This window comes from Simochromis diagramma, unplaced genomic scaffold (genome assembly GCF_900408965.1).
Source record: "Simochromis diagramma unplaced genomic scaffold, fSimDia1.1 OVJJ01000753.1, whole genome shotgun sequence".
Lineage (NCBI taxonomy): Eukaryota > Metazoa > Chordata > Actinopteri > Cichliformes > Cichlidae > Simochromis > Simochromis diagramma.
This window is the reverse complement of record NW_024387523.1, coordinates 10,592,034-10,846,095: the sequence shown is the minus strand read 5'-3', so window position 1 is coordinate 10,846,095 and position 254,062 is coordinate 10,592,034. Positions and strand designations below refer to the sequence as shown.

At 41.6% G+C, this 254,062-nt stretch overlaps 13 protein-coding genes, 1 long non-coding RNA gene and 1 pseudogene across 26 annotated transcripts; 5 read left to right on the top strand and 10 right to left on the bottom strand.

Annotated features, from left to right (window-relative positions):
• Positions 1–16,024: 16,024 nt before the first annotated feature.
• necab1 (N-terminal EF-hand calcium binding protein 1) lies at positions 16,025–59,234 on the bottom strand. Of its 2 annotated transcripts, XM_040021160.1 has the most exons (14): positions 58,910–59,234; positions 55,852–55,876; positions 52,510–52,618; positions 46,345–46,370; positions 46,045–46,142; positions 37,000–37,136; positions 26,799–26,920; positions 25,551–25,627; positions 24,148–24,195; positions 21,476–21,493; positions 20,520–20,632; positions 18,562–18,639; positions 16,581–16,672; positions 16,025–16,086 (listed from the first exon to the last, which is right to left on the bottom strand). In XM_040021160.1, the coding sequence occupies exons 1-14, from the start codon at positions 58,997–58,999 to the stop codon at positions 16,058–16,060; spliced, it is 1,062 nt and encodes a 353-aa protein (XP_039877094.1). In that variant the 5' UTR covers positions 59,000–59,234; the 3' UTR covers positions 16,025–16,057. The 2 variants fall into 2 exon arrangements, with proteins under 2 accessions (XP_039877094.1, XP_039877095.1); XM_040021161.1 differs by lacking the exon at positions 21,476–21,493 and having other exon boundaries at positions 58,910–59,231.
• Positions 59,235–61,808: 2,574 nt separating this feature from the next.
• tmem64 (transmembrane protein 64) lies at positions 61,809–76,029 on the top strand. Of its 2 annotated transcripts, XR_005694377.1 has the most exons (4): positions 61,809–63,333; positions 70,098–70,253; positions 71,509–71,695; positions 72,744–72,834. XR_005694377.1 is itself a non-coding variant. In XM_040020642.1 (3 exons), the coding sequence occupies exons 1-3, from the start codon at positions 62,623–62,625 to the stop codon at positions 72,933–72,935; spliced, it is 1,059 nt and encodes a 352-aa protein (XP_039876576.1). In that variant the 5' UTR covers positions 61,810–62,622; the 3' UTR covers positions 72,936–76,029. The 2 variants fall into 2 exon arrangements, 1 of the variants encoding a protein (XP_039876576.1); XM_040020642.1 differs by lacking the exon at positions 71,509–71,695 and having other exon boundaries at positions 61,810–63,333; positions 72,744–76,029.
• A 6,561-nt stretch (positions 76,030–82,590) lies between these two features.
• LOC120726742 (tyrosyl-DNA phosphodiesterase 2-like) lies at positions 82,591–87,208 on the bottom strand. 2 transcript variants are annotated; one of them, XM_040020638.1, is made up of 7 exons: positions 86,963–87,208; positions 84,891–84,973; positions 84,592–84,801; positions 84,397–84,488; positions 83,434–83,552; positions 83,173–83,343; positions 82,591–83,086 (listed from the first exon to the last, which is right to left on the bottom strand). In XM_040020638.1, the coding sequence occupies exons 2-7, from the start codon at positions 84,941–84,943 to the stop codon at positions 82,805–82,807; spliced, it is 927 nt and encodes a 308-aa protein (XP_039876572.1). In that variant the 5' UTR covers positions 84,944–84,973; positions 86,963–87,208; the 3' UTR covers positions 82,591–82,804. The 2 variants fall into 2 exon arrangements, with proteins under 2 accessions (XP_039876572.1, XP_039876571.1); XM_040020637.1 differs by having other exon boundaries at positions 84,891–87,208.
• Positions 87,209–95,884: 8,676 nt separating this feature from the next.
• LOC120726745 lies at positions 95,885–96,593 on the top strand. The gene is made up of 3 exons (XR_005694376.1): positions 95,885–96,138; positions 96,228–96,362; positions 96,485–96,593. It is a non-coding gene; the product is annotated as an uncharacterized LOC120726745 (long non-coding RNA).
• A 191-nt stretch (positions 96,594–96,784) lies between these two features.
• LOC120726743 (tyrosyl-DNA phosphodiesterase 2-like) lies at positions 96,785–98,807 on the bottom strand. The gene is made up of 6 exons (XM_040020640.1): positions 98,725–98,807; positions 98,462–98,635; positions 98,239–98,330; positions 97,433–97,551; positions 97,184–97,354; positions 96,785–97,097 (listed from the first exon to the last, which is right to left on the bottom strand). Exons 1-6 carry the CDS (start codon positions 98,775–98,777, stop codon positions 96,816–96,818), a joined length of 891 nt encoding a protein of 296 aa, XP_039876574.1. The 5' UTR covers positions 98,778–98,807; the 3' UTR covers positions 96,785–96,815.
• Positions 98,808–102,266: 3,459 nt separating this feature from the next.
• Positions 102,267–111,893, bottom strand: LOC120726741 (annotated as a pseudogene).
• Positions 111,894–112,325: 432 nt separating this feature from the next.
• On the bottom strand, positions 112,326–113,422 carry LOC120726744 (tyrosyl-DNA phosphodiesterase 2-like). Its single transcript, XM_040020641.1, has 3 exons — positions 113,133–113,422; positions 112,884–113,054; positions 112,326–112,797 (listed from the first exon to the last, which is right to left on the bottom strand). Exons 1-3 carry the CDS (start codon positions 113,223–113,225, stop codon positions 112,516–112,518), a joined length of 546 nt encoding a protein of 181 aa, XP_039876575.1. The 5' UTR covers positions 113,226–113,422; the 3' UTR covers positions 112,326–112,515.
• A 961-nt stretch (positions 113,423–114,383) lies between these two features.
• On the bottom strand, positions 114,384–117,213 carry tdp2b (tyrosyl-DNA phosphodiesterase 2b). The gene is made up of 7 exons (XM_040020719.1): positions 116,972–117,213; positions 116,613–116,737; positions 116,377–116,526; positions 116,139–116,230; positions 115,225–115,343; positions 114,964–115,134; positions 114,384–114,877 (listed from the first exon to the last, which is right to left on the bottom strand). Exons 1-7 carry the CDS (start codon positions 117,116–117,118, stop codon positions 114,596–114,598), a joined length of 1,086 nt encoding a protein of 361 aa, XP_039876653.1. The 5' UTR covers positions 117,119–117,213; the 3' UTR covers positions 114,384–114,595.
• Positions 117,214–117,466: 253 nt separating this feature from the next.
• On the top strand, positions 117,467–119,487 carry acot13 (acyl-CoA thioesterase 13). Its single transcript, XM_040020727.1, has 3 exons — positions 117,467–117,653; positions 117,759–117,943; positions 119,064–119,487. The coding sequence occupies exons 1-3, from the start codon at positions 117,570–117,572 to the stop codon at positions 119,221–119,223; spliced, it is 429 nt and encodes a 142-aa protein (XP_039876661.1). The 5' UTR covers positions 117,467–117,569; the 3' UTR covers positions 119,224–119,487.
• A 1-nt stretch (position 119,488) lies between these two features.
• cunh6orf62 (chromosome unknown C6orf62 homolog) lies at positions 119,489–123,460 on the bottom strand. Its single transcript, XM_040020725.1, has 5 exons — positions 121,866–123,460; positions 121,594–121,770; positions 121,386–121,511; positions 120,946–121,080; positions 119,489–120,834 (listed from the first exon to the last, which is right to left on the bottom strand). Exons 1-5 carry the CDS (start codon positions 121,992–121,994, stop codon positions 120,709–120,711), a joined length of 693 nt encoding a protein of 230 aa, XP_039876659.1. The 5' UTR covers positions 121,995–123,460; the 3' UTR covers positions 119,489–120,708.
• Positions 123,461–123,571: 111 nt separating this feature from the next.
• On the top strand, positions 123,572–127,334 carry gmnn (geminin DNA replication inhibitor). 5 transcript variants are annotated; one of them, XM_040020723.1, is made up of 8 exons: positions 123,635–123,701; positions 124,054–124,125; positions 124,415–124,463; positions 125,098–125,190; positions 125,311–125,464; positions 125,551–125,633; positions 125,950–126,060; positions 126,589–127,334. In XM_040020723.1, the coding sequence occupies exons 4-8, from the start codon at positions 125,125–125,127 to the stop codon at positions 126,772–126,774; spliced, it is 600 nt and encodes a 199-aa protein (XP_039876657.1). In that variant the 5' UTR covers positions 123,635–123,701; positions 124,054–124,125; positions 124,415–124,463; positions 125,098–125,124; the 3' UTR covers positions 126,775–127,334. The 5 variants fall into 5 exon arrangements, with proteins under 5 accessions (XP_039876655.1, XP_039876657.1, XP_039876656.1 ...); XM_040020722.1 differs by having other exon boundaries at positions 124,415–124,478; XM_040020724.1 differs by lacking the exon at positions 123,635–123,701 and adding an exon at positions 123,844–123,953 and having other exon boundaries at positions 124,415–124,478.
• A 1,100-nt stretch (positions 127,335–128,434) lies between these two features.
• Positions 128,435–196,140, bottom strand: ripor2 (RHO family interacting cell polarization regulator 2). Of its 6 annotated transcripts, none has more exons than XM_040020154.1 (23): positions 195,905–196,140; positions 151,837–151,957; positions 147,438–147,593; positions 146,557–146,635; positions 146,224–146,247; positions 145,955–146,008; positions 138,719–138,868; positions 138,217–138,280; positions 137,828–137,871; positions 137,405–137,530; positions 137,170–137,318; positions 136,442–136,571; positions 136,016–136,162; positions 134,864–135,622; positions 134,525–134,709; positions 134,116–134,278; positions 133,861–133,993; positions 133,469–133,630; positions 132,954–133,127; positions 132,080–132,282; positions 131,912–131,995; positions 131,721–131,811; positions 128,435–130,827 (listed from the first exon to the last, which is right to left on the bottom strand). In XM_040020154.1, the coding sequence occupies exons 1-23, from the start codon at positions 195,963–195,965 to the stop codon at positions 130,727–130,729; spliced, it is 3,360 nt and encodes a 1,119-aa protein (XP_039876088.1). In that variant the 5' UTR covers positions 195,966–196,140; the 3' UTR covers positions 128,435–130,726. The 6 variants fall into 6 exon arrangements, with proteins under 6 accessions (XP_039876088.1, XP_039876091.1, XP_039876087.1 ...); XM_040020157.1 differs by lacking the exon at positions 195,905–196,140 and adding an exon at positions 194,042–194,295; XM_040020153.1 differs by lacking the exon at positions 195,905–196,140 and adding an exon at positions 187,600–188,881.
• Positions 196,141–210,206: 14,066 nt separating this feature from the next.
• si:dkeyp-120h9.1 (uncharacterized protein LOC566469 homolog) lies at positions 210,207–227,612 on the bottom strand. Its single transcript, XM_040020942.1, has 12 exons — positions 227,454–227,612; positions 220,443–220,804; positions 219,906–220,081; positions 219,575–219,717; positions 218,585–218,710; positions 218,086–218,230; positions 214,951–215,074; positions 213,793–213,896; positions 213,551–213,647; positions 213,281–213,430; positions 212,628–212,811; positions 210,207–211,914 (listed from the first exon to the last, which is right to left on the bottom strand). Exons 2-12 carry the CDS (start codon positions 220,569–220,571, stop codon positions 211,820–211,822), a joined length of 1,473 nt encoding a protein of 490 aa, XP_039876876.1. The 5' UTR covers positions 220,572–220,804; positions 227,454–227,612; the 3' UTR covers positions 210,207–211,819.
• Positions 227,613–231,531: 3,919 nt separating this feature from the next.
• stmn2b (stathmin 2b) lies at positions 231,532–242,356 on the top strand. The gene is made up of 5 exons (XM_040021112.1): positions 231,532–231,694; positions 237,597–237,692; positions 237,807–237,979; positions 238,581–238,772; positions 240,501–242,356. The coding sequence occupies exons 1-5, from the start codon at positions 231,676–231,678 to the stop codon at positions 240,558–240,560; spliced, it is 540 nt and encodes a 179-aa protein (XP_039877046.1). The 5' UTR covers positions 231,532–231,675; the 3' UTR covers positions 240,561–242,356.
• A 2,846-nt stretch (positions 242,357–245,202) lies between these two features.
• hey1 (hes-related family bHLH transcription factor with YRPW motif 1) lies at positions 245,203–247,943 on the bottom strand. Its single transcript, XM_040021111.1, has 5 exons — positions 247,731–247,943; positions 247,537–247,612; positions 247,364–247,447; positions 247,167–247,248; positions 245,203–246,966 (listed from the first exon to the last, which is right to left on the bottom strand). The coding sequence occupies exons 1-5, from the start codon at positions 247,814–247,816 to the stop codon at positions 246,299–246,301; spliced, it is 996 nt and encodes a 331-aa protein (XP_039877045.1). The 5' UTR covers positions 247,817–247,943; the 3' UTR covers positions 245,203–246,298.
• Between the last annotated feature and the right edge of the window lie 6,119 nt (positions 247,944–254,062).

The following is a 254,062-nucleotide window of genomic DNA, read 5'->3' as shown; positions in this document are numbered from 1 at the left end:
ACGAGAAGAAATAAGTGGTAGTTAATTGTTTTAAGTCTAGCTGTATTTTCCAGGTGAGTCTTCAGCCAGTTAACTGTTCAGTTTTTTTTTTTTTTTTGCAGTAGCCGACCTACTATAGTGATGTGTAATACCAATTTTTTTCTTTTCTGATCTGATACCAAGTAAACGCAAACAAGCAAACTTTATTACAACAAACAATAAGGTTAAACACTACACAAGCTGTACAAGTACATTGTAAGAACACAGATCTGTTAATTAATGGCAAGTAACAGTGTAATAAAATATAATTTCACTTGATAATGGTGACAAACTGCTTGGACAATTTGGACCAAACAGCCAACGATCTTATTTGTGAGATAATTGCATTAAACTGCTCTTAAAGACATCAACAGTACAATTAATTGAAGGATTCACATTAGCAGAGGTGAGGCCTGACAGTCATTAGCTACAGCTACCTGTCTCAGAACACCTGGCAATCAACACATGACCCTTCTCATTTCATCTTTGTGACTGGTAAGATATATGCTTCTTTTTAAATTGAAAACTCAATGATGAATCTATTTATTTATTTATTTTTAAAACCAGGTTATCCAGATTTACAACCTTTTTTTTTTTTTCCTTTTTAATCAGAATAGTACAGTGGCCCTGAGAGGCCAAACAGACTGCAACTTCAGAAAACACCAGCAATAAGAAAAACACTGAAAAAGCACACAAAACAAAACGGAAATAGGAAAAAACACAAGGGAAGTGTTTCCAGGGAGACAATAACCCGACGGACCAGTTGCAGGAACCCAAAACATGGTAGGCGTGTTTTATCATGATTCATATAATACTGATGACGGATTTTTAGGCTAATAGTTAGTCTAACACACTTACCTCTCCTCTTTTCTTTCTTCACAAAACCAATAGATCCTCCACTTTTAAGCGTCTCCCAGCGCAATGCTTAGCATATTTTGGTTCCTGCAACTGGTCTGTCGGGTTATATTCTCCTCCGAAACACATCCCTTGTGCTTTTGGAAATCAGTTTTTTTCCTATTTCTGTTGTGTTTTGTGTGCTTTTGCAACGTTTTTCTTAATGCTGGTGTTTTCTTAAGTTGCAGTCCATTTGGCCTCTCAGGGCCACCGTAGAATAGCATCAAATCAGTGAAACATCTGGGATATTGATCTGCTCATTGAAGTAGCTGGTGCACTTTACAGGTGCAACAATGAGACAACCTCCAAATCAGAACCAAAATGAAAACTACAGAGGAAATTCCAAGAGACAATTACACAAGAAAAAGCTGGACAGGGCCATAGAAGGTCTTTGGAGCCCAACTGGCATTTCCCATAGAATACTAGGAATTGGCAAGTCCACCACTGATGAGAGCAGGTTCACCCTGAGAACATGTGACAGATGTGAAAGGGTCTGGAGAAGCTGTGGTGAACATTATGCTGCCTGTAATATCATTTAGTATGACCGGTTTGGCGGTGGTTCAGTGATGGTGCGGGAAGGCTGTGTGCACATGTGTCTTTGTCTTTCTGTGTGTCACTAGTGGGACTGTCACCCTTTGGCTTTTGGCACCCTATCTAGGGCCTCCTTACTTCTCATGCTGGGGTAGATGCACAGATGTCACCAAGATGTGTGGCCTCAGGTGTTCGGTACCCCCGGGGCCTGCAGATGGCGCTGTTGTCCTGGTTCCATCTCTGTCTGCCCCCAGGCCTCACCCTCTCTCTCTCTCATTCACTCACCAGCGGTGGATATCGGTGGTAGAGAAACTTTCTTAGGGTGGCAAAATCAAAGCTTCTTTTGGTTAAAACACATCAAATGCAGTCAGAACACATGTTTTATATAAATATAGTCCATAACTTTATTTTCTTTGGCCCAGATAATTAAAGATTTCTGTTACATAAAACATGGATTTTCATTTTATATACTGTACAGTCTACATAATAACTGTGTAGCCCAATAAGTATAAAATCAATAAAAGCAACACAACATGGAGTGGTTCATTTGGTTCAAACCCAAGTCTAACTTAAGTTTCACACTCTTTTGTTTTATTATTAGAAATAATCAAATTGTTACATGCTTAAATTTACACAAAATGCAAGAAATCTGTTCTGTCATGAAATGATAAAGTTATATACACAACTATTTACCTAAAAATGCAGCCACTGCATCTTTAGGTTTTTGTACAACCATTTAAGAATACTACTAAAACTAAAATGAGAGATCAATCAGGTGTCACATTAAGATGCCACACAAATTATTTGTGCCAGTGCAAAAAACACTTTGACAGAGAGAACACCAAAGAGATAAAACCAGGTCTGACAGCAGGAGGTGTATCTCTCCTCCTGTTTTTCACCTGGAGCCAGTGTTTACATTGCAGTCTGCCTTTGTGGGTTTTTGGCCAGCAACTGTGACATTCAGAAGTCGCCTCACAGAACAACACAACACACTCCAAACATGCTAAATGCCACCGTCACTCCCAAAACTTTACCCTCTTCCTAAATAACCAAATCCCAAGTGTTGCCAAATAATTTTTATCAGTCAACATGGTACACCTTTACAACAGTAGGAAAGGAGTGGCATTTTTTTCCCTTTTTTTTTTTGCACTGTCCATCACGGATATTTTTTTTTTTTATCACAACTGTGATTGGATTATCAATAAAATGAAAAAACTGGTATATAGTTTTAAGTCTGAACTTTCAACACAAGTTGAAACACACTCGCGGCTGCATCTAGTTGCTTTGATATCTTAAATCTGTCGTGTGATTTGGAGGTGTCGGCGTTTCTGTCGACCCCAGAGGGTCAATAACACCCACCTTCATTCCATTTTCAAAGTGTAACAATTAACCACCTGCATGAAAGCCTAAAAATGCCCATGGTGTTGATGCAAAATGTGTTCTGGCACAATCATGAGCATTGGTTGCTATGGACAACAAGAAATAAAGTCAGTCTGCGCTATGGGCTGAACCATTTTTTAGTGGTGGTGGTGTTGGTGGGGGTAACTTTAATATATTCAGTTTCAGAATTTATATTTAATGTTAATTGTAGCTAGGCTCAATGTGTTAATGCTAGTCATATGCAAAACTAAGATGGCACTAGGGGTAGCAAGAGTGGCCAGATTTCTAGAAATGAGAGCTGCTCCGTGCAAAGGGGGATGGATGCCGTCTCTCCTAAAAACAGTTTACAACATCTTAAAAGCATTTCCACTTACTTAACTGTCCTCGTGTCAGTTATGCCTATTGGGGAAACCCAAGCAATTACTCACATTAGCTCTGAAAAAACAACCTCATTCTTTACGTCAGGGGTGGCAAATCCCAGTCCTCGACAGCTACCTTCCTGCAGCTTTTAGATGCATCCTTGTTCCGACACGCCTCAATCAAATGAATGGCTTGTAATCAGTCCTTTTCCAAACTTGCTGGCATGCTGAAGTACCTCTTCAGCATGCCATCAAACCATTTGATTCAGCTGTGTTGGAGTAGGGATGCAACTAAAAGCTGCAGGACAGTAGCTCTCGAGGACTGGGATTGGGCACCCCTGCTTTAGGTGCTCCCAGCATGTTTGAGGTCTAGTAAAATCCCTCAGTGAAATGTGATGAACCCAAAATCCTATTCAGGGTGTTAAACAATGTGTCAGAATTCAGTACACATGTCAAAAGAACTCACAACTTTTGTTGCTCTGTATACTCAGACACTCAGGACCTAATGCATTTATGCATCGGGAACTAACATGCTTGAAAAGCAGTCTAGCTACCCTACAAAGTGTGCATAAACAATTGCTAGTCAAGTAGCTGTAAAGCTTGTATGCTATAATTACTCCAGTTGGTTTTACTCAGGCTGAGGACTCTTTTACCCCTCACTCTCTTGTTCCAACGCAGCTGTAGGTTGAAAGGGCAGAGCACGTCATACACCGTTTTGTCTTCCTCAGCATCTAACACAGGTCTTTCTTAACCTTTATGGTTATTGCTGTAGTTCTGAAATCTTTTCATGAGGACTAGCAGGACCCTAAACGGCACGACCTTTGACCTCAGGCACTGCCTGGGCTGTCAGCTGTGCGTGGAATGGTCCTGACTTCTCGCTGGGTCTCTGAAGATTTCTGATCAACACCCAGTTTCAGTCTGGAGATTCCACCCTTGGGATGATTCCTTTCAGCAAAACTTTGGCTACTGCACCTGTATCTCCTTACTAGAAGGAAAAGCTTCTAACCATTTAGAAAACATATCAACCATCATCAAACCATATTTTCATTTCCTTTCAGTGAACTTTACTTATGCGTCATGAAAACTTTATCTGAACATGGATGTAAAATACCTGTACATGGACTGTTAATCACACAAATCACAGTGAAGTCCTAGAAAAATCATCATGGAAAACATTGTTTAATGTTAAACCTGGACTCCCCCTTTTGACACATGGTCCCTCCCATGTGTCAACTCATCAGAAATAAGAGAATAAAAATGTTAGTGACATTATTTTTCAGACAACATCAGAAATTCTTCTCTGGAGTAGCTCCGCTTTGGCCTGTAAACCTGTGTTAGGAAATGAAATCAGTGTGGTTGTCATATTAAGTCTGTTTAAGTCCTGGCTCCACCACCACATCCACATTATTATTTCCTAGAAAACAAAACCTGTGGGTTAATATGAACTTCAGATTTGCACAATGATGAAGACGAGGTTTCTTGCCCTTACATCCTTACATTCAAGGACTGGAGGTGCACCACGCCTTTGTAATACATGTAAGTCATTAGAATACATTGTCATTGTTTTTTGAATTATTATAATGACATAACGGGAATGTCACAGTCTGGCGGAGGCAGACTGTATTTATTGTGAAGAGTGGACCCAAAATGCAGACTCCAAGGAACAGGGAACAAAACTTGAATGTTAACAAAAAGCGAGCCGTTTAATATGGCTGGTAAAAAAAGGTACAAACAAAGGGCAAGGCAAACTGAAGTAAAACTAACATTAACCTAAACTGGGAGGACTAAGCAAACAACAAGAAAAACCTAGACATGAAACTTGGAAACATGGCATGGACAACAGACGACCTGAAAAGGAATGAACAGAAACACACAGGTTGTATCCCAATTCAGGGTCTGCAGCCTTAAAGTACGCAGCCTCAATGATCCTCAAGGGCCGCGTACTCAAAGACCGCTAAGGCCGGAAGTGCGAGGCCTGTGAAATGGGACGGTCTAGCCTCCGTTGCGCTGCCCAGGTTGCCTAGCAACCATGATACTAACAGCTGGAAACGTTTCATACAGCTTTGTTTGACAGAAATGAAGGAGAAAATCTTTTGTTCATTTGTTTGTTTGTTTCTACATGAGCTTTGATCATTCTCTGTAAGATTAAGCTCAGCTATTGAACGGCGTGTATTTTAAAGTAAAGGCTTTAAAACCAAGTTAGTACAAACGTCATAATGTCACATAACTTTGCCGACATGTGGCCAACAGTAATGTTTTAATGTTCTTCATTATTAAACATTTGCACATAAATAAGTGACATAATATTCAGTACTTAAAGTGTACTCTTCGGGCGCCCCTCATCCGCTGTTTTTTTCAGCAAAATTATCCACACCCACCGCTGCGCTATGCATTCTGGGATATATTGGGCCATGAAGTCTACACCGCCACGTCCTTAAAATTCAGGGAAATGAAGGACGCATTTGAAGGACGCATTTGAAGGACGCATTTGAAGGGCTGCATTTCGAGCAGCCTTCGAATTGGGACAGCCTTTGTCGCGTCGAGTCGCTGTGATGTAATCGGCCTTAAAATGCGGCCTTTAAGGCTGCAGACCCTGAATTGGGATACAGCCAGACTAAATACACACAAGGGTGATTAGGGGAAGTGGAAACACATGGGAAACAGCTGACACTAATCTGACATAACGAGACACAGGAAGCAAAGCTGACTATGCTGAACTAGGACACAGACTTTCATAATAAAACAGGAAACATGAGACACAGACATAAACTTGATAATATAAACTTGACAACATAAGACATGCAGCTTTAACACATAAAGGGCAAAGGGAGACTAAAACACAGGGGTAGAAGACGCAAGGGGAATCGAAATAGACAAATGAGCTTAGATAATCTAATGAACTTAAAAATAAACCATAAACATCAAACATAAACTAAAACCTAAAATGCTGGGTTAAAAGACCCAGGATCGTGACAGGGAACTTTAGTGTTTGTTGATATATAAACACTCTATTTAAAAACAAACATCTGTTTCAGGTCATAACAGCATGTGCTGTTTTGCACAACATCTGCCTCGGTGCTGGTGACATTGTGGCCCCCTAGGATGATGTTCAAGATGAGGGGGAGACTGGTTCAGAGGCAGTCAGTGGTGCTCTTTGGTGGGACCGCCTATCTGCTGAGGTGTCTGCCCTGGACCAAAATGATTGTCAACAGGCAGGTATTCATTCATTAGTACATTTTTAAAGTTGTAGATTATTACTTGTTATATCCATATTAACAGGATTGTTTGCCCAACTTTGTTCTTGCATCTTCCTGAAAAAATTTTAGTGACATGGCAGCAGTCAGTTACATCAACCCTAGAGTTAGCTGATGTGGTGAACTGTGGAAACAAGTATCCCTAAACAACTTGTGGAGACCACCCTTTATGATGCTCAACTTAGAAGCTAGAAAGGCAAATTGTTTCACTTATGGCGTCTCCTTCATCTCTTTGGTCCTGGTCCAGCAGATTCAGCAGCTCTGCCCGAGACTTCCTGCTCAGCTAAATATCAGGCCTGGTTAAAAGTGTGCATACGGAGACACTCAGCTTAATCCTGGACTTTAATAATAACTCTTAATAACTAATACTCCTGTTGTGTTTTTTTTCACTGTTGTTATTTTCTCAATTTAGACAATTTAATAAATCAGTTGCAAATAAACAGTTATGTTGTACATAGTTTGAGAAAATGATTCAAATACAGTTAAAGTGTTTACAATGATTTTTATTTATAGAACTTTATACATTTTATGTTGGACATAGTTTGAGAAAATGATTCAAATACAGTTAAAGTGTTTACAATGATTTTTATTTATAGAACTTTATACATTTTATGTTGGACATAGTTTTAAAAAATAATTCAAATAAAATTCAACAAACAGCAAGTTCAACTATGTACAGTGATTAATATTTAAAGAATGTTATTTGTTCCCCCCTTCTCTTGGCCAAGCTGGCCGTCATCCTCCTGCTCACTTTGGTGGACCACTGAATAACTGGGCCCTGGAGTGTCCTCTTGGATGGCAGCAATTAGGACTGGAGGGCCTCTCTGGCAAACCCGGGTGATGTCGCTGCAGTGGGCTTCTCACTCACTCTTTAACTGAGAGCCATGCTAGGCTCAGGGAGACTCTGCTGACCATCTGTCCCGCGGTCATGCAGGGACTTCATCAAGCTTGGTTGTCTGTTCTTTGTGTGTTTGATTAAAGAATGTTAGCTACCGCTCACCGCTCGTCTGCAGGCTTTATTTAAATGGAAAATTTCCACAACAGGCAAAAAAAAGCTTTTTGCTAAAAAAAAAAAGATTTAGAGCAGAAGTTTTTTGCACTGCATTTTAAAATGAAGACATATTGCATTTATTTACAATTAAAGACACACAGAGCAGAAAGTGTGTTACTGTTTTACATCCACAGACACACAAGAAAAGAAGCAGGCAACATGAGGTCAAGTTATGGCAATTTTATTTGTGTATTTCAGTACATGTATTTAGATTAGAGTTTTTAAAAAACAAACAAACGTCCCAAGAAGAAGGATGGGGTGAAAGAAAGGTGGAGAGAGGAGGAAGGAGGAAGAAACTATTGATGTCCTCAAACTTGATGCTGCTGGGTCAGTTCTTTCTCAGCAGTCTGCTCCAGAATCCCCTCCTGTCCTCGGCTTGCTTTTCTTTTGCCTTCAGTTCTTTTAAGGTTTTGTTGAGCTGCTCCTCGGCATCTTTAAATTGTTCTTTCAGCTGCTGTTTGGCCAGTTTCACTTTCTGTTTGAGGAGCTCTTTAGCTTCCTTTTTGTGCTTTCATATTTCTTTAAGTGCGTCTTTGCAGTCTTTCTTGGTCACCAGCCGGTCATTTCTTTCTTGAATGCCTTCACCTCAATTTTCTCTTCTGCAAGTTCTTCTTGCACTTTCATCAGTTCCTTCTTCATGTTTTGAGTGTAACTCTTTGTATCTTCCATTTCTTTCTTTGCTTCCTGTATTTTAATTTTCTCTTCCTCCAACACTTTTTGAGCTTCCAACAATTCTTTCTTCATATTTTCAATCTCATTTTCTGCATCATGTTTACGTTTTTTCTCCTTTTGAAGTTTTTGCTTTACATGCAGTAATTCCTTCCTTAGTGTTTCAGCTTCAGCCATTACATTTGCAGCTTCTTGTGTTGCCAACTGCATTTTCCTTTGTTCCTCTTCAAAAGCTTCCTGCACCTCCTGTAATTCCCTGCATTACATTTCCTGCCTCCTTCTTTGCAGTTTGATATTTACTCTTGGCTTCTTGTGCTGTGGTTTTCTCTTCCTCCAATGCTTTTTGAGCTTCCAACAGTTCTTTCTTCATGTTTTCATTCTCGTTTTCTGCCTGTTGTTTTCCCATTTTCTCTCCTTTAAGTTTGAGACCCACATGCAGTAATTCCTGCAATACTACTTCAGTTTCAAACTTTGAATTTTTAGCTTCTCCTCTTGATTTTTCTGCCTCTTCTTTTAATTTGACATTTTCAGCCTGTATCATTTGAAATTCTTCTTGCAGGTTAATCAGCTCAGACTGCACTGTATTGTATGGTGAAGCACTCGCCGATCCTCTTCTCGTTCTCCCTTGATTCATTTTGGCCTTTTAAATCCAGGCAGAGGAAATCAAAAGTGGTAGTTAACAAAAACAGCAACAGTACAGGTTTACATGAATAAATTCAATACATTATAATTAACAATACATATTTCAGTACTACTGTGTGTACTTTGTATTTTTTTTTTTAAATTGTCCCTTTTTTTAGGCCAGCAAAGGGGTGATTTTCCCTGCCAGGCCCAGTAAGAACATTTATGTTTTATACCATGTTTTTTCATTTTATATATGACTTCTCACCCATCAGCAAACATACCCTGCCCAGCCCCAGTGTTACCAATTTAGCAACTTTGTCGCTACATTTAGCAAGTTTTCAGAACCTCTCAGCGACTTTTTTTCTAAAAAGCGACTAGCGACAAATCTGGTAACTTTTTCTGGTGTTATTGGAGACGTTTTGATGTGAAAGCAGGTGTTGGCGTGGGCACCTCGCCCATGCCAAAGCGCTCACAGGCGGCAGATAGTCCTCACGCAGCAGTCGCCTCCAGTTGCTGTCAGAGCAGGACATATTCACATACAAAACTGCAAATGAATCGCACATGAGCGAAGCCGTTGCTCCTCTCCCACTGTAACGCAGGGTGGGAGCAGCGGTAAATGTACATTTTTCTTTGTCTAATATAAATCAGTGCACTATAATACATCATTCTAATCATTGCAAACTTAGAAATCGGATGTCCTTGCAGAGACTTAACTCCATGTTGTACATCCGATTTCCACTGAAGAGGTTTGCTATGTTCATTTTGATTGTTAATGGTTAAAAATTTTCTTTTTACTGTTACTTTTTTTGGATCACAAGGTTTAAAACCACTTAAAGGAACACACACACACACACACACACACACACACACACACACACACACACACACACACTAAAAAAAGTAACTCCGCCAGTGATTCCGGATAAAGGAGGAGGGTTGGAATTAATGAAAACAATAATTACTAAGAGAAAATTAATTTGTAGTTCTAAATATATTCTAAATGCTTTTAGGGTGTTTTTTTTTTAAACTCACTTTATGTCTCTTCCACAATGTTTTTTCTCTCTCCTACAGCGTCTGTAACATTTACATAGGCAGGACCAATTATGCAAATTAGGCGATGACATCATTTAGCGACTTTTAGGACAGCCAATAGCGATTTTCCTTACTGAGGAGTTGGCAGCACTGCTCAGCCCTCTTCCAACACCTAAAAAAAAGTAGTTATTTGTGGCTGGTCGAGCATACAGGCAAAGCAGACTGGGTTTATTATCAACTCTGCAAAATGTTGTATAAAAGGGAGCGCAAGTGTCAGCAGTGCAATGTAGGCCTTTGGCTACAGCTTGAGAGCAAGTGCTTTTTGGAGCTCTACCAGAAGCCTGAACTTATTTAGAAGAAAAGAGATGCGAAAAACAAACCACAGGGCAGAAAAACAAACACTTGTTGTTGTTTAGTGTTTTACAGTTCATACTTCAAATTGGCTATTCTAAATCTTTTATTCATGGACATTTTGAGTGCCTCATGCAGTAAAAACTGTAAAATTTCTATTTTATTTTTTGTCTATTTATCTTATTAATCCCTGATTACACTACCAGATGTGGAAACAAATAGTAATTGTAAAAAAAGTACAAAAGCACACATTCATAGCTGATTTTATGCCATTTTCTACAGTTAAAACAACAAAATAACTCCAGACAGCCTGTTTAATATTATACGAGAGAAAGGGTTAAAGAGATTGTACTTCTTCTAGCATCACTGCACATTTACGCAGATTATGTTTAGAACTGTTATAAAATTCATTACAAACTAATTATTTTAACTCAAAGTGTATCTCAAAAATCAATAAATATGTTATAATTGCCACTAGGTGTGAATGTGCGAATGAATGTGAGTGTGAATGGTTGTCTGTCCCTATGTGTTAGCCCTGCGACAGACTGGCGACCTGTCCAGGGTGTACCCCGCCTCTCGCCCTATGACAGCTGGGATAGGCTCCAGCGCCCCCCCGCGACCCTGAAAAGGATAAGCGGAAGCGAATGGATGGATGTTATAAACTAATGGGAGGGAGATCCCCTTTGAGCCCTAATATACTTATTATGACATGCTTAACTGCCAGTGAGACAAAGCCAATTTTTACTGCAAATGAGAAATGAACATACCAATAAAGACTAACTATTCATTTCTAAGCAAAGTTACCCTCTGTCGTGTCCTTTGGAGCAGAATCCATGAATTTTGTAGTAATTCATGGATTTCTTCACACTGTCCTTCAGACAGCTGTTGGATGCTCCTGACAATGACACAGGAAAAAGAATTTGCATTTGATGAAGCATCAAATGCATCGGTCACTCTGGCAGCCAGCTGTGCCTGAGTGACCGAGTCCCAGGCCGAGAGGCCGAGGGTACCCCACCCCCGAAGTGGCCCGAGCGAGCCCCAGGCTTCAGGCCCCGATAACCAGCCACCAGGAGTGAGCCGGTGTGTACCTGGACGCCCATCCCCAAACACAAAGAACCACCAATGCACCGATGTCTGAGGGCGTCTGCCACTGGCAGGGGAAGTGGTGGGGGGAGATAGGCCTCCATACCTTGGAGGGCCTGAGATGTCCCTAGAGAGGTGGCGTCTGATACCCAACCTGACATACAGACACAGACAAACAGGCACACACAGATACAGACATCCATTCCCACCCTCATGCTCTCATACGCATTTACTCAACACTCACCCAACGTGGAGACAGACATAAATAAAGACACTGTACACACAAACACACTCCCCAAGCGTACTCTAAGCCCCAGGTCTAGGTACCCTTGTCCCTGGAGGGGGAAACTGCACCCAGACCCAGAAGTGTTACCCTTTTCCCTGGGGTGGAGAGAAGCAGACTGCCCTGGCTCGGCAGCAGCAGGGAGGCCCCACATTCCAGACCCCAATTGGACGGCCAACTCCTCCTCCTAGCCCCCCCCCTCCAACAGGCTGCAGAGAACGTGTGTGTGCGAAGACTCCAAACCTCCCTCCGCCCGCTCATATGTAGTGTTGGTGTTGTGTTGTGTGTTCTAAGGTGCATTTAAAACCCAGGAGGGCATGGAGCAACCTGCGAGAGAGCAGCAGGTAAGTGCATAGCCCCTCCTGATAGCCCTAAATGTCTACGTGTATTCAAAATTGAGAGGTGGGCAACAACGCCAGGGGCAGAATTGTACACCCTGATGGTCTTTTGGATTATGTGTAGCGTGCCCACCCCCAAGGTCCTATATGTATGTGTTATGAGAGTGTGAGTAATGTGAATGTCTAAGTTGTGGGATAAAATTGCACCCCCATACTTTGCAACCCACCAGGAAAAGGGGCCGGGGCCCAGTTCAGCAGCGCCGCCTGGCCCCACAGAGCCCGAGACAGCCCACCCGACCCCACCACAGAGAAAAGTCTGCATACCAGAGCCATCATTAATGCACAACACATGTAGGATGGCCAAGAGAGCTTGCTTGACAACTTCCATACCATATGATTTATCTGTGTGATCCACTATGTGATCACCAGGAAAATTGCATTTTAACCCAACTCACGTTCAGATGTGCTGTCTAAGAAACATAATTCTGAATGTTTTTCATTATATAATTATTCACCCCTGGCTGCAAATGGGACACCTAAGTTACCTGAGTAGAGAAAAAATGCACATGTAACCCAGATTATTTTCTGAAATATGAGATTTCTGATAATTTGGCAGTCATTGAATGCAGCACAGTGCCATGAGCATAGCAGCCGCCTGTCCAGCAGCTGTAGAATTTCATTTTCTTCCTGTCGATCCGATGAGGAGCATGCTGTTTTCGTGTGCCCTGCCAGCTGGAAACTTGGGTACATTTAACATGAGTCGCCATGGATACGTTTACGAGATATTTGTACTTGAAACTGATGGTTTAATGTGTTATTAGAGAGAGAAGTCATGTAGTGGTACACACTTGAAGCTGAGCCGAATCTGACAGGCATTGGCTATTACATCTGGCGAGTTATCTTGCAGCGCATGGTCAAATTGAATGTTCTCGTTTGGCTCTTGGCGAAGGCGGTCGCACTTTTCTCCTCTCTTCCTTCCCCTTATCTTCCCTGATTAGCCTCTTGTGTCCTTGTCTTGTCTCGTGTGTATTACTTTCCCTCGAACAGTCTCTCACTGTCGTTCTCTAAAACCTAAAAGAGAATTATGGATTTGATCAACTGGTCTCTGAATGCTATTGACACCCTTTTCTCAACGAAAGTCTGGGTTCGGGAGAGCCCGAGTGCCCTGGAGGGACTTTCCCTGCCGGATACACGATGGACGGGTGGCAGAACTGGAGGGTCATGTGCCTGGCGGGACTGTCGATCGAGGACGCTGAAGATATCTACCTATTCGGAACCATGATAACAGGGTTCTTGCTGATCGGAGCTGGCTTGGCCCTGGCTTATCGGAGAAATAAGAGAGCGGAACCGGCTGTTCAAACCCCCCCAAGGCTGCCCGCTGGAATTGAAGCGATGGGACGAGGCGCGACCTCTCACAACGAACGCAGCATGGTTAACACCTTGGAGACGCTTACAGCTGCCGTGAAGACTCAAAATAACACCATTGAGCATATGATGGGATACATCAAAGAGAGGCCAGCTCAAAATGAGACCCTTGAGCGAAAGTTGGATCACATCACAGAACGGCTCACTGCAGTTGTGAGGTCTCAGAATCAAAAGAATGACAACACCACGGACCAGAAGTTTGATACCATCATGGGGAGGCTCGCGGCTCTACAACGGGAAATTGAGAGACCAGTGTCGGAGTGTTAAAGATCAGCTTTGAAATTCTACTGAGCTGCTCGCATAAAAGAAAATTCAACGACATCAACATGCGAACACCACGGCGCCAGCTGCACAGCCCAAGGCTGGAGCCGAACAAAAACTCCCTGATAACGACTGTGTGATGACTATTCTTCCCATCCCATGCAAGGCCACCTGGGTTGGCTGGAAGACTGTTTACTTAGCCTGATAGGGCGAAGGACACTGTCTCAGCTGAACTATGGACACGCACACACACACATACACTTACACTGATAAGCACTCACACATCCCCCCTCCCCTTCCAACGCCTTCGATGCTTGTTGCCTCCTGGGAACATGAGGCGGGAACACGTTAGGGACATTGACACTGACTTAGTGGTACTGGAAGTCATGAATATGCTTTGGTTAATTTCCCTGCACACTTGTGTGTAGGCTGTTTTTTCTTTCCTGTGGTAGTCTGTTCCTGCTGGATGAACCACTTTAGGAACATCCTCATCTGATGACTCCACTGAACCATCCTTCCTGGTAGATGGCCGTTGCTGCTAGCTGGATGCTTCTGCTAGCTGGATGCTATTACTGGATACTACACTGTTCCAACAGCTTGGTAGGAACAAGATGCACTTTACCTTTCCTTGAGCTTTTTTGGACTCAGTGTTTTTTTTTGGAAACACTGAGTGGAAAGACACTAAAAGAAAAGGGTTGTTGTTTAAAATTGTTTTAATAAATTTATTTTTTAAGTGAGTGCGGTGTTCAATATGTGCTGAAGGTCATACTGTTCCTATAGTGGAGCAGCTACTACCAATCTCCTTTACGAAACCATGCTGATTGGACACATTTCAATCCTTGGAACCTTGTCCAGAGAAACTGTGTGATTAGTTGGCCTTAACATTGTGGTGAAATTAATGATGCATATTCTTAGGAAATTGCCCAAGGTCAACAGTTCTGATTTGTGAGCATTAAAGCGTTGGTGTAAGTACAGATCGCATTACACACAGATGACTTAATTCGCAGTCAGTAGCAAATTATGGAAGTGCAGAAAAAAACCTAAAAGGAGATTTTTGTGGAAGAGATTCCTGCAGCTGTTTAAAAGATCATAACACACTATCTCTGACCTCAGTCCCATAAATTTCTCCAGCACTAAGCCATGAACAAGTAAACAACATCAAACAAACAACATTTTGGCATTTTCAAAATATTTCAATGTAGTTTTAACGAAAATCATTAAGTTGAGTTTTGTCTACTCTTGCAGAAATTTTCTATTGATATTATTATTGTTATTTTGTTTTGTTTTATGTCATGTGATTAATGTTGCTTTTCCTGTTTGGGTGTGAAAGAAAAAGAATTAGTAGCAGTGGCTCCTAGCTTCAATACTGCTATCTGTCCACACAGTGGTGCAGTTTGCTTAACTAAGTATATATATGGATATAAAATGCAAAGCTTCAGTCAGAATGTGTTAGGCTTTAAATGTGTTTGCTTTGGTCTTATTCACATGACCCTGTTTTATTTTTTAAGTAAATTAATGTAGATATTAAATAAGGCTCCCAATTGACGCTTTTGCATGAAATATCACTTTTACGTAATCATAAAAATAATTTTATTTTTATAATCATAATCATAAAAATATAAACAAAGAAAAAGGCTGATTTGTCATATTTAAGATATTGTGACGAGAGACAAATATGAAACAAACACCAAGAGAGAGATGAAATCATTTCCACTCACAGAATGAGAAAAAGAAGCCCACAAATACACAATAATATCGTCTTTATTTATGCTTTTATTTCATTTTAACTCAATAAATGCTGAAACAACAGTATTATGGTTTAATGAGCTCTCCAGAGCTGCTACAGTTGATACAATTTCATCAATTAGTCGCTCTTAGTCACTCACACAGATGCATACACACACGTCACAAACTCGTCTCACACACACGTCACACACACACACACACACACACACACACACACACACACACACACACACACACACACACACACACACACACCTATATACTTGTATGGCTATCTGTAAGGACATTCTTTAACAGACTTCCCAGCCCCAAATCAACTGAACCCTAAAACCAACAATGGGGACAAAAACTTTACACGCTGGTCCTCACAAATTAACCTATACAAACACACACACCTGTCTCATGAACTACTCTGGACTATAGATGATGTCATGTCAAACACTGCGATGAGATAATCAGATTGATCACTGTCTACTGAGGTTGTTGCTTTTAGGATGGCCGAGGAACGTAAACAAACACGCGTGAGCTATTTGAGCTACCACCAAACTATGAAGGAACATGGAGGTCATAAAATAGATACTAATCACCATGACTTCACAAAATGTGTTCATCGTGTGTGTGTGTGTGTGTGTGCGCGTGTGTGTGTGTGCGTGTGTCAGGGGTAGGGCGGCATTGTTGCTCTTGCTGTGGACTTCCAGATGTGTTGGCCAGTTGCTGTTTGTTTGCACCCATCAGTAAAGAGAAGTGTGTGTCCACGTTCAGTTGTTGTTGAGGACCCACCAGGAGGCTGCAGTGGAAACACAAAACAAAAATAACTGACCCAATGCTGAAAGTGACACTTTTAAAGGTAGAAATAGAAAAGAGAAGAGAACCCCCCCCACAAAATAACCATAAAAAACACATGCTAAAATATTAACAATTACATTATTCCAGGAGAGCAAATTGTGCCACGTTTAACCAAGAAAAGTCACTGTTAACTGTGCAGACAAGTAGACTGAGTCGTTGTTGATTTCACAGTGTCAAGCTCTTAACCAATCTCATTTCTCTGATGCTTAATCACATTTGTCGGGTGAAATCTCAAAGCAGAGATCTCTCAGCATGACCTTTGAATAACTTCAAACACTGCAGAGCCCTGATTTGAATTTTAAAAAATCAATTGTTTGCCTGGAGAGGATTCTTTTTATGATTAACGGCAGCCCCAGTAAAAGCTGCCTGAATCAGTCTTAATCTTTTTCCTGTTGATGTCACACAGTTCACTGTTGATGCTATGGATGTTCTTACCAGGAACCAACATGGTGGTAATGGTCTCAGGAGTTTCCAGGAAGTCCACGTTCCCCCTCTGGAAGGTTTTACTGTAGTTGGTCTGTAGGTGACTGAAGAGCAGAAAAGAGAAAACTCAAAGATGGTTTCAGGTCAGAGCGGCCGCGATCGTATAGTGGTTAGTACTCTGCGTTGTGGCCGCAGCAACCCCGGTTCAAATCCGGGTCACGGCAGGTTTTCTACATAATTTCTTTCTAGTAAATAAATGAATAATTCTCATATTGATTTTGAGTTCAGCTGTTTGCGTAACACTAGTTTTCCAAATTATTTGCTATTAAAAGTCAATAAATTAAAATTCTTTAAACAAAAAAACAAAAACAGAAATATGTAAACATGTACACAAAAGCAACTAAAAAACTGCCATACCAACAATTCCTTAAAATGTGCTCAACCTGATTCACTTCCTGAAAGTTTATGATCTTTAGGGGCAGGACTTGCAGAGCTGAACACTTCTCATTGGCTAAGTGTTCATGGCAGTACATCCATAGACAACATGTGAACAATAGCATAAAAAAACATTAAAAAAAATATATGTATATATAACAAACATGGTAAAATAAAATTTAGACATAAACAGTCATAAAGGTTTATTTATAAAATCCATAAAAGTGGATTGTTTTTCCAGCAATGGAAATGTGTCCATAAGTTAGAAAATGAAAAAGCTGAACAATCTGCAATAAAAAAAACCCGAGAGACTAACAAGTGAGATCAGAAACTAGGAAAGTGTTTACTGAGGTAATCAATTGAGCAGTGGGGTCATTTTCTTACAGACATCTATTGAAGTTTTGTGGATACATAACCACAAACTACATGATTGGGTCAAGTGAATAAGGCATCAGTCACGCTCGCCTAGAGACCTGGCAACCACTGGTTGCTAGGGAGAAATGTGTATTCTTTCACCCGTTGGTTTATGATTGTTTTGGTCACTATCAAGTTGCTGCAATCACCGGTAGTTTGCACGAGACATACCAGCTTGTCTGGAAACAGTTTCCAGGTGTTAGTGAAACTGTGAAAAGTGCAACACAAACTGGAAATGGACTGTTGCCTAAAAAGTAAAAGTTGTTCTTTCGAAATATGACACAAAACTTTTAGTTTGAAGGACAACAATCTGTTTCTGGTTTGTGTTTTACTATCTGGTTGTATAATGTCCAATAATGTGAACAACAATGTGCACATGTAAGAAACCTCTATACAATCAGATCGCTATAGACGACGCCCCCTGGTGGTCATTAGAAATAAATCAAGTTGATGCAGGCATTTCTGCTCTGGCCTCACTTCCTAAGGCAGAATTCTATGCCCAACTTTCATGATATATGATTTTATCAAGTTAACCACTCGGTCGAGCTCATAAATATCAAGTCCCTAGAAGCTCCACTTCAGATCCAGTGTTTTAGGTGTTTTGATTCTACTTTACTTAAATCTCCTCCATGCTTATTGTTGCTACAGCCAGTGGCTTTCCTTCGCTTATCTGGTTTAATCTTTCTTATACAGTCTTTTGCATTTGTGACAACAGCTGGACTTCAGTGGAGCAGTTAAGGAAAAACAGCTGTCGCCTCAATATTTGCCTTCACGGTTCTTCAGACTGTGGCGGAAATGCAGCCTGAAGTCCTGAAATGCTGGCAGGTCTGCATTATTCACAACGGTTTTGTCTTTGATTTGTGATTTTAACCAAACAAAATGATCTTATACATTTGCTTTCCCACGCTGTGCTTTTATATTACATTTAGCTGTGTGATTTGACACTGGGAATGCTTGATTGTAAGCTGTTTGTTTGGGAAGGGATGGGTCAATGACTGCCTTTTTTTATATATAGAACTGGGAAAATTAAGTAGGATCATTCATTTTGATAAATATATATGATGTGACACAACAATATGTATAAAAATTCCATGTTAAAACATACATTCAAGTAACAACTACATTGTGACAGGCGAATACTTACTTCTTCCACACGTTGTTGTGCTCCCAGAATTCATAGAGAATGAAGCGTGATTCATTTGCCAGCCGCTGAACTGCGATGCTGCCAAATACAAAACACGAGAGCGCACAAGTCATGCAGTTACTAATTAGTGTGCTGCATCCTGTCGCCCAACACAGCCTCTCTGCCCGAATTGTGTCCTACACTCTGACAGCATGCGGGTATTGTGGGTCTGTCAAAAACACTGTGTGGTTTCGTCCTGACGTTGAGGCTTCATGCAGCAGGCTAGTGTTTTATTAATCACAGTTTAACTTAAAAATGAGCCTGAAACATGACTGAGTATTTAGAGAAGCAATCATGACAAAGCATATAAATGTCAAGCTGTCCTTTAGGCTGCTGGGATTAGTCTAAAACCAGAGTGACAGTATGTGAGAGCAATTTGTTTTGTCCTGCTGAATTTACTCACGGAGCGACTCGGGTGACAGAGCTTCAGATTTTTGGGAGGTTTTGGCAGGCAGAAATGCAAATGTTATTTTATCTGCTTTGTTGTGATCGCACACAACAGTAGAACTCACAAAATGTCCTGAGCTATGACAGAAGACTGATTCTTTACTCCTATTAGGAGGACAATGGCTCAAACCAGCCATATGTATTTAATTTGATATAGATTTAAGTCACTAGTCAAGCTTAAATTTCACTACTACACTGTAATACACATATGATATAGGCCACAAAGGATGCTGTGTAGTATTGGGGAGTGGTGAACTAGTAGCTTATTAATAGTTTAGCAATGTTCATATTTCTCTAGTGATTTAATAAATTACTTTTTTAATTAAAGGTTCAAATCATACAGTTCGACGTATAAAGAATATGTTTCGGCCTTCTTCATAACTCTAACTAATCTTCCTTTAAACAAACATCTGACCTTTCTGTTTTGCATGTGCAAGTAAGTATTAATTTTTACTGTTTAGAAGAAGTTGCCGCAAGTTATTCTTGCTTGTTGCAGTAAGCCTGCTCAGGCTTTTGTGGAGGACAGGTGTCATTCCTGGCTTTCCCATTAACAGTGGTGTAAAATGAAATAATATAAATAATAGTATCTCCCTCTGCAGTTCCATCAGAGGGACATAATACATTTAAAGCCAATAAGTCATTAAGTGACTGAGGCAGGTATGAGGCAGTACATTCCAGGGTCTTTTTATGCTAGAAAGATTTTTACGCTAGGTGGCTAATACGTATTTACAAATCAGTGTCTGTTTGAACATTTTCCTATGATTATTTTCATGTTGGGTTGAAATAATTTATCTCCCTCTGCTGGTACTGCAGCTTATTGCAACTTCTTCATGCATGTGCATTTCACACTTTGAAGCAAAGGGGGAAATGGACACGCTGTCTATTACATGCTTTGCCATGATAGTGGGTTGGAATGTGTGTGAATGGGTGAATGGGACATGTTGTAGAAAACGCCTTATTTGCTTGAGTAGAGAAGCGCTACATGAAAACCAGTTCAGAAGTGCATTAAGGAGCGGTTGAACACGTGTCCCTAATAAAGTGGGCATTTAATGTATATTGGAATTGAAGATCACCATCATTCTTCTAATTGGTCCACGAGTTGACATAATTATCAAAAGGTCAAAGGTGAGGCTCTTGTCTTTATATCAGAGTGTGACTTTGTTTCCTTCACTGCTAGAAGATGTTTAGTTTTGCTTATGCAGCATTTCAGTGGAATCTTATTAAAACACATGCGTTATGATTTCTGTTCCTTAAGCTGCATAATTCATTAGAAATGCAAGCAATATGTTAAAAATAGTTTCTAATGCCAGAAAAGCAGCTGAAATATTTTTAGTCTCAGGTTAGGGCAGCTTCACAAGACCTGTCTGTCTACCCGTCTTAATCAAGCCTTTACAAAAATGTGAAAAATAGAAAGGATAAAAATAAAAGCAGTAAATCCCTGACACAAATGAACAAAGAGAATATAAACTGACTGCAAACATCCAGTCTGGGCACAGGCGCACTCCATGTACTGTCTGAGAGCCAAACGAAACTCCTCCAGCTCTTCCTCCAGCACCGAGAGCTGCCTCTGAACTATTAGGATGTGCTGCAGAGACAAGATGCAAACACAACATTTAAAGGCGCACAGACGTCAGACAGACAGAGGCTGCTTCTCGTATGTTGAGAGGCCATTTGAGCTGAGGTGTTTGGAAATCTGGCAGGATTTTGAATTTGCTCAGTGCATTGTGACTCACGCAGAAGTGTAAAGTGAAAAATGATCATGTCTCATAAGGTCTTGGCATCAGCTTCTGAATAAATGTGCCAACACATTTGCTCAGAGACCAGAATATGACCCCGAATACACATTTAGAGGAAGCATGTACAGACATCTTGCTCAAAGGTGTGAACAGCAGGGGGGGAAAGCTGGTGTACCCATGACTGTAGACAACCTGCTAATCATTTCCTGTGGCTGATGAGGAATTGTTAACAGCAGCAGAGCAGATGATTAGAACAGGAAGTGAATGGTCTCCCTGTTGGCTATAAAGCAGGCAGTGTGTGTTAATGAGGGTGAGACTCTAGGAAATGAAGGTAAGTCAATATAATGTCTTTTGAAATGACTGAAACACGACTGCGGGTGTGTGTATATATGTGTATGGGTGTGTCTGATGAAATGCGCACACTTTCGCTCTCTCAGTGGCTAATTTGGGAGAAAGTCACCCTCGCACGCATGCACACACTCAGGGACGCATCCACTCAGGCATGTTAACGCACACAAACACACATCAGTCTTGTGTTGTGGGTCATTATTGGATTACTCAGCAGCCCATTTATTCCCAGTGACACACAGCAAATTAAACAAAATTACATATTGATTAATTCACACACAAAGAGATGTCTGCATCAAATTAGTAATGAGAATGACAGTAGCATGAAACATTCATATGCATACCTTCATTTGGAGCTGCCTCTGCAGTAGGATACAAACATAAATCATTCCATAAACATAACGCACACATATTGTGTTATAAAATAGCCTCACTGATGCTCCTCAGGCGTCTTCTCTCTGAAACAAACTATTTAAATCCCACTTTCTTCTTGTTTGGGCACATATAGTACTGTACAAAAATCTCAAACAACCTCTTATTTTTTATATTTATCTTCAAAGGAGCCAGACTTTTTGTAAATTTCTAAAAGTGGTCTTAACAAACAATGATCCAGACTTTCAGAAGGTCTTTAAAAGCGTTTGTTTGTGTGAGAGCCTTTTCAATAACTTTAATCAGTTCATTCCTTGTGCCTGACCATTATCAGAAGGGGCCATTCTAAAAGAACAGAAACAGGGAGAAAAGTTGATACACAAAAACATACTATAACACTATTAGCGATGGATTGAGCCTGGACCTCATCATTATTGAAGCAGTGTGGGATCATCCTGACAGAGAACAGAACTAAAAGCAGTCAGAGAGGGGTAGCTAAAGATGTTTGCACAGTGCTGTATAAAAACAGCTTGCAAGAACTATTAGAAGTGTAAGGAGCATCTAAGGTACAGAAACTATAGTTGAGCTATCCACTGAAATTATCAATATGACACAAAGATTTTAGTGGTTTCATGTCACTTACAGTTTTGAGTTCTCACTCGTTAACACTGCCCTTTGCAGATAGCTCAGGATAGCAAATAATTTAGCTGCAGGACTTGATTTGGCCCTTATCTGTCAGAAACCTTCATCTTAACTAACGTGAGATTGTTTTTTTTTTTTCCCCACAATTTCATATTTGACATACCTGAATGTGTCACATCACGGACCTCCAGAGATGTCTAAAAAACCCTACATGCAATGATGGGTTCTCATGTTAAACATGTTTCATGTGCTTCTCTCAGCCGTTAGACAAGATAAATGTATCTGTTTTATATTTACAATTCCCAAAATAATGATTGCAATTGCTTTTGCATTAAAACGTTGAAACTAATGCATGAAAAATATAAAATATTAGATGTTGGCTATGCTGCTGAGATTTTCATGATGGAAGAAACTAAAGAGAAATCCTGTTAGTGCTGGTGTTGATGTGATAGTCAGTGAGTCATCATTTCAGCCATGAAATGAGTGCCAGGCAGCTTAAACTGCAACAGCAGTTACTGTTTGCTTTGGCATGTGGACACACACACACACATACACACAAACACACACACACACATACACACAAACCGGCACATTCAGCGACACAAATACAAACCTGGAAAACATTTTGTTTGTCAGTAGAAGTTTTACACTTTGGGTAAAAAGAAATGCATGAATCAAAAAGTAATCACAGTACAGTGGGTATGTGATGCGATGAAGACAATCATCTATGATACATCAAAATATCTGTGAAGGAGGAAGTGTGTGTATATCACTTTTAATCAACCTAAATGACATTGTTGTGCCTGACTGCCATTTTCCTTCTGGGACTTTTTTCTACTTTAGTCCAAGATTTTTAAGTTTTACTCACCCTCGTTTATCTGCAAGCACGAGGAGTAATGACCCTAATGCAGTCACGTGAAGAAGAAAGTACACCCTCAACCAGCTCAAAGCTTTAACGAATCAAGACATAATACAAAATGGTTCTAAAATTATGTAATATAACGTCAGGTGAACAACAGCACGTGACATTATGACATATTGCAGCATGACATTATTTATTTAGCAAAAGCTAATCCAAGCCTCACTTCTTAACGAAGTGTGGCTTGGCCAGTCCAAAGACCATTGTTACAGGAGGTTTGTGGTTTGTTCAGGAGAAACTCTGCAAATCTAATCTGTACTGCCATGTTCTTTTTAGAGAGAAGAATCTTTCTCCAGGAAAATATCCGAATCCTTGTTCAGTCTTTTTCTAATCGTACTGTCATGAACTTTTACATATAACATGCTAACTGAGGCTTGCAGGTCTGAGCCGTAGCACTTGGGTTTTGGTAGCTTCTCTGAGGATTCAGTGGTTTGGACCTTGGGCTGAATTTGTTGGGACTTCCACTCCCAGGAAGAGCTGTCTTTGAATGATTTTCTCTTCTTTCTTACTGTAAAATAAATAGTTTGGAAATGTCTTTTTCCAGATTGATGGGAAGCAACGGTTGCTTCTCTACGATCATTGCTGATGTCTTTGCTCCTTGACATTGTGTCATCACACCTGCATACAGCAAAATGCCAAAACTTCTGTTTTTAGAGATTTTTAGACCTGGTTAAGAGAAAGAGGATGCACTTTTCCACATCTAGACTGCGCTTTTTGATGCAGGCAAAACATCAGAGTTTGGCTCCAGCATAAAAATAAGTGATGATGTATTGTTCATATTTTTTCCTACTGCTGGTCCTGTATTATTCACATGGCCAGTATTCTAAGCTATGGGTTTTTGCAGAAACAGTACAAGAACACAGAGGCACTGTCGACTCCCTAGCTCACACGTCCTCGCACCTTAATGTCTGCTCCCTACTCTAACTGAATATTGAGCCCTAAACAAACAGATGGAGGATAAAGACAGACAGAGCAACTTTAAACCCTGCTGTTGCTATGACAACACTGACTGGCCTCCATGTGAGAACAGTGAAGTGGTCACTGTGGAAAAACAGGTGAACAGTAGATAAGTAAGGAAAAACAAACCGATTTGCTCTCCAAGACCTCTTCTTCAACGGGCTCCAGACGGATCTCCTGTGGAACAAAAGGAAGTGATGAGTCCTTTACCAGTGACTCATTTTCATTTATCTCAGTGTATAACCCGTCATTCACAGTCTTTATTTACAAGTATTACACGGCCCATTGGTATGCTTTTACAGATTTATTGTCACATATATGAGCTGTGAACCATGAGCGAAAAACTGCAAACAGCTCTAAATGCTCAGTTCCAGGAAGCCTTCTCTGCTCCTTGTTTCTGTACGAGTTTATGAAGGCAAATATCTTTCTATGACCATCTAAGGCCATATAATTACATGTCTAGTGTGAGCACAGAAGCCAACCCAATCACAAGAAAGCTGTCTTGAGAAGGAGAAGATAAAATGGGTTGGTGCAGACAGAAGATGAGATATCAATATGAATAATTAATTATATTATATATAAACTCTGAATTATACTAAGCCACTCAAAGATACTCCAGCAGCTGAAAAAGAGAAAATCAAGTCTCCTTAAAACCTGCAGTGACTGATTTTTCCAGCTGTTGGCAACACAAACAAGTTGCAGAACAGAACAAAGAAAGAAATATCCAGATAAACCAGTTGTTGTTTTTTTGTTTTTTTTTTGTTTTAGTAGAGCTCTTTTTTTGGTAATGATCTCATGAGCGCTAAGATTTATCTTCTGAGCCCTGGTGGTTACCATGTATGAGTATAACTACATAATAAATAATTTAATAAATGCATTCAATTAAAACAACATTACTATATCGATACATTTTTAAAAATTAAAATATATAAATCAAAAATGAAAATAAAAAATTGAAATCTTCATAAAATAATTCAAAATGTATAAAAGGATGATTAAAAATACAAAGAGAGACATTAAATAATAAAATAAAGATAATCTATTAGATTCCTAAAAGCATTAATCATAATAATGCTTTGAAAAAAATGAGCATTTAGAGTCAACTGGGGTTTAAATTTCAGATATTTATATTATTCATATTCATGTTTGCAGTTGTTCACAGTCTTGCACTTGTAATGTAAATAGATCACAGCTTTTCTGGGTTTGCGTGTCAATTTATTTTATCTACTTTTTACACCACATTTCATGCAGAGAGCAGCCATGATGGTTTGTGTGCAGCTAGTGCTGCCTCTATACGTACATATGTGCATGTGTCTGCATGTGGGTGGGTGTTGTTGGACGAGTGAATATGTTGACACAGTTTTAAATCCACTTGCCATAATCTCAGGTTCGTTTCAGAAAATGATGCAAAGCTCAGATGGTTGAAACAGAGACAGGAGAAAGATGCGAAACAGGAAATGTCAGAAAGAGACCCACAAGAAGAAGGTAGGAAGGAGAGGAGACTGGAAAGGCTGAGCGAAAGGTCAAGTAACCTTTTGTTCTAGGCGGTCGATAAGTTTCTGCAGTCTGTTGACCTGGATTATCCACTGGCTGTCTTCATCATAAACACCTGGAGGGGAGAGAGAAGCAGAGAGAAGGATGGATTTCAGTCAGAAAGGTGGGGATGAAAGGCGCTGCATACATCGACTGTATTTTAAACACTTTCCATTGACTGCCTCAACAGTCGCTGTTGTAAGGGGTGGCGGTGTGCCAGGAGGCATTTTAAGGATCCCTTTCATGTCATGCGACAAGAAACCAGGCCAATCAATGAGAAAAGCTTTGACCACTGTAATCGAAGTTCCTAGATGCTCTGTCGTTTTTTTGCAGATCTCCTAGCAACCACATCTGGCGCTATAATCCAGGTCGACGGTTAAAAACGTATAACAATGAAAATAAAAACCAGTGGAAACATGTAACTGTCGTAGATAAAGGAATATTTATCAGGATTCTAAGCAGAAATATTATAAAAATCATACCTAGATTTCATATTTATTTAATTTGAATCAGGTTTTATGACAGTTAAGTAAAATCTAGATGCAAACTAAAAAAATGAAGAAATTGCAGGTGATGGCAAAACAACTCCAGGAACAGCTAAACAAGCTGAAAACTAAAGCAGGTTGATTGATTGTATAGTAACTACAGTCCTGTACAATGTCAGAACTTGTGGTAAACAGCACATACTGTGTAGTAGTATCTGGAGTTGGTTAGTAATAGATTATAGAACAAAAGAAGTAACTCAGATTATAGAAATAAGCAGCCATTAAGAAGCCATTTTTTCTCACTATAATTGACAGTGACTACGTAAACATAAAAAAAGCTTTGTAGATGTAATGAAAGTCAATAGCTGACCCCTAATTTGACCCTGCACCCCTGCTAAACTGATATTAGCAGGGGTGCTAATGTTAGTATGTTTTAGCTGCAGAGCCAACAACAGGACAGCCAATTACAGTGCGCTCTTCTTTGAAACTAAACATAGAAACACATGTGGTCACAGCCTTCCTCCACCTCAAGCTCCCTCTGTGTGCCTCACTGCACTGTTTCTCTCACACCTACATGACCTTCCTTCCCCTCCTGTGCTCTGCTCTCCCTCGGTGTGACTCTGGTCCAGCAGCTTTTTTTTTGCTTCTGGCAGAAACAACGCAGGATAACTCAAGGAATGAATCACAGTCAAACATAACGCAACACAACATGGTGATGGAGAGTTATTTAAACATAAAAAACATAATAAAAAAAAAACCCACCTGAACTGACGAGGCTAAAGAGAGGGTTGTTGGGGGAGAGGCTGTTGTTTCTCTGAAGCCTCCGATTAGAGCGACGACCCGACCACTGGATGGACAACACCTCTGGCTTCACAGGACCCTGTCTTGAATCAAAACAGGCCAGTAAATATCCTAAGCCTCACATATTTCAGCATACATTTTTACTTTCTTTATGTTTTTCTTAAAAAAATGTCAAATCGCTGAAGGACACACTACATCACAGCCCTCTGTAAAGTACACATGCTCTTTCAGCACATGTCGTATGTGGTGATCACAAAATTACAGTTAAATTATTTGTTTTTTTTCTTCTATTTCTTACAATCTGTGATGAGAATCAGGTGTCTGGAGCCACAGTTGTCTTGACTTGCTTTAAATTTCTATGTAATGCTGGTCTGACAGTGATACTAATGGCAGTGACAAGGTATGTGCACCTACAGGGTGTCTTCACCTAAGATTTATCTTACTGCTGTCAAGTTGTTGGTTCCCATACTTTGAAGGGACCTCAGGGTGTCTGTGAGCAGGCTGCGTGTGAACATGCATGATTGTGTGCATGTGTGTGTGTGCGCCCGCGCGCATGCATGTGCGTGTGTACATAGCATGTCATAATTCTATTTTGAACTCGTTCTACATTTTAAACACCCTACATGCTCACTTCTTTTTCAGTTCCAGGACTATTACCAGATACAGTCACATGGAAAAAAAAGGTCCTGTGTAACCAGAGCATGCAAAGATCAGAGTAACTACAAACCCAGCCAAACAAGAAATGATTGCTTACAGTACGTTATTGCTGCTAAATGTGCTTCTACAGTCATGGGTATATTTAGTTTTTCACACACTGCTTCTGTATTCTGGCTTACTTTTGTTAAACAAATGATGGCACACACCCTCTTAGATGAACCTTGGCTAGATGTAGAACAAGCACTCTGCAATAATCTAGAGATCTCAGACCTACCATTTATCAGCTCAAACATCCAACGACATGAATGCTTTAAAAGCATCAACATCAGCTCTTCTCTGACAGCATGGTGGGAGTTTCTAAAATTGACGGCGTCTTCATTAATCCCATGCAAACGTACACCTATCTGGAACAACCCTGACATATTACAAAACAATAATATGATAAACTTTTCAGATTGGAGTGATAAAGGAATCAAATATTTAGAACATATACTAGAAGGAACAGAATTTATTTCATTTGACGGACTAGTTACACAATATGGGATCAACAAGAAAAGATTTTTAGAATATCAACAAATTAAATCCATAGTAAAAAAGAAATTTAAACCGGGTCAAGTTGAACTACAAACACCACCAAGTGTGGTTCAATTTCTTACTCTTAAACCCCCCAAATTACTATCCAAAATATATAGAATGCTTTCTAAAACAGATGAATCAATATCACTTCCTATTGCAAAATGGGAAGCGGATTTATCAGTTAACTTAGACCTAAACTTCTGGTCTCAGATTTGCTTAAAAACCTTTCATCTAATTAGAAATCCCAGTCTTCAATTAATTCAATACAAAATATTACATAGAGTACACTATACAGGTCATCGGATGTTCAAGATGGGCTTTACGTCTACCAACAACTGCTCACACTGCCAAACCAATTCACCGGACAATTATATCCACGCTCTTTGGTTCTGTCCACCAGTTCAGAAGTTTTGGCGCGAGATATGTGAAGACTTATCGAAGTGTCTGAAATGTAACATTCCAACTTCCCCCTTAGTGTGTTTGTTGGGCAGCTTAGATAATGTCACTTCAGAAAAGAATATCGCCCATATGGTTTTCACTGCCCTATGCATAGCCAAGAAAACAGTCCTCATGAACTGGAAAAATAAAAATAATCTTAATTCTAACCAATATAGAAATTATCTATTAGATTACATTAGTCTTGATACAGCCTCTGCCACCACATCAGATCAATTGCTCTGGGCTCCTTTGATCAGCTCCATCACCTAGTGGGGGTGGGGGGTCATAGTTTGGTCCCGCCTTCACTGTTGTGATTGGTGTGGGGGTAGGGACAGGCTTAGGGCGTCGGGGGGGTTCCCCGGAGGCATCTTCCTTGGGGGGCTCAACCCGGGGTAGCGGTCATGTCCGGTTAGGGGCTCTGTTGGCTCTCCGGTGACTGTTTCCTTGCGGCTGCGTGCAGCGGGGCTAGGGGAGGGTCTGTGCTGACGGACGTGGGTTACTGACCTGGTAGCCTGGCTGGCCCTGGGTGGGTCCGGGATGGGCGTGAGGTTCTGGGGGCGCTCCGTCTCTGGGCTGGGACCCGGACCGGGCCTCGGGGGCTTGGGTCCTGGTTGGTGTGTTGCCGGGGTTGTGGGCGGGTGGGTGCATGGGGGCCCAGCCCTGGAGCAGGGTGCCGCCGGTGCGTCGAGCCACCTGGGGGGCTCTTCAACTGGTGGGGGAGATTGTCACATCTTGCAGGAGCTTTCCTCTCCTCAGGAGCTCCCTCTGCAGGAGGGGGAGATACAGGAGAGGTGGAGGAAGATCTCAGCCTGGGTGTTTATTGTCTTATGTAGTCTGGAAGATGAGTGGATGGTGGGGTGGGTGCAGTTTTCTCTGTGGTGGGGTTGGGTGGACTGTCCCGGGCTCTGTGGGGCCGGGCGGCGCTGCTGCACTGGGCCCCGGTCTGGATGGGCCTGGGCCCCCTTTCCCTGGCGGGTCGCGGAGTATGGGGGTGCCTACTGGGGTCAGCGGGGGAGCTGGCCCCAGGGAGGGGTCACTTGCCCCTCCCTTCCTTCCCTCCCCATCTCCAGCTGCCTCCCTCTTCCCGCTCCACCACAACCACCCACACATGCAGGGCCTTGGAGTAGGGGTATGTCACCAGGGTGCAGAGGAGGCTACCCCCCCCCCCCCCCCCTCTGTCCCCTTCTGGCTGCCTCTGCCTCAATTTTATCCCACAACTTAGACATTCACATTACTCACGCTCTCATTACACATGCATATAGGATCTTGGGGGTGGGCACGATACACGGAGTCCAAAGTACCATCAGGGTGTACACCCCACCCCTGGCATCGTTGCCCACCTCTCAATTTTAAATACACGTAGACATTGAGGGCTAGCAGGAGGGACCATGCGCTTACCTGCTGCTCTCTGGCAGGTAGCTCCATGCCCTCCTGGGTTTTAAATGCACCTTAGAACACACATGCATCAACATTACAATGAGCGGGTGGAGGGAGGTTTGGAGTCTTTTCTCACCCCCGTTCTCTGCGACCTGCTGGAGCAGGGGGGCTAGGAGGAGGAGTTGGCCGTCCGACTGCGGTCTGGAGTGTGGAGCCTTCCTGCTGCTGCGGAGTTGGGGCGGTCTGCCTCCCCCCACCGCAGGGAAAAGGGTAACACCACCTGGGTCTGGGTGCAGTTCCCCCCTCCAGGGGCGGGGGCACCTAGACCCGGTTTGTAGAGTACGCTTGGGGAGTGTGATCGTGTGTACAGCGTCTCTTTATGTCTGTCTCCACGTTGGTTGAGTGTGGAGTAAGTGCATATGAGAGCATGAGGGTGGGAATGGATGTTTGTATCTGTGTGTGCCTGTATGTCTGTGTCTATATGTCAGGTTGGGTGTCAGGCGCCACCTCTCTGGGGACATCTCAGGCCCTCCAAGGTTTGGAGGCCTATCTCCCCCTACCACCACTTCCCCTGCCAGTGGCGGACCCCCTCAGACATCGGTGCGTTGGTGGTTCTTTGTGTCCGGGGATGGGCGTCCAGGTACACACCGGCTCACTCCTTGGCGGCCGCTTATCGGGGCCTGGAGCCTGGGGCTCGCTCGGGCCACTTCGGAGGTGGGGTGCCCCCGGCCTCTCGGCCTGGGGCTTGGTCACTCAGGCGCAGCTGGCTGCCGGCGGAGCTCACGGGCGCGTCACTGCAACTCCCCCTGGCTTCTGCTCCGCGGCTGCTGAGTGAGCCCTCATCTGGGACTCTCCTCAGCTCTTTCCGGGACAGTGGCGCAGCTGCCCCTCTGTTGGTCTTCCTTGGTCTCTTGTGTTCTGGGGGCCTCTGGATGTCTGGAGTCTTGATCTCCTCCACACCTGCTTCACGCCCTGGAGGACGGGGCTGTGGCCCCCCCACACCCTCTAGCAGATTATTACATGAAGGAACCTTTTAAAAAAACAAAAAACAAGCGCGTCCATGCTCACAGGTGTACACACGGGTGATCACACCCACAAACTACACCCTTTTTGGCTCCTACCTCAAAGCACACTGTGTTCTGTTGATCTTATGTGCTGCACAATAATGTTTAACATTTAGTATGCACTGTCATATTCCCATATATCATTGTGATGTTGTTTATTCTATTACTCTTGTTCTCTTCTGCTTGCTTTCTTTTTTCTTTCTCAGCAGGTGATCCAGGTGATTGATATATGCATTTTTTTTTTCTCTGCCCGTTCTGTTGGTTTTTGTCTTTTGCCCTTCTCCCCCGTCCCTCTTCTCAGCTGTTTCTCTTTCCCTCTTTCTTTCTCCCCTTCTTTCCCCCAGTCAAGTCTGTCCCGTATTCAGTAAGTGAAAATAAAATAAACAATAAAAGGTGAATCAAATGGACCATTACGGCAAGGCTGGGATGGTCAGTTTGGTAAAGTAAATCCGTTGGGCATCTTTCTTTGCCTTTAGACAACAATTCTGATGGCAAAAGAGCCAAACGGGACAGGCCAAAAAAAAAAAAAAAGAAAAAAAAAAAGAAAAACAAATGATGGCATGCTGTAATCACGTGTTTTTCTTCATCTGCAGTTGTGTTTAACAGCAAGAAAACCAACAAAGCCTTTGAAACTGAAGTTTTATAAGGGAGAATGAACAAAAATTTCAGGAAGCTGATGTTGGAGACTGATGGCAGATGAACAGCAAAACACAGTAAAACATTATTACTGCTAAAATGGAAGCAATTTGAGGTATAAGACCAACTTATACTCTAGACGTAAACCCCCCTTAAACAAACCCTTCACTTATTACAGCAGCAGGAAGGAAAAAGTGAATTAAGGAAATAATAGAAAAATAAAAAAGGAAAAATAAACAGCGGGAGTGGTATACACAGACATACATGTATATTTTAGCGCCATCCTACACGGTGGCTGTAACAGCTTATTGCTGAAGGAGCTGCTCAGGGCCTCCAGTCTCATGCAGGGGTGAGAGGTGTTATCCATAATGGGTATGAGCTTGGCTAACATCCTCCTCTCACCTACCTCCTTTATAGAGTCTACGGGGCTGGCCTGGACACATCTGGCCCTCTTCACCAGCCTATTAAGCTATTTTCTTCCTTATTCTTCTTTAATTCAAAAGAAGACTGAATCTGTTCTTTCAAACATGTTTAAACGTTTACTTTGATTTTTAAAAAGTCACACAGAAAACATTTTACATGGGATACACTTGTTTTTCAAGACTGTGTGATCGAAACTTTGTTTTTCAACTGTAACTGTGCAGTATTCAGGAGTGCACTCATTTCAATCTTAATGTAATGACTTTCGAAACAACCAGGTTTTCTTCAGCTTGATCTGCTCTTGTTGGGAAGAGAGTGGTGGGGCATAGCACAGTTTTTAATTCACAAGCTGTTGTCTAATACATCTATACCACTGAGACTTGATGAGGACAAATTGGGAGGGGCAGATCCCTTTTGATCTGCCAGTGAGTCACAATCTCACCTACATCGCTGCTTTAATTGCTAAAACTTTCAGAGATATCTAACAGATCAAAGCACAACAGCTTCCCCATCCACATGTTCCTCCTACAGTTTTTATGCCAACTGAGGAGGAGGGAAAAGAGGTTTCGAAGCTGGAGAGCAAAGTGCGATCTCAATGCTCATCTTTTTCCAGAGAGGATGATGAAGAAGATAATGCTAACCCAATAGGAAACATAAAGCTCGTGAGCCATTGTTATGGCCCAAGCTCAGTTCTGAGTAATACCATCAAAGCCTATTCACATATACCTACAACTGAATACAAAAACCTATTTTAAACCACCAGAGAGAACGACATCTCCGAATGTTTGGAAGGACGGAGCAATTCAAACGCACAAGGCAATTTCTCCAGTGAGACGGCTGCAGGAAGAGGAGAAGCTGCCTGGGGAGCGAGCGACAGTCACACTTTGAAATGACGTGAGAGTGAAAGAACGATGCATTTAGAGGGAAGACAGTCTGTGAAGGTCTCCTTAATTTAAAGGTTGTTTATCCCAGCGCATCATTTTCTGCCCATGAGAATAAATGTCAACATAATTATTGTGTGAAACAAAATATTATGGAAAGCAAAACTGTATCAACCCAAAAATATAACTGGAAGTAAAATGATTTGATGGGGATTTGGATCTTTGGTTGCGATTTCGATAGCTGCAGATGTAACGTGGGAAAACATAAGAGACATAATGTGGCTAAAGTAGTAGACTGAAGCCGCCCCTCATTTCTCTACTGTTTCCTATTTTTATTTCTGAGATGAAAAATGGGAAAACTGGTTTAGTGAGCTCTTGAAACATGTGCAAACATACGTGGAAATGCAGCATATAAGGCAAAAGCAGAGACTGTGCAGTTCTAATGAGCTCGGAAGTCAATAATTGGAGCTTGGAAAGAAAAGTGACTGGACTTTGAAGTTTTTTTTTTTTTTTAAATGTTCAACCTCTCATCAGTTCAAAGTCACTATTGGGTATTGGACCACCTTCATTTTCCAACACAGCATAAACTCTTTGGGAGGTTTCTAGTAATTTGTAGTCCTTATGAATAGTTATCCAGGCTTATTGAAGGACATTCAAAGCTCCTCTTTGGATGCTTGCTGCCTTTAGATGATCCCACACTGCTTCAGTAATGTTGAGCTCCAGACTCTGTGGAGGACAATCCATGAGTGATAAAGTTCCATTGTTTTTCTATCAAGGTTTCCTTTGGCTGCATTGGTAGTCTGTTTGGGATCGTTGCCATACAGAAAAATAACCTGTTGCAAATCAGATCTTTTCCAGATGCTGTAGGATTTTTGTTTAAAATCTGGTTGCACTTCTGTGCACCACCACCACCAGCTGAAATGCAGCCCTGAACAATGACAGAGCCTCCATCATGCTTTACAGATGGCTGTAGACGTGCACTGCTGTGCCTCTTGCCTGACCTCCTCCGTACAAGCTGATGATAACTTGAACGAAAAATTCCAAATTTAGATTCATCACTCCATCAGACTGGTTGCTCCTGATTTTCTGTTTAGTTTCTGTGTAATTTGGCATACCTCAGCCTTTTCTCCTTGTTTTGTTCCTTAAGCATAAAATGAGTCACCTAGTCAGCCACCCTTCCACTGAGATCGTTTCTGATGAGGCTTCAGTGAACAGTGGATGGATCTACAGATGCATTTCTCAGGTCCTGTGTTGGGGTTTTTGCATCAGAGATTCTTAGTAGCTGCATCCATGGTATGAACTTTAAAACCCTACTTCGCCTCACTTTTGAGTTACTGTACTGGGTGTCCATGTTTTCTGCCCTGAGGGTCAAAAATGAGCATAAATAAAATTTTTGATTTTGGAATCACTTGTGTCATTCTTCCTGAATTTGATCACAAATGTCAAGGAAAATTCTGTATGATTTCCAGCAGAAGGCATAACAATAATTAACATTGTTCCTGTACTGCACTCCAAAGCCTCTCAGTGCTGGAGTGTCACATGTTTGTCAAAGATACCAGCTGCTCTCCACTGAGCTTCAATCTTTGCTGCATAAAGATTAAGGTGGCAAGAAAAAAACAAAAGGACTTAAGGACTGCGATTAATGTGTTTGGAATACCAAAATCCAGCATCCAATAAGTACTTAATTAGAAACACAGCAAGAGTTTGCAATGGAGTGTTTTCAGCAATATGTTTCCTCCGCAGAGACCGAAGAGCAATTAGAGAAACACAAAACAAGGACAGCCTGGAATAAAAAAAACAAAACAAAACAAATGTATTATTTAGTAACAGTTCAATTTCAGAATCTGTTGAATGCAGGTTTGGTTGCAAATGGCAGCAAATTGTTGCTCAATTGTTGATCTGAGATCGGTGACAGGTGCATCATTACCTGCGCTTTAAACACACCAGGATTATAATGAACACAGACATGACCTGCAGGGGACACTCATCTACATCCACACTCACACCATATATATAATATGTTGCACACTGGTGAGTCATCCTCACTAATGAGGCATGTCTGATTCCTGAACGCAGATCCAGACTGATCAAATACTTTGAGCACATGCGGGAAACAGAGTCCACTAAGAACATGAGCCTCGGGTTGAATCATCACTCCTTCACTTTTCACGCTCAGAGGCGAGTATTCATTAGCAGTCAGTGCATTTAGAAAAATTATAATAATAAGATCATGACCACATTAAGGTCATATTTTTAACATTCTAGTATTCATAAACATGGCTTGCAGTAGTAAAAACAAACTGCCATTTTTGCACATTCCACAACAGTTGTGACAACACAGCAGCAGAAATCCAACAACCCTGATTCTGAAAAACAATGCTGTATAGACTGTTAATAAAAGCAGTGATTCCCAAACCTCATAAACCCATATTTCATTCACAACAGAAAACGTATCAAATGTTTAAACTCAGAAAGTTTACCAGTTTAAGAAAAATACAAGCTCACTTTTAAATTAAAGGCAGGAATATGTCTCAAAAATGTTTTTTCAGGGCCATGTTTACCACTATGTAGCATCCCTCCTACTTTCTTCAGCAGCCTGTAAACATCTGGGAACTGAGGAGGGCAGCTGCTGGATATTTGGGAGAGGTTGTCCCATTCTTGCCTGATAGAAGAGTCTAGCTGCTTAACATATGTTTTGTTTTATGATGTTCCAAATGTTTCAGTTTGTGAGAGGTCTGGACTGCAGGCAGGCCAGTTCATCACTCTTGTACTTCGAAGCCATGCTATTGCAATAAATGCAGTATGCAGTTTAGAATCTTCCTGCTGAAATATGCAAGGCCCTCCCTGAAAAATCATCTGGATGTTATATACTGCATATGTTGCTTTAAAGCCAAATCCAGATGTGTAAGCTTCCAATTTCACAGGCACTGTAATGTACCTTCAGACTATCAGAGATGCAGGCTTTTGAGCTGAGCGTTGATGCTGGATAGGGCCTCTCTACTTTAGTCCAAGGGATGTAGTGTCCAACATTTTTCAAGAAGAATTTTAACTTTTCCTCAGAAACGGATCATTCTGTTCCCATGCAGTGATTTCAATGAATAACGTCTTTCTTTAATACAATACTACCCAAAGACCTGAAGATCGCAGGCATCAAATATTCATCCCTGGCCTTGTTCCCTGTGCACAGGGAACTTTTCCAGCCTTTTGTTGCTCTTGTCCCAATTATCTTAGATGTGTTATTAGCATGAAATTCAAAATGAGCAAATATTCTTCATGAATCAGTAAAATATCTGAACTTAAACATTTGATATATGTTCGGTATATTAACTCATATCAAATTAGATTTCACTCAGTGTTTTTTTATGCCATTCTACATTTAATCATTAGTCATTATTAATCTCTGGTTATATTTCACAGCTTGCTTTTTGTTCTGTATTCCTGCCCTTACCGCTGGCGGTTTCTTCCTGTTAAGAGGGAGTTTTTCTTTTCCACTGTTACCAAGTGCTCGCTCAAAGGGGTTTGTTTGATTTTTGGGGTTTCTCTGTACTATTGTAGGATCTTTACCTTAAAATATTAACCACCTTGAGGTGTTGTTGTGATTTGGCACTATATAAATAAAATAGAATTGAATTGAACTGAACCGAACTGAAATATTTATAAATATTTTTATATATATTTTATTGTATTTTACACTGCACTGACTGATCTGGCACCATTTGTTAACGCAACATTTGGCACCTTGTCTGTGCAAAAAGAAAGAGAAAGAGCTGAAAGATTCTAAAATGCAAAAGAGAACTACAATAGATGTTTTAGCTCATACCAGCGCTGTGCTTCAGTTCTCTCAGATATTCCTTCATGGAGAACGAGTTAATCAGATAAATTAGGACAAATAACTGCTGGATTGCAACAGAAAGCAGGTGTGTTTCACAAACACTTAAGAAGAACCTATGCTGGCATCAAGTCTAAAATGTGGGAGGCAAACTGGTGTGTGTGGTTTAAAAAAAAGTGAGAGCTGTAATTATTGGTGCTATTGTACAATATATTCTGCCCAAGTTTGAAAGACTAATTGTGTGTGTGTGCGTGTGTGAATGACCAGGGGAGATTTGTTCTTACTTCTCCTGGCGAGTCTGCTCAGCTGTGGTTTCCATGGCACACTCGAGTGAGCTTTGAAGTGAATGAAGCTGATTGGTTGTCTCCTTCAGCAAGAAGCGGGTCACAAACTGCTCCAAGTGGGTGGACTCCTGATAATCCTGTCAATCAAGGCGATTAGAGGAGGACAAGTTAGAGTAGGAGGCACGGCGAAGGAGGGCCGAACGAGGAGAGCTGTGACACGTTTCACATGCCAGCCGGGAGTCACTCGACGCCCAGACCTCCTCTGCTAATTAAAAGATGCCCACGAGATCATTCATTTAGAAAAGATTACACAACAGTGCTGCTGGAAAGAGAGGAGAAGAAAGAAGCAGATGTCAAACCTTTGGTCTTCTTATTAACTTATTTAATAAAAGAATCCCTGTTAGCTGTGTTTGATCCACCACACTAGACTGATGTCAGCAATGTGTCAGTCGACGTCGAGTTAAATGTAGGATGGAGAGCTTAACCCGAGTCGAGTTTAACGACAGAATGTTTCTACAAAGTGAAAAGTGAATTCTTCCACTTAACATTTAACAACGTTACAACTCATTCTTTGTTTATGTCATGATTTAAATCGAGAATTATGTCCATGAACAAAAGCTTTCAGCTAATATTTTATTAATGTTGTTGACAGGTGCCCCCAGTTTACAGATACACTTGAGTCCAGCACCTCTAGTTCACTTGTGGTATGGGCAAATGCCTTGATGTGGTAACTGTAAATGCAGGTGGATGATATACTGTAAGGTAAACCCAACTTGACTCAGTTTAGAAAGCTGCAAATGTGGGGTAGTTCAGATATTTGTTTCTATCTGAGATCAGTCATTTTTATTTGAATAAATCTTTTTTTGGCTCTTTGGATCCAGGATCCGTGTTCACAAAGAAGCAAAAATCTAAACAGGAGGTGACGGCACAGAAAATGACAGGAGGTGATTTAATAGGAACTGAACTGCTGGTATGTGTGTGTCAACACTGATATACAGTTAGATCCATCATTTGTTGGACAAAAACTCTTTTGTTGTTGTTTTGCCTCTGTACACTGACATTCTGATTGTGTGCTTTAATTCAAGAGGTTTTGCAAAAAAGAATGACCAGTTTTATAACCGGACTTCATTTTCAGAGGTTCAAAAATAACTGGAGAAACTAATATATTTGTGTTCTAAATATAAAGATTTTAATCCTTGGATGAAAATTGTTTGCAGTCAATGGCTGCTCTGCTGGCCCTTTAATGCAGCCACCTTTAGTTTAGATGTGTGGGTCTCTCTTTCAGTTTTGTCTTCAGTAACTGAAAGCTTCTCTGTTGGGTTGATATCAGGTGACTATCTTGGTCATTGAAGAATATCCCCTTGAAAAACTGTTGGATTGCTTTTGCACCACACTTTGGGTCATTATTGATGTTTGATTGATATTTATTTATTCATCCAGTCATCACATATTACACAGACTGTGTACTGTCCATATTTGGTTAAATCTGAGCAGAGAGATTAGCGCTGTACACTTTAGAGTTCATCGTGCTTCTGCAAGCAGTCACATCATCAATGAACACCAGGGACCCAGTTCCACTGGCAGCAATACATCCAAATACTATAATATCATGTAGATCAGACATCACGCTTGACAGATGATGTGATATGCTTCATATCATAAGCCGTTTCTCTCCTTCTGCATAATTTTCTCTTCCCATTATTTTGGTACAAGTTCATCTTGGTTTAATTGGTCCAAATAATTTTTACAGAACTGTGAAGACACTTTTATTCAGGTGAAGTCTAATCTAGCCATGCTGTTCTTTGGTGTAACCAGTGGTTTGTACCGTTTTGTTAACCTGCTGAAGTTTCCTCTATTATGAAGGTATCACTTGATTGACCCTGACAATGTTACATTTACCTCTTTGAGATTGTTTTTTACTTGGTTAGATGTTGTGCAGTTGTTTTTCTTCACAACGATTCTGTCTGTTTGTGAAGGTTCTCAGTCATCCAGGTCATTGTAGCCTAGAGCGCTTGGAAAGAAATGCATCTGGAAATTTCTTGCAGATGTTTCACCTCTCATCCAAGAAGTTTCTTCAGTTCTAAGAGCAATTGGTGGACAGTCCCAGATTTTAAGCCCAATGGGAGTGTCTAATCACACATGCAAAAGTCACAATCAGGGTGTGGGTCACAATCATCCAAGGTTTCAGGTAAACCCATTGTGAAACCCTAACCTGTCATGTGATTTACTGAGGTCAAATGGCGCAGGATGTGAGTGGGTGTTAAGGCGTCTGGGAGGGGATCTCAAAACTGGATTATAGATGGCAGACAGTTGGTGTTGTAAACCAGCCCTCTGTTCAAAGATGGTCATTCACAGTGGACACAGATGGCTTCTTTCACTCCTCTTTCAAACCACTTGTCTTCTCTGTCCAAAATGTGAACACTGGCATCCATAAATGATTGACCATTGTCTTTACGATGCAGATGAACAGCTGAGTCTTGTCCCGTCGAAGTGGCTCTGATTCTTTAAGGCCTTTTGGTGTTGCTGAGCTGATAATCAGAATGGACCAGACTTTTGATTTTTACTTCTCCTTGTTGCTATCTGATAAACTCTCTTACTTGAATCAACACGTCTTTGATCTTATAGTGAAAGCTCTAGTGAAAAGTTGTCAAAGGCAAACCAACTCCAGAGCTTTTCTCTGCTTATTTGCAATATAACACCAAGGACTCAGCTCTGATCTGTTTCCCAACTGTACATTTCCTTTTTGGCCTCTGAAAATGGGGGCTGTGTATAAAAGTGGCTGCAATTTTTAAACATATAAAACAAAATATATGTGAAACCCTGTAAGTTAAAGCTGGAAGTCTGTAAGTACACCTTTAAATACTTTGAACTCTACTTTTAAATGTGTTATGGGTAAGAGGTTAGCAAACATTTTCCAATTTACATATTCCGAAGCTCTATTTATCCACATGGTCACTATTTGCTGCCCCTTTGGTTTGTTTTGATCTCTACTGACTCCCCCAAAACATATCAGGCTGCTAACAGCCTGAACACATTCATTAGTCTTCACTCCGTAGGTTATTTATTTATCAGAGAGAGAGAGTGAGAGGGTCTAAATGATGATAAAACAATGTTCTCAGTCATATGATACCATGTGCATAGTCATGATACTATAAACATACACATGCAGTATTGAGAAGTATGACTTTAAAGAATTAAATGTGTTATTTTTGCAGCTTTATAGCTGTAAAGAAACAGCATCAATCACCACCTCTTAATGATGCATCCTTTCTTCGGATTGGTGTAACAGGTGTTTGCCTGCAGTTATTTATGGGAAATAACATGTTTACATTTCTGTTGTGTTGGCAACAATCAGCTTCTTGTTATTTTGTGAGTCAGAGTTGGATATTTTTTCATGGCAGGTTGGAAAATTAGACTCAATGAGGTTTTGGAGAGATGTCATTTGTTATGCGTGGAACAGCACAGCAGGGCTAAGTGCTGTTTTGAATCTAATCAAAGGAGAGTGAGGGATGGTCAGCACAGCAGTTTGCTGTTTGCATGGCAGACCTGCTCCTACAGTTCTGAGGACCATGAGCATTCGTACACTCCACTTACAATGAGGCATTTGAAGGCAAACGCTAATGCAACTTGGATTAGAGAGTGCGTAATGCATGCATCGAAGCAAAACAAAAGATAGTGTTTCTTTATTTGGGTAACTGCTGTGTTTTTCAGTAGTACGATGAAAATGGCTGAATTTTAAAAGCTGGATCTGTTTATATGTTGTGTACATGTGTGCGCAGACACACTCACTAATTACAGTTTGTTGAGTGGGTGCCTACTGGGAGAGAGATAAACTCTTAGCAGCTCCTCTAGCATTCAGATCATTAAGACTCTTCCCCCATCAGTCCTTTTAACAACATACATACACAAAACCATATGTAAGCAGACTAGATTGGGAGTACAGATAACACAAAATCTCTGCAGTGTTTGCAGTATTACTTTTTTTTAAAGTCTCATTATCTCTCATGCACAGATATTGTTTGATCCCCTGACAAACGCGCACACATGTACACACATGTACACACATGTACACACCTGCACACACCTGCACACATGCCTGCGCGCTCGCTCAGCCAGAGTGAGTCACGACAAAACCGGTAAAGGTCAGTCTCCTGTGATCTCCACCTTTGTGCAAGTGTGTGTTAGCGTGTGTGTGTCCGTCTCAACAATGTAGAACCATTTTAAACAGCTTCATGTTTCTTTTTTTTGCCTCTTCTTTGATCTTTTATTTTCAGTTGTACAAAAGGTCAAAGGAGAGCTTTGTTGAAGGCAAAACCGTGTGGTTTTCTATAATTTTCCACCTCATTCTCTGACCCAGAACTGCTGCTAAAATCATAGCATTTAAGTCCGCACTGAATAAATGCAATCCCAGCCCTGCAATCATACCTCAGCTTCAGCATCAGTTGTTTTTACCCTTAGTAATTATAAAAATCCTGATTAACAATTATAATTAAATAACATCAAAAGCAAGCTGATTGAGCACAACAACTATGCTAAGTAAAACTCAGTTTGCATGTTTTAATCTGTTTCTGGGGAGTGTGTAAATTTCCACTAATTTTAAACTTGCCAAACAGCAAACAACACGGCTACATTTTACCAGGCAGCAGCACTGTTTGTTTGTTTTTTGCATATTATTTTTTATTAATTAAAACTTTAGATTACAGGTTTGGCATCAGTATTTGTATAAAATAAAAGACGGACTGACTATGATCACATAGATTTGGCTTCAATGCTTCTTCCAGCACCCCCGCACGTGTACATAAAGACATGAGGCATGGACACAAATAAATTAGCTTGTGTGCACACACTTATTGTATTCCAGTGCAAAATTAAAATATATATTAAAAAAAAAAAACACCTTGCAGCCCCCTCACGTACATCCCCAGCCAGAGACTACCCACTGAAATACATACTCAGCCCAACAGAGACGATTGAGCTTTATTCTTGTGACTAAAGGAGCATCTGTTCTCCTTCTTGCTCAGCCAATACCCAGAGACAATCAGAGAAACACGGGGATTGTTTTTTTTTTTTTCTGTGACTCATTTCTAAGGTCAAAGAAATCTTACAAAAAGCGCAAGCAGAAAGACTTCATCGTGGTGAAAACCTGTGTGTCTTTCACAGTCCAGTGTTGGAATTTAATTTGGAAGTTATTGCACATTCTGTGCAGAATTTGTGCAGAATAATTTGTCTTCATTTAGGCTCAAATATCCAGTGTGAGTGTTTGCTAGGGGGAGCACTAGAGATTTTCTGAGAGATTTGCAAGGTGAATAGCATCAGTAGAAAATGATAAATCCTTAGCATACACACTGCCTGGTTCTCCCCCCCGCCACCGCCCCGCCGATGTCTCATTTCCGGCTCTCAGTTATCCTCTTGGAGAACAGAAAAATGATTTGAGGTGCGATTTGATTTTCACACCTCAGCTTAAACGTGTTGAGACCCTTGAATGATTGCAAAAGGGGTTGCAGAGCTATGTGTATTTTTCTCTGCAGAAATGGTGAAATTTCAAGCAGGTGTACTTCACAGCTATGCTCCTTCATGTCTAACCTTTTTTCCACAACGCCTTTTTGTCTTATGAGCTTCTACTACTTTTTTGCACCTCATATTTTCTTAATAAATCTGTTTTGATCCAATTTTTTCTATAAAATCTACCTTTACTGCTGTTTTTTCCCCAACACACTCTATAAACCAAAGCCTTATCTGAGATTGGCCATCATTTATCTTTGACACTACAACTTTTACATGTGTAAGTTGGATGTCATCATTTGTTACCTCTTTCTGTGCCAGTAAAAAAAAAATACAACTGACAAATTAATGGTTTGACTCCCACACAATGGCCACGATGAGATGTGTCTGCTTCACTGAAGATCTGAGGGGCGATTTGAGCTTCACAGCATGTGTTGTGTGCACCAGCTGAGATACTACAAAGAAGATGAGAGAGTGCGACAAAGAAATAGAAGCTCTCCCTCCAGATCTAATAAGCCACCTCTCTTCCTTCTGCTCACATCCTTTTCCCATTTCTCTTTGTCATTTCTCCTTTCACCCTGCCATTTTTCTTCGTGTCTGATCATTCCTGTCTTTTTGACTTTATGTCTCATGCCACTCTCATCTTCCTTCCTCTCGTCTCTGATAACGCAAAGGGCACTCTGCTTCAGACAGTAAGATCAAGAGGACGTAATACATAAAGATCAAAAGCCATATTTGTTTGGTAACGCAGCCACAATCCATTCAATTTGTCATCTGTGCTGGCTGCAAGTCCAAAAAGAATTATAACATGTTTTGTTCTGGGGGGTTCATTAGTGGCATGCATGAGCCGTGGCTTGTCCTTTTTGGCTCTGTAATGGAAATGCGACTAATGGGAGATCTGAGAACGCCAGCTGGGCGTCCTCCCAGGAGCATGCTGATTTTCAGCATGTAGCTTTGGACACATTCTGGGAAAATCAAACATGCCTTCCTATTGTCTGTACATCTTCTAAATTTAATCAAAAGTTTCCTGTGTTACTCCAATTGACACAACTTATCTCAAATGTCACATCCACTGAGTCTTAACTCACTCACTGTGAAAAACACACACACATATTATTGTCAAAGGAATATGGATCCTTTGACTACGATGACCTGGATGACTGAGAACCTTCACAGACACACACATATTATTGTGATGTCTGATATCTAGCAAACAAAAATGTATAAAGGAAATTATCATTAGATACATTTATTTTATTGTGAAATAAAATTAAAAATTAGTGGCCTTTGCCAGTACTGTGAATGCAGCTTACAGCCATTTGCCAAGATAAAGCTCTATTTTAACCTGCAGGTATAAATAGTTTTAATTTATTATATCTAATTTTTGTTGTTGCCACCATGTCTGCATGCCTAAGCGCACTGAGTTGGACTGACTGATTCTTATATAGTGCTTTCCTCCTCTCCCAGAGCACTCAGTGCCACACTCACCCATTCACACACTTTCTTCTATGATTTTCAGTGTTTCCAAGCTAACGTTCACACACATTGATATTCTAATGGATGCATCGGGTTAGTATCTTGCTCAAGGATACTTGGCATGCAGACTGTGATTGAACCACTAACCCTCCAATCTAACCTGCCAATCAGTAGACCACCTGCTCTAATTCCTGGGCTACAGCCACTTGTCAGGGTCCCAGTGTTTTGAGTTTCCTGTGTTTTTGTCATTTTGAATTATGTATTAAGTCCTCAGTGTCAGTCTTTAGTTATTCTATAGGGTAATGTTCCTTGTATACCTTATTTAGTAATTTTCCCTCTGTGTAGCGGACCCATGCGTCTCCCTCTGTGTGTCTAAGGCTACGTTCACACTGCAGGTGCATCAAATCCGACTTTTTTGATCCTATGCGACCCATATCCGATCATGGTATGACGGTGTGAACGGCACAAATCCAATATTTTCAAATCCGATCTGGGTCACTTTCTTATGTGGTACTGAATCTGATACACATCTGATGTTTTAGAAAGCGACTGCTGTTTGAATGGTCATGTCGCATTAAATCCGTCTTTTACGTCACTGACACAAGACAGACGCCAATTATCAGCGCCGGAGAAGACATCGCAAACGCTTTCTGGCCATCCAGTGAAACTGTTGGGAAGACAACGTTGGAGGAACATGAACATTTTATTTGTACTGTATAATCTGCAGATTCTGACAGAAATCTGCAACTATCCTTTGAAGCACCGCTCCTCTAAAACAGCAATAAGGATAATTATTAGGCCATATGTAAATAACAAAATAACTTTATAACTTAAAGCAAAATTTGGAAACGTAAAGTCCAAAACAAGTCTTCATATTAACGGCCATCAGTCAAACAATACTGTTTGGTCTGGGTCTAAACAGAGCGCGTTGTGTGTGACGTCTTCTTTTGCGCATGCGGGCCGCTTTGAGGGTTCACACTAGAGCGCGTTTGCTGTCACATTTTATTTGTAGTGTGAACAAGCAGACAAAAAAATAAAAAATAAAAATCGATCAAAATCGATCAAAAAATCGGAATTGAGCATTAAGACCTGCAGTGTGAACGTAGCCTAAGTGGATATAGTGATGTGAGTATTGTGCTTTGTTCCCACTCCTTGTGTCTCTGTGTTTCCTCATCCCGTCATGTGCTCCTCCATGTTCTTTCTCCCTCCAGGCTATTTCTGTGTACTTCCTGTTTTACTTTGAAGGTCTGTGTCTCATGTAAGTGTATTCTGCTTTGCTTCCTTATCTTGTCGGTTCTGATTTCTCCCAGCTGTGTTTCCCTCCTGTCTCCTGTTTCCTGATTGTCCCTGTGAATATACAAGCCCTGTGTTTTCTCCTGCTGGTTCGTCTGTGATGTCTCCCTGTGTTCATCTGCATGTTATCCTGTGAGTTTTAGATTCAGCTCCGTGCGTTTAGGTTTTCCCTGTTTAATTATTTCTTAGTTCCTGTCCTCACCGTCTCCATTTAAATAAACTCACTCCTCATACCAACCTCTGACTGCACTGGGGTCCTCACTTTACCTCCACACGGCCTGCCTCGTCAGCCGTGACGCCACCCATGTGATTGGCTGATTAGATATTGAGTTGGACGCGTGTAATACAATTGCTGATGACTATACAGACACACACACACACACACACACACATGCATATTTGGCAAGATTGTTACACCAAAGAAACAGTTTACAAACACAAATTTTCTTACTTTTTTATGCTACGTTTATAATAATAAAGGTGCATTTAAAATATCTGTTATGTCAGTAGCTTCATCAAGATGACCTCCCTGGTAGAAAGAGCCCAAAAAACAGTCTAATGCCTTAAGTTATTTTGTTTTAATAAGAACTGGAATTTGCATAAAATCTGAAATGCAGAAATCATTGTGAAAAAGAAAAACACACTTTCAAGAGAATTTCAAAAACACGAATGCCCAAAAGATATGTGAATATTAACACAGGAAACATCATTACTATTCACATCTAGTGTTCCTGTGTATGTTCCCCCTGATTACATTCATTTATAGCATCTTACCTTCTTTGTTTTGTCCATCGCCTTCAGGATGGACATGTTCAGGTCTTCTAAGGCAGCAAGAACGTTCTCGTATTCACCGAGGTGCTGGGAGAAGTACTCTTCGAAGCAGAAAAACCAAACCAAAAAACATTTTGTGAGTCAGACAACTGGGACAGGGCTGTAGGTGTTTTGTTGAAGAAGCTCTGGTGTGACACCTCACTCGCACTGCCTTAGGGGTTTGGTCTGGGAGCATGTGACCATGTCTAACATCTTACTTTCCTATCTTTAATTTTCTGTCTGTATTTAAAGGACTCAACTTACCACAGAGTTCATCCGTGTCCAAGTTGCTGTAAAAGAAGAAAATGACAGGTATTTAAATTAAAAACAGATGTCTCCAGGGACAGAGGTACATTTTTCCTGCAAAGATCTCTTTGACACAGTCTTCGCTTTGATGAATCAATGTGATGACAGATAGAACTGAGTAAAATATGCGATGAGTAACAGAATAATTTTGGTGTTTTGGCCTCCAGAGGTATGAGTGAGAGACAAATTGGCCAAATGGGGAGTTTCAGAAATGTTGGCCGTTTCTAATAAATGTTCATGCATGGATGCTTTTCTGGGTGGTCTGAGTATTTTTGTTCCTGAAAGAGAGAGCCCAAAAGAGAAAAGAAGTGGAACAAAGGAGAGGTGACGAAGTGAAGAGAATATTAGGCACTGTATCAGCACCAGAGATGGGCAGTAACGCGTAACGCGTTACTGTAATCTGATTACTTTTTTCAAGTAACGAGTAAAGTAAGGGATTACTATTGCAAAAACGGTAATTAGATTACCGTTACTTTCCCGTAGGAACGCTGCGTTACTGCGTTACCTAAACCGTGATTTTTTGCGAGAATGTCTCATGACAGTGACGTAAGCGAGTGCGCCGTTAGTGACAACAGCTGTGTGCAGATCAACAATGGATCACATATCGATTGTGGGAGAGAGTATGAGCGTGCAGCGTTTAACGCGTGGAAGTACTGACCTTATTTTGAGTTTGATTCCATAAAAAGTGACAAAAACATTAGCGTCCATCGTGCGTGGGAAGAAAACTTCTTTTTACAACGAAAAAAACCCCTAAACTTCCAAGCAAGCACCGAGTGCACAACGGCGTAATGGGAAATTCACAGAGAAACTCGCAGATTCTTCAACTGACCGCAGCACACCTGCGCCAGGGTAAACCTCCGCTTACCTCAGTCCTGCTTTACAGGTGAAAATAGAGCAACAGGGACCGCTAGTCTGTGACTTTATTTATTTTCTGCTGTGTTTTACTTGCATCTATTTGAAAGAGTGAGTGTAAACACAAAAAATATTTTATTTTATGTGCTGGAATGTGCAGAAAATAGGTTTAAATGTTAAACTAATTTATTCAAGTCAGAGAATGTTGCATATAATTACATTTTTGCTTGATGCATAAAGTTAAAAGATTAAAACTGATAAAACAAGTTAAAAAAAGAGACTTTTCCATTTGATTACATTTTGTATGATGGATTATGCAGAAAAAGTAGAATTGGGCTGAAAGATCTATCGCTTTATCACCTCTTCAGGTTGTAAATCGTGTTTTTAAAAAGTAACTAAGTAACTAAGTAATTAATTACTTTTGAAAATAAGTAATCAGTAAAGTAACAGGATTACTTTTTTGGGGAAGTAATCAGTAATTAGTTACTGATTACTTTTTTCAAGTAACTTGACCAACACTGATCAGCACTACAACTATCTTCAGACGACACAAAAAACACATCTTATTTCTTGTTCTAGTCATTGATACCAGGGGATTTCACTCGTTTAAACCGCATTTCATGCAAGCTGTGGCTGCTGTTTGCAAGACGAGAGTGCTGCAATCAATGATCCAAACAGGAGAAAACGGAGAGAGGAACCAGAAGTCAGACAACTAAGTAACGCACCATTAGCCTCTCTCCTGTTTTGCTTGAAGCCTGGTTGCTCTGACACTGAAGGTACATTACCATTGCTCTGAAGATTTGTTACCTTTATAAATAAATAAAACAGCCTTGAAATACTGTAAATACAGTTAATTCCATATCAATAATCTGTCACCCATACATGCAGCATGCTGTGTATGCCTGTTTAAATCCACTGTATTGAATAATGTCAGTGTTCGACATGGACCTGAGCAGGTTTAACAGCCTGTCAGGGAGACCTTACAATCTGGTTACTCATTCTTTAATCAATATAGGATTCAACCAGAGACTTCCAATTGACTTCCTTACAACTTTGTCATCTGCCTCCTCCTGTGTTCATTTCACAGGTGGAGGCACACATTAACACGGAGTCTGGTAAAGATAATAGGAAACTGGACTCCACTGCATGTCAACAGTATGCATTTTTTCTTTTCTTGTTGTTGATATTTTCTTGAATACATATCTGATACAATCTATATAATAAAACTAAATATCATTAATTGAGTTCTGCTGAGCCCTGCTTAGGAATAAAGGGACATTTTAGGTCTCTATTCTCATTACAAATATCACATCAAATCTACACATACACACTCACGTCATCTGCTTGTTTCTGAAGTAGTTCGATTGTGTGCTGTTTTACACATTCACTTGACTCAGTGAAAGGTTGTTGGTTCAATTCCAGCTATAGCCACAAATCATCTTTAAATCAAATCAAATCAAATCAAATCACTTTTATTGTCACATCACATGTGCAGGCACACTGGCACAGCACATGCGAGTGAAATTCTTGTGTGCGAGCCCCACAAGCAACAGAGATGTGCAAACACAACAACACAAACGAGCAAAATACAAGAATGGCCGACCTGAAACTAATAAATATATGTACAATATATAATAGTGTATGCATTTCTGGATGTGTATACTAAATATTTTCGTGTGTGTGTGTGTGTGTGTGTGTGTGTGTGTGTGTGTGTGTGTGTGTGTGTGTACACACATTTTTACAAATTAAATAGTAAAAAAACAAAAACAAAACAATAATAATAATAATAATAATAATAATAAAATATATAAAATATACAGAGTTGAATATGTGCAAAACATATTTAATACTGAGTCAGGAAGAGATCTGGTGTAAAAATGTGTTTGTGAAATAATTATTATCACTTTAAAATATTAAGGAAGTAGACAGACGTTTAGATGGTGATGACTGTAGGAGCAAGTGGTGACAAAGCCAGATAATTTCTTCTTGCTTTTCAAATGGCCAAATAATTTCTTTTCTTTTTGTTAAGTCACCCCTATCATTGGCTTATCTTGTTGAGGCCATGTAAAAGTATACGATGAGGACTTAGGCACTAATGACCTCTTAACTAATTACACCTTGCTGTTGCTGCAGATCAGAAGATGCATACACTTTGGGTATAAAGGGATGAACATGGTCAGCAACAATAATCAGGTAGGCTGTGGTGGTTAAATGATGCTCAGTTGGTGCTTAGGAGGCTGAAATGTACCAAGAAAATATCCCTAACAACATTAAGCCACTACCTTCTGCTTGAACTGCTGATACAAGGCAGGACTGATATATGCTTTCATGTTTTTTATCAACATGCCTAAAAAGTTGCTGTCATGTGATTGGTTGTGTGTATATAATAAATTTAGTTAGTAACTATAAATCTGGTTTTGTTTCTGAAGTTATCCTTTTAAAAATGTTTATAAAAATCAATTAAACTTCAGTTTTGATGTTTCTGTGCTCAGTCTGCAAAAAACTTTTCTGAAAAAACTGAAATTCAGTTGTTAGTAAGTTTAACTTTAGCTCTGTGAATGGATGCACAACCCTTCAAAAGGCTCTATAACTGGTTAGGTGAGGAGACCAGACTTACTGATCGCTGTGGCCTCCCCAGAGCTTGTTTTTTCTTTTGTCCACTTGCAGTTTATGTGAGTTTGGACACCAAAACATTGAAACTGTTTAACATATTGATTTAAATGTAAATTTTCCAAGGTGATCGTTGTGTGATGTAATGCCGAGTGCAAATCCTGCATTCTTATAATTGTTGTGATGATGTGATGAGCTGCAGCAGCTATTTATTTAGAGAGAGAATCAACCTGTATCAAACCACTTGAGTCAGAGTGTTTAATTTTCTGGTTGTTTAATTACACCAATGAAGTACGTAACATGATTGACACACCACTGTGTGGAGTGAACAGAGATATTTTAATAAGCTTCCTGATAAGTGTACTCATTAAGCAGTGTTAATAGAATTAGCACTGTTTGCTTCGGGTGATATAGACAACAACAACCATCCTGTGACTATTACTCTATCAACAGACACTAGGGCCCAGTGTGTAAACTACAAGCCCCACAACATACAGAACAAGTTCCTTTACATCCTTGTGTAGTTTTAAGCCAGCTCTTTGTTTATAACAGCTGGCTGAATGCTCAACAGCTGCTTGCTTTAAAGCTTACAAAAGTCTCTTTCTAGTGTTTTTAGACCACTGATGCAGAACCTGCATCTGATTAATGTGAGGCACACCAAAGAAAACTTAACTAATAGCTTACACAGAATGAAGTTTCTCCTTATGAAGCACTTTTTGAAGAACTATTTTCAACCTGATTCAGACTGCAGATCTTTATTAGTACACATAATCATCATTATTTTTCAATGTCTAACGTCAAACTGAGGGCCAGGTGAGGTGGTTTATTCAAAGTGGTAATTCATCATAAAAAATACTGGAGTGCTCTCGAGTCTTTGACATCTCTATTAGAAAATGTATTTCTATTGAAATAATAAATCACTATCATCACTTCTTCTGTTGTGAATAGCTTTAGTTTTAGTTTAGTTTCATAAAACCAAATGTCCAGCAGTGTTGATTCAATGCACAACAGAGTCAGTGGCTAAAGTGCTAAAAGTGGCGCTCTGTGTGAAACCGCTAACGCTAACCATAAATTCTCCATTTCTTTGGCAGGTAATGAAGGGTAAACCAAATAATAATGTGTGATTATATACTGGTTGTACACGTTGATAGATGATACAGTTACTCTATATTATACTGTGTATATTTATGACAGCACTTGTTAGCTTGTTTGTGCACATGCTAATTGAAGCGTGGCACAGAAGCTAGCATGGCTTTACACTTTTATTTCTCTTCTGTTATGACTATCTAAACATTAGATCAATAACAGATGCTTTTACTAACCTAACCATGTTCTACATCACTCTACAATAACACACATATATTTAGTTCTACTTGTTTCCTTTATATAAAACTTTGATTGGGGACTTTAGGGTTAAGGATGCCAGTGTTATATAGCTGGAAGACAGAGATTAGAAATACTTACATACTAATCTAAGCTTTGTCAAAATGGCACTAAAAGGTTTGTTCACCTGCTAAATGCCTCTCAGACAGAAACAGTGCTTCAGTGCTGCACTGCTATTATATAACTGAAACTAGCAGCTATTTCTAAATATCTTGTGGCTCAGCGGGTCATTTGCTCACAAATGCCTTCAGTGTAATCACAGAGGAGTGACTGTATAAGTATTATCTGTATCCTGATTAGGACTGATGCAGGAGCTGGTTCACATTATGATGTCTGCAGGGAGCATAAGTAATGTGGTTTCTCATGTGTGTGATTTAAAAGAATTGGTGTGAACTAAAAAGCAGAAAAATCAGTGCAAATCGGTCGACAGTAAAGTGTCAGTGTGTCTTTGGCTTCCTCTCACCGTTAGGTGTTTGGGACATTGTGAATATAAAGGGAACATTGCACATCAGTGCCTGATTTTTAAAAGTAGATGATCTGTATTTACTGTGCTTCCACCTCCAGCTGAGTCTTGCAGAACAAAGCTGCAGGTCAGGAGGAAAAGAGGAAGACCACAGAGAAGGTTCACAGGTGTAGTGAGGGAGGACATTGGGATCATCATTAATGATGATTTAGGCCTCATTGTGATGCGTTGATGGTTTCCCTGATTGAAAGGTGACTTATAATACACAAGTATTTGGAAACCATGTTAGACACTAGCCTGATATTTGAGAGTAATAACAATAATAATGGATTGCATTTATAAAGCACTTTTCGAGACCCTCAAAGCGCTTTACAATTCCACTATTCATTCACTCTCACATTCACACACTGGTACACACTGACATGGTGTACAAGAAAAGCACGCAGAAGCTCACTTTATTTCTCTACTTGTGGCAGTCTCTCAGGGTGAAACAAAAATCTGTACAGGTATTACAATAAAAAAAAAAAAAAACTATTTTTGAAAGCAGTAGACTAAATTCAAAATGACCTCTCAAAGCCTCAGTGGGAAAGCTCCAAACAAATTTTACCAGCCATTTCATTTATATTGTTGTATTATTTTAGTTAGTTCACAAAATAATTTGAGCAAGTAAATCTCTTCTTACTTTTAAAAAGATGAATGTTATTAAAAAGGAAAACACAACGATATCGTTCAGAATTTTGAAACCGATTACTCTCGCCCCTTACCTCTCCTCATCTGAATGGAATAAACTGGTAAGAAGGTAAAGCGAGTCTTACTCTGTGTTATGGGTATCGATCGTGTGAAAGAGCTCCTTCAGTTCCTCAGCTGTCAGGACTCCGTCAGAGAAGTAGGATTTGAATTCATCAAAGGACAGCTTTCCATCATCTGGGGGTAAAGAACAAATCTTCTCAGGATGGCTTCTTTCTCAACACTTTAAAACATCGTGGATTTGGTTTGTGTTTGCAAGACATCAGACTGTAAGAAAATGTGTCCAAAAAAATGTAAAAGTGAAACTGGTGGATCATTTTGTTATAAAATTGATAAGATGACATTAATAAAGAATATTTGTCTTGAGCTGGTTTGACCTGAGGTGTCTTTAGATGTTAAAAATTATACCAGTAAAACATGGCATCAAGTTTAAACATCAGATTCTCTTTCACATCAAACGAGGAGTAATATAACATAACAAAATAAACCAGCAAAGGTACATTGATCTTGTTTTTATTATCCCTCTCTCCATATATAAAGAAGGTCATCACCATTTGTTCCACTAGACTAACATTATATCAGTCAGTCATTTTTTATGATTTGAGGCTCTGCAATTATGAACAGAATAAAAGTAGTATGAAATATTCATGAGCTGAAAATAAACACAATTTCAAAACAGAGCGCTCCAAACTGAACGCCCTCCGGCGAAAACAAAGACCAACGACATCTCGTTTTTCACGCAGCTCTGGCTCCAGTGGTGTCTTCCTGTTTTTGTGACACAGTGTGGCCCATCTTCGAATTGTCACTGCTGACCTGATCTGGAGGAAATGTGTAGCATGTTTCTATAGCTGCTGTGAGGGAACACAATCACATGCCCAAAAATAGAGCCTACAGTGAGTCACTGTCAGTGCATTCAGAAATACGCTCGGAGCAGGTTTGGCATGTGCTGCTCCTTGTGCAACAATAAAAACAAACATGTGGGATGACTTCTATTGCTGCATGACAAGGCTTCAAATCATACACGGCGTGGGATGGATATTTAGTACATGATGGAGCATGTCATGCCATGTGAAAAATACTGATTTGCTATTTTTGGTCATTTCTGCTAAATTCAACTGGACTGCATTTATGTTGTTTACACTACAAGCCGCAGTCACACATTCATGCAGACTTTTAATGGGTAGATATAACAAATATAATAATGACATGAGGGGCAAATGGGTCAGCAACTTGTCCAAGAACACTTCTACATGCTGCCTGGAGGAGTTGGGGATCAAACCCTCAACCTCCTGCTACAAACTGAGGCCCCAAATTAAAAATATATGCAGGTCAAAGAAAGACAACTAAATATAGAGGTCTGTTAATTTGTCGGTATGTTATATGACTTATAGGAAAATTGATTCTACTATTTTCCTTTTTAACATTGTAAAACAAACAGCTGTTTCCAGAAATGGGTGCTGATGTTTACTTGTTTACAGCAAAGTACACCCGCCAGGTTATCGCTGATGGACGTTATAGGATGGACATAGCGGCAGTTTTTCGTAACGTCCCCTTCTGAACCCTCGACATGAACATTTTGCCCATTTCCAGCTTGTTTCTGTGAAATTGTCAAACAGGGTGAATCTCAGACATCGTGGCTACTGCACTCATGAGTCCACAGTCACACAGACCAGTCGGGAAATCCCTGGGAAACATCAGTTGCTAGAAAAAATGTGTATTGCCCGACCAACTGGCAAGTGGCTGCAGGTAGTCACTGGGTGAAAGTGGTTACAAAGAGGTATACAGTATTGGATCAAAAACAGTGGGATTTGTTTGGGCGCTTGCAGGTTGTCATGGTTACGGGCAGTCTGCAATGCAACTCGCCGAGCAGTCGTGAAACTTGAAAAAGAGTGACCCAAACCAGAAACAGAGACTACTCGCCTTCAACATAAAAGCTGCACCTTTTGAAACGTGTTGGTTGCATCAATTAAGAGCAGCTTTTAATTTGAAAAGCAAACGTAATAATTTGCACAGTATCAGGACTGCTTTCTAACTCCTGACAGATTTCAGCAGGGGTCATGACTTTTTGTGCTTTTTTGCACCTTCCTTTCTTCATATGATCAACACATTTTCTCTCTATCATTTCTTCTATTTACACATAACTTAATTCATGGACATTTATGGTGTGATTTCTTTGCATGTATGGATTGGATGGGTTGTTACCAACATCTGGTAAGAATTTCCTTATAAACTGATTAATTTTTTTCTTATATTTATTGTTTTGTGGAAATTAATGAATGGTTTGGTCACACTTTTCACAGTATTTTCACAACAAATAGTTTGCAAGTGTTTTCAGACAAGTCGGGATCTTCCATGAGTGACTGAGGTCTAAGGTTGGCGCTTGTCAGTCACAAGATAACCACAACTTAAAGCATCATCTAACCAAATTGCTAAATTTCCTACTCCCCTGACTAAATGTTAAATTGAAATGGTAAACTGTGATTTAGCATTATACTCTAATGAACAGCACAAAACCACAGAAGATGTAATGTAATGAGGCGGTGAATAGACTCTAAACTAACAAATGTGTTTAAAAAGCAATCAGAAAAGTGAGCTAAAAAATAAAGCCGCCCCCTGCAGGTCATTAGAGTAAATGCAGATTTGAGGCACTTTGACGTTTGTCCTCATTGTTCAGACCCAGAGGCTACTTCCATCTTTTATATACAATCTATGTTTATAATACACTTCAGTAAAAGTCAGAGCATCAAAGTCATTTCTTACAAAAACATTATTTAAATTAAAAAAAATTAACATTAGAATTAAATGAAAGAAATTTAGATCTTGTTTTATTTATTTCAAAGCATATTTATTATCTCAGCAAACAAAGACTTGCTTGAATTGTGTGGGGTCAAAACAGTTTTTAAATGAAAAGTAAACAGTGAAGCAGCTTAAAGAAGCTAAGATGGAGGATTTATGTGCATCCTATATTACACTTGCATGTGTAACAGAAAGAGATTTATTTATTATTTTAGTGCTTTTTGGATTCCCTGCCTTTGTTGTCTGCTCTTCTCTGATCAATAAGAACATAAAAGATGTATTTTTGTATGTTTATCCTGCATTAGAGAGTGGAGGTGAAACAACAACATAATTTGCCACCTGATAGGGCACCTCTGAGTCATTTTGTGTGGACCACTATCATAAAAGTGTTCACAAATGTCAGTGTTTTTCTTTGTAAATGCTCTGAAACTGAACCTCAGTGGGCATGGTCAGTTTCCTGTTTCCATGGAAACTGACAGAGCATCAGCAGAGAGTCATGATCGGAATTTCATTGAGAAAGTAATCTGTGAAAGAAAGGTTGAAGTGATGCTCAACACAGAAGAGAGTGGTGTTGGTGTGTGAATCTGAAACGAGCCAGATGGTGAAATACTCACCGTTTTTATCGGCCCTCCGTAAGATCTGTAATTAGGAAATGAAGAAAAAAAACAACAGGATATTAAAGCAGGTTCCACACCACCAGAGTTAAAGTAAGTAAGTGTGTGAGTGCAAGGATCATCGATCACTCTGCCGAAAGCAGTGCGTCATTAAATTATTGATAGTGCTGTCCCAGAGTCCAGAGGAGATGAAAGGCGGAGTGGCAATGACCACATCAGCTGTAAAAGGCTTGAGCCACCATCCTCAAAATAGCACATCCTACTTTTACTTACCGTGAAGAAGACTCTGCACAGGCGGCTTTGGAGGATAAATCTATATCTACATGATGTCTGTTTTAAATTCATTCATTTATTTGTGGGATTTCCAGACTAAGAGGATTCTAGCCCAAAGCTGCACACAGGTTAAAAAAAGAAAGAAAAAGAAAACTACTATAAAATATCCACCCACCATCTTCAAGCTCCTGGCAGTCGATTCTGTGCTCTGATTTACTTTTTTTTCCAGTTTTTTTTTTTTTTTTTTAAATCTGCTGTACAAATACTGCTTCTCTGTCTTCATCTCTTAGTTAAATTCAGTTCCTCTACAAAGCGACAAAGCAGAAAAAATTGTTTTGTTTCATTATTATTTCAAATATGTAATCAACCATTCACTTGGCAGGAACCATCACAACCATGTTAGAAAGTGGTCCAAAAAAGAGAAAGAAAATATCCAGTGAGTGGCTGTTCTCTGGATGAAAATTCCAGAATGAACAGATTGCTTTGAGCTGACAGGAAGGCAAGAGTAACAAGAGTAACCACTCGTTGGAACAAAGATATCCATAAGAGCATCTCTAAATGCCCTACATGTTGAATTCTGAAGTAGATGTGCTACAGGAGCAGAAGACCACACTAGCTGCTACTTTTGTCAGCTAAGAACAGGAAACTGAGGCTACATGTCACACTGACTCACCAAAACTGGACAACAGAAGACTAGAAAAAAAAAAACATTATCTGGTCTAATTAGTTTCAATTTCTGCTGCTACACTCAGAATTTGTCATAAACAACATGGAAACATGGATCCATCCTTGTATCAGTGATTCAGGCTGCTGGTGATGTAATGCGTTGGAAAATATATTATTGGCACAGTTTGGATCCATTAGTACTGACTGAGCATCATTTTAAGGCCACAGCTTACCTGAGTTGCTCATCTTTATAACCACAGTGTCCTCATGTTCTCACAGCTGCTTCCAGCAGGATCACATATCATCTCACTAAGTTTAAAATCATCTCAAAATGCTTTCTTGAGCATAACAATGAGCTCCCTGTACTCAAACTAGTACTAAGCTTCATGGTGTACCTAAATAAAGTGTCTGGTGAGTGTACATAAATTAGAAAAGACTACCAAAAAAGACATCACTTTGTATTATAAGAAACTAGAATAGGATATTTTTAAGTCATGGTATTTTAATTACATATAATTAAGTTTTTATCAATTAAGTATAAAAATAATATAGATATTAATAAATGCTCAAAAAAGGAACCTGTTCCTGATGTAATTGTGTCTGCTCTCTAAAGCTGTTGTGTCTGTTCTTTATCACCCCGTGAACGCATTGTCACAATCTTAATAGCACAGGCTTAAATAATATTTAGAGTAATCTTGATGACTACTCCTGCCGTTTCTGCTTTTACCCCTGTAATTAAACTCAAGTCCGGGTCTCATCTCATTTCATACCTCAGCTCACCCAAATGAATCTTTCATATGCTATTAATAAAATAAATCTCAAACCGCAACAACGGCAGCAGAATAAAAATGCAAACATCTGAGATAATGTCAGTGATTGGGTTGAAGATATGTGTATTAATGAGGCACACTGAGGTTGAAGCTCAGAAGAAACAAAATATACCCAAGAAGCAACAACTTGTGACCAGCTCTCCCCTAAAAACAAGAAATGGTTTGATTCCCTGTAATCCAGTTGGAGAAGACAGATAATGAGTTTGACATTGGCTGGATAGATAGAGGTCTCTGCCTTTAATAACTCTGGTTAAATGCTAAATGTACTACAAAGCACTTTTCTCCTCTTACCGAGCACTCAAAACACTTCACTTGGTTCATTTGCTTTCCTTCTGTGCCTTCCCGAAAATACTGATGGCAGCCAACAGGTTTATGATTAAGATACCACAAATGAATGAAAGCATGGAGGGAAATTTAATCAGTAGGTGGATAAGAGGCAGAAGGCAGTCTGATTAAGAGCAGGGGTAAAGCTGCTAAGACACAAACACTTGGAGAAGGGTCATTAGATCAGGATGAGAGTTTAAGATGTGTGAGGAATCAATCCTAGGCTTATTTTATTGTCCACACTTACACCCTCTGCACTTGCCTCCATCCCTAACAAAAACAGGACCCAAACAGAAGACCCGCTTAAGGAAAAATCACCAGCATGTCTACAACTACCACCTATGGCTTGGTTTGTTTGTTTTTCTTTGCACAGATTTGTAGTGAAAATTAGGAAATTAAGTGAATGATGTTCATAATTTAATTGAATATGTACCCCCACCCCCTGCACAATACTCAAACAAAACCTACACCCATGTTTGCATGATCATTTCCCCCACCAAAAAATACAGGTTTATCTTATCAAATTAGAAATATGTTAATGTTAATTAGATTTTTCATATTTAAGCTGGATTTGTGAACAAACATATCAACAAAACGGGGCAGATTTCTACTAATTAATTATTTTACTGTGTTTGATTTTAAGGCTGAGGAGAAGCAAAAGGAGTAAGCTTTGAAATCCTTCTACCAAATAGATAAATTACATGTGAGTTGTATGAAATAATTACTAGAAAGAAAGCCCTCTGTACACGTCATACATTTGAGGAATCCATATTAAATCAAGTGAGCCACAATCAACACTAATAGGTCTTCTTTATTTCTAATAAATTGAAATCTGTAAACTGTAATGCATTTTGTAAGGATCACATAATCCTGGTATATATATTTTTCTACAGTTATGTTTTAACAGTGTTGATTTTTAAGTGTAATTTTGGTCTTAATAAGGATAAAAAACACATGATACTTACATCAATGAAAATGGACATTCCCTTTTTGAGCTCTATTTGAGCGCTGGGCTCCTCGGACACCGGCTGAACCTCTTCTGAACAATCCATCATCCACAGTGTAGCTTCACTTGTGATCTGCAGAGGAATGTGTGTCCGCTTGAACCTCTTATTCTCTGACTCCGACAAGACACGCGAAGTAACGCACAGGTTCCGGGCTGGAGTGCCACAATTAAACGTTTACTTTTAAAAGCCGAAAATAAGAGTTAATGCGATCCTTACAGTGCACGTAACGAAGCCCAAATATAACTGCCCTGCGGTCAGCTTTGAGACTGCTTTTTCCTCCCCGTTAGGCAGCGATGTGCAGCTATATGCTTTTATTTTGACAGCTAAATCAACAGCCTGCCACTGTGTTGATCCCCGCCTCAGTTGATGCGAAGTATTCGTGTTTTTCACACTGTGATGCACAGGCTTTAAAATATATAAATAAATACATAGAAACTTCACCTGAGACACTCTGACAACATCGCTGCCTTCAGCCAAATGAGCAGCACTAATAGCTTACTCCAACAGAGGGCTGTTACATAAATGTGAACTTTTTGTAAAAGCTACAAAGGCCACATAAAAGGTCGACTTATGATGTCCTCTCTAGACAGATCCCCCTCCCCCCAGGTAGTTGAATGCTTGAAAACGGTGGTCTCACTTCAACACACAAAAATGGCCAGTCTCTCAAGGACTGACATTTCTGTGTTATATGCTCTCTTTTAATCTGACCATAATGAAAATGTATACAACTAAAAAACAAACAAATTAAAAAACAACAACAACAACTCATTAAGAATGATTTCTATTGTAGCTTTGCATTAGCAAAAGAAGAAGAAGAAGAAGAAGAAGAGGAATATTGAACTATAACAAGGATATGTATGTTATAATCTGCCACATGTATCGCTCATGCTAAACTTGTAGTGGGTTGAAATGGCTGTAAAACTGTGTAACACTTCCATCTAGTGGGGTGCTGTGATAGCACAAAAATACAGATCAACAAAACCAAAAATTACATTGAAGAAAAAAAAAAAGAAAAAACATATAATTTAATTAATAGTCCAGGGTTTATGTGAGACAATGCTCAGATAGGAGGGGTTAGTCTGTTTTTAAAGGACTACCACCTCAAGGCTTACAGCTCCACAGCCGAGAAAGCGGTGTTAGATGCACCAATGAACTTATTGTCTGCTTCACTCCCCTCGTTATGAATTTATGCTGAGCACACCAAGCAGGGTGATTCCCCTCAGGCTATAATATTATACTGCATGCTCTCAGAAATACAGGAGAATAAGTGAAAGTGCTCTTACTCTGCTACATATCACAGTAGTGTGCCGCCTGAAATTATGAACCAGATTTTTATAAACGTGAAATTATGTCCATAAAAATAATCTGCAGTGTATTTTTATGCTAACTATATTTATTGCAGTACTATTGTTCAGTTACAGATTTGTGGTACATGTACTGCATTTAGGTCTGCTTCTTCATCACCTCATTGCATGATGGATATTTATTTTTGATTCCTTCTTTGAAAGCTATTTTGAATGAACATGGTAAGAAAATTAAGCTTAATTCATCTTGTTGTGAATGAAGACTGATTGGAGACAATCTATACTTTTGCCAGCTGAATTTAAGAGCATGTTATTTTAGGTGATCAAGAGGAAACATATAATTTTTATAGTAGAATAAAACTGAATTGAGAACCTTTTTTGTAGGATTATATGCCAATGAGCAAACATATGTGTAGATCAGGGGTGTCAAACATAAAGCCCAGGGTCCAGAATTGGCCTGGCAAAGACTCCAATCTGGCCCACTGAAAGGTTGTAGAAAGTGTGAAGGAATGCATAGATTTAAACTTTAATCTGTATTTTGATAAGTTTTTTTTACAAGTTCATAAAAACCTCTCCTATTGCCATTCATACTATACCAAAGTAAAGTAATAGATAATTAAATGACATAAAAGTTCCTGTTTTTAGTGCCTACTTACTTATACTACTAATAATGATATCAGTACTGGAATGTTTATCTAGGCAATGAGGTACCAAAAACCTTTCTGTCATTTTCTACATTAATAATGTAGAAAAACTGAGAAATACTGTTGAAATTGCACTTCCCCCCTATATTAACGCTTCTCGGGGATTAAATGTGCAGTTACATGCATTTACACTGACAGAAAGGGACGTTACACTGGTCTGGCCCACTGAAGGCCACGATATTAAATGAGTTTGACATCCCTGGTATAGGTAATATCTGTTCTGCACATTGACACACACACACACACACACACACTAAAATAAGTCTCAGAAAGCATGTAACAACAACAACAACAACAACAACAACAACAATAAATTGCTCTCATGAATTTATATGAATCTCATGCGTGTGTGTGTATGTGTTTGTGTGTTTTAATTTGCTTCAGTTGTTTATCAGTTACATTTATTTAAATTTCATAAACCATCAAAATGACGTGTGTTCAAAATGAAATCCAGGCCATCTTTAAACGACTTTTAATTCCTATGTTTATTTTCCTCTTGTTGCGTAATTTGTAATTTTCTAATGAAATCACTGTTTGTTTGCTCCTGTTTATTTTTAGAAAGGAGAGCTTTCCACGTAGCTACGTCCCGGCCACACTGACGGTAAGGAGTAATAACACGGGGATATTTCACGGTGATATCTGTTACTTATATCTTGCCTTAAAAACACAGAGAGACTCCGAATGATTGAAGTAAAAGAAACGTTACAGGGATCGCGTTAAGCTTGGCAGACAGAAACAAAATCATTCAAGCAATCGCTCAAAAACAACTTATTTTAAAAAAAAATCTCGCGGTGACATCGAGAGCTTTCTGATTGGTTGAAACAGTTAAACGGTGGGTCACGTGGGCTGAGGTTACTTGGCATTCTGGGACACAAACAGTGGTCTGTATGAATAGCTTCAACATCGACAGCAACCACTCAGGAGAGAGGACGACGAGTGAAACAGCAACAGCAGCTAGCCTGGAGACAAAGAGCAAACTGGGCTTTCACATCCGGCTTGTGAGTCCTGTTTGTCGCTCTGGTGTCCGGGAGAGGCGGCTCTGAAAGGCCGGTGGCGGTGGTTTTAGTCTCGAGATTGCACTGTTGGACTTTATCCTCGCAGAGAGCTAGTTAGCTAACGGCGGAGAGTAAGTTAGCCACGCAGTGATTTGTGCTGGTGAGTTATCGCTAAAACTGGATGTGAATGCTGGGGGAGTCCTGAAAGTTGATGTGGATAGCACAGGCTCTCCCCTTGTCATGCAGACCCATCTTTGTCGTGTCCCTCCGGCCACTGACTCAACCTTGTCCTGAGCGAAGTGATAACAACTCTGAAGATGGCGAGTGCTTTAGACAGCGACTACAAAACTGACAACATCAAGTCACTGCGCTGGAACGCTACACAGCTGGTGTACCCGAGATAAACCGCTAACACGGGTTAAGTTGGGCAGTTAATGTAATGGCAAAAGGTTACCTGTATGCCTTACTATGCCAGTGCGGTAAGAGCACCAGAGCAATGGACTACTACTTATGCTGAAGCCATCGTCTGCGAAGTTTGTGATTACTTGTCTCTGTTGAGATGGACTTTGACTGTGTTTAGACGCTTTCTAGGAACCTGTAACATAACAGCTGCTTCCAGGTCAATCTGAGCTCCACTGCTGGTCCCCAGAGGCTGTTTGAGGACCGACATGTCAATGTCAGGGGCTACGACCGTGCAGCTTTTCACCAAGCTTGTAAAGCACGCAGTGGGCAAGACGCAGATCCAGCTGAACCGCTGGCTGCAGAAGACCTCCACGGACGAGTGTGACAAAATCGACATCCTAATATGCAACGCTTTTGATGAGAGGGGGACTGGCTTGGGGAAGTCGGATGGTGTTCCCGAGGCCAGCGTTGACGCAGGGGGGACGACCTTCACCGGTGGTGCAGAGTTCAGACACCCGTGTTGTATCACCACCTTCTGTTTTAAAAGCGCCCTGCTGGCGTGCATCCTCACTGCTGTGTGCTTCTCCTCGGTGGCTCTGGTACGCCAATACCTCAAGGACCTCCTGCTCTGGGTGGAGAGTTTGGACAGCTTTGTTGGAGCCATGCTCTTTATAGTTGGTTTGATTATCGTGTCCTTTCCATGTGGATGGGGATATATTGTTCTTAATGTGGCTGCTGGCTACCTCTACGGCTTTGTGCTGGGCATGGGACTAGTTATGGTGGGGGTTCTAATAGGGACCTTTGTGGCACACGTGGTGTGCAAACGACTGTTGACTGACTGGGTGCTGAACAAAGTTGGAAACAACGAACAGCTCAGTGCCGTCATACGCGTGGTGGAAGGAGGAAGTGGACTCAAAATTGTGGCCTTAGCAAGACTCACCCCCATACCTTTTGGACTCCAAAATGCAGTTTTCTCGGTGAGTATGTTTCTAGGTTTTCTTAGGCCATCGTGTAAACTCACAAATTGCAGTAGATGTGTCACAGCACTTGTTCGGCTCTGGGAAGAATTCATTACTGTGCCAGATGATGGCTGAACAAAAGTCCTGACAGTTAATTCTGTGGTCTTTTTGTGTGTGTTTTAGAGGGGATGCATTTTTCTTATTTCTAGGCCAGCTGAATCTCAGGGGAAATCAGAACTATCTAGATACAAGTCAGGAACTGCCAGTTTCATTTCAGTTTAGGACACTGAAAAGAGTAGTTGGCCTGTTACTTCAATATTCAAGGCAGACCGGAGTCTAAATGTGGAAATGAAAATAGGAAGCCGGTCCACAGAGAATGGAAACTCATTCTTCCTGCAGATAAACGGAGTGCTCCTAGGATGTGGCTCCCAGTGGTCAGTAGCCATATTTCAGGTTTTATATTTAGGAGCAATTTTTTGTTTTTGTTTGTTTGTTTGTTTGTTTGTTTTTCTCTCTTGAACATCTGGTGACATAAACACAATTTAGTTTAAGGTGCCACCTTTTTTGTTTGGTTTCCTGTGTATTTTTTATTTTTTTGAGATGACTCATGTCAGATCAGTGTTGTGATATTGCTTTCAACTGCTCTCCTACATTTAACAGAGGCCCGAGACCTTCATACATTGCATGAATAGTTTATACCCCTTCATTATCTTCCTCACTCAACTCATTGATACATCCAAAAAGGTAAAAGGCTTAAGTGATCATCCTCTGTTTTATAGAATATCAGGATGGGTCACTCGATATGAAAACAATAGGACTATTTAAAAAAATAAAAATAAAAATAAAACAAGGTATTACAAGTTGAAGCCATGCACAAAACATAGGTTCACTTACCCAGTATATCCACAGTTGTCTTTCTAGATACATTTAACCTCCTAGGACCTGGAGTCCACATATGTGGACATCACATTTTGGGTTGTTTAGACCAAAATACTCAATTTTGCTCTACAAGGGCCTGACGTCCACTTACGAGGACATTTTACTGCTACTGTTCTATCAAAATTTTAAATGAATATCCTCATATGTGGCTCTCATTTTTCTTAGAAACAAAAATCAGATTTAAAAAAAAAGGTAATTCTTTGAATTTTACATTCATCAGCCCCAATATGCCCAAATATCAAAGAGAAATCAAAAATGCGTGCCGTGGAAGAGTTCGGGTCTTAGGAGGTTAAGGATCACACTCCTTGTGTAGGCAGTAATGTAATTTATAATACTCGTAAAATTGCCACTGAGAGGATTTATTCCTGCTAGTTATAATAAAATTTAGCCAGGACATCCTTTCCACACACAAAAAATATATATATTTATATGTCAAAACAAAAACTACATTTAATCCACTGCATTTAACATGCTCAAAGAGCTCGATTAACGGTAAACATGGTAAAAGTATTGTCTGATGAGAAATCCCCCTTAAATACTGGAAAACGCAGAAGCACAAATATGCAAAATTGAATGCAAAGTGTTGGGCTTGAAAGACATTAATAGCTTACAGCAAGAAGGAGTTGATGCACAGGCCCAAGGAGGGGAAAAAGCTGATGATGTAAGTGTGTTTCACAAGCACAGAGGTTGTATGGTGCTAAACCAGTGGGGTTTTCCGGGGTGACTGATTTGGTTAGACATTTGTCAACTTTATAGAGTTGAGTGCTTTGCGTTGATTATGATTTCTCACAGTTTAATGTGAGAAATCATAATCACTGACATAAAAACACTGACATAAAAAATCTGCTTTATAACCCTCATGCAAATATTGAGGTGTTCGACCGCTATACTGGTTGATCTGAATAACTATCTAAATGTGTCCCCAGTGTGATGTTTATTACTGAACATAGAGAGAAGTCCTGTAAAGGGGTATGAAATCTTAATCTACCCTGTAGCGTGTGAGAGCAACATGTTGAAGTTATTTATTGCACTGCATTACGTGAACACTAGACTTTGGTTTAACATATCAATATTGCATTAACATATCTACAGTTACTGTTCAGAACGACCCTTACAACTTCAGTCGGTAATTTGATAATGGTGAGATGAGAGCATGGTAATAATGAGAAGCCTTGTGGGTACAAGAATCACAGGACGCAATAAGCATTTGTGCTGCTGTTGTACGCTGACTGATAGGCTGCTATTTGAGAAGCATCTCAAAGTCAGATGTATGGATATCAAGGTTAGGCAGGGAGCTGACGTAGATAAGGGTTTAGAGTCGGTGGTGATCTGTTTGGACAATGATTCCTTTGATAATGGCACCAAATGTGAGCCTGTTTTGTTTTTTTTAGTTGTTAGGATGTTCGTGTAAAATATGCTCACAATGTGTTTTAAAATGAAGGTTTTTCAGACTGTGTTGGTGATAATTCCCAGACATACAGTGTCATAAAGTATGAGAATCTGTAATTCTGAATATGGGCATTATTAGTCTTTATTTCTACACTAAGTCAGCAGTTTACCTGATCATGGACTTTGAGTATGACATAGCTTAAGCCTAGCAGATGGCTTTCTTTTGCCTGACTGACTTCAGTAGCTTCATTTTTTCCCCCTTGCTGTATACTTCATAGTTGGGACTTGTCTGTGCTTCATGGGAGGATAACTGGAGACGCTATGACAATAGTTGCAACATTGAACTTGCTGCTCCACGCTGCAGAAGTGAAAATGAGGTGTCAAAGTCAAAGGGACAGATTTTAACACTCTGTTGCTCAGCTGCTGACTCTGTGACTGGCGCTGTTAGTACCCTCAGTCAGCTCATGAGAGTCAAAGTACAAGGTGAGCTCACTGACAGTCATGTATGATAGTGATCTTCAGGTTGCTCTGGGTTATTACATACATGGTCAAAGCAAACAAAAAAAGGCTGCAATTCTAAAATGGCTAAACAACAAATGCTACAGATGTAGGTCATATTTTTTTGGATGCCAGTTTGCATTTGTCACTTTTCTGCTGGTTTGTTCCAGCTTATGACAGCTGTTTGTCTTTGGAAAATGTGTCTGTGCTTGACTCATTGTCAGGCTTTTTAAGGAGTTTTTTGTTTCTTTTGACATATTTTAGATTTACAAGCAGCTTGTTGAGTTCTTGGTGGATGTTGCTCCGAAAAGCTTGGAAAAACTCTCACCTGTTTTATTGAGATATCATTATGTCTATCATCTGCGTCTTTCTTCGATAATGAATAATATGGTGTCAAATGATAACTTGAAAGAAATCACAAAGACTGCATTGAAAGTAGTCCATTAATCATTATTTCCAGACTTTTATCAGCGGTTTCCTCCTGGATCTGCACCTGTCTCGTATGCAACTTGTTCTGACTGCTCACATAGCGCCATGCAGGTGTTTTATGAAAAATGCTGTTAAAGCACACTGTACGCTAGCTGCTCGGCACCAAGTGGCAAGCAGACACACTTAGCATAGCAAAGCATTTACCAACCACAGTGTACTGGAGTTAGTGGAGTCCTAATCTTTCTAAACGGGTATCTACATATACATATGCAGAATGTGGAGGCCCGGGCCAACTTTGGGATCTGAATTTGTACTCATCAGTCACAAGCATGGTTACCGGTACCTGACAAGGACAGGAGGCAAAAGAATGATTTTATTTTTGCAATAAACTTTCGCCTGCAATGGATTGGTGCTTTTGAAGTTACCTGCATTTGTTAATGCATTTGCCTAACATGCAAAATACTGCTGGAAATCTCTGCTTCAGGAGGGGCATCCGGCATAAGAATCAAAATAAGGTTGTAATCGAGCAGATGGAGCAGGAAGCCTCAGATATCTGCTGGCTGCATCTGAGGAGAAAATTGGCCTTTGTCCTCAGATGCTAATGCTTGATTTACAGGACTGCATTGCCTATGCTGTAGACTGACATGCACCTTCCAGACACAGACTTCAGCATCTCTGAGAAGTCTATTTGGTAGTAGTGTCTGATATATATTTATTTGGTTTATTAAGAAAAGCATGATGTTTTAATAAGAAGAGACCTGATTAACACAGTCAGGTGGCTGTTTCCTTCTAAGAAGGTGGTGGAGAAGTGATAGCATTTGCTGTTAAATGACCAGGATGGAGAACTGATATATTCATCACATCACCCAGTGATGCGTGTCGCAGTCGCTTCCATGTGAAATTCTTTGGTTTCTGTTGGAGAAATGACTGTCAGAGTGGAGCTTTTCAGTCTCACCACCTGTTTTCCCTGCAACATTTTCACTTTCAACCCCAACTCAGGCTCTTGCTGGATACTTAATCTCATCTGGAGGTTCATTGTAAAGCCGAGCTGCTGTTGTATCTGTACGATCTTATTCTCCACAATAAAAAGAGAAACGAGCCAATTCTAAGCATAGGCCCGTAACGGCTCACAGTAGAGTTATGTCTTGTCTGCCCTGCCCTTGGTAAGCACTTTCTGCGGTGAGGCTACATTTCACTGTGCCCCTCACTTCTTTCTGCTGAAGTTGGTGGTGCTACATTATCACGGGTAACCTAAAACGACACAGAGACTGCAGCAGTTAGCAAAACAATAGGACAGCTCAGGAAAAATGCTTGTGAATCCGTTGAGCTTCAGGTGCGTGCTTTCATCTCCGCACATCTATTTTATTGCACTTTTATACCTGCTCGCTATCCTGGCTCCAACACTCGTCATAATGAGCTGATGAAGCAATCTGGGAAGTCTTTGTGTGTGATTTATGGACCTTCGGTACAAGCAGGCATGTTTTAAGTGTTCTTCACACTCCATTAGTATGAATAAAAAAGAGAAACGGCATGACAGTTGCAATCCTAATTTTACTGCATAGTCAAAGCACCTAGTGTTTTGTTTACAAGCACAAAGTCAGGCCTGCATTGCTGCTGCTCTAAATAAATCAGGCCAGTCATAAGATGGGGCGATATTTTTTTCACTTGAATTTGCAGATTATCGTGATACAGGCTTGCAGAAGCAAGTAGGAGGTTCAGTGGGAATTCTCTGCACAGTCTTAAAAATACCACAGACTGGCCCTTCCCTGGTCGCATACAAGACAGCTGTGTGTGCCTGATGCCTGGGTGGGACTTCAGAGGCCCTGTGCTTCAGAGACTGCATTCATTTTCTTCTATAGCTTTCACAGATGTCTCAGAAATCAGCTGAAGGCGTTTTGATTGTGTTGGCACGTAGCGTGGACACATCAAGGCTAATCTTGCGAGGAGAAAAAGCCTGTCACATGACCGTGCAGAGGGAAAAGTGCTTGGCGAAAAAACAGCCCGGACTACAATGTTAGCTTGATTAACCACGATTCGATAATGTCAGCGTTTTGTGAAGTGTAACCTAAGTTCTTATCAGTGTCTAGTGTGATAACGGGAGAGGATTTTATCCCAGCAAAGAGACACTTTGGCCGCATCGAGCGCAAATGTTTTCAAGCCCTGATAACATTTTGGCACAGACAGTCTTGCAGCAACATACCAAAACCCCTGACACACTGCTATCAGCTGCAGCGTAGTCACTGAGCACACGGTGCCAAGGTCACATCCTCCCACAGCCAGCACGGGTGCACAGAGGCTTATGTCATCACTTAATCAAGAGATCAAGGGTGACAGCGAGCCAGCAGTTATTTATATTTACCGGTATATTTATATTAAGGTGGTTGTTTGGAGATACCGACATATCAAAGTTCAGGATACTTGAACCAAAATTTATTTAACAGCTTTTAGATTTAAAAAAAAAAAAAAAAAAAAATTAGAGGAAAAAGGGGTCTGTAGCAACATTTTTTCTTTCTTTCTTTTTTTTTTTTTTTTTTAAAGACAGCATCCTGCCTTTGAGTAGTTTTTCTAGTAACTGAGGTGAAGGGACTCAGTTGTGATGTAGCCTGTGAGCACAGCACTAAGCCACATCATTGACACCACTGGCAGTGCTCTGCAGAGACTCTGGTCCTGGCGTTCATGCGGATGTTATATTTACTCGTGTACCACTAACCGGAACAAACCCCGAAGGCAGCGACACTCCCCAACTGCAGCAGTCTCCTGTAGCAGAGCACCCAGCCTATGCACAGAAACCGCTCAGGAGTAGCTCAAAGACCATACTCACCCTCCAGCTTTATCAGATCCCAGTCTGATCGAGCATCTCTGGGACGCGCTAGAACAAGCCTGATTCGTGGAAGGCAGCCCGTGGGGACCAGACTGCTCTCCTGGTGCCAAACGCCATGGGAACACGAGCTGTTTTTGCATGATGGGTGCAGGTTCAGCACTCAAATTTGTTAGAAACTATTTAGTTAACCCAATTTACTGTGGTTAGTATCATATTTATTTATCCTGCGAGGAAGCCAATCCTCATAAGAATTTATTCGGTGTACATATATAAAAGCGTGTAAATAAACAATAAAAAAAAAAAAATCAGTACTTTTTTTTTCTTTTTTCTTTTTTTTTTTAATTGTAAAAGTCGTAAAACAAGTTATACAATTACTGGAGTTGTTCATATGTTCTTTTTTAGGAAAGGACAATGCCACCTTGTCATGTAGCTTCTTTTTTTAAATTCTTTAAAAGCTTTTGGTTTTGGAAACTACACAAAGTTCAGGGCACAACAAAATCAGACAAGTTTGAATTTCACAGACTGACAGAGTTCAACATTGTTGAAATGACTGGAAGACGAAAAACTGAAAGACAGTCTTGTAGTTATAGTTGTTTAAATATGATAAAATCTGATCTTTTTCTCGTGTGTTTTACTGTTATTTTATTAAAGTTTGAAACCTATTTTGTTTTTTGGGGTTTTTTAAATCACTGCTCCCCTTTCACAGATCACAGATGTGTCCTTGCCAAACTACCTGGTGGCCTCCTCTGTGGGCCTGTTGCCCACACAGCTTCTAAACTCCTACCTGGGCACCACACTTCGTACTATGGAGGATGTCATCGCTGAGCAAAGCGTCAGCGGCTACTTCGTTTTCAGCCTGCAGGTGAGCTGAAGGTGATAATATATTGAGTACGAAGGTAACAATTTTCAAATATCCGAGATTTGAAATTATGTTGCTTTCCCATTTTGCTCAACGTTGTGCTGACATTTAAAGAACAAAAGCCCAGCGGAGCTCGTTATCGGCACACCCCTATTTGTGACCATACTGAATATTTATTCTTAAATATTGGTGATTATTGATGGAATAATAATAGCTGTGGATATAAAATAAAAAAAAATTGTGTGTAAATGTATTGTGGAAAATGCTTTAAAATGGAGAACTGTAACTACTGTGACGAAAACAAGCTTACATACAGGAAGTGTAAGATGTTCTTTTCTTGAAATGACTTCAGCAGGTCTGTGGGATGGTAATGGTTTCTCTCATTGTTCTGGTTTGAGCTTGTTCCACTCTTCCACAGTTTAACTCTAGTTATTTTCATTAATTTACCTTCAGGGATTTTCTAGAGATTCTTGTTTGCGAAGGACTGAGCTGTTTCAGTATTTCACTGTTATCAGATTCTCAGAACTTATGAAACCGGTTTTGCATTTCAACAGTGGTTTAGTTTGTTTTGTTTTTTTAAAGAAGGAAACAGTGATGCATGAATGAATGTCTGATGCGGTTGTTTACCTTTTTGCTTTACAGTAAGGAAGGAATTCCTGCTATAGAAAACATTTTTTAGACAATGACCTTCCTTCCAATCTTCACTGACATCTTCCTCTATTCATGCACTATATGTCCTTCAGCAGGTTTCAGTTCAGCCTTTCTGTTAATGATCTGTCAATGAGCTTTCAGTCCAAATTCTCTCAGGCGATGAGACGCTTTATGCCACGAAAAAAACATCAATGTTCAACAGCGAACTGACGAGCAATGTGGTCAATGAGCAATGAACCAGTTTCCCACTCAAAAGTTTCTCTCTGGTGAATTTGTCCCAAATGGACAATTATGGATGGATTTTTTTTTTTTTTTTTTTTTTTTTTTTTTTTAAAACCTCCTGAGACCTGAAGATTTTTAATTTCATTTTAATTTAATCGAATGTTCAGTATCAGGTGCAAAAAAGTTCCCTTATGAAGGATGTTATCCACGTTGGATCACATTTCCTTTTAAAACATCTCATTTAAGATTTTTATTTAGGATAGAGTATTTTTAAAGTACAAAATACACTTTAACTACATCCTGTTCACTTATATTAGGCGCTTTAAATAGATTAAGGGGTAGCTTTGGTATTCCCTGACCTTTATCTCTTCTGTATCTCCACCAGATGCCCTGCTTGGATGTTATTCAGCCCTTTTAGGCAGGTCTTTGCTTTGGAGCACTCCTAGGTTTTTGTGAGTCAGAAAACACAACAAAACCACGTAATCTACCAAAACATCAAACCCACAACAAGAAGAATGTGCTCTCCACCGGCCAAGCCTGCGTGTACGCCAGTCTGACCATGCGAAATGCAGGTTGAACACTTTTCTTTAGAGTTACAATAGTAACAGAGAAAATAAATATGACCTACACACACAAGCAACAGGTGACAGACCTGGTCCTTGCTTCTAAGAAGAACTTTCTATTACTTTTCTGTGAAGTATTATTCCAGGCATTGCTCTTGTTTGTGCCAGAAAAGTCAGCTCAGCTCACCTCAAGTTCATTTCAGTTTTACAGCGTCACCAACACCTGTTTAGTTTTATGTAATTCTCACAGGTGCTCAGGGAGAGTTAATAAAGGTCAGGAGTCCAGTGTCTGGTGAGTAGAACAAGGTATTAGTGTTTCATGTTATCTCATTGACAGCTGGCCATATTCACATGGAAGCCAGTCATGATGGGAAACTATGGGAGGTGCCGATGTAGCCCAGCTTCCCTGACACCAGCATGAGGAATGGACAGTCGGATTTTCTGGATTTGCCCTGTGATAGATGGCTCTCGCTCAGTAGCAGTACAGATAGGCTCCTCTTCCCTGGAACTGGAGAAAATGAATGAATTCGAGTTAAAACCAACCTTTAAATAACTAATTACGTGTGATTTATATAATAAACATATTGGTGGTTGTCCTTCAGTATAATTAACGCAGTGTTTCAGAGGCTACTGAGTTTTTGCCTCTGAAGTCATATTATTTGTTTGGGCTTGTTCTGAAAAACTCAGACTCAAAAGTGACTAAATGCCAAACTCCAGCTGGCTTCGAGATTTAGTTTTCATAGGTATGTGAGTTGTCTAGAAGGTGAAATGTCTTTAAATACAGAAGAACGCAGCAATGTCTTTAGTTTTTGAACTAAATAAGTTCCATCGATATTTGTTCTGGTTTATAACTACTAACTTAATTGTTACTGTTTTCATTTCTAAATGTTAGAACGTAGCTAAAATTTGTCTTCATCCCTTTTTGCTTTTAGGAGACAAAACGATGTGCCTGTAAATGTAGTGCTTTACTTTATTATCGTCATCATTACACAAACAGAACGCTCATTACCACAATCGTTAGTTAACACAAAGCTTCTTGCTCTGCTCCGCTCTACAGATCATCATCAGCATCGGCCTGATGTTCTACGTCGTGCATCGGGCTCAGGTAGAGCTCAACGCAGCCATCGCCGCCTGCCAGATGGAGCTGAAGTCGTCGCACATGAACGGCTCCTCCACCAATCACAGCAGCTTCACCTACTGCAGCAAGAGGGTGACAGCTGGAAGCGGAAACTGCATCAACATCGTGTGATCTCGAATCGCCGCACGTGGCTATAGCAGCCATGACCTGGTCACTCAATTGTAACGCACGTATCCTTGAGGGAACCAGCACAGTTCAGCTGGTGTCCCAAACACGCCGGCGGCACGGTAACGTACTGCAGCGATCGTCCCGGCATCTCGCTCTGAGCACCCTAAAAGTGTACGCCTGTAGTCGGTGTGGAAGTGCGGGACCACGCGCCTGATAATGGTGCTGATGAACGTGGTACGTCATAATGGTAGTTTATTTGTTTTTTGTTAATGGTACTTTTTCGCATTTGTTACATGAGATGTCTGCGGAAATGTGACGATCTCATGGCAACCTGCGAAATAGTCACGATATTTAATCCTTTTTTTTTTTGTGCTCATGTAGAACTTCAACTTACAAAGTCCACACTGGGAGGCGGGAGATGGTGGCAGTGGCATGAGTTAATCATACACTTATTGAGACTGTAGTTTGAATGCTGGGCAGGAGCAGAGCTTTCGGACTCTGTTTTATTACCTTTACACTTAAGATGTTTGCTTTCTTTTACTGCAGTTTGGCACCAAAAGCACTAACAAAATAATAGTTTGGGTTAAAATGCAAAGTTTGTTTTCTACATGATCTAACGTGACTGTTTCACTTTTGCCATGAGAGTGGGCAAAAATATGGCGGGTAGCACAGTGAGCGAGTTTTTAAAGTACATGGCAGGAAATGAAATGCCTGCTTTTTTTTTTTTTCTGAATGTGCAGGTCCTTTCAAAGGAACCGATTTTACTTTTGATTTCAGTGTCAAAAGAACACCAGCCTATGCACCTTTAAGTATACCTGTTTCTATTTTATTTCAGGTGATTGATTTTGCTTATTTGCAGTATGAGTAATAAAGGGCATTATTAATATTTTTGAATTATTTGGCATTTTAATTATGGTTCCCTTTTTTTAAGTGTCTTATTTTTGGACTATGGAGAAGGCGGGAACACTCCCAGTGCGCGTAGGCTTTCAGTTTGAGCACCTCCTGCAGGTTTGAGAGGAGAGCCGGGAACTTTATAATCCAATATGTTTAACTCAGAGCCGCACACCCTGCGAGCGATTCCCGCATCATTGGTGATCCATTTTGATTTTTCGTTAATGTTCGTTTTACTTTTGTTTTTGTTTTTGCTGTGAGATTTTTCTTTTTTCTGGAGAATTATAGTTTTTTTTTTTTCTCTTTTCTTTAAAATGGTTGATTTGATAAATCAGTGCAATACATCTAAGAACGAAACTGCAAGAATGTCACATTTCAGTGCTGAAACCAAACTAATAAGAAATGCTGTCATGCATACGACATAACACAAACCCAAGTCTGTGTGTTATTTGGGGTTTATCTTACTTAGATTACAGAGATGTGAGCTCGATGAGATAAAGAAGCTTTTATTTTTTAATGTGCCGTGAATTGAGAAAGCTTATGAGACGTTATGACCCCGGCCTCGCCTGAGGTGAGGCTGAGTGCAACTTAAGACTTTTTACTTGTTGGTGGTGATAGACATCACCTGGTAACTTCTCATGCTGTAGGTTTGTTTGCACAGTCCACTACAGACAAACATTATTTTCATACAGATGAACTACAAATGGGTTTGGTTGGTCAAAAGGAAAACTGGATGTGTCATAGAAGCTGACAATCAAACACAACACGGACACCAAGGGATGAATGTGATACTACTTTTTATTTTTTACATTTATTGTGATGCTGCTCCTCAGACCAAGTCTGATAGAGGAATATTAAGGGCTCCTATTTAAAAGATTAAAAAAAATTACACATCTTAATGTTCCTGTAGTTGTTCACAAAAAGCCTGCTTTGTGATGCTGGTGCAACTTTTTGTTTTGTTTTTAATTTTAATTTTTGTACCTTTTTGTTCTTCTTAACGCCAGAAACTGTCTTCACCCAAACACATTCCATGCTGTCAGTCGACTGGCAAGCTGTAGAGTTACTTTCACACTAAATGTTGGTTTAAAGGGCCCCTTCCGGTTTGAATTTAGCAATAATTTTGACAGTTTAAAGCAAAAAAGCCCATACCAGTATGTACCAGTAAGCTCTTTAGCCAAGTGAGGAGAATCGCTTAGTCGGGTTATAACGTGAACAAAAAGCTGCATTTAAGTTATTTGATCTATATTCCAGAGTATCACCTTTCCCAGGTTTGTATTTCAGTGTTGAGCCTGCCTTTTACCTCCCGCTGCCTCTTTGACAGACATCTCTGAGTTGCCTATGATTTGAAAGAGACGTCACGAGACACGCTGGTATCTGTGATCAGAACAGCTTGTTTGGTATTGGGAGAGTCCCTGAAATGACTGACTGCTTGCACACAGATCACACGGACATCTTTATCGTCAGATTGAAACACTTTTACAGCTTCTTACTTGAATTGACAGTTTACGTATTGAGGGAGAGAGGGGAACATGTCTTACAAATGATAGCTTGTGAAAAAAAAATCACTTAACACTTAGTCATGTTTTAAAAGCACGGAAATGTGATTTGTTTTAAAGTCTTAGATGTCCCCTAACAGAGACTCTCCTGAAACATAGCGTGATTAATGAAGTTGTTCTACTCGGAAGTGGTTTTTTGTTTTTTTTTGTTTGTTTGTTTTTTTTGTGTGTGTGTTAAATTTTGTTTTTGTCATGTTTAATGCAAAAATCAAACATATAAATGAAGCTCGATTGGCCACCGTGGGGACACGTCATTACGTTTAAGCGTCTCACCTGGGAACTCAGATTGTGCAAAAATTTAGTTTTACACTTAAAGGCTTTGGTTCTTCCTACGTGGGCTCTACTTAACTTTAGATATAGTTATGCAACAACTGATTCCTAAGGGAAGTATGTTTCATAGACACCCATATAAGACCTGGGTTTGGGATGCAGGTGTTATACCGAGTGAGGGATCATTAACCTAAAGGGCCGTGAGGTCATGTGTGGTGCTATGAAATGTAATACTTCCCCATCTGTATCAAGTGCATTACACATATACTGTATTTTGTAATACAGAGAATTTTACAGTGTATAAATGTTATTTATCACTGTACAATGCTTGTTCAGTGTTATTTATGAAAGAGAAAATAAAACCAGACAGTTTGTTATAACCTTCTGCTTCTTTTTTCCCATGAAACCTCACAACTAAAACACCTGAATTTATTTATTTTAAGTTGAGGTTTCTTCTGTGTTTTCTTGCAAGATGACCTCTTTTAATCCTCCAAGGTGAAGTTCATAATTAATTAGAGCCACAAATATTTGGACAAAATTTTTTTTTTTTTTTCCCACAGTGGATTTCATGTCAGTCAGTGTTTTAAGTGCCAAGTTTCAGTTTTAATTCAAGGGATTTAAAAAAAGAATGAAATTAATTTTAGGACTTAAAGCAATTTTGATGCATAGTCCTCCATTTGTAGAGGCTCTAAAGTAACTAGGCACTTATTGATAAGCAGTACAGGTAAAAGATCTGTTCATGCAAAGTGTTTAAGTTGCGTTTTGCTGCTTTTCACTGGAATTCTCAAAATGAGGTCCAAAGTGATTTTGGTGCAAGTGTCATCATTAGTCTGAAAAACCAGAAGAGAGATTACGCCCTTAAGTGTCCAAATTAACTTTCTTCTTCAAAAATAATGAATGCACTGGCCAGCTCGGCAACAGCAAAACACCTGAAAGACCACAGAAAGTTAATTAAAGTGGGTGATCGCAGATTTATTTCCATGTTTTAAGAAAAACAACTTCACAGCTGCTACACAAGTCAAGAACAGACTTGCGGAAGTGGCCAGATCAGTGTGAAAGCCTGCAATTAAGAGATGCCTTGGTAATGGTTATACTCGAAAACAAGGATAGACTAAACTTTACCAGGAGACATGTAAAGGAGCTCACACAGGTCTCAGCTAAATTATTTGTACACATCAATCCAAATCATTCTGCGAAAGCAACCCAAGAGTCTCAAGACAAAGAAATGTGATATTTATCAATAGCCAAGTCAGTCACCTGATATCACTCCAACAGGGCATGTTATTCCATTACTGAACACAAAACTGAAGCCAAGGAGACCCACAAACAAGTAAAGGTCTTGCAGAGCATCTTGAGGAAACGCAGCATGTGGTGAGGTCCATGTGTTCTGCACTTCTACCGGTGACTGCCTGATGGGATTTTCACCCAAGTATTGAAGACAATCATCGCTTTTCATACATTGTTAGCTGGTTCGGTTACTTCTCAGCCTCTGAAAATGGGGGACTGTGTTTTAAAAGGGCATTTATTCCTAAATAGTTGATTCTGTAGTTATGTTAAACTCCCTGAACATCTGCACTTCAACTGGATGCTGTTTGTTTGATTTTAAACTCATTTTAGTGTTGTAGAGGCCAGAAATATTTTATTCTATCATTCAGGTGATAAAAAACTTACAAACTTACAAATGCAGTTTAATAAAAACACAACACAGAGTTTCATGATGGGAAATATATGATATAGTATTTTCGAAGTTCTCCCATAGAGACTGAAGCCTGGAATATTTCATCCACTGCTTTTGTCTTTTGTGTCGCTTATAGAAGAGTAACACTAAACCACTGAGACTTTAAATACACAAACTTGTTGTCCTTGTCTGTTTTTATGGGTTACAGGTCAGGATGCGTTATGTAACACTGAGTAAATAACTGTCCTTATTTGTTTTTCACTTTAAGGGAACTGGTTTGAGTGGAAAACTCTTGACTACATGGCAGATGTTTTAACAGAAATGTGTCAGAAAGCTTCTGCTGCTGATTCATTTTTAAACTTGTCCCCGTCTTTGTTGAGCTACCACACTTTTTTTTTTTCTTAGTAAAATGCCTTTTTCCATCCTAAATCCGAGCACGACTCTCCAAATATGACCCAGCTTCATCTCCTAACCCTTTGAGAGTCTTGGAAATGTTCTTACTCAGAAGATTTCCCCTTATCTTGCAATCCCCTAAAAAACCGTCAGTGCTCAAATATGCAGCAGCAGCAGCAGAAGCAGAACTGTACGGCCAGGCATAATACTGGCTTCTGGGGCAGTTTGTCACAGCAATTTTGAAGTGAAGTCGTGATGGATGTGGCGGTGGTGATATAGATTGGAGTACCACTTAGACGTGCCCTTGCCTTGCCTGTGACAATCTACTACCTCTCTCTGTGTGCACATGTGCACAGAGGTGGGTGTTTGTGCTTCAGTTAGATTGTGCTTGCAAACAGTGCTGTGCCCATGTAACCACATGCAACTTCATACAGTTGAAAAGCAGCCCAGAGCCTTCTGCTCACATTCCCAGCTCAACAAAAATATAAAAAGTGAATACAAGCTGAGCCAAACTCTATCAATCAAACAGCAACACGTCTGACAGGTCGTGCTTTTTATTGCTCCATCTGTTATCAGGAGCTGCAGCGCACGTCCGTCTGCTGCTCTTCACGCAGTTTTTTCCAGGCTTGGGTCAGATCCGTGTCAGACCCATCATCATGTAACCCCACCTCGAAGGACAAACCCCATCCCAGAGCCTCTCCGCCAGCGCACGAACACGTCTGCACAAAACTAACAACATTGAATTTGACGGGCCTCAAATTAAAGGCCTCGTTCACTACGAGGCCTGCGCTTCGGAGGGAAAGCTCCAAAAATACTGAGAGGCTGTTGGTGTTCGACAACAAGGAAGGAAATACAAGAGTGAGTGAGATGATCTTGGAATTCGTCCATGCAGGCTTTCAGAGGGAAACTTATGGTGCGGATGTTTATGGATTTGTGGAGGAGGGAAATGATAAGCCTCTGGAAGAAGGATCCTCCTCGAGGCAGAGGGATAGATCATGTGACCACTTTCTTGGCGCTGACAGCTGTTGCCTCCATCTGTACAGTAGATGACCTTACGCTGATCTTCTTCTCTGTACTCAAGTGTGACACCGCACTACTCTCATGCACCGTGCACATTGTAGTTGCAGAATAGAAAAGCTGACAGTGCTCTTCTTTTCTGCATTTAGCTTTGGGTAGACTGTTCACCTAATAGCTGCTTAAATCATATTAACTTAACCCAGTAGTGCTTCTGCTGGTCCAGAACAGGTCTAATAATCAATTTTGATACTTTATAGAAAAACCATTTCACAGGAGTAAAAAAAAAGATCATATCCTTTAATAATGTTAGAAACAAGCTCTTATATCTTCCTCAAATGCTTGATTTGAATTTAATGTTAGGAATATTATAATGGACCAAGCAGTGAACGAATGTCAGGCACAGGTTAAGGTCCCTAAAACAGGTTTTTTTAACCCCCAAAACCCCCAATCGTAGGCCCATAAAAGAGATCAAAGTAATAGAACTCTGTAACAAAGTAACAGAAAGCTGTCAACAAACAATACTACTGACTCAAAAAAACTGAACTACTTAAACAAGACCAAGGAGAAACTTAAATAGTGGTTGATCAGCCCACAAAGACACAAAAGGGGGTAGAACACACAACCCCCCCCCCCACCCCTTCACACTTGCTCCGCCCCTTTCCTCCCTTTTTAGCTCATCAACCAAGAGACTGGGAGCAGCTGCTACTGAGATAACTCAAAAGACAAAGAAAGATCAACTCATACACATAACAGTGTAAACTAAAATGAGTGCACTTATTTCAGAATACAGTAAAGAAAATTAATTCTAAACCAAAACCAATTCTTCATTCCACTGTAAGTTAAACCATATATTTAAAGAAAGAAAAATATAAGTAAAGTATAGTGTTATGTGTAAGTCTCTATTGTAGCACTGATGTGTAGTTGATAATCCCACTGTTTGTGACTGCAACTGCAGCCACCACAAAGATGTTTCAGAAAATGTTTGGACGTGATCGTTGCTGTTTGTGGACCAGTTGCTGTAGTGTTGGAATCCAAATGTTTGCTTTAAAATAGGATTTCAGCTGTTTAACAGGACTATGCACCAGTTGTTGTACATTCGTCATTTCATAATGCTCCAAATGTTTTCTGTGGGTGACAAGTCAGTTCAGCCCCCGCACTCTTTTATTATGGAGAGGCATGCTGTTATTATGTGTTAAATGTAGTTTTGTTGGATTGTAGCATGTGTTTTGCTGCAAAAGCTGGATGTGTTCTTCATACTTACAGCCATCATGTGGCATTTAAACGGTATGTTGGTACAAGGTCTGATGGTCCCACTCGTCTTTAGCATAATGTTTGATTTGTTTCTATTGACGTTTCTATTGTTGTTATGTTATTATGAATGTTGGGTCTAAGTTTATGAATAGAAACACATAAAGATTACTTGTATTGCAAGTCCCACAGACCAAAGTGCTGTGTGTAATAATAGGTTTCACAGAGAATGGCCTAAAAAGGAGTAAATATCCAGTGAGCAGCTGAAAGAAGGCTGAAAATGCCTTGTTGATGCCAGAGATCAGAGGTGACTGTAAAGTAAGTAACTCAAATAACCACTTGTTACAATCAAGGTATGCAGAAGAGCATCTTTAAACATACAACATATTGAACCTTGAAGCAGATGAGCTACTGCAGCAGAAGACCACACCAGATGGCAGTCATGTCAGCCAAAAGCAAAAAACGGAATCTATAATTCACATATGCTCACTAAAACTGGACGATTAACAACTGGAAATATTCACCTGATCGATGAGTCTTGAGCTGTACTGCAACATTCAGACAATAGGGTCACAATTTGGTGCAGAACAACATTCAAGTATGGATCCATCCTGGTAGACAATGCTGACAATATACTCACCGTAACCAAAAGGCCCCCACAGTCATCAGAGCCCAATCCAACAGAGCACCTTTGTGATGAGGGCGAGCAGTAGATTCATACCATCTGTGGCAACTGTATCATGCCATGTCAATATGGACTGTGTGCCATTAAGAATTAAAGCAGTTGTGAAAGGGAAAGGGCGTCCAATCCAGAACTAGCAAGGTGTTCCTAATGAAGTGTTGCTTGGGAATTAAAGTGGTCAGCAATATGAAACGTTTTCATCATTTTAGGTTTCAAACCAATTCCCAAATACTTGCACAAAAAATAGTTGGATAAGGAGATTTGGATTACATGAAACCCCAAAACCAATATAATCTGCATAATGCTTCAATAGAAGAGGATGTTTAGTCTTGAGGTATTTGTGTTTCAGGCTTCAGATGAACTCAGCAGAGCTGGATGTATTTGGTCCATGTGTCCTTGTTAATCAGGGACCAGGGGACAAATGAGGGTGGGAGGCCTTTTCTGATGATGGCTGCTCCCAGGGAAAAGTCACATCTGTGTCCTCTCCTGAGGTCAGCTTTTCCTCGCTGTGTGTGGCAGTGATCTAAAAACTGTGCTGACTGCTCACCAAACAAACATGAGAAATGCACTCAGAGGCTGTATTACAGGGAGAAGTGAGGGGGGTGCGTCCACACAGGCTGTGCGAGGAGACAGATTACATCTGGCTCGAGGGAGGAACTCATTAGATAGGATAACATCTTAAGACACCTTTTTCAAATCAGATATTTAACATTATTTTATACAGAAAAAAGGTAAAAACAAGCAGATGTTATTACAATTTTAATTATAAATGCTATAATTTTTTTGGTTTTTTTTACTAATTCTTATTTAATTTGTTCATCTTTGGTTTTTTGCCTACTGTTGCTATGTTATGGTGGGTTATTGATAAGAATTACCAATAGACAGCAACATGTCATGTTTAGCACAACCTTTGCCCTCATTTGCTGCAGACAAGGTTTAATTATTAAAAAAACATTGGTACAATTTTATCATGGCACTGAGCAAGATCAATCAACGACAACACAAACTCGCAAGGATGCAGAGGCAGGTTTAAACATTGCTAAAGCAAAGTGAGTGAAAAAACAAGTACACATACTGTGTTAAAATGTCTTACAGATGGATGTAAAAAAGTCAGCTTACGCGTTGAATTAAATATCACGATCTCATCCTCATACTGGGATTACACCATTAAAGGAGACTTCAGTAAATTTAGAAAATTTGCAAATTCCTGTGCGCAAGGCCACACTGACAAATACATGTATGAATGAATGCACACAAACACATTTCTTACACAGTCACAACTAAAAGTTTTGGCAGTGACACAAATGTTTAATTTGATATGATTTGCCACATCAGTTTTAATGTTTTTTCAGTGTGTTTTTAATGACACACATTTCATCCCTTGTACCCTCTCTTTGTCAAATCTTTGTCTCTGTGAGTCCCTGTTACACTAACTCCTGTGTTTTTTTCTGGTGGTCACTGATCTTTTGTGCTTTGATGGCTTTTCGTATAGTCGTTATGTCTTGTTACCCTGATGTTTCCACTTGCCTTCTGTCTGTGTATGTAACCTCAGTTTGGCTGTGTTTAAACCCTAGAGCCTTCCCTCCTGATTTCTTCTTTGTGTTTGTGGACATTGGTATTTTATATTCTGGATTTTCCTAGTCTTGCTAATCAAGAGCTTCAGTCGTAAGTGTATAAAAAAACTCACTGCTTGAACAGTTGCTATTCAACTGTGTACTGCTCTCTAGTGGCCTGATGCTTGTATTACACACAGAGTAACATCCCAGTAAGGTTTCTCATGCTGTGTGTGGTGTTTTTCAGTCCCAACTCCATCCACTGAGGAAGATCATGTAACAACGTTAAAAGCTGAAGAGCTGTCAGACTTCTGCTAATGGATCTTGTTATCGGTCAATGCAAATTTATATCAAAACAAAGCAGACATAATTTATTGGTGGTTTTCATATTTTAATTGGCCATTTTAACCACATAAAACACTTAAGCAGACACACATTAGAGGAATAAATTAAATTGAACTGATTAAGTTAAGATAAATCATTTACAGGCAATAAGAATATCTTCCTGCATAGAGTTACAGTGATTTAAAGAGCAGCTGATCTAAAATGCTTGACTGTCATGGTTTTGGTTGCTTTGTGTAGTTCTATTCAGCTGAGAAGGTGCAGTAGATTCCCCAGTGATCACTAGTGTAGCGGCCACAGTCCAGCTTCTCCAGCCCCACCAAGACCATGTGATCAGGGGCCAGACGTGGGACTCCACGTTTGATAGCCGGGCGGAGGTAGATTCTGTCAAAGCGGAAGCGAGCAGGTGTAGAAATATTCTGATTGGTGTTAGTAGTGGTGTCCCACGTGTAGCGGCAGTGCTCCTGTTTGCCCAGTCGCTCCCACACATCACAGACAGTTGCAGGTAGGCCCACCTTGGGTACCTAAGACGGGTCCAGAGAAAAAAGTTACTGTGATTACTTGTTACAAGTTTACTGGCTGTATGTGAGTGGAAGGAGCAGCGTCTGACCTCCGCGTCCCTCAGGTTTGTGTCTCCCCCAAACACAACAGTGACATCATCAGGTGCATGTTTAAACCTCCACTTCACCACATGCAGCTGATTCATACGCTCTTTAGAACATGCCTTAAAGCTCTCAAAGTGAGATGTCATCAGGCACAGCTTCTGGCCGTCGACGATCACCTGATTTTTGCAAAGGAAAATGTTCCTGAGCGTCACGTTCAGCTGAGCTCATGCATGTAAAGAAAATATCAGAGATGATTTTGCACACACCTGAGCAACAAGCAGGTTCCTCATCATCTGAGTGGTGGGATAAGGTACTATCTCACTCTCCACAAATGTGACTCGTGACTTTTTCAGCAACATCCCTGTAAAGTAACCTTCCTCAGCACCTGGTCAACACAAGTCAGGAGGAAGAGGGAGACTTTTAAAGGCAAAGACCTTCAAAGGAAATCCTTTGTCAGGTGATCATGGGCTAAATTGCACATAATAACTGAAAGCACACAATATCACAGTGAATACACTGCTGCTATGATAGTGGGCTTATAGTGGGATTTATTCCACTCATCTCCAGCTCCATGTGTTTGTTTTATATCTCTACTAGGACAGCTTTGAATGATTCATTACTCAAAACTGTCTGAAACAAGCTGTTATGGCTCCTCCCCCTTCAAGCAGCCTGACGTCTGACTTACTAGAGTTACTACTTCTAGACAAAAGACACGAAATTCAAGTGTTTATAGCCTGAGCGTTGACACCCAGGATTTACCTAGCTTCTCCAATTTCAAACTTATTATTTGAAAATGGAGAATCATAGTAACAATACATACAGTATGTTGGATGTGAGAGAAAACAAGAAACTACCTTACAATATAAAGCGCCTTGAGGCGACTGTTGTTGATATTCGGAGCCGTATAAATGAAATTGAATTGAATTACATACAGTATGTGCTGGATGTGAGAGAAAACCAGGAAAACCAAAACAGGCTCAAACAGCTGAACTTCTCCAAAGTGTATTCCATGGCCTGTGTAATAATCTGGTAGTGTTGGTACAACAGTCAGGTTTTATAAAAACAGTGAAGGAAGAACACAGATGTTAATAATATCATCTAAAGTCCCTAACAGCTCTCCTCATGTGTGACACTATGTGAAACCAAAGCAGTTCAACTGCATTCAGCCATTAATCACCATTTCATCATTCATACATGGACTTTTCCTACCTGTATCTGACATACTGTACCTTCAATCATCAGGTAGCTTGCAAACCGTTTCTTCAAGAACTGGACATAAGGGGGAATGAGCTCCTGCAGGAACACCACATCAGGTTTGTATCTGCATTTACAAACATTATCTTTTATAATATTAACGCTCACATATATGCAGCCTTTAGCAACATTTCCCCTAAATGATGCCTAAAAGTGTAGCATGTGCTTACAAGTTTAAATATTTAACCAGGCCTCTGGCACGCTCTGGACGTTTTTCCTCATTAATCCCGTCCACGTTCCAGGTGATTAGGGACAGTTTAAAATCCTCTTTTTCTGAGGGTTTCTGTGTAGCAGCAGGACTGTTGGCTGGACTGGCACCTGGAGTGTCGGCCGGAATGTAAGCAGGACTTCCATCAGGACTGTCATCAGCCAATTCCATCCTGCAAATTTTTCACACAGTCAGTCAGCTCAAACACAAAGAATCATAGGTGAACTTTACCATATGTAGGAGAACAGACAGCAGACTTACCAGTCATCTGGAGTAGTATCTTCACCACTGTGTGTTTCAGAGTCGCTCTCCATGTCAGCTTCAACAAACTAGTTCAAGGCTCTCTGAAAGAAAAGTGACAGGAAGGTTTTGCTTTCTATTCATTTACTATAACTGAAAAAGGGCTTGGCTGCAAATACACCCAGGCAGTTTCTCAGTATGTTTATTTGTGTACTTGTGTCCATGGTTGCAAACAAATATGGTTCATAGTATGTTGACAAGTTCTTGCTCCACCCATTCTATCAAGGTATTATAATTGTGGCGGGGGCGTGGTCTTTGGCAGAGGAGGGCTGACGCAGTGAGCTCACGGGGCGGCGTGGAGGCGGGAAGGAGCAGGTGTGCAGAACTGTGTTAATGAGAGAAACCTTTCTTATGTTTTGCAGTGAGAAGGAGCGGGACACGCACGCACACACACAACGGGAGTGACGGAGTGGCTGCGTTCGGGGCGGGTGCCAGAAACCGCAGTGGAAAAAGCACATTTGGAAATAAAGCACTATTGAACGCAGAAGTGTCTGTGTACGGGTCGTGCCTCCCGTTGTGCACCCCACTGAAGATTTTCCACTAGAGCATTGAACCCCATGGCAGGGCATTTAGGATGCGAGAAAACTCTGAAGACACTGTTTCAGGTCATCTCCCGAGTTGGTATTCCAAAAGAAATACTGACTGACCAGGGCACGTCATTCATGTCTCGCACACTGAGGGAGCTGCGCGAATTACTGGGCATTAAATCTATTCGGACCAGCGTCTACTACCCTAAGACTGATGGGCTGGTGGAGCGGCTGAATAAGACGATTTGAAAGTCCACGATTCATGAGTTTATTCACAAGGACGAACCAAATTCGGATCGCTGGCTAGACCCTCTGTTGTTTGTGCAGTGCCGGAGGTGCCCCAGGCTTCCCAGGGTTTTTTTTCCTTTGAGTTACTGTACAGCAGGCAGCCGCGGGGGGTACTCGACCTGATTAAAGAAAACTGGGAGGAAGGGTCGAGAATGAAATTCAATACGTGCTGGACTTGAAAGCAAAGTTGGACAGGTTGGGGAGGTTATCACGGGAGAATTTGCTCCAGGCCCAGCAACGTCAGCAAACCCTGTACAACAGAGGGGCTAGGGTCAGGCAATTTTCACCGGGAGACGAAGTGCTTGTATTACTCCCTTCCTCCAGCTCTAAACTGCTCGCCAAGTGGCAAGGGGCCCCTGTGGTCACACGGCGGGTGGGGGACATTGAGTATGCGGTCGCCCGGTCGGACAGGGGAGGAGCGCTTGCAGATTTACCACCTTAACCTCCTTAAAACAACACATCTCCCCTCTCTGGTTCTGAACTCCCCTTTCTTAAAAACCCAGAGAGATTATAGTTGCCCTACGTTGAAGAACACCAAACCCTCTTCCTATTTTATTGCTTATTTTCATCGACAATTCTGCTAATTTTATGTGTGTGTGTCCACCCTAGGGGAGCTGGTGTACCACCTTCTCCCGCTAGTTGGAAACAACTTTTACACACATTTCTACACTCCTCTCTTTTTTTTCTTTTCTTGTTTTTGTTCCCAATTTTCAAGATTTTTAACCCCATTTTTCACTGTTTTTACACACACATCAACTTTTCCCACACAACCATTCTCTTTCATCTCACAACATACTTGCACTCACATTTCTTACCATACAGTCAAATATTGAGTTTTATCTCTGGCCGCTGGGTGAAACGTCCGCCGCTACTGGATCTAGATCCCATATTTACATTCAGAGCGTCCCCTGCAATGGCCTTCTTCCCTTCTCGGCAGAAAAGTGCTAAAATACCGTCACTCCGCACACTGTATTGTGCAGACGTGATTATCAACAGTGGACTCGAACCACCGTTCCCTGTGATGGACCGGTGTTTTTGCAATTACTTTCTGGCAGACGATTGCTTTTCTTTGCACAACACCGGAACTGAATACAAGCCTGGGGGCTCGAACCCCAGGATTTTCCTCCCGGAGACTCAAACTCCGGAGCAGCAAGCACTTCACGGCTCGGCCAGACAAAAAACTCCTCATGACTGTATACAAAGTTAGCTACGACTCACCCATCTGCAGGAATCCCTTCAAAGTTGATGGTCTCGGTGGTGACTGAAACACACGGTTCTGTGACTCCTCCATTTCCTTCGCTTCAACAGCTGGTAGGACCATCCCATCCTCGTCGCCATTTTGTTATGGAAGTTTTCCATGTAAATAAAGCCTGCAGACGAGCGGTGAGCGGTAGCTAACATTCTTTAATCAAAACACACAAAGAACAGACAACCAAGCTTGATGAAGTCCCTGCATGACCGCGGGACAGACGGTCAGCAGAGTCTCCCTGAGCCTAGCATGGCTCTCAGTTAAATACCTTCTCCAGGAACAAAAGGCAGTACACAGCTGTTTCACACCTTAACACTAGAATTACTGAGCCTTTTTTTCCCTGGTGCGAGTCCCTACTACTAGATTTACTAGCCCTGCGCAAAGTTGCGTAAATTCCACTGGCACTGCGTTGTCTTTACAGTCCCTGGCACAGCAGCTGCAGCAGCTTCAACAGCCTGCGTCTGTGCTAATATTTCCTTGTGCTACATGAATCGGCAACGAAGTTCCCGAGCTAGAAGACTCAGAAACAATCTTCTTTTGCCTCCACCCTGTACATGCCTTGTACAAAATGTAGGCATTCACCGCCGCCAGGTCCAGCATATTGTAGAAAACCGCTACTGACCACCTGCGTGTTGCTGCTCTTACGGAATACATCCGCACAAGTTGAGGAAGTTCACGCCAGACTTTATTCACCGTGCCCCATAACGGCGTTTTGCGCTGCAGCAGTCTGTGCGACAGTGAAGTAAAGAAATTGTCTGTTGTGACGTTTCTCCCATCATCCAAAAACGGCTCCATCAGTTTCATGACCACGTTCTCTGCCAGCCTCTCTCCCTTCTGACGACTGGGGTCTTTTCCCAAGTAAGGAGACGCACTGCAGACATATTTGGTGTCCAAGTCCGCAGCCATCGAGAACTTGATCCCAAATTTGTCTGGCTTGGTTGCGATATACTGTGTGAATGGACAACGAACCTTGGTAGGGAACAGCTGTTCATCTATGGTCATGTGTTCTCCTGGAGTGAAACTCTTAGCACAGTTCTTGTTGAAGCGTGTCCAGATGTCGGAGATCGCCGCAAATTTATCTGTTTTCACCCGTTCTGCCCGCGTGTCCTTGTCATCTAATTGAAGGTGTTGCATAATTGAAATGAATCTATCTCGGGGCATTGTCTCTTTGATTACTGGTACCAGAAATCTTTCTGACCATCAATCTAGAATGGCACCAACAAGACACATGATTGCTCTTACAAACAGGATTGAAATGAATGCCATCAGTTCATGAACTGACAAATTCCAGTCCGTCTCTGTTCTGTGGGCTTGATGGACCGTACACTCCCTGATGGTCTGCAGCATTCCCACGTCTAACAGGCAAAGGACGCTTTGGAGCACACTTGTAATCTTATGCTGTCAGAAGATAAACAAATAGAGAATGGTAAATTTACATGGACCTCACTCTAAATGGGTTTATATAAATATCATATGTAATATGGCTGTGACAAACCTTAGCAGACTCTGTGGGTCCAGCTTGTGCAGTGAAGCACAAGCGATTTGCTACTGCACTGGGCATTCCAATGTTCTCTTCAACCCACACAGTGCCGTCTTTTGCCGTGTGGCTCTGGCTGGGCTTCCCAGTACCACAGGGCCTCTTCCGAGGAGGCACGTTGGGTTCTTGTTCCGTCTCCTTTTGAGATTCTTCTGAGGAGGTATCAGTGGCTTGCTGGACAAATGAAACCTCTCCTCCATCAGAATCTGCTTCGTCCATTTCCTGAAGCAAGGCCAAAGCCTGTTGCGCGGAGAGGTTCTTCCTGCGTGGCAGTGATATGGAGGCCATCCTGATGTGCGTTCTCAGAAATGCGAACAAGAAATGATTCTCCCGCCTGGGTCGGTCTGCTTTTATGCACAGCACTGTGCTGTACTAATGCAATGCCACTCCTACACATACACAGTCACAGTGGAACAATGGAAGATCTGTGCTGAGAGTCAAGGAAGGTGTGAATGTGTGCCTTTCATATTTACAGGTCAGTCAATGTGTGGGATATTTTGTATAGATACAGCAGACATTTGTGAAGATTGTAACACAGAGGTTTGGCCTGCCTTGGATCTGAGCAACTCTGAGTGAACAAATGCGAATGTGCCAGGCCTCAAGGGTGGTTTGCACAACAAAAGCTGGAGGAGAAACGAGCTGACGACCTGTGAAAATCTCAGCAGGGGTGAATAACACCTCGGGACTTGCACCAGAAAATAAAAAAGCTAGTAATTCTAGTAGGTGTTGGGTTGAGGGAAGTTACGCAAATTTGCGCAGGTTTAGTAAATCTAGTGTTAAAGCCTGGAGAGAGGCTGAAACCGCTGGTCTGGTGAGCCTGGTTAAGGAGAGAGATGAGTTGGGGCCGGAGGTGCCAAATTCCACCATTCCCGCCTCCCTCCATTGTAATGACCATCTGACACAGACCCAGAGAGCGGATGTTGCTGCATTGCAACAGCGCTTTGCTGATGTATTCTCCCCCCTGCCCGGCCTTATGTCTCTCATAGAGATGGACCGATCCGATATTACGTATCGGTATCGGTCCGATACTGACCTAAATTACTGGATTGGATATCGGAGAAAAATAAAAAATGTAATCCGATCCATTAAATATCACGAAAGCACCTCACAAAACTTGCAACACACCGTAACTCACCTCAGAACGTTAGCACGTCGGAGCAGTATGCATCACGTGATAGAGCGGCTGTGGCACCCTGTTGGTGGTCTGGATAGCATGTGGAGCTTCGCTAGCAACCCAGCATTTCATCTCCGACAAAGTTATCCCGAGAGAAGTAAAGCAAGTGTGTAAGTCCATCTCTGAATGTTTGTAAAGCATTCCTGCGTTAAGCTTAACAAGCGACTGCCTCTCCTGCTGCTACTTCAATCATGAAACTGCTTAACGATCAGCTGATCGGCTTTTCTGTCGCGAGTCCGTGTCTCTAGTTTGCTTTTGGCCCACTTTGCACCAGAAAGAGGAAACCAGCGGCTGAACAACAGCAGCACGTTTAAGCTTGATCAGCTGTTGTTAGAATGTATTTAATATTACTTTCTACACCAGGATCTTTTTCTACGTAGCTGACGCTGGTAACTGTGCAGGGGCGGATCTAGCAAAGTTTAGCCAGGGGGGGCGATAGGGCATTAACAGGGAAAAGGGGGCACAAAGACATACTTTTCTTTCTTATTCTCATTTAAAATGTCGAGCTTTTAATAAATAATTATCTGACACCCAAAGTTTTAATTTGATGTAAAATGAATAGAAGTCAATTACTGTATATAGTAACTATTAAGTCTAATATATATACCCTAGTAAGCTATAGTACTTTTTCCTTTGGGAAGATACCATCTGTGCAGTCTGCAATTTTGTTGAAGAAAGATGTTGAATCTATTTAATATTTCTTGAAAAATAATTGATTTCTGTGCATTTTTTTTCACACTGCATCAAATTAAGGTTGATTACGTCGAGTAAGCATCATGAGGTGGAGCGTGAGGGGTGGTTCCCTATTTTTTATTTATTTATTTTTGTTGTTGCTGGGAGTTGGAACCCTATTAGTTAGGTTGCTTAATATTTATGCTAAGTACTCTTTAAAATACCAGAATAGGGAGGATGGTGTAGGTTTAAGTTTATTAGATTGATCAGTATTGCTGAACTATGAAATATTTTTTTTTGCATACAGGTATAACAGAATAGCTTTAGTGTAGTTGTTGTTTTAAACTTGAGTATGAACTTATACAAAATGCAGCAAGATATTTAAAAAACAGTTTTGTTGATTAAAAAACACTATATCGGATTCATATCGGTATCGGCAGATATCCAAATTTATGATATCGGTATCGGTATCGGACATAAAAAAGTGGTATCGTGCCATCTCTAAGTCTCTCATAGAGCACCATATTAATAATAATATTAATAATAATACATTTTATTTGAAGGCGCCTTTCTAAAACCCAAGGCCACCTTACAAAGAGAAAAAGACATCAATAAAGCAGTAGATTAAAATAGATTCTAATCCATTAAAATATAAAAAAAAAACCCCGCAAAATATAACCACAAACAACAAATAATAATAATTTATAAAAAACAAACACACGATTTGACAGCAAGTAAAATCTGTATTAAAGTGAGTAAGCCAGTTTAAACAAGTAGTTTTTGAGTTTGAGTTTGTTGTGACTGAAATAAGGGAAAGGAATCTATATTTCTTAAGGCTGAAGGAACTCTGTGCCCCATAGTGATACGGCGAGCAGAAGGAACAACAAGATGAGTGGCAGAAGAAGATCTGAGAGAGCAGGAAACAGTGGTGATATGAAGGAAATCACAGAGATAAACATGAGAACTAAGATTTTGAAGTTTATCCTGGCTTCTGTGGGCAACCAGTGAAGCTGTTGAAGAATTGGGGTAATATGGTCTCTTAAGGGAGTACGAGTTATGACCCGAGCTGCAGAATTCTGAAGAAGTTGAAGTTTATGGAGGGACTTATTGGAAAGACCAAATAGGAGGGAGTTGCAATAATTGATACGGGAAGTAATACGACTATGGACAAGGATGGCAGCAGCATGGGGAGTAAGGAAGGGACGAAGTCGGTTAATGTTGCGTAAGTGAAAGCATGCAGACCGGGTTATGTAATTAATGTGAGACTGAAATGGGAGAGTACTGTCAAGTATGACACCCAAACTCTTTACCTGCAGGGAAGGAAGGGTGGGGGAATTTTCAATATTAATGGAGAAACTGTGAGATTTGGTAAGAGGCTGTGCCAACGAGTAAGACTTCTGTTTTATTACTGTTAAGTTTGAGAAAAGGAGGAGGAGAACCATGATCTGATCTCCATAAGACGGTTCGAAAGGGAGGTAGGTGGAAGAAAAGAATTAGGTTTGGAGGAAATGTAGAGCTGGGTGTCATCAGCATAACAATGAAAATTAATATTATATTTTCGGAATATTTGGCCAAGAGGGAGCATGTAGATAATGAATAAAAGAGGCCTTAATACTGAACCCTGGGGGACACCAGCAGAAACAGGATAGAGACGTGAAGAGTGTGATTTAAGTTGGATAAACTGAAAACTGAAAGATATGAGGTGAACCAGGCAAGGGGGGTGTGACTAATGCCAATGGATGCTAATCTGCTCAGGAGGATATTATGAGAAATTGTGTGAAATGCCGCACTAAGATCGAGAAGGATGAGAATGGTTAAAAGACCAGAATCAGATGCCATCAGAAGGTCATTAGTAATCCTTAACAAAGCAGTTTCTGTACTATGATTGGGGCGGAAACCAAACTGAAATTGTTTGTAGAGATTATGGTCATTGAGGTATGAGTGAAGCTGGGAGGCAACAACTTTCTTAAGGATTTTCAAAATAAAGGGGAGGTTTGATATAGGGCGGAGATTTTCAAAATTATTGGGATCTGCACCAGCCTTTTTGAGAATTGGAATGACGGAAGCAGTTTTTAGGGATGGAGGATAAGTGTTAAGGCAAGAGTGGATAATACTAGTTATGAGAGGAGCCAATTAGGGAAGACAAGCTTTAACTAACACAGAGGGAAGAGGGTCGAGCTGACAAGTGGATGATTTAGATTTTTGAATAAAATTTGATACAACAGCTATGGAATAAAACTTGAAAATGACTGGGAGGAAGACAGCGAGGAAAACAGAACGTCTACTTCACAGTTAGAAGCTCCTACAAAGTTAAGTTGTTGGTGAATATCAGTGATTTTATGAGTGAAAAAAGACAGAAGAGAGGTACAAAAGTCAGCAGAGTCCATATGAGAGGGGAATGAGTCTGGAGGTTTTGTAATTTTACTAAACAATGAAAAGAGAGACCTGGAGTTACCTTCACTAGAACTGATTAAACCTGAATAGTATGCAGATTTGGCTGAACCAATGCAGTCCTTATACAACAAGATATGATCGTTTTACATTTCTTTGTATATGGTAAGTCCAGTTTTCTTGAACAGACGTTCCAGTTGGCGTCCTTTAGCTTTGAGATGGCGCAGGTTAAGAGTGAACCATGGTGCTGAACGGGAAAATGAGACAGTTCGGGGTTTAAGTGGAGCAAATATGTTAAGAAGGTTATGGAGGTCGACATTATCGTGAGAAACAAGTTCATCTGGGGATGAGGAGCTGTGAATAAATGGAAAGTCATAAATGGCAGATGAAAGATCTGCAGGGTTAATATTACTAATTTTCCTAAATGTGATGTCACGGGGTGTACAGGTTTTGTAGGCTTTTGTATTTACAGTAAAAGAAATAAACTTATGATCAGATTGGGGAAACAAATAGGCTTTACAGTGAGTGGGGGTAACGCCAGAACAGCAGACCAAATCCAAGATATGACCTTTAGAATGAGTAGAAAATTTTATGTGTTGTAGAAGCCCCAAACTTTCCTGACAAGAAATAAAATCTCTGGAAAGAGGGATTTTATCATTGTCCATGTGGATATTGAAGTCACCAAAAATTATCAAATTTGGGGAAAGTACCGAGAAATGAGTAAGAAGAGCAGCAAAGTCATTAAAAAAAATCCTTATTTGGCTTAGGTGGCCGGTACACAGTACATATAATGGTGGGAGTAGATCCAAGGAGCTGTATATATTCAAATGAGTGAAAGGGTGGGGCAGAGACAGGGAGAACAACAGGATTACAACTTGGTTCAAGTTGTTGTCAATAACTTTAGAACAAATAAAAATGAGAATAAATCGGTGAGCAGCGGCAGCCAGACATGCCAGTGCCGGAAGATATTAAGACGCAGCCTGGCATGACGGTGCATTCCCGGAGCATAAGCGACAAATTGTTCAGCGGGAATTGAACGATATGCTGAGGCTGGGAGTAATAGAAGAGTTGCACAGTGCTTGGTGTAACCCCGTAGTTCTTGTGGTGAAAAAAGATGGGTCTATACGGTTCTGTGTGGACTACTGCAAGGTGAATGAGGTGTCATGGTTTGATGCGTACCCAATGCCTCGGGTCACTCCTGGACCGGTTAGGCACTGCTCGTTTTTTCATGTCGCTGGATTTGACCAAGGGCTACTGGCAGACTCCCTTGTCTGCGGGGTCTAAGGAAAAAATGGCCGCCTTATGGACCGGGTGCTGGGGCCGCAAGCTGCGTATGCCGCCGCCTATTTAGATGACGTGATCATCTACAGCGACGCCTGGGCGGAGCATGTGCAGCGGGTTGCAGCGCTCCTGAAGTCCCTGAGGCAGTCGGGGCTCACAGCCAACCCGAAGAAGTATGCAGTTGGACGGACCTGACTAGCCCCTCAACAAATCTCACCCGAAAAGGTGCCCCAGATCTGGTCCAGTGGATGGAGCAGTGCCAGGCATTGTTTGTGCAGGTAAAGACGGATCCCCACTGTTGTTCATACTTAACTTCTCCCTCCCGTTTATTCCGCGGACAGACGCCTCGAACAGAGGGCTGGGGGCCGTTTTGTTCCAGCAGGTAGGGGAAGCCGACTGTCCCATCCTCCTCGTCAGCCACAAGCTCAGGGTGCGGGAGACCCGCTACAGCACTGTGGAGAAGACGTGCCTGGCAATCCGGTGGGCGGTCGACTCCCTTCGTTACTACCTCCTGGGGCGCCCAGTCACTCCCTGTTCAGACCACGCCCCGCTACAGTGGCTTTACCGCATGAAGGATCCCAATGCCGGGATAACCTGGTGGTACCTGGCTGGGGACAGGCCAGGGGACGCAGATGGTCGTGGCTGATTTCCTCTGCTGCAGAGGAGGGCTGACACAGTGAGCTCATGGGGCGGCGTGAAGGCGGGAAGGAGCAGGTGTGCAGAACTGTGTTGATGAGAGAACCCATTCTCATGTTTTGCAGTGAGAAGGAGCGGGACACACACACACACACATACATACAATGGGAATGACGGAGTGGCTACATCCAGGGCAGATGCCAGAAACAGCAGGGGAAAAAGCACAGTTGGAAATAAAGTACTACTGAACGCAGAAGTGTCTGTGCACTGTCAAGCATGGTGGTGGTAGCATCATGCTCTGCTGTGTTTTGTTGCCAGTGCATAAAGTGGATGGAATATTAAAGGAGGACTACCTCCAAATACTTCAACTTCACCTCAAATCAACAGCTAGAGGCTTGAAACTTTGACACAGCTGGGTGTTCCAACAGGACAATGACCGCAAACGCATCAAAACTGGTTTTGAATGCATAAAGCAGTCTAACATGGAGCATCTGGACTGGCCTCCCCAAAGCCCCGACATCAACCCTATTAAAAACTTTTGGTCTATACTTAAAAGCTGAATATGAGCCACAAAACCAACCAATTTAATTGCAGGTAGACTAAGCCTACATTTGAATCATGTTGTTGCATTAATTGTTTGCTTGCTCTCAGGCCATTAAATAGCATCCGTACTACAGCTGAAAGAATAAAAAACTAAAACTGTGTTATGCAAATCTAAACATGAATAGACTGCTTGATTATTATTTCATTAGATTCTCTGTGCCTGAATCTAATGGTTAGATTCAGCTGCCTGAATGACAGCTTTATAAAATAAAGCACGAGTGGATAGTTTCTCCACTATCAGCTCAACAGATTTTACTGTAAGATTTAGAGATGAAAGATTTACTTCCATACGTTCGCTCCGTCAGCTGATTTAGGAAACACGCCCATTTAAACTGGTGATAGTCACAGTTTAGTCAGGAGCGAACAGCCTGACTAAACAGCACATTGGCCAACAGAGACGACCATTCAGTGAAAATGACGAATCTGCAGATGCAACATCTGGAACTCGCAGAGTGGAATATTTTAACAAATATAATGAGTTAACCTGAAACAGAGGTGTAGACCAAAAGGTGACTGTTCACTTTTAATCTGCTGTAAATTACTTTTTATTTACACCTAATATGTGATATATATGGTATGGGGTATGGGGACTGTAACCAATTTTAGATCCCTTTAATGGTTAATTGCATTGCTCAAGTATAAAACAAGTAGAAAAGTTAGATATTCACATTAATTGAAAGTTGTTTGTGCAGACTTAGTGGAAGGCAGTGTGCAGGAATGTGGGAGTGAACCAGAGCAAGGTTGAAAAACTTGTTTCCCACTGGTTTCCCACTTGTGGAAGATGAGCAATCACGGCTCCTACTTAAGGCATGGATGGACATTCTCTCATCGCTGGAATGTTGAACTACTTGGTTAGTGAAACCCTGGCTCTTTACTTAGTTGACTTCTCAAGAGTTTCCTTGTGGCTTCTCCCAGTGACCCTTGACCTCCTTGCATGCAGGTTGAGGTTTCTCCTTGTCGTCGTATCCTGGAGTGTGGTGAACAAGAGAGAGAGTCCCCCTACCCCCATCATATGTGTGTAGTGGTTAAAACTGGACTCACCATTACGGCTTCCCATAACAATACTTTCAGTCCTGTAAGTCACTGTTTACACAATTGCTATTCACCTGTGTACTGCTCTCTAGTGGCCTAATGCTTGTATTACACACAGAGTGACTGCCCAGTAGGGTTTCTCATGCTGTGTGTGGTGTTTTTCAGTCCCAACTCCATCCACTGAGGAAGATCATGTAACAAGGTTAAAAGCTGAAGAGCTGTCAGACTTCTGTTAATGGACTTTTCATCCATCAATGTAAGTGTACATCAAAACAAAGACATTATAATTCATTAGTACTTTTCATATTTTAATTTGTCATTTTAACCACATAAAACACTTAAGCAGACACACATTAGAGGATAAAACTGATTAAATTAAGGTGAATCATTTACAGGCGATAAGAACATCTTCCTGCATAGCGTTACAGTAATTTAAAAAGCAGCTGATCTAAAATAAAATGCTTAACTGTCATGTTTTTGGTTGTTTTGTGTAGTTCTATTCAGCTGAAAAGGTGCAGTAGATTCCCCAGTGATCACTAGTGTAGCGTCCACAGTCCAGCTTCTCCAGCCCCACCAAGGCCATGTGATCAGGGGCCAGACGTGGGATTCCACGTCTGATGGCCGGGCGGAGGTAGATTCTATCAAAGCGGCAGCGAGCGACAAAGGGAAACGTTTTGTTGTTGTTGGCAGAGGTGTCCCACGTGTAGCGGCAGTGCTCCTGTTTGCCCAGTCGCTCCCACACATCACAGACAGTTGCAGGCAGGCCCACCTTGGTCACCTGAGACGGGTCCAGAGAAAAAAGTTACTGTGATTTCTTGTTACAAGTTTACTGGCTGTATGTGAGTGGAAGGAGCAGCGTCCGACCTCCGCATCCCTCAGGTTTGTGTCTCCCCCAAACACAACGGTGACATCATCAGGTGCATGTTTCAACCTCCGCTTCACCACATGCAGCTGTTTCAGACGCTCTGCAGTATTTTCCTTACAGCTCTCAAAGTGGGATGTCATCAGGCACAGCTTCTGACCGTTGACGATCACCTGAGCTTTGGAAACGAAAATGTTCCTGAGCATCACTTATGGACACAAAAAAAATATCAGAGATGATTTTGCACACACCTGAGCGACCAGCAGGTTCCTCCTCATCTTAGTGGTGGGATAAGCTACCATCTCGCTCTCCACAAGTTTGACTCGTGACTTTTTCAGCAACATCCCTGTGAAGCAACCGTTCCGACCACCTGATCAACACAAAAGGAAGAGAAAGATGGAGACTTTTAAGCTTTGGTTCCCCTTCAAATCAAATCTTTAGTCAATGATTTGTTTATTCTTTGAGTATTAGTTCCTAGCTCTTCTGAGTTTTGTTATCCATGTTTCTACTTCTGTTCCCTGGTTGATCTTAGTTCCCTTAGTGATCCCGGTCTTCCCTGTTGTGTCTCTGTGTCTGCATATGTTCCCTGTCTTGTCTAGTTAATATGTCTGTAGTCCTGTTCGCATGTTTTTCTCTGTGTGTTTTGTCCTTTTGCCTCTCCAGTCTGTTTTGTGTTTCCATGTCTTTTTATTCCCAGTCTCAGTTTTTAGTTCATGCGCCTTAGTCTGTGTCTCAGTGTTTGTGTTACTTCCTGGATTTTTTGTCTTGTGTGTGTTGTTCAGTCTGTCTCGTTAGTCAGATTTTGTTCACCCATGTTCCCTGGTGTGTCCTATCTCCTTGATTACCTCATGTGTACTTAAGCCCTTAGAGTATGTTCAAAAACAGTGAAGGAAGAACACAGATGTTACTAATATTGACTAAAGTCCTTAACAGCTCTCTTCATGTGTTACATGAAGTCAAGTCAAAGCAAAGCAGCTCAGCTGCATTCGGGCATTAATCACCATTTGATCATTCATACCTGTGCCTTTCCTACCTGTATCTATCTGACATACTGTACCTTCAATCATCAGGTAGTTGACGAGCTGTTCCTTCAAGAACTGGACATAAGGGGGAACGAGCTTCTGCAGGAACACCACATCAGGGTTGTGTCTGTATTTACAGAGATTTACTTTAATAATATTAAATGTCACATATGTACAGCCTTTAGGAAAATGTTGCATCTCCAACAACATTTTCTCTAAACAATGCCTAAAAGTGTGAAAAGTGTAACAGGTACTTACAAGTTTAAATATTTAACCAGGCCTCTGGAACGCTCTGGACGTTTTTCCAAATCAAACCCGTCCACATTCCAGGTGATCAGGGACAGTTTAAAATCCTCTTCTTCTGAGGGTTTCTGTGTAGCAGCAGGACTGGCAGCAGGACTTCCATCTGGACTGTCTACAGCCAAATCCATCCTGGAAGTTTTTCACAGAGTCAGTCAGCTAAAATACAAAGAGTCATAGGTAACCTTCACCATACATAGGAGAACAGACAGCAGACTTACCAGTCATCTGGAGTAGTATCTTCACCACTGTGTGTTTCAGAGTCGCTCTCCATGTCTGCTTCAACAAGTTAGCTCAAGGATCTCTGAAGGAAAAGTCCCAGGAAGGTTATGCTTTCTAATAATTTACTATAACTTTACAAACATGGCTTTGCTGGAAATGCACCCAGGCAGTTTCTCAGTATGTTTATTTGACTTTTTGTGTCCATGGTTGCAAACAATTAAGGTTCAAAGTATATTGACATGTTTTAGCTCCTCCCATTGTATCTATCCCAACCCATTCTGCGTTGCATAATTCCTTCCCCAAACTTTAATAAACATACCTACAGAGAAAGGCCAGTGAACAGAGAAAAGCAAACAAAGCAACAACAGAGGTTCAGTAAGTACCACACTATATAAATGCAAGCAAGCAAAAAAGCAAAAACTAAGAAATAAAAGGTTTGATACAACACCACCACAGATTTCAAAAGTGTGTAATTAAATCAAAGTTATGAGAGCTGAATTTTTCCAAACAGATTGGGCTTTAAAATAACTACATATATGCATTAAAACATATAATAAATATTAACCAAAGCTGGGACGAAAACCTGTCATGGCCAGACCCAGGGTTCATGTGTTTTTTGGGCTTGTCAGTATTTCTTGGGTTTATCTTGAGCTGGCAGCCCTCGCTGGTCGCCCCGCCCATGTGTCTGCTTATCAGCTGATTATCATCACGTGCAGTCTCCTTCTTAACTGTGGGGCTGAGCTTCAGGCAACCCTGGATCGTTGAGTTTACTCAGCAGTACATCCCCGGCCTCATAGTGAAGACTTTGTGTGTGTCTTGTCTTGCCAGGATTTGTTAATGGAGTGTTTCACAGGAGCGGGGCCACTGTACAGTTTGGGATTTGGAGTTTCACGATTCACGCCAAGGACACGCACGAATGTGGGATTTTAGAGAAATCGCCATGGGAGCCACGGTGTGGGGATTGTCACGTTGTTGTTTACCTTTCTTCACTGTAAATAAATTCACTGTCACTTTTTGGAAAAGTCCTGCGTTGGGTCCTGTTCTTACTACAAAAGTGACAAAACCCTTCTGTCCTTAATAAAAATGGTCAAATATTATTTCCTCTAATGTCAGTAAGAGCAGGTTGATTTTCCTGGCCTGCAGGCCGTTCACCATGTCACGAGTGGACTGACTCTCAACCAAAAAGTAAATAATCCACATCCTATTTTGTTATCATCTGTTCTATTTAAAGTCAAAGAATGATATTCCTTTTTATCCTGACTTAGAAAATATTCTTTTTATAACATATTTTAAATTGAAAACGTTTATTACAGAAATCAGCATCTTCAATGATGACATATAACCCATATAATATTTGGTTAAATGGTAAGTGGCATGTATTTGTATAGCGCTTTACTTAGTCCCTAAGGACCCCAAAGCGCTTTACACTACATTCAGTCATTCACCCATTCACACACACATTCACACACTGGTGATGGCGAGTCTCGGCCAGACTCTTTTGGTAGAGATCAGCTTCTGACATAAATCTGGCTGGATATTTGACCACACTTCTTGGAAACAAAGTTAATTTAAATTGGTTGGTTTTGTGGCTCAGATTCAGCTTTTAAGTATAGACCAAAAGTTTTTAATAGGTTTAAGGTCGGGGCTTTGGGGAGGCCAGTCCAGATGCTCCATGTTAGACTGCTTTATGCATTCAAAACCAGTTTTGATGCGTTTGCGGTCATTGTCCTGTTGGAACACCCAGCTGTGTCAAAGTTTCAAGCCTCTAGCTGTTGATTTGAGGTGAAGTTGAAGTATTTGGAGGTAGTCCTCCTTTATTATGCCATCCACTTTATGCACTGGCAACAAAACACAGCAGAGCATGGTGCTACGACCATTATGCTTGACAGCAGGTGAAAGCCTCACCTGTACTCCTCCAAATACGCCTCTTGTCATTGTGTCCAACAAGCTCAGTCTTTGACTCATTTGACTATAAAACCTTCCTCCAGATTGCTAAAGCACATAGTTAGGGTTGGATCAGGTGACTATTAATCATCCCTTAGTTATGCTGCAACATTCCCATGATGCAATGAGTATTTCTTCTTTAGTCACCTTTCTCACTCGCTATATGTTATTAGACCTCCCTGCTTTGAATCGTACTTGTTATTAATCTCTGTCTCTCTTCCACAGCATGTCTTTTGTCCTGTCTTCCTCCCCTCACCCCAACCGGTCACGGCAAATGGCTGCCCCTCCCTGAGCCTGCTTCTGCTGGATGTTTCTTCCTGTTAAAAGGGAGTTGCCAAAGTGCTTGCTCATAGGTGGTCATATGATTGTTAGGTTTTTGTCTGAATGTATTATAGTAAGGTCTACCTTACAATATAAAGCGCCTTAAGGTGATTGTTGTTGTGATTTTCCACTGTATAAATAAAACAGAATTTAATTGAAATTATAAAGATTTGGCTTGTCTATGTGAGCAGCTACAAACTTCAGCCGAGCTTGAAGACGTTGATTTTGGAGCAGTGAGACGGTGACGCTGGTGTTCCCACAGGTTGTAGTTGATGGCAGCTTGAGCTTTGGTGGTTCCTGGGTGTGAGCTTGGTGGACGGGCCCAGGTAGGAGGCATTTTGAAAGTGAAAGACGTTTATTTTTCCACCAGACAACAAGACAAACACTTCTGGCCATCACCCTCCACAGACAGATTCCAACACAACTCAGCCCCAACAACACCAGCACCACATTAAGACCACATGTGCTTAGATACTATTAGGAATACACCATAAGACAATTCAAAGTGTGTTCGCACAAAAATAAATACATAAATAATTGTACACATGTGTAAAACACTTTACTAAACTATTTGCAATCTCCATCTATATTTACAAACCCCTTAATGCCTAATCCCCATTCTGTACGTGCTCTCAGGCCATTAAATACCCTCCGAACTACAGCTGAAAGAATAAAAACTAAAAACTGTCTTATGCAACTTTAAACATGAATAGCCTGCTTGATTATAACTCATTAGTTTCTCTGTGCCTGAATGACAGAGTTCTGTTTATAAGTTTGTTAATTTAAACAAGTTTTTTGACTTCTCTTCCTGCCATCAATTGATGGAACTTTTTAATTTTTTTAAGCTCTGTTCCAGTCTTACTGATCAAAATGACTTTCAGTCTGTAATATGTGTGTAACCTCTTCATATTGACATTATTTAAATAATAATAATAATTTTAAAAAAACGAAAGTATTCAGGCTGGTATCGTACCTCTGTGTTTCTGTAAAATAAACCATGAGATGACACTGTCTCTAGTACGCCACAGACCAGCTCGGCAGATTCTCAAATTTACCTTCACACAGCCTGTTCACCCGTCAGCTGATTAACGACTACTGCTGATTTAGGAAACACGCCCACTTAAACTCGTGATAATCAAATTAAGGTCGAAGTTCTGGCTCCACCCATTCTATAAAGGTTGTATAACGTTTTTTTACCCAAACTTTAATCAGTGTACATACAGATAAAGAATACTTAACAGAGAAAAGCAAACAAAGCTGACTTTTTCCAAACGGATTTGGGTTTGAAATAACTACATTTATTAATTACAAACTTTATTACAACAAATAGAAATATTAACCGGGGTGGGGGCTTTCGGTCCTTAATAAAATATGCCAAATTTTATTTCTTTTAATGTCACACAAAACAAAAACACATGTGGCAAAATCACTTTTTACCACGTCTAAGGTGTACCCTGCCTCTTGCCCTATAACAGCCGGGACAGGCTCCAGTCCCTGAATTAGATAAACAGAAGAGAGTGGATGGATGCTACTGCATGTAGCTGTTAAAACCGTGGATCAACAGCTTCAGGCATACGTGTGCTGCTGTTACAAGTTGGACTCACCATTAAGACTTCCCATAACAATACTTTCAGTCCTGTAAGTCAGTGTTTTGAACAGTTGCTATTCACCTGTGTACTGCCCTCTAGTGGCCTGATGCGTGTATTACACACAGAGTAACATCCCAGTAGGGTTTCTCATGCTGTGTGTGGTGTTTTTCAGTCCCAACTCCATCCACTGAGGAAGATCATGTAACAAGGTTAAAAGCTGAAGAGCTGTCAGACTTCTGTTAATGGACTTTTCATCCATCAGTGTAAGGGCATATCAATATAATTTATTGGTGCTTTTCATATTTTAATTTGTCATTTTAACCACATAAAACACTTAAGCAGACACACATTAGAGTATAAAACCGATTAAAATAAGGTGAGGAACATCTTCCTGCATAGAGTTACAGTGATTTAAAGAGCGGCTGATCTAAAATAAAATGCTTAACTGTCATGGTTTTGGTTGTTTTGTGTAGTTCTATTCAGCTGAGAAGGTGCAGTAGATTCCCCAGTGATCACTAGTGTAGCGTCCACAGTCCAGCTTCTCCAGCCCCACCAAGGCCATGTGATCAGGGGCCAGACGTGGGACTCCACGTCTGATGGCCGGGCGGAGGTAGATTCTATCAAAGCGGAAGCGAACAGGGTAGGAAGCTTTCTTGTTGTTGTTGGCAGAGGTGTCCCACGTGTAGCGGCAGTGCTCCTGCTTGCCCAGTCGCTCCCACACATCACAGACAGTTGCAGGCAGGCCCACCTTGGGTACCTGAGACGGGTCCAGAGAAAAAAGTTACTGTGATTTCTTGTTACAAGTTTACTGGCTGTATGTGAGTGGAAGGAGCAGCGTCTGACCTCCCCATCCCTCAGGTTTGTGTCTCCCCCAAACACAACGGTGACATCATCAGGTGCATGTTTAAACCTCCACTTCACCACATGCAGCTGATTCATACGCTCTTTAGCATTGGCCTTTACAGCTCTCAAAGTGGGATGTCATCAGGCACAGCTTCTGGCCATCGACGATCACCTGATTTTTGCAAAAAAAAATGTTTCTGAGCGTCACGTTCAGCAGAACTTATGCACACAAAGAAAATATCAGAGATGATTTTGCACACACCTGGGCGACAAGCAGGTTCCTCCTCATCTTAGTGGTGCGATAATGGTACTATCTCACTCTCCACAAATGTGACTCGTGACTTTTTCAGCAACATCCCTGTAAAGTAACCTTCCTCAGCACCTGGTCAACACAAGAGGAAGACAAAACAAAATCTATTTTAATACAAGTCCACTGACAGGTAGGTTCTCATTTATACCAGTGATCATGGGCTGGGGATTTGAAAAGGGAATTGCACATTTACAGTGGGGCAAAAAAGTATTTAGTCAGCCACCGATTGTGCAAGTTCCCCCACTTAAAATGATGACAGAGGTCAGTAATTTGCACCAGAGGTACACTTCAACTGTGAGAGACAGAATGTGGAAAAAAAATCCATGAATCCACATGGTAGGATTTGTAAAGAATTTATTCGTAAATTAGGGTGGAAAATAAGTATTTGGTCACCTCAAACAAGGAAAATCTCTGGCTCTCACAGACCTGTAACGTCTTCTGTAAGAAGCTTTTCTGTCCCCCACTCGTTACCTGTATGAATGGCACCTGTTTGAACTCATCATCTGTATAAAAGACACCTGTCCACAGCCTCAAACAGTCAGACTCCAAACTCCGCCATGGCCAAGACCAAAGAGCTTTCGAAGGACACCAGGAAAAGTATTGTAGACCTGCACCAGACTGGGAAGAGTGAATCTACAATAGGCAAGCAGCTTGGTGTGAAAAAAAATCAACTGTGGGAGCAATCATCAGAAAATGGAAGACATACAAGACCACTGATAATCTCTCTCGATCTGGGGCTCCACGCAAGATCTCATCCCGTGGGGTCAAAATGATCATGAGAACGGTGAGCAAAGATCCCAGAACCACACGGGGGGACCTGGTGAATGACCTGCAGAGAGCTGGGACCAAAGTAACAAAGGTCACCATCAGTAACACACTACAACGGCAGGGAATCAAATCCCGCAGTGCCAGACGTGTTCCGCTGCTGGAGCCAGTGCATGTCCAGGCCCGTCTGAAGTTTGCCAGAGACCTGGCCTAGCCAGTCTCCAGACCTCAACCCCATAGAAAATCTGTGGCGGGAGTTGAAAGTCCGTGTTGCTCGGCGACAGCCCCAAAACATCACTGCTCTCGAGAAGATCTGCATGGAGGAATGGGCCAAAATACCAGCTACTGTGTGTGCAAACCTGGTAAAGCCCTATAGTAAACGTTTGACCTCTGTTATTGCCAACAAAGGTTATGTTACAAAGTATTGAGTTGTATTTTTGTTATTGACCAAATACTTATTTTCCACCCTGATTTACGAATAAATTCTTTACAAATCCTACCATGTGGATTCATGGATTTTTTTTTTTTTTTTTTTTTTTTTTTTTTTTCCACATTCTGTCTCTCACAGTTGAAGTGTACCTCTGGTGCAAATTACTGACCTCTGTCATCATTTTAAGTGGGGGAACTTGCACAATCGGTGGCTGACTAAATACTTTTTTGCCCCACTGTACATGAGTTAGAGCCATTTCTATCTCATCCGTTCAAGTTATTCGAATGTGTCACAATCAAAATTGTAGGAGAGGAAATTAGTTAGAATGTTTAGGAGTTCAAACCTGCATGAACTGGAAACTGCTGGAACACCAGCATCTCTGTCCATAGTGAACCCGATTGAGAGTGTGCTGACCAAGAAAGAAGCCCCTGCTCCACATGGCCAAGTCAAATTGTTTCTGGTCAAATGTTTCATGGTCAGGTAAGAGAAAAAGGTTGAGCAATGACAGGAGTAAAGATGAGACTTTCAAACCTAGAAACACCGTATCAGCTGTCAAGCACGGTGGTATCATCGTGCTCTGGGGCTGTTTTGCTGCCAGTAGTATTGGTACATTGTATAAAGTAATAGAATACTGAAGGAGGAAGACTACAAAATTCTTCCAAAAATTCCCTATATTCTTCAAAGGATCTGCAATAGTGGAATTCACACCTGATGGTGTGAAAGGAGGAATTTGTTAGAAATAAGATTTTGATAAAGTTTTTTTTGAACATTAATTGCAATGTATGATCACGATAGAGTTGATGCACTCCTCATTAAAAGGATACAAGCATTGATCTCACGGTGTGAAGGGTTAACTAAGAGGAGTTGACAGAGTTGAGTGTTGAAGGCAAATTGCTAAAAGCCTACATAGCACAACACAGAGCAGACAGGCTGCTTGTTCTTGGGTGTATGATAACAGGGTGGTCTAGTCAACAAGAAAGAAAAACTGACTTCATTGTGTCAGTTAAAGCTGACATCAGCATGAAAATAAAACATCCCTGGTAACAACTGTAAGGTAGGGAGGGGTTTCCTCACACAGGAGAAGATCCCGGACTGAAAGAATAACTGAAAAATAAGACAAAGCTGAAGAAGAACTGCCCACTGAACTGCTGATAATGTGCGCATTATAACCATGATGTGCTGCAGGATGTGGGAGACGCAGGCAGCGGCCGTGAGAAGGAGGAAGAAGATAACAAGGAGGGAGAAGAGAACATAGAGGAACAATGAAGGCTGTTCTTAGTGTGGGCACACATGAAGATTGGGTTACGGAAAACCAGGAAAAACTAAGGCAGACTGACTCAGAGTGGAGGTTAAGAAAGGGTCCTGAGCATCACAACAAAAGGTACACACATCCTAACAGCAAATGCATTAACCCGCTTACTAACAAACAACACACACACGCGCGTGTAATGCAGACCAGCTTATACTCATAAACATGCCATATCTCCCATTACTGTTAAAATTGGAAAACTTAACAGACACTTACTGCTGACCGAGACCTTGCAGGACAACAGGTTGATTTTTTAATAGACCGGTGCCTCCAATTAGTGATCAATCAACAAATTTAGTGATAATATGTTAGAATTATAAGATGCTTTCTAATGATTAAACAACACGTGAGATTAATTAAATAAAAGAAATGATCTTTTATAATAGTCTTTAAAAATAATCTTTTAAACTTGCATTTCTATTGTTGTCATGCTGTCCTGTCAACTTGGTGGGTTTAGGTTTGACATGTAAACTAGATGACTGCCATTATTTCAGGGAAAGGGGATTTATCTTCCATCGTGCAGATGATTAAATGAGTGCAGTGACTCCAACAGACTGTTGATTTTCCTGTTTCTGACAAACATGTGAAATTTGTACCATGACACACACACACACATCTGATTACATAGAAACAAACGCACTGCACGTAACAGCACATGGGTCAGAGGGAACTGATGAGCAGTTTGAGAAAAAATAGTACAGAGGTACAGGAAACTGAGAGGAAACTGAGTATTTAACAAAAGATAAGTATGTAATTCTCACTGACAAAACTGTTTTCATAGAATACATGACAGCATTTATAACATTTTAAGGGCCAAGGGTTCCTTCCACTGCTTTGCATTTATCACGCAATGAGGAAATAGATAATAGACAAATACTGCCTATCTTTGTTTTATAGAAATGCAAACGATGAAGGACTTTGAACTGTATAAGTTGTAATCTGGCATTAACAGAGCATTCTTTAATCCTCTTCAACCCATTGGCCCATAAAGCGTCTGATATCTCTACTTCCATGTCCTTAATGAGGAGTGTATCAACTCTTTTATTGTCATACATTGCAATTAATGTTAAACAGAAGCTTTATCAAAAAATACATATCTCTTAAAAATGCCGTTTAAGCATACTTTCTCTGGATTCTCACCACCTACCCGCTCTTCTTAGTCTAAGTCTCCACCCTCCTGTTTATTTTCAGTTGCTCTTGGAGTGTTAAATTTTTGTGCAAACATAACAGTAATAATACAAAGGAAAAACTATCAGATTACACATGGAAATATGAAACAGCATTGGTCGTTCAACTGCAAAAAGACAGCTTTAAAACTTTAGTTAAATTAATTTGTTCATTTATGAGAGAGTGTTGTTGAGATAAGGAAGCCATTTGGTGTGAGACATGTTTATCAAACTGTATTATTAAATCCATTAAAATATCCATTAGCAGCAATATTGTTAGGGATGAAGGTACAACATTCATCACCAAACATCACACACACCCTGCTTTCGTGCCGTTCTTTTTTTCCCTGTCATGCGACTTCTTCTTACATCCATTTGATTTCATGTGGCTTTAGGTCCACAGTGGAATCAGCAACCCTTTACTGAACATAATAAATGTAATTTATCCATCTGTCTTTATCGTCGGTGTCTAACAAATGTTCTAAGAAAGGTTGCCATGGTGTGAATTTGGTTGTGTGCTTTATCCTTATCGGTGACCTGTCCAGAGCCACCTATGACGTGGCATGCAAACACTTTAGAGTCAGCCTCAAAGATGTCCTTGGAACTGTACCATGAGGGGATAGTGCCTGTGACTGAACCGGTGGATAAATGAATACAACAAACCATGATCTAACTTTGAAACCAATGCCCTTCATAGTCTGAGGTAAAACCAGAAGCTGCCATGTGTTTCCACACAGCCAACATACATCAAATACTTTTGATCTGGATTTTGCAGCAGAGTGACAGATCAGCATTTTTCTATCTATGCAGTGCTTTGTGATTTTTACTGTTGTAAGGTAATCGGTTTGACATAACAGCATCAATAACACTGTGATAACAGTTTAAAACATCCCAGTGCTATTTACAATTAGCAATTATTGTGCCTACATCACTGGTGCCACTGGGGAAAACAAAGCGGTCGGTCACATTTAGCTCCGAAAGAAAAAGTTCATCCTTTGGGTGCTCAAAGCATGTTTGAGGCCCAGTGAAATCCCTTAATGAAGTGGAATGACCACAAAAGTCTAGTTTAGGGTTTCAGATGATGTTCAGAATTCAGTAAATATGACAAAGGAATGTACAGCTGTTGTTATATTTACTAGCATAATGAGGATCTAATGCACAGCTTTCTTACGTGTCAGGAAGCAGTCTAGCTGCCATACAGAATGAGTACGAGCAATTTGTTAGTCGAGTATCTGTGAAATTTGCATACTGTAATTACTGTATTTACTTTTAATAAAATCAGGACTAGAGAAGAGTTTGAAACACAGCAATTCATATACAGCTTTCCTGTGTTTGTGACGTTTGGAGAGTCATGTGGATGTATCAGTAAAATTATTAGAGAAGTCTCATCAATAACCACCACAACTGAAAAACATACTGAACCTTTCAGGCAAAACCAGCCTGATTGTCTATTCAGGTGTTATCTACGTTTCATTGCTGATCCCTCCCAGGTGACTCAGAGTCTCACTCTGCACGTCACTGAGTTGAAGCTTGGCACGCTCACGTTGGAGGAGGGCGCTCTTTCACCCCTCACTCTTGTTCCAACAAGATGAAGTTAGTGTGTTTTCATGTTAATGCTGTGGTCTAGTTCCATATTCTGTTTAGTGATATGATAATGAGCCTAATGCTAAGATGTTCTGTGACCACTGCACATCCTGCTTTATTTTCACTGGTGTCTGGGTTGTGTGACGCCGAATCATCCACAAAGACCTTCAGAATAAAGTCACATCTGTTTCTACTTCACTGAGGGACTAGGCAGGGTTGCTGTTTGTCCCCTGTGCTCTTTGCTTTAGCTATGTAAAGCACTTTGAATCACCTTGTTGTTGAATTGTGCTATATAAATAAACTTGCCTTGCCTATGGAGCCTCTGGCCATTACAGTTAGGAACAACTCTGACATTGTAGGTATATCCAGTGGTCCAGTCGAGTCCATCGTCACTTTACTTGCAGATGATGTGGCCCTGACACTGTCAGATGCCAGGCTCTCTTTGCCTCCCCTGCTTTGCCTCATCAATAAATTTGGGCAACTTTCTGGCTACTATTTAAATTGAACTTTCAGGACCTGGTTGATAGTATTAAAGCTAAGATAGATAATTGGACACTTCTCCCACTTTCTTTAATTAGATGTTTTAATATAATTAAAATAGTTGTACTTCCTAAATGTATTCATCTCTTCCAAAACATTCCCATCTTTCTTACTTTTTTTTTCAAACTATTGACTCTATCATTGTCTTTCTTATGAGCAAATAAATCCCATAGAGTTGTGAAGGCACACTTGCAGAAACCCACCTCTGAGGGCGGATTAGGCCTCCCAGTTTTCAGGCACTATTTATGGGTTTGCAACGCCAGAACGTGGGTTTTCTGGAATAATGTTTTAGCTGTTCCTGCTGTTCAGATGGTCAGAATGAGTTCTTCACACTATTAAGGACCTCTACATCGACATTTGTTTTGCTTCATTTGCTCAGCTGCAATCAAAATGTATGCTTCCATCTGCTCATTTATTTCGATACTTACAAATCAGGTATTTTGTTAAACACTCTTTCTCCCATCTGGACCAGCCCCCTGCTCATAGTGAGTTCTGTGATAATTTGATTACAAAATCCTGCTTCCAAAAACCTGATCAGCCAATCTGGTAGTGTTGGTACAACAGTCAGGTTTTATAAAAACAGTGAAGGAAGAACACAGATGTTACTAATATTAACTAAAGTCCCCAACAGCTCTCCTCATGTGTGACACTACGTGAAACCAAAGCAGTTCAACTACCTTCAGCCATTAATCACCATTTGATCATTCATACATGGACTTTTCCTACCTGTATCTGACATACTGTACCTTCAATCATCAGGTAACTGACAAACCGTTTCTTCAAGAAGTGGACATAAGGGTCAATGAGCTCCTGCAGGAACACCACATCAGGTTTGTATCTGCATTTACAAAAAATTACTTTAATCATATTAACTGTCACATATATGCAGCTTTTAGGAAAATGTTGCATCTCCAGCAACAATTTCTCCCAAACGATGCCTTAAAGTGTGAAAAATGTAACACGTGCTTACAAGTTTAAATATTTAACCAGGCCTCTGGCACGCTCTGGAAGGTTTTCCGCATCAAGCCCGTCCACATTCCAGGTGATCAGGGACAGTTTAAAATCCTCTTTTTCTGAGGGTTCCTGTGTGACAGCAGGACTGTTGGTTGGACTGTCACCATGACTGTCACCATGACTGTCACCATGACTGTCACCATGACTGGCAGCAGGACTGGCAGCAGGACTGTCATCAGCCAATTCCATCCTGCAAATTTTTCATAGAAGCAGTCAATGAAAAATACAAGAGTCATAAACAAACTTCACCACATGTAGGAGAACGGACAGCAGACTTACCAGTCATCAGGAGTAGTATCTTCACCACTGTGTGTTTCAGAGTCGCTCTCCATGTCTACTTCAACAAGTTAGCTCAAGGATCTCTAAAAGAAAGGTCACAACAGGTTAAGCTTTCTATTCATTTATTATAACTTAAAAAAAATAGCTCCGCTGCAAATACACCCAGGCAGTTTCTCAGTATGTTTATTTGTGTCTTTGTGTGTATGGTTGCAACACAAATGTGGTTGAAAGTATGTTGACATGTTCTAGCTCCACCCATTCTATCAATTTTGCATAACCTTTAATAAACATACAGAAAATTATATAAAAATAATTACTAAACTATTTGAAATATCTATCCATATTTACAAACCCCCTAATGCCTAATTCCTATTCTGTACGTGTGGATTTTAAGGCAGGCAGACTAAACCTACACTTGAATCATGTTGTTTCATTAATTTTTTAGTTCTTCTTCTTCTTTAACCCTCTTCATATTTGAAACGATTTAAATAACAATAATAACTAAAAGAAATTAAATTCTTCAGCATGGTATCGTACCTCTGTGCAAATCACAAGTCGACAGTTTCTCCACTATGCCACGGATCAGCACGACAGTTTCGAGTTTACCTGGATGGATCCTGTTCGCTCCGTCAGCTGATTCAGGAAACACACCCACGTAAATTAGTGATACTCACAGTTCAGTTAGGAGCAAACCGCCTGACTAAACAGCACACTGGCCGACAGAGACAACCATTCAGTGAAAATGACAAATCTACGGATGCAACATCTGGAACACGCAGAGAGGAATTTCAACAAATATAACCAGTTAACCTAAAACACCGCATTTAAACTGCTGTAAATGACTTGTTGGTCTATAATTTGTGAATTATATGTCAAATGTATCCCTCGTGAATGATATCATCTTGACCAAAAACAACATTATTAAGCGGCCAAAAAGCGCTGGATTGGTAATAACGTAGGTACAATACCGAGGTCATGAAGATTCTCACATAACGTGCTTTTTTAAAAAAAAATTATGTATGACCTCTTTGTAAATCCTGCTCATGAAAACATAAATGTAAGTAAAGACATTACACATAAACACAAAATTACTTTTTACCACGTCTAAGGTGCACCCCGCGATCTGCCCTATATTGCATGTAGCTGTTAAAACAGCGGATCAACAGTTTCAGGCATAACTGTGTGTGTAGTGGTTAAAACTTGGAATCACCATTACGACTTCCCATAACACTGCTTCTTGTGTTTGTCAGTGTTTGAACAGTTGCGATTCAACTGTGTACTGCGCTCTAGTGGCCTGATGCTTGTATTACACATAGAGTAACATCCCAGTAGGGTTTCTCATGCTGTGTGTGGTGTTTTTCAGTCCCAACTCCATCCACTGAGGAAGATCATGTAACAAGGTTAAAAACTGAAGAGCTGTCAGACTTCTGCTAATGGACTTTCCCCCCCCATCAGTGCAAGTGTATAATAAAACAAAGACATTGTAATTTATTGGTACTTTTCATATTTTAATTTGTCATTTTAACCACATAAAACACTTAAGCAGACACACATTAGAGGATAAAACTGATTAAAATAAGGTGAATCGTTTACAGGCAATAAGAACATCTTCCTGCATAGCGTTACTGTCATTTAAAGAGCAGCTGATCTAAAATAAAATGCTTAACTGTCATGTTTTTGGTTGTTTTGTGTAGTTCTATTCAGCTGAGAAGGTGCAGTAGATTCCCCAGTGATCACTAGTATAGCGTCCACAGTCCAGCTTCTCCAGCCCCACCAAGGCCATGTGATCAGGGGCCAGACGTGGGATTCCACGTCTGATGGCCGGGCGGAGGTAGATTCTGTCAAAACAGCAGCGAGCGACAAAGGGAAAAATTTTGTTGTTGTTGGCAGAGGTGTCCCACGTGTAGCGGCAGTGCTCCTGTTTGCCCAGTCGCTCCCACACATCACAGACAGTTGCAGGCAGGCCCACCTTGGTCACCTGAGACGGGTCCAGAGAAAAGAGTTACTGTGATTTCTTGTTACAAGTTTACTGGCTCTATGTGAGTGGAAGGAGCAGCGTCTGACCTCCGAATCCCTCAGGTTTGTGTCTCCCCCAAACACAACGGTGACATCATCAGGTGCATGTTTCAACCTCCGCTTCACCACATGCAGCTGATTCAGACGCTCTGCAGTATTTTCCTTACAGCTCTCAAAGTGGGATGTCATCAGGCACAGCTTCTGACCGTTGACGATCACCTGAGCTTTGGAAACGAAAATGTTCCTGAGCATCACTTATGGACATGAAAAAAATATCAGAGATGATTTTGCACACACCTGAACAACCAGCAGGTTCCTCCTCATCTTAGTGGTGGGATAAGCTACCATCTCGCTCTCCACAAGTTTGACTCGTGACTTTTTCAGCAACATCCCTGTGAAGCAACCGTTCCGACCACCTGATCAACACAAAAGGAAGAGAAAGATGGAGACTTTTAAGCTTTGGTTCCCCTTCAAATCAATTCTTTAGTCAATGATTTGTTTATTCTTTGAGTATTAGTTCCTAGCTCTTCTTCCATGTTTCTAGTTCTGTTCCCTGGTTGATCTTATCTGTGTCTCAGTGTTTGTGTTACCGTACTTCCTGGATTTTTTGTCTTGTGTGTGTTGTTCAGTCTGTCTCGTTAGTCAGTGGAATTAAGACACCGTTCCAAAAGCAAACACAGTTGGTCGATGCTGAGAGTGGTCCTGTTGTTGAGGTTGGAATCATCCTGTAATCTCTTACAAACTACCTCCAACACTCGTGACTGAAACACAAGTGAAGAGAGATATAACATCGTATGAGACCATTGTTTCATCTGCCTCCATAATGACATCTCTCACTTTCTCAACAAAATCCAAGGTGTTTTGGATGTGGTGTTCAGAGCTGCCTACCTACGGGTTGAGGATTGAAGCCAGAAACTTAGAGATGTTATAGGTGACCAAGTTCGTCATACAGACAGCTGGTCTGGGTAGAGGGGTCCAGGAGGAGAATGATTGAATAACAAGTCCAAAAGGCATTTTGAAAGTGAAGCACATTTATTTTTTCACCAGACCAGAAGACAAACACTTCTGGCCAGCACCCTCCATTATTAAGTGGCCTATTTACTGATATAAGTAAAGACTTACATAATAAACACAAAATCACTGCCCTATAACAGCTGGAACAGGCTCCAGCCCCTGAATTGCATACACAGAAGAGAGTGGATGGATAGTACTGCATCTAGCTGTTGAAACAGTGGCTCAACAGCTTCAGTCATATGCATGTAGTGCTTAAAAGTTAGGACTTCCCATAACACTACTTTCAGTCCTGTAAGTCAGTGTTTGAACAGTTGCTATTCAACTGTTTACTGCCCTCTAGTGGCCTGATGTGTGTATTACACACAGAGTAACAGCCCAGTAGGGTTTCTCATGCTGTGTGTGGTGTTTTTCAGTCCCAACTCCATCCACTGAGGAAGATCATGTAACAAGGTTAAAAGCTGAAGAGCTGTCAGACTTCTGCTAATGGACTCTCCCCCCCAATCAGTGCAAGTGTATAATAAAACAAAGACATTGTAATTTATTGGTACTTTTCATATTTTAATTTGTCATTTTAACCACATAAAACACTTAAGCAGACACACATTAGAGTATAAAACTGATTAAAATAAGGTGAATCGTTTACAGGCAATAAGAACATCTTCCTGCAGAGCGTTACTGTCATTTAAAGAGCAGCTGATCTAAAATAAAATGCTTAACTGTCATGTTTTTGGTTGTTTTGTGTAGTTCTATTCAGCTGAAAAGGTGCAGTAGATTCCCCAGTGATCACTAGTGTAGCGACCACAGTCCAGCTTCTCCAGCCCCACCAAGGCCATGTGATCAGGGGCCAGACGTGGGACTCCATCCTTGGTAGCCGAGCGGAAGTAGATTCTGTCAAAGCGGCAGCGACTGACATACGGAACAGTTTTGTTGTTGTTGGCTTTAGTATCCCACGTGTAGCGGCAGTGCTCCTGCTTGCCCAGTCGCTCCCACACATCACAGACAGTTGCAGGCAGGCCCACCTTGGTCACCTGAGACGGGTCCAGAGAAAAGAATTACTGTGATTTCTTGTTACAAGTTTACTGGCTGTATGTGAGTGGAAGGAGCAGCGTCTGACCTCCGCATCCCTCAGGTTTGTGTCTCCCCCAAACACAACGGTGACATCATCAGGTGCCTCTGACATCCTCTGCATCACCACATGCAGCTGTTTCATCCGCTCTGCAGCATGTCCCTTACAGCTCTCAAAGTGGGATGTCATCAGGCACAGCTTCTGGCTGTTGACGATCACCTGATTTTTGGAAAGAAAAATGGTCCTAAGTATCCCGTTCCGCAGAACTTATGCACATGAAGAAAATATCAGAGATGATTTTGCACACACCTGAGCAACAAGCAGGTTCCTCATCATCTGAGTGGTGGGATAAGCTACTATCTCACTCTCCACAAATTTGACTCGTGACTTTTTCAGCAACATCCCTGTGAAGTAACCTTCCTCACCACCTGGTCAACACAAGTCAAGAGGAAGATGGAGACTTTTAAGCTTTAGTTCCCCTTCACATCAAATCTTTAGTCAAGGTATCCTGATACACATAAGTATCAATATCATGTGCAAACTGTATGTGTACACAGATACTTAACGGTTGTGGTCAGTTTACATTTAGTCATTGTATGTATCAATGTTGTGGTAATATGGGCGCTTTTAATGACTTCTTTGAACTGTCCTATTTCCAGTGTGCAATGATTGTAAAGCTTACATCTTTAATGAGTGAAAAAAAATTGAAAGTCTGAATTCATTTGAGATTTTCTCTAATCCACACAGAGTCAAAAGTATGCTTACAGACTCAAATAAACATATACACTCTGACTCGAATGTTTTAATAAGTGGTGCTGAAGACTAAAATGTCTTAACTGTACAAGTCAATAAAAGCCCTAAAATTACCATGAGACACCCCTTTTACTCCTACACTGCAACCTTCCATGCCAATCAAGTCAGTGTTGACCCGATGTGCAGTTACATTTCTCTGGAGGTCCACGTTAGGTTATGCAGACGGTTACCTCGTGGGCTTAAAATGAGCTTCCTGTCATAGTTCCCGCAGAAGTATAATCCCCATATTAGTACAACAGTCAGAATTTATAAAAGCAGTGAAAGAAGAACACAGATGTCACTAATATCTACAAATGTCTCTGCTCATGCGACACTGAGGGAAACCAAAGCAGTTCAACTGCATTCAGCCATTAATGACCATTTTATCGTTCACATGAGTGCTTTGCCTAACTGTATCTAACATACTGTACCTTCAATCATCAGGTAGCTGACAGCCCGTTTCTTCAAGTACTGGACATACGGGGGAATGAGCTCCTGCAGGAACACCACGTCAGGAGTGTATCTATGAAACAAAAACAAACAAACAATGAAAGTAAAAACCAATTACTTTACTTACATTAACTATCAAATATATAGAACTTTGAGTAAAATGTAAAATTTCCTCCAAATGATGCCTAAAACTGTGCAACAACTGTAGCACATGCTTACAAGACTAAATATGAACACAGGCCTCTGGCACGCTCTGCAATGTTGTCCGTATCAAGTCCGTCCACGTTCCAGGTGATCATGGACAGTTTACCATCATCTTCTTCTGAAGGTTTCCGTGTGGTAGCAGGACTGTCTGCAGTCAAATCTATGCTGCAAATGTTTCCACAGACAGTTTGGCTAAAATGAACAGAGTCATAAGTAAACGTCACCATACACAGAAAAGACAGCAGACTCACCAGTTTGCAGCAGGGGCATCTTCAACCTTCTGCCTCTTAGCTTTGGGGGTGGTGTCTTTCTCTGGAAGCTCCTCAACATCAAACACTCTCTCCATGTCTGCCTCAAAGAATGAGTTCAAGGCTCTCTGAAGGAAAAGAGACAGGAATGTGCTGCTTATCACGGGACTAAAAAATAAAAAAAAATATCAGGACTTGGCTGTATATACATCCGTATTCCAGCATCAGCATCAATATAATGTTTTTAGCTACAGGCTCTCATTTAATCAGTAAAATAACCCGCAGCTGTGCTGAGTGCAATTAAAAGTGCCCATTTGGACTCCGGCTACAACACCAGAGTTACACTCAGCTGGTGTATGTACCTCCATCTCCCAGTCATTCTCAGCCAGGTAGCACTGAGCCACGGCGCTTTCAGTTCCCGCTATGGCTGCAAACTCGTCACAGAGGCGGCTTCTTTTTTCCTCCAAGTTAGAAACTGACGGTGTGTCCGACTCCGAGGTAGAAGCCATCTTTATTAGACACCAGTTTTGCACAAGTACATCTGAAATAAAGAATTAAAACCAAACATTAGCCCATCTTTTCTCTCTGCAAGTTCTCTAAGGTGTACCCATGAAATACGTCCGGGTGAACTTGCTAAACAGTTTCTAATTCGGATAAATTGAAGCTTTAAATAAGACTTTTTAGGGTTGATATACCATTTCATAAGACTCCACACCATTAAAATATACTTTTTATTATAAAAAATATTTAACTAAAAGAAGGCTTGGAAAAAAAACTATTAGCATTAAAATTTTATACGCACGCGGCGCTGTTTACCTTCTTTACTGTGGCTGGCCAGTTAAAGTTTCACCCGGACCGTTTTGCGGCACGCCACAGTTTCCGGCGGTGTAAGATAAACAGAACTTTGACATTGGCTGTATGAAAAGGTGTTAAACACACACACACACCGTGTCGTTAACAATGGCTTCGCTTACTTTAAATTCCCTAAAACATGTAATGAGAGCTATGGTGGATAGCCCAGGCTTCGACAGGGTACTTAGCAAGGTAAATATGGACAGTTTGTGCTAATTAGTTTTTGGTTTAAGCGCAGAAAAAAGCCGGTGTCTGTATTGTTGCGCTGACATAAAAACAACTCTGTGTTTTCTTCAGGTGGACATTTTGTCTGCCAGCCCCGGTAAAGTGGTGTGTGAGATGCGGGTAGAAGAAGAGCACACAAACCGGGGAGGGACGCTGCACGGCGGGCTAACAGCCACACTGGTTGATATCGTCTCCACCATGGCTATCATGCACAGTGAGAGGGGGGCACCGGGGGTCAGCGTGGATATGAATATAACGTGAGTCCATAACTATTGTAAGCCTTTCTGGGAACAGGTTCTACCCCTCAAAACTCTGGCATAAGGCAGATCTGCCTGTAAAAAGTAGCAAGCAGGGTTCAAGGTTCAATTGAAATATGTAAAATGAACCTTCACAGGGTCCTACAACACGGACCCAGCCACCAACCAGACTTGTGCTCGTGTAGGGTTATTTTCATGCAAAAACTAAATATTTTTACTTTTATCTGTCACCTTTTGTACATTATACTATTTTTGTTTTCCTCATAAATGGGTAAATGTGAACACTTAGTCCAAAATTACTTTACTATCTTTATTCCATTTATCTGTGCTCAGGATAGACACCAGTTTGTGGAGTGACCAGGGCTAGGGACAGGTCAGGTTGAGTGGTTTGGAGAGGCTGAGATGGTTTTAGCATTTTCACACAAATATAACAGGCTTGTTCCTTTATGTTTAACACATTAAGTTTTTATTTCTCATCGCTGTGCACCTTCAAACAGCAAACCAATTTGAACCTAAATTAAAGGAATAGTAACACATACAAGACAGTCCTACTGGTGTATCCATCAGCTGGGCTTATCACACACAACAAGATGAAAAAGGGAAAAAAAAATATTACCTGCGTATCATTTATAGCTCTATACTCAGGGGGTTAAGGTGACATTCAGAACTGTGTTTTTTCTTAATAAGCTGTGGTCACTGTATTTCAGCATCTAGCTATAACTGCAGAAGAGGAACAAGCATAAAGGGGATGATGCAGAGGGTTGGTGTGATGCTAGGGATAGGATGACATGGAGAAAGATGGCGACCTTGTTGATTAGAATTTTTATTTGCTTTGGTTTACAAAATTGCCCAGTAAGAAAATGGTCCCTGGCTTGATCCCAGGAGACAAATCCCTTTGGGGTTTCATCAGATGTGTTAATGCAGGGAGCAGCTGAAAGTAGCTTTATTCACTTATTGCCAAGACTAAAGGATAAATGTTGAAAGTCAGAAATAACATACTCAGCTTAGCGCACTGAGGATTAAGTTACACCTCACAGGATTAAACTTAACCTCCTGCAGGCTTTCCTAATCTGGCTGATAATTTCCCCGATAAACTACAAAAGCTGTCACTGTGTCATAGGTACATGAACGCTGCCAAGATGGGAGAAGATGTTCTCATCACCGCTCAGGTTCTGAAACAGGGACGGAGTCTGGCGTTTGCCACAGTGGACCTCACCAACAAGGTTACAGGGAAGATCATCGCACAAGGAAGACACACCAAACATCTTGGCAGCAGCTGAAGCTTCTCCACTCTGTATCTGTCTGTAGTGTCAAAGCAAGCGTGACGATGTAAACAGCTTCTCTCTGTCTGTAAATAAGTTTGTAATCAGTACTTCAGTGGTGGGTGTCACAATGCTTGGGCTACGAGCTGGTGGTTACTTGCTGTTAAATATTTGCCAATAACTTAAATTGACACCAGTGGTTATTGTATGATCAGAGCCCCTTGTCATTGAAAGACTGTATCAATGATTTGTGCGCATGCAATAAAAGAAAATGGACAAAGAGTGATGCTTTCAGAATTTGCACTGTATTGGGATATGCTCAGCAGTATTGATTTGAGAACCAACAGAGAAAAAAAAACTCCAGAAGTTACACGCCTTACATCCTTTTAAAGTGAACACACTGAATCAACAAGGAGCAAAATTATATGTGCGTAATATTCTTTGACAAGCAAGCCTGCAAAACCCAATTTAATTTGATGAGCATGGTGGCAAATCATCTAACTTTTAGTAGGTCAAATAAAAATAAGAGAATTAGCTTTCAGCAACTTTTGTTAGGTATGTTAAACAATAAATGTCGCCATTTCAGTTACTCACCAACCCACATCCCCAATAAAACAAACATAAAAACATCATTTCAGTAGCTCAATGGAATAGTGCTTGAACAGTGAACATGACCCTCAACGTCTAACCAACTTTGTGTGTATAACACCTTTCAAGTCACTCAAGGTTTTAGCGAAGGCTTGCCTAGCATGTTTCAGAGGAAAGCAAATGACACCAAACCATCTTTGAAAGTCCAGCAAAATAACTAAGGCTGTTTATAAGAAGCGATACCTACACCATATGATTTGACAGATACTGTTCATCTCATTATCTCTTTGCTTACACGGGTGTTTAAACACCTCTCCACACCTGTCCTCGGTCACAAGACTGCGTAAAGTTGTTCTAGACACCTGCGTGACATTACAAGCTTTAACAATCATTTCTTATGACAACAAGGATATAAAACGCGTCCATGTGAGAACCACCATGATGACCTGTGTATTGTTTGTTCCTGTTCTGATGCAACATAAAGAGTTCCTTCAATGACCGGTGCTGTTGACAGTGCAGCTCCAAGAGAACAACCAACCACTCAAAATCAATGTTCGTGCAGGTTCAAATGAACAAAAATAGGTGAGTGAGAAGCAGGGAATGAGGAGGAAGTGGAAAAAAAGGTGAGGGATAAATCCAAAAATGGTAGGGAGAAGAGGGGTGGGGGCACATTGGGAGCATGAGGCAGAAAAAAAAATGAAGGATGGGAACTCAATCAGATTCAGGTCAGGGAAGGTAGAACGAGTAGAAACAAAAAAGGAGATCCAAGCATAAGTTCACATCTTAAAGGGAAAAAAGGATGGAGATGAGTACATCAATTTGCTTCTGAAGGCTTAGGCAAGAGGAAGGGAAAAAGGCTTTTTTTTTTTTTTCTTTTTCATTCCCCCTCCGTGTGGCTGGGTGGAGCAAGAAGCCTTAATCAGGCATATAAGGGCGGAGGTGATCCTCGATGTCTCCCACACCCCAGCAGGTCAGCTGGTCCTGGGGCAAGTACAGGCAGAGGCTGCACAACTTGAAAACTGTGGCCTTGGTTTTAGGAGTCTGAAAGAATGTGGACAACATTTGTGATAAAGTGTGTTAACAAGACCATTTCAGGGTTTTTTCCTCCTCTTTTTAGGAGAATTACATTTTATTTTCAGTGATGCGACATACCTGTAAGTGCTGTCTATCCATAAAGAGAAATACAGACTGAGTTGGGTTGTTCATGACCATTCCAGCCTTGTCTTTACGACCCAAAGCATGCATGCACTGCTTCTCGTAGTCTCCATGATGAAATTCAAACTTGGCCTGTAAATAAGACAGACTTAAGAACTAAGGACAAAGTTTTGTTATGTAAAGTCTCAGTTTCCCAGACACAGATTAAGCCTAGTCTCAGGCTACAAACTCGCAGTGTTTCGTGTTAGTTGAGGACTGAACTTCATACATATCTGGGAAACTGGCTGCAAAATTGAATTTGCTGATAAGATGCTTTTTTTTTTTTACTATTTAAAATTGCTACACTGTGAAGGTGATTTAAAAAAATAGAGTGTACACAAAGATGATATTTTTAACTTTCTATAGTTCTGACCAAACCTAAGGTGATAAGGACTGACCTGAACAGGCCTAAAGGGTTCATCATCGGCCCCCTTCCATCTGGAGAACAGCAGACAGACGATCTTCTCAATATCGTTGCGTGGCCATAGGATAAAATCCATTTCCTGAGTGCAGCCTATCACATCCTGTAAAAACACAGACAGCTAACATGACACAAAATGTTTACTTTTCCATACACTCCCCCTTTCAAATGGTATTGTGTCTCACCCTTCGCATTGACTGGTATCGGGGCGCGTGTAGTTGCACAACGTCTTTTTGCAGGAGCTCTATTGAACTCTCGAGAGAGTAGCTGGAATCGCGCACACCTCGTAGGATATTTTCTTCATAGTTGTTGGTCATCACTGGCACAACTTCGGCTACCTCAAAAAGTGCTGACTTCTTCTTCTGTAATGAAAAAAATTGGAGGGGGGATATTTTAAGGCATTGCTTTGGTTGTACAATGAGGAACAAACATGAGTGGATCTGTAGTGCTGGCAAACCTTTTCTTTGAAAACGAAGGCTATATAAATCTTGAAGTCAAACTGATCAGCCAAAGATTCCCTTTTCTTCCGAAGTTGAGCTCGAAGTCGATTTCGTGTTTGATTTCTGCGTGAAGTTGGGTCCCCCATGGTTGGAATTCGATGGTAGTGTCTTCTCCTCTTCTGCAGTATATTTTGGCTAAACTCTCTACTTTCCGTTTGATAAAGGATGGAGCTGGCTACCCTTTGCAGAAACAACGCATCAAAACTCTAGGCTAAATCCTCAGTATACCAACTACGAACTTAAAAGGTCATAAAAATCTTAAACAAAACTAAGTCATTTCGATTGTTTTGTTAAAAAAAGGGCAGTGTTGAGGAGGGGGGGAATGGTCGACAAGCTAAGACTACATCTCCTTTATGCTTGATCAGAAATCCATGTTTTAAGACATGACTTTCAAGGACCGTGAGCTTCGTTTTTCAACCTGCCATGGAGGGATTACAACAAAGATTTAAATTAAAACAGCAACTCAAATGACTCAACTTTTCCCTCCTATAGATGGTACTGAAATCAGCAGAAAGCGCTGCTGCAAAAACCCATATCGCTAGTTTTCTGCAATTGAGATTGTGGACTACAGCAAGCAGACAAATATTCTATCGTTTGGGTCATTTCAAAGTCCCTCATCCATGGCTGTCTTTTTGCTTCCGTGCAGACACTGTTATGTGCGTGTTATAGACGGACTGGGGATACAGACGAAGATGGCAGGTAAACACAGATGCCAGGAGATATTGGCACCGGGTAACATCGAAGACTACTGCGAAAGTAACTTGACATTTCCGTGACTTTTACTGCCACTCATTTGGCCCAGAGCCTGTGTCGTTGCTGCCACTGCCGATAGTCATGATGTGGGCGTATTTTTAGCACACTAGCTAAGGTGAGCTAGCAGGCTAATCTAGGCATTCACTTCCGACACTAACTAGTAGTGAGCCAGCGATATAGCTACATCTTATCATCTGACTGATTGGCTTAATTGAGGCCTATGTGTGATCACCTAGCTTAGCGTACAGTCATCTTTAAACGCGTTTACATTTCCCCCACCTCCTCGGCTCAATGTGACTGCCAGTGCTGTTTGAGGCTAAGAAACCAGCGGGCTTCACTCACTAACCGTTTACACCATTTTCGCTAAATGTAATGCGCTTCAGTCGTGCCTTGTTAACTACTTCATCGACAAAAAAAAAAACAGAATCAGCCCAGGGGAATCAATTATAGCCAATCAACGACAGCAGTTGAATGGCGAAATAATTGTTAACTAAACAAAAGAAATCAACCCCCCGCTTTCCACGTCTGAAGTTTCGAGGTGTTTGCTGCGCTTGTTTTCTTTCTCTCCTTTTCTTCAGTCGTCACAACCTCCGGCTCGCCCTGCCGCATGCCATGTCAAGATAAATCGACAATCCAGCTCAAGTCCTCCGTTCTTTCAGTCGACATGTGGAGTTTTCTGTCTCCCGGCGGGCCCATATTTAACGACGTGTCGTCCAACGTTTTTTTTCCGTTTGGTTTCTTTGTTTGCGTGGTTTTTTTTTTTTTTTTAGGTAGCTAATAATGGCACATACAAGCTAGACGGTCTACAGCCTCCCCCAAAATGGCTGCACAGTCAACTACAAAGATATGACGTGCCTTGACATGTGACCGCACGAGGGGGGAAAAAAACAACGGTGCAAAAAAAAAATAATTCTTTGTGAGCATGCGCCTCACTGGCCTCTTGCTCACGTGACGGAGTGGGCGTATTTAAGCCTCTGGCGCGGGAGTATCGGAGAAGAGTCGAGCGAACGGGAAACCGAGGTTAAGAAAAAGCAGGCAGGGTAAGTTCTGTTAATGTTTTTATATTAAATGTTTTTAATTTATTTATTTTTTTATCTACAGTTATATCACATTAAGTATCTTTCACGTCGGCTAATTTGCCTTCTTTAAACGTGGCTGATTGTTTTTTCCTTAAGCTCCAGCTGACTCGAGGCCTTCTTACCATGGCTTATTTTAAAAGTGGGGAAACTTAGACCATATGATCCTTTCCTTATAGAGTAGCGTTTCTAAGTGGGTAGAATCACTAGTCAATGGTAAGCTAGACAGCTAGAGGTTTAAATTTTTTTTTTTTTTAATATAATTTTTGCTAATTAAAAATCAAGCTTTCTTTGTCTACTACTTGTCCTGGCTCAGGTTTCGAGAAAAAAAATGTACGTCAGTGGAAAAGTAAAGCAGAGCCACCAGAAGTCCAATGAGAACATAAAGGTAAGTACAAAGACGTTTAAGTTGTTTCGTCATTTTGTCTTTCAAGTGTAATCATTGGTGGTAATTATTTCCCTAGTAGTGCTCACATATCTCCTATACTACCTTTCTTGGGTGACTGGTATAATTTTTAGAGGGCTTCTCATGAAATTCTTATTTTTTTTTTTGGGTGAGGATCAGTAGTTTTATTTAAACTCCAAAACCAAAAACTTCCATGTAAATATAGAAGGCCAAGATTGCCTCTTCCGTTTATTGTTGTCTTTATTCCTTTATATTAACATGTATAATCCAGCTGCAGCAGTCTCTGAACATGTAGTCTCAACAGAACAAAGCCATCTACTGTAAGTGGCTTGAAGGTCAGTCCTAAAGGACACTTCAGGGTTGGGTTGTGTGGAAAGGCACTTAAATGTGGTATTTCCTGTAAAGTGGTATTTAAATTCATCATATTGCTGAGCAGCTCTGTGTCTTATTGCTTACACTTAAACAAAATTACATTTGTTTTGGTTTCTACTTTGCTGTTCCTTAAGGAAAAGGCCCACTCACAACTTAATCACCCATTATACAAAACACCCCAGCAGTCTTGTGAAGCTGTGGCCAAACATTAACAAATTATGTTTTCTGGCTGCTCTGTAATGATCATTGGAGAGACTTTCCCACGGCTGTTAAGAATTTGTGCCCTACCCGCGCTTTGCACACCTGTAGGTCTGTTGCACATGGCACTGCTGTTGTGGCACCTCACTTATGCCCTTTCTCCTGGTGACAGTGTAACTAAAGTAAAGCTTGTGAAGTGATGCTAATCCTTGCTGAATAGAAGCTTTGAGAATGAGAACATGGGTTCTGCTACTTTCCCATGTGATTCAATCTTTAGTTTCTAAAGGCTAATCAGGGGGAGGGGGAGTCTACCTTCTGTTTTGTTAGCATGTTGTAATCTAATCAGATATACAGTAACGGTTACTTGTGTTGGATGCCTTTCAGAGCCTTCTCACACCTTCTCAAAAGACTATGGGACCTGCCAGGCAAACCCTGCAAGTTCGTCAGGTTAACTCAGACCTGGGGAGGTCAGCTAAGGTTTGTAGTAGCTGTCCAAATTGGCTTGCATGAGATTAAGACTTGTAGATGTTGAATCACTCATGAAAATTGCATCTTTCAAGCCTAAATTTTGGAAATGATTTGGTTTTTTTTTTTTAGGCCGGAAAGGTTGGTCCAAAGCGGAAGAATTGGACAGCTGAGCAAATCAGAGGACCAAAGAGAGTCAAGATGGAAGTCAAATCCACTCAAACAGAAGCAGCTGATGGGTTAATAGATGGCATGTCCAAAGAAGCATATGAGCTCATGGTCAAAGGTAGAGAAGGCAGCACGGTGCGCTAGATGGTCACAAATTTTCACTTTATCTCAAACTCTGATCTAAACCCTCTGCTGCTGTTGTAGAAACTCCACCTTCCACCTACTGGAAAGAGGTAGCAGAGGAGCGACGGAAAGCACTGTACAATGTTCTACAGGAGAATGAGAAGGTGAGTTAATCACTGAGATTCTGCTAATGTTTAGCTGCAAACTGAGCTGTTCCCACGCTCCCACTGACACTCTTGACCTTTGGCTACTGACCAGCTGGCACTTGAGTAGCTCTGAAGCTCACTGAATTCTCCTCTATATAAAAGGTGCTGATGCTGGCATTTTTCTGCATTCATGGACACTACTTCACGATTCCTGTAACTCCTAAATTGTTTGGCTAGATTGCCTGTACAGTGTATTAACGTAAAGCAGTTTTCTGGTTTAGACCTCCCATGTGTAGGAGGTTGTCTTAACTTGGTGTTTGCATTGTTGTTTCAGCTCCACAAAAGCATAGAGGCCAGAGATGAGCAGCTAACGAAGCTTCAGAGTGAAAATGAAGAGCTGCAGGAGCTCGCTCAACATGTCCAGTACATGGCTGACATGATTGAGGTAAGTATTAAAATTTGACTGCACATTGAGTTGTGGTGAAAAACTACATCTGTTAATGTTATCAGCTGTGTACCAACATTACTGTGGACAGTTTTGAGAAAGTGGAACTGGAGGGATGCACCAGGAAGCTTAAAATGTATGGCTAAACAAACTTTAAACAGATTGGAGTTCAGTTTATTGGTGCAGCCTCAACAGTTTCAGTGTCTTCTTTTTTCCACTCGGGGAAAATAAACTGCCCATCCTGTCTAGAGATGCTTTGCATAATTAAATCTTAACACGATATGCGTCTGATCAAGTTTTACAAATCTGGCTACTTGCTGCAGCATTGCAATTACAATTTTGGACTCTCATTCTGTTTAATCGGTGGGCACAAAGTAGTAACTTGGTGGTAAAAATTTCAGCCTTTTGAGCTAAACCCAAATTCCCTGAGCAGAGTACTTAACCAGGTGGAGAGCTGCATGGATAAACTGGACAGGACTGCACAGATGGGTCTGTTGGTAAATTAAACTTGGTGTACTCTCTTTTTAGAGACTGACTGGGAAATCTCCTGACAATCTGGATGAGCTCAGAGGGATTGCCTTTGATGAAGATGAGGCTGAACATGAAGGCGACAACTTGGCAGATCAGAGTGAAAACGATCCAGACTACAGTTACGGCTCTGCAGAAGAGCTATCAGATGATGAAGAACCAGGACCCTCAGGACTCCAGAACTAATACTGCATGACTTTGACATTTTGACCTGAGTAAGCTTTGACTGCAACGAGTACTTCGTTTGAAGGAGATGAGCTTTAAAGATGTGCATGTACTCTAAATTCAGCCTGCAGTTTTTTTTTTTTAAATATATTTTTCATCATTGCTTAAGTTTTTAAGGGTCTTAAGAAACTAAGCCAGTGACGGTTTCCTTTAACAGAAGACCCCTTGATGTGTCATAGTAAGACAAGTACAGATGTGAACTAAGCTGCTGGCACCTGAAAGACTTCCATGTCAGGGTGTCCACAACCATTAGTCTAAAAGAAGTTTACCTTGGCCAGGTGAAACTAAAATGCTTGTCCAACGTGCTTCTTTTGGCACTTGATTTGTCTTGCGGCTCCTGTTGAGCTGACAGTGTTTACAAATTTTACTTGAACACCTGTTTTTCCCTGTTGTGATAAGTTAAATGTGCACTGTTGGTCAGTTATTTACTGCCAGATGTGGCAAAGAGCATGGCCCTGAAATGTTGCCTCACTGTAAAATTTTGAAGTTGGTGTAAATAAACTTTATATTTTAAATCTTGACACTTATTGAAGCTTGTAGTTCTTGCTGAACCTAAAGGGTGAAGTTGCTACGGAAATGAGGAAAATTATAAATGGGTATGCTAGGGACTCGGGGGGGGGGGGGGGGGGTCCGCTCTCTTCACACTGATGTGAAATGTAATATTTGTTTTGTAAGTTTAAAGGTATAATTCACTTGCAGAGTAGACTTGAAGTAAGGACACTCGAATGTGCTGCTAATTTGGCAAGAGCGTTTGTGCAACCTTTATGCTGCAGTGTTTGCAGTATACCCTAAGCTTGTTTGAGGATAAGCTTCGACCAGTGGGTTTCAAACATATGCCCAGGGGTAGGACTTGGCTCTGCCAAAGACTCCAATCGGTCCACTTGGTGGTGTTGGGATGAATCTTTAACTTTTATCTGTATTTTGAGAAGCGTTGCAGCTTTTCTCACTGAAAGACCTCCTCGATAGCCTGTCATACTACAGCAAAGTGACACACAAATGACCTCAACTAGAGATGTCTTTGTTACTGTGCTATGGAAGGAAAAACTGACTTGCACTGGTGCTCCGGCCCATTTAGGATCAGAGTATGCTGTATGTGGCTCACAATGTAAAATGAGTTTGACATCGCTGGCTTAGGCTGTCCCATATGGAAAAGAAATGGTAAACTTATGTGATTACTCATGAAAGTGGCCACTTTCTCATTACTTTCATACATTGTTTTAGTAAGTATCCAAAACATACAAGTTTCATATAATTTTTCAAGGGATCTTATATCTGTTTTCACTCATATGCTTTTCATACAAGTTTCACACAAGACAGATATAAGATTTATATCTTTTCCATATGGGGTGTCATGTCTTAACAGCATAAAATGGTCAAATCTACACAACTAAAACTTTTTATTTTTTATTTTTTTTGGTGTGTTAAGCTTGTATGCCCACTTTTCCGTATAAAATCTAGCTGCTGTGTAGTTGTAACAGTCAGATCGATTACGTATGGATTTGCATATACTCAGTATTAATTTAAAACAGCAGTAGGACTTAAAAACAAAACATTCTATTTAAGACAGAATGGGCTCACAACCCTGACAAGGATAAGCAGAAGAGAATGGATGGACTCCATGTGGGGAAAGAGAAATCCAGTTTTTAATTATGCAAAAATAAACTTTATTGCAACTTCTTGATGAGCAGAGGAACCACGACGGAGAAGAGCAGTGTGCAACCACATGAATCAGTACTGAAGCTATTGACCAAGAAGATGGATGAAGTTCAGTTTCAGCAGTTATTATTAAAACCTAAATTAAACGTGCACATTTTGCCACCTTGTATTATATACGGTGCTAAGGAACTGAACAGTCCACCAATTAACTTGTTAAACAGGTCAACTAGCGAGTTTGTGAAGAGAGAAAATTAGACACCGAGTGAGTTACTGGACCAAAATACTGTAATGCCGTTCACATCTCGAAAAGGAATTTAAATTTGGACCACGTTTTGCAAAAGGCTGCATGAAAGTAAAAAAGAAACAACTTTTAGTATCAACTTCACGCATTTACAGATTATATTACAAAAAGAATACCTTTCATAAAAATACTAACCGCTTGCTTTTTAATATGGCTTTTGGATTGTGCAGTTACAACCAGATGTAACGAGATCCTCATATTACAGGTTTGCCTTTTTTTCCTTTTTGTGCTTCCAAAGATAAGTCTGAGGGTTCTGGTCCAAATGTACACGCTGTATTGAAAATACATTCTCCTGGATGAGCTCTTATTAAAAGACCGTTTTAAAATCCCAAGATTTTTCCTTTGGTTATAGTAAATCTACTTAATAAAGTAACATCTCTATCATATAAATGCCCCGTTAGTTTGGGGACCTTTTAGGGAAAACAAAATCTATAATTACTATTAGCAAATCTTAATATTCTCCAAAATAACAATCTAATATAATTAAATTGAAAATAAACTCCAATTATAATCAAACACGAGTCGTATGGTAAAAACACAGAGGCCTTTTTAAACAAAAGACATTAATTCAAATACCAGACCTGAAAGTAGAGCATAAATATACAATCATTTACATAACAATGTGGTCTGCTCTAATACAAAATAACATGACAGAATATTAGAATAACAAGGAGTAAATAATAAATATATGACGTGTGAGCTTCTAAGTTTTGTCACTGTGCAGCAGCACCAGACTCAGTAGTACAGTTACAATGAGAAAAGCTGGAGATAGATGCCTCCCCTGGGTCAGTGTTCCCATTAAACCGTTCGCATGGAGCAGACCCAAAGTGTGGCAGAAAAGGCCAAAAGCTTAATGTCTTATCCTGCTATCAGCTCGCGTGCTGCCTCAACTGATCCTCTCTGCACAACTGCCAAGAAAGTGCATTCTCATGAGGTCCTCTGCCTAGTTTATTGCCCTCGACTGGCTCCTGACCTTGTAGGAAAAACAAACAAAACATACATTTACAAAGAGTATTTGTGTAATGTGCCAGCTCAGCCACAACGAGGCTCAAAAGGTCAAAAGCTGACGATATCAAATGGGCTTCACGTGTCAGCCAGGTGCAAAAAAAAGGAAAAAAAAAAAAAATCACATATGTACAGAAAAAATTGCACTTGTTAAACTGCAAGTAGGAGAAATCTCAGACGCAAACTGCTGCGTGAGTGAACACTGGGCACTGTGCTAAACCCCCGTCTCCCCTGGACCACTGTGACCTCATCTTATTAATGTTCCTCCCTGCCAAAAAACACACAGGTCTTTCAACCACACGAGGATCCCTGAAAATTACGTCTTGAACACAACCACGTGTATCACGTGTAAACTAAGCCGTATTTACACGCCTTACAACAGTGCAGGTCTTCCGAAAGCGTCAGAAAGCACTTCTAATCTAGGTGAACGCATGTTAACAGTGATTATACAAAGATCATAGTATATTGCGTGGTACAATAAATCTGTAAAACTTGAGATTATTCAGAGAGTGCGTGAGACGGGTGTTCTCGGAAGCCTTTTTGACAGGAGGGTGAAGACCCGGTGCTTGATTTCCACAGTCTTTGGAGCAGCTCTCAGCCGCTTTGTGTCCAGTCAAAATTTGTGCTTTTCAATTCAACTTAACGTGACCGGTGTGTGCCTGGCTCAGACAGCAGGGTGAGGACGAGGAGTGTAAGCGTGCGTCAGGAGGGGTCTAGGTTGTGTGTCCTTGTGGTTAAGACAACTTGTTTGGTGTTACTTCCTTTCAGGAGGCAGTGAGTAACAGTGATTAACTGCAGTTTATGTGAAAACGTTTGTTGTTGCTAGAAAGCAGATCGATGAACAGATTAGTCGTTAACGGCCCTGTGAGGTGTGCTGTGTGGGTTGAGCTAAGGAGGCAAGTGCTGTCCTCGGAGGTCCGGGTGCAGTCCGTTTCTCTTTTCAGTGATGGCTCAGAAGGCAGTGGTGACGGCGTTTCCTCGCCGTGTGCCCAGACGGATCATCTCCCCCGGCACAGTGTCCAGCTGCTCGTACGCCAGGCGCCCCTCCTCACCTGCAAGCAGCAAAAAGAGATTATTAGAAATAATGTGTCCATAGTCACCTTTCACGTAACTACTGAAGGGGAGAACGGGGAAAAGCTGCAATTTACTGATGGTACACAAACGCCTCATGCGCAGTTAGTTAAAAAGTGAATGTTTTGCAGAGAGGACAGCTTTACAGATACATTCACTGAGTGTGTGTGGGACTGTCACAGATTTTCAGATTGTCTAACTTTCACAAAGACTGTTTCACACAATGTTCACTGAAATGGCATCAAACTCGGCGCTGAACTTACTGGTGTCTCCAGGAAGATGCCTGCATATTTTGCTGGGAATCGGGTAAAACTGGTTGACAAGGGTTAAGAATGAAAATGTGGACGAAGGCCAGAAGGAGCAACAGAATCTTCTAAAAATATTAGTGAGAATAAATCACTTGGCAAACGAAAGGTCGCTGGTTTGAATTTGCGTCAGGAAGGGCTTTGCCAAACCAAACGTGCAGCGTTGCGTGCTGAGGCGATCTCTTGTGGTGAAGGAGCAGCTAAAAGTAGCTTCTGTTAGTAATGACCACCTACTTCTCAGATGGCAGTATTCGTATCCCCACAATCAAGATTATGGCAGAAAGAAGGCAACGGAAGGACGTAACAAATTGACAAAAGAAAATATAAGAATCTGCATGCTGAGTTAAAACCCTCGGCGTTTGAGAAAAGTTGCCTTCAATGTAAGATTTTAAAGCGTCTGCAGAGAAAGTGTTGAAGCTCAAACATCTGCCCCAGAAAACAAGCAAGAGAAAACGTGTTTTTCTTGGAATTTACCGTCAACACTGCAATTAAACACATCTTAATAGCACTATGGTGTGTAAATGACCTCATGGCAGTTGTGTATAAAATGCAGTGGATTTGTTACGCACCGAACGTGAGCAGGGTTTCTATGGCCACGTGACGCAGCTCTTCGTCGGCTGAATCACACAGCGCTACCACTGCTCTGATGCTCTCGACTGCCTGCGCACACAAACAAGATAAAAATGTAAAATTCCAAAGGACATGTTTCTCTTTATTGCATAAAACTGCTGCTTGCACAGTTTAGTAAACAACTACTGACCTCCAGACAGCTGAGAGCTGAGCAGGCTGCCCTCTGACTCTGTACTCCAGCCTCCGACAGTGCCTGGGTGTAGCACTCCACTGCCTGCAGACACACAAACAACCATTAAAAATGTGGCTCATAAGGCAGAAATGGTGCGCCTACCGTTTTCTCTTGAGCATTACTCACCCTGGTCCTGAAGTGCTTGTTTGACGCTCCAGAAGAGAGGTAGTCGGCGGCTGCCTTGTTGACCTGAGGGTCCTCTGCAGTGAGGAGGGATGCCAGGGCCCTTAGGGTTCTGCTTCCAGGCCAGAGAGATGACAAAGGTACCTCCTCCAGTTCTGCGAGACAGCGAGAATAGTCTCCGCTGCACAGGACCTCTGCAAACACCTCTGAGGAGGAAGCCAACGCAGACACACGCAGATTAAACCAAGGATAGGACCAGCTGTAACACTCACAGGCCTCATCTACACACAAACTTCCTTTCTACTAAATCCTGATTAGAGGTGAGGTGATCGATCGAGATACATCGATGCAAACGCTGGTATTACTATTGGATTGATACTAGCATGATAGCATCAATACTGTTGGCAGTCACGTCAATTTTATTTATAGCCTATAGCACATTTAAACAACAGAAACTGACCCAGAGTGCTTTAGAGACTGGCACATTTACATTACATTAAAAAAAACAAAAGGAAAAAAACACACAGCTTCAAAACACACGAAAAGCTGAAAGCTGCGTTTTTCTGTGTTAACTAATTATTGTGGAAAGCAAAGGTCACAGTGATTTAGCTCAGAATTTGCAAATTGCTGAGGATTCATCTCATAAATCATGAAACGCTGCTCTTCCCCATGTTGTGGATAAAGCATGAAAATGTTAGCTCTAATATTTGGATTAAATTGGAGAAATCTTGGACTTGCACAGGTGGCCGTATATGCCATGTAGCACAAAATATCCTAATTTTGCGACTTAGGTTAAGAAAATAATTCGATTATTACAGGACGCAGCCAACAACAGAGGAATTCGTGTCATGACGTAAGCATCACAGCTTTTGCGCACCCTCTCTGGCCAGGTGCAGCAGGTGCGTCTCCATGTCCTGGACTTCATGTTGTAAGATGTAGCTGTAGAACTGAAACACAGTCAGGACGTCCTGAGAGAGCGCAGCAGCGGGAGGACTCTGTGCCGCCAGCAGGTCGCTCCTGTCCACCATCTCACCCACTACCATGCTAATCGCTGGAGAGAAGAGAAGAGATCAGTGCATTGTTCCAAGATAACTGCATAACATTATTTAGTTTCAGCTATACAACAAAAAACAAAAAAAACAAAATCACAATGCCGTGTTCACACAGCCTGCAGTCACAGTTTACTTCATAACATAAACCAGTTTGTTTCTATCCATTTTCATCAGCTGCATTATATTCTCAGTTAAATGCAGATGTCTAGTTCCCCCCTCAGGAGCACATTAAAACCTGTTTACACCCTGAATACGTGAGTCAGTTGAAGCCCTGACTGAAGATGAAATTTTAAGTATACCCCGTGGTCTGTTTGCAGAAACAAAGAAGGGACGAGCGAACCTGTATCGGCGCCGTGTGGGCGGTTCTCCTGCAGCACCGCCGTGTAGCGCTGATTCATGTGTTTGAACACTCTGTCCAGCGTGGTGTGGAAAAGTCCCTCAGAGCCGCTGCACTCTGACCACAGAGTCATCAGCTGGGGGCGCTCCACGAGGCCCGGGAGGACTGAGGAAAACAGGGAAACAGGGCAGAGCACGAGGTCAGACCACAAACCCTCAAACCTCCTTCATGCACCGTAACGATTTGTTTTGCTGCTTTAAAGTATAAGACGTATGTTGTTCTTTGGGATAAGTTTCCAGATTATGCAAAAACTACAGAGCCAACCTTGGAGGGGTGAAGCATGAGAAAAGAAAGGAAAAATGGAGGAAATCTGGTCTACGTGTTTAGATACCCACCATCAGCAGCAGATGTTATTGCTCCCAGTTTGTCCACGCTGATCTCTGCTAACTCCTCTAGCAGCTGGGTCTGTCCTGACAATTTGAGGAGGACACTGCGACGCTGCCAGACACTGACCCCACTGGTCAACATCTGCCATGTTACCAAGAAAAAATGAAAACATGTCAGATGCTAAAATTTCCAGAAGGTAGCTGGTGTTTTACTTAAGCAGGATGAATGGTAATTATGATATCAACTATCAGAAGGAGCTCTACCTGTATGAGGTGAATACAGTACTGAAGGTGGATGACAATAGCCACGTCCAGATTCTCATTTCCAGTGGTAAGTGGGAGGGGGCTTCCTGCCACACTATTGCCCACCCCGGTGTCCTCTGTCAGGGCTTCGCTCAGGTGTCCTCTGGCTTCTGGATGCTGAGCCCTGAGCAGCAACATACAAGAGTCACCACCGAGGGGCAGCGGTAACACACCGACTGTACGTGTAGTGAGTTTGTTTTTAAAAAGTCCAGTCGTCCTAAGAATCCTAAGAATTAAACTCTTCATTTGCTGCCAAGCACTTCAAAGTTCTCACAAAAGTTTTGGTATGGGACCTTAAAAAAAACCTGCACGTGTATATATAAATAAATGAAACTGTAATGTTTTAGCCAATGCAAAATATTACACTCACCCGATCCTCTCTCCATCTGCATCAAAGATCGGAGACCTCTGTGGGGGAATGCTGATGACGGCGTTATCGTCTCCGGTATCATCGTCGTCAAAGTCAGAGGTGTTGAGGAAGTCAAAGCTCTCCAGGGCACTCTCCACAGTCAGACTGAGGCTAGAGGATCGACTCCTGTGACCCGGGAGACGGCACTGGGGGGAAAAGACAGGATGATGGGCATCCAACAAGACAAAAAAAAAACAAGACAAACAAGACAATAAAGTTCAAATGAACCCTAGGATGGCAGTTTTTCTGAAAATTTTAGTGCACAAGATCTTCTGTAGATGTTAATGAGACTGAGTTTACCTTCAGTAGGTCTTCCAGACGCATCACTTCCTGCTCCAGGTCCTGCAGCTCTCTGCAGCGATGAGTCAGCGACTCTAATCTGGTCAGCAGGCTGTGGATGGCCTCCTCCAGGCTGCTCTCCAGGAAAGCCCTGCTTCCCTCTCCCGCCCAGCTCAGACTTCCCTCACCCTCAGCAGCGCTCCCACGGGGCGGCATCATTTCTGAGGAAGTCAGCCTCTTCACGAGCTGCTTCGTCAGGCTGCCCGCCTCCTCTGTGTCCAGTTCCACAGGTTTCAGCTCATCGGCGTGATCCAGGAAGACATCCTCGGGAGCCACTGCGGACAGCTGTCCATCTGAACACAAGGACGGGGCAGCTGAACCACAGTTGGAGCTAGAATTACGCTGAGACTCTGTGCGCTCCCACTCCGAGTCTTCGGCCGCTTCGGCTTCATCGCTGGCAATGCTGGCACTGTTCCTGCTGCCCCTGCTTCCTCTACTGCCCGTCTCCCCATCCTCCTCGTACTCTTCCTCCTCCTCTTCCTCCACTAAATGCTCCTCTGCGATGGAGTCCTCCCTAGTTGGGAAGATTTGCGTAGGTAATGGTTCTGTTTCCGGAGGAGTTACAGTAATCTCAGGGTTGGACTGGCCCGGGGAGTAGGAGCTCAGGGCAGGGCTGGGGCTGGGCGTAGAACCAGACGTATCAGAGAAGGTGAAGGACAGACGCTTGCACTCAGCCACACCGCAGCCGCCGTTCTCGAAGACATCGTCGGGCAGTGTGGACTGAAAATAGAGACAGGAGAATAAATCTGTGCTGCAAACAAGATAAAGGACTGAGATCTGGCTGAAATCAGTGAATGAAGAAGTGCCTCTTGTTTTCCAAGATAGAAAAAGCGACGGCACACTATACTGATACTATACTTGTGATCAGATCTGAACCCAAATTGAATCGAACAGTGAGGTAAATATAAACAGAAAAGATAGGAACAGCTTAACGAACATGCAAACAGACGTGCAAAGAGCCACACATGGCGTTCTGTAGTCCTTAAAAAAAAGGGACAAGGTGAACCCAAGTGTGTCCACAAGAGCAGAGAACTACATCCCCATCATGTCAGTGGGGGTAAGAGGGCACACAGAGTCGGGTTAGGAGGGTCACGGGGGCCACAACACACTCACATAAACCTCCAGACTGGATTTGGGCCTTGGCCGCAGTGAGGCCAGGTCACCAAACGAACGACTGCGCCTTAGCTTCTCTAGCAGGGTGTCTCGGAGCATGTGCAGGAAGGAGAAGCGCTGGCGCTCCACGGGGTAGGGCTGCCACTTCTTTACACAGTAAAGGCAGGGAAATAAGACAGGGTGTTGGGTATTTGAGGGCAGGTGGGTGAAATGTAGGATATACAAGATGGGGGCAGAGTGTGGGTATAATGGGAATATGCAAAGAAAAGGAGGGAAACGGGCGAGGGTTAGTTTAAGGGTGGTGCCTGCACGGCTTAAGCATCAACTGAAAAAATAACATGGGGCATGATTTACATCACGGTGCAGACAGTGCATGGGTTAGTGTGTTATGGATCACAGAATATGCTAACAACTTGCTTGACTCACAAAAAAGGAGGTGTCCTGGAAGGTGGGGGTCTCCGGTGTGCCCTGGCTGTAGACGGACACTCGTCTCTGGAGAGCTGCAGCTTTGCTCACATTGCCAGACGACAGAGTCAGGTCCTCCACGTCGAAGGGGCTGGAGAGGAGGATAAAAAAAGACAAAGCTCTTAATGACACTGCTTACATTTGGTTTCAAAAACCTACAAATGGGCAGCCCTAAAAATGTGGTGTAAACAACCACAAAGATTCACTGTGATGCAGTCACTCAAGCCACTTCCTGAGGTGGTCTGTTGCAGTGTAAACAACAATATTTCATGATGGGTTTTCAACAAGGGCTGGGAAAAACATCATTGATGAGGTGCTCCTTTTTGAAAATCAGTACTGAAACATTTAGTGCTGGCACTGGAGGTGTGTTTGGAGACCTCCGACCACAGGTGTGCACAGCAAGGCATCTCGGTTGTGTAAAATCAAAGTATGAAGTGGGTGTTACTATGATGTTTCACCAGCAGATGGCAGGACCCCACAAGGCATGCAGACCCCGACTTTAATGCTGTGACACTAACAACCGTTGTAGATGCTCCAAACATATGGCCGGTCCAGCAACAAGACTAAAATAGTTCTGGACTACCTCTGAACAATCCTGCTACCCAGCAGTGATACCATCTGGCAGCTGCCAGCTCATTATGTACCCTAATTCGTGCAACACCGGTTAGATTCAGCGAGCTTCTACTTACTACCATGTGACTTCCAGGTTGAGTTTGATGGTCCCGAGGTCGTTGACGTCCACAGCCACCACCTGAGGCACGGCAGTGAATAGCTCCTTGGTCTCACAGATGACGCTGCCCACCAGCATGTGTGTGGCCAAACCCTTCAGCTCCGTCACCTGATGGGCACAAACTTATGTTTGTTTCTCATTTCAGTGCCACAGCGCAACGTGTTAGACACGAGGCTATCTGGGTTTGTACAGACCTTGATGTTAATAAGGTCAGTAATGAGGGGCATGAAGACCATCTCGTCTCCATCCCAGCTTTGCCTGGAGTTTACTTCAATCCTCCCCTTCAGCTTCCACCGCTGGCGACCGTAACGCATGAAGATCTAAAGGAAGGAGCAAAAAAAAAAAGAATTTAACCACATAACTTTATAATGGCTGAACTAATAAGCTAATTTTTTTTAACTGCTCACTGTTTGTCTCACTAAACCAACCAGCTAAGTGCTAACTTTGGAGCTGGGTGGAGTGTACAGTGGTGTTTCACTGAAAGATGGCCAAAGCTGTTGCTACATAAATATCATTACAGCGGTTTCAAGCTGAAAGAGTCACTTGTGTCTATCTGTCTCAATCCTGTTAAAAGTAGACCCAAGAGTCAGCAGTTAGGGCAAAGAAAATAAACTTGCCTCATATTGGTCTCCAGGACAGAGTCGAGCAAATCCTGCCAAACCTGTCAGATAGAAGTGACAGATATTTATATTATGCACAAAGAGGAGAGGAAAAAAAACATCATTTTGGGGGGGGGGGTTTACAATGAGTTAAGCAACGTTAGCTCACTTTCTTATTCAGAATGAATTATTGCACAATGAGACAAGCTGCTTTTAACTGTCAAGCATATTTTTGTCATGACTTTTCAGGGATTCAGGGTTTCTAACTTGGTCCATGAGTGAGAAATCTTAGGATTTTTGCTCCAATGAATATAAAATCATCACCAAAACATCTGGATTCTAAATAATCCCAGTGTGTAAATGACTAAACTTGCATTAACTTCTCATTTAAATCATTCACGTCCCACCTTTCATTTTGATATGAAACTCCCCGAGCAGGTTCTCCAGTTCGCTCTCAAATGCGCTCATGTTCTGGAGGACGGAACGAGAGAGATAAGACTCATCACACAAACGGCCCTCACAAAAACGAGAACAACAACAGTAATCAAGTTATCTCTGCAGGCTCTGACAAAGCCGGTCAACACCAAACTACAGAGGAGACGGGAGGGCGGGTCTAAGCCCTTGGCACAGGTGGCGACAGGTGCGCTTGTTATTGGGATTTAAAGGTAAGTATCTGGCTTTGCAGGTTAGTGTTTACAAATCCCTGTAAGCAGTAATCTGTATCATATACTTAGTGGGTGCTGTCAGACGTGACTACGTTTAATGCGCCCTGTTCTGCGTTTATATATAATCTGCAAATATCTCTGTTTAAATGTCATAATAATTATTGTAACCCTACAATTACAGTTACTTTTTACAGCTCCATTCGCTTTACAGGACTAAGAGTCTGCAGCTGACAGCTCTGAGTACCTCTGTGTATTCCTTGTACCGACGATTAACCTCCGCGATACTCTCTTTGGTGCCTTTGGTGGAGGGCGAGGACGAAAAGGCCTGCTTCATCCGGATGGCACCCTCTCTGAGACGGCTCTGGATGCAGAAGGCCTCGTATAGCTCATCCACCTGCACACACACACACACACACACACACAGAGTCCCCTCCATCTTTAATCGGCCCTCACGAATTTGCAGGCGGGGTAACACACACGAGACAGAAACTTGTGCAGTTATGAAATAAAGTTATAAACTTCCATATACATGAAAACATCCCCGGGCAAGGAGCAAATTCCTAAAAACTTCCAACTGCCATGTGAATTTTTCTGTGTTTGCTTCCCACTGGGATTCATTCACGGATGGCACAGCTTCAGGCTTGTGCAATGAGAGCAGAAATAAGCACAGACATGATTAACTTTTGCTTTACACTTTATTTCAGATACACATCTGATCACATGGTCAATAAGACTGTACAGGAAGTCCAAAACAGAAAAGGCCTGCAGAAGTAAACACAGTAAAAGGCTGACATTACACACACAGACAGAAAGACAGTCATCAAGACCGACAGGAGAGACAAATGGATTAACTAAGAATGGATAAAAATGTCCTGAAGTAAGCTGGCACATGCAGCTGCTGTATATCTGTGTAACTCTAACCCGACGCCTGCACTGTCCCAGTCTGCGAGCCCAGTGGGACACTCCCACGGCGAGGCAGCAGCAGACGGGGTTTAGAGCTCATTTGTCTGCCCGACTGCAGTTTGCAGCACTAGCCTGACCTAACCCAAACCCGCAGGGAGAGGGAACGACTCCATCAGCATCCTGCTGTCTCAGTGTGAGCTAAAATGTCAGCGTTTCAGCTGAAATCAAATCACGATGATGCTGAAGCAAAAAGCTCAGCTCAACAGACAGAAATGCACTCCGCCGTGAAGCCACAGGCACAGCAGATTTAAATGATTTTATTATGAGCAAAGCTTTGGTAATGAAGTCATTATAATTCTTTATAATAACGCTGTTTCAAACGTTTTTAATTGTTTCACATTTCCAAACACGAGTGCTCCTTAACCAACCCTACTCTTTAAAAATCAAGTTCTCCTCATCAATATTTGTATTTCCTAAATTTTTCACATACTTCATTAAAATTCAAACATTTAAAAGGCTCCAAAAACAGACACGAGTCATTATGAAACAACACTGAGCTGTAATCCCAGCACTTTTTGAGGACGCGGTTGACTCACTCAGAGCCATTGTACCAACAACAACATTTAGCAGCGGTCCAGATTTTTAGCGTCCTGTCCTTTGAATCTTTTGGCTTATTTTGAACTAAAATTCACATGTGATGAAGCAGCAGGCGAGCAAAAAACAAAACACCTCTGGTGAGCCTCATCAAAGGGAAATATCTCCGGCCGCCTGACGAGAGCGCTGAAATATTGATGCCTCGCGCTCTTTATGGCACTCATTAGGGAGAAGCAGGAGAAAATGGGCCATTCTGGCTCCTGTCGTCCCAACAGCTTATCTAACTGTTTGTTTGTGTATCTTTTGTGCATCAGCCGAACGCTGCCAGCCTGTTTGTGAGAGCAGACTTTTTGCACGCGCCGACGTGCTGACATGTGCATGGAGAGCGAGTTTTTGCAAGCGGTGGGTGGGCAAAGGAGTGCTTCTAATAAAAAAAAGTGAAAGTGGTTTGCGGTGGGATGGATATTAGAGTGTGTAACTCTTTTTGACACACACATACGCACAAACCCACCCACTCCACCTTATACCAACTAAGCCTTCACCACCCCCCACCCTCAACCGGGACCCAACCCGTCTGTCTGTCTGTCTGTGGTATGTGATGTATGTGGCGGGGCGGCAGCAGCTGAGCTGAGCCGGCTGGAAAACAATTTCAAACCTCAACTGTTATTCTCAGCACTCGGAGAAAATAACGGTTTTTGTTTACGATGAAGGGGAAAAACACAAAACGTGTTTTTGTGCATGATCCAAGGAAACTTTTTACACCTCACATAAATAAAGAGACGACTACAACGAGGTATTCATTGCCTAATGAAAAGCCATCATTCTTCAGAGGCAATCAGCGGCCGTATCATATTATCAGCTTAATGGTGCCAATTTTTGTCCCCAATTACAAAAAGGCCCTTTGCTGCCTTCGAGGAAACGTCCTTTTGAAGGTCAGCCAGGCTCCTCCACTCCAGAGGGTGGCCGTCAGCATATTGCTGAGCCTTGGGCACATTTCAGCTCAGAGGAAAAAAACCAAAGAAACATGAAAGGCAAAACACAAAGAAACAAGAGTAACCTCAGCACAGGAGGAAGGAGAGTCTGAGAGACTGCACCCGGCAGAAGCGCTGATGCTCTTTTGGACGCGCATACACACAGACAGACGGACATGTGTTATACATCCTGATAGCAGCTCCTGTGGAGATCTCCCCGCCTTTCTGCCCTTTGTCTCCATCGGTTATGTATCATTCAAGAACCGTAAAATAAATAACTAAAATAAAAAAATAAATAAAAAAAGAATACATCTGAAACATTACATGGTTGTAATTTTGGCAAATGTAGAAAATATACAAAAAAAATTGTAAAAAAAAAAAAATCAAAACAAAACACTACATCAATTTTCTTTTAATGGAAGCTTCCCTAAATGGTAAAAATCCATTTTCCCCCCCACTGTGGATCAACAAAGAAAAACAATCTGCAGATTTCTCAGGAATAAAAATAATCTTTTGGAAATGTTACACCAATGCCAATAACAGTAATTTTAACATTAATTAAAATAAAAATATAAAATATGAACATTTAAAGCACTTCTTTAATCAAAGGAAGAGTACATCTGTTTAACAGGCCGCCCGTAAAGACCATCTGAACCTTTTTAAATCACCTCTCTACAGATGCTAAGAGACATTAAATGGAAATGTATTCTAAATTAAGTCCTCTATTGGACTGTGCTAATTGCAGCTCACTGCGATGACAAATAACCTGCACGGCTCAGAGACCGAGGGATTATTGGAATTATTGGGGAATCAGTTATGCTCAGAGTGAGCACAATATTGCATATTTATGTATTTGGTGTAAAATAAAAAATTTTTGCATTTTGAAACCATTTTGAATGCATCCCTTCCTAAAACGCTCCTAATAACATTTGCTTGGTAGTTTGAAAGGCAGCTGTGATTAAGAATCGCTGAACGTTTTAAAGGATTATCTCACTATCATCAGTGCGTATGATTTAAAAACGTGGGGTTTTAGATATTAGCAGTGAATCTTTCAGATATGGCAGCAATCCTCTTAAGATATGGCCATTATTCTGGATCATAGATGGCGCCTCGCGCACGTGCACACACTTTGTGCCGGGGGACCAGTGATTATAAGCAGATTAAAACAGGCGGGCCACACCAAACAGCTTCAAACACACATGAAGCTCTCTGGGGAGCTGTGGGTGTGTGTGTGTGTGCGCGCGTGCCAGTGGCAAGATTAGCATTCAAGGGAAGTGGGGAAAGCAGAAAATGCCCTATATTACAAATAATCACATGTAAAGCATGCGCACTCATTCTGGATTGAATTTGGCACGTGTTTAACACACACACGCTCTCTCAGGGGAAGAGGAGACGTCTGGCAGACGATCGTCTCACCTTCAGTCTATTTAATGATGCCCTGCTGATACCAGCGGTCAACACCCACTCCCCCAAACACCCCCCCCACCCCACCCCCACACACAGATATATATAGTCTCTGTCCCATGCAGGACATCATACGGGTTGTATCGTGCCACCTGCTTCCTCCATGTGTGCCAATTACTACTCAGACATCTGCAGGCAGCGCAGGAACAAAAGAGCAGAGCTGATGTGACTCACAAACTAACAACTTGCTGATGGATGATTGTTAAGTCATCCCTCACAGCAGCTGTCCTACACAAAGAGACACGCCTGAGCCTGAGCAAGAGCAAAAACACTGACAAACATGTTCACGCTTACTGTAGCTCAGCTGCTGAAACGCCATTTCTTTCTCTTTTTTTCACTCGCAGTGTCTTTGCTGAACAATGTTTTGTTTACACATGCACTGACCAATCACGTACATGTGTTTAAGACATGCGGAGTAGTCCAGATGAGTTTATTGTTCCCCATCCTATATGTTGCTTTTAGCTCTGAAGTCCTCATCTGTCCCTTTTGGTGCAAAAAAATAGAAAAAAAAAACTAATCAGCATCAGCTGCCTGATAAAAAAATGCATACTTCCTGTTTGCCCTGTCCTACATACTGTCGATTTGTTTGGACCATAACCAGCGTGTTATAAGCCTTCTAATGCAAGCATACAAGTCACACGTCCCTCAGACTTTATGTCCTTACCACTACAGCTACTTATGGTTACTGATTTGTACAATTTAAGTCAGTCTGTGTGATGCTGAAGTTGTTTCTACATTATATTTTCACACATTCTGCCCAGTGTCAGGAAAAATCAGGTCGGGACATTGGCCAAAGATGCTCTTGAACACATGTACACACAGCAGGTGACAGTCCCCTGCAGACATGTCTGTTAGTCTGGGTACAGTGGGTAGCAGCACACATGGCGCCCAGTGAACCAGATATTTGTGCTCTCACATGCACCTCTGTGAAAGTGAGTGATGATTAAAGAAAGTTTGGGCTGAAAATGACTTTTCTTTTCCAAACTCACCGGCCACTCCATTAGAAACACCTGGTCAGCTGCTTGTTGATGCAAGTATCTAATCAGCCAATCACATGGCTCAAGAGGATGTTTTCTCTGGACACTTTGGGCCCTTTAATACCACCTGTATTACTTTTAATTAGAAGAGAAACTAGCATCTGATTAATTTAAAAATAAAGACAAACCATTTGTCAAGTCACAAGTTTGAGTCTTTTCTTTAAACTATTTTATCTCTGATAAGCTACACAAAGTCAGATAGTGAGTATAAATAAAAACTGATTGAGTATAAGGCTTAATTTTAGTTACGCTTCATCTTTTGAGATTTTTTTACATGGCACGATAAATCAGACACTTCACTGCTATTTCAAATATTTACCCTTTCATTCAAATCTATTTTTGCATGAAGCCTGAAAGAACAGAAGAGCTTAAGAATAACGCTAAGCAGTACGTGTTTGTTTAACATCATCCATCACAAGACAGAACAAGCGCCGACTTCTTTTATCTCTCTTATCAAAGTCAAAGTGGAGCAAGCTGCAGATACACTTCCTGAGTTCCCTCTCATTTTTTCCCCCCATCTTTGAGGGCCGTGTCAATCGCTCCTCGCTCCTCGCTGCAAACTGCCCTGACCCAGATTCCCTGTCGCCTTCATCCCCGCAGAATCGCAGTCACGCTGCTGTGTTGTTGTTTACCTGTGTATGCTTTTGGGACAAATGTTCTGAAGGTGGGTTTTGTAGTCGAGATGCATGTGAACATAAAGGGTTAACGCCACCCAACAGACGGCCCCATCGAGCTCATCAGGACTTCAAAGGCTCTGTCTCCGGGTAACCATGGTTACCTTTGGAGCTGCGCTGTTGTTTGGGCGTGTGTGCTCTGATTGCCTGCTGTCACATCTGATTTGACGCACAGCGAGGAAGACCATTAAAGCTCTACAAAAGGCGATGTGGAAGAAAAGTCAAAACCTTGTAGGGGATTAATGTCCCCAAATGGCAACCTGTGAGGTGACTACAAAGAGGATGCAGGGGGCCAAAAATCCCTACCTGGCAACCTCAGAAAGGATGTTTTTACCTCAACCATGGAAACAGCTGGAAACTTCCCTAATATATAAACAGATTAGAAGAGCAGGAATGCTAAGCTAATGCCTGGCAGCAAAAAAGCAGGTGAAGTTACGCCTAAAACTGCAGCTTCACTCAATAAACTCAACGTGAAACTGGTGGAAAGAAAAGTTGTGAGAACAACAAACATTTTAAGAAATCTGTCTGTCTGTTTGTTTTTGTTAAGAGTTACGCTTCAGTCACAAAGGCCTGAGAAATATCAGTCACATCCTGGGAGCCAAAGGTTGATAAAAAGCGGTGTATTCTCTAATCGGTTGGCGAGTCGTTGCTGGAGGTTGCTAGGTGAAATTGGTCACAAAGAGCTGCTGAGATTTTGTAGATGCAACACCACTAACTGTGTGTCATTAACATCACGCTCACTGTGACAATACAGGAAGTATTGAAAAAGGCACCATTTACCAAGCCCTAGAAACTGGTCTGCGACCATCATGCAACCCTTGGTCATAAGGCAAACTACAGGCAACTGTAGCTAGCAACCAAAGCAATCAACTGCTGGTTGTATCACACCCAATATGGCAGGCTGCTCTTGAGCAATGTGTGCATGAGAAACCTCGACATAGTGTTGCACCAAAAATCTCTTTACAATTGCTTTGGTTGACAGCAGATTGCTGTGGTCACTAATAGTTTGCATTGAACACGCTGACTTGCATGCAAACAAACTACTTTCCGAGTGGTGCTGAAACCAGGAAAAATGTGACAACAATAGCCTTCAAAGTAAAACTTTGAAACATTTTAGCTGTAGTGGTGAAGCACAGCTTTCATTCTGAAGGCAAACATTCTCCGTTTCCAGTTTACATCACTTTTTTTTTTTTACTAGATTTACCAAGTGCACGCAAACTGTGTGTGACCATGACAACCAAACTTTGTCCATAGATAACAATTTCCGCCTAGAATCAACATCTAAACATGTATCAAACTCTCTCTTGTGTGTAAATCCATATTAAAAATGGGCCCTTAATAGTTTCTGATTTCTGTGTTTATGCTAGTGCTGTGCAGGTAGCTGGCTTTCTGTCATGATCAACAGCTACTTTCACACTTTAGTCTTTGCACAGCTCAAAAAACAAAACAAAACAACGCAAGACGTCATTTTTCTGAGCTTTTCATGTGATGGTAGGTAGGTGTTACCTTTGAACAGCCAACTCGCTGAGTGCTACAGTTAATACCGCACCGATACGGTTTCAAACCAATAAAATAGATGCATTTAAAAATATCAAACATTTACTTAGAAACAGGTAAAAATATGCATCAGCACTCTGTTTCCTGGGTGAATGCTTGGATGGGATGAGGCCTTAAATACTGGTTTCAGACTTAAAATAAGCTCTTAATCAAATGCCCCACGGACTTACATTAAAAAGTCCAACCGAAGACTCACATATAGATCGCCTCAAATACTTTCTTTGGTTTAGAGACTGACAAAACAATAAATATAGCTGTAAAGAAATCCGAACAGCCTTACCTTGCTAATATGAAACTCCAGACGTCTCATGTACCTCTCGATAGTTTTGATTTGCTGTAGAAAGACAGCGCAAAAATTTACAGGTCAGAATTTGGCTTCATCTGTTTTTTGTTTGCACCACAGATTATAACAAGGTAATACTTACATATTATACAGCAAAATGTGCAGAAAATACAATGTTCTGTGCAAATATGTTATTATAAGATTCACATGATAAACTCCAAACTTGAGCGTGTGTTGCAGTAGCCCCTCCCCTCCCATCATCTTACCTTGTCAAGATCATACAGCACTCCCTAGAGAGAAAACACACGCAGACACACACATGAAATTACAGAGTTACTAAAAGGTAGGACAGCTTATCCAAGATCACATTTATCTGCCATCAGGAAGAAACGGTTTTTCCTGTGTGCACACATCAGGCAGCCACGATGGCGTAAACAATAAAAAATATTTTCCATGTGTGCGTTCATTAGTTTAAAAATTGATGTAATATATGTGAATTTTTCATTTTCTTTATAAAGCATTTTCGGCTTAAGCTGTGAGTCTCACAGGCTGTAAACATTAGGAGGAACGATGTAAGTTAATGCAGAGTAACTTCTCACCAGGCGGGAGTTTCTCTTCATGTCCTTCATCAGACCTGTGAGTTTGTCCAGCTCCGTCTGATGAACCTCCAGATATTCACTTCATAGGGGAAACAGAGAAACACTTCAGTCTTTGCATAATACAATGAATTTAATTAAAACACGATTGCAGAAGTTCAGACGCTCACTAACGTTACGTTCACCGCTACAAAATCACTTAATGACACCAAAGAATACATGTGGAACATAAACATCCACAGAGGTCTGTTAATGCATTCAGAGGCAAACGTCAACAAGCTCAAACAGGCTGTAAATGCACAAACTAAAGCTTCTGGTAATTACCCAGTAAGCCCCTATACCAGGAAAACTCACTGCATAAACATTCTTTATATACAGTTCATGACAAGACCAGACTCCATCCATTATAAAAACACAACCATCAACATTTTTTTAAGGCCAGAAAGAGTGACACATGCACCGTGTGGGAAATGTAAGCAGCACTTCTGTAATACTATCTGTTTAATCAATCTGTAGTCAAGAACAACACAGTGCTTATTGTACTTATTTGACTATCTGCTATATGGCTTCTATATATTTACTAACTTTAAAAGGTCTGGCATTAAACATAGAAAGGCTTCTTGTGTTTCAGAATTTGTGTCAAGTATCTAATCTAGAGGCTTTTTTTTTTCTTTTTATATTTCCAAGTCAAAACTCTGAAAAAATAGCCTGGGTTGAGCATTTATCGATGGAAAGTTACTGCTTGTCCACAGCTGTCCAATGAAAAAAAAAAGAATGGAGCATTTCAAGGTACTCTGGAAGACTTCATAGTGTGTACTGTAAGTGAATTTGCTTCATATTAACTACTTAATTGTGTGCATAGAACAAGTGGATGAGTTACTCACTCCAGGCCTTGTTTGAGTGCTGTGTAAACCTCCTCCAGTCTCTTGGGCTGCGGCTCTCTGGAGCTGCTGCCTCCCTTGTGGCCTGACAGGTGGGGCTTCTTAGGCTTGGACTGAGGCTTCTTCTGCACTGCAGAGTTCCCCATGAATGAGTTACATCTGCACACACACAGACAAACACACACACACACACAAACACGGGATAAGTTACCATTTGCTGATTGTGCCTCACAAGAATTTCCTAAATCTCATTGCACAGGCCCAAAGGCGCCACCTTCCATATTATATTCATCTAATATTTATCACAGGATCTCTGCAGCACTTCAAGTGTCAGGCCACCAGCTGCCAATAAAAGCAAGGAGTTATATTTCTAGATTATTTACACCATCCTGAACACGTCCTTGGGCCAGTTACAGCATGAGTTCATCTCATCTGTCAGATGCATTGACCTTGTTGACTCTGCTCACACCAAAATAACTCGTACATACACGCACGCATACACATTTAGATGTGACCGACGCATTTAGCCTACATATTATTCAGACATTCAGACACAAATACAATCATACATTCTGAGCATTTAACGCGGGCGTGCAATCACATGCAAACATGTGCTTCCCCGACTCCTAGCTGCCGTTTATCCTCTGCTGGAGTGAACTTCCAAACAAACAAGCAGATTTATCCTCCCGGCGATTAACGACATTGAAGTGATCTTCAGTCTCTTCCCTCAAATGACCAAATGTGTGACCGACTCAAGTGGGAGAATTGAACAAATGTGATCCAGTTACAGAGAGTTGTCATATTTGTATAAAAGGCAGTGAAATGGGCTCAGACACTTTGTGTGGAGCTTCAGCTTTCTTTCATTTTTTTACCACCACACATCATTTTTTAAAGGTAATCATTTGGAGGAACAGTTTTCTGTAAACCACCAGTAGGGGTCCATTGGTGGATTATTATGTAGATATGCTCTTATTCAATTTAATTTTCCCTGATCAGACAATCGCAGTCATTACTGACATAAGGAGGAACTTGAGATATTAGCAGCCTTCCAGGATTAATCCAGCAGTAAAAGACCATCTTTGAAAAGGGAGGCATTTTCAAAACATTCCTACTTTGGATGCACCGAATCTAATGGAGAAGGCCTGGTTTAAAGCTATAAACGTCTGCATTTTGTGGACTTGAAGCTAACTGATATATCAGAGATGTCAGAAGTGTCCGTGTGACGTCTTTGAATGCGAATTTCGAAAAAGTTTTCATGTCCCATCCACGGTGGCCCCCGAGAGGCCAAACGGACAATAACGTGACAGCCCAGCTGCAGGAAGTGACAAACGGCAAACGGCTAACAGCAGACATGTGTCTACAGTTTTATTTAATCATGTGACTAAAACACACATTGCCTGCGTCTGTTTCTCCCTAAAAACAAAGATCGGTCACATGTTTTTGTTTCTGTCACTTCCACACGCCGTCTATCATTTTATCATGTCCCCAGAAACCCTTCCAACATGTTTTGTGTGCTTCTGCGGCATTTTTGTATTTGCTGCTTTTCTTAAGTTGCTTTGCATTTGACCTCTCAGGGCCACCGTACGTAAAAATAATCAGCAACCCAAGTTGTGTGGATGTTTTGCTGACTTTCATGTTAAAGCGCGATGCTTTGAGCGTGAGCATTTTAGATCTACTACTAATAACAATAAATAACTAGACAAATAATCACCAGTAAAAGCTTCACAGGCTGCTGCCCTCCATCAGCCAGAGAAACCACACAGACGAAGCTTCATGTGAAGCTTCTTCGCTCATTTAAACTGTAAAATCAAATCATGATGAAGAAGAGGCCCATTAGTATTATTTCTCAGTAATTATTGTGCTTAACTGCAAGTTGTTATTATATTAGGGATAACAGATGAATATACAAATGACTGACTGTGCCTCAAATGGTAGCCTTTTGTGTTTCGTGATAATTCACTGCAACCAAGCAGAGTGAAAGGAGTGCTGGGGCAGATGTTATTATATTAGAGATAGAGAGCTTAGCCCTGATTGGCTGAAAAGTCTGTATGGTTTTTCATTGACTGACCTTTTCCATAGGGGACATAACCGTATACGACAGGTTGTAGGTATAACCCTCTGTATGCATTCAGGTTGAAGCCTTTAAGAAAGATTTTTCCAGCAACCAAGGAAAGTTTCTCCCATCCACACATCCATCTGTCGCTTATCCAAGTCCAAGTATTGAGGTCAGGAGTCAAAGCAAAGACGCCCAGATCTCCCTTTCCATGGTTACATCATCCAGATTTTCCAAGGGTGACACCAAGGTGTTCCCAAATCAGCTGTATGACATGTAATCTCTCAGGGGTCTCCTGGGTCTTGGATTAGACCAGAACACCTCACTCACAGTGGCATCCAGGAGGAATCCCAGATGCCCGAACCACCTCAACTGCCTCCTTTCGATTTTAAACAAGCTTTTGGGAACAAACTGATAAGCTGAATGTGTTTTCAGTTAGTCTTCATGGGTAAGACTTTACCATTTCTAAGCCTCATATCTGCGGCTGAAAAAAAGGGGGCAGAGTTTTCTAAGTGGCAGAACCACCTCACGAGTCTCTTTCTCCTCACATTAATCCATTTTAGGTCACACTCATCTCTCCCACGCATGCACATCTCAGCTTTTAAAACCATTACGGATTTAGCTGACAAATGACATTTCCCCAGTCTTAATGAAATGATCTGAGAGTCATTCCAGGGACGCAGCGACAACCAATTCCAGCACTAGACGAGCTGGAACGTGCCGCGTTTTGCTGTGTGCCAGCAGCGGCACAAGTGAAGCTTATAGCTGCCACAAATGTAGGGCAACACCGAACGAGAGCGCTGCATAGCCGTGGGGTCATGCAAGCTCTGGTGCAGTAGGGTTTCTTGGCAGGGACATATACAGAAGCATACATGTCAACACTTCCATACAGGAAATCATGCATAATGATGAATTTATCCTTGTGAGCGCACAAAGTGCAAATTCTCCATCATGCAAACGCGCAGAAGTGCACACAAAACTCACGCATGGACACACACATGGAAAGTCCCTTCTCAATTACAGTAACAGAGGAGCGCGCACAGACGCTGGCACACTCCAGCGGCTTCAGGAGCTATATCTGTGCAGCTTTCCACCTCGCTCATTATCAGGATGATAACTTGTCTGTCGCTGTCAGTCGCCCACACAGCGACTCATTAGAACCAATTACTCCATTCACTGTCTGAGCAGAGAGAAAGGAGCCACTTCTCTCAGCAGGACCAGGACTGCTGAAGAAGCCCAGACACCGACAATCAGAAGTGTAAGATTATAAGAGATATGGTATATCTGAGACTGTGAGCAGGCTTTGTCTTGTGATGATGATGAGAGCGCCGTCATAGATGAGTCAAACAGGAAAGCACACAGAAGAAACTCTTTACTCTCGAGAACTTTATCCATCTCTAACTTTTCGAAACCAACCCCGGGCTATGAACGAGAATACATCATGTGACAGAGTGACGATCACTGCTTAAGAATTCGCTTCTTTCACAGGTCTCAAGACTTGCTTTGGCTCGTGGATCACCATGAAGACTGGCTCCATATCCCTGAGTCATTGAATTCCTTTTGTTGAATGAGATCTTTTGTTTTGTCTTTTAGAAGAGATAACTAATATGATTCATACATGGATGAGAACAGATGTACACGTCTTCTCCGTGTATAGACACTAGTATGGAGACTGTATAGAGAGTTTTGTTTTTGTGGGTCTAATCTCCCTTTCACCATTTCTGTTTCCACTTGTCAAATTCCCCTTGTTATCCCCTCTCCGTCGATGATGCCGGCATCACAGACTCTTGAATGGTGCCATCTGCATGTGTAATCCTTTAGCTCAGTAAAGTTTGTCTTAATCTTTTCATTCATTTATTTTGTTTTATTGTAATTTATAAACAGTAAAACTCAAACTTTCCTTTACTAGAACATCTAACAACAACATCCAGGTGATGCTTTAGAACAGGGGGGTCTCCAACTCCAGGCCTCGAGGGCCGGTGTCCTGCAGGTTTTTGATCTCACCCTGAGTCTACACACCAGAATCAAATGATTAGTTCATTACCAGCCTCTGCAGAACTTCAAGACATGTTGAGGAGGTAATTTAGCCATTTGAATCAGCTGTGTTGGATCGAGGACACTGGCCCTCGAGGCCTGGAGTTGGGGACCCCTGCTTTAGAAGTATTGAGGTACTTACTTTTGTACTGTTTATAACCTATTTATTAAATGCTGACATAGAAGTACAGAAGTAGCACCATGATGTGTCATTTTCAAATCAGTCTTTTATTCACCGTGTGACCCAGATTACAGTTTTAGAAATAAGTAACTCCAGCTGATCATTGCTGAACAGCTTAGCAGAGTTCCGCTTACCGTGAGCGCCGTTCCTGTAGTGTGCTGAAACCCGCAAACGACTGGCTCCGGATTATGCCATTTGGCCCGCCGGGGGAGTGGGTTCCGGTCGCCATGATCTCCGGGACTCGTGACGACACTCCTGCAGAAAAGGCACAACATGTACAGGATTTAGGATCGGGGTCAGTAATGCATGAAACGTCGTCAACAGTGAGGTTACCTGGAGTGCCGCGAGCACAAAGAAGGCACACTTGGTGATGCTTTACATGTGCGAGCAGCACTCGGAGCCTGTGCTAACATGCCTCAACTCCTCTGACTTATTTGTCACATACCTCAACCGTTACTGTTATTCCTCAGGTGTGTGTCACAAATCATGACGCCTGTCACTTCAAATCAACTATGTGACAATAAGCAATTCATCAGACTGACAGATGTTTAACATCACGCAGAAGTCACTACATACACCACACATCTGCTTCAATGGGCCATTTTTGCCTTCTAATCACCACAATAGACTGATTAATTCCACAGACAGCCCAGTGTTTGGCGTGTCTTGTCTTCCACTTCTGTAGTTAAGGCTTTTTCTTCCTTTTTTAAAATCACTGTGCCTATATTTACCAGCAGCAGTCTGTCAGCTTTTAGCCTCTCCTTAAGCCGGAGATGTGGAGTGCAACATGATTCACGTGGGCACTTGGGGAGCAAGCTGAAAATAGATGGTGAAACGGCCAAATTTAGCTGTCAGATAATGATGTAGCAGAGATCAAGCGCCCAAAGGAGGAATCCACTGAGATAACTGGATCACAGTTTCAAACAGCAGTGTGAGAATTTGTCCAGATCACTGTGCTTCGGTGGCAGCAGGCTGACATTTAACCTCAAAGTGCAGTTTAGAAAAAGTTCAAAGAATTAACCGAGGAAAGCTTCCTCATATCTCACGAAAAAGCAAAAGAAAGGAAAATAGAGGAAAGTCTTTATAGAGTGAAATCTTTTGTTTTGGTGCATCAGAAGTCAGTATGGGTCAGAACAGCTGGAAAAAGTTATAGATGTTGCAGAAAGACACCGTGATAGGATGAGAGAAGACACTGAAATCAGGTCCTTTAAATACCAGGACATGCTTGTTAAATTCTATTCATATACTGAGATGAAAGCACCGTGTTACTCGAGCAATACCCCGCCATCTCCACAGGTGTGCAAACATATCTTCACATACTACAAAGCTTTCCTGAACTTTCCTGCACACGCTGCTATTCCTTGCTTTAATGTCAACTCCCTCTGCAACATCACAAGACAAACGGCAACCTGGAACATGCCCGAGTAACAAACAACATCTCAACGTTGGTGACAATAACATGATAACTGTAAACTTTGTGTGAGTCAGAGGAGGCTCGATCGGTCTTGTTAATCTGTATTGCTTCTCGCCTAATACAGAAATGCCTGAAGGAGAAGAACAGAGAGACACATTTGTCACATCAAATTAAACTTTACTAACAAGCAGAGGAGCTTGTCTCAGTATTCAGCTCTCCTCTGCGTCTGCTTCCCCTCCTCTCACAAGCGACGCAAACCATCCCCCAGGCGTACGAGTTAAAACAACTTTGCCAAATGAAAGAAAACTCTGGATTTGTGCTGCTGCTTGTAATCATACCCCACTTTTGTCCTACTGGATCCATCTTTATTTCTCCAGAGGACCTCTGTGTGGGGTGGTGGAGCAGGGCAGCACAAACATTAAGCCTCTGTCTGTGGTACTACAGGCGGCCAAACTAGCAACCTGATATCAGCTCCTTTGGACTGAGGGCCACACAAAGAACCAGCACGCGGTCCGAGGAAAGACTAGATCCTTGTTTTGCAGAGAAGCAACAATAATGTAGCGAGACTGATACGGCTGCAACTATTAATAGCAGCTAGCTGCCTAGAACACAGAAGACCCTGGTGGCTGTGACCGAGTAAATAGGCGATTCGGACCATTGCAGGCGTTACAATCCTAGTTTTGTCAGGATTAGTTAGAAAATATAAAATATATTTAAAAATATATATCTTTTCAGACAGAAGACCCAATATTTTATGTTTATTTTTATATTTTAAAAGTGGCTAAAGCCATTTTCACAATTGTACTAAAAGGTGTATAAATCAATATTTTTACATTACCAGCCGATCAAATTACTGCGTAATGTAAAACTTGCAACTCCTATTGCACGCCTTTGCAGTTCTCCTCCAACCAATGATCTGAAGACTTTTTTTTGCTCACTGCTTTGAAGTTTGAGCCTGAGAACCCTCCAGAAACTTTTAAAGAATAAGTACAGCAGTGATAAACTGACTCTATACTTCCGCCCTGCACTATCATTTCGAGCAGGACTCGGGTCTTGGTGTCGAAACTATGTCTGAACATCAGATACCCCCTTCGCTTGTATTGCACCACCACTGTATAGCTGCGCGGAGAACAAAGAGGGCGTTGCAGTCTTCGGTTCTCTGTTTTCATTTGTTACCCAACTATTTGTGGCACTTTTCTTGCAACATAGAACAACAGCATTGCCTCACTGAAGACATTTACTAAAAACGAGTGTTGCTCTCTCTGCCTTAAGCGACACTGGATCTTCACCTCTCTATTTGCTGCTACATATATAAATGAACAAGAATGAATCCACATACACTTTCATCTGTATCAATGAAGAAAAAAAAAAACAGATCCAAAGGAGTTTTATTTCTCTCAAGAGCACAAATGGTGTTAAAGATGGTCAGCGAAGTCTCAGTGTGAAGACTCGTTGTCATTTTGGTGTTTTGAACCCTGAAGTGACAAGCGAGCTCTTAAATAATGACGTGTCAATTACAACTCATTAGCCAGTAAACAAAACCTGGATAGTCCTCCTTTCTGACTCCATATGTAACGATGACCATAATTTATAAAATGTTCTATTCAGTGACTGAGCCGAGAAAAGACGTTTTTTCCCCATAGACTTCTTTACAACTTGAAGTCTTTTTTTTTTTTCAAACCAGATGACTTGCCCCCTGCTGGCCGTTAAAAGAATGCAGCATCACTTTTCAGACTTGGAAGCTGGCGGCACATCCATCTTATATATACAGTCTATGGTCACGACACAAGGACACTCCACACCTCAACTTTGATGTAGCTAAGAGTACTAAAAATCTGTGATATTAGAACCGCTTACCTGCACTTCATTACTGTTACTCGCACTGATATGTGCAAAACAAAACCCAGAGTAATGCTTCTGGTCTAAAATATACATTTGGAAAGCAGATTTGTTAGATAATGTGATGTGGTCACATTATCGGGATATGATTCTCCTGAGAGGCGGTAATCACCATTACTAGCCAAAACACAGCAAAGGAAGAGACATTACACGAGAGCTGCAATTTGCTGTAATTCTCTGAAGCTTTTTGGTCCATTTTGGTGTCTGGATGTTCAACAAACACACTTTTCTGCCTTTCTGTACATGTCTCGCGGACTTTCTGACTCACTCTCCTAAAAGAGGAGCAGTGGGAGGGAAATGATGGTACATCCAGTTACCTAATGCTCTCTGGATAATAACAGAACAGGCCGGACACTGTTTACAGCACTTTCAGAAAGATCTACTGTATTTAGACAAACAAAGATGGAGAACGAGAAGATGTGCTCACTAAACTCCATACACAATGGTACCAGATTATCCCCCGAGTATCCTGATGTACACACAGCCTACGGTGAGGACGCAAGGGAATAACACGGAGTACTTCTCCCTGCCATCAGAGAAAACTGCTGTAAAATAAGAGTACTCACACGATTCAAACACAGAACAGCTTCACAACGGCGTGCACACTAAAACTCTGGCACTGCCTGTCAGGCAGAGGCTGTATGAAACTCAAAGAGTGTTTGTCCTACATTCATTTTCAGGGACTCGCCCACACATTGCTGGATAAATGTGGTGCTTTATAAAAAGGTAATCACCTTGTCTCTGTGTGCTCTCAGAACTCAGAAACAAAGTAAATACCTCACTTTTAATTATCAAGCAAATTATCTGCACCTATATCTAGACTTTGAGTTTCTCCAGCTGCTACAAACAGGCTGAATGAAGATCAGCGGTTTGTTACATGATGAGATGATGAGCCAAATAATCGATTTGCTGATCAACACCATTATTTGATCAGCCATTTACAGTTTCTTGAATTTGAGAAACTGACTCTTTTTAATATGTTATGATTGGAAACTGTATAAACACTCATTGGCCACGTCATTAGGTACAGTGGTTCAATTGCTCATTAATACAAGTATCTAATTGGCAAAGAAATTGGCATCAATTCAGTCCAGTCATGGAGACACGGTCAAAATCACCCGCTGAAGTTCAAACTGAGCATCAGAATGGGGAAAAAAGGTGATTTAAGTGATGTGGAACGTTGCATGGTTGGTCTGAATACTTCACAAACTCCTGATATGCTGTGATTGTCCCACAAAACCATCTCTGGGGTTTATAGAGAATAATCTAAAGGGAAGATTGAGCAGCAGTTCTTTGGTTGAAAATACCTTCGTGATGTCAGAGTTCAGAGGAGAATACCCAGACAGGTTTGAGCTGACAGGAAGGCAACAATAACTCAAATAACAATCTTTGCAATCAAGGTATCCAGAAGAGCATCTCTGAATGTACAGTGTGTTGAACCTCAAAGCTCATGGGCTACAGCAGCAGAAGGCCAAACTTGATGCCACCCATGTCAGCTATGAACACGAAACCGAGGCTACAACTCACCAGAACTGGAGAATAGAAGATTTGAAAAACGTTCCCTGGTCTGATTTGTCTTGATTTCTATGGTAACATTAGCAGGATAGGGTCAAAATTTGGAGTAAACAAGTTGAGAACGTGGCTCTACCCAGCCTTGTATCGACAAGTTCAGGTTGCTGCTGGTGGTTAATGTGTGTGGATATTTTTTTGGCACATTTTCGGCACATTAGTACCAACCGAGCATCATTTAAATACCACAGTCAACCTGAGAACTCTTGATGACCTTGTCCATCCCTTTATGACCAGAGTGTACTCAAAGCTCAGATCATTCACACTGGTTTCTATTGAAGTCTCAGTGTGAATGGGCTCCAGAGATCTTTGAGATGTGCTGGAACAGGAGATTCACATCATGGATGTGCAGCTGACAAATGTGCAGCAGCTGTGTAATGCTCTCATGTCAATATGGAAATCTCTGAGGAATGTCTCCAGAATGTTATTGGATCGATGCCATTAAGAAAAAGGCACCTCTGAAGACAAAAGGGATCCAACTCTTTAGTTAAAGCTTAAGCAAATTAAATATATTCCAGTTTAAATTCCTCTCTAATAATGGTTTAAAGGCTAATTAGTCAAAGCAATAGGAAATCTATCAAGCTTTTACTCTCTTGTAGGGGACAGCTGGTGTGAGTAGTGTGATAAATGTTCACACTATAGTCCAAGCTTTGGGATTTTCTAAACTTTTTAAAAGTGTTAGCAAGCCCCTTAAAAGAACCTCAACATTTAAATAGATGTTTCTCTCTCTCTCTCTCTCTCACACACACACACACACACACACACACACACACACACACACACACACACACACACACACACACACACACACACACACACACACACACACACAGGGCTGAGTTCAACCACTGAATCATGAAAACCTTTCCTCCGCACCTCTTAGTGTCACCGCTCATCTCGTCTAAAGAGCCTTTCAGAGCGAGAACAACAATACCCACTTGCAGTGCATCCTGGTTTGGTGCCAGGCGTTACCCATGCTGAATACAGCTGCCAGTCAGGCCATTCAATGGTCTTTCATCTCAGCCTTAAACACCCTCATGAGTGTGTTTGTGTGACTGTGGGGTTTTTTTTGGAGGGTCTTGTAAGCATCACATTAATCAGTACTCTTAGCTGCGCCTTGGCAAGACTGGACAAATTACAAATATGCAATTAGCAAAGGAGAGGTGGCTGGAGAGAGCAGTTGCTGTTAGCTCTCCAATGTTCACGTACATTAGCGTATTAGCACCATCACTGAGTGATTCTGTGTGAGGGAGAGAGACAGCCCTACTAAGTTAATGAGGGTCGAGAGAGCCTCAAAACTAATAGTGAGAGCCAACTGCAAATACAAAAGAGCTTCTTCAAGCAAAGTGGGATATGTTTTGGCAAGAGTCACGTGGTTGACATCATCAGCTGAGCTAGCATGATTGCTAGCATGGTCATTTTCCAGCATGTGCCTTTCCAGCTCACTAATAGGTGTTTATAAACCACCAGACCACATAGACACGGATACGAGGACAAACCTACTGCTTGCTTCATCTTTAACCTCAGTAAACACTTTCCTGACATATTCTGATCTTAACAGCTCGTTTAAAGTCTTATTTAACACAGCATGATGTTGATTTTATGACTTATGGTCACTAATAGAACAAAACAGATGCTCAAGCAGGATATGATTAGGAGGAAATGCCACCATTAGCACTCAGAGCTCTTGGTTTCTCAGTCAGATCTCCATGTCGCTTATCTACTTTCAAAACTTTGTCTAGCACTGTGGTGGGGCGTGGTCTGCGGTCCCGTGCAGGGAGGGTGGACGCATCTGCACGGCATCCTTAATCACGCCCGCCGAGTTATAAACACGGGGACTCAGGGGTTGGGGTTTGTTGTGGTGGTGTGATGCAAATGTTAAATAAAGATGGCTCATAACACGGATCTGTGGTCCCGTCGTGCCTTAATTCCACCACAAGCACTTTTTAAAGTTATAAAGTGCTTCACAGTTTGGATAAAAACACATTAACCTCCTAGGACCTGGCGTCCACAGTTGTCTAGACCAAAATACTGCATTTTGCTCTACAAGGGCCTGATATCCACTTACGAGGACATTATGCTGCCACTGTTCTATCAAAATTTAAAATCAAAATCTTATTTTTGTCAAAAACAAAAATCAGGTAATTCTTTGTTTTTACATTCACCAGGTCCCAATCAGCCCAAATAGCAAAGAGAAATTAAAAATGCATGCCATGAAAGAGTTCGAGTCTTAGGAGGTTAAAAAGATTCATATATGCATATGATACAACCTCAAAAGCATGATCACCTCTGCTTTCAAAATAAGAGCGTGGAACACCTGATCAGATGATCGGACAGGCCAGCTGAAGATATAAGGTCTCAGCAGCTCTGGTGTATAAACTTTAGCCTGTTCATGTTGTGCTTTGCATGTAATTAATACATATTAATTTAAAAAATGAATTCGGAATTTCATTAGAAAGCACTGAAAGGAAGCAACAATGAAGCTTCAAAATGGAACTTTGGAAACTAATGGTTAAGGCCTTCTTTTATATACAGTCTCTCAATTTTCAATAAAATGAGCGCTAGCTTCAAAACGCTTTAAATCCATCCTCGCCTTTCATGTAGTAGTCTTCCACCGAGAGTCAACAAAAGAACACTTAACGCAACCATTTCACAATGTCATCCTTTCCTTCCTCTGCATTTCAGCATCAGCAGTTTTCTAACATCCTCCACAGGAACATGTGAGGCAGCTGTTCCTCTTAATCATTTACCCCCCCCACCCACCCTTCATTCATGTTTGTGAGGTTTCACTCGAGTGACTCAGATATCTGAAGTGATTTCACCCAGAATGGTCTTTTCTTCACTGACAGTGTGACTCTTCTTTCTCTTGTTTTGCTCCCTTTATATTCATCTCACTCTGCTCTGACTCCCTCATCCTCAGTCTGTGCAGCCAAATCTGTCAATGGTGAAGCATGAGGGGGCATTTTTCTCTCCCCATGAAGAGCATGAATGAGGTAAAACCATAAATAAAGGGAGACAAGGTGTTAAAATATGGCACTGCAAAAACAAGCAGCGATTCATCAAGAAAAAAAACAACTAATATTTGGTGTAATCGTACATGTAAACAAACTCTGCCGTGCATCTAAAACGTTCCTGAATAATAATCACAGCACTTGCTCGCGCTGTGCTCGTTTGCTGTAAAGTGCACAAAACGCACCCTCACTGTGCTCGCTGTTCTCCGTTCCCCGTCCTCTCTTATACAACAGTCTCACCCAAACTCACAAACATCAACATTTAACTTCTGAATAACCCTCAGAGTGTGAGAGTGTGTACGAGTGTGTATTTACGTGCAAAAACCAGTATCAGAACCACAGTGCATGTTAATGAGAGAGGGCTAATTCTTAATGCCTGTATAAATTAGCCTCACCATGGCAACAGCAGACAAAATGGGATGAAGTGTGTTACGTAAAACAACAGTTATGAGCCAACTGCCAAGAAGTAGGACACACACACATACACATACACACCCTCGTGTTACAGGGCCGAAGCTTTTAAAGCACCAAACCTGCATTTGGAGAAAAAAAAGCTGTTGTTTTTTTTTGGTATATCCTGAGCTTTTAAAGATGCTGCTTTCAATGTCATTCAACACATAAATACATCATTAAAAGTGACTGTGCTGCTTGTCATTATTTCCTTCTTTTTTTTTTTTTTATCTCATTGTGCGTACAAAAACAGAAAGATATTAGAAAAACAAGAAAGGCAGGTGCTGATAACAATGCAGAAAGGCAGAAATGTGTAAGATGATGCAGCAGTCTGGCTGAAACAGTCAAGTTTGTGATAAAACAAAACCAACTGAAGCGATCGGCGATGACTGGAAGTGAAGTAACATGTTCCAACACAGCCTGCAGGCTGCAGGCGTGTGCCTGAAAGCTGCGCAGTTATCCATGAGTCCAGGTTTGTATAAACTGGTTCAGTGAGGAGGGTAACTGCTGGTCTAGCTCCAAGCCGGGCTAAACTTGCTGCAGGCTGCAAACCCAGAGCCAAAAAATAAACATGTTGTTTCCATCTATGATTTTCTTTTCCTGTTCACAATGAAAAACCAGGTGTGTCACATATGCGAGAGCATGTCAGCCCATCGAGAACAGGTAAAAAGGTTCAGGGTTAGCTGTGTTTTGGCTAATTTTGAGTGCTTGTTCCAGTACTGAGGGTGCACCAGACAAACTGCAATGTTCTCCATTGCAGTGAGTGAAAGAAGTCAAAACGGGAAGTAGAGCAATCAGATTTTTCTCCAGAAAGAATGAGCTTTTTCAATACGGAAGATCAATTCCACCAACATTTTTTGCCATCAATGAGTAAAACTCTCAGGTCAGGAATCTCAAAATTTCAACTTAATGACTCAAACTTCTGAGAAAAAACTTGATCTTTAGAGATGATTTAACAAAGAAATGTTCATATTTTATCCATATTTCAAGCTGTTGCAGCATCTTTCCTTGTATAATTTGGGACTCTCTGTGTCTCTGTCCTGATGTATCACTGAAATGGAAGTAAAATGTGACAAAATTGTACACGTGTGTCCCTTCAGCCCAGCTGAATCATCCACGAAGCAGTAACCTTTGCTGCTGAAACATTTAGCTATCTCAGAGGTGCAGAGGTGTTTACAGCCTGGAACAAATAAACAGTTTACCACATTTAAGTTTTGCTTCGCCTTCCCATCATGATATTATTGATTAATTATTAAGGCTTGATGTTACACCTTAAAGACTCTTTGAGCAAATGGTGGAGTTATTAAGGATTTGATCCAAGATGTCCAAGTTCTTCATCTGTCACTGGTCATTTGTAAATCACTGTTATATTAAATGAGACATGAAAAACAACAGATTTTAAGTTCACCTTGCTACCTGTGCTTGCTAGCTAACATGTTTGTACCATGAGCCAATAACTTCCCAAAATGCTACACATTGCAGATTAAAAACAGTGCTCCCCATCTTTTTAAATCGAGCCTTTATCACAAAACTAAAACTTTTCTGCATCTAATAAATAACTTTGTAACTATGCTCAAGGGTTACCTAGGCAACCGGAGCCTGGAATATCTGCCAGGGACCAATCGGTTACAATCAGGCCACATATCAATGGCAGTCAATTCAAATGCTCGTCTTCTGTCGCTGCTCACAGTCACTGAATCTCAGCGGCGTTGCTGCCGCTCGCTTCCTACGTGGACACGTCTTTATAAGTAATATGGTACATTCCATGCATGTATTAGTTAGTTAAGATTAATTTCATGATGAAAGGGAACATTTATCACTGAATGTCTCGGAAAGAACAGGTTTTAAATCCAAAATTCCCTGCAGGTAAAATATGTGACACTGACAAATGTGCAGAACACACCGATGCATAATCACAAGAACAGCCATGTTTACAAACCTGAGCGGGGTGCACATGCAGATGTGAATCCACATTACTACACAGCACAAATCTCACGATATTGCTTCTTAACCCGATTCAGGATTTACACATTTACAGCTACTTTTACAAGGAAATATGACTTCAGGAACAGGGAGCCTCATTATCCACAGTGCTGCAAAAGAGTGTGCGTTGCTCCCGAGGAGGAAGGTTTTATTCATCTTTACTGAAAAGGCTTCTCAAAGCTCACTATAAAGCTGGGAGGAAAGTGCTTTAAGATGACATTGTGGAGTAGAAAAATGTCATCTTTTGAGGTGCCGATGAAACACTTTTAATAAGCATGACTCTCACTTCAGTTTTCCCCACCAGCAAGAAACAATGGGTTAAACTACTGTCTGGTTGTAAGAATCCACTCCACTGAACTTCAACATCCTCCAGCTCACTGTTTAGATTCCAAAATCTAAAGTTTTAGTTTCAGCTCAGTCTCTCAGTCTCATGTTTTAGCCAATCAAGATCTCACAAAACAGCTGTCTGCTCTGAAACAGGAGAAAGAGTTCCATACAGACTCACTGGTGAACACAGTTGAGCACTCAGCAACATAAAAGCCAGAAATTTCCCATAGAAGAGGGGAAAGTAATGTTAAAGGGAAAGTGCTGCAAATGCATTCAGTCAAGTGCCCTTAAGTGGCTAAAAACAGTTATTACAGATTTAAAAAGAAGGATGTTTTATGCTTTTCTTTACTTTCTGCTATATATATTCTGTTAAGACCACCAGTGTTTGTGCACGCAATCAGTCGGAGCCACAACTCAGGATTCACACTGATTCAGACAGTCTTTTTTCTTGTCTTGGCCCTGCAAGGTGTCAGTCAAATAGAGGCAAGTCCCCAATATGTCCGTTTTAGCAGAGCAGCCCCGCCCACCCGCTTCTGAGACCTTTTGTTTGCAAAGTGCAGCCAATCACAAGAAAGCTGGTTAAAGGGCCCATGTCCTTAAAGTGAAAGGGGTCCAAAACCAGGTGTTACCATAATGAACACAAAAAACCCCCCATAATTTAAAGCCCAATATGTATAAAACTAAGAAGTAAAAGACAATATAATGCCTTTCTTATGGAAGATATAGAAGCTGAAAAAACATTTCTTTTGTTTTTGCCATCAATCAGTCAGAATTTCATGTTGTTACCTCAAAATTTTGACCTACAAACTCAAACTCGGACTGAGAAAGTCAGTGGTTAATTTTTCTCATTTTGTGTCAAAATGTTATTTTGCAAGTTGACATTAGCTGCAGCAAAATTTTCTAGTACTGAGTTCTGCTTACGTACACGTGATGCTTAGTGTCATTTTTCCTACTCATGGCCTGGCGTGGTGGAGAAGCACGAAGGTGGGTGGGAAGTTCTGAGGGGCAGCCAATCAGAAGAAACTTTGATTAAAAGAGATAGGGGGTAATTTATATATGGCCAGCAAAATAAATATGGATTAAATATGGTTTTCAGATTCAGTCATCTGAACTCATTCTGCTACCTAGAAATTAACATATTAGGTCCCCTATAAAGTTTTATGTTAATGTTTACTTAAGACGAATATTTATATATTCAATTATTTTATTTTCTGATGATAAATATATAGAGATAATAGAGACATTTAAACTTGTAGACGACAGGTATAAATCTCTAGTTTGTGTAATCCAATCTTACCAGCATGTTAAACGAACCCTCACATCCAGAAAGAAGGAGGAAGGTGTAGTAAATAACACGACTGTGGGACAAATGGGAATTTGTAAAAAGCTTTGAACCTGAAACGAGAGATTGACGCTGTTATGACTGACCATCATGTGCAGGATCATAAACACCATTTCAGAGTCACCAGCCTGTGATTCCAGGAATCCGTCACACAGAGAAAAGAAAAGAAACAAAAACTTTGTGTGTGATGCTGGTACCTGGTGAGTCGCCTCCACATGTGCTCACAGGGCTCTTTTTCCCCCCTCAGCTATCTCTTTGAACGGCCACAATGGTGGAAATTCCAGAAAGAACATAAATGTTCAACATGACACCCAAACACACATGTAAAACACACAGACTAACTCAGTTTGTTCAGGGAATCGATTTCTGTTTGGAGCGAGCAGTGAGACTATTCAACAGGAAGCTTCCACAAGAGCTCCAATTAGGGAGATAGCTCGCACTGATTCTTTTTAAATCAAATTTATACCAGGACAACAACAAATAAGCCGTTTTTACGGATGCTGGAACGATAACAACATGTTTTTCTTGCTGTTTATTCCTTATTTTGTTAAAGGAAAATGTTAAAGTGCAGCGATTCTTCATCAAACTATTTTTAAAGATTTAGCCAACGTAAACCTGATGTTATAAAACAGATATCACTCACTGATAATTGTGGATGTTATCTTATCTGCAGCGTCTCACACACACACACACACACACACACACAGAGTGAATTTCAGCCAGTGCTAACATGGCTGATGATAAACCGATGCTTCCCTTCTCAATAAGAAAGACTGACTTCTCTTTACTTCTCTCTTTATCACTTCTTCTGACCAAAAATAGTCTCTCTGCCTGAAATCCTGACCTAATTAGTCAGACTGATCTTAGTCATCCTCCCATGGTGACGGATTTACTTAAAAAAAAAAGGGAAAAAAAGAAAAAAGCTTTACCAGGTCATCACTGAACTGATCTGGACCCTATAAATAATAAAAGGAATCAGCTGAGAGTCGACTCAGTCATCTGATGCAGTCAAACGCTTTATTGTGGGAAAGACTGGGAACTGGATGCAGTGCAGACGGGACGTGACGGTACTGTGGTGGCCTCTGTGTGTGTGTGTGTGTGTGTGTGTGTGTGTGTGTGTGTGTGTGTGTGTGTGTGTGTGTGTGTGTGTGTGTGTGTGTGAGTGAGAGTTTTAGAGCGAGAGAGGGGGGAGGCCAATGTCAGCTCTATCACATGAAAGTCAAGACAGGTCAGAAATGATGCAGCAGATAAACTCACCACGGAAACACAGCACTGGCAGGTATTTTAAGTCAGTATCGACCCGATCTATTCCCGATTTATCGATGTGTGAACTAATCAGTTATTAATAGATTTATTTATATCTGTCAGAAAAGTCAAAGATCATTTCTCTCCACCTTTTCACAACATTTAAAGACACCTGCGCCGCTTCAGACACCAGTGTGTGCGTCAAAATCTGCCCAAAAAAATCAGTAAGATGCGAATTTGGTCACTCCACTCCAATTATAAGTCATCAGGGTCCTCACGGCGCACGGGGAAAATTAAGAGCAGGATATGAAGTGGAATTTGACCAGATTAACTGAGGCGTGTCGGGCCTGAGGTTACATTCAGGCATTTCAGTAGGAGGGTTGTGCTGCAATCACTGTAAGCCTTAACAGTGAATGCATCCAGATTAATGATCTAGAAGATTCAGTCAAAAATCACTGAATGCTGCAACAAAATGAAGTACCTCAACAGCACATCCACAGTGCGTTTGCTGCTGAGCTCATACAAGCTCACCTAACTTGATTGCAGAGTATTAATAAACCCACCCATCTGTGATGCTTAGTCAGAAATGACACAGATGGCACGGACAGGAAACGCTGTGTCTTAACAACAACACCCTACGCTCTGACAAAGAAAAAAAAAAAGGCTACATATGTTTTAACCAGGTGTTTGTTCTTCATGACGCCGACTGATCTATCGGCACAGCAAGAGAGCGAAAACATTTTCCTCGAAATCAAAAGAGGGGAGCAGCGCAGAAGATTAAGCCCCACGTTGTCTTCTTCTACATGTAAATAAAAAGGTATGCTTGATTAACATATCAGTGCGCTCTGAATGTGTGTCAGCATGGGAACCCGTTCCCTGCTTCCTCTGGTACTTTGATTTGTCCGTCATGCGATGGCTCCGACTGAAAGTGGCCACCTATGCCGCAGCGCTGGAATGCAGTTACCATACAAAACAGGATTATTCAGCTTATTTCAGCTCCATTTGTTATTTTCAGTGGGAAAAGACAACAATGTTTTCACCGCTGGCAGCTGCTGTGGTAACACAATCTCAGAGTATCGCACAGCCATGTGTGAATCAGCCAGTCAGCGACAGGGTTTGCCACTGTGTCAGCTGTGAGGTGAAACATTTCTCTGGACTTATTACTAACAACGGGCCGAGATCAGGCCTGCTGACCCGAGTTATCACTGCTTATTAATGTTTAATAGGGTAAAAAACTGCACACAGTGATATATTGCTTAGGAGAAAAAAGCAATTTATGCAACATCTGACCACATTTTCTCTAAGAAAACAAGCAAAACATGACCTACATCCATAAAGCACATGCTTTCTGGCTATATTTGTTTCATAATACAACCATATGCCCATACTCTCCCTCTCTCTCTCTCTCTCTTACCAGCAATGCATTCAAATCTGTGGGTGTATTTCACAAACAGAAGTCATGGTGGATTTCTGTTCCATTCATTCCTCCCGTTGCCTTGAGTTAGCCATTACTATAATGTTAACGACACAAAAATTTACTCAGCGGCTGAATGAAAGAGAAAAATCACACTGTGCGGGATTTAAAAAAAAAAAAAAAAATGCTAATGGAAAATGACAGAAAAAGAACATCATGTCCCTGAAAGCAACTTTCTCTGGTGCAGAAACACACTGAAGAGGAGAACTTTCCTTTCCCTCTAAAGTGTTATTTCACAGTTGGATACTTCAAGTTAACGTGGAGATTTCTGCACTGCTTATAAAGGAGATTCAGTAAGGAGCGGGGCAGCTTTTACAACCAGTGAACGCTATAATACATGGGTCCGTTTATGTGCTGATGTGTGACATGTTAAAGTTTTGGTACTGGGTGTAGCTCAGAGAGTCGCTGTATGACAACAAAAGCGAAAAGATGACTCAGACGCTCACAGAGAAGCACGTGGATGGTGCTGCAGATTCTACAGACAGGCAGCAGAGACGCTGCATCACCATCCATCGCACCAGGCATCGCATGAACTCGCTCACCTGCTCACACCCAAGCCTCTCCACGCACAGATGTTTCACAAAGCCCACATCTGGTCCAGCTGTGATCTCCTGTACGGATTACTGACATTTATTTTATGATTTCTTCTTTTTTATTATAGTGCGGCAGCTTTTATCTGCAGCCTGAAGCAGAGGATGAGCAGGAGAGAGGTGAGCGCGTGCGCTAAAGGTCAACAGCGCCGAATTTTATGTCTTTGATACATTAGCACTTTAGCCAACGCAGTTAGAAGGCAAAACATTTACGAGGGAAGGAAAAACTCTCTGACCTTTCTCAGCTGCTGATTATTTATTGATGGTAAATGGTGCCACTGACCACTTAAAGAACTTTTACACTACTTAGACATGCAGAGCGGAGGAGCCGAGGATCAGTCACCAGACTGGAGGACAACCTGCTGAACCTCCTGAGCTATTGTTGCAACAATCGCAGTCTGAAAGACTTGTAAGAATCATGAGCATAGATGAAACACTCTGAAGGCTGATTGATTTTTAAAATCAATAAATCAAGTCATCATTTTAAGTAAACTAAAAGCAGGAGCGCTGGTTTAGCTCACTGGGTAGAGCGGGTGAGCCACATGGATAAAGCTAATGCAGAGCCCTGGGCTTGAATGCACCCCGAGGCTATTTGCAGCACGTCTTTCCTGTCCTATTGCAGTAAGAGTTAAAAAAATCTCCTAATATATATATTGCAGAGAAAACAAAGATATTGTATGTAATGCCAGTATTTTCTTACATCCACGGGATTATCAGATCCCACAATTCCCATAATCCAACTTGATTTCCCTCAGCTTCCAGCCTGGTTTTCTTCCTAAAACCATAGCTATCCTCCCCATGTGTGCAGTTCAGTTCTCCTAAAATGCTGAATAGATTTTTAACAATCAGTTCAAAGATAACTGCATTCTCAGCTGTTGTAATGTCAAAAAAAAACATCATTACCACACTGAACGTATTTTGAGTAGCAGGTTTCAGTCATCCTTACAACGATTCCCCTCAGGACGAAGGAGTTACACACTCCAACCCCTTCTCCACCTTCTTAAGTCATCTGTCACCACACAGCTGTGTGTCACAGACGCCCTCAAGCAGCTGAGTAATGGAAACGCCCACTTCAGGATGCCTTAAGTTGCAAAGATGTCTGTGACGAGATGTAATCACACGCATGCGGGAAAAAAAGGGTGCGAGATAGCTCACCAACGAGCAAAGACTGGAGGCAGGAGGCAGAGAAGACAAGTGCAGCTGAGAGATTCATCACCCTGGTAGCCCAGAAACGCTGACAGCTCGTGCACGACCTTCTATCAGTAACTATGAAGAAAACTGTCAGGACTGCTGGCACCGGATGTGCCACCAATCTGTTAGCCTCATGTTGTCATGCTGTCAAAACAAAGACCCAGACATGAAAAGATCACGACACACACACAGACGTGAACCAACAGAGTGTCATCCAGCTGCTGGACTGCTGCAGAGGAAGCACATCAAACACCAAAACAGACAGATTATCAGCTTAGGACGCTAAAACGCTTATGACAATCATAACGCTGCTACTACCAACTGCTGCGGCCAGAGGGGTGGGTGTGTGTGTGTGTGTGTGTGTGTGTGTGTGTGTGTGTGTGTGTGTGTGTGTGTGTGTGTGTGTGTGCCAGTGTGCCTGATATCATGGATCTCCCATGACGTCTCGTGCAGAGCATGCAGCATGTGGTGCACACCTCACAGAACAGTAACGCAGCAGATGTGGGGGAGGATTAATGGGGAACACCTCAGACAGACACACGCCAAGCTGATCTGCTCAGAAACAACAGGAGGAGGGGGTGAGGATGGGTTCAAACACCCTACCATAAATTCCTCATCTGCATCTACGCAGGAGGGCACAGAAAGGACAGGGGGGCAAATAGATGTGGTGGAGGAGGGTGGAGAAAGTGCCAGAGAAAGGAGGGATGGAGGGAAACTGATAGAAAAACACAATAATATAGATGGAAAACCCAAAGGGATGCCGAGCAAGCACTCAGCCTGATTGATGCCCCCCCAGATACACACACACACACACACACACACACACACACACACACACACACACACACACACACACACACACACACACACACACACACACACACACAGAGCTGGACACTTATTAGGTCCATTAGCGGCACATAATTGTTCCGGTTTTCCATTTTTCATACATCACCACTTCTTACTCGTGCGGTCAGGAGAAAAACAAAAACAAAAACATACAAAGAAAAGTACACACAAGTCTGTGTGTTTGTGTGTGTTGTGACTTTAATGGGATATAACACGTTGGCGCTTCTGCACTGTTATCCACAGTCATTGTGTTTAAGCTGCACTGTTCTCAACACTGGCCTAAAAAGCTCTGATGTGTCTTTAGGCAGCTCAGTCCTCTGTAGCGATTCTATAGGCTAATCTTATTGTAGCTCCGCTCATTAATAAGCCAGCACTGGTTTCAGTGTCTCTCTTAGAGGGACGAGTGAAGCAGAATGAAAGAAAAGACAAACGCTGCTGTGACACTGTGACTGAAAATGGTCTCTGTGCTGATGAACCTGAGCGAGCAACTTGCTTGTTTGTTTGCTTTGTGCGTCTATGTCACGTCACGTGACGGCAACATCTAAACACAAGAGGAGGGAGGGGGGCGTGTGGCTGCTCTGCGCTGACACAGGAGTGGCGAGTCCGGTGACCTGGCTGTTTAGTCTTTGCCGAAACCACAGCATTGCAAACAAGAGCAGAACCTAAAGTAAAAAATCGATCTCACCAGGCTAGTATCAATCTGATACCGATACCGACTTGGTATCAATACAATCGATATTTGGATCGATCCGCCCAACACTACCGAGCACTAGTACCATCAAAACCTTAAGGACACCCATCCTTTTATATGACAGAAGAAAGAAAAAGTATAGCAGGTCCATTTTAAGGTGAAAGTACAATCCCACCTTGTGGTACATGAAATTCTTCTAAACAAGCTCCGCCTTCCTAGAAAGCCCAGGATGGACACCCATCAAAGCTGTCAGGGAGTGACCCAGACGTCAGTGACATTTTAGGCATTATTACCTCACGATGTTTGATCTGGCAGGACGTCCAGCTGAGGCTGGTGAGTATTTAAGTTCTGCAAAATAAATAATTAGTCAAAAATGAAATTGTAAATATAAACGTAAAGCGATACGACATCAATAACTGAGCGACTTTTCAAAAAAAAAAAAAGTCTATCTGCTAATCGTGGTGTAACCACCATCAAAGTGACCTCCAGTAGTGACTCTTCCTCTCCAACTTAAAGTTCCTCTCTTATCTCATCTGACCCCGTCCCCCCACCTTCCCTGAGGATACCATCACCCTCCACCACTCCTCATTCCTTCCAGCTGATCCCTTCCCTCTGCCTCAGTCAACCCTCCACTCCCTCCACATACCACTTAACCCCAGTGTAACAGCTTATGACCCATCTTCTTGACACCAGAGTTCCCAGCTAACATGAAAAACCTCCCACACACCCCCTCTGAGGAGGCAGTGATTGTAGGGCCAGGCATGTTGGAACAGCCTAATAAGACTATCATCCTGAGATAACCTCTGACTTACAGCTGGCAGCTTTATCTCACTCCACATCCTAAATGGAGGTTTATCTCAGTTAGCTCAGCATGTGATGAAGCTCTTTACACAAACAGACATTTCTGCTAAACTTTGGAAAGTTACAAAGAGACTCTGTTACTAAAATAACACTAGACTGGATGTGCTCTGAAAACAACTGTCATCTACAGTATATCAGTGATCAGAATGACCCATTTTCTCCACAGGGAGCATTCAAGTTTCATCAAAGGACCGGAAAAAAAAAAAATCTGCCTCTTGCAAGTCACGGTTTGTATCACAGCAGCTTCCCAGACGCAGGTTAAAAATGGAAGTCAGGATGAACTCAGCAGGAGTTTTGAGACTTTATTCTTCAAGTCATCCTCAATATCAAACTTCTTCAGAGCATTCGGAGCGTCAAAAGACTCCAATTGGATTCATTTCCTTCCACTGGGACTTGGAGAGCTTTAACTTTCTGCAGCCTACGGTCCTTAAGAAATAACTATCAGCTGTGAAAACTTCAAGGAGGCACTCCTGTTGTAAGAATGCAAGGCCTTCGTTTCCCCCAAAAAAACCACATATATGTGCACAGATGGAAAAACATATGTAGGTGCATGCAGTGAATACAAGCACCCACCCACCCACACACACGCACACGTGCACACGCACACACACACGCGCACACACACAGTAGCAAGCAATATTCCTGAGAAGTACAAGTGGGTGTACTTAGGAAGAAAAAGGTCAAGTGCGCCATGTGTGAGACGCTGATAGACTTAAAAGCACTAAAATACTGTGTTCACAATGGACTACCAGGTCATGCTTATCCTGTTTTGGCATTTGCATAACCTTCATAATGCGCTTCTGTTGAAGTATCTACATGAGGCGGTCAGTGAGGTCACACCATGGTAGAAAAATCAGCATAGTGACCAATACGTTGATTTAAAGAAGATTTGCTTTTAGCCCTGAAGTATGAAAGTGATCCCAGAGCTGAAATAGAAGCCAATGAACAAGTGCCGAAACGTGTAGTTCCTTAAATGACCACTTGAATGATCACTTTTGTTAATAACTGTACAGGGGTGACTATTTTTTACTGCATAAAGCTTAAAGTTTGGCATTATCCAGAACGTGGATGCTTAGGGTAGCCTGTGTTTGCTGTTGTCTCAGTGAAACTAACTTCTTATTTTAGATCACAGTAAGTAACACGCAGACGTTGTTAGCCCAGCTAGCTAGTCGTTGCTGATAACTTGCCAGGTTTAGCCTCTCATTCACTTGCAGACACTCATAAAAACAAACAAACAAACAAACAAACAAACAAACCAATACAAGTTTGAGTCGTCCAAATTTTCAAATTTGAAGCTTCAAAACAGTATTTCTAAACAAATGGGTGATGTCATGTTAGTTACATCATCTATATACAGTCTATGTAGTAAACTAGCTCTCTCTTTTGGTTTTGAAATACAACCTATTATCAGATTTATTGGTTTTTATGACTAATATTTCTTTAATATCTTCATAACGATACAAAAAAACCATCACAAAGAAATATTCTCTGTAGCACTACAAACAAAACTTCAAAACCTTATTTGAATGGTTTGATAAGTTGACAAGATAATTACAGTTTACTAAAATTAACAGCAATTAAATTAAAAACTTTGCCAAGAGTTTGGGCTTGGTTTCGATTTTTGAAATGGTGTTAGAGGGCTGCTGCTCAATAAAAAATAATGTTGATGATCGACACTAACTTGAGATGGTTAGATTTTTTTCCAAGCAACAATGCCAAACTTTCTTTGGAAACGGCTTCAAAACCATAAACATACTTCCTTGTTTTATCTGATAGTGAACTGAATATCTTTGGGTTTTGAACTTCTGGTCAGATTTAAAGAAGAGTGACATCTAATAAATCTCTGGGCTCTGTGAAACTGGCAGCTGTCCCACTTAGTTGACACCAACGCTGCAGTGTTGTGTTTTGGTAGTTGAGGGGAAAACCCAACAAAATGACAGAGCCTCTGAATTTCCTCCAAACCACACAGTCATAATTCCTTTAATGAGGCTTTTGGAGAGAAAGAGAAGGAAATGAGTGCATGTGGGTGTGCTTGCCCCTGCATGTGTGAGACTCAGAAAGTGAAAGCTGGAGAGAGAGAGGGGGGAGAAAAAGGAGGGACGGTTGAGGCAGCAGATGCGAGGAATGAAAAGCTGGTTGTGGTAAAGTGGAGAGAAGGTGAGGGGGGGGAGCATGTGTGAGAGTCTGGGAACAGACGCTGGTCCTGCATCCCCGCAGCCCATCTCAGCTTGGCACAAACACCCTACCCCTCGTCTCCAGCCCCCTTCAAACAGCTTAACCACGGCCCAAACAGCCTGGCAGCGAAGCAAAGCACTTCCACTTAACCATATCAAAGTCAGCCTGGCGCTGCACTGAAAGAGCATTTAGCCCTGAAAAAAAAAAAGAAAGCCCTATTCCTCAGAAACGGCATGAGCAGCCAGGATGGACGTCTGCGTGGTTTTATAGGCAGCCGATTTTCATGTTGTTTTGTTGTTATTTATATCTGTGCTGGAGATGGCTTTGAACTGAAGACTTCTGATTGCCTGAAGAACCTTTTGATCAACTTGGAGGACACGCAGCTGAAGAGATAACGTCAGCTCAGTTGGAAAGCCTTTAAACAGGGCTAGATTTTTAAAATTCGAGGAAATTCATGCATCCCTCTGGGTTAGAGGGCCCAGGAAGCAGCAATTTGGCAGGTAGAAACCTGCTAACTACTGGCAATGTCTTCTGACAGAACAGTCAGGGCTCACTTCACAGACAGTTCCTCCTCAGCGCTGCTGCTGCTCCGTTTATCTGCTCTGGTTCAGCTGGAAGATCCACCGTGGGTGGTTTCAGTGGACAATGGATGCCCTTTGACCCTGCCTCATCCCCAACAAACCCGGAGATGCATTTGTAAAAATCACTGGCCTGATTCTCGCATTTCACTTGCACTGAGTCCCAACACGTGTGGATGCTGCGATAATACAATTTTAAACCTAGTTTGCATGCTTCCAGTCAACACTGATCACAGCGGATCATCTGTCAGAAGAACAGAGTGACACATGACACAAAGAGCCGCACACGCACATGTTCGAGGCTAAAAAATACTCTCCGTTTTACAGTGTCGGAGTTCAATTTCCTGAAGTTGTTTATTTTCAGAAAAGCGTGAAGCCCCCAAAACAAATTATTATTCTACAAGTTTAATTATGTGATCTAAGAGATTTATGTAAGGGGTTGAAAATGAAATTATTATAGGCTTCCGTACGTTTATCCTCCACTAAGCTCCATCCTCCGTGAAATCAATTCACGCGTCGCCTTGATCCACTAACCCAGTGCCCCGGGGAATCAGCCTTCCTCCACAGTGGGGAAAGAGGAGTTCCCCTGAATGAGCGCACCACACCAAACCACGAGCCTATTTTGTTCCCGGTTTAACCCTTTGTGAAGTAGCACCGAACAATGCTTCAACCCACCTCTGGAAAAACTTCACGACAGCGGCTCCTCAGCGGCGTCTCCGACCGTCTACCTGCGCCTCTCCATCCATGCGTAAGAAAAAAATATATATAAAAAACACAAAAGTGATTTCTCGCTTTCTGCGCGGAGGGTTTTAGCACCGATTCAGTGACAGTTCAGAAAATCTCATTCCCAGAGAGACGGACCAGCTGCCCGGATGAGTGATGGATGATCGTCGCTTTATTTTTCACCCCCCCACCTCGACGAACAGTCGTCGCGGCTCCGTCCAGAGCAAACACTGAGCCCACTCACACATTCCAGTTTGTGTTTGCAGCGCTCCTCCTGAACAGCGGCGGCCAATCAGAGTCGGAGGATGTCACGGGGAGGGCGGGGTCGATCTTCTCTGTACCCTAACCACGGCTGAAGAATGACCCCCAACTCCATCGTGTGGCGGTGGGGGTGCTCGTACGTGCATTCATTTACGCGTCTCTCCCTTTGTCTCCATCTCCAAAAATGAACGAGCTGTATTATCGTGAGTTTCAAAGACTGAATACTTCTGTTATTTAATATCTCACCTTGATAACCCTGCAAAAGGTGGCCAATATCAGCTGAAATCATATTATTGCATAATTTTGCAGACTTCTTTTGGTGCTTTTTATTGGCTATAATCTACAAGCTAATACTCATACAGACATCAGACAGGGTTACTGCACTGTACGCGCATTGGTTGATGTCTCAGCATGCTGTGAAGCTGCCCTGTTTTATCTGCTGTGTACAGTGTAGATAATAAAAACTTGGCACAGATAACAAGCGGAGACTGAGAGCCAATAGGAAACATTTTTCCCTCTCTGAGGAATTATTTGGAGTTACTCTCTTTTATTTTGATCTATAAATAGTCCAAATGGCAATTTGTTATTTCTATATATAAATATGTGTAATAAATATGTGCCAAGCTAGTGATGTGCAATTAAAAGGAAAGACCTTAATAAAAATATTGTATTGGTAAAGGTTTATCAGCTACAGGATATGATCTGCACTTCATAAACCATTCACCAATAGGGATGCGTTCATGCACACTCACATTAGAGAGAATATAGAACAATGTATTGAGTTAGATTATGAATTATCTCCATGTGCGCTCTGGACAGCAGTGGGATCATGTTTAGGAAGCTTTCATAGCTTTAAGGAATTAAAATAATTTCATGCCTCATTCTGCAACATTTCACCAGTGCCTCGCTGTTTCATTTCTCTTATTGTCAGGTTGTACGACTGATTATATAATTACCCGTGAATGTACATCTTAGCACCAACAGATTATTCCAAATTACCTCGTCAGCCTGTTTGCCTCAATAGGGGTTTGCTGGGAGATCTTTTCCTTGGAAAGCAAGCTGCAAACTAACCGAATTACATGCGAGGGAACCATGAAGAAGACAAACGCTTCCATCTTTAGAAGCTACAAACAGCATGAAGCGCAGGTGCTGCTATTTGAGGCCGAGGGAAAATACATTTCTGTGGCACGACTTATGAAGAGCGACTCGTCGTGAAGTGCTCCTGCCAACATAATTGCCCTCCATAAGTGGATACATTGTTCCGCTGAGTCCATACAAATCCAATTCAGCTCACCCTTCCAAGAAGCAAAGGGAGCAGAAAATGGCTTGTCCCTTTTAATCCATCAGCTTGGTTTTTAGTAGAGAGAGGGACTTTTAAAACGACTCACCAATATGATTAATCTTAGAGGGTGGGTTCATGAGGTTTTCACGCAGGTTGGAAATTGGTCAGTTTCTTTAATTTTGTGTTAAATTATTGTCTTTTCTTAAAAAAAGGCCAAAGGTGCTCTTTAGGGTGAAAAGCTGTGATCAGATATAAGTGGCACAAGGTCTAAAAGAATCAAGAAGAGGCTACAGAGATGCATAAGGTGGTTAAACATTGTTAGAAACACCTTTAAAACACATCTTTCCGTCTTCAGGACTGCTGATCGGCCAGCTGTACAGTGCATTGGAGGGAAAGCTGGGTTTGCTGTCCTTTAATCCTTTCCTGGATAAGTGTGCAATAAAGTGTAACACATGCCCAAATCAATCTTTATGAGCAGAATTTTAAACTGAACGGATCGCTGATTTCAACAGCGTCCTGCAGTAGTTACAGCAGGAAGGGGAACCCTTTCACTTGTGACCACAGACTGCTCAGCTGTGATTCACCGAGTGTATTAGTTCCTTGTTAAAACATCGATAAAAAGGCAGAGAAATCCACAGAACTCATAATCTGACAGAAGTAGGCTAGCTTAGTCATAAATCAAAGCCTGTTGAGCCATCGACCTTACGGACAGCTTTTGTGGAGCGTGATTTCGACATGACACGAATGTAACTTAGCTTTAGGGAAACAGAAGAAATGAGATGACTGTGAATCTGTAAAGTGAGCTGACAAAGTGACTCAAATCGTCAAAGTCATTCTTGATTTAATTTCTACTTGATGGGAAATGCATACGCCGGCCATTAGGCTGCATAACGATGATGACAGATACAGACAGAGAGGAGGGATGAATGAAAGACGGATAAAGGTTTAGAGGAACGACTTGGAGGAAATGTCCTTATTGTATTTCTTGCTAAAAGTCAGATGATGATTTAAAGTGTTTATGTCTGAAGGGAAGCCATAAAGCCACCATTTGGCTTAACGACATAATGCTAACTTTCTGAATTGTTTTTATCACCCTAAGGCATCTCTTCCTCATTAGCAGCTCCATATGTTCTGCTGTCAGCGAACTTTCCCCACCTGAGCCTGCCAGATAAATGCAGCCACTCACCTCAAACACGATCATTACTCAGCCTTCGTCTTTCACACTAACTGTGGCTGAGCGGTTCATCCCTATTTTTTAATCATCTTTTCAGCAAGTACATTTTTATTTGCTCTTACTTTGTGTTGTGCATTTTGCTGTTAAATCTCAGGTCCAGTAGAGCCAGAGAGTTGGTTTCCATGAGCTCCTCGATTAGCACTAACACACACACACTCTCTCTCTTCCTCTCAGCTGTTGGACAGCCCAGCCTGTAATTATGGCTGTCATCAACAGCCCCTGACCAGCAGCTATATTTACCTCCGTGTACATGCACACCACAAAGAGAACAACATATAGACCAGGCAGACCAGTTACATACAAACAAAACCACACATCTAGCAATATGTTTTTTAAAAAAAGCCTGCATACCTAAACTAAGGCTAAAGATTTCCTCCACATGCGCGAATTGAGTTACACAATCAAGGAAAATCTGGATCTGAATCAGTTTTTGTCCAATATATTATCCTATATTGCTAATGAATCAACTTGCTCTAAAAAGTTTGTCCCTTCTAAGTTCTGCCAAGCAAAACACCTCAGGTAAAATGCTCGTGCGCACCTGTCCAGAACTTAATGAGTCATCTTGCTAACAAACAGGCAGACAAGCAAACAAATGAGCTGGAACAGTTACATAACGCCCTCAATCAAGGTTTAAAAAAAGAAGTGCTTTTTCCTTTCTCCTTCCTTCTCTGGTGTGCTCCAGCTCTGTCAGTCCCTCCCTGATTTAAACTGCACTTAAAACATACTTGTTCCACACTTGTTATGGTGGCTGCCAGCGTCTCCTGACTTCTTTGACTTTAAAACCTTGTTTCCGTGTGGGTATAGCTGCCAAGCATACGTGGGTGCATACCCTGTTCACATAAACCTACACACCCTTTCATATACACAAACTATGAATGGAAGAACGTCCACTGACCTCCCAGCAGCACAGCTCCTTTCCTTCCATACCAACCGCCGCCGCTGCTGCTGTTCACCACCTTCAGTCTCCTGCTCGGCCTGTAGCGCAGCATTGAAACTCTTGTCTCTCTCTGTAGCTCAGATTCTACTTCACTCAAACTTTTTTATTTTGCATTTTACTCTTTTCTTGATCCTTTTCCCATATTCCCTCATCTCTGCTTAACGGCGTCTGACTGCTAAAGCCACGATGATTTCAAAAGACCACATGACTGAAGGGCCAGGAGGTCAAGGCTAAAGGATGTACAGGCACAGCTGATGATGATGTGTGTGTGACTGAAAGGCTGAGTGCCGCCTATGCTCAGATTACTTGCCTCGTTTAGGTCGAATCATTGTTGAATTTTTCTCCTCTGAATCCAACACCCATTACGACATCAGCAGCTCTACTTTCATTAAAACCACGCTTTATTATTTGCTATTTATTTATGTGCTCTAAATATGCAGCTGCTTTTACTGCTGCCCAAACAATGCACAGATTTAATAGGTAACCACGAGTGTAACTCACAACATTAATGAAGCTTCTGCTCTTTGCAAGTTATATAAAAGGGAAACTCAAGCTTTGCGTTGTGAAATATGTTTCAGTCTTTGTTTCAAATCCATTTCTCAGTACATCAAACATGTTCTGTGGCTAGTTTTCAGTTCCGGTTGATTGGAACAATCAGCAACACTCATAAACCTCAGAATTGGTTCAGTTTACTGCACAAAAAACCCCTCTGTGTATAGACTATCATTAGGGTATTGACACACTGGATGCTGGCATGCATGTGAATGAGAGAATTATCTCTGGTCTGAATCTCGGTGGAAATCCAAGTGGACAAAGGCACCAAAACGAGGTGCTGCAACCTGTTCCTGTGCAGTTCTTGTGCACAGCTCTGCGCTGCCAGAGTAGTGCACGTCTTTCTGGATCTGTTCTACTGTACGACATGCTGGGGATATGCTCGGCCAAGGGTGGCTTGGCGACTGGTTGCATCCCATCAGAGGGACCCATACCTCATTTTCAATGTCTTCTACACACACATAAATATATCATAAAATCTATTTAAAACACAATCTTGTTCTTTATTTTTAACAAGTATTATCACTACTGTGAATAAAGTTTATTTAAAGCTGCTATAAGTTTGTACAAAGCTGCCTATTATTCAGTACGTCTCTCTGAGTCAGACGTACTGTACAGAGGTGAATCAATTACAGGCCGTGTACTGCATGGCTCCATGGCTCCTGTCTGCTTTGGTCTGTAATGACAGCTTGGCTGTTGCAGGTAGACTCCTGCCCCCCCTGGGGCTTGGAGGCATCCCATGCATGTGTGTGTCAACAATATCATCCAACTCACAGTCAGAGTAACCTGACAAGGCGTGGATGTGTGTTATAGAGCATGTTTCTGACTCTGTATAGATTTAAAAAGCTCCACAAATGAAAAGGAATTCAGCAGCGAGGCTTCTTACTGGTTTTAGCAGACACTACCACATAACCATCTTTAGAAATGGTTAAGAAATGTGACTGACTGGTTTTAAAACATGTCTGTAAGTGGTGAATTCATTTCATTAAAATACATTTTGAACTGTTTTAGTTTGGAATTTGTTATTTATAGTGAAATGTTGCCGTGGAATGATACCACTTCAGTTAACATTGTCGCCTAACAGCAAGAAGTTTCTAGTTTCAGACCTCCTTGTCCTCTGGAGCCTTTTTGGATGATTGCAGGTGCTTCCTGCAGCTGCGTGGGTTTTCTGCAGGTGCTCCTGATCCCCCCCCCCCACCTCCACAGTCCAGCCAATGTTCATGTTAGGTCAGCTAGTGAGTCTAAATGGGCCTTAGGTGTGGATGTGAGCTTGTACTACTTCTTCCTGATGGGTGGCATACCTGGAAAGAGAACTCTGCAAGATCCAGGTAACTTTCTCAGGATTTATGCTTGTGCTTAAACCCTCACTGGTGGCTTGTCCATTTAAATTACATGCACTCTGACTCAGTGCCAAATAAGAGGCGCTAATCTGCTCTGTGAAGAGCCATGGGTGGCCTGCTACGCTCCATGCTCTAAACAGAGTTACCTCACTGTGAGAGTAGTTCCAAACCACTAAGTGTAAACCTCGCACGCCCAGTGCTGACCACAGCACACACTGCCATGGTAACCGCATGAGAACTGTAAACCGAAAGGTGAAACTGCCGCCTTTCATATAAACCACGTGCAAATATCAGTGAGCAACAAAAGGGCTGAGATATGTCTGCAGAGAGAGAAAGATTTCTGCTCTTCCATCATCTGGCTTACTGAATGTTGCACCATCAAACGTCCCCTTTGTTTTTGTTGCTCTTTTAATTTTTCTCTCGCCTCTCATTCAGTGAGAGCTGCAGAAAATAATAATAGTAATAATAGTTGTAGGCTTCTGGCTAAAGTAGGTCAGTGAAGCCAACTGTCAGAAGCAGGAAGAGGGGAGATGTAGAGCGGAGCAGTAATATGCCAGCTACACTAGGTCCCCTCAGGTCAGAGCTTTCCCCAACACAGAGCGGCCGCTGACGCATGAACTGCAGGACTGTCACGTTAGTCTGTTAGCGTGTTGCATCCCCGTGGACAGAGACGACATCTGTGGCCACACACTGGAGGTTTTGTGTGTGGGTGGACTGCCAGTGTGTGAATTTTCAAGGCAGTTTTCAAACAGGAATGGCTCAGTGCATGTGTGTGTCTGACGGCGGGGCGAGTTAGTTCACATCAGTCTCGAGCTCAGCCCGCTCCCCCTGTCGTACTCGCTCTGATAACAGATATGCATTTCCATTGATAGCATCCCTGACAAACCAGTTTGTGATTGGCAGTCATGGGAGGGGTGAGTGTCTCTTTATGTCCCATAAAAGTTCAGCTCAAGCTGACAGACAGCAACAAACATTGGCCAAATTACTGCCTGGTCTGACCACCGTGCTGCCCGACTGAACTCTCTGTTTTCGCTGTGGGGAAAGCTCTTCATCTAAGTCTGATATAATCATGGTGTGAATTTCAATTGCAGCTTACACACTTTAACAGTGAAGTGAGTCACAGGTATGAGGGTTTTCATTATTAAGACAGTATTGTCTGCTAAACCCCAGTGCCACAGATTCTGATGCTATAAAGAAGAGTAAAAGGGAAGCAAAAACAAATATAATTTTAGTGCCAGACGATATAAGCAACAATCATACCAAATACTGAGATTCCTTGTGTAATTTCTCCAGAAATACTGCCTTAAACAAGCTCTGGCAAGACAAGCTTTAGCCCAGATATCAGATTTTGCACTACACGATTATGGTGCTGTGATAAAATGATAATATTGTGTGTAAACATTTTGAAAAAAGTGCTTTAAGTCAAAATCATTCTCAACTTCCACGGTAGTGGTGACTTTAACTAGCATAACAAAATAGTAAATGCCAAAGCCATAACGTAAGAGCGCCAACAACAACCATAGAGGAAATCCGAACATCCGAAAAGACTGGACCTAAAAAATATGTATTATTGTCTTACATAAGGCAAATGATAAAAATCTATCTAAACAGGCCTGAACAAATGTTACTTACATATCAAGTGTTCAGTTTGTACAGCTAAACCAGAGCGCTAAGCTGCAGTGGTTCACTCAGACCTGCCACAAGCAGGGCAAAGGAGGGCATTTAAAGAGAGCAGCTAATGTTAGCTCCAAAACCACCTTTCATGATGGAACATGAGTGTTTCCTGACCAGTTGGTTTGTGGTTGCTAAGGGTTGATGCTAATCGCTAGAAAAATGATTGGTAAAACTCCAGGAATGAGATGAGTCTCATAGGAGCACGCACTTGGTGACAGTGGGAAGGAAAAAACTCCCTTTGAAAAGGATGCTCAGGGAGATGCAGCCATCTGTTTTGCATTTAAATTTCTGCCCCAGTCTGATACTCAGTTTGAATTTCAGCAGCTCCTCTTGAACATGCCTATATGCCTAAATGCACTCAGCTGCCACTATGTGATTGGCTGATTAGACATTTGCATTACCAAGCAGTTGAGCAGGTGGACGTCTTTTAGTGGCAGGTGAGTGTAAATAACAAGACGTAAAATACACTCGACTACAGTGTTTGTGTCTCATCGGGAGTGATTTCTGCCAAGTCATAAATCACTTATTAGCGCGTAATTTTCTTTTAATAAGTTCTGACAAACAAAGTCATTAACTGAGTCAGGTTTGACTGCACAGCTGTTTTTCACATCTAAAATGGGCTTAAAGGATTTCCAATGCAACAAAGAGTTCAGACTCTAAGTGCAGCGCACTATACTGTATGTTGCAGAAGTTTTCGGTCTTGTTCTCTGCAGTCTCGTTCTCTCTCATCGCACAAGCACTTCAGTCTCACCTGGAACCACTCAGTATTTTATCGGCATCTTATTCTTTCTACAAAGTGGGGTAGATCATAAAAACACTTGATGCACTAGTACTGGTTTAAATGACGTAAAATTTGCTAACAATCTAAAACTGAAGTTAGCTTTAGTCACTGCGCTATCATGGCTCGATATCCTCTTTGCTCCCCACTCATTGGTCGTGATCCACTGTCATCGGGCACAATGTCAGCGGGGAAGGATTTGGTTTCCTTTGCTGCACAAGGCAAGTACAGACAAGAGGCTAAGAGGGGAAAAATGGATTTATGAAATCCGACCAGGCTTCTAGTCTTACAGCCTTCTCCTGGAGCTCTGTATGTTATGCTAATGGCTCGTGTTAAGTGCGCGCGCTCGTGTTGTGGGGGTGCATCACTCATCTCACCCTCAGGGCAAAGAGATAAAAGCTTGTACCGTGGAAGCGAGATAGATTTCATGTCATCAGAATGATAACATAATAAGAGCTCATCAGTACTCATATGTGAAGCTGTGATTTGATTATGACTTTGTGAAATGAAATTAAGCATGTGGCTGTGTGGTAATATATAAACCTCTGACTCTCATATTGTTGCTTAACCGCATTACAATGAGGTGCATTCAGCTAATGCTGCATAAAACACACAACCCTCAACTTTTACAGTGGATAAAATTGTTTTCACCTCAGTCGAGCTGTCTTTTCACAGTGTCCTTATTACCAAAGAAATGCAGCTCTTCCACTGCTGCCTCCTTTTGCAGGAGAAATTCCTGTACAATGGAAATGAGTCCCCAATTCTGGGGCTTGAGACATTGTTCCTTTAATTGTGCCTGCGTGTCGAGTCATGCTCCTGTTTATTTGTTCATCCTTAAAATCTCAGGTGTTGATTAGCTGCAAACCTTAAAGAAAAGCCCCCCTGGCAAAGGCTTAAAAGAGTGGAGGCTTAAACACTACATCAAAGGCGTAAACGCTTTCGGGGGTAGTGCCGCTTCACGCTATCGCTCAAAGCTCCACCTGCCTTTCAAATTCTGCAGAATCCACTGTGCTTCGGGCAGCTTTCAAAAACTGCACTGCATTAAAACAAACAAACAAACAATAGCTGGTGAGGTCAGCAATTAGTGGTTTTGTCATGTAATTAGCAGTCTGCAGTCAGGGTAGGGATGAATCCTGTTGTGCAAGAAGCAGGAACAATGCAAAAACATTCCTGCACGAGAGCAAGAACTTTTTCACAGATTTAGATATTTTGAAGGACTTAATTCCTTTGTGGTTCTCTAAACTTTAACTCAAGGTGCTCTGAGGCCTCCCTGATACCGACAACCCTCCTCACTTGTGACTGAAAGCCTCTCTTCATGTTTTTCTGAGCTGACCCAGTTAGTCAAACACTGGTTTATTTAAATACCAAACACCAACACATTACTCCATCCATGGCGCCATCGATCCAGCTCCCAACTGTATTTTTACTGTCCTGCTATGCCTGCTCCCGTTTGAGACGTGCCGCTCTGTTCTACTTTGTTTTTGCGCACAGCCACAGAAGTAGACCAATAATCACTCTCTGGACTTCACATGACAGGAAAAGAAGGAGTTAAAGAGTTTATTCTGGTCTCAAAGAAGCTACTGTTCACTTTTACTGATGCAATCTAATTTTCTGTTTTTCAGAGAGGCTTCAAAAAGGGAGATTGCGCATGTGTGTGTGAATGTGTGTGTGTGTGTGTGTGTGTGTGTGGTGGGGTATAGAAAAAGGTGATAAGGGTGTAAAGTGGACCCACTGTTTCTTAGCCTCTGTGTAAAACCACTTAAGATGTTTCACTGTAGTTTCTTTGAGCTTTAAGCAGAAATGTTCAGGTCCGGTGGGAGTTCATGCAGAGGTGATTATGCATGGACTCATGAGCATGACTCTGTTTGAATCATTATACATAAATACGCATGTGTGATAGCTGTTCATGCAGTAGCTGCTTTCTTTAAATGGGCGATTGAGAAATTTCTCTCTACTAATACTGCGACACATTAAACAGAAGTGAAAAAACGCCTCTAATACTCCTAATGTTGATTTTTGTGATTGCACATTTCAGCCACTGTATCACAAATAAACACAAGGGGGTAACACATAAAATAAGTGGCAATGATAATATATGTGAAGTTAGTCCAAAGGTTTAATCTCACTGTAAACATCTGCCAAGAGACCTGCACATGACACCAAAAAGGAAATACAAAAACAAAAGACACATTTTCTCACGTGTTCCGATTCAGACGCACAGAATTTAGTTTTGCATACTTTATGTAGCATCTTTCACAGACAGCTATCACAAAGTGATTTACAGAAGACAAACATTCATGAATACAGTGGGTATAATCTGGTCAACATGTGCTGATCTGCACACTGTGAGCACACTTATCATGTCCCTACAAAGCAGCTGCTTTTTGGCAGAGTACTTTGAAACACATTGTTCCTGTGAGCAAAGCTAACCGAGGCTTTTTGTTAATTCATACGACCTGAACTGGAGTCACAGAGTGTGTGTGAGTGGGGAGGAGAGGCAGGAAAAGGAGGAGAGAGAGTGTGTGCGTGTGTGTCGCTGTGTATCTGCTATGTTCAGGCACTCTGACATTTCTGCTGCCAGGCTAAAAGTAGCACTCCTTTAGTCATAATTCAGCTCAGCACAGAGGCAGAAACGTCTGTGAAGCGCAGAGCTAACAAAACTTCACATACACTCCCTTTTTTATAACGGCAATTCTGAGTTCAGTGCCACATTGGGGTATTGTTATAGCTGTTGTAGCGAGGGCTGTGATGTCTGTTACTTCCTTCATCTGGCTTTTATCTGTGCGTTTAAGACACCACACCATGCTTTTCATTAGACTCTACAAAGCGATGACAGTGATGAGTTTCATGCTTGTAATTCTCAGCTATTTCTAAATGAATGGACACTTATTTTTAGACAGAAACAGAATGAAAGCAGGCTTCATATCTGGAGCCAAGAAAGAAGAATTTTGCCAGTGTTTTGTCAGATTTCTTCTTCGAATCTTATTTCCTGCATTGTGGTTAGGATTAAGGTTTAACGTTACAGGAGGAAAAAGGTCTTTCTCATGCTTTGAGAAATGTAACTCCTACTTTCCCCCTGAATTCGCCGTTTGACCCCTTGTGGTGTCGAGGGCCGTTACAAGCCTGCAGAACCATGTCACACACTTTACGCTGAGCGCATTCAACACAATGCTGATGTGTGCATAGGAAAGATGTGAAAGATATGCAAATGGTTCACTAACTGTGATTTGACTGAGAAGGGAAATAGGACAATTGTAATAAATTTGCATTTGGCACCAATAAAAATGAAACACACACACACACACACACAAAACAACAGAATAAGCCCATCGCTAATCCAAAGAGCTAATTAGAACAGAAAATATTAGTGATCCGTATTGTGCAACCTTCCTCTGAGTCTATGAATAAACACACTCATGCCTGCTGGCCAAGCGGCACATGAATCCGTGTGCTGTGATTGGCTGCTTTGTTGCACAGAGTCATGTGTACCTCCTGGCAGCGCTGTTCAAAGGGAACGTCACATTACCATCGGTGAGTATCAGTCAGAAGTGGGTCAGTGGAGGCATTTACATACGTCGCACACCAAATGACGAAATAACTCGGAATATCCTCCTCTGCCCCGTCCACTCGCCATCTGACAAGCTGCAGCAGAGCCTTTTTAAGCCTGCGCGGACCCTAAAGATAAATGTATTAATGTATCAAAGGGCTGGTGTTAGTGTGTGTAATCCAATCAGTTAGTGTGTAATTTAACTGCTAAGAAAAGCCAGTGTAAACACAAAACATGGGAGAGCACTTGTAAAGCTCTGATGTGAGGCGTTTGCCTCTGTGAATGAGAGTAATCGACCATTTTGCCACTGATGCAGGGATGTGCTTATCAAAACGAGGAAGGGAAACAGTTTCATTGGAATTAAAGGGACAGTTTTTGGGAAGTATGTGTTTTGTTTTCTTGCCAGGATCTAGATTTGAAGAAACACCATCGTCTGATGAGCTTATCTTAGCGTAAAGACTGTCAAAAGTACACTGTTTTTTTCCCCGCTGTCGGTGCAGATAATGTTGCAGAGCCACTTCTGCCTTGGCCAGCCTGCATTGCAACAGGTTTGAGAACCTGATGTTACGTAGCAGAAGTTGCATTCATGGCCAACAAAATCTGCAGGTTCTGCATCATTTAAATTTTTGCAGTAGCCGCTTCCCATAACCGCTGATATCACTGGTTCCTGCTCTGGACCCAGCCTTTTTGTGATGGAAATGATAAATGGACTTGTTCTTATAGTGCTTTTCATACTCTATTTGAGCACTCGAAACACTTTCTTCCTGCACGCCTCAATCCGTCACATTCACACAAGCCATTTTTTCCCCGCCTAAGTGCTTTCAACCTAAAACTCACACAGTCAAGCTTTGATGGATGAATCGGAGCAGAGTGTAGAATCTTGCCCGTGGTTACGTCTGTGTTCAGACTACAGGATGTGAAGGTCGGTGTTTCCTCCCATTTAGTGGACCACGCACTCCATCTCCTGAGCTACAGGGCCTGAAAACTAGTTCAGGATTCTGCACCAGAACCATCACAGCATTTGTGGGAATGAAGCATATGTTTTTAAAAAACTAAAAAAAAATTTCATGCGAAAAACAGAAAAATAGCTTTTTGCAAAATACCGAGCTGTTCCTTCAAATAGACGCGGGCACATTAAAGACAAAGAGTGTCATGAGATGCACATGAAACTCGGAGCTAAACTATAAAGCATCAATATCTGGTATTGTGTCGTCTCAGTCCTGATACTGGAGATTACTTTTCCAACAGTTACTACCCGAGCTGACACGTTTCTCACCTTCTCATGAATAATCATCAGTAAAGTTCTGCTGCACTTCTGTTGCTCATCACTCTTCCAGCATCCAGCTCACCTCAGGTTATGATTACACTTGTTTTAAAATAGCAAACATCCCCACCCCACCCAAAAACAAACAAGAGATTTTCTTGTGGAGAATAATGCTTGTTAAAAACATCTGCTTGTTATACAAGAACGCCCCCGCACGCTGCAGAGGGCACTGCTCCTCTCGGCTTTCTAAAAAGGGTAAAAGTTTGAAATCGATTAAAAAAAAAACTGCACAGAGCGAGTGTGATGAAGGGAAACTCGAGACACAGCTGAAGCATTCATTACACTGACCGTGATTTTTTTTATTTCACTGAGACAAATCTATTTATCTCGAGGTTACTCATTTTCCATCTCTATGTTTAGGAGAGGCTACTCAACCGTGCCGTTGACAACTCCACCTACACAGCTGGGGAGAGCCCTCTGGGGCGCCCTTCAACCATCATTTTTACCCTTTCTTTAACCCTGATCGTAACCACAACTCACAAACCAACCAGTCTGACCTTGCCGCAGCGCTGGGGCAGCTGTCTCGGCCCTGCAGCCCACCTGTCAAACCCACGCCCGCTTTAAAACACTTCACATTTGACTCTTGGCAATCCTACCGTCCTCGTAGAAGACGTCCTCCGCTTCTTCGCGCATCATCTCATCCAGGTCGTCCTCTGCAATGTCGGTCACGGCCATCACTATTCCTCCTCTTCTTTCTCTTCTTCTCTCCCTCTTGTCTTCCTTCAGCCTCAGAGAGAGAGAGCGACTGGGCTGTAAAAATTGAATCGACGGCCTCTTCGCTACAGGCGACAGTCCGATCGCCGGCAGGCTCCTCGCACAAGCAGGAGGGGACAGGGACTGAGCTGAGCTTCAGCTCTCCACACGAGAACGAGTGCGTAAGTGCCAGGTGAAGTGTGTGTGTGTGGGTGAGAGCGAGGACTCCCAGCGACCTTCACCAAGTTTCAGCAACAGTGCTGATTTCATAACATCCTGTGCAAGGCTGAAGTGAGAGCGTGCCGGTTGGAGAGCACTTGTATGAGTAACTGTGCGCATGTGTGCGAGCGTACAGCATGGGGAGGATCAGTAGTGTGTACATGTGTTTCTTCATGTGTGCGTGTGTGTCCATATGCACATTATGGCTCTCCACAATGAGTCAGCTCAAGCGCCTGGTGATTTAACCAGAATAATTAGATTCTTTATTTTAAGCCAGCAAGGACATGCAAAGAGGGTGTGAAAACACACCCTGTGTGTGTGTGTGTTTGTGTTTGACATGGTGTGTGAGACATGAAGCTGGCTCTGCTTGTCATTCCTTCACAGCTCACTAGGAATCATGGGACCACACTGATCGCTCCCTCTATTTTTTTTTTCTTTTTTGTGGCCCGCTGTGAGGAGGCCTTGGCAGAGCCAGTAAAGTCTGTTGTCATCTGCTGTTGCTGAAAGCCTCCACAGAGCTGCTCATGCAGCAAATAAGCACACTCACCTGCTCTGAAAGAGACAGATTTAGATTCAGACAGAGTGGGAGAACCTCTCGCAGAATAGTAGTTTTTACATTTCAGTCTTTTGCTCAAGACTACACTGAGTCACACACTTGAAATCTGTGTTTAGGAAGCGCAAACAGAGATTTCTGGCCTTTACAAATATGCTTTAAAACAGCGTAAAGCCTCCGGATTCTTTCATTCTCAGCGTTAAAGTATTCAGTCAACTTTTAGTACAGTTAACAATTGTTTAGTACAAGATTTCTCTTTAGAAGCAATGCTTGACTTGAGTGATGCATCTAAAAAGTGAGCAATTTATCTTTGGACTGGATATTAATTCTGGTCTCTGTCATCTGTTCCATATAATCATGCATTTATAGACAGGGTGTTCGCGCGTGTGAGTAAAGAGATGTCGCCTCCAGCTCTTTGTCCTTTATAAATGAATATTTTTTTCATTTCACCTGAATACACGACAATCTGATAAATCTTGCTGACTGCCAAGGTTTTAATGTCTTTCTATAAGAAAACAGAAACAAATGTAATGCTCATTGTAAATTAGAGTCTACAGTGTTTAATTGGTTAGAAACATTATAATACAAAAAAACAATTAAAAACAAATAGCAAAAACAGCAGATGAGAAATACAGTAGAAATATAAGATAAATGCTTATGGTGACCATCAACCAACTTCTGGCATAAGCAGAAGAAATCACTAAAAGCCCAAAACCCCAAAATGAGCATCTGACCTCAACTGGACATCCTCAGTCTGCAGGTATCAGTATATAATACCTTTAAGTAATTAAGAATGCAAGAGACAAATCATTTAAAGAGATTAACAAAGCTTCATGTACAGGAATTTAAATAGATATAAATTACTCACAAGTGTATTTATTTTGAATTTATCAGAATTTCAGGAGCTGGACCAGACCCCACTACCCTACTGGTCATACATATATAATCACTCGCCCCACACACCCGTTTATTCTCATTCCCTACTTTAACTGCAGTTGTCACCTTCTCTCAAAGGTATCAAGCTCAGGAGCTGCTGTGGATCCTCAGTGAGGTTTTCTCCAAACCAGATTGGTGCTTTACTCTCACTAATGTTTGTCACCTGCATTTGGCGTTTGAGTCCTTGTTACTGAATAGTTTTTATGCCATGTGCCTGGAGGAATTAAGGTAAATAAGTCTTTAAAACTGTAAGAAATCTTGTCAGGTAGTCTAATGTTTAGCAGCTTGACCTAAATAGAAATAAAGGGGGTTAAACAGCACAGGCTGGCACTGAACTCATGTGTTGTGCTGTTTTAGAGAAAAACAAAAGCATGTAGAACGGCTTGGATATATTTTTGGAGTCCTGTCATGTTGTGTTGCATAATGACAAACTCTCTAGCGCACTTTATAAGTCTGAAGTAGTTTTCCAGCTTTTTAAAAAGCTTTGGTCCATCCCCAGGAGGCCCTTTACCAGCCTCTTTCAAGCATTTCATGTCCACTCCTAAATTACTGCTAACATGCAGCGCTTTGTGTCTTTTTGACCTTTAATTTATTCTTAGATGGAAACGGTTTGTTTTTTTAAAAGCAGGCAGACAGAACTTTCTTCCTCTTTCTCACTCTGTGCCTACATCTGCCAGAAAGCAGTTTCTCTGACTCACCCCATTTAGACAAACCAATTTCAAACCAAAATAGAAAGTAGGCCTCTAGTCAGTTCATTATCACTTTTCCTTCAGACTTCCTCTCCCCAGCCGCTGGCTCCCTTCAAGGCCAAAGCTTGAGGGAATAAACTCATTTTCACTGGGGCAAGCCCAGACAATCCGGACACATCGCAAAAGGACGCGCAAAGAATGCTGAGACCAAAGAGTTGTTTTAAGAACGTCTTTGGGTTGAGAGAAAGGCTCACTTTATGAGAGTATTTCCTGTTTGTGTGAGGTCGATAAGAGGAACAGAATGTGTCTTCGGTCGTGTTTGTTAGAGATGTGTTCAAATCTTATCTGCCAATCTGAAGCAACACAGAATCTGTGAAGATGGCTAAAACTGGCCGCTGCAACTCAAAACCCAAAGATGAAGTCATTCAAAAAAAGAAACAAAGAAATCTGGCCCCAAATTCTGATTTTAACCAATTCAATTACATTAAATTTTCCATGTAATTGTATTAAGTAAATACAATGTAAATTAAATGTCAAATGAATTTTACGTAGTATACATTCAGTTCATACCAAGCATGTTTTCCTTTACAATTAATTATTTGAATAAATAAGCCTTTGATTTGATATATTTTAGTTGTATTTTACTCAGAATTATTGCTTTATATTTATTGAGGGTCCACGTTTCCATGCAGAGCAGTCAGCTGCTTCCATAGGAATTAAGACGTAAGGAAGCATCCAGGTTGAGCACCAGTAAATATCAGCACCTCTTTAAAAGTGGATGTTTTCATAGTTTGTAGGTCTGCAACATTCAGGTGCCACAGTCTTCCCTGCAAATTCACCCAAGGTCAGAGTGTGCAATGCTCAGAGAAACGGCAAACAAATAAAATGATCAGTAAAAATTTTAAGTAACTGTATGTTGATGAAAACTGTGCATGAGAGCAATCTGAAAGGCTTCTTCTTCTGAATGCTGTCTTGTAATCACGCAGCCCTGCAAAGATCTTTCTCTTTGATTAACACGACAAGAACCACACTGTCTCCCTGCAAGTTAAACTCGAGTGTCGGACTAAGTGACGGATCATAATTAATGCTCGCCAACCAGACTGCTGCTTCACGGCTAACAGCAGTGACATTTTGACTCGCTGCTCTGTGTCGCAGGGAGCTAGAGTCACTGGTCAGGCAGGCAAGTAAACAGAAAACACAGTGACACATGCAAAGCAAAGCCCACTGTCTTATGCAGACTCATCCCACTCCCATCTGTGCACTCCTATAACGAGCTGGTTCTGCTGTTGACTGTGTCATCATTATGTGCAAAACATTGTTGTTGTTGTTGTTCCCTTAAACCGAGGCTCACTTTATTCAATGCAAAAATGGTACATGCAGATGTCGGAAAATACAGGAGCTTCTCTTCTCTCTCTTTCTGTAACCGTGAACTGTTGCCGGCCTGCAGCGCCGGAAAATGGGGTCAGCGTTTGCCCTGCTGCATTTCAATGGCCGGCTATTTGTTCTGACCACCAGAGAAAAAGCCCCTGCTTCGGGAAATGCAAATACACAACACCACGCATACGCACAAATGACTCTTACACACATATGATACAACTGAACACACACACACAATACCACCAAAACAAAACACAAACAGACAAGTGAACACAAAAACACGCATACACAGTTGTAACTGTCGCACAATCAGACCGGCTCTGTACAATGGTGCCGTTTGAATGGGGTCAAACAATGGAGCTCTTTGGCATCTGAATCGAGCCAGATGATGAGTATCCCAGGAGGCTGAATAGGCGGCTTCAGCCTCCTACACAGCCGCTCTGCTGGCCCTGAAAATATGCATCAGTATGTTGCCTGTTACCACGGCTTAAAATATCAGTTATTAGCATGAAAGCAGCAGCTCTTTAGCATCCATGCTAATTCTGTGGCGCTTGACAACTGAGCTCTTGCATTAAAGACAAACTGCACCAATAACGTTTATGGACTGGTGGGGAGACTCCAACAGAGCACATCACTGAGTGTGTGTTTCTATATTGTTATCGTCCCTGAGCTAGCATTAAAAGCTGTGACTGGTCTCTGTGGCCACAAGTTTAAAAGGCCACTGAGAGGCTTGCACTGACGGATTTAATGGATGCACGCCATTTTTTTGTCTTTTTATACCAGTTTCAGTCATTTAAATGCTTCTCTGGCAAAGATGATAACATTAATGTTATAAATTAAAAACAAGAAAAAAAGAAAGTGTCCACTTATACATTCACTGCACTAATTCCTACCCCTTACACATATATACTCACAAAAATAGTCAGTGTTGTTATTGAAATTTTTTCCTTTATATTGCAGACCTTTAGTTAGCATTTAGGTCAGTCTTACTTTCCTTCTGGAGATTCTGGTATTTTGTTCAGCCTGGTTAGGACCATTGATGCATACACCACCAGAGATGGGTAATCCAATTACTTTTTTCAAGTAACGAGTAAAGTAAGGGATTACTATTGCAAAAATGGTAATAAGATTACTGTTACTTTCCCGTAGGAACGCTGCGATACCGCGTTACTAAAACCGTGATTTTTTTGCGAGAATGTCTTATGACAGTGACGTAAGCGAGTGCAATGTTTGTGACAACAGCTGTGTGCAGATCAACAATGGATAATATAGAGTGCGGGAGAGAGTATGAGCGTGCAGTGTTTAAAGCGTGGAAGTACTGACCTTACTTTAAGTTTGATTCTATAAAAAGTGACAAAAACATTAGTGTCCGTTGTGCGTGGGAAGAAAACTTCTTTTTACAGCGAAAAAAACCCCTAAACTTCCAAGCAAGCACCGAGTGCGCAACGACGTAATGGGAAATTCACAGAGAAACTCGCAGATTCTTCCACTGACCGCCGCAGCACACCTGCACCAGGGTAAACCTCCGCCTACCCTACTCCTGCTTTACAGGAGAAAATAGAGCAAAAGGACCGCTAGTCTTTGACTTTATTTATTTTCTGCTGTGTTTTACTTGCATTTATTTGAAAGAGTGAGTGTAAACACACACAAAAAATTATTTTATGTGCTGGAATGTGCAGAAAATAGGTTTTAACAAATTAAACAAATTTCTTCCAGTCAGAGAATGTTGCATATAATTAAATTTTTGCTTGATGCATAAAGTTAAAAGGTTAAAACTAATAAAACAAGTTTTAAAAAGAGACTTTTCCATTTGATTACATTTTGTATGATGGATTATGCAGAAAAAGTAGAATTGGGCTGAAAGATCTATCAATTTATCACCTATTCAGGTTGTAAATCGTGTTTATAAAAAGTAACTAAGTAAACTAAGTAATTAATTACTTTTGAAAATAAGTAATCAGTAAAGTAACGGGATTACTTTTTTGGGGAAGTAATCAGTAATTAGTTACTGATTACTTTTTTCAAGTAACTTGACCAACACTGTACACCACATACGCAAACAACTTTTTCTGTAGCGAGAAGCTTAACGTGTTTGTTTTGCAGTTCAAGAAAGCTGTTACTGGTCTGTTACTGTTACTCACATTCCACACGGCTGCATACAAGTCGAATGAATCCAGTAATAGTTAAATACAAGAATGACTGTGTCTCTGAAGCAGTTTTGGCTAGCTTCTAGCTGTTGCTCTGAGGGAAACTGACGAGCCTGTTGCTGGTTATGTAATGAAGGAAATGCAATGAGTTAAAGCCTGGACATGTAACCAACATGCCAGCTAAATAAAAAGTTACTTCTGTGAGTTACTTTTCTCACTAGAGAAAAGGCCTTTGCACACCAGATGTGTTAAATCTGAGTGAAAATTTAATGAGTCAAAAATATTTTTCATTCTCACATATGACCATAAACAGATCTGACCAATCAGATCACTATATTATTTATATGTGACAGCTTGTTGCTCAAAACGTGCACAGGTATTGAATATACAGTGACACACAAATAGTAAAATGATACTATTTTACCTCAGACACACAGTTAGATGCTGACTCAGGTCAATCGCCTCCCTGAAATGATTTCTTTTCCTCCTCAGATGTGGTCCCAACTCTGCCAATGAGAGCTCAAACTGCCTCACTGACGTCCTGAAATATGTACGATAGCAGTCATGATCCAGCTTCAACTCCTGGATCAAACCATGAAATTCTCCCTGCTGCTTTCTGCTAGTGAGAATTAGATAAACCCAGAATCTCAGTTTCTTCTTTTTCCTGTTTCAGGGACATCAGGACCAGCTCATCGTTGCTTGATGTTGACTCCATCTATTCCTTTGTGCATTTTTGAGGACAGATATTTTGCAAAATAGCAATGCTTGTTACACAACAAGTTCCCTTCTGACAATTTTTCCACAACACACTTGATGTGGCTGTGAGTTGTGCTGTAATTGCTGTAATTTAGCAAATTATTGCTATTATTAGTGTAAAAATTACTTTCTAAAAGAAATGTTAACCAGCTCTAATTGGGATAAATAAATTATAGAAAGCTCTTCTTTTAGACTATATTTTAAAGGGAACAAACATGCTGCTGATAAAACATCTTGCAGGCTTTTCTCGTGAAAGATTTCCAAACTGTGATCTGGTGTCAGTGCATAACAACTGCTGATATAACACTAACTGAGAAGCTCTTCAATAATGCAATAACGACTTAAAGCAATAAACAAACAAGCAATAATACTAAGAATGTGAATAAAGAGGAAGATACCCCCAACCCACAGTAAGCTGACACTACACAAACTGCCATACACAAAGTGCATTTTGCAGTAAAGTTTGTGCTGCTCCAGGACTGAACAGTTTAACGAGGAGACTTATGGGAAAACTTTCCTCCAAAAAGTTCTTGATGTCAGCCTGACTTCCTCTGCTGCACCCTGACAGATGGGTATTCATCTGAGGTGGTGGGAATGAGGTGAAGGCAAAAAATATCACATCATTTTTGGAGGACGGTGGAAAAGTGTCCTCAGGCCAACTCACGTTTGATCATTCCCACAGACTAATGTGAGCATGAGCCAGACAGGATGAGGAGCGGAGGAGAAAAAGAAGACACAAGGGGGGGAAAGGAGACCTCTCTCATTCCTTCTCCTTTTCTCTTTAGCCAGGCCTCGGCCTTTTCTCTCTCTCTATAAGAAAGATGAAAAAAATGGGATGACTGTGAATGGGTGGCTGGTTACCCGGGTAACAATAACGAGGGCACTGCGTGGCAAATCCAATTTGCCATGGCACTTTCTGACTCATTGGAGGTGCACGTGTGTGAGTTAGTGTGTGTCCTGCACATTATGGCTTCATGTGGCTAAGGGAAGACAGCCATGATGTACCAAACCGCCGCCAAGCCTGCACATATTCATGCATGCAGACGTACACGGGCCATAACAGCTGCTCTTTAAAACCCACAAGGATGCAAACTATAGAGAAAATCTATATGTTATAGCATAGGGTAGTGGCATAGTGTTGTAATCATCTGAGAGATCCAAGGAGGAGAACTCGTATTTTGGATCTAAGAGTGGATATAATGACTCGTGCATAAAACACAATGTAAACAGTGCAGACTACTGAGTTACATCCTTCATGAATCAGCCTGCAAACAGGAGAACATGTGAGTGAATGAACTTCTAAAACAACAAATGAGTTTTGAAATCCTGCAAGTATCATCCGCTCTCACATTATTCAAGAGAAACCACATAAACCGACTTCCACTGGGACAAACCTGCAGCCTGTGATTGCGTCAGTGCGCTGCGTGGTTTAGTGTGCAGGAAAGCTCGGTGAGATGGCAGAAAACATCCGAGGCTGGTAATGAAAACACACAGAAGTAACTTTGCAAGAGAACAACTAGTAGATACCTACTGTAAGCATATCGATATCTTTTCATCTTAATGTGGTTGTATGTCTTGACTCTGCGATGCATTGTGCCAGAGGATAATCCAAAGCGATGCCTTCTTAACAGTGTGAAGCCTGCTACTCCTTTTGTGCTGTCACCACTTTCTATTTTTGTGCTCTCTCTCCCTGTCTCTCCCTGCCGCTATTGTATTTTGTCATTCTTTCCGCTTCACAATTGGATCCTCTTCTCTTGCTCATTCACTCTTTGCCTTTCTGTGCCTGTCAGAGTGCAAGGAGGGCATCAGACAATGGCCGCAATACAGCCGCTGCACGCCGGCAGTGCCGGCTGGCACCGCAGAGATGGCGGTACTCATGCTGTGGCCTGCTGCTCCCGGGTACACCTGGAGGGAAGAGATAACAGGCGGCTGAAGCGCTCAGTCAAAAGAATCAGCAGACCTCAACCCTGTCTGTTCATTTGGTCTCTGTGACCCTGAGTGCTTAATTTACGAGGATGTCCTCGGTGCACGTTTATGCTGCTGATCTATGTGGGGTTTTCTAGGGTGTACAGAGAGTGGTCTGAAAAAGAGAACATATTCAGGAAGCGGCAGTTCTCTAGGTGCAAATGCTCACACAGACTCACCAAAATTGGATAACAGAAGACCTTGTCTGATGAGTCTCAGTTTTTCCTGTGACATAGGGTCAAAATTTGGGTGTAAACAACATGAAAGCACAGATACATCCTGCCTTGCTTCAACAGCTCAGGCTGCTGGTGGTGTAATGGAGTGGGGGATATTTTCTTGGCACATTTTGGGCCCCTCAGCACCAACTGACCACTGCTTAAACACTATAGTGTATCCTAGTATTGTTGCTGACCAGGTCCATCCCTTTATTACCACAATGTTCCCATCTTCTAGCTGGACAATGTGGCCTGTCACAAGCTCAGATCATCTCAAACTGGTTTCCTGAACATCACAATGAGTTCACTGTGCTGAAATGGCTTCCACAGTCTCCAGATCTCAATCCAACACAGCACAATTGGGATGAGGTGGAACAGGAGATTCGAGCATGGATGTGCAGCCAAGAAATCTGCAGCAACTGCGTGATGTCATCATGTCAACAAGGACCAAAATCTCTGAGGAATGTTTCCAACCTCATGTTGAATCTGTGCCATGAAGAATTAAGGTAATTCTGGAGGGAAAAAGGCGGCCAACATACTACTAGCAAGGTGTACCTAATAAAGTGACCATTTGGTGTAGCCTGCCAGTATGTCACAAATCTTCTGGGATTGGCTAACAGACCGTCAGGCAACACCTCTGTGACTGTATTACAGTCAGACAGATCAATTCAGTGGTAAAAGGGAGTCTAACCCAATCCCTTTTAAAGTGATCAGTGAAACAGTGCAGCATGATATCATGTAGCCAGCACATGTATACATAGCCCCGCCTTTTCTTTTTATTTTACGTGTTACAGTCATCAGTCCACTCAGTGTGTTAGCACATTTCTGACACTCGATATGCCCGAGCTTCAAACAGATCATTAAACATTTTCCTGTTGGGGAGATTCAGAAGCTAAATGAAAAAAGTTACCACAGGGCGGGGTAACAGGGTGGCAACAGTTCTGAAAACCACAATTTCCTCTCCCACGCCTCCCAGTACATCACTGTGTCCTCTAGTTTACATTTCAGCCATCACCTGCTGACTTCAAAAAGGAGAAGTCAACTTTCAAAATCGAAAAGTGGAGAAAACAGAAGACACTGACAAACGAAATGGGTCGTGCTACCCACGGTAATAAGATCCACTTTTTGAGGCCTTTGGTTGTGTTAGTCCTGTGGTTAAAACGTACAAATGCAGTAAATATAAAACATTTTAAAAGTCAGTGGTGAAAAACCCCAAACAGATTTATAGATTAAACAAGTTGAAAATATGGTAACACAATTTCTGAGAACTAGGGTGGGGACGTGGAAGGAAGGTTGGGCAATAGTGTGTAAAATAACATTAGCTCCCTGTTGCAGCTGCATTTCTCAGAGTACAGAATGAACACAAACCACAGCACTAATAAAAAGTGTCACAATTAGGAAGTGGGCTCAGGGTGTATACCAAATCAGAGGATGACAGAAGCGGTCACAGTTTTACACTTGTAGCCTTTCTGCCCTGATGGTCAGGGGAACGGGGGCAGAGCTGGAAACTGTGATGACAGCACATCATCACGCGTGAAAGCCTTTTAAAAACAGACTAAAAATCTCTGCATGTGTGTGTGAGCATATGTGTATGAAAGCGTGCTTTTCCAGAGTCTAGCTTTGCATCAGGTCACTCCAGAATGATGACATCTGCCTTGACTTCACATCTGTCCTTCTCCCTGAAGTATGATCGTGGACTAATAACAGCAACCACGCATGACCTACTTACAAAACAATATGATCCTGGCACTGTTTTTTTACCTGTTAAATATAAAGACATTTCACATATTTCCTGCAATTCTTCTCATGTGTTATTAATGGATCAAACTTAGCCAAGGAAACGAATTACACAGTGAAGGTAGAATGATTTGTTAATAATGCTGGTTGTCATTTGACATTGATGCAGACACCAGAATGATACCTGCCACTGAACACTTTTAAGAAAAAAATCTACAAAACCATTTTTTTCCCCATAAATTTGGAAAATAGTACTGCAGTCACAGAACGAGGAAGCTGTAACTTGCCTGCACTGCACTGGAAAGCCATTTTCAAACACATCAGCCCCAATATACCAACTTTATTTATACAGCGCCAAATCACAACAGCAGTCGCCTCAAGGTGCTTTACATTGTAAGTTAGACCCTACAATAATACGTACAGAGAAAAACCCAGCAATCATATGAGCAAGCACTCGGGGATGCCGCGCCCAGCAGTCTGACTGCAGTTAGACCAGATGGACTTCAGTGGATAAACCTGACTTTTTACTGGGTAAGATTAGCTTATCTAATAAAGCGATCGTGGCTCAAGAGTTAGGAGTTCACCTTGTAATCGGTTCGAGCCCCGGCTTGGACAGTCTCGGTCGTTGTGTCCTTGGGCAAGACACTTCACCCGTTGCCTACTGGCGGTGGTCAGAGGGCCCGGTGGCGCCAGTGTCCGGCAGCCTCGCCTCTGTCAGTGCGCCCCAGGGCGGCTGTGGCTACAGTGTAGCTTACCATCACCAGTGTGTGAATGTGTGTGTGAATGGGTGGATGACTGGATGTGTAAAGTGCTTTGGGGTCCTTAGGGACTAGTAAAGCGCTATACAAATACAGGCCATTTACCATTTAAAGCTGATTAGTGGCTAGCTCCTGGAGATAGCAGCTGGAAGTCCAGTAAGAATACACATGTATTAATACCTTGTGCATCCAGATCAGCTTCTATTTTATGTGTTGGAATCTGTGTGTTTGTTGACGTTAGTGTTTAGTGGACTCCATTTCTAAACTAAAAGCACCCTTATTGAGGTATTGCCATCACGCTAACATGTCCACCAAATACACATTTATCCCTTGAGACAAATGATTGTATCACATCCAATATTGCAGAATGGCAGGCAATGTGCATATGACATCACCCAAGAAAGCTCAGGATCTCATGTTAACATCTCGCTGTGTGATGCCATGGATCAGCTTCAAAGGTCTTGTGACGCTGATGCATCAGTACATGAGAGCAGCCTTAGAGGTAAATGAGACTTACACAGGATTATGAGGGTGGTTGTAATGTTATGACTGATGTACTCTGATCAAAGCCCTATATATAGTAGATATACAATGGTATCATGTGATTGTAATCTTCAGGTGTTCACCGTGGGCACTGTAAAGGAGCGGAAGAGAGGCGCTTGAATTTAGGAGTTAGCTGTAAAGTCACATTATTCAGATTTCAGATAATCTAAAGTCATCACACATGGGCTAGTCCATAGGTTAGGGTTGTAAATATATATGGTATCATTATTAATACACAATTCTTCACACACTGGCTACAAAAAACGCTGAATGCGGCAACAACACTCCCAAAGCTAATGTGAGCACAGCTTGATCAAAATATAAGTAAACAAAACTAATCTGAACAAACTGTGTTCTTGGCACTGAAGCACTGAGATCACAGCTAGGCTGGGACTCCAAAAGTATAACCCAGCTTTGTTATTCACAGTAAGTACATTTAACCCTGCAAAGCCTGAACTATTTCAAACTGAAGTGGTTGTTTGACCTTCTGACATATTAAAAAAAAGAAAAGAAAATTAAATATCAGTTTGCACATATGAGTTTTAATTTGCAATAACTTTAGGTTTTTCACATTTTTTGTATTTGTTTTTTTTTTTAAGGAAAAGAAAGAAGGAGACTCTCCCACAGCAATACAGAGTCACACCGATGCCTTCTTTCCGGTTCATCAGCATTTGAATGTTGCTTCTCATTATTGAAGCCAGCATGTGTTTAAGTAACGCTGGCATCTCGGTCTCTTGCAAGCAAGAACACACACACAATGATGTTAGTCTGGCATCCTTCTGAGGGGAATGGACACTCAATAGCACCACATCCTGACCACCATGAAACCCGGCAGTTCCACCGAGAAGCACAAAGAAGAAACTGTCAGCGCCGTCCAAGCCCGGTGACGTGGGAACCGTGAGCTCACGAGGATGCCAGCTCTTCCTGTTTTTGGCCTTGAGATGCTTCAGCTGGCTCAAAGTTTGACTACTCAGACCGATGCTTTTTTGTGAGAACCTCTCATTCATGTCTCAGTGAAAAGGCAGAAATAATAAGATGGTAGGAGGCGGTTTGCTGTGTGTGGTGTGTTTACTCATTGATCAACTCTGAAAAGAAGAAGTTCTTTAATGCAGCAAGTGACTCCTACAAGGTTATTTGCCGCACCTGAATATCAAAATCGAAGCATGTGTGGAAAGATACGACAACATCTCTTTATTGTAACGGAACATTCATGATATTACATTTTTGAACCATAAAGTCGCTTCATTGTCTATTTTTTCCAAACATGATACCTTGTGAGTCATCAGGAACAAAAAGAGTCCAACAAGCAGAGGGCGAGGTCAGTGTGAACTTTTCTCTCACTTCTTCTGAATGACAACAAGAACAATAATAACAGCAGCAGCAGCAACAACAGGATATTTGATCGATTTGCTCTTTCCATTATAGAGTGAGGTCAGAGTGCAACGCCCTGGAGAACTGGCTGATATTACTCACTCAGCAGTGAGTGTTTGCTGAGCTTCACCCTGAGCTGTGGCTGTACTCAATACTTTTACAGGTTGGTGTATTTATACCAAGGGGCACCTTCTGGAGGACGCAAAGTTAAAGCCATCTGCAGTTCCTTGAATGGCCACTTGGGGATGAGTTGATCCAGAATCAAGGCTTCTCGTGTCTCGTGTGACTTCATGTCGCGCATGTTACTTAATAGCTGTTTGCCATTTTGTACCTGATATAAAATATATATTCATGTATTCCCTGACTGGTTGGCAGTCAAGGAGGTTTTTTGGCTGTTGCTGGATAAAATCGATGAAACTGGTCTCTAGGCCTTTGCGACTGGGGGCTTATTCTTCTTGATGATACATTGTCACCATGACTGTCATACATTCAATGCAGCATTTTGACAATTCAGTGGTTTAATCAGTTACTAAGTAACTGATTAAAGAAATACTAGAATTTCACTCAGTAGAACTGAAGCACAACCTTCTTGGATGGTCTGAATCAAACAACAAGCCACGATAATAGTCAGAGAATATCCAACAGCACAAACAGTGAACAGATGTCAGCTCAGTGACACTACGTAGTTAGAGATAAGGCCTAGCAAACATAAATGAGCTCCAGCAGCCTTTGTCAGGACACCTTTCAGTCAATGTGGGCTTGCTCTCATCTCCAGCCTCCAGGTGGATGAATTATTCTTACTACAATGTGTCTCTAATCTCTATCTGTGTGTTTGTTTCTTTGTCTGCAAACTCTTCCCAGACAATCATGAATAGAAGGAACAAGTTTGGCACAAAGGTACATCTTAGGCCCATGGAGGTTATGATGTCATCATTTTGCCTAGCAATCACCATTAGCCAAACAAAAACTGGTGTTCAATATTGCCTGAAAGTAGCAGTTCAGCCTATGAACTCATAAGCAACAATTTTGTGAGATAACACAGCAAACAAGCTCAGGGTTGTTTTCCTGTAGACAGTCAGTTAAGGTGCCCCCTGCTGGCTAATAGAAAGAATACAAGTCTCACTTTTTCTACCCGGAATCTATGTCCATCCTTTAAGTACAGTTTATGCATTTTACTGTTTTTTTTTTTAAGATTTATAGATGACAAAAACTTGCATGTTAACAGTAGCCTCATTGCATGTCTAAGCTTACAGGCGTCATTATCAAGAACTCAAAATACTGAACTATATTGCATAGGACACAATCTTCATGTGAGCGCCTGTGTTGCCTGTACATTTTCTTCTTTAGGAAACACATTTTACTTTGTTCTTTGCTCCCTCTGTCCCTCACTCTCTCTTTCTTTCTATAACTCTTTCTCTGTGTTCACGAGCAGCCCACGCAGCAGCCCAGCTTGTTGACTTTATTGTGTGAAATTACAGAGAGAGGGCCAACATGACTCCATTTACACGCTCCCTGGTAACCTGTAGAAATAATTATTTTCCTGCAAAGATAGCGCAGAGTGCAGGGAAATGTATGGATGAGAGGGAAAGAAAGAAGAAAGAGGGGAAAAAACAAGCGTGACAGGAGGAGAAAAAGAGGAAAACTGGGATAAAATATGAGCAAGCAGTGAAAGAGAGAGAATCACGTCTAGCTACAGCTGGAAAAATGAGCCGAGGCAATATGTAATCCCCTCTGATGTAGTTTGCATCACACTGCCTTCCCGCATCAGTAGCAGCAGAGTTACAGTGGTGAGGAGGCGCGTTGCTATGGAGTGGGAAGATTTTTTAGAGAGTGAGCACCATTATGTATCTGATTGGAGAGAAGAGAGCGGGGAGTGGTGAGGAGTGGGGGTTGAATATCTGGAGGGAGGAAGGGGGAAAACTGGAAGAGAGGGAGGGAGGTCGCAGGGCATGAGGATGGTGAAAGGAGGGAGGATGGGAGGAAAGGAAGCAATAAAGTAAATGCAAGCAGGGCACAGGTGAGGGACAGAGAGGGGCAAAATGGGGAGGTGGCAACAACAGAATGAAGGAGGAAAGTGCACGAATGAGTCAGGTCACAGAATAACACAATCTGCTTAAGTGGTTTATTTTAATCATCTTCATCATGACTTCAGGCCCATTTAGAGGAAAACAAATTACAGCCTGACAGATAAACTAGCCACAGTGTGTGTGCATGTGCGTGTGTGTCATCATCAGAGGAAAGTAATTTTTCCAGCTTCTGCAATACTCATAAAATCAAACAGCTGATGCGTTGTTGACCTCAGCGCAGTGGCAGAAAAGGGGAACAATGCATTTTAACCTTGACAATAGAAACACACTGCTGAATGGAGAAGAGGTGCAGCCTTTATGTTGCTTCACTTCCTTCTAAGCTCAAGATAGGAACATACAGCATGGGCCTACTGTATGTTTGTGGTGAGCTAAAGGGAAGCATGCGTATTATCTAACTGTGGAGGCCCCCTACTGCTCAGTACTAGAAACAGTTCAGTGAAAGGGAAAAAAACAAAACAAAAAAATAAACTGGTTCTTGTATAACACTTTTCTACTATATCTGAGGACAAAAAGCGCTTCATACAGCGTTTACACAAGGATTTCTGACTGCGCTCTGTCTGACACTGATGGCTGCATCGGTTCGGTGTCTTGCCCAAGGACACTTTGACAGACAGAAGCAGGCAGGGATCAAACCACCAACCTTCCAATCAGTAAATGACCTGCTCTACCTCCTGAGCTACAGCCACCCCCAATGTTCTGCTTCCTTTATGAGCAAGAGGTTTATTTATTTAATCACACTGACAAGTGATAAGTTATCTTTTTGTGTTAGAAAGACAGAGAATTCCAGATGGGATTATTGTGCATTATATGGAATCGAGGTTTAAAGATAGATTTATATAAAGCGCCTTGAGGCGACTTTTGTTGTGATTTGGCGCTATATAAATAAAATTGAATTGAACTGAATTGAATTGAAATTGAAGAAGGAACCTGTGCATGTATAAATCACCAGTCCATAGATTTCTTACTCCTGACTAGGTCTGATTCACTGTCATCCCACAAGTGTTCATAAGTACTTAAAGCCACCAGTGAACAGCGACATTAGTACCCACTACTCCGTCTCCAGTGAACAACTACCCCTCAAAAACAAAGGAAGTGGTACCAGAACATTTTGTGTAAAAAAAATGTGTAAACAATCGCCATCTACAATTAAATGCAATCAACTACCATCAATTCCGAGATGTAAGGGAGACTAAAAAAACAACAACTTCTAATGTGACAGAGTTAAAAGCTTCATTATCATGATCTGCATATTCATTATAACTGTGGTTCAGCTGCACGAACATAACAAAAAGGCTTCATGAACAATAACCTCTTGTTGTGAGACAGCAGTTCTTAACCACCAGGGAGAACATTATTTCTTCCAGCTGCCTGTTGAAGTCGACATTTGCGTTTCGACTATCAGTACGAACATTATGACCTGTTAGCTGTAGCTTTTTTTTTTTTTTAAACTTCCCTTTTCCCTCTGTTGCTATTTTAATTTCTGAGCCACAGTCAAAAGGCCGATGAAAGTCGTATATTTTTATCAATACTTTGAAGTAATTCTGTTCTGCTTTACGGAGCTATTTCAAGGCTCATAGGCGTAAAAATGCCATCATGCATTCGAGGCCGCTGCTCTAGATCTTCTCGTTAACAAATTCTGAGCTAATCAGTGCAAAATCCACTCAGCCTTCTCGTAAGAAATAATCTTTAAAGTGCAGGTTTAAAGGGGATGCTGGCAGGCAGTCACATTAAAAGAGAAATTTAAAAAACAAAAAAGACATGAATGAGTTTTCAATACATTATTTTGCTGAGGTTTCTTTGCATTAGGTCACTTCATGCAATGCAGGTTGTTTTTAAAGTATATGTTACAACTGCAAAGCTGATTAAGAGCAAAATATAAGGAATGCAAGCTCCAAGTATCTTAACAGTATACATAATCACAAACCACCCCGCCTTTATAACTAAAAGTTTAATTCAGATTAAAAATCTCTTTCATGAGTCTCTGAATCCTGGGAGCAGGAGACAATCTCAAACACGACTATCAATGGGTTATAAGCAATAAAATATCAGAGACAAAACAGTTTCAAGCCATGTTTGGTGCCACTTTAAGAGCAATCGCTGTTCTTTACAACTAACTTAAACTCAAAGTGTCTGAGAATTTCAGTTCCATCTGTAGATTATTCCAAGAAACAGAGGCAGTACATTTAGAAAGTGATCTGACTGTCGTTGTTCTGATCAAGTGCTTCCTTAGATGCGGGAGGAAAAAAAGATAAAACTAATTTAAGTCCCACTTGAAAAGAAGATTTTTAGTGTGTGGTTTCAAAGCAAATTCTGACCCATAATTACAGCTCAATACTTGAGATACATTTCAGTTTCAGCTCCTTCAGCAGTTAGAAAGGCGAGACGTTACCTGTTTGACATCTGAAAATACTGAATGACATTTAACTCGACTAACGTGTTCTCAGTAAGTTAAACGGGAGTGAATACCTGCAGGAATCGGTGCTCTGTCTAACCTGAATGTAGTAATGATCATTTTTAAGGCTGACTTTGACTTCTATACATGTTTATCTCAAACAGTAACACCTAAATGTAATCACGTGTTTGCTTTAGTTTCAAACTCCACAAATGTGGCGATGTTTCCTCAACTCCAAGCTCCACGGTGAGACCTTGATGGAAACCTTTGTTGATTTTGTTCATATTTCTAAGTCTGACTTTGGTTTTTCATTTCAGGAAAAGGCTGAAAGGCCAGAGTCGAGTTCGGCAGCTTATTTTGAGCATATCTTTAATAATAATAATCCACTGCAGCAGTTCAGTGCTTTTCATTTTTTAACTTTTCAATTTCCCCTCTGACACGCAGAGCTGAATGTTGCTGATCTAGGGTCGCTGGTCCCATCAAGTGTTTGTTCTTATGCTGTTTGCTGTCTCTTTGGTCTCCCTTTGCTTCCCCCACCTCACCCAGACCGCTGCCTGCCTGAGCACTCCTTGTTAAAATGGAGCTATAGAATATTTTCCTGATAAAACGAGTCCTAAGAAGACTGATAAAACCTGTTATAAGAAGTCAACTGTGAAAATATGATTGGTTTTGGTGGCTTTATGAAACACAAATGTACAAATGCCATACAACATGAACTCTCAATGATCATCTCAAAGTCTTTTCCATCACAACCACTGATTCAAGCTAAGGCTTCAGACTGCTCTTAATACTCCAATACTCCATGTGATGTCAGCACGTGATATGCATAATATGCACACAGAGGCCCCACCCACCTGCTGTTCAAACTGCCTGCAGGGGTTGGCCCCGCCACAAAGAAGGAACTGATGGGCTGCATAAATACTTATTGACTAGCTAGGACCACATCCTCATTGAGGTTTGAGTTCATTTCTAGTAGATAATGGCAGTAAGCATGAATTGAGGCTGTGGTTTGGGCCTCAGAGGGTGCTGGTGGTGGCTTCCAGGCTGAACAGATCCCCATGTACTAATGAGAGATGAATTCATTGAAACAGGCAAGGACAGTGAGGGCACAAAAAGACAGTATGTGGGGTCATATATAGTCAAGAGAACTGCAAGAGGAGGGTATAACGAGTGATCCCGCTCATGAAATTCAAATAAATTACGTATTTAGTACAGTCCAAGAATCAAATTAATGTAGCTGGAAGTGAGCATGATAGAGCCAGTTTAGGTGCAATCGCCATCTCTGGGCATGCACTCCATTTCAGTGGTATGTATGCATGTCACACTATACACACCCATTGCACAACAAGCAACTATTTCTACAAAGGCACAGAAAAGTCTGCAGACGTTCAGCTTTGCAAACAACATGCAAACCGAATAAAACGCCATCAAATCTGCTCAGCCCGGCCACACGGGTGTCGCATTGCACCCTTTTCATTCCTACAATCTGATCTTACACAATCGACACAGATGTTGTTTCAATTAAACATTCACCATCAGGCCTGATCAAACAGACTAGAGCGTTGGCAGACAGCCGTCGTTCACTGTGTCAGACAAGCTTTCCTTCTGATGGGATTTTTAGAGGGAAAGTGAATCGTAGCCATCTGTCATCAAATGCATCAACTATCAGCAAAGAATAACAAGTGTAATGATGTTGTTTGGCCCTTTAAGATAAGACCAACACAAACCAGGAGCGATCTCAGCCTGCAGCCAAGTGAAGATGCTTTTAATATGAATGAATCTTCATACACTTCAGTGCATGTTCTCTCAGCCTGGTGCGTTTTCAGCACATGATGCTTAACATTAATCTTATTTGACACCTGCAGTCTGCTTGTTGTTGTTGCGGCAGAGAGCTGCTGCAAGCATGGTGTGAAAATTTAAAATATACATAATTTGCTGATGCTGTGGTGCTGACTTTTAGTTGACTAAAACTTCTCTTAGCCTTTCTTTCCCACCTCAATGACAGATTAGAAAATGAGCGCGGGGCACGCCAGAAGAGGTTTGAGAACCGCTCACTGAGTCACATGACTAATTTAAAAACACAAAACTTTGCAGCATGTAGACATGTTTAAAATCATCAAGCATGACTAGGCGCACAAGACACATGTGTCTGCAGTCCACCTCATGATGCTCTGAGCAGCAGCAGCTCTGTGACAGTCACAACAACTTACACTTGACAACTCATGATGACATCACTGGGAGCTTCTCGGGTTCACAGCAGCACTTAGACAATTACAAAGCAGGTCCAGAAAGCAGATGTTTGTAAAAAAGAAGAAGAAGAAGAAGAAACAAAGGAACAAAAGATATGAATACAAAGACAACATAAACAATGGAAATCAAGACTAAAACTGATTCCCTGATTGGCCCAAACACACGTTGCACTTACGATTGAAGTGCCTGCGGCAGCCATGAGGCCTCCAAGCTCGGTTACGCATCCAGTTCAGACGTCGAGGCAGTTCCATGATGCCAAACTGGTGCCAGTGTGTAACAGCCACTCATCCATCAAACAGCAGCACCCTGGTTCCTCTGCCCATTCCCAGGTGAGATGCTCCCTCCAGACCATCAGGTGTTCAGAGTACTACCTTAGCAGCCTTGAGCTTTTAATACCAAGAATTCACTTCAGCTGCTGCCTGATCTCCACTCAGCGGGAGAGAGAGTAGTTTCTGTAGCCGTCATGGTGCTCGGCTACATTTCCCCTCCACTGCTTTATCTTTTATGCATGAGTCAGTGGAACCCAATTCCCGTGGTTCTGGGGAGGAACACTCAGGCCTCTTGCCCCCAGCCAGGAGCACCTATCGACGGGCAGCATCTGAAGCACAGAGCGCACACCCCGTTGAAATGTGATGCCTCTGCACTGAGCCTCTAGGGAGGCGATGTGGTTTGGATGGACAGGAGGTGGGGCTTGAGCAGCCACCTGAGGAGACTGGAAGGTAGACAGAGCAGAAAAGATGCCAAGAAACAGTTTCCAGTCCGTAGAAAGATTCAAAAACAAGTGCGAAAGACCAACAATTCTGCTTTTCCTCATTGCTGTTAGTGCTTTTCTAATAAAAACAGGTTCTAGGTCTGAATGACAGTTTAGCTGTGGGCAAAAGGTGACACCAGTAAAATTTTAAAATATAATTTATTTAATAAAATTACTGAGATCAGTAGGAAACTTGTTGAGCTACAAACAGTTAAGGAATAAAACAGTCTAGCATCCCATTTGTGAACACAGAAACAAACTCAAGGCCAGTTATGCCACAAATCAGCTGCACTCCACATGCTGACAACTTCAACAGGGAACAGCAGTTGTCCTCTCAGACCCTCCACCCTGTACGTAGTTGGCCTGCAATCAGCCCAGCCTCAACAAGCTAAGTCTGTCTTCAAACTGCAGCATATGACACATAACAATTAAACCCACCCGCTCAGAGCAATTGTGAAACACACAAAAGCACTCTCGATCCAAGCCTGTTTCCCAAAGCAGATATGGAGGTGAGTTATTATGTAGGGAGTCTACCGTGTTACAGCTGATGTACACATGGGCAAAGTGTCACCATGAGCCAAATACTCAGGCTTCAGGCTGCTCTCAATGCTTCTCTGCGATTTCAGCGGGAGAGGATATCCTTATATTCCTTTAAGTCCCGCCCACCTAAAGGTTCAAGCCTGCTGTTTGCAACAGCAAGCCAATCAGATGTTTGTTATACATTTATATTATATCAATGATGCTTCCACAGATGAGCTGCACTAAAACCCACAGTTAAATTAAAAAAAGGGAGAATCATAGCCTGAGCTACTAAAATAATGATAATCAATGATGGTGTTATTTTACAGATATTTATTTTTAAATATTTGATTATATAGTATTTAGGTTGGAATCTACTATATAAAACATATACTATATGTAATACTACTTCTTTCAAATTAAATCTTTCTCAGATTTTCTGCTGAAAATTAACTGCCTAAACTTTATCAAAAGCTGATCAGCAAAACACAATCTAACACAAGAACTTCTGGTTTAAAGCTACATGACTCTCAAGAGCCTTCTGAGCTAGCAAAAGGAAATGACAGGACTTTAATTTTGTGGTTAGTTGGATAAGTTCACTTTCCAAGAGGTTTCCTTATTTCAGATGGGGTGGGACAACCCCTCAATGATGGTAAATACCCACGCCTGTTTTAAGACTGGCTTACGTGTTGACTCACGTGACCAACAGTGGGTCAACGACCATTAGCACCATGTTCAAGGGTGCTAATGGTCCCCTGCCATGTAGACCTCTACACCATTTGATTATAGAACAGAAGCAAGGATTAGAGACGAAATACCTTTGCAAACTTAATCCAGTTGCCTCTTGTTTTTTCAAACTCTCTGGCAACCATGACCTGGAGAGCTGTGAACCGACGCAAATATTTAAATCCCAAATCAATCATCTTGTGTTTAAAAGTTATTTGCTTCCCTTTCCAGACCAGACCATTAACAATTTCACTAGTGAATAACCCCAGGATACTCAGTCCAATGTGATATAAGGAAATGCCTGCAAAGGACCAGTTAAAATACCATTAAAAATATGTGGATTTTCATACTGATCAGTTGGGAAACTTTTAAAACCTTGATTTTATCAAAGCTGCTCATTTACCTAAAGGGTAAAGCTACAGATGTAGGGGGTTATGAGAGGATGACCTCAAGTGGCAGTGAGTGCTAGGAGACTTTAGTGTGTTCAGGTCAAACAAAGCAAACGATAAGAACAGCCAGTCACTGAAGTCTGTACCTAACTTTATTCAGATAAAACACACAGCTCACTTTCTGCCTCAGAGTGAGCAAACACGTTTCCAGCCCACTGGAGAAGCTCGTCTGGCAAAATAAATCAGAACAGTGGAAAAAAAAGCAGGTTCTTAAGACACATTCAGCACAAAAGCTTTCAAACACCCAGAAAACACACATTTGGTACCCAATGAAACAACAAATATGTTATAACATTCTTATTTTGCATTATCTGAGAATAATAGGTTCATTGTATTACAGTATACTGAAATATACATATACAGCTGTTTTTGTGTTTAAACGGCCCACTAGTTTGTTTTAACCGATGACTACTGATCCCAGAAAAGCAAATTAGCACGTGAAGCAACAAACCGTGTGCTCCCGTTAGCTCCTAATCATGTCCAGAGGCTAAGCAGATTTTTTATTTTTATTTTTTTAAATCTAAGGACTGATTATTTCTAGCTGATGACAAACTAACCAACAACTACTGCCTGTGTTTTTGTGATAGGCAGCTTCAATTTGAAGAAACTAATGAAAGATGACGACTTGAAACACATTTGGCAAACTTTACAGCGACATGTCGGCGACTGTGCTCAAGAACAAATGTGGCGATATCACATCATTAGACCCACCTCACTGAAGGCACGTACAGTCTAGGAACACAAAAAGTACACCATAAAACACCATATAAACACACTACAGCTGTGAATTTTCACTTTACTGCATGATGGTCCAACAATCGATCTGCTCTGTGACAACCGCCCATCTTGGCGATACATTAAAAACTGAAAAAATATATTAAATATTTCATCTGCAATAGAAATCCTTATGTTTGGTTTTTTTTAAAGTGTAACTGAGGTGTGTACCTAAAAAAAACATCAGATTTTTTACTTTTAAATGGATCGTGTGCACGTATATGAAGCAACAAGGTGACAGGTAACAGTACAAACATGAGACACAACACACAGAAGCAGAGACAGACTCTTATATGACACTTTGGAAAGTCTTATGACTTATCAACGGAAGTTTTTAAAGCTACCACTAGGAGGCGCCTGAACTTAAAAAGAGCCCTGAAGATGATGTCAAAGTTCCCACATGCAGCTGTGGTGGATGGAAAGCAGCATGACAGATTTGTGATCATAAATATACAGCAGGACCGCTCCTTAATTACTCTTTTTTTTTTTTTAACCATTTTATATATCGTCTCCTTCAAAATGAAAAATGTATGTGCAAAAACCGTTTGCTCTTCTTTGAGGTCTCAAGTTCAAAAATCAAGATTTTTGGACTAAATTTTCTGCTACGATATACACTTAGTATAATTGTAATAATACACTGCGTTTGTGCTCTTGCCTATAATAAACAGTCTGAGTAAAATCCTGCTCCTTCCTTCTTTATGGCACATGTGTGAGAGAAGAAGAGGAGGAGGAGATCGAGTAGCGTGGTGTGCTCATCTCTGCACCGTCTCCATCCGTCTTTAATAGGTCCAGCGATCATCTCATCTCAGCCCTGATTGTCTGCCGCTCCCAGATTGCTTCATATTGTGTTCGTTCGTCCTCTTTCATCTCCCCGTACAGTACTTTACTCTCAGTTTGTCTATCCATCGATCATTCGATCTTCCCCGGGTCTATGTTGTCCAGATCAATATCTGGCGATGCCACACAACACATGCACAGTTTCTGGGTGTATAGAGATATCGCATCTGTGTGAAGAAAGAAAAAGAAAAATCAGATGGCTGCTCAAGGGTAGCTAATTAGAAAAATTTGCCTTAAGTGTTACTTGTTTAAACTAGTCCAGTGTTAATAGTATAAAAAAGTAGCATTTCTAAACAGTAAGAGTTTTATAAATGTTGTACTATAGAAGCCTTTAGTGTAGGTGGGTTTTATGCTAAACCGAACTATGAAACACTAATTCCAATCCCTTTACAGAGAGTCATAGCATTTCCATACATTTCTATGGTAGCTATAGGAAATATGAGACTGGTATGCTACTTTAAAGAGTTATGAGTAATAACCTAACACAGCCACATTCATTCACAGAGCTTTATACTATAGCTGTTGTCATATTACCACGTGCTAGCTTCAATCCTCTACCTTTGTACCTAGATTTAAGTTTCTTGGGGAAATTCTTCCTTTATAAACCAATTGGGAATTTAAATTTGCAAGGAAGATAAAGGATGCATTTCCCCTCAAAGGGAATAAAAAGCTAGACTGACAGCTTGGCTAGCTTGTTCTAGCCTATGAAAATATGACACTGAGCTCTTGCTGATCTTTCTCAGAGCTAGACCACAAATGTTAAAGGATAAAGCAGTAATAGACAAGTGCTTTAATAAGAAGGCTATCAAATGTGAGTTTCAGAGTTCCCTCAAAGCAAACAAAACCTCTTCTATGATAGGCAGTGCAGTGTTTCTCTTACTGAGCATTTTTCCAAGGAAGGCTGGTCTGGAGCTGCGAGGCAGATGGACACAAATGTAGTAGATCGGTGCCCCAGAAAGTGCCACACCAATCCCCACTAGAGAGTTGACAGTGTCGCTGTAGAGCGGCACCACCACCAGGAATAAGCTGCACAGGCAGTAGACTATTGGGAAGAACAAAGACAGCTACCGAGAGGGAGGAGGAGAAATGGACAAAACAAAAGGATCAGACTGGCATGACTTTAAACATTGTCGCAACTCAAAACAAAAGAGGGTGAACAGTACAATACACTCACTGTTGATGGGTAAACGAAAAAAACTTCACAGACCATGAACAACACTTTACACACTATCTTTAATGTATCCATTTACATCTTGTGCTCATTGGTTTATTTGTCTGTTCACAATCTGATGGGGGCTGTGAGCTGGATGATGTGGTTGGGTGGCTAAGATTATGAGATAAGAAACATTGGCTCACATTCAGAAACAAGATGTTCATACACACAATCTACACTCATCATCCTGCCTAATGCTTTATTTTTATTTTCATTTTTATCTCTGAGCTGACTGCACTAACATGTCTGAGCTAAATTTTACACCTGTTTGCATTTCAAGCTCACTTTGGCTATTAAGAACATTGCATCATTTTTGGTACCTTAACGGGTCGGTGTCGATCAGGATCTTTGATGCGAAGGTAGATCTGGCTGGCTATCGACAGGCCGATGAATAACCAGTAGTTGAAACTGAAGTAGTTGATTAACCGGAAAACATCTGGCACAGTCAAGTACAACAGAGACATGCCACCCTGTGAGAAGACGACCAAAAACAGACACAAATATTACGTTCAAGACAAATACATTCATGACAAAGATGAAGAACCACAAAGATTTACATTAAAATAAAAAAAACATATTGGGATACTTGCATTGAAAAGTAGGGCAGGAATCGGGGTGAAACGTTTAATATGGATCATACAAAGCACATTAGGTAGGTGGCCTTCTCTGGAACCAACGAAAAACAACCTGCGAGAGAAAATGACATTTCAATAAGAACTAAAGTCACTGTGCTGCTGATTGGTTAGTTGGCAATAGGACAAACAAAACAAAACAAAAAACCCATACATTTTGGGAAAAACAGAAATGGAGGCCACTAGATTTAAGAGTTTACCTCGAGGCTGCAATGATTGATGAGTTGAGGCCTCCGTAACAGGAAATCGCCACAGAAAGAGGAATCAGCCAACGAGCCCAGCCCAGCACCTCATCTGCAAATGTCTGAGGAAGCAGCCAAAGTGCTTGTAACTCATTTTCACTTTAGTAAAAATGTGATTCATCAGTGCAGATGTGTGCCACTAATTAAAAGACACGAGAACTAATCCAACAAACTGGCTAATCTGCTTGCGGGAACCCCCTGATGTTTCCTGCTACTCCCCTTTGTTTCCTTTTCAAGAACGGAAGAAAGTGTAAAGCTCACACTGTTACAAATAATCAATGAGTACAAATACTGTCAACAAAAAAAAACTACACAGATCACAGCAGTTTCACAGGACACTTTGTTAGAAAGGAGAGAAAGAAAAAGTTACCAGCTAGAAAGAGAAGAACAGCAGGAACTGAGAAAGATGTTATACTGTGATGCCACTTTGAAACCTCTGAGTGGATTTTCTTTGTTCATATTGTGACCTAAGCTGTTGCCAAAAGCTTGACTCGACAACGATGTGGCATCGCTCATTTTAACCCACTCAAAACCCAAACATGCCTGAGGTGCATTATATTAGTGATATAATCAAGTTTAGGTACAAACATCATCATGTTTTAGTGTGGCGCTGAGTTGCAAAGTACAACCAGCGCACAATGAGATTCGACATCATTAATCTCCAAAACCTGACTAAACATTTTGCTGCATCTCACAGTTTCATTACAACAGGGCAGAAAACCCCTGGCTTAATGACAGAGCATTAGTAAACCATTAGAATAAAAAAAAAGAGATTAGCAAATACCACTGACAAGTACAAATCTTCCTCCTCCCTGCACTAATCACATCATGAGCTCTCCTCCTGTTCCTGTGTGGCGCGCTAACCTCTTTAGCTAAATGAGGTTCCTGTCATCTCGACTCCTACAGTCTTGCATGACCAAGAGGGAGTACCAAAGCCAGATGCGAGAGGCAGTGGCTGTTAGATGGACTCAGAGAGACGACAGTCAAACACAGGAGGGACAGATCACATCCTCCTACCTCTAAGAGGGTGAGCAGAGGCTGTAAATACTGGTATGTGATAGGGCTTGTATGCAGATATGTACACAAAGTGACTCTAGTACAGAGCTTTGGACTCACCACAGCAACAGCTTCACTGTTGAGCACTGTATCTGCGTCCATGACGACATAGTAAGCTATGTTGGTCAAGATATAGATCACTGTGACGATGGGCATTGAAATGGCAATGGACAAGGGGAGATTCCTGCAATGGAAAAATAGGAGGTGGTATCCATTAAGACTGTTAGATTTAAACTACTTAGCAATACAGCAGTGTGAAAACATGTTTGCCCCCTTCCAGATTTCCTAGTGTTTTGCATATTTGTCACACTTACATGTTTGATGTTTAATATTAGACAAAGATAACCTGATGAAATACAAAAAGCAGCTTTTAAATGACGATTTCATTGATTAAGGGACAAATGTTCAATCCAATCCAAACCTATCTGGTCTCGTGTGAAAAAGTAATTGCCCATCTTGTTAAATTATGAATTAACTGTGATTAACTGCATTTTTTGGAAAGCTGAGTTCAGTTTCACTAAACACACTCAGGCCTGATTATTGGCAGACCTGTTGAATCAGGAAATCACTTAAATAGAACCTGTCTGGCAAGGGCTAGTTATGCCACAGCACGCTAGATCTAAAGAAACGCCTGACAAACAAACATTGACATCCGTCAGTCTGGAAAGGTTACAAAGCCATTTCTAAGGCTTTGGGACTCCAATGAACCACATTGAGAGTCATTATACACAAATGTAGAAAACCTGGAACAGTGGAGAACTTTCACCACCAGGAGTAATCGGTAGGGGTGGGCGAATATGCTCGATGTTTCCACGTACGACGGATAAAATGGTTTTATCACAACCATCGAGTAAAAACTGCAATGGAAATATTAAGCTGTCTGCATGTAATTCACTGTGAGTTTGTTTTTCTCCCACACACTGTGAATGCATCATTAATAACCCCCTCCCAGATACCTGGCGCACTGCCCTTAGCGTGTGTGTTTATAAACAACCAGATAGGGAAAGATATGAGGACAGTGGGAGTTTCAGATGAGTGAAGGAATGAGACTTTCTGTGGTTTTTGTTTTTGGAGGCTATTTAAACATATCGCGATGTGTATCGTGATACAGCCAAAACAAATTTCGTGACATTTAGATATTCCTGCTGACGACTCATCCGGGATTTCACAAAAGAATGATGAGTGGGCCAAAATTCCTCCACAGCGCTGTGAAAGACTCACTGCCAGTTACCGCAAACGCTTAATTTAGCACTGCAGCTATCGATTATTTTAGTAATCAAGTAATCGCTCAGTTATTCCATCAATCAATCAAGAAATTAGATAAGAAATATTTTTTCTCTTATTATTGAGCAATAACAAATATACACAGGTTTTTTCAAAATGAACTGTTGATTGCAATTTTTCAATCTGAAAAATGTTATGAAAGCCTCGAAATTAATCTGGTCTTGTCACGGTCCTGGGTCGGTGTCCCAGTGTTTTGAGTTTCTTGTGTCTCTGAGTTTTTGTATTATGCTCTTAGTTCTTTGTTGCCCCAGTTTATTCTATAGTCTAGCGTCTTAGTTTGGCTTTCTTGTATTCTGTTTAGTTTTCTGAGTATTTAGTAGCTGCCCTCTGTGTCTCTTTGTTGTTGTTCTGTGTTTCTTAGTTGCTCTGTCTCCCCTAGTCAAGTCTGTGTCTGTGCTACTTCCTGTTTTACTTTGAAGGTCTGTGTCTCATGTGAGTGTATCCTACTTTGCTTCCTTGTCTCATCAATTCTGATTTCCCCCAGCTGTGCTCTCCTGTGCTCCTAACATATCCTGGATATGGAGACCTGAGCACACAAACACACAAGCTCAGGTCTGAAGCACAAACGGAAGCCTAGTTATTTATATAGTTTCGATCAAACAGCCTAGTTGGTTTCATTTTCCAGCTGCAAAAGCATGCTTATGCAAAAGCATGCAGTTTCCCGTCAGCACTTTTTGGCACAGAGTGTACTCAGCGTTAGGCCTTTCTTATATAAAGCAATATAATCAGCATATAAACATTTAAGATGATAAATTTAAACCTCAACACTAGTGAGTTTGCGTTTGGGTCCAATTCCTGCCTGCACACAGCCGAAACATGACAGGTCTAGTACACCCCATGCCCCCCTTTAGATTCACCCCTGCTTCAAGCATCAATAGGATGGCTGCTCTTAGTTAAATTATACAGCTTGCTGTATAATTTAAACATGGTATCAGATTAACAATTAACAATTCACCTCTATATCTTAATACAACTTCTTGAGGCTTACTGCAGATTCTCCACTGTGTAAAGCAAACAGCGATGGATGGAGCAGCTATAAAGTGTGATTTTTTTTCCATGTCAGAGTTTGTCATTACTTTTTCCCAGTAATGGTTTTATTGGCGATTGCAGGAACAGCGCTGCTGTTTTGGTTGCTAGAAACACATCTTCTCTCACTTAACCAGAGCTCACGTCTTGGTAATGGCTTCGTTTGCTCTTCACGGTGTGCAAACAGACTCCAGCTCCTCGTTAAACTGTGCCAGCGTCAACATGACTGCTGCTGTTGTGTTACCAATGTTTCTGTTTAAGGCTGCGGGCTGTGTGGACTCAATGTTGTCAGCTTTTTTATTCACGTGCTGCTCCTAAATTTGTTTGCATTGCAGGTGTGATTTTAGTCACAAATGTGGATGAAGTGCTCCCACTTCCACGACGACAGCATTGAAGCAAAGAATTTGTGTCGAGAATTTTTTTATAATCGAATTACTCAAATCATCGCAGCCCTAGCTTGCAGTTGTTGCTGCTAAAGGTGGTCCAAGCTGTTATTAGGTTCAGGGGACAATCACTTCTTCACACAGGCCCATGTAGGTTTGGATTTTTTCCCCACTTAATAATAAACACCTTCATTTAGAAACTGCATTTTGTGTTTACTTGTGTTATCTTTGTCTAATATTTACATTTATTTGATGATCTAAAATGTGTGAAAAACATACAAAAAAAAAAAAGAGTGCACAGAAATTCAATTGCCTTGTATTTCTGTGTGAAGCACTTTGTGATCTTGGTCTTCAAAGGTGCTATATAAATAAAATGTAACTTTACTTACTTCACAAACACTTTTTTCACACCACTTTATGTATACAAATCGAAAGCACAACCAGGAATAAAGGATTTTAATGATTACTGTAAAACGAGCATTATAAATACAAGATTGCGTACCTCTCTGGGTTCTTGATCTCCTCTGTAATGAAGTTGAGCGTATCCCAGCCAGAGTAAGAGTAGAGTGCTGAATAAAGGGCCAGGGCCATATCACCAGGATTCAGGTTGGAGTCTTTGAAAGAATCCTCAAAGTTCTGGTTAAAACCTACAACAACACAAGGTATACATTATAAATATATCCCATTTTTTTATTTTCATAATAAAGAAATATATTATTCAAATTGTATGGTGTGTTTTTTTTTTACTTTTCTCACTTAAGGGAGAGAGGAACAGTTCATTTAGCTACACAACACCCTAACCATGCCCACAGTTTAACTTTTAAATGACTTTGATAAATGTATTTTAACAGATCTCATCCAGCTGTATTTGTAATTACTATTATTGTTATCATCAGTATTAAATAAGCACCATGTTTTGAGCCTTAGAACATATGTTGTCTAAGGACCAATTGGTAGCCTTAATAGTTGTTTTCTAAATAGAGACTATTCAGGGATCCTACCTTGTCCCAGCCTAACCAGTCCGGCAATGATGATGACAATTAGAGCAATGACCTTTGCAAAAGTAGAGATGACCTGAAGAATGGCACCCCACTTCACTTTCATGCAGTTCACAAATGTGAGCACACCTGATGGAAAGAAAGAAGCAGTAAAAAACTACAAAAGTAGTAGAAAACTACAGCTCTAGAAAAGCTTGCAGCTAGAGAATGTAGCTAAAGGGTACAAGTCACTCCTCCTCATATAGAACTGACACGGCACCACCCAAATACCACCGGGTTCATTCAGACCCTGTGAGGAACACCCCTGTAAAAAATGAATCTCACTGTGTGCTTCTATTAATTCCATCACATAGTCCCATCATCTGCTCTATCACTCGATGTTCAAGTCAAACCACATGCATAAGAAGCCCATTTCAAATGACACATTTCATATGGGCGCCATGCAAGTTATTCCAAATGCAGCATGCGTGTTCCAGTAGTGCTGCAGCCAACAGACCATTTTAAACACCTTTCTCCTACTTGCACAGGAGACAAAGATGCATTTAAGACTTCCTCCTAATTAAGACTCTCACTGTATGCACTGCAATTTACAGGGGCGTGATGTAAAACAGTACAATCTAATACAGTAAACAACTGTATATGAACTTTCCATTGCTTTGGTTTAAAAAACAAACAAACAAACAAAACTAATTTTTTGTGTGTTACAATGCTCTATTGCCAGCTCTTTAACTGAGCTGTCTACAGAAATTAGCACAGAGGTACAGAAACAGATGGGATGTGGTGATGTGCAATTTTTCACGTGCTTTATCAGCACACTATTTTTGCTGGGGTTGAAGAAATCTCTCCCTAATTATGTCAAAAAAGATTTAAACCAACACTGCATGGATACAAGCTTAAAACTACATAACACACTTACACCTTTACAACGTCCATGCAAACATAAATAGCAGGTAAAATAAATTATGTGAGTGATTAATAGCGAAAGAGGCTTACATATGATGACAGCAGCAATAAGACGGACGGCATCGTAGGGGGCTAAACAGGTGGGGTAGAAAGGCTGGACCAGGTAATTGGAGAAGGTCAGGGCTATCACAGCTTGACAAGCCGGCTCTACAATCATCAAGGATGTCCACAGTCTACAGAGACATTTTTTTCATCTTAATTATCGCTTCACGTAACGCTTACAGTAGGCAGGTTTAGTTTATTTACACTGAGTAATGTCAACCTTTGTTTCCGTCTACCATTTAATCCCAGTACAGCACATGCCTGAGTAGTTTATTGTGTTAGTAGAAGGGCTCAGCAGTGCACTGCTGAAACAACATACCGAATAAAAGCCAAGAAACCACCAAAGGCTTCAAGGATATAGGCATAGGAGGCACCAGATTTACGGATGGTGGTACCAAGCTCAGCATAGCATAACGCTCCAAACACAGAGAATACCCCTCCGATGGCCCACACGACCAGGGACATCCCAAATGAGCCAGTGTACATAAGGACTCCCTGCAGGGTAACACAGGAGAGGAGATATTAAATACACACACACACACACACACACACACACACACACACACACACACACACACACACACACACAGACACACACAGAAGGCAGTGAACCAGCTGTCATTTGAACAAATGTGCCTAGTGATCTAAGATCTAATGTAAATATAGAAGACTGCTCAACCCTAAACTGGACAGCTGTAATACACGTCATCAACAAAAACTGAAGTCCTTCAATTTCAGATTTCTTTAGTAATTAAGGTGCATTTTACAGAGAAAGCATTTAGATTTTACTGCTCTGCAACGTTTAAACCACAATAAAAACTCAACCACCCACCCCCCAAAAAAGGGAGAGACCTACCTTAGGCGAGACAAAGATGCCTGAGCCGATCATGTTTCCCACAATGAGACAGACACCATGAAGGAGGGAAATCTCCTGCTTCAGCCGCATGCCACTACCCTGAGACGCCGTGTCTACATCAGCAACCATTTTGAGGAATTTACAGCCTTTGGCCTCAGCTCAGATGAGATTGACAAGGAAATGATGGGAATGACAAAGTAGTCAAAGACTAGAACAAATAAGAGGTAGAAAAACTGAACAAAGAGGTGCGGGCCTATCACACGAGAAAGGAGGGATTGAGGTGTTGAGTGTCACTGAATGGCTCGAGCTATTGCATGTCTCTAACACTCATTGAAATCCAAGAGGTGCTTCTCTCGGACAATCTGTAAAAGAAACAAGCACACACTGTCTCACAGAAGGGAATTTATTATTAGTATAGTAAACAGTTTTGCTGAGCAGATATGAGTTAAGTGATCCCAGTTCAGTATGTCATCATACACACATCTCTGTTATCTTCCATAAATGAATGCCTTTCTTTATATATGAAGTGCTTTGGGTTCAAATAGCACCGTGAGTGAAATGTTTCCCACACTGCTCTTTCCCATAGATATTACACATTAACTAGAGGTGGGAGTAGGGCTGGGCTATATCATACCGTTCACAGTAATACTGGTGTAATGTTGGGCAACGATAAGAAAATGAAATATCGCGATAGAATATGGGTAAAACGCGCATTCGCAGTGCCTTTGTTTACATACGCACATGGCGGCGACGCAGAATGAGAAGAGCGAAAGTGGATCGTTGAATGAAGCGGATGGACCAGAACTGGTTTGTAAATATACTGCAACTTCAGTGGTGTGAAACTGGTTTGGCTTTCATCCGTCAGATACACAACAAAGCACTATTTTTGGTAGAGCATGCTAGCGGGCCGTCGTTACTACCGTGTTTTTTGGGAAATACGGCACACTTAAAATCAATCCTTTGATTTTCTGAAAATCGACAGTGCCCCTTATAATCCCGTGTGCCTTATGTATGAATTCTGGTTGTGTTTACTGACCTCGAAATGATTTTATGTGGTACACGGCGCTCGAAAATCTGTCAAATGTTTCAGTACGACTTTGCTAAGCTACGAACCCGCACTGCTTGATGGATTGTCGGAGCATTACGTTTATCGTAGGCAGGAGTCTCGCAGAGTGATACGTACAGTGCTTCAACATAATATTACCGTATTGTGTGTATAACCTCTTTTTAAGTTTTGTGGATATTATACATGGTTATGCTGAGGATATGTCGGCCAATTTCCACCGGAAATGCCTTTTGATTAAACTGTCAGCAAGGAATTTGCATTTGCACTGTTAATTTTTTATATAACTTTAATGCACATAAAAAAGCTGCTTCTTTAAGTGAAAATACATTGATGGTTGTTTTTTTTTTTGCACTAATAAAGTTTAGGAGTTGTAAAGTATTTTGTCTAGTGTCAATTATATCGTCAATTATATCGTTATCGCAAATTTTCAAATGTATATCGTGATAAATATTTTTGGTCATATCGCCCTGCTCTAGGTGGGAGTCACCTGACACCCAACGATACAATATTATCACAATGAAATGAGATGGTCAAGCAGACCAACACTGTCAAGAAAACCTGCTATAAATGTTTCCATCAGAGGGAGTCAGTCTACTACTAGCCTGATATCAGTATGCAAACGAATGGGGTCAAGTTGGCAATTACATGCAATCAGGTGACCTGTGCAATCACCTTGTGATCAAAAGACTTTGTGAGTCTGAAACACTGCCAACCCACCTGTGGGTGACCATTTAGTCACCATTGCAGAATGTGAAAATAAATTCAACACAATCACCAGGAAACAAGCAACTTTTAGTAGATTTCAAAGTGCTTTAACTCAATTCAAACGTGTACTGTAGAAAGAGGGAATTTGTGACTTTTATGTGCTTGCTGGAAGGTAGCATGACAAGAGCAACGACTACAGTGACTCCAGACATGCTTGCAGAAGTATAGGACAAGTATGACTATCAAATTGACATGTGGACACTGAGCACTTTGTAACTTTGTAACTGTTGCTATAAAACTTCATATTTAGCCATGTATTTTAAAATCTCGCATTTAGAACTATGTAACTTCTATATAGCCTTTTGAAATCGGATGATTCTTTTTGAAATACTCTGTATAATACGAATGTCATACATTTGATCAGCTGCATTTATAATTCCTATCACTCTGCTCGTCAGTGCATCCAAGAACATTTCCAAATCAGAGCCAAACAACCAACCAACAGCCAGGCTGTGATAACTACATCTTGTATGCGTCGGCTTAAAGATTTATATTTCCCTGTTGCAATATTACATCTAGCTTGCTCGCCTTCAGCAGTCAGTCACATTCTGGTCAGTACTGTTTAACAAATGGCTCCATGGTGTATCGCTTTAAACCTTTGTCTAACAAGTGAAAGCGTCCTGGTTCGATCCCAGGAGGAGACAAATCCCTTTGGGGCTGTTGCCAGTGGAACAACTCTCAAATCAACCATGAATAAGGAAACAACAACAGCAGCTTATTTCACAGGCATCCAGCTCCCCAAACTAGTAAATCTTGAATAACCAGCTGTCAGCCACGGGTCCTTTCATTCCCACGCGACTTTGGTTTTCAGACTGCAGGGTCGGACGACACGGTGCAATCAAAATGGAGCGAGTTCCACTTTTATTGCACCTCATTTACCCATTATCTGTTCTCTTATATCATCTAATAGCACTGGCTTCATAATTCATCACTGAATGTGAGCAAAGTTTAACTTAATTTGTATATTTTACATTCTAACTTCCCATACAGAAAAGCAGTGCCTCGCTCACTCTCTCCTCTCATCAGTGTGTATTCACAGAGAAAAAGAGATCTAACCTTACATAATCCTGCCGCTTTGTCTGTAGCACACCGTGTGCTTCATAAGCAGGTGCTATGTTACTAAAAAGTGAAGCAAACTACTCATCCCGCCTCCTTCAGCCTGGATCAGTTCATGGGAAGAGGCACTCAAAAGCAAGCGTTGGACTGAAACACTGAGCCAAATCAAATTTCACCTTTACTAACTAAACACATCTTTCTTGGAAGCACATGCACAAATACATTAAAGCACTATGAAGAGCTCCATGAGTTGGATCCCCAGGAAGAAACAACACTCATATTACACTGAAGATATATAACATGGAAGAAAACTTTAAATATGTTCACTGAGGGTATCCAATGGTGTAACAACTGAAAGAAAATAGGTTTCGATGTGTTTCGAAACTGAACCACAGAAACAATGCACATTAAATCTTTGTGGCTCCCAACATCATCACCATCCCAATGTTTTTATGTGTCTAATATAGAAGACAGACGTTTGATGCCCTTCCAATTAAAATGACATTCTGATTGGAAGCGTGCTGTACTCTCAGCCATCAGCTTTTGGTGCAACTTTACCTTAATCTTTCAGTCAAAAAAAAAGTAGATAAAAAGATTAATTTAAGCAATGTGTTTATTAAATGTGTGTAATTGTTGACAACTCCTTGGATTTTGAATCAGCTCTGTAGGTCTATATTCACCTTTTAAATCATGTCTGAGGTATTTCATGGTTTTTGTCAAGTCCACTGTGAACTTTTTTTTTTTCCATTTTAATCTTGTTGTTTGTTTATATTGCCAGCTATTGCTGTTCCAGTGAGAGTGTGAAGTGGTTAGAATGAGATATGCACCCCCAAGTCTGAGGCCATGGTCCTCAGCTGGAAAAGTGTGGAATGCCCACTCCACGTCAGGGGCGAGTTACTCCACAAAGTTGAAGAGGTTAAGTATCTAGTGGTCTTGTTCACGAGTGAGAGGAGAGGGAGATCAACAGACGGAATAGTGCAGCGGCTGCAGTGATGCGGAAACTGTACCGATCTGTCAAGGTAAGGAGCGAGCTGAGTGTAAAAGCAAAGCTCTTGATTTACCAGTTGAGCTATGTCTCTACTTTTACTCATGGGCTTTGGGTAGTGACTGAAAGAAAGGGATCCTAGATATAAGCAGCGGAAATGAGGTTTCTCTGATGGGTAGCTGGCCTCTCCCTTAGAGATAGAGTGAGGCCATCTGGGATAGGCTCAGAGTAGAGCCACTGCTCCTCCGCATCAAAAGGAGCCAGATGAGGTGGTTTGGACATCTAACAAGGATGCCTCCTGGGTGAGGTGTTCTGGGCATGATCCATCAGAAGGAGGCCCTGGGGCAGAAACAGGACACACTGAATAGATTATATATCTTGCTTGGCCTGGGAACGCCTCTGTGTTCACCCAGTGAAGCTTAAGGAGATGACTGGGGAGAGGGAGTTCTGGGATTTTGGATGGACTTTATGGATGGATGGGTGTTCCTATGTGCAGATTTTCCATCTTTTGAAACCTCAAATGTTAATACTACCATAACTGGAAACCACTTTGGGTCAACTATAATAACAGCAGCAACCTTACATAATTTGACAAAGCTAAATCTCCTGAATATCCCTTTTTTTGTTCATCTTAAATTTACTCAATTTAATAACAAACATTTCATTGCTTTTCTCTATTGGATGCAGTGTTTTTGGTGAAACCAACAAGCAACGTTGAGCATTGCTCATTAGTAAAGTTGATTACTGCCTAAAATGATAAGTCTGAAATCATCTGAAAGTAAGGAGCAATCATCTTTTCAGAAAATAATTTCTTTGGATGTCACAACTGGACCTTCTGGTCTGAGGAGGTCTGGCGCCATGTGTCCCGTTATTGGTCCAATGAAATTATGCTAGCATCTGTTCGTTAAGGTAATGCAGATGCTCCCCCCCCCCCCATACCACAGCCTCAAAACCCATCTCTAGGGGAAATGGTTATGCTCACCAAAATAACATTTTCTGTGAATTTATCCCATGTTCATAAGAACAACAGAATAGTAACTCGATTAAACTATCAGTGTCAAGAACAAGACCGTGTAGAAGAAACCTGATGTACAAGTCAACCTCCATATGGAGTTACTGTGAGTGTAATGTATGAATCAAAATGCACAAAATGATTACGTAGGCCTCATAACAGCAAAGACACACAATGCCTGACACTGACGCCTTACTGCTATTAAAGTCTGGATATCACTTTACTGAAATGTTCATTCCTTAGACATCTAGTAGGAAATATAAAACCATCAACATGAATGCCTTGTGCCATGTTTAAAATCAATTTTGAACACTATTCTAGACCTTTCTGCAACTCATAAATATCGCCAATAAGTTTAACATAGCAAAGTGTTCATTCTTTTATGTGTTCTCATCTCTTTCCCTTCATACTCAAGTGAAGCTGCACTTACTCAACTTTAGTTTTTTAACTGTACAAAGTGAATACATTTACCCCACTTACACTTTAAGATAATTCTGATAACATAGAAAACACTCCACTGCACACTCATCTCTGAACTCAAAACAAGAGTCTGATCCCCTTTCTGTTATTAAGTCTTTATACTTCAGGGGGGAATCTACGTTGTAGCTATAGCAAAGCCCCTACAAAAACCGACCAACATAACATGCAGCATAATTTAACATGCGCCTCTCTGAAAATGTAACTACATGATAACAATAACTGGCTCTATATAGGGGTTAATAATCATAGTATCAATATAAGGACTCACAAATATTATTCATTCTTATTCACAAATCCTGGGAGCAGATTGCTGAAACTATTGGAATGGAGGTGAGTGAATGTGTTCACATTGAGAGGAAACTGGGTGGACACAGAAGACCCGCCTAAATAAGGGCCAAAGCTGTTGTCTGTTTTCTGAGAGATCTACTAAATGATGCTCAGGATGTTGCAAGAGTCTGTTGTGGTCAGGCAGGTCTGACGTTAGGTAGCAATGTGAGTGTGGAGTTGGACTCTAACAGAGGTTTGGGAAATAACGATGCTGCCCAAGTTATTGTCGGTATCGCAGAACTGGCTATTATGCAATAATGCTTACGCTGTGTGGACCGTGCAGCATGTATTTTTTTTTAGTTTGCTGATTGTTAAAGGTTTTATACTCAGCATCTGCTCTGTGCATAGTGAACACCACGTCGGATTTTAATAATAGCACTTGAGGCACGTCGGGCTCGTTAAACGCATGTTTAAACCGTTGGGGGAGTTTTTGTCGCTGATTTTACGCTGCATTCATTTATTGACTCCTGACGCAAACTTGCTAGCGACTTGCATTTCCTTTCACTCTCGACTCCGTCATTTTCCGCATGTTAAGTGAGAAAGGGCGAATGCAAATTTCAGACCTAGCTTTTAAAGGAAGTACAACTTCCACTAGTACTCCCAACTCAGTTTAAAAGTAGTGGTGATTGTAAACCCTTCTAGCCTATGATCCAGATAACTTCCCGCTACTAAAAAAAGGCCGGCAGAGAAGATTAGACCGACTTCTTTGCCTTTTGTGTCATTACGACTCCGAGCAGTGTAGCTCTGCGCGCTTCCGCACGGGGCATCCACCATTCTGTAAGGCACACAAAAAGCAATGTAGTCACTAATTAGTGGTTCATCTCCCATATTAGCCATAGGCGGGAATGTTCAACACGCAATTGTTTAGTTTCAGCCACCAAATTATACCACATCAACCCCAAAACGCGCTCGCGCCCTGTTAACACGCAAAGACAACGGTTTTTGTTACCAATGATTAGGAATGATAGCTCTGTTAGCCCCGGCCCGACACACACTCAGTGAAAGAGGAGAGGGGTGAAAAGCGCGTCTTGTCTCGCCTACTTTAAATCTCCAGCTCACACTGTTATGTAAACGAAACACTCAGTCACCATGTAAGAAGAGTCCGCATTAAACTAGTTGCCGGGCGGCTCCACGTGTGCCAACAGAGCTAATGACGACGAACACGCATGATGCTGCAGATGTACATGCTAGCATTAGTGTGCGCGTGAAAGACACGTAGCGACGGTTAACTTCGACTGAAACGACTCCTGTCCGCGTGCCCACCTAGTCTCTACATCTACAAAGGTAGTGAAACCTCTACTGTGAAGTCAGGCAATTTACCTTTTAGCTGAAGCGAGCGGTGACTCAAGGACCGTCCTTGGGATTTCCAGTCACCAACTTGTGCCGCTCCACATTTTAGGCAAGCAACATCTGTAGCTGGCTCCTCCTAGCCAACCTCCCACCATACGTGACCCTATACGTTCAAAAGCAGAAGCCTTTCTGTGAACAGCAGAGAACATTGCATAAGATACTTTAATAAATATCAGAGGAAATAAAGTTCATCGCGTGTCGCTTCTCACCCTATTGTTAGCATTTCGGGTGAGCGATGAATTGATCTGTTTGAAGAGTAGACAGTAAGACAGTTGAAGCTCTGTCAAGCAATGAAAATGGATTTTTTTTTCTTTAGATCTGGAGACTGTGGGTGGGTACACTGTAGTCATAAAAGATGGACCAGTAATCATATAGACTGTAGCTTTTTAAGTAATGTTTAGTTGATTTTAAAGGGCTCAAAGTGTGCCAGGAAAATACTCCCCACACAGGGGCGGATCTAGAAGGGTGGCATGTGCCACCCTAAAATGATCACTTGCCATCTTGGTTTTGAATATGACAATGTTGTTTATTAAAAAAAGATAGCATTAACACTTTGAGCCTAGCTACAGTTAACCCTGAATATATTGCATAATGTTACCCCCCACCACCACCACCAATATTAACAAATGGTTCAGCCCATAGCACAGAAAATTGTTAATTTAAGCATGTAACAATTTGATTTTTTTTCTAACAAAAAACAGTGAAACTTAAGTTATACTTGTGTCTGTAAATGAACCGCCCCATGTGGTATAGCTTTCTGTGGATTTTGATTGTATAAATATATTCATTTATTTCTTATAAAGGCTATACAGTGCATAAAATCAAAATGCACATGTTTTATGTAACTGAAATGTTTAATTATGAGGGCTACAGAAAATAATTAAGTTATAGTTAAGTTATACATCCATTCGCTTATCCTTTTCAGGGTCGCGGGGGGCGCTGGAGCCTATCCCAGCTGTCATAGGGCAAGAGGCAGGGTACACCCTGGACAGGTCGCCAGTCTGTCGCAGGGCCAACACACAGGGACAGACAACCATTCGCACTCACATTCATTTGCACCTAGTGACAATTTGGATTATCCAATTAACCTATCCCCACAAGCTGCATGTCTTTGGACGGTGGGAGGAAGCCAGAGTACCCGGAGGGAACCCACGCAAACTCCACACAGAAAGACCCCGGCCTGATGTTGGAATTGAACTCAGGACCTTCTTGCTGTGCGGCAACAGTGCTAACCACCGTGCCACTATGCTGTCAAGTTATACAGTATTTATATAATATTTATATGAAACGTGTATATTTACTACATTTGAATCATTTTAACCATAATGGGGTGGCTTTATTTCGCCACCCCATTTCATTTCCATGCCACCCTAAGAAAATTTCTCTAGATCCGCCCCTGTCCCCACACCGTTACACCACCAGCACGAGCCTGAACTGTTGAGCCTATCCCTACTATCACAGGGCGAGTGGCAGGGTACACTCTGACAGGTTGAAAGTCTTACACAGGGCAAACGCAGAGACAGACACCCTTTATTTCATGTTATTTACATTTTTCCACTCTTCTGCTGTTCAGTTTTGGTGAGCCCATGGGAATTATACCATCAGTTTCCTGTTCTCAACTGACAGCAGTGGCACCAAGTGTGGTCTTCTGCTGCTGTAGCCCATCTGCTCTTCAGAGAGACTTTTTCACCCAACTGCTGCTCACTGGATATCTTCTCTTTTTGAGACCAAAATAATTTAAATCTTCTTTCTTTCAAATTATGCTGGTCAATTAAAACTTCAGCAGGTCGACCCGTACTGATTTACAGCCATGTGATTGGCTGATCAGATATTTGCATTAATGAACTATTGAACAGGTTTATGTAATAAGTAGTAGCTGTACATCAGTAGAATCCCATAAATAATAAAACAACAAATAGAAAGGATGAAGAGGCTCAAACCGTTTACTAGGTTAAAGTTATTTTACTTTAGCCTAGTAGATGGTTTGAGTTGTAAATTGTGTTGGTAGGCCTTCACATTCATAGTGAGTGGCGATCGTGGCTCAAGAGTTGGGAGTTCGCCTTGTAATCGAAAGGTTGCCGGTTCGAGCCCTGGCTTGGACAGTCTTGGTCATTGTGTCCTTGGGCAAGACACTTCACCCGTTGCCTACTGGTGGTGGTCAGAGGGCCCGGTGGCGCCAGTGTCCGGCAGGCTCGCCTCTGTCAGTGCGCCCCAGGATGGCTGTGGCTACAATGTAGCTTACCATCACCAGTGTGTGTGAATGTGTGGATGACTTACAGAACCTCTCACTACACATGAATAAACAGTGGGCACATAACGACTTTGTTATCCATGCAAGCGCATGCTTTGTGATAAGGACCCTGTACTTTAGGATAGTATGGAAAAAAACTTCTAAAGAAATTCTATCTTTGTGCTCAAATTTTTGGAAATAAAATTGAAAAAGAGAAAAGGGAGTGCAATTTCCTGTCTAGTGGAAATAAGATCAGGCATTCCACCAATCTCTGATAGCTTTCTTTGGAAATGCTACTATAGTGTTAATGTTCTCATCTTTTTCATCCTTTTGCTGTTCTCTGCCTTCTATTTCTGCAAACACCTTGTATCATGGTTCCTGGGGTTGACACAATTTGCAGACACAGACAGAATATCAATATATCAGAAAATAAATAAATACATAAGATAAATTATACACAGTAAAATAAATGAACAAAATGATGAATAAATGATTATTCAAAGAGGAAATATAGACAATACATTAATGAATGAAAATTCAATAGTAACTAACAATGGACTTACATTTTCTGTTTGCCTGTATTTATTTTATATATCATATTAGGTGCATTTTCTTGGATGTTGGATGATGTTTTTTTGAGTCATTAGTTGATGTATTGTTATTGCCAGTTTTGACAGGAACTTTTCTCCGCGTACCCTACAGACTTGAGATTTGCTGCCACCTAGAGGCTATTTTTTAATCATTCAAGTCAACTATTTGGTGGTCTTTTGCTTTTGCATATAGCTACGTATAGCTAGCTTTACATCTTTATATACCCATAGATATATAGATATAGATATAAACACACACACACACACACACACACACACACACACACACACACACACACACACACACACACACACACACACAATTGTTTCACCTCTAACCGTTTATCAGAAACAAAAGAGGAGACTCCCTCACTATCAGCTATCACAGCAGGGTTGGCGCTCTGTTATGCAGGAGGACATTAGGTGTGTCAGAGTTTGCCTGGAGGAGAGGAGACTGTGGTAGAGTGCTTTACATGGTAAAGCGCTCATTACAGGCACCGCCAAGTCAACTGGATTAGATGTTGGGAGTCCCTGCAATTGATTTCAAAATAAAACACACGTATTTAGAATATATTTAGCTTTTCCATAATGTTTGACGTTTACACAAATTGTTGGGGAGCCTCACAGTTTAATTTAAAAAACAAACAAACAAGTAAAAAAAACAAAAAACAAATATTCTCTCCTCTTAGCATATTACATATACTTCACATGCACCTGTTAAGAGTTTATGATTATTCTCTGGCTGTATAAAATGTTAGCTGGCAATGAGAAAACCAGTTTTCAGTTTTAAATTTAATGTAATTTGTTTATAGATTTTATAGTACTTAAAAAAAAGAAAAAACCGTACATATTCCAGTTATTTAAGCCATCGCGTTTATAAGTTGGAGCCATGACACCAGCATTTATTTTCAGTGCATTTCTTATTGCATTTTATTCCGATATTAATTCTGCGTTGTCTGTTTTAATTTGAAGCAAGAAAAAAATTCTTTGTTAGACTAAAACATTTTGAGGCTTGAGTCTTGTATAAATGCTGCTGTGCAAATATTATTTATTTGTTTGTTTGTTTGTTTGTTGTTATATTATATTTTTCTTTTTTAAATATTATTTTGTAATTATTTATTTTTGCTTCCACTCTTTGGTCCCTCAGTAAAATGATTCATGGCTACTTTTATTATGGAGGGGTGCGCACTTCCGCTCATGCCCTCGTTATTGGCCAGCTGCTTGACGCAGCTCGTCACAGACCACCAGGCGCACCGGCAGCCCCCGTCTCTGCTGACTCAGTGCCTTACCAGCAGTCCCTTCACCCCGAGATAGCATCCAGCAACTGACGCACACTCCTCCGGTCAACCCGCCCAGGCACTACCGTACAGAAATGGCTAAGACCGCGATCGGTGAGTTTTGCACTTTATTACGTGTGTGTGTGTGTTTTAGTGACATTACAGCGGATTCGCAGTTTGAGGAGGATGAGAGGCAGTGGCGACACCCATGGCACAAAAGGATGCTGAGGGTTGATGGGAGGGAGCGGCCAGACTCCTCCGCAAGTCACTGCTAAATATGTGATGAAGTTGTAAATCTGATGCAGCATTTTGAAGATACATTATTATTATTAAATATTATTTTGGTCTTTAAAAGTCTAATCGATTTTGTCTAATTGTAAATCCAGTTCGGTGTCAATCAGTGAGGGGAGTTTGAGGTTCAGTTTGCCGTGTGAATGACGCATATTTATTTATTCAGCTGAAAGAAAAAAACAAACATATACATATACTCCATAAATGCAAAAGCCGGGCTGTTTTCCCAGCCTGCACAGCATCATCTTGTCGATGCCTGCCTGCCGCACCTGCCTCTTGTTGCCTGACTCAGAGCCGTGCAGCATAATGCAGCGCCAGCGACCCCACCCAACATCTACGGTCCCTTCAAAGCAACCCAGCCGCTCTCCAAGGGTGTGAAATATTTCCCCGTGACAAATCTCATTATTAAAACTGGGCCATCCTATGTAGCTGCGCTGTCTAAAGCCCGCTGAACCAATTTTGTGGTTACCGCCAAAGACGTGAATCAAAGAGAGATAGAGAGGGGGAAGGAAAAAAGAAAGAAAGAAAGAAAAGGAACTGCTTCGCATTCCAGGGAAGAATTTACAACAAGGGACGGAAATATCAGACACCATTCCTGTTGGCAAGGTTATTGACAGTAACTGTGGCCTTTTATATTTGATAAGAGTTTTATGATCGGGCTGCAAATGATGCTTCAAGGCAAACATGACGGCATTTGGCATAAATATTCGGGGGGGGGGGATAAAATGGCATGCATGCTGTGGCAGGTGGAAGGCCTCGTGTCAGTAAATGCATCTCAACATCATTCATTTGGGCTTTTTCCTCTTCAGACCATAAACACTGCATGGGAGCTGCAGGGTTGCTAAAAAAGAAGCCCTGCCCACCACTAACGTGTGTGCGTGTGTGTTTGATGAGAAAAAGAGCAGTGTGTGTGTGGTCAGTCTAGGGGATGGTGTGTTTGTTTTCTGCATGGTTGACATGCTGATGGATGCAGGGGCACGCTGAGGGACAGCGGTAAGGGTCCTCGTGTCTGCACTCAGTGAAACCAGCAACTAAACCCTGGCTGTTACATTTATTCCCCCCTCCTCCTCCCCCTTCTCCTCTTCCTCCTTGTCCTCCTACGCCTTCTCTTTTTTCCTCCGTGATTTGAGCTGTGGACAGGCGGACAGGAAGGGATGGGCATGGAGCAGACACTCCGCCATCATGCCATTCAGCATTCATCGGGTCGCTGAGTTCATGTAGGTTGTGCAGAAGCGCAAGAATAGTCTTAATGTTTCAGAACCAGACTGCTGTTTCACGTTGAAAAATTATACAACTATATGTAAGGACAGAAAGGGATGATAAATGCCACCAGAAACATGTGATTTTGTTGGTTATCTTAAATTCTTGACAGTATATAATATAGATCAGGACCACTCCTGTGTGCTTTAAGGCTTCTAAGCACTCTTCCTGAACCCTATCAGGTCCACTTGTCATATCCAATTAAGTGTGGTTATTCAACTAGCTCCATAAAATCTGTGCACGCAACAAAAGCAGCTCGGATAACGGCACATCCCAAATCTCATCTTCACATGTCTCTCAGGTTTGTTTGTCTGTCTCCATGTCTGCCTGCCTGCAAGATCACGCTAAAAACTGCTCTGCGAAAACCTGACGGGGAGGCGGAGCACAGCTAAAAGGAGAAGCCATTAAATTTTGATGCAGAGCCGAGTCACTTTCTTTAAAATTGCGAAATAGGGCACTGGCCTTGGAGGAGGATGCGCTCGCTCTGCCCTTTCCAGTTCATCCTGATTAATCGCTCCATCGATCTATGCAGCACACTCCCATTACTGGTTCAGATGACTGTTGCTTTTTAAGATAGGCCGAGAGGAAGAGGTGACATCAGTCCAGTGGTGATCCATGATGTGGTCATAAAAATTTACATGTGGGTTAAAGACAGTTCAGACATTTTAACATCCTTGGCAAGTCTGGTTGTTCTCTACAGACTCAAGAGTATCTTATAGACACAACCTCATTATTTTAAACATGTATTAGAAACCGAATTTTCCCTTTTAATATTTCCTGGCACAGTATCAGCATATTCACCACCTTGATTTAAGCAGTTTGTTGATTAATGATAGTATTTGGTGTATGCAGTTAGTCTGGGTTTATATTACAGATATTAGAGCACACTAAATAACTACGTCACAGCCGTACAGCCTGTCATCATCACCTAGGGGAGCAGCATCTACCTACACGTGATTTGTAGACATCCATCACACTGTCAGCTTGGCGAGATGCCTATGATCAGCTTTCAAATGACAACATTTTCTCCCACTTTGTATACTCATATACTCGGTTTCTGTATGTTCACGTGTCCATACCTCTTTCTTTCATTTCCAGGGAACAGTTGTCAGCATTTTTACTGATATTTTCGCGCATTTGAGCACAGACTGTCATGTTTCAAGCAAAAGTGCTAAAACATACTAAAATTGGGGGGGATTTGATCCTCTTTGCTTGTGATGCTCAGCTGATGATATTGATTGTGGCTGTTAGCTGCAGGCTCACATATTGGTAGCTATTAGAAATTTTCCCTACCTGCCCTTCATCGTCCGGCTGCTCTAATATTTCCCGTAATGGCTAATTTTGCTCTTAATAACCTTGTGATTTTATTGCTGATGGGCGATTTGACTGTAAAGGGCTTGTATGTGCCGAACAGGAGCGCCAAACTCGCACTGCTGTGACTCTACAGCACCCAGGAGGGCAGTGGAGATTTGATGCACAGGGTCATATTTTGTAGGGCAAGTTTTGTAGCCAATTTGCTCCTAGTGCTGCTAAGAGTGTCATTTCGTTTGTTTTTCCACCCCGTGTGCCTTTTTACTCAACGTGGCTATCCCATAAATTCTTGTAATGGTGTTTTTTAAGACTGCATGAAGAAGAAGGGAGGAAGAGTGTGGCTGAGGGGGGGGAAAGGCTCCAGGAAAAATACCAAATAGGGGTGTGGCGGTTTGTGGCAACGCACTCTCTCTGAGGAGATGCTGGGAGCGTGGGTGAAAAAATAGAGAAAGAGAGTGAGAGGGAGAGTGCACCAGCGACAGATGAGACGGAGGCTTGGGGATGCAGAAGGTGCTGGGGAAGAGGGATGCTTGCGGGGGTGGAGGTAGTGTGGATATTGATGATCTGCACTCTTTCGGCTGATGGATTGGAAGAGGAAGTGCAGTTTGATGGCTGTGTCTGTGGTTGTGGGACGGGAGGAGCAGCTCTGACTGGTTGGAACCAGCCTGATGGATTGGAGTGGGAGCAGTAAAGTGTTGATGTCCCCGTCTGAAATTACTTCATCTCATCTTAAACTGACATATATCGCTTCAGCACGCCTGAAGCTCTGCCAGAAACCTTTGTTTGGAACGCCGTAGCTAGCCATTTTAATGTTTGTGATCCTCTGGGAATGACCATATTATTACACTGCTTACAGAAGGAATTCTCTCAGGAGGAATACAGTAGCACTTTAATGTTTTTACATAATAGTGACTCTCATATATTTTTGATTATGGAAATGAAAGGGGGGGGGGGGAAATGTGGGTTTCAGACATGGAGAGCTGTTTCAATTCACAGCAAGCGGTTCTTCTTAAGAGAATCAATTTAATTTAACAGTCATAGAAAAGCAAAAAAAAAGTGTTTGCACCTTTATTAATAACCAGGATAGAGCTGCAATCATGGGCGAATTTATCCACTCATCCATCAATACAGATAAAGTCTCCTTTTTTATGTGATATGCTGCTTTTTTCCAGCTAAAATGAGATACCTAACAAGCTCCTCTTAACTAGAGACTTCAGTGATTAACCAATTTGTCAAGAAAATCACCATCGAATTAACAGATTATGAAAAAATCATTAGTTGCAGCCGGAACTGCAGAAACTGTAGATCCACAGGAAAAAAAGGACCCGCCCAGACTCAGCAACCAGTAAAGAGGAATATCTGCTGATCTGCTCCATTAACCCAAATTATCTGCTCCACTGAATTGTTAACTGTCTGAGTCTTTAGCTGTCAAGTGGAGTTGTACGTACGAGAACATGGCTGCTGGGCCTTGACATATACACAGCCCCGTAATGAGCCAGTGACACCCTCCCCCACCCCCATCAGCAGAAATGGTGCAGTCCAGTAATTATGAGTTTAAGTGGCATCCACCTGACTTGGCTCCTTCCATTTAGCTGTCCTGAGGGCAGTCGGCGGTGGAGGGAGCTGATAATCCTTCCGTCTGTGATTTCAGTTTAAGTCAGAAAGGCGTTGGCACCATCGCAGGGCTACACCTCACCACTCGAGTGTTTTCTCCCCCTCTCACCCCTTTTCTCTCTCTCTCTCCTTTCATCTCATAGAAATTGCACTCTTTTCTGTTTCTTTCATCTTCATTCCTATTCTCTCTCTCTCCTTTCTTCCAATAATTCTCGTTTTTTTTTTTTATCAGCCTCCCTCCTGCTGTGCTCTTACTCTTTCCCTCTTCCTCCTCAGGGAAGGGGCTAACAAGGCCATCAGAGAATAGCAAGAGCTACATCTGAGAGTTTATCACATTACGGTGGCGTCTGCCCGTCTGCAGGGCAGAAAGTGAGACGCAGGGAGTGAGAGAGTGAGAAGGGAATGAGAGAAAAGAAGCGGCTTGGATTAATCACACTGTACCCCACCACAGAGAAGCTCTTTCCCAGTAAATCTAATTTCAGACGTTGGTACTGTGGCCTTCTGCAAATCATGAATCAATGTGCCACATTTCAGCCCTGAAGGCCTTGTGCTCTGGGTGATGGATTATGCTATACAATGACAGTTGGCATGCAAATCTGCCCCATGAGGCAGTGCACCTTGACAGATGTGCAAACGCAGAATATTTCACAACCTGCAGCGTGTTGCAGATACTTTTGCCTTCTCTCTGCTGGGACTGCTGCTGAACTTAAAGCACAAATTACAAAGGAGTAGGTGCCAAAAACACAAGAATAAAAAAAAAAAAAAAGAACAAGGTTACACAAGGTTGTTCTTTTCATACTTTTATTTTCTGTCTGCCCTTCGGAGTATTTGTTCCTCCCTGCAGGGGCGTAGGTTGCCAAACACAGCAACTATGAATTGCTGCCAGCTTCACTTCAGTGTTATTAAGTTTTTGGACTGTAAATGGACCATGGGATGGACAGCCATACTGCTGTGCTATGCTGATAAGCTAAACCAGTAGCTGTTAGCCTCCTCTATCCATAAGCCACAGTCTAAGAAGATAAAAAACCCAAAGATTATCTGGCTTCTAAAATTACCTGAAAACCATGCAACTAATCGCTGATTACCTACAGAAAAGCTGTGGAGCACAAGGGCGTTGGTCTGCCGGCGTTAATAAATAATAGGCCGAAATAAATGCATAGCTAATGATGTGTGGAGAATCCTGTGGGGATGGAAGCATCTTGACTGTTGGGGAAATTAGGTCAAGTAAGGACACATCCGTCATGCTCCCCTCAGTGGAAACAAAAGCCTCAAAATGTCTGCAAAACCCTGAGCAGTTCAGCTGCAGCAGACATCCTTTGATGAGATTTCCTTTTGGACGTCTTGATGAATAATTATCCCTCCAAAAATGTTAATATTTACATCAAAGACCTCCCGTGGAAGTAGAAGTAGGTTACAGATGTTTCATCTTTTTTCTGTGTTACTGGGTTAATATTTTGCCTGTGTGCATGTTAGAGGCGCGGCCCTAACTGTGCACGATAGCAAAGTAAGGAGAAGTAATATTTCACGTTTGTATCCGCAGCTTACAAAGAGAAGATGAAGGAGATTTCAGTTCTCTCGCTCATCTGCTCCTGTCTGTATCCCGAGAGCCGCAAAAATATCATGGGCGACTATGAAGGTAGGGTGGATATAAGCCTCCTGTTTTATCCAAAAGCACCTGAAGGAAGAAAGAAAGGCAGAGAAAAGTGAGAATTGTCTTTCTTTTGTTCGTTTTTGTTGCACACGCATGCAGATATGGACATAAAGCCCATTAACAAGCGCGCCTCAGGCCAGGCCTTTGAGGTCATCCTGAAGCCGACCTCCCCTGTATCTGAAGTGGCCCACTGCATCACCAGTCCCCCAAAGAGGGACATTTCCCTGGAGGATATCCAAAAGAAGCTGGAGGCAGCTGAGGACCGAAGACGGGTAAGGATTTTCCCCCCACAGAGACACAAAAACATCAAGTGTAAGAAAACAAAATAATGCCAAACAAAAGCACAAAATCATCTTCGAGCTTACAAAATATTGCTGCTATGATGTTATAATCGGTTGGCTTCCCTTGAAATCTAATTTCACATAAATGTGCATCACATTGGCTGCTGCACCCTCAAGCCTGTCATGAAAAATCGAGGCTGACATCGGCTAATTCCTGCATCCCATTGATTCGAATGTCAATAGAGTGAGTCCAGCACCTGACGAATCCAACAAACCAGCACCAAATCAATCAACCAATCAATATCACTGATTTTTTTTAACTCCGACTACCCAATACTGTCAGGAAAACACACAGTGTACTGTATAAATTATCATACATAGTAAATAATTCATTATAGTTTTAAAAAAAATTAAGCCGGTGAGGAAAGACCTTTTCCTAGATCGTTTAAACATCTGCATCTGTTGCAAGCATCTCTGTCTCACTCTCAGAGACATAAATCAATGAGTGGTCAGATTTCAGTAAATCACATTTAAGAACAAATTTAGGAAGACATCTTCTCTCTTCTTTCTCCTTCTCCTCTTCCTCCTCCAGTGCCAGGAGGCGCATGTGCTTCAGACCTTGGCTGAGAAGCGGGAGCACGAGCGCGACGTGCTGATGAAGGCCATGGAGGAAAACAGCAACTTCAGCCGCATGGCTGAAGAGAAGCTCCAGATGAAGATGGAGCAAATCGAGGAGAACCGGATGGCTTACCTGGCCGCCATGATGGAGCGCCTGCAGGAGAAGGTGAGGAGCGGAGAGAGTCCCATCTGAAAATTATTCTTCTTATTATCCGGCTAATAATAAAAATTATGTCACTGTGAGACTTTGCAAACAGGCAAATAAATATTTTAGTTGTTACTTCATATTGTGTATAATACATACTGATGTCAGTGTGAATAAGAAACGGTCATTCTCGTTGTGTTGCTCCAACTATAAAATCCCCAGACAAAATATTGACGGTGTGACCTCAGAAAAGCTGAGAAATCTTAAAGGAAAGCTACCTTGTGTTGTGCTTGTATTCATAAATCTATCACTAAGTCAAAGTAGTATCTGCTATTTTCTGATTCGCACTATGAAAACTTAATAACATTTGTCTTTGCTATAAGAGTCCAAAACAAACAGCTGAACAAACTGAAAGTGACTCTGCCGTTACACACAGTGACATAATTACCATCAATGTTTTATTACAGTTATGAATCTGACAATGAAACAAACCAGTAAAGACAAATGCGTTTTAGAGCTGAAGTACTGGATAATATTCTCATGTTCATAAAGACAAGAATAAATAGGAACCATATTATTAAGCTAGGCTAATGAATGCTTGTTAGCTGATCACGATCAGCCCCCATTACTCAGTATACAAAAGATACACGTAGCTACTATCACATCACCCACTGGTCTGAAGCCTCAACAGCCTCTGCCATGTTGTATTTTCTGAAGGGCCAAAGCTTATCATTAACCCCACCCACACAGGCCTAGAGACCAGTTGGGAACTGCTTGACAACCACCAGTTGCTAAGAAAAAATGTGTATTCCCCGACTGGTTGGAAATGCTTGTTGGCAGTTGCTGTAACCAGTGGTTGCTAAGGAAAAGTTATTACCCAATCAGTTGGGGCGTCGATGCAGGAGCTTAATTGCTGTTACTATGTGAAATTGTTTCATAGACAGGTACATGGCGTCCCAGCAAAACCTCTTTGTGATTGCCTTGGCCGCTAGCAGATTGCTGCAGTTGCCCATCGTTGCATGGAAGATGCCAATTTGTCTGCAAACACTTGCCAAATACTTGTTACCACTTTTTGTAACATATTGGTTGGAGTGGTAGGACACAACGTCGCACTTTTTCAAGTTTCATTAGCACTCGGTTATTAGTTAGCAGGCGTTAGCAATCAGTGTCTTCCATGCAGACTACAGGCAATCTGTTAGCAGTCAAAGCAGTCACATGGGTGGGGTTATGGTGCAGCACCCTCTTTGCTCGTGACACCTCTAGCAAACCTGATACTGAATACCTTTTTTTTTTTTTTTTTCTTTTTCTGTGTGACTGAGGTCATACTTGGACGATCTAGCTAAGGCTAGCTTGTTTAGCAAGCTAAGGACAGTCACCACCAGTTGGGAGTTAGTTGCTTATTCAGTACTCGTGTTCTCCACCATCATTTTGAAAAGTCTTGCACATTTATCAAGTTATCATTAGCAAAAGACAGAATGACATTTAAACTCAAAATTGCCTTTGGGCAGTAGGTCTGGAAATAGATTTTACTGCACAAACACACATTCGCACACACATACATGGACTCGAAAGAGGAAAACAATACAAGCCGTGCTGTCACGGCTGGTAAATATAGCAAGAGGGGAAATGAAGTCCAAGGGTCAGCATAGGGAAACTGTTGCTGTGAACAAGGGGGAAAAAATGTCAGGAAACGGCTGGCAGCAGGGAAAAACGTGACATCCTCAATGTGTGTGTTTATGTTTTTTCTAGGAGAAGCATGCACAGGAGGTGCGCAGGAACAAGGAATTGAGAGAAGCACTGACAGCGTGAGAAACCCCAACTGGTTCCATGTCCCACCTCCACACCCTCCACCGCCTTCCCCAGCCCTGAGGAACGCCCCACCCCGCTCCTTTCCCCACCCGTATCCCACATTTCCCCACCTCTCCACCCCCACCACCATACTCCCCCCTACACTAGTACAAACCACCACAGCCTGAGGTGCCACCCCGACACAGCGGGAGCTTCAAATGGAGTTGGGGGTGGGAAAAATGCAAAAATGATTAAAAACAAAAGAAAGATCAATGTATCCTGTCCACTCTTCCCAAAAAAAAGAATGTTTTCGCTCCGTTTCAAATGAGAGGAAAAGAAAAAAAAAATCAAATTGACAAGTGACAGTGGTTTTTGTAAATACTTCCTTTTTTTGTTATATACAGTACGATACAAGCAGCAAAAGTATTGATTGCAGTGTGCCATTTTTATATATAAGTTTCTTCTCCTTGCATATATGGATGTAATAATTTGTTCATTTTCATGTTTACTTTTTTTTGTTCATTTCAGCCTGAGAATGTTTTCTTTTTTAGATTTCTCTTGTGTGATTACAGGCTTAGGTGTTTGTTGTGAGTTTGCCAGCTAGCTGATGGTTGGCGGTGACTGCTTGCGTCCTCACACGGCCCGCATCCTGGCTCAGTTCCCTTCGCCCCTGCAAGTGGCCGCTTACTCATCTGACCCAGCAGATCTGCGAGGCAAAATTAGATCCATCCGGTTTATGCCAGTATTCAATTAGTGAGGAGCAAGTGCAGGAAAGCTGACAGAGGGCAAAGGGGGACCGTTTTGCGTTCATGTGAGGACCGCAAGCCGTCGTCGCACATCCACTCCTGTGAGGTAGGGTAGTGACTGTACCACAGGAGGCCACTTTAGCATTTAATGAGCCCATCCTCATCCTTCTTCCTTCCGTCTGCAAACTCTTCATCTCTCCACATACAACATATATATATATATCTACTGTAAAAGCACTCACTCACATGCTCTCCACACAGGCAACCACAGAGCTCAGGCAGAGCGTGCTAATTTCTGTCCATCTGGCACCGGAAAGCTCATCCCTGAAAAATGGCGGGCCTCTTATATTCCTCTGAAAACAGGCTTCCAGTCACATTTAAATCACATGTTACTGTAACGTACGACACCACTGGGGACAAAGTGCATCCTGAGAATGCTGAAGTGCAAAAACAAAATAATAATAATAAAACCTGCTACTGTGAAGCTTAATTTGGAGAAAAAAACAAAATAAATCCCAGTTTTCTCCATTTCACAAAGGCTAGAGTAGTCCGCGACATCGCCATCACCTACTGGGAACCATCGCACTTCACTCCGAGACACTTTAAATGCCACTGTAAGGTCAGCACAAGAAAGACTTCTAAGCCATAAAGACAGGTATCACTGCAGCAGCGATTCATGAACACAGTATTTCCATCTGTAAAGGTGTATGTGAGTGTGATAAAGTATCCGAATGGTTTGTAACCAGGGGTGTTGAAGCCTGAGGTTGAACCCTGTTGGTCACGCACGCACAGTTGACCCATAAATGTGTGTGAGTGTGTGTGTGTGCGAGTGTGTGTGTATTTCAGAAACGGCGGGTAGATAAACCAACCCTTGTGCCATATGATATTGATCCGGTTAAATATAAATAAACACCATTACAGTCAGAAGTTCAGCACAGACAGCGACTCTCCTACCTGCCTCTCTCACTCTCTCTCTTTGTCTCCTCTATCCATTTGTGTGTTTCCCCCTCTCCACATATATCTTTGTGAGCAAGCAGTGGTTAATAAAGATTTGGGGTTCAGTGAATGAAACCGGCTCTCAGACTGACTTCTTTCCTGCACGCTTGTGTTTCCAGTGAACTATTTTCTTTATGTAACTGAAACAAAATGTCAGGTCAGAACAATGCGTGGATAAACACGTCTGTAGGTGAATTATTCAGCTTCAATAACTCTTTGGACTGTACAACAATCACCACCTGGATTTAACTAAGCAAACAGGTATGAGCCTTCCACTGGATAATTACTGCAATGATTAACCTGTTTCGGCTGCCAACCGGTTATTTAACCCTAACCGATGCAGCAATTAGTTTCTCATTTCTTAAACCAGAAGGTGCTAAATATTAACCGGCATCAAATAAAGAAACTACTAAGGAGACTGCTGAAACTGTACAATGCATTATGAAAATGTGGAAGGACAGAAGTGTGTTAGAGGATACCCACATGCTAAGTGCAAAGGGAACTCAGGGGATTGGGACTAAACAGCTTTTAGATTTAAGAAAACCACTTATCATTGAGGCAAACTGGGGGAAAAAAACATGCTTTAATTTGGTAGGGAGAATGAAGATTGGACTGGATGTTGAAGGAAAAAGGTCGTGTTCTCAGATGAATTCTGTTCCTGATGAGCGTATGAGGGTAAAAAGAGAGGTGGATAAAGTGGTGCACCCATCGTGCTTAGTGCCCCCAGTACAAGCCTGTGGGGCAGGCTTATAAGCTTGGGTTGCTTCAGTTAGTCCACTCCAGATTCAGCATTAAAAAAAAATAGATTCTTCCATCAGTGTAGTTTTTCTTCCTTCATGCAGTGAGGATATTGCAAGGTGACAGCGTCAGGATTCATCGGGCTCAGACTGTGAAAGAGTGGTACATGGAGCACGAGGCAGACCATTAACCCCACTGAGACTGGAGAAGTCGTCTGACTCTCTCATCGTGAATACAAGATATCAGTGAAAAATGAATACAGCTGTGCAGGAAATAAATGCCATGGGGTTATCAAAATGCTGTGTTTTGTTTTATATACTTTTTAAAATTATTGTTGATTTTATTTTAAATATTTAGATATAAATAAGTAACAAAAAATACTGATTTTTACTGACTCTACCTATGTATTATTTTAACATTTATCATGTATTTATTTGTTCTGCAAAACTTAGCATTAGTGTGAGCGAATCAGAGAACAGCTTTATATTGTAAGGTAGACCCTACAATAATACATACAGAGAAAAACCCAACAATCAAATGACCCCTATGAGCAAGCACTTTGGCGACAGTGGGAAGGAAAAACTCCCTTTTAACAGGAAGAAACCTTGGGCAGATCCAGACTCAGGGAGGGGCGGCCATCTGCCCGACTGGTTGGGGTGAGAGATCAATACCTGAACCAGTTTAAGGCTACTAAAGTAACTTCTCTGGCATTTGTTATGGGCATAGTGCTGCAGTCAGCTGTTTTACACAAACACCAAAGAAAAAGAGACACAAAGTCATAAACATAGATAAAACATTACAGATTAGATGGTACCTAACTACACATAAAATCATGCATTAGAAAGAAAAAATCACGGCCTCTAATGATGAATTTGATTGAGAGCCTTTTGTTTTTTTAATAACTGTCTGCAGATTTTGAGTTAACCTTGTTATTTGATCACAAAAAAACATAAAGTGAAAATCTGACATCAGCCCCAGTTATAAAAGGAAAGTGAGAATAATGAAGGCCGTATTTGCACATTAGCTTTTCCTGCTATGACAAGTAGAAGGGCAGTTTACGAGGCTTTAATTTGAGTTGTATGGTTCCAACTTGTTTATTATACATGACCAGCTTTTTTAAAAACGTTCATCAAGATTATATGGAGACATAGAAGTACAGCATAAATGCCTGTGCATTTCCATTACATCTATAGAGAGTGTTTATACTCTTATCTGTTTGTACTATTATCTGCTCTAAAACATTTTTAAAATAAACTTTGAAAATGTACTTTTTCAGTGGATTAATATAACAGAAAACATTCTAATGCTATTAGAATAATGTGCATTTTTGCTGTATTGCTTTAACCTAAAAAATATAAGATTTCATTACGCATAATAGGTTTCCTTAACTTCTTTCAGTCCTTTTCCTTGTGAAATATTCCCATTTTGCTGTGATTAACAAAACATCCTTTGCCCGCGACGACTTGAAGCACCACTTATGACCAGTTGAGGGCGACAAAAGACAAGCTGTCTTCGCTCCACTTCACTGATCTTGCCTTTCGGCTGCACAGACAGGCTTACATCACTACCTGGCTCTGCATCATCATCAGGAAATGAAAGGAGGATGACTAGACAGAAGCGGAGAGAGGCGACAGCAAAGAAATAAAAGAGTCAGAGTTACGCAGGCGACCGGGCCGACTATTTGGGGCACTGTGCTGAGAACAGAAGGTGCAGCTGGTGCAAGCTGAAATGATGGCAAAGAGACAAAAACCTTTGATGCACACTTCCTTTCTCACAGGTTCCTGCTCCCTCTCTCCTTTGACTCCGCCACCCCTCCCATTGCTTTCTTCGCCCTTTTCTCTTCATCTGCTACCCAATACTCCATCCCTCCTTACTTTCCTCCTTCATCCTCTTCCAACCTTTCCTCCCTCCTTTTCCCCTCCTCTAGTTCCCACGGAGCACATGGGGCCAGGCAGGCTGCTATTGTCCAGGATATCCCCTCCTTGTTAATGGTTTCCTGTGCACACACAGAGGACTGCTGAGAGAAACAAGCAGCCTCATCTGATACCAGGCGTCGCCATGTACTGCACACACACACACAAACAACTGGAGGCATCAACAAGCAAACACACGTACCATACCACACCAAAGCACATTCACACCACAATGAATAAAATCCCAGCACACTTGAACAAATACGCAGGTGATTTATCAGAACTCTTTTTTTATTGCAAGGAACTTGTCGTTACCACCAGCAAGACCTTTGAAAAGCAGGCAAATCTGATTTGTCAGCGCTTGCTTGTGTTTTGTACAACCATGAAATGCACACAGTCACAGTGAGGTTTGCTAGGAGACACCAAAACATCACCTGGAAATAAAGCAATTGCATTTAGAAATCTGTCTACAGGCTTTGGAAATGTAATGATTTTATTTACTTTTTATTTACTACAACTGTTCTTACAGACGGAGATGAGCTTCCTGTTGGTAACTTCTGACTCTAAACGCTGATGCAAAAAAACTTTTGAGACTAGGTGATAAGAAGAAAAAAAACAGCCTAACATCTTTTACATTAGGAAGAAGCAGGAACTTTGCTATAGCTGTTAAAAAGCTGAAAATCAGTTGATTGTTAAGGACAGGATTTACTGTAGAGAGGAAGTTTAAGTTGAGGGAAGCGAGTTTAAATAACAACGCTTTACATGAACACTGGAGGCTGTGGGTAAATCACATTTAGCTTTGTTTTAACCAAGCTGGTAGCTGACGTCTGCTCCCACTATCAGTCAGACGAGCACCTGGTTTTGGTTATTCCACCCCATAAAATGTTGTAAATAGGGGGTGACTCTCAATCCCCTGTAACTGTGGTACACACCCGAGTTCCAGGGTGAAAGTGTCCCCCCCCTTTCACCCAGGAACTCGACAGGCGGGGGCTGCTTGACCATCTGGAAAAGCCATTCCTGATAGACTGACTACAGTGGGTGAAACTTCTAAAAGGGGTGGGCAGGAACAGAGATCAATCAACATAGTAAATCACACTTGTTGCTTTTTAGTCACGGTCTCCCTCGTCACTGATTTTTTCTTCTCTTCTATACAAAGAACAACAACAACAAAAAAAAAAAAACATTACAGATGATTAAAAAAAAAAAACTATAACTAGGTATATCCTCTGTGGGATGTCATCATCATCATCACCATCATAGAAAAAAATAGCACTTTCTTAGCAGGAAAATAAAGAATTTGAGTCCTTGAGTCCAGCTCAGCTGGGAAGTGAGTCGAGTCTGTACGCAGATTGAGTTTTCATTTTAGTCAGAAAGCTCCTATCTCCATACCCCAGGGTCTGTAGGGTTTGGCCACGCCGGAGTTCTGGGTCGGGGGGCTGATGGCAGTAGTGGGTGAGATGAGGGGGAAGGTGCTGAAGGTGAAGGGGAACGCCGAGAGAGAGGAGAGGAGTGGAGGGGAGAGCTTGGAGGCCGACGAGGGGACCAGAGCAGGATGCAGGACGGTGGTGGGAGCGGCAGTGGTGGAGGGAATCCTGATCGGACCTTGATCGGAGTGTGGGGTGACGCTGCCGCTGCGCCTGCCCGGGATGTGAGTCTCTGCAACCAGCGCGGAGGATGACGGCGAGGAGGAGGACGGCGATGAATTGGAGGTGGATGACAGAGGAGTTTGTGGGCTGCTGGTGGTGCTGCGGGGTAGAGGCGCCAGCGGTGCACCCTGTTGGTGCTGGAGGAGGAGGGGGTGTGTGAGGTGGGCAGCGGGGGATCCGAAAGCAGAACCCCACGCCAGGTGACTCAGGCCGGAGTGAGCCTCACGCTGACTGGCGTAGTTGTTGAGGTGAGAGACTAGACGGATCCGCAGAGGGTCTGCGCTGTCCAAGCCTTCGATTATGCTCAGATAACGAGCCGTCTCAGCCAGGCACTCCCTGAAACCCAAACCACGGTAGTCCATCGCGAGGGCGTGGGCGTCAAAGTAACCTGAAGAAGACAGTAAATTAGATTCTATAACCACCAACTCCTCTGAACTTTAAAAAAGAAACCGTTATGAACCATTGAGCCTTTGCTTTTGGGATAATGACATATCAATCACACACAAAAAAGAGACTACTTCCACTGCTGATCTGGTCAGACCAGCTATGTGTGTCTCATTTAAACATATTTAAAATTAATAAGTGTACCTTTGCCTCCAGCAGCATGAAGCATCTTCAGATGATCAACAGTCATCTGCAAAATCTCTGCTTTCTCCAGCTTGGCTGAACCCTTCAGGGAGGAAAGAAAATGGAAAAGATAAGATTTTAACAATCCAACAGATTTTAGGTAAACAGTGAGCTTTCCTGAGTGTTAACTGCTCATTAGGCTGGGAGACTTTGCGTACTTGTTTCTCGTAGGCGCTGGGAACCAGCCTGCGGAGCTCGCTGAGGCTGTTATTGATTCTGTCACGGCGTCGCTTCTCAATAATCTGAGAAAAGATCATTAAAGATTAGAGATGAGACCTGCTAAATGTGACATTTGGTGACAAACAAGGTCAAGAAAGATAAATTCACTTACTCCTCGACGCCTTTTCCTCGCCTGCACCTGAGTGGATGTTGAGGGAGACATGGAGCCGAGAGGGGAGCTTATATTCCTGAAAGAAGGTGGAACGGGGAGGTTTGGTCAATATCCGCACAGTAAAGTTTTACAGAGATATTCACAAACTTGAACCACTTCAGAGGAAGGAAACACTTCAGGGCCAAATGACTTACCCATTCTCATCTGCGCTCTCCTTCTCCACTTCAATAGTTTCATCCAGCTCGCTGTCCGAGGAGCTAAAATCGTGATTCCTCTTCATTTTGATTCGTGCGCAGTAGTTCCTTCAGTGCGTCAGCTTTGTGAGCCAAACTCGCTTCTGCCCAGGTTTGCCCGGAGCGTCTCTGTTTGAAGCGCTCAGCTTTCCCACGGTGTCATTTCAACGGTGCTGTCGGGCAACGGGGGCGGTGACCGGCGCCAAATCAGCCAATCACAAAGCTGTCTCGGGTTTGAGAGACAACAGTTAGCCCAAGCACGTCTTCGTGCGCTTTGAGGGCTGGGGGAGAGTTAAGATCTCCCACTCTGAGGCTGTTTCGATGCCCTGAAAAACCTTCAATACTTTTCACCTGTAACGGAAGCTTATGTAAAAAAGAGCGGTGGGTCATGACTTATGAGCGTTTGCAAATTATGAGTACATTTTAATGACCATGACTGCGACTTTTACTTTTCACAATAAACAAAACTTTAAACCTTTTATGTATTTTAAAAATTTTATTTATTTAATTAATTTTTGAAGTTTAGTGATGTAAATGTGCCTGTGAACGTCTGTTGTTTAAGCGTGCTATAGGCTATAAATTAAACAGACGTGACTGACAACATAAAAAGGTTCAGATATTTTTCATAGTGCATGTTTGGGATATATTTTATATCGTAGAACAGTTCAGTCTGCTAAATATTGAAGATTTGGGCCGACCTGCCCTGGGACTACAGATGGAAATCAGCAGTTTAGTTACAATCTTTACATTTAACATTACACTGAACACACGTTGTTCCCGTTGAATCAATTTAATAATATTTTTCTTTAAGACCACAGACAGCCTTTGTTACCACTTTATGTTCCCCTTCTTAAATACTTTCATGCTTTTTTCTTTTCATTCGGCGTCTTTTTTCTGAAATCACAGCTGAGTTTTTAAAGAAAAACAGGTTTCACGACCTGATTTGGGATTTTTTTTTTCCCCCTCAATTTCAGAGTGACTGATCTTCCCAAACACGGAGGCTCTTTGGAGAAACTTTGACATCGGTCCAATGGACTTTCGGTCCATGACTGTCCACCCCCCGCCCCCAACCACCCTGCTCCCGCGAGTCCGCCCCCTCCTCCCCCGTGTGTGTCCCCGGTGGTGATGAGGAGTGGCTGGCCGGCTGTCAGCACGCGCTGGCCGTGGGAAAGTTCCCTAACCGGCGCTGATAACCAATCAGAGGCCGACGGCCGGCTCCAGCGCTGGAATGAATGGAGCAATTGGTCGGGGCGACGGGCGGTCTGCGAGCGAGCGTGTGAACCTGTAATCCAATACTAACTCAGCCCGGGAGGAGAGACAGGGAGCGCTGCCGCAACCAGAGGAAGCCACCAAGTCTAATCTTACCCCACAGAGAGACCTCATGCACGGTAAAGACTCCGTGGGCACTTCAAGGGCTTGTGAGAGCAGTCAGCGAGAGGCCCGTAATGCAATCAAAGCGGTTTGTCCGCTCTCCCTGGAGTTTCCATATCATCACCAGCGCACGACTGATGGCTCCTATAATGGTCACACTCCCCAAATAATTTGACAAGAGCTGCTGCTGTGTGTTTGTATATGCGTGCAGCACTCATGTAATGCATATGGAGCTGGAGCCCCTCAGGCGACGGTCTCCTGCAGGGACCGGTCTGCGGCATATTTAAATAACAGTGCGGTGTTTTAAAGAATAGTGCACAGTGATAGACATGAAAAACGCCTGAATCATTAACAGTATATAAGTAATCATCTCTGTCATAGGCTGCAGTGGCTTTTCACTTCTATTTCATTTCATTTGAGGAACATATTAAAGCCAAATTTTACTCCACGGTTTTATTGTTGTTCACATTTAACACCTCTTTCTAATAGTCTGTAAAGGGCACTAATAAAATGACACCACCTCAGTTTACATTAGGTCTAACCTGCCTGGTATAGTGTTAAACTCCTCAGCTATTAATGTTTCTGAGGCCTGATAATGATCCAGTAATATAATGGTTATCAAAGATGGGGCTCAATTTATTTAATGAGTATTTTTTCTCAGTATTTTACAAAATGAGTCTGCTATGACATCAAAGTCTGGTGATATAAGAGTTACAGCAGAGAAACAGAAAAGAACTAAGTTTATTTTGCATTCAGCAAAAAAATTAAAATAAATCTGTCGACCAAAACAGGCGAATCACAAAAGAGCTATTTGTTTAAAAAAAAAAGTTGCAGTGCCTTTGATCATTTCTGAGTAAGCCGTATTACATTTAATAAAAGCTAATTAACAGAGTAAACAAAGAACAAAATTAAATAATAAAGAATAAAAGAATAAAAATACTAAATTATGAAAAAGCACACTCCCACTGCCCAGTTTGCTCACTTTAAACACGATGATGTAATGTTTATGTTTCACTGCATTTATAAGATAATCCTCAAAGACTCCTGTGTGTGATGTCACTGCAGAGGTACAGCTGGAATTATGGGAACAAACTGGTGGCAAACTGACATTTTTATCCCGGCTCGCATTAAAAAAAAGAGAAGCCAAAATTGTCACTGAAGGCAGTTTCATTTAATGCATCCTGCAAAATATCTGCACCAGGCAGCAACAATGAAGGGCTATGAATAAAGCGAGGAAATGTGCTCTGTGAGGATGTAATGAGGAAACATAAAACCTCAATTCATCAGACTTTTTAAGCATTTATTGTGATATATAAGATCGTAGTGCACCTCCACTCATTCTCCGAGGGGCTGTGGGATTGTCGTTTTAATCTTACGCTAATAAAGAGCAACAGAAAAATCAGTCATTAGGAGCATGCCTGCACAGACACACACATGCGCACAGACACACACACACGCACTCAGGGTAATATGGAGATCCTTATCAGTGGGAGCCGAAGGCAACCCGAGGCGTAATAGTCATCTCAGAGAGAAGGCCTGCCTTGTTTGGTTTATATGAATGAGAGGAAGCACTTAGGGCTGTTTTCATCTTATTGTTGTTGTACAAGGCTACGCTTATATCAGCACACACACACACACACACACACACACACACACACACACACACACACACACACACACACACACACACACACACACACAGACAAGGTACAACCTTTTGCTGAGCTGATCAGCGGTGAGCTGGTGCCTGTGTGAGTGTGTGTGTTGGGAGTGGGCGAGCGAGTTGCGTTCACACACGTTCCGAGTGCATGCAACCTGAAGCTTTTGTCACAATAAACACAGGTGTGCGTCCACATTAGTTTCTGACTCTGTGTGTGTGTGTTTGTGTATTGAGCGTGGAGGGAGGAGGAGGTGGAGGCGGGGGGTGTGAGCCCTCTTGTTGTATTTCAAGTTCACCCAGAGTTCCCACGCTGTTATTTTCTGCCCGGCTGTCTTTGTTCTACCGGTCTCATCACATGTTGTGATTAGTAGGGCCTTTCAGAGGCCGCCCTTTGAAGGTGAGGGCCCGTAACACCACATCATCAAATCCACCCCTCCTCCCCCCCTTCCCCACAGCCGCCCTCCTCTTCTCCCGCCGCGGATCAGGCCACCAAATCGAATGAAACTCAGGCCCAGAACTCGGTGACGGCTCACCTCCGATGCCCTTTCTGTCTCGTATTCGCTTCTTTTCTCATTTCATGTCTAATTTCCTGTTTTCACATATTTTCCTCCGTCTCCTTTTCTCCAATCATAGCCCCGTTTTGCATGTCCTCTCCCTCAGACAGTCATTTGGTCTCTGCAAATGCTGCAGAGCTGCCAAACCCTCTCAAATGGCGAATATTGATGCACGTGGTGTGAGCTCAGTTCAAAATGTGAAACGTTAAAGCACTGATTTAGAAATTAACTTCTTGATTCCACGTCCTCTGCTGTCTTCTACTGTACAATCATAAAGGGTTTTGAATTCCAGTTTATTAGTAAGCCACAAGGGTTTTTTTCCTCTTTTTTTGGGCTGCAATTACATATAATCAGTGCAGACATAAATTGAGTCTAGACTGTCTTACCAGAAGGAAATGTTTGAAGTATTTGTGCACATTCGGGCTTTGAAGTTGTTTTAAAGGGAGATTTCACCAACAAATTCAGCTCGGTGCTGCATGCCGCCTGTATTTTCTGCATTACGCTACTTCGGCTGTAGATATTTATACAATGGTCCACATGTCATCGGGTTTTTAGTTGTATTGGTTTATTTAGATGTGACTTCCTGAACAGAGCTTATGTGGCTGGGAGCGTAAATCAAGCAGGACTGCAGCGCTGACAGACTGACTTTGATGAACGATGCTGAACTCGCATTCAGGAACTCTCGGTTACTCCTTAACAAAACAAAGTCACGAAAAACTGTTAATGTGCTAAAGTCTTCCCGATGTTCTGCTCGAACTTTGCCAGCAGATGCAACGGTGAAGGTGAGGTCTGTTTCCCACTAATTATATTAATGCGCACAAAAGTCATAAACACAATTAATTAACAAGGTTGAGTATGAAACAGTCGCGCTATTCGAAAAGGGACAAACTGAGATTACAAAGAAATCTCATCAGGTTTTGAGGAATTATAAGAATCTCCTTTAAATCATAAAGCCGCAACAAATCATCACTTCTTAATTTAATTTCAAGCTGCTCATCATCTTCTCCTTTTGGGAAAAAGAATAAAAATAAAATCCTGACTCACTCAGCTGGTGGCTAATAATTTAATCTGCGCGTCTTCTCTATCTCATCCCATCCCTGCGTTTATAAAGCCCTAAAATAAGCTTCATGAGTGGGAAGGTCCTGAGAAGAAACAGAGGAGCGATTGTTCTCGCAGGATTACTGGTTGTCTTGACTTGATTCACTGGAAGTGCTGAAAACATATTTAAAGCCTTAAAATGAAATAAATAAAAATGTTAAAAGATACACATACAGTGTAACTTTACTGAGAGGAAGCAATCCCTCAACTAAGGCTGCGTCCTTGGAGTCAGCTCGAGTCATCAGAATGAATTTCTGTATAAAACTGTTGCTACCTAATGAACTTCACTGTTTATTTTTTAAACGTGCTCCTCCTAGAGACCTCCTGCCATTACTGTAAAGTGAGCATTCCCCAACCAAGTTATGGACGGGAACTGGCTGTGGCTCAGTGAAATTAGTCACACAGAAGGTGCGTCACCAAAAACCTCTCAGTGGTTGCTATCAGATTGCTCCAGCAACCTGCTAGCAACTAAATCAATCTATCAATCAAAGCTTTAGGTGTGGCACCGTATACCAGTTTCACACAAGATCCTGCCAGCAACTTCCAGCAACCGCTTATAACCCATTTGTGAAATACACAATTTCACTGGCTGAGCTTGAGGTCTGCCTGACTGGGAATCTGAAAATCAATCTCCCAAACTGTCAGTGAATACATATTTTCTACCCAGTGGCAAAGGGTTGCCAGACGGTTGTTGAAATGTCTAAAGACCGATGTGACTGAGGCCTTTGTTCAAAATAGGAATGAAATAATTCTATTCTAATGTCAAGAATGGAGCTGGACAAAAAATGAAATTAGACACAAAAAGTAAAACAAAAATGCAAAAGATTTATTATTTCAGAAAATGTCTGAAAAACATAATTTTTTTGCACCGTACAAATATTTTTGAAAGCAAATTCATTTTTTCAAAACAATATTTCCTTTACAAGTTAAACTGCTGGATGCACGGTGCTGTTCTGAATCAGAAGTTTGTGTAAGCTGCGTACTCGACTATGACTGACTTCCATTTGCGATGTCACAAAATCCTGCTTACATATCCCTTAAATGCCAGAGTTATTCTTTCCTCATTCGCAAGTACACGAGGGTCTGCTGTGGTCCGCGGGATGTAAGGTTGTGTTACAGCTGCACATGTGCTGGACAGCAAGATTGGATGCTGAATCTGAGACTGTGGGGGGAAAAAAGTCAGTCGCTACCCACATCTCTATAATTTATCTTTAAAATTATATAAAGGAAATTAAATTGAAATCATTCAGGAATGGAACTTGGCCGGACTTTGGGAAAAGAAGAATAAGCCTTTCTGTAGACGCGTGACACATCCTCAAAGCAGCCTGGAGAGCAGTATGAGAACACCTCGGTGTCTGTGCTGTCTACAAGAAAGGCTTACAGGAGCCTTAAACCCAAACTTTATGTGTGCCAGAGAAACCCTCAACACATGACAGCTGCAAACTTTATACGTTCATAATTCTGAATGGAGCTCAAGCATCCAAAAAAGTGGAGCTCTAAACGCGTTAACTTGCAGGACTTCTAGGTAAAACTAAGTGATAAAGTTTCTGAAGGTGTGCCCCTCACTGACTCAGAGCTGAGGATCTGCGGCGTCTGCACATTAGCCACAG

What these genes read in the sequence shown, in the direction of transcription:
- necab1 (XM_040021160.1), bottom strand. Translation starts at nt 58,999, where the DNA reads ATGATGGATTGTTCAGAAGAGGTTCAGCCGGTGTCCGAGGAGCCCAGC. An exon ending in ACGGAGGGCCGATAAAAACG is followed by an intron (nt 52,619 to 55,851) that starts GTGAGTATTTCA and finishes CTTTACCCCCAG; the next exon opens with ATGATGGAAAGCTGTCCTTT. An exon ending in GCCCAGACTGGATGTTTGCA is followed by an intron (nt 18,640 to 20,519) that starts GTCAGTTTATAT and finishes TGTATTTGGCAG; the next exon opens with CATCGCAGTTCAGCGGCTGG.
- tmem64 (XM_040020642.1), top strand. Translation starts at nt 62,623, where the DNA reads ATGTCAATGTCAGGGGCTACGACCGTGCAGCTTTTCACCAAGCTTGTA. An exon ending in TCCAAAATGCAGTTTTCTCG is followed by an intron (nt 63,334 to 70,097) that starts GTGAGTATGTTT and finishes CCCCTTTCACAG; the next exon opens with ATCACAGATGTGTCCTTGCC. An exon ending in ACTTCGTTTTCAGCCTGCAG is followed by an intron (nt 70,254 to 72,743) that starts GTGAGCTGAAGG and finishes TCCGCTCTACAG; the next exon opens with ATCATCATCAGCATCGGCCT.
- LOC120726742 (XM_040020637.1), bottom strand. Translation starts at nt 84,943, where the DNA reads ATGGAGAGCGACTCTGAAACACACAGTGGTGAAGATACTACTCCAGAT. An exon ending in GATACTACTCCAGATGACTG is followed by an intron (nt 84,802 to 84,890) that starts GTAAGTCTGCTG and finishes AAAAATTTGCAG; the next exon opens with GATGGAATTGGCTGATGACA. An exon ending in AAGCTACCTGATGATTGAAG is followed by an intron (nt 83,553 to 84,396) that starts GTACAGTATGTC and finishes TGTGTTGACCAG; the next exon opens with GTGCTGAGGAAGGTTACTTT.
- LOC120726743 (XM_040020640.1), bottom strand. Translation starts at nt 98,777, where the DNA reads ATGGAGAGCGACTCTGAAACACACAGTGGTGAAGATACTACTCCAGAT. An exon ending in CTGGTTAAATATTTAAACTT is followed by an intron (nt 98,331 to 98,461) that starts GTAAGTACCTGT and finishes CTGTAAATACAG; the next exon opens with ACACAACCCTGATGTGGTGT. An exon ending in CAACTACCTGATGATTGAAG is followed by an intron (nt 97,552 to 98,238) that starts GTACAGTATGTC and finishes TGTGTTGATCAG; the next exon opens with GTGGTCGGAACGGTTGCTTC.
- LOC120726744 (XM_040020641.1), bottom strand. Translation starts at nt 113,225, where the DNA reads ATGTTGCTGAAAAAGTCACGAGTCAAACTTGTGGAGAGCGAGATGGTA. An exon ending in GGAACCTGCTGGTTGTTCAG is followed by an intron (nt 113,055 to 113,132) that starts GTGTGTGCAAAA and finishes TCCAAAGCTCAG; the next exon opens with GTGATCGTCAACGGTCAGAA. An exon ending in CAAACCTGAGGGATTCGGAG is followed by an intron (nt 112,798 to 112,883) that starts GTCAGACGCTGC and finishes GACCCGTCTCAG; the next exon opens with GTGACCAAGGTGGGCCTGCC.
- tdp2b (XM_040020719.1), bottom strand. Translation starts at nt 117,118, where the DNA reads ATGGCTTCTACCTCGGAGTCGGACACACCGTCAGTTTCTAACTTGGAG. An exon ending in GGAACCTGCTTGTTGCTCAG is followed by an intron (nt 115,135 to 115,224) that starts GTGTGTGCAAAA and finishes TCCAAAAATCAG; the next exon opens with GTGATCGTCAACAGCCAGAA. An exon ending in CAAACCTGAGGGATGCGGAG is followed by an intron (nt 114,878 to 114,963) that starts GTCAGACGCTGC and finishes GACCCGTCTCAG; the next exon opens with GTGACCAAGGTGGGCCTGCC.
- acot13 (XM_040020727.1), top strand. Translation starts at nt 117,570, where the DNA reads ATGGCTTCGCTTACTTTAAATTCCCTAAAACATGTAATGAGAGCTATG. An exon ending in TCGACAGGGTACTTAGCAAG is followed by an intron (nt 117,654 to 117,758) that starts GTAAATATGGAC and finishes TGTTTTCTTCAG; the next exon opens with GTGGACATTTTGTCTGCCAG. An exon ending in AGCGTGGATATGAATATAAC is followed by an intron (nt 117,944 to 119,063) that starts GTGAGTCCATAA and finishes ACTGTGTCATAG; the next exon opens with GTACATGAACGCTGCCAAGA.
- cunh6orf62 (XM_040020725.1), bottom strand. Translation starts at nt 121,994, where the DNA reads ATGGGGGACCCAACTTCACGCAGAAATCAAACACGAAATCGACTTCGA. An exon ending in CCTTCGTTTTCAAAGAAAAG is followed by an intron (nt 121,771 to 121,865) that starts GTTTGCCAGCAC and finishes TTTTCATTACAG; the next exon opens with AAGAAGAAGTCAGCACTTTT. An exon ending in GATACCAGTCAATGCGAAGG is followed by an intron (nt 121,512 to 121,593) that starts GTGAGACACAAT and finishes GTGTTTTTACAG; the next exon opens with GATGTGATAGGCTGCACTCA.
- gmnn (XM_040020720.1), top strand. An exon ending in AGTCCAATGAGAACATAAAG is followed by an intron (nt 124,126 to 125,097) that starts GTAAGTACAAAG and finishes GATGCCTTTCAG; the next exon opens with AGCCTTCTCACACCTTCTCA. An exon ending in TTCTACAGGAGAATGAGAAG is followed by an intron (nt 125,634 to 125,949) that starts GTGAGTTAATCA and finishes TTGTTGTTTCAG; the next exon opens with CTCCACAAAAGCATAGAGGC.
- ripor2 (XM_040020152.1), bottom strand. Translation starts at nt 177,840, where the DNA reads ATGCTGCGCTACAGGCCGAGCAGGAGACTGAAGGTGGTGAACAGCAGC. An exon ending in AACCTGGAAGTCACATGGTA is followed by an intron (nt 136,572 to 137,169) that starts GTAAGTAGAAGC and finishes CCTCCTCTCCAG; the next exon opens with CCCCTTCGACGTGGAGGACC. An exon ending in AGAAACCCTGCTCACGTTCG is followed by an intron (nt 130,828 to 131,720) that starts GTGCGTAACAAA and finishes TGCTGCTTGCAG; the next exon opens with GTGAGGAGGGGCGCCTGGCG.
- si:dkeyp-120h9.1 (XM_040020942.1), bottom strand. Translation starts at nt 220,571, where the DNA reads ATGGTTGCTGATGTAGACACGGCGTCTCAGGGTAGTGGCATGCGGCTG. An exon ending in GGTTTCTTGGCTTTTATTCG is followed by an intron (nt 219,718 to 219,905) that starts GTATGTTGTTTC and finishes ATGTCTCTGTAG; the next exon opens with ACTGTGGACATCCTTGATGA. An exon ending in TTCCTGCCCTACTTTTCAAT is followed by an intron (nt 213,431 to 213,550) that starts GCAAGTATCCCA and finishes GTCTTCTCACAG; the next exon opens with GGTGGCATGTCTCTGTTGTA.
- stmn2b (XM_040021112.1), top strand. An exon ending in CAGCTGAGGACCGAAGACGG is followed by an intron (nt 237,980 to 238,580) that starts GTAAGGATTTTC and finishes TTCCTCCTCCAG; the next exon opens with TGCCAGGAGGCGCATGTGCT. An exon ending in TGGAGCGCCTGCAGGAGAAG is followed by an intron (nt 238,773 to 240,500) that starts GTGAGGAGCGGA and finishes TGTTTTTTCTAG; the next exon opens with GAGAAGCATGCACAGGAGGT.
- hey1 (XM_040021111.1), bottom strand. Translation starts at nt 247,816, where the DNA reads ATGAAGAGGAATCACGATTTTAGCTCCTCGGACAGCGAGCTGGATGAA. An exon ending in CGAGGAAAAGGCGTCGAGGA is followed by an intron (nt 247,448 to 247,536) that starts GTAAGTGAATTT and finishes ATCTTTTCTCAG; the next exon opens with ATTATTGAGAAGCGACGCCG. An exon ending in TCATGCTGCTGGAGGCAAAG is followed by an intron (nt 246,967 to 247,166) that starts GTACACTTATTA and finishes TGTCTTCTTCAG; the next exon opens with GTTACTTTGACGCCCACGCC.